This window comes from Archocentrus centrarchus, chromosome 11 (genome assembly GCF_007364275.1).
Source record: "Archocentrus centrarchus isolate MPI-CPG fArcCen1 chromosome 11, fArcCen1, whole genome shotgun sequence".
Taxonomy (NCBI): domain Eukaryota; kingdom Metazoa; phylum Chordata; class Actinopteri; order Cichliformes; family Cichlidae; genus Archocentrus; species Archocentrus centrarchus.
In genome coordinates this window covers 20,747,778-21,033,235 of record NC_044356.1, presented here as the reverse complement: position 1 = coordinate 21,033,235, position 285,458 = coordinate 20,747,778, and the positions used below count along the sequence as shown (strand labels likewise).

Below are 285,458 nucleotides of genomic sequence, written 5' to 3'. Positions count from 1 at the left end.
TAGCTGGGGATTTTCTGCCTGACAGTACACTGGACCAATTACTGTGACCATGCCCACAATGTGCTCGCAGGCTGACAGCCAGAGAGCCAGAGAGAGAGAGAGAGAGAGAGAGAGAGGCAGAGAGGCAGAGAGAGAGAGAGAGAGTGTGAGAGACTGAGAGAGGATATGTGCAAGGGTGCTTCTGTGTACTCAGACGTACAGGTCTCACCATGCCACAGGGCAGAAAGTCTAAAGCATCCTCTTAACTAAACAGGCAGCTCTGTGGGCTACTGCCAAAACTGTCAGAAGAGGAAACAGGAGAATGTATGAAAAGAGGGATAAGAGTCATGGAGGAAATAAATGTAGCAAAGGCGTAAAAAAAAATAACAGCAGAGTTGAAGGACCGATGGAGACAAACAGGTGAGCAAAAGTACAGAAGCTTGGCAGGAAGAAAGGTAGGAGAGCAAAATCTGCACCGGACTGTGGGGACTGAAGAGGCAGAGGGGAAACGTGCTGCTTTCTCTGCCACATGCTTCTATAAATAGAATTTGTTGACAGGCCATCTCTCCCATCTGAAACTCTGAGTATCTGAGTAACCTCAAAAGAACAGCCGCTATGGAAATGAGCCTGCTGTGGAAGAAAACATAGGCAATGACATCATGAGAAAGACACAAAATTACTGACCTTCACTCAACAGTAACTGAGTGAAGGTCAGAATCAAGCATTTGTTTTGGGTTTTTTTTTTGTTTGCTACATTTCTTCTTTGTAGTTTAAAATATTTCACCAAAAAACAAAAGTAAAAGGTGTTCAGGACTGTTCACTTTCCTCTAGAGCTCCATATAAACTCAGCATCACACTGGTACAGGTCTCAAATTGCAAATTACAGCCGGGTGTGAAAAGCTGCCATGACTTAATGCGGCAAATGCAGAAACTCAAAATGCTTTTATAGAAATGAAAACTCTCTTTTCAAGTGGATCATTATTTTAAAATGTGTTTGGACAGTGTAAGCCAGCAAGGTAGACTTTAAGCATATTTTATGGTTTCCATTTTCCAGAAAAACTAATAAATTGGACCTTGAGGTGGGGTCAACTGAGCTTTCTAACATCCAACAAACTTGTAACCTCCAGTCTTTAAATCTAGTGTACATATGATATCATACTGGTAAAGTGAGAGCACATTTTAAGAAAGCAACCACCAGAAAATCCATATTGAACAAGTTTCTCCAACGTTCAAATCAACACAGGTAACAGCACATCAAAGCTGGAAGCAGATGGGCTACAGTGGCAGAAAACCACACCAGGTGCCACTCCTGTCAGCTAAGAACAGGAAACTGAGACTACAATTCACACAGGCTCACCAAAATTGGACAATAGAAGACTGGGAAAAAAATGCTGCCTTGTCTGATGAGTCTCAATTTTTGCTGTAACATTCAGATGGTAGGGTCAGAATTTGGTATAAACAGCATGAAAGCATGGATCCATCCTGGCTTTCATATAGTTGGTGGTGTAATGATGTATGGGGATGTTTTCTTGGCACACTTTGGGTCCCTCAGTACCAATCATACTAAGCATTGTTTTAATGATTAGTACAGTTTACCAGTACTAAAACAAGACTGAACTGAATTTCTTTTCCTCATTTATTTTTTTTATGTAGAATTATACACCATCTCAGTTTGTCTGACATTCCTCAACCCAACAGCAGTGATCATCATGCTTGAGTTCACTCACCTCACTGCTGTTACCTAGCTACTTTTCATCTTTAGTGCGGAGGGGTGGGGTGGGGGGCTTTTTGAAAAAGGGGGAAAAAAACAAACAAAAAAAAAACAAAAACAAAACAATCTACAGTACCCTACTGCTTCACAATGTGCTTTCCTGGCACAGAAACAGCGCTCTCTTTCTCCCTGCTATATTCGCTGGGTGAGTGAGCAGCTAGGCTTCAGAGAATGACAGAGAGCAGTGGTGCACAGTGTGAGAGATAAAAGTAAGAGGCCTTCTGTTGCCTCCAACTTTCTCTGATTACTACTGAAAGCCCTGACAACCCCCCCCCCCCCCCCCCCCAAAAAAAAGAAATTGTTGTACAGCCAACTTACAAATGGCTCCAGAAAGGACCTTTAATAGTTTTTGTTTTCTTTTTAAAATCATGCACTGCAGCAAAAGTACAAAAAACAGTTGGGGGGGGGGGGGGGGGGGGGGGGGGGGGTTCCCACATTATGGATGCAGCATTCCAACACTTAAAAAAAAAAAAAAAAAAAAAAAAAAGTTAAAAAGAAGACAACCTGAAAATTTACAGGTCAAGAACAATTTTTAGATGATTAATGTTCACATATCTGTGGCAGAAATGATCATAAAACACACAGTCATGGTCTGACACCACATTGTGTTTGTGTGCCTGCTGGTTTGAGTTTGTATGAAAGAGAGAGATACTTACTGCAGCCTGTTGCCTTTTAAGTTTGTCCCTGTATTCCTCCAGCTCCTGCAGGTTCAACTCGGGCGGGAGTTTCTATAATCACACAAAGAGGAATTCAAACATGCAACCTTAGTGTTTGCTCACAAAGCCTTCTCTTTAGACTGCTGATGGCATCCAAGCCTTCTGCACATGTAAACCACTGCATGCTGCTTCCCGCCACATTTGGCTTTTAACCCACTAAGAGCCCTTGCTTGGTGTGTGCCAGACAGATAAAACAATATTCAAAGCAGAACTATGACACTATCAAATTTTAGGTGCTAAGGGCCAAAGAAGGAATTTCATTTATTTGCAAGAGCTAATCCTCACTCCTGAGCATCTTAATTCTTCAAAGATATCTCACAAGGCTTTTTAAAGAGCTTAAGCTCAAAGTAGCGGCAGATCTTGCTTCATTCAAAGAAAAGAAAAACAAAATATTTTACTCAATATACTTTGCCAAATCATAAGTCTGATTAGTCAAGAAGGTGGGACGTTATTTAGTAAACAAGAAAATAAACTCTGCTACTGAAAGAAGATATTATAAATCCATGGCCCAAAGGATGATAGGTAATTACGTTCCCCTTGACTGAGAGTCTCATTTCAGATGGTGTAGCAATACAAAATATAAATCTAATGAGATTTCACACCCTTCTTCTGTTGAGCAGATGCAATCCATCAATCCAGACGTCAATTGCACGCACGCGGCTCAGCAGAAATATAAGAGACAGCAGCTCAGGTGAAAAAGAGCTTTATTTCTGCCACTCAGATGGGGTTCAGAGCACAACAAACAATACTTATTCACGTTAGAAATGCAGCACGTTTATCAAACTTACTGAAACGTGGTGGATTTAATGAAATTATATTATGAAGAGGGCGTGGGAACTCGCTTGTTATCGCTTAACAAGTGAGCGGTGCCCATTCCGTCAATAGCGCAAGCACTGGAAATCGTTTACAGTATCTGACCTCCAGTTCATGCTGCACCATGTCGAAGGAGTCATTTGAGAAGTAGACCTCCTCGATGCTGTCAATGATTTCCTGCTCCGCCTGGGGGTCGATGGGCTGCTCCCTCAGCTCCCGCAGCTCCTCCTGCAAGAGGGCGAGGCAGGTGGAGAGAGACAGTGACAAACAATGAGACAGAGTTAGAAGATGTCCTTGATGCAAATACTAGAAAGATCAAGACACAGCGAGACGAGTGCAGAAAAGGTACACGCTATTAAATTATTTTACTGTAATGAAAACAATAAACAAAATGTAATCAGAGGAAAGAAAAGGAAAGAAGAGAACAAAGAGGATATATCAGGAAGCTGCCAGGTTAAAGATCAGTAAAAGGAGGAGAGATGGGATTAGAGAAACAAGAGTTCCAGAGGAGTTTAAGGACAGAAGCCAAAGAGTGATGGATTTGCCCCTAAACTTAAATGAGGCAGAGTACAAGGGACAAGGAGAGGCAAAGAAAGGGCAAGGATAGGAAGGGGAAAAAAAAAAAATGAAAGAGAAAAATGTTAATCATAGACTTTCGGAAAAGATTGCAACTTGTTTCATTCATTGGCTGTCATGGGAGGGAGGCAGCGATGAGAGGAAAGACAAAAAGACACAAATGACTAAAAGAAGAGAACACAGATTCCCTTCTGAGAATTACTGAGAAACATCAGAGCCTTATTGATTAACATGCTGTGCATCCGTTGAGGCTTATTGCTGCGTCGAGTCTTTTAGATGAAGGGTTTTAAGCCCACATCCACTCCCGACTGCTTTAATGAGCCGAGAGGCAGTCAGATGTCAGTACCAAAGTGATGGGATGAAAAGTTACACAAAAAAAGTTTACCGTTCCATTTGAGCATTCATTAATATCTGTATGAAATTTTAAGGCAATCCTTCCAATAGTTACATCAGAATATTGAATAATAAAATGTCAAATTCAATGCTTAAAATAATTCAGTAGAAAACAGACTCCACCAAAGTATGTAAAAATAATACCAATTTTGCTGGAGTATGACACTTTATGTTTTAAGCAAAAAAGAACAAAATAATAATAATAATAATAATAATAATAATAATAAGCCAAAAAGAGAATGTTTTCTGTAATTGTGTAAAGAATAAAAACATCTGAAATGACTATAAGAATTTTCGTTTAAATTTAATCAAAAAACGGTACAAGCAGTATTTCATCAAACTAAACAGGGGCAAAAATGAACAGAAAACATTTAACTTTTGATTTTTATTAGCTCATTCTGGTTCTTGCTTGACGTTTCACAGCACAGAGTAGAAGTGTTAACACATCAAATGATTCAACAAAAATTTTTGACAGCTAGCATCTCAAAACAAATTTGAATATCCTTAGAGAGTTCCTGTTTTTTCCTGTAATTTTATTCAAAATGGTAAACTTTCATCTATTCTGCATTCACTACAACTAAAGTTAAACACTTCAAACTGTTTTTTTTTGTTTTCTTTTTGATGATTATCCATTATAGCTCATGAAAATCAGAGATCCAGTATCTCAAATTATTAGAATATTTCATTTCAAATTTGTGGAAATTGGAGTGACACAAATCTCAAGAGGTTGCTTCAGGAAGGTCATCCAGTGTAAAAATCTGTCTAAAACATGCATGCGGAGCTACCCGCTGTGGCGACCCCTTGTGACAAGAGAACAACCAAAGTAGCTTTTTTTGTTCCTGTTCAAACAGTATAAATGCCTTTTAATACTGCTGACTTGACAGTTGTCCAAATGGCAATCATGGCTGAAGGTCACAGCTGAAATGGCTGGCTGTTTGCAAGCACATTAATGGAAAGTTGACTTGAAAAGAAGTGTGGCGTAGAGAAAGATGCACAAGAACTAGCAATGACCACAGAACTTATGAGAGCTTAAAAAGAAAAAGTAGACTGAACCACCACACAGATGTCTTCTTAAGATAGCTGTCACTGTAATAATATCAAACTACACCTGAAGAATGACAGTGTGCTGAGAAGAGAAACTGAACTGTTGCTCATGGGTCCAAAGTTCTCTTTTCAGATGGATTTCATTTGGAAATCAAGACCTGAAAGTCTGGAGGAAACAAAGTGTAACAGAATCCAATGTGTTTGAAAGTTTCTGCAGTCTGTGGTGATTTGGGGTGCCATTTCATCTGCTGGTGCTGGTGGTGGTGGTTGGTCCACTGTGTTTTATCCAAAGACCATGCAGCTCTGTACCAGAAGACTTATGCTTTAATCTGTTGATGAGCTTTATGGAGATGCTGATTTCCTTTTCCAGCAGCACCTGCCCACAGAGTCAAAACTGCTACCAAACGGCTTGCTGTTTACTGTGCTTGACTGGCCAGCCATCTCACTCGAGCTGAACCCCACAGAGAATTTATTGAGTAATGTCAAGAGGAAGATGAGAAACAGCCAGATGACACAGTAATTCATGGTAAAGGAGCCACAACCAAGTATTGAGTGGATAAATGAAAACACCATATAAAAGTTGGACATTTCTATATTGTAAATCCTTTTTTTGGTTGACATTAAGAAAAATTCTACTGGATATTTCACTTTACATCTAAAAAAAAAAACTAAAAACTAACAAACAAACAAACAAAAAAAACACTGAATATATGAAAGGTTGGTTTTTTTAACTAAATAAAACAAAACTGGATACACCTGTGATTTCCAATTAGTGCACATGTATAAACATAGTTCTAAAATGACCTGATCAATGTGTAAACCAAATATCAGTGGAAACGCAGCTGCAGCAGTAATTAGGACTGATACAGGAAACAATAATATCACTAATTAGAAGCACAGAGTCCTCCTAAAATGATGCCACAGACAGTGAGCTAAGAACAGACAGACAAGTGCTTCAGTCTTCTTACAAGTGTTATCAACAGGAAAGGAAGTTTCTGCAGCTCAGACAGTTTGAAGGACATTACATAATATTAACATATCACCTTCTACAGACCTTGCTTGCTCTTCCACACAAAATTGCATGTGTGGCATGAAAAGAAGCCTGATAAATACTGAGACCACATTATTTTGTCAGAAGAATCCAAGATAAATTTGTTTGGCTCAAATGGGATCCAAGATGTGAGAACTACTGCAGTGAAGCACGACTTTGATGATATGAATGAATTAATGAATGATCATTGTCATTACACATGAGGACAATAAAATTTGGGTTGGATTTCTCTTGTGATAAAACCAATAAATAAAATAAAGATAGATAAGCAAGTAAAGACAATTTAGCCAGTTTAAAGTCAGTAGCCAATGAAAATATCCTCAGTGCCATATTGTATGTGTTTGTATTAAAGTAGCTGAATATTTCTGTGGCATGTTTACATTCAAGTGTGTAGTTTGGTGGAAACTGTGGTGGTGAAAGCCACTGCTGTAGGGTAAAAACTGTTCCTGAGTCTGTTAGCTCATTTATATTGTTGTGAACCGTTTGCCAGATGGCAGTGGTTCAAACAGAATGTCTGGGGTGCGTACTGTCCTTGCTGATACGATCTACTTTTTTTCCCCCTCATCCTGGTGATATAGATGGAGTCCAGATGTGGCAGCTCCATCCCATGTGGGAGAATACCACACTGCTGCACCATCTGTCAGGATGGATTCCTCTGTTCTCCTGTAGAAGTTCAGCAACAGTTTCTGTGACAATTTGGCCTGTTTTAACTTAGAGGCATTAATGGACTATGTCAGCTGCGCAAAGGGGGTGACTCCCAGGTACGTAAGGTTTGCCACAGTCTCTGCTATTTCACCATGAATGTGGAGTGGGAGATGATGTTTCCTGACCTTAGACCTCCTGAATTTAATAACCATCTCTTTTGTTTTTGAGGTGTTAAGAAACAGATCATTGTCCCTACAAAGATCTGGTCTGATGGTCCACTTCCAGCCTGTAGGCATTTTCATCCTCCTTAGAAATGAGCCCAACGATAGTGGCATCATCAGCAAACTTAATTATTGAGTCTGAGGTGCACATGAGGATACAGTCATAGGTAAAGTGTGCAGAGCACTGGAGTTGACACACAGTTTAGGATGAGAGTGGAGGAGGTGCGCTTGCCAGCTCTGATGTGCTGTGGACAACCCGTCTATGGGGCTGCCTGCATGCAAAATGGTGTTGGTAAGTTGACATTTGCTGATCTCACCTTGAAAACAGTATCTGAAGATGAAAAAAGACAAGTACTTTATGTCGTCCCCCCTCCCCTATGCCCATTATGTTTCTTAAATTAATTTATGGAGAGGCTACGATGCAGCATATGCAGGTGGCCAATGTTGTTGCCAGCATTTATACTTGCGTGAACTCTCTAAACAGTGATGTGTAGTTAGATTTCTAAGGAGGTGCACACCAGGTTATGGTGTAGGGTTTCACAAGGGTTTGTGATTATACTGCACCTATGGTGTAGATTAAATACAGATGTATAAACCCACTCTTAAATCTAACTGATCTTTGGGAAACTTTAGCCAGAACTGCAAAGCAAAAAAAAAAAAAAAAAGTCAATAAAATAAAACAAAAAAAATTGTCTTGGATGAATGGCAGAACATCTCTCCAGAAACCATCTGACTTATCCTCCACGCTGAGGAAGCCTGAGTCTGTTCATTCAAATAAAGGCGAACACACTAAGCAGTGTTTCCCATAGAACAGGCTGCAGGTTTGTATGGTCATGGCTCTCAAACTTCTTCTGAAATGCTCTATTTGAGAACCAGGTGCTTCCACACTTTCTTAAATAAATTGAGATATGATGCTATTTATACTTTGTGAGCAATAATCAGCTTCCTTTCCAGTAAAGTGGACTGGACCGACTCCAATTCTATCATCTTAAACTGCAAGTAGCAAAACAGCCCTGGAAGGAGAGACTCTGGACAGGTACGCTAAGGACCGCCACGAGAGCAACCCGGTCAGCCTGCTGACATGGAAACATCTAACTGCAAGGACCGTGGCTAGCAAGTTAGCAGTGACCTAACTTCCAAAATAAGAATGAGCAGATTGGGGATGGGGTTCTCTCAGGTGGATAAATAAAAGTAAAAGTAGAATCCATTTGTGGGAAACACTACAACGTACTCTCACAGATAACAGCTCAACTTACTTTTGTTGCCCTGAGTTCCTCCTTTAATGCAGTAAATCTAAACTGTTTATTTTAATTTTACAAAAGAGGAAATGCCCTGCTGCTCAGGACAATGCAATTACTGTAAGGTGATACAATTTTGGTTCATCTGATATTTAAGTGATATTGCACAGTACTCATATCTGCTGTAATGTGAGTATACTCTGAGAGGAAGCCCTTCATTCGTGTTGACACCGAGTCGAACTTCTTGTTTATGTGGGATCGATACATTAAAGCATAATGGCACTAAAAATAGACCAGGAGCTGGGGGGTAACTAGGATGAATATGGAATTATGGGACAAATGCAATATAAAATGCAATATACACCCTTATATGCATACTCCATTAAATATATGCCTTCATGAGATAGCAGACACTGATCAAGAAAACCTTGTTACACACCTGCCTAACCCCAAATATTTTCCCAGTTCTTATCAGCAAGAAGCATGAAGGTAGGCAATGAAGTGTGCCACCCAAATAACTAAATATGTTTCTCTGGGTGACAGTGTGTCTTGCAGAGTGACATTTATATGAGGCGATGCTGCTGTGAGTAATTTTCATCATTTGACAGCAAAATATAGCTTCATCTAATTCAATTACACACAGAGAATCCCTTTATACTTCACATGAGGCAACTGTGCGGATTTAAACCAAGCACTGAAATGTGTTTAATGCTCGCGCGTTTAGTGTTCGTGCAAGTGTGCGAATCTGAAATGCGCAGATCTCCAGGCGAATGTGCCACGTTTGAATCAGGTAAAGGAGCAAACAGGAGCCCCGAGGGAAATGTGTGGGTGAGTGCGTGAGACTGGAAAGGAGGGATAGAGTTAGGAGATCACACACCGCCATCAAAAAGGTGGGTGGGAAATCAGCTCAAATGAGAGGGAAAGTGAAAAGGGGAGGAGGGATGAGGAGGATGACTCACTGCTAGCCGAAGTTACAAAGAAAAAGGCAGAGGAGTGGGCTAAACAGAAGACAATGAAGTGGTTCCCGTGAAGCCACTCTAAGGCAATTCACCTTGTGTCAGTGTCTTTCCCCTTCCCCTCTCTTTGCCTCAGTCTCCCACCTGCAGTGACGTGCAGAACTTGAAACATCTTTAAGTGAATGACTCACTGAAGGTCTGCCGTGAGTTAAATAATTCCCTGCCTTCACTGCCGCTGTGCAGGCACAAAGCAAAACAAACGCCCCCGCGGCCCACGCGAGAAACCCGAACCGTGAGCCGCTGTGAGGCTTTGATCAAATTTCACTTTGATGGATGAGAGACAAACAAACAGCCCTTCACCCCCCCACCCCCCCGGCCCCCGAGCCACTTCCACAAATTAATGAAATCTTCATCTCGTTGCGGAAATTAGAAATCTATTTGCATCCTAAGTGCGGGTCGTTTTACAAGCTTTATCAGAGAATCAAAGTGGATACATTTGTGTGGAGCACTGGTTGAATATGGAAAAAAAAAAAATCATGCTTGTGACAAAATAAATAAATAAATAAATGCTCAACAACACAGCAGCGCTGCTTAAACAAAAGACTGAATAAACAATAGGAGGTTTGTGGAAAATCCTGTGAGACACAGAATGAAGACAGTAGAGACTGAGAGGAGGGCCAATTATTTCTACCACAGAATCATTCATTAGATGAACAAATCAAAAACTCCTCATTGTAATTAATGCTGTATATGCATGCAAAGGTAACTGCCTGTGTGTGTGTGTGTGTGTGTGTGTGTGTGTGTGTGTGTGTGTGTGTGTGTGTGTGTGTGTGTGTGTGTGTGTGTGTGTCATCGTCTGCTATTAAAAAGAGTCTAACACTGTTGTCTTTCGGGATACTGGGACACAATCACAGCCAACAGCTAACTATCCAGGCAACGCTGACAGCTGAATTTCTGCACGCATGTATGTAATTATTCTACCTTTCATTCAGCACCGTCTTTCAGCCAGAAGCATGAGTAGTGTTCTGTTTTTATATTTTGCGGTTGCTTTACTGTACGAGCGCATAATCTGGTTTTTGAATATATAGTTACACAATAGCTTATCTGCAAAACCTGACTGGGTCCTGAAGCCATAAAATGTGAACTATTAAAATGAGCTGTGTTCTCCCTCAAGACATCCTGTGTGAACTAATGAGATATTATCAAACACATCCTCTTCACAGATTTATCCCAAAGCCTTGTCTTCAGGAAATAAATACTACCAAACAGAAGCAGTTATCCAATCAATAATCCGATAATTTTAAGAGATAATGTGTGCTCTTTTGTGTGCCCAGAGAGTTTCAAATCTGGCAAACATGCGCAGTGGATAAATTGAGGATTGAGGGTGACCCCTGCTGGTTGGAAATGGTTACTGTATGTATGCCGTTTACCTAAAAGAAACCGAAGCTTCTGGGGAAACAAACCACTGGTCTCTCAAAAGCAAACCTAAATAAAAAAATCACTTTTCTTTATTGTTTCACAACATCACTGAAATTATCTACTTACACGTTTCAGAGCTTGACCAAACCTATAACACACTATGGGTAATTAGTAGGATTATGTATGTATAAGGTACTTTGAGATTAATAACCTAATCATTTAGCGTATAAAATCTCACAAATCAGTGAGCAAATGGTGAATTTGTTTCTTGGTCAAAGATCCAAATGCTGGAGATATTAATTTCAACATGATGCAAAATAAAGAACTAAATCTGCACATCCTGCACATCAAGGAAATGTTTGATTTTGTTTTTTGTTTTTTTAAATCACAAAAACAAAAGCATTCAAAGTTAGTGTGATTAAGACTAAAAGACTTTAAACCTTTTTTAAATGATGAACATTTATTTGTTTCTCTGGAACAAACGGGAAAATAATAAACTGCAACCAAATAAACAAAAATTTTTATTCTAGGCTTTGTTATCAATTTCATAATCGCTTAATAGAGACAAAAACATGACAACAACTTCAAAGAAAGCCCTTAAAAGTGACTCACAGAAAAACAACAGCTTTGAACCCAGAGGATTGGACAGGGGTGGAAGGTTGGTTTGTTTTCACTGTGACGCCACAAAGCAGTTTAAGAACACTGAGATTTAAAAAAAAAAAAACAGAATAAAAAAACATCAAAGATATTAAAAAATAGCTTGAGGGCTGTGTGTGTGTGTGTGTAAAGGAGCAGATAAAAGTGGCTTATTCAGTATGCATTTACACAGCAGCCTTCCTACGGCAGTTTTTCCCCCCATTCTATTCTAAGGCCCTCCCATCAGACAAGCCCTTCACACAGGAGTCCAACCACATTTTCCTACGTGAATGTCTCTGCTTAATCCACTACATCTAGTATAAAACATGGACATAGCTTCCGGATCAGAAAAATGAAGCTAGTAGCTTAAACCTGCATTTTATCTCAAAGCCACCAGGTGGCGATATCTGTGGTTGCAAATAGATTTCTGGCCCAACAGAAGTCTGGGAAAACTTTTTGACTTGAGCTCTGTAAACACTTCCTTGATGAGTTTATGGACTCAGTCACTCATTTTGAGTCATACTGAATTAAAATTTAAATTCAATTCAATTTTTTTAATATAAGACCTGTTCAGGGTGTACCCTGCCTCTCGCCCTATGACAGCTGGGATAGGCTCCAGCCCCCCCGCGACCCTTAACAGGATGTGCGGAAGCGAATGGATGGATGGATGGATAACACCAATTCACAACAGTCACCTCAAAGTGCTTCATATTTTTTTTATATTTTATATTTGTAAGGTAAAGACCCTACAATACCAGAGAGAAAACCTCAACAATCAGACTCCCCCTATGAGCAAGCACTTGATGACAGTGGGAAGAAACCTCCAGCAGAACCAGGCTCAGGCTGCTGTGACTGGTTGGGGATAAGGGGAGGGAGACAGGACAAAAGACAATGGAGAGTAAATCTTGCTCATATTATATTTCAAAAAGGAGGATTATCCAGAGTATGATCATGGATGAGCAAACGGTTTCACAGTTCTCTTTGTCACATCCAGTTCTTTTAAACCACATGGCGACGGTTAAAATGCTAATCTCGAGCCTTCAAAACCGGACTTCAGAAACTAACGGGTGACATCACAGTAGCTACGTCCATCTTTTATACTGTCTGTTTTTTACAGTAATCAACTGATGTGGTTTGGAAAGACCTGTAACTGGCCAAAGTCTCGCTTTAAATTTAAATCTAATAAAGCCTGAAAGCACATTACCTTGTGAGGCAGCTGGACTCTCGTGAGAGCAGCATGCTCAAAAACAACAAAACAATCCAATTTAGGCGACACCGTCTACTGTAGATCATACATCCAGTGTCACCTGCACACGACTTTTGAAATTAACTGCCAATTGTCCAAAGACAGCAAGACTCTTCCAGCTGCACTCGTTTTCAAACAGCTTTCAAGGTTGACTTCCTTCATCCGATCTTGTGCATCAGTGGAGAAAACAGGACCCGTGAGGCGCAGATTCCCCCCGCCAGCCTGCTCAAAGTAAAATATGCTAATAGATTATAATTATTATTTGTCCAATGAGCATATTACTTATCTCTGCTACAAAGATTTTTTTGAAAATCTTCTCAGCTTGGCAGATGAAATAATACAGAAGTCTTTATCATTACTCAAGGCTTGAATGCTGTGACTCTACTACTGAGTCATAGCTATTATTGGTTACTCATCACACTCAGGTGACATCACACTGGCATCTCGAAACAACTTTATCTTGTTGACTTTAGGCTCCTGTCTCCCTGTGACCCAGATTTGCATGTCAGTAGAAGGTGTCAGGTACACAGCAGCAGCAGAGCAAAGGGAGAAGATGTTCTTTGAGAATGGCTTTCCCTGAGGGCAAGCTGAAGCTATTGCCAAGAGTCTGACCTCCGTATGTGCACATAATCAGCCTGACACCTGCTACCCTGCCAAAAAAATAAATGCCTCTGATGAAGCTGATTTTTTTTTTTGTCCCTTTTATGGATTATCAATCACAGGAGCGGCATACTAAATCTTAAAAATGGTTTTACAATTTTTTTTTCCATTTTAAAGGAACTAAAGCCGTATAACAAAACATTCAAATAGCCTAAAACACCATTTCCACTGCCCTTATAAAACAGTACTGATCTTCAGGTATTACACATGAGGACCAGCGAAGTTTATTAATTTAATTGCTATAAAAATTAAAAAAAAAAAAATAAACTACATAGTCCATTTCATAAGGTTTGACCCAGTTCTGGACTATATTAACCCACCACTGCCAAACCAAAACAAACAGGTACTTTCATTAATAATGAACAAACAGGTACATTCATTATTAATGAATGTGTTGAATGATTAACATCATTCCATTTAAATGCTATGAAAGAGAGATAAGCTGTAGCCACAGACCAACTACTTGACCTTGCTTTCAAACCCTCAAACTGTGTCCAAACAGTAACTGAATAGCAGCATTTTCTTAATCATCACACACATCAGCCCCCCCCCCCCCCCCCCCCCCCCCCTGCAGTTAGCCAGATGTTGCTGTCAGCACCTGGATGACAAATGATGTGACTCACAGGTAAAAAGACTGAAAACACAGTAATCATTCTAATCAGTGAATATCAGTAATGCAGGCAGATGAATTTGAGCTTCCCACTTTGGTTTTCAAAATATATGAAAGAATTATTATTAATATACAATGATGACCTCATTTTGCCTTGTGGTATAAATCAAACAAACCAATTTCCTTTTTGGCGGCAATTTTCACCCCTCACCTAAAGCTCAAACCCACCGCCTGCCAGGCTTTGGCAAATTCACTTCAGTGCCTGGTCTGTGTGGGGCTTATCTTATTTCCTGTAACCCCTTCAGGCACGATACAGGAATTTTGGTGGGAAAAAATTCGTCTTCCGCCCACATAATCATTTTAGGTAGGAGATGTTATAAAATGAATATCACAGGACAATATATAAGTATTGGAAGTGATATACACAATTATGCACGCAGTGACCGATGGGGGTAAGCTGAGAAGTTCAGCAGCAAAGTAAATGAAGACAAAACATAAAGCCAACAAACGACGATGCCCTGGGTTTCGGCTGAACACACAATAAGCAGGTGTTTGCTGTGCACACACAAGAGTGACCTAATAGCTCATGTAGAGCGGCACACTGACTGCTTACACTTCACACATCCATAAGAACTCTTAGCCATTATTTCTGTCTTATTATCCTTTGCTACTACATAACACAGAAGTGAAACAAAGCAGGTGTGCTAGGTTTTGCACGCAGTCTTGAGTCCAGCACCGACAAATGTGAATATAACAGGCAAAGACAACAACAAAAAAAAAAGACAAAACAAAAAAAAAAACCCCAAGAACAAAACAGGTGTTTGATTACTGCATATCCAGTTTGACAATGTCACCTGACACCAAGGCCAGGAGACACAGGGATCATTTTTAAAAAAAAACAAAAAAACAAAATCTTCATTCAAGTCAGTGTCTGCTTTCATTTAGGCCCCAATTACGCCAAGAAATGAAATGGCTGCTTATCTTTTCTACGGTGGATAAGCTCGTCTGCTAGAGTCGATCTACGGAGAATCACGCAAATATGATAAAATAACCTCACATTACTGGACTGTTAAATAACACTGCTATCCATTAAAAGTTCTATAAAAACATAAAACTCCAAGTATGAGCTTATCATTTGCAGGTCTTTTTATTATTTTCATTAGGACTTTTGAATTAAACAACATGATGAAAGAAGATTTTAAAATTCTGTTGGCTTGATCTTTCTTAGTGCATTTTATTTTGTCATTTCTCCCAGTGGCAGTTTTCTTTTTAGTCTTTTCCATTGCAGCACTGCATCAGCCTGAGCAGAAAATAATCACATGCTACATAAGCAAAGCATACCATACGAAGGAAATGTAAAAGCTAAGTGTGCATAAAGGAGAGAGGCTAAACGTCTTTGTTCAATCGACTTGGCTCATGTCGCCCAGCACCGTGAACGAATAGAGTTACAAAACTGTACTCTGAGTCATTTATTGAAGGTCGTCATCACTACAGTGAAAAGTCACAGCAAAGCCAGGAACTAGCAGTGCATTGAAACGTCGGTAAGTAAGTAACTAAACCTGAAATAGGGCCGCTCTGCGGTTTTGCTCTGTCTACACTTTGACAAATTGAATTTGTGCAAGGGGATAATGACAAACGCTTCCTGTGACAAAGCATGACTAATTACAATTTGAAACCCTGCCATGCCGAAATGTTCAAATACGTGGACCGAAAAGGACATTACATCTGTTTAACTGATGTAAACAGGAGCTTTCGATCCTTTTGCACAAATATAACAACTGGCATTTAGAAGAAAACAGATCAACATGAAATCCAAGGTACGGTCAATTAACCATCGACACGATCATGAAGATATTAAATCTCAAGTAATTCTGACAGCCTTGTTGCGCCATTACGACTGATAGTAGTGCTTGATTTTGCAGCTGCGTGCAACAACAACCGTAACATGCCTAAAGTGAGGCTTCTTTTGCTGGCATTCATTGTGGAGTGAAAAGAATAAAATATTACAGTTGTTCTGTTTGTTTTGTTGTTGTTTGTTTTAACTGTCAGCAAAACTGTTAAAGCAAGCACTCACTTATGCTGACTTTACAGCATAATAAAACCAGATAAACATGCTCACTAACTGCAGTAGAGTGACAGACTTTGATTTTATATGATTTATAATCAGCCCAGTCCATCAGCTGTAGTTTAAGTCTCGTCTTGAAGTTTACCTTGCTCGGGATCCTCAGGTTCTCCACAGGACTGAGGTCTGCCATGCTCTCTTGGGGGCTTTTCAGGCCCTGTCAAAAAATAAGATACACGTTAAAACCACAAACATCAGGTAACGTTAACATCACTGCCTGTGTGATGTGTTTTTTTACTAGCTGTAACCTGGTCTCGTTATCACAAAGCCTGCTTACTCATCAGCACACTACTATATACAGGGGGAAAAAAAGTGGAACTAAGGGGCAGATTTCTTAAAGTGATATGCTCTGTTGTGTTCATTGTTGACCAACTGTGTAACACTGCTGCATGTGCAAACTGAGAACTTCCCTCTATCCGCCCAGTTTCCGTTACTGTGTTGTTGTTGTTGTTGTTGTTGTTGCTGCTGCTGCTGCTGCTGTTGTTGTTGTGCTAACCTCTTGCCACCACCGCGTGAGTTAGATTCCCATATGTGTCTTACTTGCCTGAGGTAAACAGCTGTGATGCAGTCGCTAAAACGGCTCTTATTTTGGTTGAACGTTTCATTTCGTGAACCACACGATGAGCTGTCAAATTAGCCAGGTAGCTTAGCTAGCTGTCACGCTAATTGTCAGAGACTGTCAGAAACAAAAAGCCAGCAGCGTAGTTTCTGTACACCTGCTTTGCTCACCTGACGGGCCATAAGAGACTTGATCTTCTGCATCGTAAGTCCAACTCGCGTCAGCAGTTAATGAATGAATAAAGCCTCAGATGTGTCTTCTTGTCAACAGTCCACCTCCATCACTACGAGAAGGAAGCCATAGTTGAACCTCACGTGACTGGTACGGCAGGAACCGGAAAGTTGTAAAGCCTTCTGGGGAATGTATTTTTAATAAGGCGTGCTCGTGATTTTACCTTGTCGGCCTTTCACACCTGTAAAAGTGAAAATATTTGGATGAAATTGAAATTGTTGTGAAGAGAAAAAATAAAATGAAATCAAATTTAAACAAGGCGTTGAAGATTAACATTTCAGTAATGTGATGTACTGCTGCCATGCGCCACTGGATGGTAGTAAATTAACAGAGATATTACACGGCAGTTATCTTGCATCGTGTGCCAAAATAAAGAAGCACAGGTGCAAATATTAATAGTAATTTAAAAAAAACAAACATGGTGGCTAAACTTATTTTTGCTTATTTGATTTCAAGGTCCTAATACTAAAATGACGCTGCCACGAGACACTTGAAAAGAACAAAGTCGTTAATGTTAATGGAAACACATATGTTTATTTTTCTATACAATAGCTGTAGGCTGAATCTCCCTTTATGGATTTACTAAGGTACTTACAGTACTTTGCAAAAGTCTTGAGCCACCCCCAAAAATGGGAAATAAGTACAGCGATTTATTGAGACGTGCAAACATACATGGAAATACAGTATGTAAGGCAAAAACAGAGTTTGTACAATTCTAACGAGCTTGATATTTGAAATCAATTTTTGATTTGACTGCCTTTTAGTCTTCAGCACAGCCTGAATTCTCTTAGGCAAGCTTTCTTCTAATTTCTTTACTTAGTCTTCAGGGATAGTTCTCCAGGCTTCTCCACGGACATTCAAACCTCTTCTTTCAGTAGGAATGACTGATAGTGATCCGTTGTGTGTTTTTTATCCAGTTATGCTTTTGCTACAGTGGCAGTGTGTTTGGGATCAGTGTCATGTTGAAAAATGGAGAAAGAAATGAGGGGTGGATCAAGACTTTTGCACATTGCTGTACATGTCATTCTTAATAGTGAATTAAACATATATGATAATGACTCAATAAAAACAATCCAGTAATGAAACACACAGTGTGCAATCATATTACAGTTATTATTAGTGCAACACATACCTCCATACTTTGTTTTAATCATAACTGGGACAGTTTTCTTCTAATTCTACTGCCACTGTCTGTATATCTGTATTATATACATTGTGGTGTGATCTCAAACAGGTTAACACAATAAACTATACCTTGGCTTTCTGATTTTTGGGGATGTTTAGCATGGCACATTTACTTTCATCAGTAAGACGTCACACTTTGTCACCCCAGATTCAGTGCCACGCAGGTCCATCTCTGCCAAGCATGCAGTTACACCTGGCTCTGCATTGGAAACTGTTCCAAATAATTAGAAAAACAGCACACACACACAGAGACCTATTCAGCCTGCTTTGTAATTGCCCCTTTAGGTGTTATGTTGGACTGTGCTTGGTTAAAAGCAGGCTGCGTGCAGCACACAGCAGGCACCGTGAGCTCTAGTTCCTGGTTAATGATGCCTCAGGCTATTTCCCAGTCAAATGAAGGTGAGGTCGCTCTCCTTAGGTGAATTTACTCCACTGTTGTTTGTCAGGCACTCATCCTCAGTGTGGAGCCTCCCTTTAAGTATACACTGAGACGGAACAGATGGCAACCCCTACCCGGAGATGCCACCACAAAGACACAGCACACTCAGTTGGTCAGTTCAAGAGCTATAATTAGACCAAGATTTAATAAACAACTTGTTGTTATGCAGGAGAGCATCGTGATAAGCCACACCTTATAATTCAGCATGAGTATTAGATTTAGATTTATATATATATATATATATATATATATTTTTTTTTTTTTTTTTTTTCTGTGAATGCTAACAATGTCTATGGTGTAAAAAAGCTACAATTTGATAATAATGTACTGCATTAACTAGGATGTTGTGCTATAGCATTTCACACACTGAATGGAGGCACTCAGCATGGTACCACATAATGAGCGAACAACAGTGTGGTGATAATAAGCTGCATAATAGTAGAAACAAATGTTCCTTTAAGTGATTCACTGTCCAAGGTTTGGCAAAGTTGAAGCATTTCTAATGAGTTTTGAAAACTTTGTATGAAATTTGGCCTCCACTTTCTAAATGAATCATTCTATTTCTGAATTTCTCTCCACGCTTGTCGCTCGCCTTTATTTCTGTTCTCTCCACACACACATATATATATGTATGCGCACACAAACAAGAGCAAAACGCACACCCGTTTTTATCTACTCGTGACAAGGTGTCAGCAGGAGCAGGTGGAGGGCACTCTGCCACATGCTGAACCATCCGTCTGTCGCTGCCTATCTCTATCAGGTACACAGCACACCAATGCAACTAGGCTGAAAGAAACAAGCAGCAGTGTTGGGACTGAAAATACAACTCTTGCGAGGAGACAGATTACAGCCAAGGCATCAGACAAAGACGGACTGTGAGGCAACAGAACAACTGACAGCTTTGCTGGCTTTGGCTACTTTTTTTTCTGTTTTTTGTTTTTTTTTTTTCCAGGAAGTGTGAAAGAACAAATGTTCATTTCAAGCCGGTACTGCTTTTGCCTTTCTCCAAAAAATAAATATATAAATAAATAAAGAAGCATATCTAAAGCAAAATGCAGATATAATTGCAGAAACTGCAGTACATAGTCCTTGTCTGATGTCAGCAAACACTGCATACTAAAAATGACCACAGTATTAAACAGTTATATTTTTAATAAAGTACAAAACAAACATGTGAATGCAAACTGTACAATGATGAATTATGAATTCCTTATAATTTTCCTTTTTTGAGCATTTCATTGCATCCATTATGAGAAGAAAGAAAATGCTACATTTTGGGGAAGCAGGGTTAAAAGCATTGATAGGAATAAATAGATTCAAGTAAAATGTAGAAATAAAACAATATGTATAAAGAATCTGCAGAATAATCCATGTACAATATTCACAGTTAACCTGAATATATATTTCGTACAATGAACTGCTTTAATTATAACACTTCTCACAAAATATACTTTCTCAGCAGGGAATGTTAAATTAAAATGATATTATCCATGTTTTTTTTGTTTTTTTTTTAAATCTATATTTTAAATAACAATGAAGATGTGGGAATTTCGGCACCTTGGAATCATTACAGGATCTTTAAAATAAGGTAAAACTGAATACTTCTAACTCGCTTGGTTTTATATATTCTTCACCTTAAAACAGAAAAAAATGGTTTTAACTTTAGTTTTGCTTTCACAGAAAAAAAAAAAAATTAAGCTGTACATACATTTTCATTTCACACTAATGTCAGCAACATCCATCCAAAATTCTCATCAACAGCAGTGCACTATCAGGTTGTGTAATCTCACAAGTCTCCTTCATCCCTTGTGCAAAAAACTGGGCCACCAAAACCAGTGCTTCAGGCTTTGATAACAGAGCCTTAATAGAATAAAGCTACAAGGAAGTCTTCAAGTTAAACCATTCTAAGTTTCATCTCCACTCTCCAGCCAGAAGTTACTTCAGCAAACTGTGACTTGGGGTTTCGGGAACGTGTCTGATCACATCGTAGATGGTGGTATGCATATCTTGAATCGATTCGAGGCGAGCCAAAGATCTGCATGATGCCTGCGGAATTAGTCGTACGGGAAAATTAAAAGCATTAAAAAAAAAAAAACTCCAATAGAATTTAGACAAAATGAGGGGTAAAAATACCTGTGCAGATTCCATTTTCCCAGGTATGGAGACAAACTCGTAGATACCAAAGTCCTCTTTTGCATCCTCGTGACCTGTTGATTCAAATGTTGACAAATCAGAAAAAAATCTACCTGTGTTACAGCAAGTCTGTTAATGTCTAACTACTGTCAGACATTATAATGGCACTGTAAACTGTATGATGGTCTCAGACTTGCTTTTTTGGACTTGATTTGGCCATTAAAGCAACTCTAAAGCTCTGTTATATATCTCATATTTCCGGTCCCAGTTCCTTTTGAAATATGATATAATACATGTGTACATATAAATATGAGCGTGATTATGTGGGAGTCCTGAATGATTGAGGTATTTGATGGTATAAGTGGGCAAAAATGAATCATTTGTGAACAAAAAGTAGTTTACCTGAACGATGTGGTCGTTTCTGCTCTGAAAACGGTCTGCCCAAAAACAGTTCAATGAAGAAGTTAAAAAAAAGCTCATATGAGGAAAAGATATGATAATAGATTTTTAAATTAATTTCATATTAAAGGCTCTTACTTGTTGTAAATGCTCATAAGCACTGGAGATAAGAGAGAGAAGGAAAGAAAGAGAGAAAAATATAAATTCACACGTGCACAAATGACAACATTATAAATGTGACCTTCATTTCCTCAAACAAAGAAGTTACTTTGCTCTTTTTTCCTTTAGTCTAACACAAGTCATTTACATTTTCCCTAATAGCTTTTTTTTGTTTTGTTTTCTTACATTAATATGATTAGTAACACCTGTGATCACCTGTGGAAAAGGTCCATTAACTTCCACATGCAAGGGGTTGGAAGCCAGGGGAAAATTAGGACAAGTAGCAGGGATCAACAACAACAGTTCTCAAAAGAAAAGGGGTGTGGGGGGGGGCCTTGCCAAAGCAACAGAAGAAAACAGTATCTAACCTCTCTTTGGATGACAGGTTCTCCTGAGGAAGAACAGCACCATAAAGCCAATAGCAAATAAAGAGCAGACAGTAATTGCCAGCGGAGATACAGAGCTTCCCTCTTGGGTGTGCTTCTCTTTCCCTGTTAACAAACAAAAGTCATATGAATGATGTATGAACACATACATCAAGGCAAGTGAACTCTGTAGTAGTGAGAGAGTTGATCAACAGGTCCAACACAGGGGTGTCAAACATGAGGCCCACGACACAGAATCAACCCAACAAAGACAATAATTTGGACAACTTTGGAAAATGTGAACTGCATTTTAGTTTGATAGTTTTTCTGAATGATAAAGACCTCCACTATGGCCCTTCATACTACACCAAAGTAAGTGTCTAAGAGATAAACAATAATGACACCTACTATAGAAAATTCAGAAAAGGGTACATTTTCTGTTTATTAACAAAAATATTCTGTCTTATATTTATAGGAGATTCTGGCCAAAGAGCTATAAAAACGTTTTCTATAATTTTTCATATTTACTTCTTACAATTTAAGTCTAAAGAGCCGTGTTGGCTGATTTCTTTCATTTACTACAGCAGCATTTCTTTAAACTGAGATGGCTTCCTTGAGTAGCAGGTGAGTTCAGACACAGGCTGTCTGTTAGGCTGTCTTGTAGGCAGCACGTTAGCTAATTGAAACTGCTGAACTTGACGTCTGAACCATTGACAGTTATCTGACAACTAATATTGATTACTGTGTGGTTAATTATATGCTATCTTTTTAAGCTGTGCTCAGGTGTTCTTCAATGTGAGAAATTCAAGGAGTTTTATTTATATATTAGCACTCATTAGCAGATATCTGCAGATGCACCTTGCTATCCAAGCTACCTGGCATTAGCTGGAAATGATAAGTTCTTGTCCAAATATGCTCACTTCAAGCATAACAATAATAATAATATTCACAGTAGCCACATTCATTTATAAACACGCTACAGTATAGTCTCCCATAGTGGCTAGAATATCTGTAAAATGTTCGGATGTTAAAACTGTACTAATCCAAAAATACTTTAGGGTTCATTAAAGATTTTCATGTCAATAAAAAAGGACATCTGCTGACTTGTTAAACAACATTTTAAATCAGTCAGTATCTGCAGTAATCATAAATGTGCCTTTCTCAGTATCACCCAGGCAACATATTAATGTTGCATTCAGCACACAGGGACTCCATATGCTATAAAACTTTGTCAACAAACATAACAGCTGTTATCCAGTGTTTACTTTCCCAGCCACTGATTTTTAATAGAGGCTTCAGGTACTGGAACCTAGCAACGCAGCTTTAACCTTAGTTTCATAATAATGTACTCGATATTTCATTATAGCCATAATCTGGTTTGACTTGTCAGCTTTTACGCAACGTAATGTTCCAGTTATAGTATTTTTTTCTACTTAACTGTTCACAAAGGTGGTTAGTGTTTATAATTTTTTTCCTTGGCAAGGATTATCTCAAAATGCTCACCCAGCTCTTCTGCGTTTGGCATGACACACTGTTTGCAGAGTGTTTATCTCAGAGGATTCACCAAAACCTACCCACGCTCTCCTCCTTCTTGCCATGTTCCACCCTCAACCCACCTGTTCCCAAGCTGGCCACAACCAATGTAAACTGGGCCTCGTCCTGTTTCTGTGTCACATTGTTGAAGGCGCGGCACAGGTACTCTTCAGCCTGGGCCAGTTTGTAGGAGCGCACTTCCAGCAGTGGGCCCTCAGCAATTATGTCGGTTCCATTGCTGCTCTTGGAGATCCACACATAGCTGTTTGGTGGGTTGGAGTCAGCCTGGCATTCAAAGAAGACCGGCTCCCCAGGGTTGATGGTGAACACCTCCCCTGTGCGCAGGCCCTGGCCAGAGTTCACCTCAAGGTTGTAAGGGCCATCTGTATGGGCCAATGGAGAGAGTGAGGGAAACCTGTTGAGATGTTGCTTTGTGGGTAATTTTCATGAACTGTCCAGTTCTGAAGTATGATAGGATAGCAGTGGAAAATAGGGTAAGAAAGGCAAGTTTCTAAACACAAGGTCACAGGGTTGTACATGGACTTGCAGGATAAATATGGGTGGGTGTGTTGACAGCACCAGTGGAGATCAGTGAGACCTGGGTTAGGCAGAGGGATGGACTGGAACAGCACTTAACATGGGCTGGCGAACTGCAGTACTCTAACTGAAAATAAGCAACTTGTTTCTCCAACACAGTCATTTTATTCACTCAGAGCTTACCTAACTGTTAAATAACATTATTATTTGTTACGCTTTAGTCTAACATTAGTAGCAAACCAACCAATTTACCATCAGCGGGTTTTAATGTATTTCACAGTGACAACAAACACTAAGAAGGAGACTGGCTGTACTAGAAACTCAATATGGTAAAACTGAAAGAAACCGAGAGCGCTTACTGCAGGCAGAAACACAAACACGATCTGCCTATGCAAACAAAAATGATGTCACCGTCAAGATGAGAACACCAACACACTGACTAAAGGAAGCTGCAGATAAATGCACGACACCTTTCTCGCCCTGTCAGTACACAGTCATCTGTTTTGTAAAGATTTAAACGCATTAACATGAATCCGCAGGAACATTACGCATGCAGCGTGTTCTCAGTTTAGCCTCGTATTTCCACAGCCAGTAAGGTCTATCGGTGCATCTACGCCGTTTATAATAGAACAGAGGAGCTCTGTGAGATAAGTCTGCTCCCATGCAAATACCATCCCATAACAGCTGCATGGGTTTTTTTGTGTTTGTTTTCGCCCGATAGTAAGTAGGCTGCTCTCGCTGAAATTTACACATGACTCAGCACTCCCAGCTATTCTGAAGAAGAGAAAACATCAACAGTAGATCTATCCTGTGGTCTGCGATGAGTCCAGGAACTTTGTGACATATTTAGGTTTTAAAAAGAGAGTATATTTTGATTAACTTTATGAAAGCAGCTGCTGGCTTAGAGATGACAGCTTCTCTTAAAGCACACGTTTGAACACTTCTGTTTTTACCTCAATGTGTTCTAGGAAAGGGACAAAGACTTTACAGGTTTCAGAAAAGGAAGAAGAAAAGATGGATGGACAGATATAGCTACTCACAGTAGACGATGAGTTCCACGGCCCTGCTGTGTTGGCCCGCGGTGACTGGGTTGCTGGCCACACAGTGATAACTTCCCTTGTCCTCTTTTCTCACAGGGCTGATTAACAGTGTAGCGCTATCTTGAGAGAAGTGGTATCTGTCACTAGCACCCAGTGCAACATTATCCCTGAACCACTTGAATTTAACTCTTGTTCCTTTCTCAACAGAACAAGTCCAGGTTACGTTTGCCTTGTCCTCAATGACTGCATAGGAAGGGCTCTTCTCAATGACTGGATTGGACACGGGGACTATGGGGTTTGAAAGGCAAGAAAAATGGATGATATTTTGCACAATGACCTATTAGATTAATCAAATGTTGGGAAACATAAGGTCTCAGAAACACGTAACTTACCATCTACCGTTACAAGAACTGTTTTCTCCTCCTTGATAATGGATCCTGTTTGGTTATGAAGCTTTATGTTGAGGCTTAAGTGATAATCTCCTTCATCGTCTCTTTTTAAGTTCTTGATTTCCAAAGAAAGATTTGATTCTCTAAAGACGAGGTGGTCACCGTATGTCATATCAGTAATTACATTTTCTTTGGTAAATGTCACCAACATCCTGCTCTTGGTGCCGCTTATCATGGTGTATGACCAGGTTCCCTGAATGTCTGCTTTGTCCAGTGGGAAGTGGGTCTCCACGGACAGGAGTAAGGACTCCCCTTCAATGACATGACTGACCAATGGATCAATGTGAATCAATTGACAGCTAACCTCTGAGTTGATGGAAATGATGGGAGAAGGAAATGAGAAGAAGGAAAACTGAGTTACTGTACAGTTGGTATAAGGTAACATGTTAGATTTTCAATGTGAGACATCAGGTTTCATACAATACACATTACTTTTGATTAAAAGCTTGTTCAGAAAGTATGTAGTCCTTTAATGATTAAGATGCTTTTAGTCAGGGATCTAGAAATCAGCACTAGTATGTATGAGATGATCATTTACAATGAACTTTCTGTCACATTTCTTGCAAAAGCTTCATTTTTGCAAAAAAAAAAGGAAGAAAAAAAAAGAAATGTAACCATTTCTTAAAGTTTCAGTTGTTATGGAAATTACGTAATAAAGAGGGCAAAAGGAAAAAAAACATCTTGTTCCAGTTTGCTCTGTTGTAGTTCTTTACACACATCTAGATGCTATTGGCTTGCTAATATCTAATATATTACTTTTGGGGTACTTAGAGGTTGAACAACAAGTTGCTTGTACAACAGTGATGCAAAATTCACCATACAGGTGCTGGTCATAAAATTAGAATATCATGAAAAAGTTCATTTATTTCAGTAATTCCATTCAAAAAGTGAAACTTGTATAATATATCTATTCATTACACACAGACTGATATATTTCAAATGTTTATTTATTTTAATTTTGATGATTATAACTGACAACTAATGAAAACCCCAAATTCAGTATCTCAGAAAATTAGAATATTGTGAACAGGTTCAATACACCTGGTGCCACACTCTACTCAGCTAATTAACTCAAAAACACCTGCAAAGGCCTTTAAATGGTCTCTCAGTCTAGTAGGCTACACAATCATGGGGAAGACTGCTGACTTGACAGTTGTCCAAAAGGCAACCTTTGACACTTTGCACAAGGAGGGCAAGACACAAAGGGTCACTGCTAAAGAGGCTGGCTGTTCACAGAGCACATAAATAGAGAGGCGAAAGAAAGGAAAAGATGTGGTAGAATAAAAGTGTACAAGCAATGGGGATAACCGCACTCACTTCTTGAATGGAATTACTGAAATAAATCAACATTTTCATGATATTCTGATTTTATGACCAGCACCTGTATATGGGCCAACATTTTACTTTTTTTTTTGCCATTCTCAGTCATCTGTTTTCCATCTTTGACAGCTTATGTGGAAAAAGTCCGGATTTTTATCTGCTAAATGCTCCACTATGCTAATTAGCTAAAAAAATAGAAGTTTATATATATATATATATATATATATATATATATATATATATATATATATATATATATGCCAAGACTCAGTATACAATAAATAAGGATTATTTTGAACTAAATAAAGCTGCAGAACTGATACACTGAACCAAATTGACTGCAAAATCAGGTCACAATCCTCTGTTTTCTTTCACTTTAAGTATATTTTTGCCTGTGGTTAGCAATTAATAACATACTGACATACAATAGATGTGCTGTTTGCTGATATAATAGTGTTTTCTGTGTACCCCACTTTAAAGTTAACTGGGTGAGACCCTTTGTACATGCCATGTGATACAACAGTAGCATGGATAAAAATACTTTCATTCAAGACTGAAAAGTAAAACATGCATCAATCCTGCATCATTTTATTGTTTATTGGCACTTGGGAACATTCAGAAATTACCATTTGCCATTGCTTTGTTGCAGCGTTATGGTTTTGTAGCATTTTTGGGGAGATTTAAATGTAAAAACTGGAAAAATTTGAAATTAAAAGTTGCCAGCACACTAAAGTTATTGGCACATTAAAGTGTGCAAATATTAGACTATGTATTTTTTAGAAGTCACTCCTGTTTTGGTTGCCTAATCTGCAATGATCTGCATCCTAGTCTCCAAAGTGTCCAGGTCCTGAAACTGTGGTGAGTTAATATTGACCCAACTCCCTACAGAGTGATATTGTTGCCAGACAAGGATCAGGCCTGTTTCTTTTATAAGTGACTTGTTGCCATACAAACACTTGCGCTCTGTGAAGTAACTACAGCGACTGATCTAGTGTCTCTTGTGGTCTGTTAAAGCTGTGGCTGGTTGCCAGGGCAGTTTGATCGCTGGTTACAGAAAACCTTGGAAAAAAAAAACACAAACAGCAGAAAGCGACATCAGTGTTTTTCAGCAGATACCGCCACCTCACCTGGAAGGTCGAGCACTTTTACTGATGAATGAATTATGTCATTATTTACATATTTAAATGACCACATCTTTCTAAAATACACTGAACTGCATCTGTACTGTGACCTGTGTTCGTTTGACATTTTAAAGTTCATAAGTGAGATGAAATGGTGGAGTCCATTTGGATGCCAGGCTGAGTTAGGCAGCAGCATGTGAGTAGGCAGTGCTACTGTGAAACGAACTCACCAATACTTCACAATTTTTGTTCAGTTATCTCTTTCAACTTCCCCTTTCTCTGTTTGAGCGCCTTTGTCTCGCTTCTGTTTGTGCAACTTCTCTTTTTCGGCACTGAAGAAATGTCAGGAAGATGGTCACGAATAACAGTTTCTGTTCTCTGCGTTTCGAATAATTTCAGCATTGAATGTTTTACAAAGTAATCAAGACTTATTTAAGTTTGTGTTACGCATCGTTCGACTTAATGTTGATATGAAAATTGTGTGTGTGTGTGGGGGAGGGGGGGGGGGGGGGGGTCAGGGAACTGAGTTTGTGGTTTGGTTTGTTTTTTTTTCCTTGTAAAGCCATATTTTCCCTCATGTCCCTTCCTTTCCCTCTGTGAGCGCTCATGTTTTGCTCATGTTGACTATCACAATAGATCTACTGTCTGGTGTTATGTCCTAAATAATGCATGCAGCACAAACACCACGTTGACACTTTTCATTCTTGTAACACAGCAGGCCAGTTTCAGTGTGCATGTGCGCGTGTGTGTGTCTGTGTGTGTATGACTGCGAGTGTGTGTCAGAAGCAGGAGTGTGCCTGTGTTTACACCAGCCAAGATCCGGTGAAAAGGCAAAAAGAGGAGTGTGCCGAGCCCGCTCCTTCACTGTTGTCCCCAAACACCATGGATGATGATGTAGTTGATTACAGTCACAATGGGCTCTGAGGTGAGACAGAAGCTTCGTTTGGCGGCCTTGCCCCCACATAAACTTTCATGTGGAGACCCAAAAGCCCTGCCTCTTATCACCCTCACACACATCCAAAGTTGTTTGGATACTAAATAGAGTCACCGCGCATATCCGAACGCCACCATCTCCTGTTCTTTTTCAGATAAGACAAATAGGGCTTCTCAAGGATGGTTGATGATACAAGCATTAAAGCAGAAGGGAAGCAAAGTTTGAGGGATTTTTCTGTGTGCTTTATCAAGTCATGAGGTGCGCTATTACATGTCTGTTATCTCTTAGCCACACTGCTGTGGCCTGGGTCACTTCTTCTTTTGAAATGACCCTGTTTTCATGTATTTACTTGGAGTCAACAATAGAACAGAAAAGCTAATTCTGTAGAGTCATGCAGCAATGACTATGGAAAGGACATGCAAAAGAAACCAGGAAAGGCTCTAAATAGAAAACTTTAAGGCTCTAAGATTTTAAATAGACTGCCTAGAGCACAAAGAACTCATCAACCAGTTGTCCAGTTTTTCTAATATAAGCAAAAATAAGTTTTGCTTTAAAAATTAAAAAGATACTCTGGGTGTCATTAAATTGAGCTCTCGTGCCAATAAAGATCCATTTTCAGGTTTATAAATGTTGAAAACAAGTTTCATTACTGCGTTTCTGACCGAAACTACATAAAAGATCTGCATGAACATTTTGTTACTGCGCACCATAAAAACTTCCAACACTCCCTTCAGTTTTACCATACCAACCAAGCAAACACAGCAACCACAGCAGCAGCTATCACTACACCAAAACAACACTGACAGCTCACGCACAGTGTCCCACAGTGACAAGCTTAACCACGCCGCACTCACCTGTTAAGATGAGCAGAACAGAGCAGACATACAGCACAGTTCTTCCTGTGGCCTCCATGGCATCTTATCCTCTAGGGATATGTGGGAATTCTGACAGGCAGTGTAAGGAGTGAGGGATGGAGGAAAGAGGAGAAGTGTGGAAGAGAAGAGCTGCTGGTGGTGATGGAGGGGGAGGAGGAGGAGGAGGAGAGAAATGTGACTGGTTGTGGTGACATTTGCCAGGGAAATAAGAGGAGCTGGCTTTCCTGCATGCAGATATAGGCCCCTCCCTTGTGAACCTAAGAGTACAGAGAGGTCCACATGGCAGAGAGACAACACAGTGTGTTCCTCACACACACACACTGAGCTGCCCTTAGGCTGAGGATTTGCACTATATCAAAGGGAAGATAAGACGTAAAACTGTAAAAGAGCAGAATGGAAATGGTTTCTTTACTTTAGGCCAGCTGTCTGCTGATTCAGTCCCTGGGCTGTCAAACAAAGCCAATACCTGCTGACATCTTATACCTTTGTTGCCTTAATGTGCTTTCAGTTGACACAACAATCAGCAAAAGCCAGTCTGTGTGGACTGATTTTGTAAGTCTAGAAATAAGAGGGAAAAAAAGAAGACAAAGAGAGCGATACTGGAGTAAGACTGAGGAATGTATATGCCTTCAGGACATCTAAAGGATCTCATCAAAATCAGAGAAATATACCGTTTCATACTGTCTGTGAATCCCAAGAACACTACAGAGGAAAAATGATTCCATGATAGAGAAAACTGAAGAAAACCTGTAGGTAACTCATGTATCACAAGCAGTTTTTCTTGCATTAGCCAGCAAAGGGAGCTTTTTTTTTTCTTCTTCTTCTTGTTCCTACTATGAGGAGACAGTGTGTGCTTTCATTTGGGTCTTCTGTAGACAGCACAGCGCAGTCAGTGAAATGATCATGAAGCTCTGATCTCTTTTTAAAAGCGCTTGTTTTTGTCACTCAGAAAAGAAAAGATTAAAAATAGTCACGTGTTAAACACTGGAACACTTTCCCTACAGTGATGCAAAAGAATTTAATTTTCTACATGACCATCTTCATAAAGTGTATTCTTGGGACTGCACAGTGAATGAATTAGGCTATTGTACACTGCATAAATGAGTGCCTAGTTTGGTGATGGCACCATTGAAGAAAGCCATTATTTTTTTTTTTCTGCTGTCAAGCACTCTATCATGGGATGCCCATTTACTGGGAAAACGAAAGACACTAATTAATGTTTCAAAGTGACTTTAAAAAAAAAAAAAATCAATGAAGTTTTTGTTTATCTGAACACATTCTTTGGCACACATTCATATCTCAGTGCTCTGGCAAACAGTTTTGGTGCACGTTTTCTTAACTGAAAATGAATGCAGTTTAAATGATCTCAGCTAAATAATCTTTATAAGGTAATGCACTTAAAATAGGTGTGGTTGTTGATGCTGCCAGTGCCCTTTAAAAGACTAAATAAATTGCTGCTTTCTCCTCTTCCTTTACTGCACTTTAGAGCCTGCAAGTTTCTATCTCACCTGTAGATGGGGTCAGTGCATCATCTACTGGACAAAGTCTGCCAGGGGCCGCAGCAATGACCTGCATGGCCCTTCAAAATATAACCTCTACTTGCACTGTTTTATGAGTATGAGGCAAGCAGATCAAATTTTGAAATGCTAGGGGCCTAAGGAGGTAAAATATCCAGTCTTTTAGAATAAGAGCAAATATCAGAGATGTCAAAAAGTACAAACTGTAATTTTCTTTTGTCAGATTCTTTTTTGTTGTTGTTGTTGTTGTTGTTGTTGATGGTGATGGTGATGGTGGTGTCAAGTTTGGCATCAGCTTTGAGCATTTCAGTGCCTTTTCTATTTGTCTTGTATCTTATAGCAACTGATTGAGGCTTACATTTAATAATTTGTGGCATTTTTACAGTACAATCCACATATTTTTAAGGAATTCAAGTTTTCTTTTTAAATTTTGAAGTTCTTTCCCAACTTACATGTAAAATGCATGAATTCAATTCAAGATTAATTATATAGTGCCAAATTCGCATCAACAGTTCCCTCAAGACGCTTTACACTGTAACATAAAGACCCTATGAGCAAGCATTTTGCGACGGTGGGAAGGAAAAACTCCCTTCTAACAGGAAGAAAGCTCCAGCAGAACCAGGCTCAATGAGAGGCTGAGCCTGGTTCTAACGCAGCCTCATTGTGGGGTGAGAGGAAAAGAAAAAAGAAGAAATAGGAGAGAAAAGAAAAAGCAAGCACAGGGAGCAAAAAAGCTCACAACTGTTGCTGAGAGCTGTTTATTTTATAAAAACAGTGACATCTTGGAGCAGCATAGCTTGTGCAAGAAGTGACAGCATAATACTGTATGTCATATATTTTGACAGCTCCTGTTATTACTGTAGGTGTCTCCGGTTACGGACAGTGACTTATAGCAAGAGCTCTACGTGTGAAATGGGGGGTGCATTTAAAACAGAGACAAGGCAAAGGGATATTGAGAAACAAAACAGAGATTGCCTCATTGCTAGGTCAGTATGGGTTTTTGGTTTACACCCTGACCTTTTGACTTGACAGACTGTTGCCTGGTGAGTGATGGCATAAAAAAGCAGATTTGTCCTTGACCTGAGAGCTACAGTACAGAGTTAGAAGGGATCAAGATCATGTCAAATGAACCAATATTTAATACACAAATGTCACTTATGACAGAATAAGAAAATGCTTCAGATGCCTGCTCAGTGGGCGATTCCCTCCTTTTCTGCCTGCAATATTTGGTCAAGGAGTGATCTGCTCTGATCTAATGAGGTTTTGATCCAGTGTGTAATTCACATTATAGTACATTAAGGCCTGATATGGCCTTTTTTGGGCCACCTTACAAAAACCAGGAGTCAGCAGCTGAGTGACACACCCACACAGCCTCAAATGGGGGGCTTCTGGTTGTGCTAAGACATGTCACATTTTCCATTTTCAGCCTCCCAACCCATGTCTGCCACATTTCAACACAGCTCTACCCCCTCTGGGCTGCTTGCCTCCTGCGGCCTCCAACCATTCAACCAACCAAACTCTGATCACTTTATTTATACTTCTCTTTATTCTTCACTAGGCAGCAAATAATATTTTGATGATCACGCTTTCTTTGCTCTTTTTTCTCCAGGCAAATTTTGTATTTGTGATCTCCCTACCTCCAGTACCCCCCCCCCCCCCCTCTTTTTTTTACCATTCTCCTCTCTTCTTCTTCATTCCTCTTCTTTTCTAGCAGCCTTGGTCTCCAGTTGCAGACACTTAAGAGCAGACACAGCACAACAGCCCACATCAAGGCCACACTACTGGCAGACACACGTGTGCGTGTGTGCACGTGTGTGCACGTGTGTGCGTCTGCAGCGGTTGTTTCAGTGGGGCCACATTGGGTGTCACGGACCCATATGATATACTGTAGGCTTCCATCCATATTGATTTCTCATGTCCTTGTAGCAAAAAAAATTAAAAAAAATAGTTCTGACTTAATGTCAGAGGCTGCCTTGGTTTCATGAGAAAGGATGTGTAAGTGTATGATGAGAACAGACATGAGGTCACAAATACACCTTATTTTTCTCATATTAAAGATGAGGTCACAGGAGAAATCAGCACTCCCACTCAAGTTTGAGGGGCAGTTGCTTGCAGTTTGAGGCTACTGATGAGAGCGTCTCACAGCTTGGATGAAAACACTTTTTGGTTTCACATGTAGAAATGTTCATCTGTATGTCAAACAGAACAAGAAAGAAAGCTTGGGGTTAAGCGGAACCAAAAGAAAAAAGGGATGGGGATGGCCACACGGTCTGGGAGTGTTTTGATTGGATGACAAAGTTTCATTCACTCATAGATTTATAACAGTGGGAAACACAGAATGTTGGACACACATGTGCATAGTGCGAGCGCGTGCATGTGTGTGGGTGTATTCAGATGCACATATCCCTTTATGTTCATGTGAAGCAAGTGCTGTTGTGATTTGGCTCTAGATATATAAAATTGAATTGAAATGAATGCACTTGAATTGGCATGTGAAGGGCAGTTTTTCACCGGCTGCTGTGTTGAACGCTTCAGTCACTCTGGATCTCGTGTGTCACCTTGTCTTTATCAGCAGATTGTCAGAATGCACTGATGACGTAAACGTGACTCTGGAAGAATACATCATCATCCTCCACCCGAAACCAGTCAAAACAGCGGGAGAAGCTTTTGACATTCTGTGTGTGTGTGTGTGTGTGTGTGTGTGTGTGTGTGTGTGTGTGTGTGTGTGTGTGTGTGTGTGTGTGTGTGTGTGTGTGTGTGTGTGTGTGTGTGTGTGTGGTTGTGTTTATGTTTCTCTTGCTTTTAACACATCTGACCTCTGTCTGCATGACAATCAGATATCCATCAACAAGCTGCTCAATTGCATGTCTCCCTTTAGTGCAGCTTATAAACCAAGTATTCCTCTGTGTGTGTGTGTGTGCGTGTGTGTGTGTGTGTGTGTGTGTGTGTGTGTGTGTGTGTGTGTGTGTGTGTGTGTGTGTGTGTGTGTGTGTGTGTGTGTGTGTGTCACTGTGGCAAGAGCCTCACCCCTTTAACGCATTCCAGTATCTTGCGCCCACGCACTCACCATGTGACCCACACTCAATGACAGGAAATAAGCTGATGTCAAATCCTGCTGCCTGCAACCCAGATCCTCTTCAGCTTCCAGTTAAATACTCAGCTTTGTACACCCAAAACACACCCACAGCACAGAGTTCAATGCAAATCTATAGGGAAAGGGTGGCATTTTTATGCAGTGCTTTCTCCTGCTGCTGTTGTTTTCCTTTGCTTAAGTAATTCAAAAGACGTGCTTTGAATATGATTGAGTGCATACCTCTTTTTAATGCCTTTCTTAAAAGCTCATTCACTACAACGCATGCGGCAAAGTGTCAAAGGCAGGTGTAGCACTGATAAAAACTTTCCTCAACAGTTATGTTTACATAGTTGACACCTGTATACACACAGACATATTATCTTGTTTCCTGTTCTCTGGTTTAGAGCTCCTTAGTGAGATTAAAAATCAAAGATTCCTAGTCAGAATAGGATTTTCTTTTTTTCCTGAGACATATGTCATACTTGGAGGAAAAGGTTTCAGCAGTGTTCCCTCCAGACATGACTAAGTGAAACGTCTGTGGAGTGTAAAGTGTATATTTTCTAAAGTAGAGAAATTAAAGTGTGCAGTTATTCCACTGCAGTCATGACCGCTTAATTAATTCTTCAGCAGCATTTTGGTTCAACACATGCACCTCTGTGAAAAAAACTTGTGTTTAGATCGCACGTGCCACAAACCAAACCAGTGTGTGTGTGTGTGTGTGTGTGTGTGTGTGTGGGTGGGTGGGTGCACGTGCATGCATACAGAGTTGAATGAACACAGCCACTTCTATGTTCTCTGCAGCAGTAAACTGTTGGCTGTTAAGACAGAGCATGATCCCAAACTGAAAGTCAGTACTCCCTTTGCTCAGGTCTGTGCTTGTCCTCTTTGCTTAGCACAGGATAAGGGAAAACAACACAATGCTTACAACAATCCAAGGAATAAGGGCGCATACAAAGCCTATATGGCCAGTGTCAGTGGCTCGGTGTATAATATCTTGCAGTATGTGTTTCATTTCCTGAAAGCACAGTTTTATACTTTGGATTTACTTTGGAAAGTAGTCCCCAAAAATATAAACTAGCAAGTCACAGCGAATGTATAGCCACCACACACGCTTTCAGCATGGTGGAGCAGTTAGCACTGTTGCCTCACGGCAAGAAGGTCCTGGGTTTGAATCCGTGGGAAAGGCAGGGGCCTTTCTGTGTGGAGTTTACATGTTCTCCCTGTGTTTGCGTGGGTGTTCTCTGAGTACTGCAACTTCCTCCCACAATCCAAAGACATGCAGTTTGTGGGGTTAGGCTAACTGGTGATTCTAAATTGGCTGTAATTGTGAATGGCTGTCTGTCTCTTTGTGTTAGCCCAGCAAAGGACTGGTGATCTCTCCAGGGTGTACCCCACCCCTAACCCTATGGCAGTTGGGATAGGTTCCAGCCCTCCAACAATGCTAAATTGGATAAGCAGAAGAAGATGGATGGACACTTCCACTTTTATACCAAGCAGCCAGTGTTTTTTCCCTTGAGGTATCAGACTGAAAATACTCCACCATTCTGGTTGTTGCTCAGCTGGTAGCGCAGTCCTCCACCTGTCAGAAGGTTTGTGGTTCGATCCCCTACTCTTGAGTTCTGCGTGCCAAAGTATCCTTGAGCAAGATACTGAACATTGAGTTACTGTGGACACATCTGTCAGAATGTGAGTGTAAGGAGTGTGTGTTTATTGGTATAGTAACAAAAAGCACTTGTATAAATATGTGTGTGTGTGACCAGTTGAACTTGGTTTATAGTAGAAAGCGCTTTGAGAGCTCAATTAGAGTATAAAAGTACTATATAACTACCAGTCTCTTTGCATGTGTGGAAATAATGGTTTGATGATGTTTTTGGATGATATTTGACAATCATACTATGGTGGTGTGAGTTTGAATGACAACAACAAGTCATTTTGAATCCATAAAGAGAAAGTTTTACAGCCACTTTCTAATTTGACAAATGAGGCCAGCACACATTGTTTCTCTTCTAAGCAGAGGGCCGTACCTGTTTAAGCACGTATAGGACTGTTTCAAACATACTTTTTTGTCCAGAATAAATAACCTTAGCTTTTCCGGTAAATGTATAGGCAAGCACGTATGGCTAATCAAAACCAAAGAAATCAAATCAAATCCAAACTTTTTTGGGCTCTTTCCAGCTGAAATAGGTCAATAGATAAAAATATGGAACATAATCCAAGTGACAATCAGGGTTTAATGTGTTAATTTGTAAACTTCAAGAGGGATTTTTTTTTTCACCTTTGAACAGAATTCCCCATATTCCCAGTCTGCAAAGTAAATTCCAGAACTATGAAGATCCTTTTTTATTTTTATTTTTTTTTCCTTCTTTAGGGGACTGCCAGATGTGTGCTACCACTATTGTAAATCACACTAAAAATGCAGGCTCAAAAAGAGCCGCACATATGCAGTACACGCCTGCTCTAACATTAACCAATGAGTTTTTGACAACGCAGCTGGGTGGCTGATGTTGCATGTGGTGTATGGGCTTTAAAATACCTAGAATGTGTGCAATTCTGCTGGAGGAAAACTCAAAATTTTGTTGCACTGCAAAACTGCAAGAGCAAAGAGGAACTATACTCAACTATCACCCACATACTGTATGAGGGGAACTGCTTTGTTCACTACAGTCTGAAAAGTAACCACAGGCTTAACCAAAACTAATTATTATAAAGCTTACTCTGTGGGTACAAACTCCAAGGTTTGTTAATTTGCTTTGTAAGGTGGTTCTGCTGTCATATCCGTCCTTGCATAGAAACTAGAAAACACAAGCCGGAATGTAAAATATGTGTTTACATGTGCAGGACAAAAAAGAGAGAGAAAGAGGTCTGCGAGACCCTTTAATTGAAAGTGATCTGGATAGCATCCACTGTGCTACCTGTAATTAGATCCCACCTGTGTCCAAGAAGCAGGACAGTAAGACCATATGTCCCTCAGTAACCTGTGCTCACACAGCAGGCACATACAGTCTCTGTGTCCACTCAGCTGATTACAGATAAGACGAGATAACTGTTTCCATGTGACAGAATAACAGTTCCCCACAATACACTGAAAGAGCTGCAAATGCTAATGAAACACCAGCGGTGCTTTTGAAAGACCTTGTTAAAGTGCTCTCAGCGGTGAGATGAAGCTTAAAGATTTCTTTAATGACCGATGCTGTAAAACAATACAGCTTGGAATTACTGATAGTGTTCACTGTACTTTTGCTTTTGCAGAGAATGGATCCAAAATAAGGATCCAGAAAAGGTTTGAAACATGCAGCAGGTTGCATGGTGCACATGCATGAAGATAATTTGCACGTTTTTGGTCTATATCCTATCCTGCTTCTCTTATCAAGTTCAGTGCAGTCATCTCTTATTTTACCAAAGGCGTAAAGACAAGATTCATTAAATAGCAGTTATAAACTCTTCTTTTTTGGCTCCTGCGTTTCCTTCTAGAAGAGCCAGTCAGCAAACCCTTCCCAGGTAAAACATGCCAACCCACATTTCTTGATTACAGTTCAACACAATAAAGTAACACGTTGTGATAACAAAGGCGTTGATATGGGCAACAAAATCACACACAATCACTCACACACACACACAGCAAAGTTTGCTCATCGTCTCACCCCGGATTTTAAATTAGTTTGTATTTATCGATCAGATTATGACACTAAGTTTAACTCTGATCCTGTATTTGTTTTTACTGATTTTCCCTTTAATCGGTCACATATTCACACATTGTTTGGTGCCTGTCATCTCAACAGTAAAGTTGCTGAGTTCATTTACTTCACATCCCCTAAATGACTAAGGGCCAACACAGCTAAATTTATCTGTCCTTCTATCTTCCGCTCATTTAACTGTAACGGCACAGGCTTGAAATAATCCCTCTGATCCACCCTTTAATCACCGATCCATCCCTTTAAAAGACAAAAGAAACCTGTCAATTTTTATTTATTTGCTCCCAGCTTGTTTTCCGGTATCTTAATTTTATGTGGAATGTGAGGAGCAGCTGTCACTTTAGCACATGAATGGAGCCAGTTTAGTGGCTCAGAGGCATCGGAGTGGATCAACGGCAGAGGAGGGACAGCTGGGCCTGAGGGAACAATAGCACTCTCAGTTAATCATTAATACTCTTAAATAACAGCAGCCAGGCACCAGAGGTTCACTCAGCAGTCTCTCCAGAATATTCCGCCTGCAACAGGAGGACACAGGAAGCCTCAGCTCGGAGGGTGACCCCAAACTGACACTTGTTAATTGGGGCCTTTGATGGGTTTGCTGGAGCTTTAAATTGCTGTCTGTTTGATGAAGTTTCACCCCTTGGCCATGAGCAGAATGACAACAGAATGACTTGATGTATTATAATGTTGGAAATTGGGATTTAGGCTCATATTGTCTTCTTCTCAAACTGCACTCTGGTTGTCAAGAAACTGACACTTGTGATTTGCCCTGAAGGTTAATAACGTCATGTTAAAAAAAGTACTTTTTGCCACAGTTGTAAGACCTTGGAAAAAAGGTTGTTTATACACAGTTAAAGGAGAGGAGCCTGATAACTGAAGGTTCTGCCTCCCGTTCCACTTGTAGAAACTCTAGGAACCACAAATAAACTGGCAGTCTATCATGGTCCTGGGCCGTTTGCATTTGTTCTATGAGGTTCTGCTTTTTGGTATATCTCTGGTTATGTTTATTAGTTTTTCTTACAGTTTAGCTTCTCAGTTTGTTGTAGTTTTGTATTCTGTTTTTGGTTTTAGTTATTGTATTTCATTCTGGTTTCACTTCGTTTTTGTCTTCCCATGTTCTCCTGTTCTGTCGGTGTTCCTGTGTCTGTTTTGTTTCTCATGTCTTAGTCCCTTGTCTCGTGTCTTGAGTTTGGATTCGCTTCCTGGTGTTTCCCTGTGTTGTGTTTAGGTTTCCATTTAGTCACGTTTAAATTCCTTCTTTGTGCCAGCCTCCCTTATGTCAAGTCTGTATTTGTATCATGTTTCGTTACTTCCTGTTTTATTTTGACAGTCCCGTGTTCCATGTGCTTTGTGTTTGATTTTTTTCCTTTGTGTTATTAGTTTCATTTGGTTCACCTGTTGTTCCCTGCTGTCTCCACTCTCCCTAATTTCCTCCTGTGTATTTAAGCCCTCATTTTTTTTTCCTTTGTTCTTTGTTGCATTATTGTCTGTGGTCCCTGCCTGGTGTGTGTGTGTGTGTGTGTGTGTGTGTGTGTGTGTGTGTGTGTGTGTGTGTGTGTGTGTGTGTGTGTGCGTGCGCGCGCGCGCGCGCACACGCACCCCCCCCCCCCCCCCCCCCCCTTCCTTTTAGTTTCCAAGTGTGTCACATTTTTGATTTATATATGAACCTGGATTTTGTATCTTTGGACACTGAGAAGAGATTCAGCATTAAAGCTGCCTCAAACTTTAGTCTTGTCTCTTGTGTCCTGCATTTGTGTCCATCCCTGCCAGGCACACAGCGTAACAGTGACAGTCTGAGAGCAAAGTGCTTTATCGGGATAATATGACACCAAAAGGTCTTTAAGATATCATAGAGCCTGATCATTTCTGTGTTGTATGTCAAAAGAAGGATCTCAAATTAAATTCTGGGCAATTCTGGACTTCTGGAAATGCTAATATGGGAGAAATATGTCTCTTTCTAGCCTATTAGTATTCTCATTGCTGCATTTTTGGATCAGTTGAAAACATTTTAGGAAGCTTTTAGAACAATCTGAAAATGGAAAAAAATTACATAGCTCTCACTTTTTAAATTTTTTATTTGAACCATATATTTCACTAAAGCATTTGACCAAGAAATTGTTGCACTCAGCTAACAGTTGAAACATCGACTTTATTTTCCCAGATGAAGCTAGTTGCAAATAACAAAAAATAAATAAAAATGCACCACAGGCAAATGATACTGACATTAGATAGATAGATGACTGTGATAGGATGCCACCTGTGCAACAACACTATACTACAGGCCTCCAATCTTCATGTGGCCTTCAGATTAGGTCAGGAACAGTGCATTGAGAGCATCATGGAATGCATTTCCATGGCTGAGCAGCTGCAGCCAAGCCTTACATCACCAAGAAAGTGTCGGATGGAGTGGTGTAAAGCACGTCACCACTGGATTCTAGAGCAGTGGAGATGTGTTCTCTGGAGTGACAATTCACACGTCTCCATCTGGCAATCTGACGGACTAGTCTAGGTTTGGTGGTTGCCAGGAGAATGGTACTTGTCTGACTGCATTGTGCCAAGTGTAAAGTTTGGTGGAGGGGGGATTATGGTGTGGGGTTGTTCTTCAGGAATTGGGCTCGGCCCGTTAGTTCCAGTGAAAGGAACTCTTAATGCTGCAGCATACCAAGACATTTTGGACAATTTCATGCTCCCAACTTTGTTGGAACAGTTTGAGGATGACCCCTTCCTGTTCCAAAATGACTGCAAACCAGTGCACAAAGCAAAGACCATAAAGACATGGATGAGCGAGTCTGGTGTGGAAGAACTTGACTGGCCTGCACAGAGTCCGACCTCAACACCACAGAACACCTTTGAGATGAATTAGAGTGAAGACTGTGAGCCAGGCCTTCTCATCCAACATCAGTGTCTGACCTCACAAATGTGCTTCTGGAAGAATGGACAAAAATTCCCATAAACACACTCCTAAACCTTGTGGAAATCCCTTCCTAGAAGAGCTGAAGCTGTTATAGTTGCAACGGGTGGGCTGACATCATATTAAACCCTATAGTGTATGTATATGTATAACAGAGTTTTGTTTCATTTTGCTTGGCAGTCCAGGAAGAAAGTCTGCACTCCTTTCATTTTTGAACCACATTCACTGGCCATTTTATTAGTTACAACTTGCTAGTACTGGGTTGGACCCCCCCCCTTCACAGCTGCCTTAATTCTTCGTGGCACATTCATTCAGCTGTACATCCATGACATAAATCTCCCATTCCACCACATCCCAAAAGTGCTCTGTTTTATTGAGATCTGGTGACTGTGGAGGTCATTTGAGTACAGTGAACTCATTATCATATTCAAGAAGCCAGTTTGAGCTCATTTGAGCTTTGTGACATGGCGCACTATCCTGCTGGAAGCAGCCATCAGAAGATGGGTATGCTGAGGTCAGCAACAATATTCAGATAGGTTGTGGCTTTTAAAATATTTCCAGTAAATACTGAGGGTTCCAAGCTGTGCCAAAAAAAACAAAACAAAACCCTATTACACCATTTGGGAGTTATTCAACACTGAAATGTCTGGTGGAGTAGGCGAGGTGAGCTGCTACACTGAATGAGGTTAAAAGTTCAGTACTTTTGTCACTATTGTATGGATAAGCTAGACAGTCAGCAGAGCAGGTGCATGCCAGTCCCTTAGAACTATTTTATTGATTGTTAGAGAAACTACTGTCGTACAAAAAATACAATCTTACAAAGACTGAGACATTTAAAAAATTTGTAGACTAAAACTAACAATTGATGTTTTTCTTCCATTCAACTCTTTTTTTTTTCCCTTTTACCACATCATATAAAAGCCCCCAAACAACCTGAAATGCTATTGGAAGATAGATTAGGCTCCAAAGGGGAGCAGATGTTAGCTCGAAGCCTCATTTGAATGTCACACTGACCCTCTGTTTATGTTTGTGTGGATATGTGTGCGCGTTTGTGACCGCATGAATTTGTACGTGATTGTGTCTGCACGTGGCTGTGCGTCCAGGCCCAGGCCCTCCCCAACGGCGGAGGTAGCAGGTGTTCCTGTGTCCCCTAAAAGAGCAGGTTTTTATGTCGTCTCCTCAAGTTAGTGGCTTGGTTGCCATGGGGATGCCCCAACAGAAAGAGGCTTGTGTCTGGGGGCCTGTGCCGGGGAGAAGAGGAGGACAGGGGGAAGAAGAGAGAAGGAGCTTCAGTTGTACCAAACACTCCGGACTTGACGCTGGCTGGACGAAAGAAAGGAAATCAAGTCAGAGATGCAGAACAGAGTCAGATTTGTCTGCCCGCGTCATGTTGGCCTCTGTCTTCACGCTCGAAATGTCACTTAAATATTAAGCTCCTGTTCGCTGGTTCAAAACTGTAGACTAAGTGATGCTTGTAAATCCCAACAATGGGACTGGGAGCTTCGAAAGCCACCCAATATCTCACACATCAGATCAGCTTTCTTCCCAGGTGTGACAGCTGTTTGCCTAAAGGCTTAATATTACTGTACCCTCTGCCTTGTGTATGGACATCCCCCTCTGTTACAGTGGGACATGGTAGACCGGCCCACAATCAATCTCTCCCTCCGTGTGTGTGTGTGTGTGTGTGTGTGTGTGTGTGTGTGTGTGTGTGTAAGGAGATCTGGGAGAGACTGGGAGTCACCTGTCCCTTGTTGGCCTCTCTCTCTTCCCCCACGGGAGGGCTGCAATTCTCTCTTGGCCGGGCTGATCAGCAGCTGCCATGTGCACCCACGCACACAGGGACGTAATGATGAACACTCTCAGACTCACAAACATAATGCATTCTCTTTTGCATTTTAGAGTCTGAGGGAAAGAAACGGGCTCGCTGGGGTGCTCAACAGCAGCAGTATGATATGACTACTTCAAATGGACTTGAAATTACAGTGTGAAATGGTTTCAATTAGGACCGTGTTCTGGGTTTCTTTTAAACTGTGATGATTAATGAATTATTTGTCTTGTCTCTACTGTTTTTCTAGTCAAAATGTAACTAATAGACATTTTAAGTATGTTAAAACAAATTCAGTATTTTCTAAAGGTAATGTAAAGGGACCCACTAGTATGAATCCACAGGAGACCTGGAGTGTTTTGTTGACTTAAGTCTTTGAGCTTTTTTTTTAAATCCTGTATGTTTTCTTTTTTATTTGTACTTATTTCAGTGGAATCCTTTTTCAGTTTTAGAACAACAAAAACAAAGGCTCATAGCTATTTTCCCAGGTAGAAAGCATAACAGAGCCTCCCTGCTATTTGATTCATTATCTGGTTTCACCTTTTCCTGATCGAGCAGTTCTGCCCCAAACACCTCACGCTGTGTTATCACAGACAAACGACACTGCAAGCTGTTCATACCAGCTTTACCTGAGAAAATGTCCCGATAGACTTTCTTGTAACATCATCCTACCAAGTCAGTAAATAGGGCCATACAATGGTACCATAATAATAAATTTTGCTTGCTAAATCTGAAATCACCTATTTTTTTTTTTTCTGGAGCATGAAAGGAGTGGCTCTGTCAAGCAACATTCCTCCACGCTATGAATGCCAAACGCAAATTCTCAGGAAAACTGAGCTGAAATGCAAGTTGGGGTGTTTGGCTTTGCTTCAGCATAAGCTCGGGTTCTTAACGGTTATTCATTCTTAAAGATGAAGCTGGTGGTTCTGGGCTTTTGGGCTTCAAAAAAAAAAGAAGAAAAAAAGTCCTTCACAGCAAATTTATGCAGCCTTTTTCTGGTTTTCTGAGTGTTAGCAACATCCCCCAAAACGTCCTAGTTAACTTCCCTAAATATCAGAGACTGAAAAAGTTAAAATTATATAATATTTCACAAAAAAGGGAAGTTAAAAAAGTATGCAACACCATGATGGGAAACAAGTAGTATCTCCATAGACAACTACAACAGCAAAACATTGTTGAATACCTGACAATGTCATATGTGATGTGGGCCTTATAAGTAGATTTTTTTTCCTATTGTTTCTGAAAATGATTTTACTACATAACTGCAAATGTTTGAGTGCATTTTACTGTCACTACTACTGAACTTATAATTAAAGTAGAATTTTGAAAGGAGAACTTTTGCTTGTAATGAACAATAATCCTACGTTGTTTTTTTTTTTTCGATTTTACAAGCAAATGATGTGATTGTTTTTCTTTAGCATAGTATGAATGCCTTTATTAAAAACCAACATTAAAAAGGAGGAATGTGAAAATTAAAAATGCTCACATGATTAAAAATAAGAATCATACACATTTTTCTAGAAATGAAGACTGACACTCATCCATTTGAATCCTGTACACTGTCACAGGATTTTGCAAACAAAAAAAGTGTAATTTTTTTATATTAAATTAGTAATAATAAATTCAAAATATTAAATTGTTTGCTGGTGTCAGTACACAGAAGTGTGGTGAAAATTAACATAAAAGAAACCCTTAGCCAAATCTCTTTTTTTGTCTTTTCCTACAAAAAAAGTACAAAAAAGTAAGTAAGTACATGGTGTTATTGCACATGAATAATAATAATTAAAAAAAGCACAAGAATTAACATTAATTTATGTTTTAAACATACTATTCCCAGAGCATGATGTTTCTAATTGGACAATCCTGTCACTGCAATGCACTGATATCCCTGCACGAGCCCCATAAAGGTAAACACATGATGAACACAAGGTTTAAAAAAAAAAAAAAAACCTTGGGAAAAACTGTATGACTCGGATATTGACTGATCTATAGAGGTCGTGGAGTTACAAAATTACAGTTTCATAAAGTGTTCATGTGAGTGTTTGAGGTTTGTGTCACTCTCATCTCTGTACTGCACACAACATATCTGATTGGTTTGTTTTCTAGTCAGATCAGAAGTATATTTGCAAATGTATTCAATCTGGGGGATGGCTCTCAGAGCTAATTTCATGTGGACAATGATGACAAAAAATGTAAACGTCCCCATTTACAATCATTTGTCTGGAACACACTGTCTGCACTGTGTGCTTTGTGATGCAAATGGTTTAAATTTGGGGTTGCCTACAAAGTTGGGTGGAGGGAGACTGACATAGATACTTCCATGTCATTATCCCCCATAGTTTTACCTTTTCAGTGGGAATCATTGAATTTTGCAAACAGCATGGAAGACAAGTTTGCATGAAAATCATAGCACCGGGGGAATGACCTTCTTCTGATCCTCGATGACTCTCTGAAAACATGAACTCTCTGAAGGCATGATAACGGGGGGGCTTGCCTACACGCCTGTAATTGGCTATTCATTAGGACAATCTGACATCAAGTCCTGTCACAGCTAAACTGTGTCCAGAAGGGGAGGAAGAAAAAAATAAATAAAACAAAAACTTTTTGTAAGAATCTTTCAGGTAAAAATTTTTTAAACAATTTTAAATATTCAAACATGCAAGTCAAATAAAAGAAAAATAAAGTTTAGTATGTATAAAACTGTAAAGCTATGGTAAAGCTTCAACCTACACTTTTTTCCTCAAAATTGTTTTTAGTATTTTCTTTTTGTTCTTGTTATTGATTTATATGTATTTATTTAAAAAGATAGTAAGTGCAAAAATAAACTTAGTTTCATTAATATTTAATTGTAAAAGCGAAATATATACATATATGGTTTTGTAATTTTCAAATGTTAGTTACAAATTTCATAAGACTAGGCACAAACATCAGTCTAACTGATAACTCCCACAATTTTCTGATTTACTGACAAATCTTTCTGAATATACTAATACAATTTTAAGATTAGGCCTATAACAAACTCATGAGTAAATATAATTATAATAATAGTACTTTTGTTTTATTAAAAACTGATTTGTAGAATTTATTAATGTCTCATCTTCGGTGAAATAAATCACAGGTGTATCCTGATGTGCTGATGAAACTGATGCTCTGGTGAAATGTTCATTTTCTGAAAATAAAATAAGCAGATAGGCTCATTAGTTATGCCTTGCAAACGACCACCGGAGCAGGGGGTTCCCCTGCCACAGATCAAGCCACCGGGCCTTGAACCTGACCCCTGAGGACCATCTAGGGCGAGCTTGTCACATTGCATTCCCGCTGGTGCATTGTTGCCGCAGGAGTTCCTCAATGGTTTTGAGGGAGATAGATAGTGTGGCCGTCCATCTAACAAACCTCGTCTCTCCCCTCCCCGATCTCTGCGTGCTCCCGGTTTTGACACAGAAGACAAAACCCGCGGAGAGGACTATGAATGGTAAAGCACCGAGGAGGCCGGAGAGAGCAAAAGGAGGCGGTGTGCCTTTGTAGTCGGGGAGGAATGCGGAAATGTCCCCGCTCCGTGTCAAACCTCTCTGAAGGGGGTCAGGCCACATTCAGCCGGCGTGGGAAAGCCAGGCAGAGACGGCGCTCACACAAGGCGAGCGGGGCTGCAGTTGCATAGGCCTATCCGCGGATATATGGAAGAAAAAAAAGAAGAAGAAAGAGAGAAAGAAAGAAAGGAGAAAATCCAAAGAAGAGCGTGGTTCTGGAGGGCTATATCACGCGTTTGCCTTTGTCCTGTGACCCCCCCCCCCCACCACCCCTCCAATCCTTCGCCCCCTCCCTTCCACACACAAAGTTGCAGTGAGAGTGTGTGCGCAAGTTTTCATACACCCCTCCACTGCCGCCGCCTCCTCCTCCTTCTCCTCTTCCCCCTCCTCGTTTGGTGTCTCTGCCTGGGCTGGTGCAGTCTGAGGGGATGGGGGGTTAGAGCCTGCACCGTCAACTACCTGTGTGGCCCCCGCATGGAGGAAAGTGAACAGGGATGCATTTGATGGAGCAGTTTTTATCCGAGACACGAATGCGTCCTCAGCGCTTTACCGGGCATGCCGACGTTGCGACGTTTTATTGACAACATAAAACAAGGTAAACGCTGAAAGTGGGCATATTTGTGCAGAATTTAATACAGAAAAAGTGTCTTTATGAGCCTCGCAATGTTTGCTTTGCAACCCAATAATATTTGAAATGGTGACAAGACAAATTCACTGATTTGTTAGAATTTAGGCCATTATTTGGCATATTTTGAGTCCACGCACAAATAAATTGGAAAAAATTCGGAGAAGCAACCCAGGCTAATGAAAACACATTTAAAACTCGGATATGGAGCTGTTCTACACATTTAGAACTATTTCGGGGGCGGAAAGTGAATTTTGCAGTGTTTTAAATGAATTGTTGCTGTAGGAAGTTAAACAATGCAGCCACGTGCTCGCAAGTTTAGGTCTGCTCAAAGAGAAACTTTGACAAACCAGGACAGGGGAGGTAACTAGTTCGTTCGCTAGCTGGCACAAAACAGATCAATGTGTGAGATTTGTGCTCTTTTTGTGCGTGTTGTGTTAATATTTTTCTTTTTAAATATCATTTAAGACAGCTCGAGCGAAGATTACTTCAGCGGCACCGCACGTGGAGTGAATTATTGATTGCACGAGAGAAAATATTTAATGCAAAGCAAGCTTTGAAAGGGCTAAATGGGATTAATTTGAATTATTTTATTTATTTATTTTTTTTTACATTACTTTGTGTTAGAGGTAGGAGGACATGCGTGCGTAATAGGAGGAGGAGTGGAACTTGGGACGCAGCGGTGCTCTTTTTTTTTTTTTTTTTTTTTTTTTTTGATAGTCGGAATTAAACATGATGACAGTCCTGTTATTGCCTACCTGGAGCACTATTTGACCAAATCTGACAAAGATGGTGTCTTCCCCCATCTGTGTCTCCCTGTCATCTAGGCATTGCATGTGCCAACTTTTTTCTGTGAATATGTCTTTGTGAGAAACTCTGGCTCGTCATCCTCGGCCGGGATTCCCCACAATATTTTCAACAAGAGAAGAAGAAAAAAAATCTGCAAAAATGGACAAAGAAAGTATTGGTACTCAATATGAGCCTGTGGCCGAGATTGGAGAAGGTGCCTATGGGAAAGTGTACAAGGCGAGAGATTTGAAGAACGGGGGACGCTTTGTAGCCCTAAAACGAGTTCGTGTCCAGACAGAGGAAGAAGGCATGCCGCTTTCCACTATCCGAGAGGTGGCGGTGCTGAGGCAGCTTGAAGCCTTTGAGCACCCCAATGTTGTCAGGTAAGTGAAAAGGGGGGGTAGCCCAGACTACTGTGTGTATATAAGTATTTGAGTGTGTGTGTGTGTGTGTGTGTTTAAGACACAGGAGAGGGCGGGGTAAAGGGTGAAAGAAATGTGCATATGACACTAAGTATACATTACTTCCTTTTTGATGGTCTCTTGTGGCAACTTATGCCTCATGTGACCTTTGGTGGCAGGCCTGCTGGCAGACTTGTCTGAGGCTTTTTAGTTTCTTGCTGACAGCAGGGGTTCCACACTCAGCAGGTGTTAGGGCGCACACCTGCCCATTCTTAGCTTCCTGTTTAGTTCAAAAGCCCGCCCCAGTTTATCTCGATTGGTTGACTCCTCTCACATCTGTCACCTCCTCCATATTTCATGTGTGCAAATCTTACATCTTCATCTATAGATAAGGCGCAGCAGCATCATTCGGAAGCGGCGGCTTTCGACTACCCTATCCTCTCATTATTGCTGACTTGCAGAATGAAGTGCAACCTACATGTTTGTGTGTTAGGGTACTTGGTCAAGAGCCCTTTAACATTTGAAATGGTGAAGACACAGAAGGTTACATCAGACCTGTGATGACATTCGGACTTCACCTTTCTGCGATATGGGTGTTTATCTTCCAAAAGATGTGAAATTACCTGCTTAGAAATCCAGACTCTTAAGAGCACAAAGCATTTTTCATAGATACAAGATGTTGCATTCAGTGAACGTTCACATTCAACACCCAGTGTAAGTTTCAAGTTTTCAAGTGACATTTGTGCAAGTTGCCTATTGGATGAGGATTGGTGTAACATTTCCCAGGCATGTTTATTGTTTTGCTTAACCAGCAGTTACACAGAACCATTTTTTTCCTTTGCAGTTTCCTTTTAGTCTGTGTTATAGCAAATTTTCACATTTAAAATGTGTCTGTCACTTCTGTGAAACCGTGCCAGTCTGAAGCCACGTGTTTGAAATTGATGAAACTGCACAGCCATACAGTTCACTGCTTGTTTCACTCATGATGAAATGAGTAGTCACCAGCACCATAAGCACATGTTAACACATGTGCACATGTTACTTTTCACTGGACAGAGACTTCAAACAGTTTGTGCTACATCGCTACATCCAACCAACTGCTATTGGTTGGATAAATGTGAAAAAGAAAGAAATGTGACAAATCCAGTGAAAACACTGAATAAGTAAAAGGAGTAACAATAAATGCATTGAAATTTAGGATAATTAAAGGAATATTCAGTCATGCTCTGGCATGTATCGAGATGCTAATTAGGATTTTTTGCGTCAAGATGGCAGGATAAAAAGATCTAAGCGACTTTGAAAGAGAGTTCATTGTTGGGGCATGGATTGAGCTTCATCTGGAAAGACTCCTCAGCTGGCAAACCTAAATCTGTGAGAACAACATAGCAAATGACTGTTAGGCTCATGCATTAGTGTGATATGGAAGGAAAAAATGGAAGAGCCACTCTTCCTCAGGTGAGTGGCACAAGAACAAACAGTGTTATTACCTGTTGCTTAAATCGGGATTTTAAAGTAAAGTTGCAGTGTTTAAATCCTTCATTAAATCCATATATCCATAGGGACTGGTCTAAAGAGATGCAGGAAAAGCTGTCCTTCAAGCCTTTGTCTCAGGATGGTTTCTATCCTGATGGCAGTGGTCTCCTCCAGGATGGCAATGCCCTCATCCACGGCATTTGAGGTGTCACTGAGGGGTTGGAAAAGTATAAAAATGATGTGAATCAAATCCTATGGCTCTTGTAATCTCCAGATCTAAGCCTGACTGAATGCCCACTGGAGATTTTGGCCAGCTCTCTGTTGTCGTCACAACGCCAAATTGGGAAATATCTTTCAGAAGAATGGCGTTCATCCCTTCAGTAGAAATATAAAACTTGCCAGATCAAAGTGAATATACATTAAAGCTGTTTCCATCGGGATTACTAAGATCCTGTGTTGGGTTTTCCATAACTGTGTCACCTCTCTTTATGTGCTCATGAGTACTGTTCTATGCAGTCAAAATGGCCTTGAGTGTGATACTTGCTATTGTCAATGCCAGATGGAGTTGCTATATTGCAACGTACTGTATGATACAATTTAAAAAAAAAAAAAACTGTTGTCTTTTTTCTTTTTTTAAGTTTTCACCCTGTCTGTTCTGCACAAAAATGTAATTTTCTTTTGGTTTTGTAATGAGTTTTCAGTGAGAGGGCAGTCTTCAGTTCCTGTGTCACATGTTGGCACAAGCCAAGGTCTGACCTTGTGCTTGTTTTATTATGAATATCGAGTGCTTTGAGATTGAAGGGGAAGTTCTAAATGGATGTTTCAGAGGCATGGCTTGTGCCCTTGTGACTCTAACAATAATTCCCCAATGTATCAATGAATAATGGAGGATAATGGTTGTGGTTTTCTTTTAATGGGTCCACAGTGGGGTTTGTCCTTACTGTGGAAAAAAAGACGTGTAAGGAAGCATTAAGATGGTCTTTGGTCCGATATATTCATGGTTGAATACACTTTGCATTACTGTGAAAACGAGGCAACCCCCCCCCCCCCCCCCCAATAATATGCTACAGCATTTGTTGTTAAACCATGTAAACCAGCAGCAGAGAAACTCCTCCTTTAGTTTAGGCAGCTAGCATAGCCAAGCAGCACAGGCCAGGAAAAGTGCATTGTGGGCCTTCTGTGTGACTCCAGGCAACCCCTGGATGTTTGTAATGAGGCCCATTATTCATTCCATATGTTCAGTGTCTGCTAAAAGCCTCCATTGTAGTCCAACAATCGAGCTGTGAGGGGCGTTTAACCCCAGTGCTTCAGAAGGAGGGCGCCTTCTATTCTCTGACATCATGCACAGTACTAATACCTTGAATGAATTGCCTCTCACTCACTCCTCTGATTCCAGCATATCCAAGCCCATTGATTACCAGGGGCTTGGCAGGGACAGATGATGCCTCACTGGATAGGAGTAAACAAGTTTCCGGGGAGATTTAGTTAGTTTTTTTCCATGCTTTGATTTTAAATCGCTTATGTGGATTACCTTCAGTTATAAGGGCGCGTGCATTAAATGTCAAGGATGATGTCACACTGAAATAAAACGATACCTCATGAATATGAGTACAGCCGTGATCATTAATGAAGCCAGTGAGGTTTCATTTAGACTTTGTGCATTAGGACAACTCAAAATTAAGGCAAGCTTTGAATATTAGGAGGCAAAAGTCTTCTGAGCTTTAAAAAAAACAACTTTCAAAATTTTACTTCAACTGAATAATTTTTTTTTTTTTTTTTTTAGCCAATAAATATTGTAGACTGAACAATAACCCAAGAAAATATTGGTATACTTTGCTTACTTGTGTAAAGTAACGCAATGTGCGCGATGGAAATCCATCAAGGGGCTTTGCATCTTCTGTGTTGTCATGATGAAAGATGCTGCCTTTGCAGTAGCTACAGGCAGGCTCCACTAGACGTCCCATAGTGTGTCACGAGTTGTCATAGTGCTCGTTGAGGAATGCTGCTTGGAGTCCCGCGCTCTTTGAAGAGGACACACTGGCTAGATTTTTTTTTTTTTCTCAGCTTTTCATCAAAGCCTTCCTTGGCAGGTCTACTGACATAATCTGGATGCTTGGCCTTAGTTGGTTGTCTAGGAAAACACAACCATACCCACTCATGTTTAAGGCTTGATAGTCTTAAAGTTTTTAAAGCTTTGCATAAGAGTAGTATATTTTTGTGACTGTAGCTTGAGATAGTGTCATCAACCCATAGGATAAAAAAAAATACCCACCAGAAAGTCCAGATTGAGGTTGTTGGCTTAAGATGCTTTGCTGAATAATCACAAAGCAGCCATGGTTAAGTCTCAGGTGTTAAGACAATTCTGTGTCTTCTTAAAACACTTGGACACTTTGTGTGTGTGTGTGTGTGTGTGTGTGTGTGTGTGTGTGTGTGTGTGTGTGTGTGTGTGTGTGTGTGTGTGTGTGTGTGTGTGATTATTTAAGCCCTAGATTTAATTGAAGGTAGTACAAATGCTGTCAAGTTTTTTTATATATATATATATATATATATATATATATATATATATATATATATATATATATATATATATATATATATATATATATATATATATATATTTATATTTTTATTTATTTTATTTATTTTTTTTAAATAAGTATATGGTTATTTTGAGTTTATTGCAAGCAACCTGCTTCAAAAAGTTGGAACAATGGCAACAAAAGACTGTAAAGTTCTTTTTAGGTTTTAAAGAACATCCCAAAAATGCTGAGTGTGTCAAAGTAAAGATGGGCAGCGGCTGACCGCTCTGTTGAAAATCAAATGGGCAAATAATTTAACATCTTAGTAAATTTAAACAACATGAGGAATTTACATCCACAAATGAAAGTTGACCTCTACAAGGCAAATTGAAAAATAAAAAAATATACACATAAACAAGATCCAAAAATGCAGTGTCTTTATTGAGCCCAAGCTCATTTAAGATGGACAAAGAAGTGGAAAATTGTCCTGTGGGCTGAAGAATCAAAATCTGGATTGTGTTTTGGAAATATTCCAGCATGTTTTTAGTGCACAGTTCAAAAGCCTGCAGCTGTGATTGTCTTGGGGGGGTATTACACATCTGTGAAGGCACCATTACGGCTGAACAACATATACAGGAATTGGAGTGAACAATGTTTTTATCAGGGCAAGTCTTGTCTTATTTCTAGGGGTTTATATCAGTTCAGAAACTGAGACTGGAATCACAATACTAATGTCCACAGTATCATATTGCAATGCCAGGATGCCCACGTGGAGCTGTCCATTCATAGATAAAACAGGCAAGTCTGGGATAAGCTGTTTAAAAATACATCAAAGTACATCTGGATAATGGAGTTATTTTTTTTCTTCAGTGATGATCAGGCCTCTAGTAAAAAGAATCTTTTATTTCAGTTGTTCACTCCTTGAAAGGAAAAAAACAAGGTATGAACCAACCTGTGGTTTTGGAGTACTGTTACACCCCTACTGATTTCAGCAAGAAGATGATAAACCACGTTCTACAAGTATTACAACATCATGGCTCAGCAGAGAAAGAGACCAGGTGCTAAACTGGCTTCCATGCAGCACAGACATGTCACCCAGTGGAACATTTGGCACATTATTCAATGAAAAGTATGACAAAGGAGCCCTTGAACTGTTGATCAGCTGAACTTCTGCATTCAGAATCGGGGGGGGCAAAAACTTTTTACTTTCAAAAACGCGTGCCCTCCCTTTTTTGAAACCAGTTGCTGGTAGTGGATTCAGATTCATTTCTTAGTTTTACCATTTGTACCATTTTTAATTAAAATTGGGTTTAAATTATTTACAAAGCATTACATTTCTGACTTCTCAGCTAGAAATCCAATACCTGACTTCACTGATGGGGCATGAGAATCTGAAATCCTAATTTTCAGTTCATTATAGAGCAGACAATTGAATGAAGCTGAAAGGTGGTTGCTAATTCTAATCTATCTTGTAATAAGAGCCTGTGAACAGTGCTCAGGTGTTGTGTAGATGTACTCTTACCATCTGTAGCAGCATTATGCTGAACATAGCAGACCCCATTCAATCAATGTATTGATCTCATCCATCTGTTCTCTTATCCTAGGTTGTTTGATGTGTGCACAGTCTCTCGGACTGACCGAGAAACCAAACTCACTCTGGTCTTTGAGCATGTAGATCAGGACCTGACTACCTACCTGGAAAAGGCCCCTGATCCCGGAGTGCCACCTGAGACCATTAAGGTAATCACTGCTATTGTTATTTAGATTTGCACATGAAGGTAAACGCAGTTTTAGTATTTTTATTTTTTAAATGGTCACTCTAACCGTAATACGCAAGCACACACATCACCTGTAGTATTCCAAGATGTACATCAAAACACAAGATATTACTTTGAGTTTGTATTTGAAGTATATAGGAAGCGCTTGGTTAATCTTCTGCGGCTGTAGCATTGGTTGAACACAGCCATGTCTCTGTGGTTCTGAGTGGGTTTTCTTGGCCAGAGACACAGAAGCCGGAGCAGTTCCCTCCAACATCAGAGTTACTGAGGCACTCTGAGGGGCAGCACATATGGCAGATGGGCTCCAAATTAAAGGATCCCTGCCTTCTCTATTTTCACCCTTCCCTCCAACTTTACACAATATCACAGATGTAGATGCAGTTTTTTTTTTTTTTAATCTTCCCTGTGTGTTTAAAAACAGACTTCTCAGTTTGATACTGAAAGTTGTACATTGGGAAATTTGTTAAATAAATCCACTGAGCATCCAGTTACATTTTGCCAAAAGGTCGGAAAAAGATGTATCACCTCCTTTCCTCTGTGACCGTCTTCTTTTTATTTAAATCTTTCCCACACACATCCCTTTTAAAAAATATCGTTATCGTGTTTCACCCCAAGGTCAGTCGGTGTGCCATGAATAATATCGGAAAGGTATATCTCTTATTTTTGGACAGAGGGCCCTCAGAGTGTGAAGTGTCAAATTTGAAACAGAGAAGTCCTGGTGCTACAGCAACTGCTGATTGTCACCCCAGGGCTGGGTTCAATTGTGAAAGTTTTGTGTTGAGCTGTGCTGTCGGTGGGATGCAGTGCAAGCGTAGATGAGTCGGTAGATCACACCTGAGGCTTTCCCATGGCTTTTGCTGAAGTTCATACAGACTGTGGTTTCTATAATGTGTGTGCACTGATCATGTCTGGCTGCAAATATTATAATACTGCAGCATTTTTGTGGGAACTTGATGCTTTAAGATTTTCATGATCATTCTATAGCTACTTTCAGTTTTTGAACCTGTGTCTCGGCAGAAAATGAATCTGTAGTGTGTTACATTCAGCATAATTAAGTTTTATTTTTTTTAATGGGAAAACTTGCAGCTTTTCTTTTACAAGCTGAAAATAAGGGCATAACCTTAAGGGGATGTAAAGGGATTAAAAAAAAACTTTTTCTTTGTTTTATTGACAGAAATTAGATGTGAACATAACTGAAGTGGAGCATTAAAAGTTTTTCATTTCATTGTATGAACTGAAAAAAACATTCATTGATAACTGTAGTGCCTACACAAGTACATTGATCAATTTGTTGATAAAGTGGAAATTTACAGTTTTATCAAATGACTGTTGGGTATTTTGTTTGATAAATGGCTGAACCATTGGTTGCAGGTCTCTGAGCAGTTGCATCCTTGGGCTGATAATAAGTGATGGATTAATCAAAGAAAGTACTGATTTATAAACCCTAACTGACTTGGATGCTTTTGGTGGTGGTGTAGAGCAGGGGTCATCAACTACATTTGTCCAAGGGCTGGAATTTTTCTCAGCAGACACCGTGAGGGCCAGAAGCTCTTGTAAAGTAAAGTGAAATTACGATTGTGTCCTAAATAATATATATTCGTTTGATATATCAAATTTCCTTTCAAATTTATACTATTTTTAATTAGTCTTGCGCTTACATGTTCTGCTCTGTTATGTTGATGGTTTTTATGGAGACACCACAATTGTGTGCAGGTGTTCTCCATTATAGATATAATGAACACGGGAACAATATTACATGAAGAGCTTTTTTGAAAATTTTTTTTAAAAATGTGGATCTTATGGTAAATTTTAGTAATTTCATTTTACAGACAATGGTGAGGTGCCGTTTTTCAAAAATGTTCAGACTGTGATTAAAAAGATTTCTACATAGATTTGCACAGCACACCCGCGAAGGCACAAAATGGCAGCACATTTATTTTAACAATAACAGAATAGTAGATACTAGGCCGCGGGGTCTGTGACAAGCCACCTACCCATCCGGTCCCCCCGTGAGCAGATGGTGTGAAAAACCCTCACAGCAAAGGAGAAAATCCTTCTGCAGGTTCACTGACAGAAGTCTCATTATGACTTTTACTTACTTTAGTTAGACAAGTTTGATCACCAAACATTTTTTCTACATAAAACAAGGTTAGACTAACTTTCAGCTGTGTTTATAATCTGATCAGCAACAGTAACATGCGGTGAGGTTTGTGACGGGTGAGGCACTGACTCGTTGGAGTCGGATGTTCACATATATGTACCCAAAATAGAAGCACTGCCCCCTATCGGTGTGGTACGGTACTTTGTGCCTCACCCTGTGTATGTTCACTGTGCATTTATGACCGATCACAAAGAATAAACATGTCATACACATTCATTCAATATATTAGGCAGACTGTTGAACATCAGCATGTGTAGCACGTGTAATCAAACATGTATATTGGCAATAGAGACAGAGAGACAGCAATGGGCACCAACCGCCTGCTTCATTTATTGTATGTGACACAGCGCCACCAGAGGTGAGGCACAGCACTGCACTGCCTCACCCCAAATTTCTTCCATGTGTTTGAACAGGCAATGCGTAAATTCTGCGATTTTGACTATTAAAGTGTTGAAATAATTAAGAAAACAGTTTTATAAAACACTTTCATAGAACAGGCAAGTGGTCAAATGTATTTTCTCTTATTATTGTTAGTATTTTACTTGTCATGATGACAGGTGAGGCAGTGTGTCTCCTTCCTCCCCTGACTGCACATCACTGATCAGCACCAACAAAAGCCCTGCTCAGTGCAGTGCATGCAAAAGTACTTGCAGTCACATGGTCCAATCTTGCGTTCTGATTGGTTCTAGGGACATGGATGCATTTATAGTGCATACAAAGCGCCTTGAGGCGACAGTTTGTTGTGATTTGGCGCTATATAAATAAAATTGAATTGAATTGAATTGAATTGAATTGAAATTGCATTTTGAGGCTTTTGATAATTTAGACTAATCAGAGATGGCTATTTACTGGGTTATGGCGATTGACTGGCGTATAGTACCTGTGGCAGTACTATTCGGGGGGCCGGATGGAAATCTCTGGCCGGCCGGTTATGGCCCGCAGGCCGCCAGTTGACGTTCCCTGCCCTATAGAGCATTTTACCTGCTAAAGAGGAGACTGAAGGCAGAACCCCCCAAAACGAACAACAAATCAAAGAGTCTGCGGTGAAAGCCTGGGAAAGCATCACAAAAGAAGAATACAAAAGTTCAGTGATGTCAGTGGGTTACAGGCTCAAAGTAGTTACTGCAAAGGATTTGCAACTAAATATTAAAATAGATTAAAGTGAATAAGACTTCTGTTCCAATACTATTACTCACAGGAAAAATGGGTGGATTCAGACAAAAGATGCTATCTTCTGAACTGTGTATCAGATCCAGATGTAAATACCTGGAAATAAAAGCTGACATGTTGATCTTTTGTCTCATATTCACCTTTTAATGTCAAACCCTTTAAATGTTTTCAGTCTACAGCAAAAGTAAAGGGATTGGCCTCACTGTTCCAATACTTTTGGAGGAGAGTGTGTGCCCACAAAGGAGCCCGTGTTTTTGTGTTCAGTTTGTACTATTCAAGAAAAGATGGGGAAGTGGTTTGTACTGGAAAGGAAAGAAGACAGAGAAGTTACATTTCTGCCAACTTTCTTAACTCTACAAACCTGGCCTGAAGTAGGCTTACTCATAGAACTGTCAGTTTTGAAAAGTCAGCCCATCCATTGATACACCCCGTCCACACCTGCACATATCTGACTTTGGAAAAATTTGATGGAGGAATTTTGGGGCTCTGAACAATGTGGGCATCCCCTCCACCCCCTACTGCCCCGCAGCCTCTGCTTTCTCCTAACGTTCCTACAGCTGAAGCCTCAAGGAACAAAAGGACAGTGAGGAGTGACAACACTACAGAGGCAGTTAGGCACCATCCCCTGTTATTTCTAGGACAGTGGACACTGAACAGTCACCCTAAAGAGATCCCCCTCCCCCAGAACAACTCCAGATTTTGGATTCCAGTCCAGAAGTGTGCCACCTGTGCCCATCTGATTAAATGCCTGTCCAACTGTCACCCTTGAATGGGTGAATGTGTCCAACTTCAACCATTAAAAAAAAAAAAAAGAAAATTTTAACCCTCAACCAGTGCCCTTATACTTCGAGGAAAAACTATGCCTTTCTTTCTAAGTCAGTCTACCCCCAGCACCAAGCACCCCACCCTAGCCTAGCCTGTCCACTTCAGCCCTCCACCCACCACCACCCACTCAGGCTCAAGACCCACCACATGGTCATTGATGAAAGAGGCCCTCCTCCAAGAATCAAATGAGCTGGAAGGACATCAAGCAGCCAGGTTGCCCCAACCTCAGTGCTCCTCAGCCGGGCCACCGCTTGGGTCTCACCCACCCTCCTCCGCCACCATCATCCAAGCTTCCACATCTCTATTCTGTGGGCCCATGAAGGGGGGAGGTTAATGAAGCATGGGGAGGGAATTACACTAACGCTAACCGGCAGATGTCCCATATTGTGCCTGGCTACAATAAACAATATGGCTGCCTCTGCTACATTTGCATTAGAAAAGGAGGCGCACTCAGAAAGCCATGTTTTGACTGCTTTTTGCAGGGGCTGACTACTTTTTTCCTGGTCCTCCTCTTTTTCTCTCTTTCTAAAAATTTTTTTCAGGGTCAGCTCTGTTGCCTTTTTGTGTGAGTTTTATTTCCTCGTGGCCAAGTTGTTTGTGGAGCTTTTGGTTGAAGTGTTGCCAGTTGAAGACAGTTGTGTGAGTCACTTTTTTCTCCCTTTGCAGCTGGAATCAGCTTTGAGGGAGGTGGATCACTTTGTGCCACAAGGTTTTTTTATACTTTTGTAGGAATTCAAAATTATATTTCGGTATGTTTGCCTGCTGTCAGTGATTAGTTATTATGTAGAATGTAGCTGAAATATTTTACATTACTCAGGTGTGACTGTACCTGATACTGTGGAGAAGATAGCACTCAGGCCAAGGAGGCCAAGACTGTTTATGTGTTTATTCAAAGGTCACACTTCTGAGATAATTAGTATTTACTAGGAAACTGTTGAAAGGAAGCATGGTGAAATGGCTATTTAAAGCACAGAGGAACTGATGGGTGGGGGGCATGCTATTGTATCAGCCCCCTCCGCACAAACACAAAATAACCAACTGCCTGCCTCTGTCCTATGGCCCTGTCTGTCTGCTGCCCTCCTCGGGAGGTCATGGCTCAATGGAGATGTAGAAAGGAAGGTCTGTTTATACATCCTGCCTGTCCTTGGTCAGAGGGCACCCACACACTGATGCACCCTCACACAGACTGAGGTGCATACACACACACACATTTGGAAATGTAGATGCACTCATACTTACACCAACCCAGGGGCACATTCAGTTAGTTTGTGTACACAAACACACACTCACGTCACTCCCCATCTGCACAGTATTGTGTGTAGGGTGCCCTGTCTCCTCCTCTGTGGCCCGCACAGCAGCCAGCCCCACACCGCTTGCTAATGTTTTCTGCTTCAGTGTGCAGACCCCTTTGACTCACTCGCCAGCTGGTCGGCCACTGAATAGAGCTGCGGGCTCAGGTCCATGTCACTTGTGAGGTCTTGGCGGAGGGCTTTTGGGTTGTTTTGGGGGTGTGTGTCTGCAAGTAGGAGGGGTGTGGGATTGTTGTAGAAATGGGGTGCTCAAACTTGCACCTCAGTCCCGGACTTTTCTACACATTTACCTGATTGGAGATGCAGGCGCACACACGTCGGAATCATTCTGGTTGTTCGCTGAATGCACTTGAACTTGCAGTTCCCTATACAAAATCTGCTTAATGTCCAGCTGAGCACAGAGCAGGTAATTGGCCGGAACAAATGGGTCTACTCAGGTGTTGCCCCCTCGCTGAAACCAAATGAAGTGTTTTCAGTCCGGAGAAGGTGGCTGAAGCTCTCCTGCTGTGTCCCACATGTAAGAAAGGGTAACTTTGGTGAATGATTTAACATCAGTGTCCCCAAATTCTCCAGGGTTCACTGATCACCCCCCCACCCCAATTCCCTCATTTTATTTATATATATATATATATATATATATATATATATATAATTTTTTTTTTTTTTTTTAAGATGGTATTAGGGTTTAACCTGAAATGAGTCTCCCTCAACGGTCTGCACTATCTTTGCCAAAACTACCTGACCACAATCCCTTGGAATGACTTGTTTTTTTGTTTACAGGTGTGGGACCTGTTTTTTTTTTTTTGTAAGTTTTTCGTTTTGTAAAGAACAAGTCTAAGCTGGCTTAGTTCATTCCTGCTCATGCCATTGTGTCATGGATGATGTGACGCCTATGGCCATTTTCTGAGGTCAGGTTTTGTGTATTAAAAAAAAAAAGCAAGTGTCAATTAAATCTAACAGGACAGCTGCTGAGTAACAGAGATCTGTGCTTGTACAAAGCAGGGGCCTCTCTCTGCCTCTATCGAGTGTGTGTGTGTGTGTGGGGGGGGGTCAGTTATCAAACATCTGCCACAGTCGACAAGAAAAGACACAGACCTCCTCTACTTAACTCTCTCCATACCACAGTGCCTCAGCTTTTATACTGAACTTCTCACTGTAGCCTGTTGTCTTTCTAGCCTTTTGTTGCTTAGTTTGAAGGATAAATGGATTCACATGGTCACATATGTAAGGTTGTGCAGCCTAATGACACTGAACAATTAGAATGAACGGTTTAGGACAGGTAGGGTCAGATGTAATCATTCGAATCTGCATATTTCAAATTTAATCAATATCTGCAACCATCTGGTCTGTCCTTTTCCCTCATTAGTGCTGTTCCTGTACTGACTACAGCAGCCTCATAATTAAACCATTTCTAAACTTCGTATTAACATTATTTGCTTGCTGTCCCTCTGCTCTCCCCTTTTTCTGTACTGCAGGATATGATGTACCAGCTGCTCCAGGGTTTAGACTTCCTGCACTCTCACCGCGTGGTTCACCGTGACCTAAAACCTCAAAACATCCTGGTCACCAGCGGAGGACAGATCAAACTGGCCGACTTTGGCCTAGCCCGCATCTACAGCTTCCAGATGGCGCTCACGTCAGTGGTGAGTTATGGTCTTCATATTTTTAAATGCGTTAGGTCTCTTCCAACAGAGTCCTTCAAAACAAATGCTCCCAAATGCTGTGAGTGCATGGTTTCCCAACTGACTCGAGACTTTAGTGTAATATTTTATCACCACGAAAAATAACTTGGATCCATTGATAATAATCATAGACCAGTTTCTAATCTGTCTTTTCTCAGCAACATATTTGAAAATGTTTATCAGTAACTGAAGTACCAATCAGATTTAAGAACCAATGACGACACAGAAATGGCTTTTACTAAAGTCATCAGTGACCTGAAGATCAGCAGTGATTCACAGAGCGTCTCAGTCTTTGCCGCACTTGATTTCACTGCTGCCTTCAGCACTGTTGATCCTAATGTTTTAACTCAAAGGCATGATGAGTCGGTTGCTTTAACAGGTCAAGTTCTTGAATGAGTTTCATCATATCTAAAGAGTAGAAGGCTTCTTCTGCAGATGATACATAGTTGTACTTATAATTTTCCCCTGATGATCTGATCTCTGTTCACAAATTAATAAACTGCACTGATGACATTAACTGCTGGATGTCTAAAAACAAGACACATATTTGTTGTCGGTCCAAAAAGTCAGAAGTAGAAAATTATATTTACCATCCCTGTCTCTGAAACGGGAACCTTGGTTTTATTTTGCATAGTGATCTCAGTTTTGATAGTCATATTAATAAAGGTAACCAGAGCTGCTTTCTACCACTTAAAAATGTATATAAAAGCTAGAAAATTCTTATTTCAAACTGACTTAGAAATTGGTGCATGTAATCATATCAAAATGTGAAATTATTACTCTAGGACTTAAGTCACATCACTGGCTTCCAGTTTGATACAGAATGTACTTTAAAATCCTTCTATTAGTTGATAAAGCTCTCAGTGGTTTGGTCCTCTCATTACATCTCTGGCTTGCTCAGTGTCTACAACCCAGTTAGACCTCTCAGGTCATCAGGTGCAGATCTTTTTACTGTTCCCAGAATTATTAGATCTAAATGTGCTGCGGGTGCTTTCAGTTACTGTGGTCCTGTTCTTTGGAACAAGCCGCCTGCTGACCTGAGGTCGGACAGAGCTGTTTACATTCAGAAACAGACTCAAAACCTTTTTATTCTCACAGGCTTACACACTCTGTGTGTGTGCTTGTGTATGTGTATGTTAACTTGAATGTTATTTCCTTGGATATTTGCTGTGGACCTACATAGGTTTTTATGCTGAGCACACTGAGTTTCCGTGTAATGAAATGTGCTGTATAAATAAAACTGCTGTTGCTGTTACCATGAAGTTATGTGACGCTTTGGCCCTGATGCCAACCATCCTCTGCTGCACCTGTCGTTGCTAAAGAGTAGATGTTTTGTTTGCATCCTTGTCAGCCATTTAAAGTGTCATATTCCAAATCCCCATTCAATCCAAAACTAGGAAGCTTCCAACTGCAATCTGCTGCAGAAGCTTCTTTTTTTGGTTACAACTATCAGCAGATGATGCACAATTGCCTCTTGCTTTTAAACACTTAAACTGTTTAACTGGCCTAGAACGTGCACTTTGTAGTGGGATCTTTGTAAAATCTACGTATGGATTCTCCAAACTCGTGCCAACGTTGTCATCAAGTCTTTTTGATATACCCCACTCCCAACCCCAAAGCTCCACACAGACACTCTGCCTTGAACTTCCCTCCCATCTCCAGAGAGTTAGATGAAAAGCATCTAATGTGTTGTAGCGGGCACTTACAGGGCATCAGCGGGTAGCTCGGCAGAACCGCGCCAAATGATAGGATTTCTCAGTGTAAAGTGAGAGCTAAGGGGCCCCACGGCCTGCTTCAGGAATCCCTCAGTGGCTGTCGCAGACAGGGATGGAACAGGCAAGGAGAAACGGACACCCCTCCCATCCCGGTGTCGGTACTTTGATGCCCAACTACTGAGCTCTGGGCTCTGATGACCAGATAATATATAGAGAGACGAACTGAAAAGAGTCTTTGGAAGAGCTTAAAATGAGGAGAGATGAATTTCCAGATCAAGGTAGACAGGAACAATAGTTGAGTCCTTTTTTTTTTTTTTTTTTTTTTTCCCCCTTTTTAAATAAATCTTTATTTGATCTGATCTGCTTCCCTGTCTTTCAGATTATGCACTCATTGCTTTATAATTAACCTGTCTGGGCTTTTTAAGTCCATCAGGAAACTGTCATCTCTGGATCCTAAGGCTCGTTAATTTAATGTATTTTAGTCAACTTTGTATTTTTCATAAAGGAGTATGTATTATCACAAGTATCTAGAATTATCACCTAGATTAAGTTCAAAATTTGTATATTTTTCCTCTGGTGAGGTTATTCTGCAGATATGTCTGTCTTCTTTTACGTATAATAGAAAATGAAATGGTACTTGCCTTCTGATGCTCAGATTGCCAACAAAAATGTCTTTCCAGGCACGATGACCTGGTTACTCAAAAACTATTTTCTTTTTACCAGAACGTAGCAGAAGGTAACATTCATACGCCTCCTCGTGGCAGCAACAGGATAAACTGGTGTTATAGCTCCTGCGTTAAATCCACTAGAGTCTGTTCGGGTCTAAGTGATATAAATGTCGTCATTGGGTGGTGAGCAAGAGGGCTGAGCTGAAAGAGAGCTTTAATTTTGCTTGCAGTCTTTGGCATTATCACTGGACAGCAAGACATTAGTTCCGAGTTCATTAGCATGAATTAGGAGCTCCTCTTGGCATGATAACTAAAGTTGACATGCATGGATGCTGCACAATACCAACTTCAGTTGCTCTGTAACCATTTTTTAGATGGTGAATACCATTTCTTTCTGTTCTAAGGGGGGTTTAATACATAAAGTCTCAAAAAAAAAAAACATTACACGTCAAACAAGCTGAAATTGTATTCAGCTCCTGTTAGTAAACATGTTTAAAATGACAATAAAATATGAACCAGCGTGCATATCCCAGTGACCTTTGTGTACATTGCTTTCTTAAAATCCAGAGATGCTGTATTTTCATACATCAGTTTCAGATTCTATCAGCAATAATATATCAGTAATGACACTTTGTTGCATATGAGTAGGTATGTACATGTGCTTTCTCAAGAGTTAACAGCACAGTCTAAAATGTGTTGTGCTGCAGCAGTAACTGGTCAGCTAAGGGTTTACTGGTGAATTTTAAAGAATAGTAATTAAGGTTTTGTGTGTCAGTAAACCAACTGTAGATGGTATTATTTCAGCTCAGCCCTCTATGAAAAATTTTAAATATTAAACAAAAAAAAAAGCTCAAATTTGTCACCTAATATACTTGGAGAGCCAATGCTAAGTAAAGTCTTTGTGATGGAAAATCTGACACCGATGTTAACTTGCACTTTCTTTATTAAGGCAGCAGTTATTGGAAAGTACTGATAAGTCACCGTTCCAAAGGTTACACCTGATAGTTTGCTTTTAACTCTGTTGGTGTTTAAAAGAAAATAAATTCTCTTTGACTAATGATTCTAGGCCAGGCTATAAGCTTTAATTTCTCAGTATTAATATCAAGGGTAATTTTCTTTAGATTAAGATAAGTATTTCCTCAGTTATTGATCATCTTGACTGATGATTATTCATAGCTTACTAGTAGATGAAGATGTGCGCAACCATATAATTTGCATAGTGTTACACAACATTTAGAGTGTGTGCAGTTTTTGCAGAGGATTTAACTCCTGAGTAGGTGTGATAGTGTTTTGGGGTTTTTTGTATGACTAGACGTAGACAATGTATGACTAGATGGGGACATTTTACCACATTTTATCCTCTGTTAGCAGGAGATTTACCTTCAGATAGAGGCAACAGATATAAAGTACTGAAACTACTCACGCGCGCACACAGTGGCGCTTAACATGTTAATCTGTTTGCAGTTACACTCGTGCACTCATTTCCTTCCTCGGTCATTTGGATTGGGCCACAAAATGAGATGAAGTTGGGGTGTGTGCGTGTGTGTGTGTGCGTGTGTGTGTGTGCGTGTGTGTGTGTGTGTGTGTGTGTGTGTGTGTCTTGGCACATGCACACGCTGGAGCGGAGCTGTGAGCACAGGGTCTTCGGTTCCAGATGACTGTTCCTGTGTCTGGAATCCCCCTATCAGTCCAACGCATACACAAACAGACGCACAATCTCCATTCATCCATTCATTGTTTCCTCTTGCTAATAAAAGCACACAATCTGCACTGTATGCGCTGCACACGGACACAAATACACACAGTGTTTAAGAGGATCTTCCCCTTTGCCCAACAGACCAACAGTTACATATTTAGTCACCTAATGCCACCGTTACTGGTAGACAGATGGGCTTTAGAGAACTGCTGTTGCTTAAGCGAATGAGACAATTCTCTCTCACTTTCACAGTGATTCATTTAGCACTTCAAGAATGACAAGATGGCTGAAATGAGCATTTGTGTGAAGTTGTCAAAGAGTCCCTCACTCACTTTTTTCCAGTGTCAGTAACTGAAAGTAGAACTGTTGTACTTTCTGCTGATGATTTACCAGCATTGCTTGAACTTCTCTTTTTGTGATGAATTTGCTGTCTCACCTAGCAACTTGTTAGCTTGCTAATATTGGTCTGTGTGTATCAAAAAATGTCCAATGGTGTGTAGATGCATGCGTGACTGCATGTGAGTGATATCCCCACCCTCCCACCCTACATTCATTACCCACTCATAGGGTCGTGCATAGAAACGAGATGGAAAGTGAAGAGAGAGAGGGGAGGGAGACCACCCAAAGGGTGGGTAAGGGGGTCCAGATTAGGCTGCCCCTAGCAGTCCCTGGGGGACCGTTGATTTTTTTTTTTTTTTTTTTTTTTTAATGACCCCAGTTTAGCTACAGCTTCATTGTACTGCCTTGAGTGACAGGCAGATGGGAAACGCTGATGGGTTAATCTGACATAACAGGAAGGAGTGCAGAGGGATCTTTAAGATCCTTTTTCTGCCAGATCACTTTCAGCAAAACCATTAATTCTGATGTTACTGGAAATTGGAATGTCACATCATTTGAATGCAAAATAAACCAGCTCACTGAGTAACAGAATACTGTGTGCAGCTAGGATATAAGAAAAGGTAACTGTACTATTAAAGTAACAGAAAACATGGAATCAGATAAGCAATAGATTTTGTAATGATTGGGTTTGTTTGCAGGATGTTGACTTTAAATTCTATTTTAAAACAATGACACTTTGCCATATTTTTTTTAATCAGGCTTTTTATGTTGTAGGGTAGAGAATGTCAGCTGGCGGCCCGCAGTCCATATCCGGCCCCCCGAATAGTACTGCCACAGGCACTATAGCCGTTCAATTGTCATAACCCGTTAAATACCCTTCGCTGACTAGTCTGAATTATCAAAAGCCTTCAATCGCGATTTCCCATTGCCCATAAATGCCTCTATGTCCCTAGAACCAATCAGAATGTAAGATCGGACCATGTGATTTTCTGGCTGCACCAAGCAGCTGGCTTTTGCTGGTGGTGATTGATTGGAAACACAGCTGAAGGTGAGTCTAGCCTTGTTTTGTGTAGAAAAAAAAATCGGAGATCAGACTTGTCTAACTGAAGGAAGTAAAAGTCGTAACGAGATTTCCGTCGGTGAACCTGCGAAAGGATCGTTACTGGCTGCTAGTACCTACTATTCTGTTATTGTTAAAATAAAAGTGTTGCCATTTTGTACGTTGTACTGTGTGAATCTATGTCAAAATCTTTTTATCATAGTCTGATATTTGCACCTTTTGCCTTCATTCACATTGGGCAGAGGATGGGCTCAAGATTTTGCTGGTTTTGCATCAAAATATTATTTATTTAAAAAAAATAGTTAAATTACTATATTTGCATTTTTGAAAAAAGGCACCTCACCATTGCCTGTGAAATTAAATTACTAAAATTTACCATAGGATCCAGATTATATATATAAAAAAAAAAGCTTTTTTTTTTTTTTTTTTTTTTTTAAAAAGAAAAGTGTCCAGGCAGATTTAGAGGGTTTTGTATATGAACTCTTCATGTTTCTATATTAATAAAAAAAAAAAAAAACATGTAAGTGCAAGACTTGCACATCACATCATTAAAAATAATATAAATTTGAAAGGAAATTTGATATATCAAATATATTACTTACAAGAGCATCTGGCCCTCACAGTGTCTACCGAGAAAATTTCTGGCTCTTGGACAAATATACCTGATGACCCCTGTTGTAGGGTCTTTATCTCAAAATGTAAAGTGCTTTGGGATAACTATTGTTGAATTTTTAAAAAATGAGATAAACACATGTTGCAAACTAGACTCCTGCACATAGTCCAACTGTGCTAGCCCCTCTTCAGGCAAATGGGTTTTGAGAAGAATAACTTTCTTAAGCAGGGAGTGTCAAACTGTCACATTCCCAAAATGCATGGATGCCACACATTTTACTATATAAACGGACTCTCTCAAAACGCTGTGCAGAATCATAAATCTACCTTAAGTTGTTTTCATTCAACAGGTGAAATCAGTACTCAAGTTCCCTAAAGTCTAACTGCCTTCCTGTCGCTTAGTGTCCTAAATCCTGCAGGTGGCACATGTTAATGAACCTTCCAGGATACATTTGCATCACCAGGAGGATGAAACAAAAATAAAGAAAACAATAAAGAACCATTCATAAGACACAAGTTCTTAATAAATTCAAGTTTCTCTGCACACAAGAGTCTGAACATAAGACATTTTCCACATGTCAGCACCAACACTCCATAAACATCAGAAAGAGTTATGCAAGCCTTTAGCTGACAGTTACAGTTTATAATGTGCAAATTATTTGTTAGAAAGCTCAATCACTTCTGGGTATTTATTTCATTGTTAGTGAGGCTCTGATCTGTTTTTACTAAAGGCAGAAATATTTTTTTTTCTGTCATGTCAAGTGTTTTATTATGGAGATTTTTCCATTTTGATCTCACAGGATGTGAACACCAACCATTAAAATAACTACCAAAAATGGCAACAGGTAGCCTAGTAACAATGAAAACACACTTTATGGTGCCTTGTAATAGCTGTGGGTGGACAAATGATCTTTGCACATGAATTTTAAATGTTTAGGAAATAACTAATAAGACGTTTGCTACACAGTAGCAGACAACACAGCGGATTTGGGCTGGTGATTGTTAATTATGTATTTGAGTGAACTTTTTCCCTTCAAACACACCACAGCATCTGTTCTGCCCACTTATACCAACATCCTGTTGGTCCTAACTTTAAGACTGCTAGACACTTAGGTAAAGCTCATGCTAAAGTTCTGAGAAATAGAAGTATTTTAGCAGATGAAAGTCCTTTAGCCTGGCCTCCATCAGCTGACTATAGTAAACAATGGTCCATGCATCCATACTTATCCTGGTCTGAATCGCAGGACCAGCAGAACATTTATAATATTTAAAAGCATATTCTGATGTCAGGTTCTTTTAATAAACTGTCAACTCACCAAGAAATCAGCAGTTCTGCATTACTGGAGTCATTACTGGAATGCTGGAGTGCTTGAAACTTGAGGAGAAATCCAGCTCAATTTAAGAAGATTCCTGATGCTACGATAAGGTAATGCCCTCATCTTAAAAGTGACGGTGCATTATGTAGGTCAGCTTAGGCGACACTTACAATAAATAACCTCCAGTAACTTGACCATGGGGGGTTGCCATCCACACATTAATAATCATTGTAATACAAGGCTGATGGAGTGATCCCATGATGCCCATTGCTTTCCGCTCTTATGGGTGTCACGCGCATGTCGTTCCCTGTCAAATTAAATTTGCAGAAGCGAAGGGGAATGCCACCAGACGTCTAGGCGAGCACTGTCTGTTGGGCTCTTGTTGTTTTTCTAATTTTACATGAAAAGAAACCTACAGGGCTGCAATCACTTACTGGGAATGACAAGATAAACTTATTAGTGGTGTAAATATTTTTTGTCTTACCTCTGATGTCATCTTTGAGTGACAGAGCAGCTAAAGGGAATTTTGATAGCCAGATCCTTTCAAGTCCTGACTAAAATGAGGTTTTGTTTCTTTATATAATATATATATAAAATATAATATACACACACGTGTGTGTGTGTGTGTGTGTGTGTGTGTGTGTGTGTGTGTATATGTATGTATGTATGTATGTATGTATCTATGTGTGTGTGTGTATATATATATATATATATATATATATATATATATATATATATATATAAAATGTGTGTGTGTGTGTGTGTGTTTTGTTTTGAATATATTCTTCTAAAACACTTTGCACACTGACAGTCACCACTTCCTGTAAAGTGGTGTTGGTGGCATGCCGGGGAATGTAACTGTTACCTGATCAAAGGTATTTTCCCACTTCTTCCCCCTAGTTCCCTCTCACAGCCCTCCCACTACCCGTACCAGAATAAGACACCCATATCTCAGACGACATTAAACAAATTGAAACCAGATTTTCTGCCCATGCTCAAACAGCAGACAGGCTTTTACAATACAAGACTTTCGAGACCAGTTTGACTGTATTCAGTCTGGATTTGCATTTTCATTATGAAAATGTTTCCCACCTTTGCACCCTCATTTGACTATGAATATCAGTTTAAATCTGTTGGTGGGAGTTAGAGGAAAGTGTTCTCACTTGTCTTGCGTGATCATAGTGATGATCATGCAAATAAGGTGTCCTTTTTTGGCAAACCAAAAACTGGTTTATGTTTTTAACATTTGCAATAATTTTAAGAAAATCTCTTTCCAAAACACGCTAAGGGCCGACGCAGTCTTTAAACTATGCCAGACATCAGCTGTTCACTGTCGCTGATAATGCAGCAAAGTTCAGGAACATACAGATGAAAATGAAATAACTCAGTGATGACAAAGTATGAACCGGATTGTCATGTCTGTGAATTTGTCCCCTTGCCAGACAATGTGTTTTCTGCTCTGGGAAGGCAAAAAGAGAGAGGCAAAGCAGGCAGCGAGGGAGTAGCTGGGAGAGGGAGGGAAGGGGAAAAAAAAAAAAAAACCCTTGCACTGCACGCAGGAGAGCACGTGCAGCGCGCTCTGGGAATGTTTAGATATCTCCTCGAACGGCTCCACATGGGAAAAAAGGAAAAGTCATCCTCTATGCTTTGACTGCAGCCGGCTGGAGCAAAGGGGCTGGCCCCAGTTTGACATAAGCAAACACAGAGTTCACACACATATATGATCAGAGATAAACTACACACACACACACACACACACACACACACACACACACACACACACACACACACACACACACACACACAAACAAACAGTTCTGCAAATTGCTCCACTGTATTAATTGTTGGCAACATCTTGGCAATACTCCAGGTAGGGAAAAGGGGGTACTGACTGGTGTGTGTGAATTGCATGTGTTTGCACAGTCACCTGGATATTAAAGCCTATTCTGTACCAGCAGCAGCAAGAGGAATTGGGGGGTGGGGAGAAAAAATTACAGCATATATCAGGAATTTTCCAGTTAATGATGTGCGGATGTGGTAGCACTGGGGAGAGAGAGAGGCACTGACTGTGCTGTCTTTGTTTCGTCCGCTGAGGGCCCCGTGCTGCATTCCTGTACGCTGTGCATACTTTGGCAATAGTCTTAGTGCCTCTTTTTTTTTTTTTTTTCCTTTTTACTGTATACAGTTTGTGTGCTGCTCTTGCACTTTTCTTTTTGGCTCTGTAGTTCTGTCGCTCCTTCTCATAGCCCCTCTGTCTCAATGTACCCCTCCCCATTTTTCTCTGAAATCTTCTCCTTCATATTCTTTCCTGGCCTGGGCAGAGCTATTGTCAGGACTCTGAATTGTTCTTTTTTTTTTTTTTGGAGAAAAAAAAGGAGGAAAAATGAAGGAGGAATGAAATAATGGTGTTTACAATATGGCTGACTGCTGAAGCTTTGAATAGAGCCTCTCTGGAGACACAATGCAGTTTAAACCTGCTTCTCCCAATGTGGCCAGCCTATATACACCGGAATCTTTACACATTTTCCTCTGAGATTCTCTTAGGAAGACTTCAATTTTCAGGAATGTAATCAAATTCAAGCCTAACTTCACTGCACTTTATTCCACCTGATTCAGCAATTGAAAGTTTTGTCTTTCAACAATCACACTCTATTCAGTTACAACTGTGTGTGTGCGCATGTGTGGAGGGTCTGTATCCGTGTGCAGTAGTGCTCTTTCATCCTGGGCTTCCTCAGTGAGAGGGAATGTAAACACGGGCCCCCAGCCAGGCTCCATCAACCCCATTGCCTCCAGCGCTGCAGCCCCTAAGCCGTCCTTATGGCATCAGGTCACTCTGAAAGCTTCCCCAGGAAGATTACGCTGACTGACAGGAAAACGTCAGGGAATTTCAAGAAGAATGGGATGAGAAATGAAGTATGTGGTTTCTAACGGTTCAGAAATGTTCAAATAACCTTAAAAGAGAATGCATGTGGTTATTACGTCTTGTTTTTCTAGGCCAGCTAAAATCAGTTATTTTGTTACTTTGTGCAACTGCAGCAAAAAATCTGGGATTTTATTGACACTGGAAAAGGGGCCAGTGTAGGTTTCACACGTTTAAAAAAGTGCAGGCCCTGCACAATTTTCAGGAAGAGTTTAGGACCGTACTTCTTTAAGAAATCCTTCAGCTCAGCCATGCTGTGATGATGTGTGGTCTGAAGTGCTCCCGTAAGGCCATTTCACAGCATCTCTTTTGGATTAAGGTATGGACTCCAAACATCCCCAAAAGTTGCATTTGTCTCCATTTGAAGCCATTCTGCAGTAGATTTACTTCAAATTAGTTATTGTCTTTATTTACGGAAAGCTGCCATTTAGAAATGCGGCTTCAGTCCACTGGTAGATACACGGGCTAATCACTGATGACAAAGATGCACTAATCTGGGGCAAATGAAGCCCAGGCTTTAATAAACTCACTTATCCTCTAAACATCAAACACTTGCTGCAGATGACTTGCATGCATTTGCAGTTACACACAGCAGCGCAAGAAAACACTTGGCACTGAAGCACACTGATCAGGCAAAAGCAGGTGCTCTGAGTCACATGCAAATACACCACGCCCCCCCACAGAAAAAGACCTTGCTCATAGGCATGCTCCTTAATGCCATATAAGTCGACTGTACATGCAGCTTGTACCGGTAGCACAGGTCCGGATGTTGCGAGGCGAACGGGCTTGGAGGTCTGACCTAGGAGGTCTAGAGGTCCTCTGGGGCAGGAGAAACCATTTCCTCCCCGATGGGGAGTGAGGAGGAAAGAGCAGCAGGGAGGGCTGAGGAGGATGGTGGTGGTGGTAAGGGGGAGGATGGTCTCAGCAAAAAGGAATTCCCAGAATGTTGTCCTTTAATCTGGAGTCAGCCTCACACACTCTCTGCATTTCTCTCTCTCTCTGTGTTGCTCTAACTCGCTCAGTCTTTTTCTCATTTGGCTTTATCTGACCTCCTGGGTTTTCTGTTACCTTGCCAGAGGGAAGAACGGTGTTGGATAGGCACAGACGAATTGAAAATGCGGAGCAGCTGACCTGCTTCTGACTGTCCAGAATATTGTGTGAACAAGTGTGTATCTGTATGTTTTCATGAGCCTGTGTAGAAGCGGCAGAGCAGGAGTGTATAATGAGGGCATTTGTGAAGCAGAACAGAGAATAAGAAGGGTGAGAAAGCGAGACTAAGGAAGAAGGAATGCAAACGTGGTCGGAAGAAGATGGGGGGAAAGGACGTGCACGAAAAAGGAACATTACAAATGGGGAATGGCCTTTTTCATTTTGCAACAGACATGTTGTTATAATCATCTCTGTGAAAACAGTTATTAGGTTGTGTGTTTAGGCCACGACTCAAAGCATTGTAGGGATGAGAGTTTTTGAGATATTGGATACAACAGACTTGAGACTTCAGCATTCCATGCATAGTGTGAAACTGTGTGTGTGTGTGTGTGTGTGTGTGTGTGTGTGTGTGTGTGTGTGTGTGTGTGTGTGTGTGATCTAAACCCATTCATGGATACAATAGGTTCTCTCTGTTAAGTGTTGGCTTTACAGCATATCAGACACATGTGTTTTATAGATTTAGGGGCTTACAGAAACAGAAATGCTACCTAGTGCAACATATCCAGATGAAAATGGTCCATAAATATGTTCCTAACACATTTTATGTAAAGCTGTGTTGATCGGGAGCAAATGGACTTTGTGTGTGAAAGATGGAGTAGGGGAAGTTACAAAAGTACTGAGAAATGATCTATTGTTGGTTTTGGTTTCCTTTATGATAGTCATTGAAACCCCCCCCCCCCCCCCCCCCCCCCCCCCAAAAAAAAAAAATCTAGTATAACTACTGGCTTATCCTTCAATGTAGGCATGCAAGGCCTCCTTGCCATAAATACATAGCTGCAAAAATGGTTTACTATGGTGCCAGTGGCTGGGGTGTAATTTCATATTTGAAATAAACCTTAATACATCTATCTTCCGGTGTGTCTGCAAGTGCATGCATGTGTTATGTATATGCCTTAATCTGCAGTTGTGGCTGGGTTTTCGAATAACTGCATTGCACCGAGGCGAATATACCCAGCTCTAGGTCTGTGGTTCTTCCTAGAAGGCTTTGTGAGTGTGCGTGTGTGTGCACACGCACGCACCAGTCCTGAGCTTTGACTCTGCAGGCTGACAAATCCATGCAATACACTGAAGTCGCATGCATTTGATGCTGCAACTGCAAGAGTAAGAGGAAGATGTGGAGTAGGCCATTTGTTGGTTAAGCATCTATCCACATTTAAAAATGGTAACCTGCATTTAAACATTTCATGGCAATGCCAGGAGAGAGATGTGCATATTCTCTAACTAGAGATTTAGCTCAACACTTGCAGCAAACTTAACTAAAATAAAAAAGTTTTAAAAAAATTCCTTCAGAAATTAAACAAAGCTGTCCTGAATTCTCCTCAATAAAAATGAAAGTATGTAGCCTGACTATATGGGAAGCTTTTCAGCTTTCATTCATGATTTTCTTTGAGGTTTCACTGTTCTAAAATTCTTCAATGACCCCAACACTCGGTATGTTCCTTTGGCAGATGCGTGTCTCATATTTCTGGTCACATGGCTTGCCCAACACATCTCAGCCAACTAGCCTCAACTTCCGCCCCATTTCCACTGAAGCAGGAAGCAGAGATGAGAAAGTATCACACATCTGCAAAATGCGGCCCCCAGCTCTATTAATAGTCTCATTCAGTTTAGAAAAAAAAGCGGGCCAGCTTTTTATTCCTCTTATCAATCTCATTTGTCAGCTTGGAGAATTGTTCAGTTTACCTCACATATCCAGGACTACTACTTGTGCCATAATAATGTATAAAGTTGTTTCCATGGACTTCCTGTTCCATGGGCAGGTAAGCTGGTAATAAATGATTGCCCTGCAACTTGGCAATATCAGAATGGTAGTTGAGCAATTGCAATATCACAAGAAAACATGTATACATATATTTTTGTTAGACTGCCAGTAATTTTACAGTGTCTTAATATTAATGTTTTTTATATTTAAAGATGGGGAAACACCTACACCCTTCTGCAGAGCTTTGCAGACCCACATCTTTATGTTGGTAGCTGTGTGTACCTGCGCCTGATGGCAGTGTCAAACATGTGGCACAACCTGTAATATGGGCTACTTGTGTTTGTGTTGCTGGTCCTTTAGCTTAGCTCCTGCTGTGGAGAAGACAGAACCTGTAACAGACAAACAGCTTGTTAATAGTGAAGTGAAACCGAGTGCTTAAAAACAAAAACCGTCCACTGCAGCCGCTGTTGATCTTTCTCAGACACGCATCTTTTAGTCTTGAATGTGCACCAGAGTGTGTCTCCATAGACTCTGCTTTGATTGAATTCCGACAATTCCTCTTTTCTGTGCCGCTAAAGAGCTATGCAAATGGGCACCAGCGCAGGAACCATAAATCCATTAGGCACTGCAGTACTTTGAACTAACTAGTGAGTCATGGTGGCAATGCAAACATCCTATTGTCTTAATGTTGATATGCCCTACTTGTAGCACTTTAGTTGAGCGTTTTTGGACATAATTTAGGCTAGTTGGCAGACAACTAAAAGCCCACCTGGGGCTGATGAGAATTTAATTACTTTAGCAGTTATTTGGTCATAAATATTCATCTAAATCAAAGGCTGTGGATGTATCATCTGGTTGCTATGAATGTGTGGATAAAGTTTTAGAGCAGTTTAGCAACATAGTTACTGAAACATGCATGGTCTTTCAGGGATTCATACACTGATCGTGCATGCAGCGCTGAACTTGAACCACATTCTAAAAGCAAGAAACTTACTCAACCGCTAACCCAACGTAACTTGTGCTGATCGCAAAAACAATGACCCGGCTCATTCACTAATAGTTTATATTTAACGGCATACTTCCTTAGAAGATCATTCCTGTCAAATGACCTATTCAAGAATATTTAAGAGCGGACAGCATCCAGTTAAAAAAGTCCAGTTATTGTTCCTTCATACTTGTGCAGAGTCAAAGCCAGCCAAGTCTATAAATATATCTGGTTGACACTGCATTCTTTTTGCTTACATACATTCGCCCTTGACTCGAGGATCCAGATAAGCACTCTGCAGTGCCTGGAGGAGGAACTGCAGCCAAAAGCTGTTGGAAAAATCTGGAGTTTAGGAAAGCACCTGGAACCAGTCCACTCTCTTACTAGGGGTCACTGAGTTTTGTCTGGAGGCTTTCCCTACTGTAGCTGTTAACAATGCTGCTGCTTTCCTGCAGGCTGTGGCTCCACGCACTCAAACTCTGAGGTCCCAAAAGAGTTACAGGGACAAATTTGGAAACCATGCTTAGTTTAAAGTAGCACAAAATGGCTGCTGTTAATACATCAGGTGGATGTAGGGTTGTATGATAAAAGACAGGAAATGTTCTTCTTTTTATTTTTTCTGTTTTGGCAGGAAGAAGGGGTAGAGTGGGGCGGTTGATATCAGTTAATCACCCCCTTTTCACTTCCCATGCACGTGTCATCTGCCAGGTTTAATCCACTGAGATGTATTGTGTATTATTGTAATAGGCACTCCTTTCTACGAACACACATACTGCATGTGTACATAAATGTACAGTATTGAGTTTCCCTGGTGGATTGATGTGGAAAGATTGTGTGAAGTGAGTACACTAAAACGGGAGCAGGGAGGCTTGTCCTGCCAGATATGATTTCATGTCTTACGTAAGTCCAAGATGGGGCAGAGAAGCATTAACCCTGTGCGTTAGTGTGCGCAAGTGTGTGCATGCCCCCCCCAAGCCCCCAGATGATGACATTTACCTAGTGCTGCTGGCAAGTGTGTTTCTTTGCGTGTACTTTTTTGCAGTAAAATCTCACAGGTTTTCTGCTGCGTTATAGGTGGTGACACTGTGGTACAGAGCCCCAGAAGTGCTGCTTCAGTCAAGTTACGCTACACCGGTGGACCTGTGGAGTGTTGGCTGCATCTTTGCTGAGATGTTCAGGAGAAGGTGAGATCTGCAGAGACTCAAGTACTGGCATTATATCTCCAACTCAAAAGTCCTCTGGGTGCACTGTTTTTAAACTTTTTTTTTTTTTTTTTTTTTTAAATCAATGTCATCTTCAGTCGTTCATTGATTTTAAGTTTGAATACACTGAAAATATTCTTCTATAAATCAAAAATTCCACAATTCTTTTGTGCCTGCTTAGGTTTACTGTTACCTGCTGATTAGCAGCAGTCTAACATAGAACTAGTCTGTCAAAGTTTTCACAAATCTCCCTGAGTCACACAATCAATTTCAGTAAGAGGCTACTCACTGGCTACTATACTGGTATACCTGTTTTAACTTCTTAAGACAAGTCAGCCAATTACATGGCAGCAACATAGTGCATTTAGGTATGTACACATAGTCAAGATGACCTGCTGAAGTTTAAACCGAACGTCAGAAGGGGGAAGAATTCTACTGGGGAACCGTGCCTTGAAGCAGATGGACTACACCACACCGGGTGCCACTCCTCTTAGCTAAGAATTGGAAACTTAAAGCTACAACTCACTCGAGCTCATCAAAATTGCCACAGCCTACTCGAGTATTCATGGCTGCTTCCAGCAGCAGATGAAGTCCTATACTACTAAGCTCTGATCATTTTGAACATGACCGTAAGTTCACTGTACTCAAATGGCCTCCACAGTCACCAGATCTCAATCCAATAGATCACATTTGGGACGCGGTGAAACAGGAGATTCTCATTATGGCTGTGCAGCTGACAAATCTGCAGCAACTGTGTGAAGTTATGTCACTGTGGACCAAAATCTCCAGATCCATCCAAAATGTTTCCAGAACTTTGTTGAATCTGTGCCATGAAGAATTACAGCACCTCTGAAGGGAACAGGGGGTCCAATCCAATGCCAGCAAGGTGTAACTAATGAAGTGGCCAGTGAGTGTATATACACACATCTTTGGTAGGTATTTTCCCTTCAACATGTAGGCAGAACCCAAAGTCCCTTTTTCTCAATGTTGGTAAGTCATGATTGTGATATTACTCAGTGAGCACACAGCACGTTACCTAACTGAATCACTTGGGAGGCTGGAGATAGAAGAAGTGACATGGGGGTCTGGACCTAACTCATCATGTCTGAACTGACTCAGCATGATTCTTACATAAAACATGCGTCTCAGTCCCTTCCTCCTCCTCCCAAAATGATCTTACTCTTGATTTTTCTCTTATAATTTCAAATGTAATTTTCAGGGCAGCACGTGGGACCAAAATGTCATCTTTAGTCATGGGTCGACTGCATTAATTGCTATAATAACCAGTTATCATCTGTGACCTGAGTTTGATTTTTACCACTTGCATTAAAAACCTATAGAAATGCTCACATGTGGAAAGATGAGCAAGATTCAAGCCTTTTCCACTTCCAAAGAGCTGCTCGGCAAAGAGGACAGTGTTCTCCTTATATTGGTCTAATGTTACTTAAAAACGTGAACTGAAATTATTTAGCACTATCGGTTATTTGGGAGTTTCTTACTGTAGTCATCTTTGCCTCAAATGACACCTGTCAGATGCGTTATGAGCGGCGAGAAATCGCATTTCGGTTGGCTTATCAAGCCATTACAGTAACACTGCTGTCTGCTGTGGTTGCAGCATGCAAGTCAAGATTCTGCTTCTACTTCTACTTGGTATAGGTAGTTGTCAGTTTGTGGTCTAACGAACTTCACACGATGGAGAGCCAAACTAATAACGGACTATTTTCAAAACCAAAAAAAAGTTACAACTGCCTGTGTGTGGAAGAAAGAAAAGACATGGGCGTGAATACACATTTTATCCTCGTCGAATTAAGATTGATCTAATGTTGTTAAGGTGCTGTAGTATGTATAAAACGTAAGCTTTAATTGACAGTAAGCTGAGGTCGCTTCAGCCTTTAGTGGTGTGCTCTACAGTAGATAATAACAGTTTTTCTGAGGTAGGGCTGAGTGCCAACAGAAGCAGCTCTGCTTCCTTCCCCAAACGTACTCCTTACCCCAGCATGCACAGCCACACACAGCAACCCACACTCTGCACTTGGAACCTAGAGGGGGAATGTATAGGTTTTTGTATCCAAAGGTTACCCAAGGCTAAGATGTAGTCATGGAGCATACAAATATGCAACGGCAGTTACTTCTATACAGTCAAGCACCTGTAGGGGACTGTGAGGAAATATTCTGGCAGTGTGCTAAAAACGCTTAGCAAGCAAAACACAGCATGCAGTGTCACACAGTGTTTTCCATAATCATTCCTTCTGCAGCAGCGGATGAAACTCACGAAAAACATGTTCATTGGAAAGCATCCCATCTTGCTGAATATCGATCTGACGGTGTCAGCGGAGGTCACGTGCTCCGGCTCAGTTTGTTCTGCCGCTGTATAAATCTTGGCATGTGACTGTTTTCACATGCAGGACAAAAAAAGGTGGGTCACCTGGGATTGTGATGAACAGGATTTGCTTTGATATTCTTAGCGTCTTACTTTTCGAATGAGATCATTTCATAGTGTGATAGCTTTACTTCAAGCTTACATTTGCTCGTCATTGGCATCTTTCACACTTTTCTGACATTTTTATCCAAGAAAGAACAAGAAAACGTGCAAGTTTCCTTGTTTTCTGTGTGTGTGTGTGTGTGTGTGTGTGGCCATGTGAAACATGGCCAGAGTTTCACATAATGAGGTCAGCGTATGCACAGGTTCATCCCATATGATTTCAGTGAGAGCAGACATCCCTAGTATGGTCATCTCAATGACACAGCAGCAGTGTGACCACAGAAGTCCCCCCCCCACTGCCGTTCCCATTTTCTCATAGTTGTTTCAGACAGAAGATGAACTAAAGGCGCTGCACCAATGTGCAGTACAGAATAAATAAGGATTATTTTAAAGTGCGAATCGTGCAAAGCAGGGTATGGGTTTGTGCCGCCAAGTATAAAAAGAGATACTTATTCAGAAATTGCACTGGTGCACCACAAAGTGCTGGTTTGCATTTAAATATTTTCAGCGGAGTACAGGTAAAGTTTGAATAAGGGATTCAGTGCTTGTTTTAGAGGTAATATATTCACAATCATGCTCTTACTATTTTAGCCAATGTCAGTGTTGTATGGTGCTTTCCTTACTCGTGGCAAGGTCAAGATGGAAAATTTTAATGGTGTTCAGGACCTTAAATGAAAAGCACAAAGCAAAATGTTTTTTTTTGTTTGTTTTTTTCATCAGTGCATCTTTTTCACTGGGGGGAAAAAAATGTAATCTGTAAACAAACATCTTGAAGTCAAACACTCGGGAATCAGAAATAGTGGGTATGTAATATGTGTACCAAGGGTCTGTCCTTGTGTTTATATAGTGCTCATTTAAAAGCTGGTGCAGTCATCTAGGTGAGAGTACATCTTCTCTCACACTGACACAATAAACTTTGAGAGGTGGTGGTTTGTGTAGTGTATTTTCACAATCTGGCATCTGCCCAACTTTGCCTTAAGGTGGAAGGTAAGGCAGAGCTCTTTGATGACCATGAACGCACACAAACACACACGCTCTCTCTTTCTCTCCTCGCTCAGTCTCGGTGGGTGATTAAGATGGCTTTTAAAAAGGCCACCTGTCAGAGATTAAAGGGCACCTGGGAGAAGAGAAAGAAAGCAAAAGACTGAGAGAGAGCACAGAAAGAGAGTGAGGCAGCGATGTTGGTTAGTTTGCAGTTATATTGAGTTTGAGATTAGAACTGCTGACAGCTCAGGGACAACGAAGCAGGCCTCCCTGCTCATAGTTTAACTGCCTTTCGGAGTAGTTTTAAAGGGGATCTATTACACTCATTTTCAGCTTCACCTTTTTATTCCTTACTCTGCTAGAATATATTCACATGATTAAAAGTTAAAAAAAAAATATATATATATATATATATATATTCGACCTAATTTCAACCACTTTTTTAAGTCTGCTTTCTTCTGATTGGCTGCCCCTTGGAAACAGATAGTTGGGTGGGTGAGTGTACTGTGCTCTGAGCTAGAGCTGTGGGCCATATAAGGAATGTCCTCATTGACATCATACAGAGCCAAGAGTAGAACAAAGTGAAATGAAGCACTTTGGAGCAGTTAAGCCTGATCTTTTCTGTTTATGTGGATGAAACTACACCTGTCGGTTCATCCGCAACTGTAACAGTGAACTGTATATATATGATAAAAGTAAGGAAAAACAATAATAGGTCTCCTTTGTGGAGCTCTTGTTTGCTGTCAGTTATTTTTGGTTTTGGTTTGCTGGCTAGACAGAAAGAGTCATTGGACTTTGATTATTTCACACATTGTAAACTACATGTAATTTTGAAAGTAAGCGTGCACACACACACACACACACACACACACACACACACACCCGAGCAGCCATGACCCCCTGTTTTTGCCCCACCACCTCATGTTTCAGGCCAGAAACGTGTACATATTTTCCTTGTGAGTCATGAAACTTCAAAGTTTTCATGGCTCATAACCACATTCTTCTTCACTTTCACTGCCAAACATGCCACACAGCACATGGTCATTAAAAAAGTTTTTTTTAATGACTATGTGCTGGGATGAGAATAGTTGTTGTCAAAGGAATTTGAGCAAATATAATACAAGTCTGCATCTGCATGGCTGGGTTGGTGTCGGTGAGTCATGGTTGAAATGAATTGTGGAGAGAGCTTCTGCTTGTTGACATTCCTCTAACCAAAAAGGTTGAACGCAGTTCGTTAATGGTCCGGGAGGGGCCCCACATCCGTGTTGACTTTCTCACAGTTTGGAACTTGATTGATAAATTCTCAACAGCGCACCCTTGCACACACACACACACAAACACACGCGCGCAGTTTATCTAAACTTTGCACAGACTGGGATGCCCATGCAGTCCACACACGAAGAATCTGCAAACACACACACTCCATTCCTCCCCGGTTCCCACTCAGATGGATTGAGACTCTCACGTGCAAACATGCGAATACACACGCACATTCCAGAGGTTCTCTCCGAGGAATGTGGGCCACAGCCGCACTGGCACTAAAGGAAGCGTGACTCAGCTGCCTGTCCCGACTCAGACTTGGTCCTTTCACTGCAACCACTTATGTGTGGGCACACGGATTTGCACATGCAGATCTCAGAGTGGGAAACGATGCCAGTGCGTGTGCACTTGCAAAAGTTGCGCGCAAACGTGCACTCACACTCAACTGTTGATTGAGTGTGCATGCCAGTGGCCAGCCCTGTGCAAATCCAGTTATCCCCCTTCAACAAACCAACAAAGCACTCCAGGTTTAAAAATGGACCTCTTGGAATTATCAGCCCTACTTGTTTTGGCATGATGGCTTTGCTGTAGGTGATTTTTCTTTTGCAACAGTCAGAAACTGGTTTGGTGTGATCTTAAATGGCTTTCAAAGCTCTCAGTGCAATGCCTTGCCCACAAAGACCTGCATATGTACTCATTTTTCAGTCATCCATTACTTAAGGACACCGTTTGGGAATACTAGAAACTAATATCTTAATTCCGCTTCCAAACTTAAGCCTGTGACTGAGAGTGTGCTGTCACTGTAAAAATGTGCTGAACACCTCTTGTGTGACTAATATCCCCAGTGTCTCCGTCTGTAGGAAAGTGTGGGTGTTCAGCTATGCAAAGCTTCCTGCAAGTGGGAAAACACAAGGAGCACATGGTGGCTCACCAGTCTGTTGACTTCAGTTAAGCAGGGTGCACATGAACTGTACTAAGGCCTGGATATAAAATGCATACACACATGCGTAAAAGCACACCTACGTGATAATACCCTGGCACCACATTGACATCTGCTGGTGAGTAATCACCTTAAAGAAGTGGGAACATAACAAAAATATAGAGAGCTGTTTCTCCTTCTGAGCCTTGTGCATTCATACTTTAATTTTGTGAATAACAGAAATATTAATCTCATTTAACCCAAAAGTGGTGGCGTGTGCAGTGTAAAAGGAGCTCTCTCTTTAGACAACAGCACCTCCTTATTTCCCCTCAGAGGAACTTGGACAGGAAGCTCTAGTTCCTATACCTCTTTCTCTGTTAGGATAATCCAACTTTTCTTTCAAGCGCCTTTTCCTCCCAATTTCCTCCATGCATTCACGCTCAGTGAGTGCAGAAACACACACACAGAGGATAAAAAGACTTTTTCTGTCCCGTGTGGCGACTGGCTGGCTTGTGCTGATGATGACTACTTGAATCTGTGCTGGTGCCAGGCCAGGCACGGCCGCCCACGGGCACCCGAAGACGGCCCAAAGCCGCAGGAACCACCAGCAGCCCTGCTGCTGCTGCTGCCCCTCCCTCCTTTCATCCCTGTTTCCTCCCTACCTCCTCCCCATCCTCAGCAGCACTACCAACACTGCTCCACAATCCCGAATACTCAGGATGGAGCTGGTAGTGTGTGGCTACTTCAAAACGTTCACATCAGAGTCCCACATTCCTCGAGCCAAAAGCTTATATGTTTGGGCTGTTCATCTACTGTCTGCCATGGGAAAGCGAGCATTCAAGCTCCCATCTGAAGCAGATCACAAATGATTAAGTGATTTTAAATCAAAAAGTATTTAAACCTTTTTTCTACATGTCCATGTTTTTTGCAACCTAATGCATAAAAACTAAAGTAACCCCTTTTTTTTTTTTCCTTCTTTTAATTTCTCTTTTCCAGGCCGCTGTTTAGAGGAAACTCAGATGTTGATCAGCTAGGAAAGATTTTTGAGTAAGTAATGACTTTGTTTTCCACTTCTCCTGAGGCTCTATTATATTTCCTTTCAAGTCAGTGGAATTTTGGAAGATTCAGTCAAACCCCTGCCTAAACATTTTGGACAGAACATGCACTCACCTACCTTTTTTTTGTTTCGTTTTTTTCTTTCTTGTAATTAATGCAAAACCACCAGATTACCCTAAATTGTTTTTCTGGGCCGTGCACATGAGCGTCCCTCTAGTGCTACCAACACTCAGCAAGCCATGAATAATGCTTGAAATGATCTGAACTGGAATTAAGTAGTGAATGCTGCCCATTGCCCGTGATGAAGACACTGATGGCCTTTGTCATTCCATAGTGTTGTTGGGGTACCCTCAGCAGAAGACTGGCCCCAGGAAGTGGCCCTACCACAGAGTGCCTTCACACCCCGGCCCCCGAAACCAATAGAAGACCTAGTTCCAGACATGGATGAGCAGGGACGGGCCTTGTTAATGGTTCGTAGTGTAGTGTTCATTAAAACGTCTTATATCTTGTATGTGCGTTTAAGACTGGTTGTTTGACGTCACTTGCTCATCACTGTGGTCTTTGTCATCTTGCACATTTAGTGCAGGTTTTAGATGTGTCTCTGCTTCAACACACCTGAGTCTAATATAGAAGTCATTAGCAGGACTTTGGAGAACTTGACTGCATACTGAGGAGGCAATTCAGCCACTTGATTCAGGTGTGTTGGATCAGGGACACATCTAAAACCTGCAGGACACCAGCCCTCGAGGCCTGTAGTTGAATACCCTAAACCTAACCTCCCTACCCTAACCTCTGTTCTCTCATCATCTTTTTCTCTCCCTCCCTGCAGCAATTCCTTGCCTTCAACCCCTCCAGGAGAATATCAGCCTTCGCTGCATTGACTCACCCCTACTTTCAAAACGTGGACAGCGACAGCAAAAATGTATACGCAGCCCAGCCTATCCCCAGCAACAAGCCCACGATGGAGGAGAGGACTGCCTGAAAGTCCATCTTCGCTTTTAATCACCCCACAGCCCAGTGTCTATAAGAAGTGTTCACCGTAGCCCTCCTAAAAGTTTGTCATGTTTTATTCCAACGTTAAATCAAAGTTCATTAATAAAGGTTTTTTTGGCACTGATCAGAGTTTCCCTTTCAACAAATCTACACAAATCAAGTAAAAATAGCAATGCAAAGTAACTGATTATAGGAATATTCACCATGTCAAGAAAATATCTAGAAGAGTCTAGAGGGTAAATCTGTCAGCTTTGCCCCATCATGGTGACTCCATTCTTGCATGACATGCTGTGCCTCAGATTGGTTGGATTGTGATTTTTACCATAGAATTCTTGTGCAGTATGGCTTCTTCCACTTTCTTTTCCTCTATACTTTTCTTTGATTGCCCCCTCTCAAGTGGCCTACTGCAAAGATGTGTCACCACTACAGCATGATGCCACTTAACACTTAGTTTGTTGGTCAGAAAGCTTTAATTCGGGGGCATGCAGAGCCATGTTTTAATATTTGTGTACTACATGCCAAATACAAGTTGACAAGTAGTGAGGTTTTTCTACAGTGGCTTTTTTTTTTTTCGTTCTAACTGGCCATAAGTCTAGTGATCTGCACGGGCAGCAGCTGCCTAACTAAAGAAAAACACATCTTGGTCACCAGCACTTTGTTGCATTAGTAATGATGTCATTTAGAGGAGCAATACTTGCACTCTTAATAGGCAAGTTTGTTAAAATGTTTTGTTGTTATTGTAACTGTTTTTTTTCTGATAATCAGTGTCAAAAAAAGCTTAATTAATCTTGGTTTCACGTTGCATCTAAAATAAGAAACAAAACCTAAAACAGACTACAGTGGGCCAATACTTTTTATAGTCTGTATACAGTGCTCAAGGGGTGGCAGGTGGGGTGAAAATGCTGTTGAAAGGGATGGCATCAAATGCGCTCACCCTCTGAACCCTGGATACACAAGCTGTCATCCTTCCATGAACTATTGGATTGTAATTGCTGCTTTTAGGATGTGAAATGTTGTGTAACAATGCAAAGAGACCTGATCCTCAGGTTGACTTGTAGTAGTGGGACGGACTGAGTGTAGAGTCCGAGGCGTGGAAGCCTCTTTACGACCAGTGTTTATCCTTATAAAAGAGACTCTGGACTGTGGGGGGGGGACCAGGCCGGAGCGTGGGTGGACAGAGTGGATCGTATCTTATTTTTTCTTTTTTTTAATGAAAGCTTGCTTACTGCTGGTGTGTGCAGTGAGAAGACAAAAATGTCACACAGCGTTTATTGTGCCCACTGCCATTGAAATAAGCACACTCATGTACTCAGACATTGTTGGGCATCACAAGCCAGCCACTCACTGCCATGTCCCTTATCATTCCAGTTTTTCCTGTACTATTGGTGCCACCTTGTGGATGTCCAGAGTAACTGCAGGCCAGTAGCAGGATTCTAATGGTTTCTGCACTCTTTGAGGAACTTGTAACGGGCTGATATCGGTGCTGAGACAATGATGAAAGAACTTAGATGTTCCCACCACTTACATGGACTTTAAGACTTTTTTTAAATGACTTTTAGTGTACCATCATGAGCTTTTATCATTACGAAATCCAATTATTATTTCTGTCCAAATGAGTCACCAGCACTATTGAACATGGTTTGGAACACTTTTCTGTCACCAGTATCCTGTATTTAATTTTAATTTTATTGACAAGCCTTATATCCTCGTAATAAGATTGTTTTTTTTTTTGTTTTTTTTTAAGATGCTGGGGCATACAGTGTTCACCAACTCTTAAGAGACAATGGAGTTTGTGTAAAAATAGTATGACATTGTAAGGAATGTATAAAGGAAAGGCCTTGGTACTGTACAGTATATTGTGCTAGTTCTAAAGTACAATCTGTAATGATAGAAACCTTTTGATACGTGTTTTGTCAGCACATAGATGAGTCAAAATGGATAGACGTAGAGTAGCGAGGGTCGGTGGAATGTTGCATCGCGAGAGTTTTGTCGTCTGGATGGGTTGTTTGGGTGGATTTCCTTTATCAGGAGTTGAGACAACTACGGATTTTACAGTAGTTTTCATAATCATGTAATGCACAATATTTTGAGTACAGTTTCTGCTTTGTTTTACCTTGACCTGCCGTTCTATTCAAGTTTTGTTTTGTATTTTTTCTTTTTCCCAGCAAGGAAAAAGCAACTTTTCCAGAGTTTAATTCTTGTACCTAGTAGTTCTTGCAGAACAGCAACATTGTAACACTGGTTTTTGGTTTTCCTAACAGGTAGTGCTTTTTAGCACACACAGACACACACAGACTCACTCTGACTTTCTCAGGTTCTTTCCTCGGACGTCCGAAACCTCTTGGGCACAGTTTGCACATCTCTGGGTTACTGAATGACCACGATACAACTCCTTCAGGTTCTCTTTCAAGCTAATGATCATGCCGTTGATCATAGTCTACTGTCTTTACTATTTATCAAATATGTTACTGTAGTCATTACTGTCTGAAGATAACTGCCTGTATAAACTGTTTTTGCCACAGACTAATACCTAGATGGCAAACACGACAGAAATACATGTGTAATTGTCTGCTTAACACTGTGTGATTTTTTTTTTCCATATTTGAGAAAGACTCGTTTCTTGTGTAAGTGGCATCTACAATGCAATGAAAGCTACAAATACATTAGCAGAGGTTTACGTTTGAAATGACTGCTTTAATCTCATTACAGTAATACAATGATTATGCTTTCTAGTGATTTTAATCAGTCTATAATGCATTTCAATATCACAACTGAAATCCACTGAACTTTGAGCAGTGTCTATTTTTGAACATCACTTCATCACTCAAATTGGCATTATACCTATGTATGAATGGTGTCTTTATTATGTTGCACCAGCTGAATAAAAAGTGGCTTGCTTTTTATTAATGCTTTTTTCCACTTCTTTATCAGAATTGTAACTACAGAGGGAGAAAGGTGATGAGTCATACCATGAAGCTTTGGGAACGAGCTGCTGAAGCTACTCAGCAGCTCTATCCTATAGTGACGATCTGTGAGCAGCAGTCTGGTTTCATGCTGAGAAAGGGTACTACAGATGGGATGTAAGCAATATGATAGGGTGCCAAGAGAGGAACTGTGGAACTGCAGGAGTGAAAGAGAAGTATGTGAGGGTGATACAGGACATGTATGAGGACAGCGAGACAGTGGTGAGGTGTGTGGTAGGAATGAGAGCTGGGTTCAAGGTGGGGGAGATTCCTGATGCAATCTGAGCCCCTTCTTGTTTGCAGTGGTGATAGACAGGTTGACAAATGAGGTCACGCAGGGAGCGGGTGGAAGAGAGCCTGGAGAGCTGGAGGTAAGCTCTGAAGAGAAGAGGAATAAAAGTCAGTAGAAGCAAAACAGAATACATGTTTGTGTGAAAGGTGGAAAGGTGAGGATTGCAAGGAGCAGAGGTAGTGTAAATACCTGGGGTCAACCATCCAAAGACAGAGTAAGAGATCAAGGCTGAGATGGTTTGGACATGTACAGAGGAGGGATAGTGGATATATTGCATGGAGGATTTTAAAGATGGAGCTGCCAGACAGGAGGGGAAGAGGAAGCCCACAGAGAAGATTCATGGATGCAGTGAAGGAGGACATGCAGAGAACTGGTGTGACAGAGGACTGGGGAGAGGGTGAGATGGAGGCTGATAATCTGCTGTGGTGACCCCTAAAGGGAGCGGCCAGAAGAAGAAGAAACATGGAGCTAGGCACAACAAACCCCACCTCCAGAGGATGTTTTAGCTGATTTGAACGTTTTCTGTATCACAAACATGCCACTCTCCAGACACTGAATCACCAAGATAACACACAGGTCCTATTGTCCATGCCCATAATTTAAAAAGTTGAACCAAAAAATAACTTTCATTTTATGGTCATTTTCTTTTGTTGTAAAAGGTTTATTTCTTATAATGAGAAAATACACGATTTGTCAGGTGGGCGATAATAGAGGAATTGAGTGATCGGATTGATAGAGTCAAAAGTTGTCATTCATGTATCTGGATGATATCCTGATTAAATGCTATATGTCCTTGGACAATAGTGATGTGCTTCTTACTGCAACACATGAGGATGATGTGTCTTTTTTTCAGCAGAGATATGACCAAAAATATCCATTAAATGGAGTTTTGGAGTTTGTTAAATTCAAGTAGCCTTGAATTTAAGAAATCCAGAATCTGGATCAGATCCACATGATGTTCGCTTTCGCACTAGTTCTTGGCCCTCCACAACTCTGTACTGAATATCGGCCGAATCCGAAAGGTTTAGAGGTATGATTTTTTTGTTTTGTTATTTTCCCTATGTGGAGTCTAAGGTATAATTGACTGTTTTTGATTACTTTTGATATTACCATGCCTTGTTTGGTATTATTTTTTTTGGCACAACCTCGCAAGTGACTGTATAGTTTTTTTTCCCCTATTTTGACATACTGTATTAACACACTGGACCTAAAATCTCACAAAACCATAAAATATGAATCGAAAAAATATTTATTTTACTGTGAAAACTACAAACACCTTTAACAAACAATTTTTATAACTTAAAAATAAATATAAGCTGTAATTTTAAAAAAAACCTTATGTACAAATTTAGCAAACAGTTATATACAGCCATTAAAATTAATGTTTTTTATTTATTTATTTATTTTGCTGGCAAGCACTTCGAAGACCTCTCTTTACTGTTTCTTCCTGCACCAAAAGTATAATGTAAATTATTGATTATCAGTCCGCACTTTTGACAGACTCTACTGGCTGCTACCTCATCTTAAATCGATCTTTTTCACTTTGACCAAATTATGGCAAAAAAAATAAAATAATCAAGTGATCTTGGGGGTCACTGGCCCACAGACAGTGGGACCTCTTTACTCCCTCCAGGGGCAGGGTAAAAAAAGTTGTAGTAGCGATACACAGATAGATAGATACTTTATTGATCCCGCAAGGTAAATTATTATGTTACAGCAGCAAGAAGCAAGAAAATAGTACAACAGTAATAGTGATAGTTTGTGCTTATTTATGAATGTGATTTTCAAATGAAGTAGGGGGCAGTAGTGTATTAGCTCGGATGGCGGTTATTCAGCCGAAGAAGAAGAAACAACTCCTCTAGCTTTTAGCAACTCGAAGCAGCTAGGTCAATGTTAGCAAGGTAACACCAATGGGTGTTCTCTCTTTTGGATATTGTTTCCAATTGCAGATTTGACATGGGCAAGAGAGACAATCGAGTGGTGAGTGGTACTGCATAATATGAATAAAATTAGCGAAATTCATCGTCCGTGACATTTATTAAGCAAGATAAACATAAACGGGCTAGAGCGGGAGTTAGCATTGGTTAGCTTACGTACGTGTCCACTCGGTGTTGTGATGCTAGGCCTGCTGTATACCACGGTTCGTTTAGCCGCGCATATCCACGCTTAGCTTGGAAATAAAGTAGTACGGTTTAGCTGCTTTAAGGCTTTCCAGACTTTAATTGTTTGGCGCATAGCTATTGTCAGCGGGGTGTGTCTGAGGGACAAGCTAACTTTAACACTCAGTGTTTTGGACTAGTTGAGTTTTGCTGAGGTTGCGCAGTGTTTTTTTCTCGCTCTTTGCTGCACAGATGTGCTGCCGTGGACATCATTAATCAGCAGCATTAAAAAACAAAAAAAAAAAACAAAACAACTTTGCTGCTGGCTACTGCTGCATTGGCACCAGTATACAGTATCATTTGTGTAGTTTAGTCACTGCGTAAAGGTTAGCGCAGTGACTAAAAGTAAGGTTAGTTTTTTGAGCGCTTTGTAAGTGTCTTTTATTGGCTATATATGTTTGCTAATGACACTGCTCTCTAGTAGACTTGGGAGGCTTCAGGTACACCCAGATCTGTCGCAGTCCTGCTATAAACCCCATTCCCAGGCTTTGTTTACACTGTTTTAGAGCCATATTGAGTCAGCTATTTTAGGGATCCAGCATGGACTGGTGAATTGCAATGCATTGTGCCATGCTTAGGTAGCCCCCGATTAGAAGTATGTAGAATAATGCTTTTGTCTGTATTTCAGGCTTACATTAACCCCATTGCTGCTGCACGAGCCAGGGGGCCGGTACAGAACTCCGGACCAACCATTCAGGATTATTTAAGCAGACCTCGACCAACATGGTAAGTTAAGGGCAGATCTGTAGCTTAGTGGTGTTCTCTGATATAAACTGGTGTTTTACTTTCCCAAAAGTACATTTTTAAAGTATTAAAGTATTACAATATTAAAGAGCAGAGGGATGCAAGGCATACACGTCTGGCAGCGGAGTATTAGTTAAGGCGTTGTAATAAATTATTAACTGTTGGTTTAAAGCAGTGCTTCTCAAATAGTGGGGCGCACCCGTGCGCTACCAGGGGGGACACGTCTGACCCCGGGGAACATGCTTTTTGCCGTACTAGAATTAAGTGTAATTGCACATCCACTACAGTAAGTGGCAGTGGCGCTCTCATTGTCAGAGTGTGTGCAGTAAGTAATAGCTCTATGGTGTACGTTTTTTTTGCCTACACACAGTGGGGTGGCACAAAAGGTTTTCTTCTTCCTAGGGGGGGGCATAACAAAAAAATAACTGAGAAGCACTGGTTTAAAGCATATAAAAAATCTTGATGCAGTAAATTAAGGTATTACTGATTTAAAAATAATACTATTGCTACTCTGTTTTTAACGAGAAGAATCTAATCTTCTCCAGTCTTGCAAATGTGACAACTTTAGATTATAACCTGTTTTAAAAGTAATTTATTGTCTCTGTCAGGGAAGAGCTAAAGGAGCAGCTGGAGAAGAAGAAAAAGGGCTCTCGAGCCCTGGCTGACTTTGAGGACAAAATGAATGAGGTATGTTTGCATTATGCACTGATTATTTGAACAGTCAAAAAGTAAATATCAGGTTTGGGCTGTTAAGCAATACAATTTTCCTCTTGTGATATAAGCAATAAATTATTCCACACACGCAGTCAGCCTGCTTTTAAATCTTTGGCCGCCTTAACTTGTCTAACTCTTGAAAAGCAAGTAAAAGCATAAGCAGCGAAAAAAAAAAAAAATTCACAGCCCGGTGGTATTGGAGGATCAGATCGGGGGGGTCATCAGCTGGCTAGAGCTAGGGCTGGGCGATATGGCCCAAAAGTAATATCTCTATTTTTTAGCTGAATGGCAATATACGATATATATCTCAATATTTTTTTTAGCTGAATGGCGATATATGATATATATCTCGATATTTTTTCTTCCCAAAAAGTATAAACAAAAAGGCACTTCTGAGTCAAAGCTACATGTCCCAAATGTCACACACGCACTTTAATTAACATTCAGTTGTAGCTGTAAATGAGAAATTGCTCAAAAATCAACTATTGGCATATTTAAATAATAATGCTCCTCAAATAAATTAATGCTTTTTTCCTCTATAAAAAAAGACTCACCGCTTTGCTATTAAAATGTAAATAGAAAAGATACAGAGCAAAAATATCAAAAGGCTGACTTATTCTTTAAAAAACCCAGTCTGGTGAAGTCTACTTCACTGGAAAGTGCTTCCTCCTGTGTGTACTCCTGTACATCCAGTACTGTGACAGACTGAATGAACAAAACTTCATCCTTCAGTCAGCATGATTCTAGTTAAGTTCAATTCAATTTAATTTTATTTATATAGCGCCAAATCACAACAAACAGTCGCCTCAAGGCGCTTTGTATTGCGGGTAAAGACCCTACAATACAGAGAAAACCCAACAGTCAAAAACGACCCCCTATGAGCAGCACTTGGCGACAGTGGGAAGGAAAAACTCTCTTTTAACAGGAAGAAACCTCCAGCAGAACCAGGCTCAGGGAGGGGCAGTCATCTGCTGCGACCGGTTGGGCTGAGGGGAGAGAAAAGACATGCTGTGGAAGAGAGTCAGGGATTAATAACAATTAATGATTAAATGCAGAGTGGAGTATAAACAAAGTAAATAAGGTGAATGAGAAGAAACAGTCTATTGTGGGAACCCCCCCAGCAGCCTAGGCCTATAGCAGCATAACTAAGGGATGGTTCTGGATCACCTGATCCAGCCCGAACTATAAGCTTGATCAAAAAGGAACGTTTTAAGCCTAATCTTAAAAATAGAGAGGGTGTCTGTCTCCCGAATCCAAGCTGGAAGCTGGTTCCACAGAAGAGGCGCCTGAAAGCTGAAGGCTCTGCCTCCCGTTCTACTCTTAAGTATCCTAGGAACCACAAGTAAACCAGCAGTCTGAGAGCGAAGTGCTCTGTTGGGGTGATGTGGGACTATGAGGTCTTTGAGATAAGATGGGGCCTGATTATTCAAGACCTTGTATGTGAGGAGAAGGATTTTAAATTCTATTCTAGATTTAACAGGGAGCCAATGAAGAGAAGCCAATATGGGAGAAATCTGCTCTCTCTTTCTAGTCCCTGTCAGTACAGCATTTTGGATCAGCTGAAGGCTTTTCAGGGAGCTTTTGGGACAGTCTGATAATAATGAATTACAATAGTCCACCCTGGAAGTAATAAATGCATGAATTAGCTTTTCAGCATCACTCTGAGAAAGGATGTTTCTAATTTTAGAAATATTGCGCAAATGCAAAAAAGCAGTCCTACATATGTGTTTAATATGTGCATTGAAGCTCATATCCTGGTCAAAAATGACTCCAAGATTTCTCACAGTGTTACTGGAGGCCAAAGTAATGCCATCCAGAGTAAGTATCTGGTTAGACACCATGTTTCTAAGATTTGTGGGGCCGAGTACAAGAATTTCAGTTTTATCTGAATTTAAAAGCAGGAAATTAGAGGTCATCCAGGCCTTAATGTCTTTAAGACATTCCTGCAGTTTAATTAATTGATGTGCGTCATCTGGCTTCATTGATAGGTAAAGCTGAGTATCATCTGCATAACAATGAAAATTGATGCAATGCTTTCTAATAATACTGCCTAAGGGAAGCATGTATAATATAAATAAAATTGGTCCTAGCACAGAACCCTGTGGAACTCCATAATTAACCTTCTAGTCAGCTCAGTATCCATAGGCATATGCGCTGACGTATCACAGCAGCAGGCCCACCCGCTCAATGCGGCATCTGCAAGCACACGAAAGAGACCCACTTCCGCTATTAAGGTCACATGACTTACGGTACAAACCAACTTCTGCTATGGAGTTGCAGTATGGCGCAGCGCTCTTACCTGCAGCCAGGGACTCTTGGGGGTCCGGGCGATGCCAAAGCATACGAACGGACACAGGCTGTATGTACACAAAACACAGCAACTGCGGAGGATTTCAGGTTTCCAAAACTCTCCAAAAGTCGTCGAGCTCACCAGAAAAAGTCGCTTAATTTGTTGCTAGTTGCTTTTGGAAAAAAAAGTCACCAGCGGGGTCTGAAAAGCCGCGTAAATCTAGCGACAAAGTCACTAAATTGGCAACACTGCCATGGTGTCACTTCCTGCATGATTTATGGGTGAAACGGAGAGAGGCGGGGCAGTGTGAAGTTGTGCAGAGACAAACTGGAAGAAGAGGGAGGTGAACTGGTAGATCTACAAATATGATTGTAACACGACATAGACTATAGCAATATAAACGATAATGTCTCATCTTGTATTGCCCAGCTCTAGCTAGATCCCTGCATTTTTTCAAACACCCTGGAGTTTGCATCTTCTCGCTTTCCTTCCAGCACTCCAGCTTCATCCCACAGTCCAAAGATAGGCTTGTTAGGTTAATTGGTGACTCTTAATTGGAAATTAAGTATGTGAGAATGTTTGGTACGATGAACTTGCAGCCTGTGTGCAAGTGTACCCCACCTTTTACACTCGTACTACGTTTCCACCGTCAAGATGGCAGTGCTTGTGCCAGTGCTGGTGTTGGTTTCAATGAACCAGTGAAACGCTTAAGAACGGGCCTGTGTTTCCACCTTGCTTTGCGAACTGATCCTTTACGTATGAGTGTGGGCGGGTCCTTGTTTGGACACGGAAGCCAAAGGGCACAAATGTGGGAGAACACGCTCCCCTTTCTTGTGCTGCAAACATATTTTACGGTCCTAACAAAACTACTGCAGCATCTGTGTGCAGCACAAGGTAAACACAGACAGCGATTATGAGCAAGACGACAAGTACGCACTTTGTGTTCTTTTATCTGTGATGTGAACTAATACAAAGCAGCAAGTTCAGCCTTAGGGCCCAACCTAATTGATAGCCGTGAAAATTGCATTGCATTTCTCATGTAATACACATGTAATATGGTAGAAAACTTGCTGTTGAGATGGCAGTCATGACCTTCTGCCACTTTCATCTTACATTCTTGGTTCCAGAGCAGCTAGCTTGCAGTGCCGAAATTGAACCCGTTTTTCAGCCGAGCACCAATTGCGTTCGCGGTGGAAAAAATGCTGAACGGTTCGAATACTGGCACCGGCACCCGATCGGTGGAAAAAGGGCCTGTGAGGGGTTCCTGCTCCCCTGGAACCCTTAACTTGGAAAAGTAGTTGAAATGGAAAACAGAGAGATGGTTATTTAATTTTTGATTTCGTAAAGCAAAAGGTAGTTTTATTTGTTTCAGCAACACGACACCCAACAAACCTTAGATTTAAACTTTTGTAGGGATTTTTTCCAAAGTGGGTGGCATAGTTGTAACTTCCAGGGAGAAACGACTTTTAAAACTTAACATTGGATTTTATGCTGGTTTTGTGTTTTCATGTTCCCGTCAATCACTGAAATTAAAGCACGTATGGATCGTGCTTAAAAAACAACCCAATGTAAATGAGGAAGTTAGATTCATTTGATACATCCCTGAACCAAATTAATACCATAGTGAGCTTAATATTAAATTATCAATAATTTTTACTTTGTTTCTATTGTACAGTGCAACTTATAAAATGGGGAACCAATGACTAGATAAATACCTCTCGATTTATAACACTCTTTTCTGGGTTTTTTAGAGATGGAAGAAAGAACTTGCAAAAAACAGAGAAAAAATGCTGGGTGGAAGTGAAAAGGACAAAGAGAAAGAGGAGAAGAAAGACAAAAAAGAGGTATGATATGAGTCCTGCATCAGGTTTTTGTACAATTACCTTTTAATTTTTCATCTTTACTCACTTTTGCTTCTTTTGCTTGGCTTTTTTGTTTAGAAAAAGAAGAAGGAGAAGAAAAAATCCAGCAGGGTGAGGAGAGACCTCCAGTATTTTAATTGCCAGCTGTGCCATGTTACTACCCCCCACATACACACACACACACACACACACACAATGCCTTTTTACTAAACACTGCTTTTATTGAATCCTATGAATGCAATTTTTCAGTTGCAAACGAGTGAATAACCTCATATCTAATGAACCCTGCTTCCATTGTGTTTTGGTCAAGCATTCTTCATCTTCCTCCTCCTCATCGAGTTCTGATTCCTCCAGCAGCTCCTCCTCAGAGTCAGATGACGAGGTAAGGTACCTTATGAGTGCAATAAAGGAGTATGTGCTGGATTTCTTGTAAAATCATTTTACATCCCGCGTGCTTCATTTTTACCTAATTAGTTTAACATAATCCAGGTTCACAAGCAATAAAAAGATTAGGGCACTTCTGGTGCCAGCTGGATGACAGTTTAGCTGATCAAAAATAAACTAGGGACACAAGTATAACACCAGGTTGAGCAGGTAACCCACATGCTACAAGGCTGTTGCAGAGGCCCAGCCGGGTTCAGTTGTCCCCTGGGCCATTTGCTGCATAACTTTCCCCTGCTCTCTGTCCACTTTCAAACTGTCCTGTCATAATAAAGGCTAAGAATAAATTATTCAAACTGACCAAATTTATAAAGACTTTAATGCATCTTAGGAGGATTCCTGCACAACACTGATTGCAGTTTTTGTTTGTGTGTGCAGGATGAAAAGAAGAGTATGAAGAAAAAGCGGAAGAGAAAAAAGTCCTCGTCCAGGAGAGCATCAGACAGCTCAGATGAAGACTCAGATGCTGAGAGCAAGGTTTTTCTTTTTTAATAATACTGCAAGTAATGTTGGTTCATTGCACTTTTAATAGAAATGGGCTGTGGTGGTAATTGGTTTCTCTCTGTCCCCACCCCCACCCCAATAAGAAAAGGAAGAGATTAAAGGAAGAAGGTGACAGAGATAAGGTAATTTACTTTTATTCAGTTATTGCCTTATCTGTCATTTTGATGGCGATAGATTGACACTTTCACCAATGTTTATCCTGATTGATTTAAAGTGCACCCCCACCCCCCCAAACTACTTTGGCTATAAATCTTGTGTCCATCAGGATGAAAAGAGCCGTAGAAGAAAAAGAAAGGCTGAGAGAAGTCATAAAGACTCATCTTCAGAGTCATCTGCTGACTCAGAGGATGATGAGGCAGTGAGTATTGTTCCTGTCTCTGCCACAATTTCCTTTTCACTGCAAACATGTCAGCTGCCTTGCTTCATAAACAGACTTGAGGTAGTTAAGCATTACTTTTTTTTTATTTATTGTTCCTCATTTTGTTCCTCTAATTTCAAGTTTAATGGGAACTTATCACTGAAAGTGTTCCTGTGATATTTGCTGCTGTTGAGAAAATTTACTGCTGCTGTTTTATTGCAGCTTTGGTCAGAACTAGGCTTTGTCAGACTACAGCTGAATCAGTGTTATTCTCAAATCAGATATTTAGGGCAGCCTGACTTCATTATAATTTGCAAGTGAACAGATTGTGTGTCCAGACATCACAAACCTGTCTCTGTGGCTTTCTGTTTTAATCACGGACGTGTCAGTAAGTAGCGATGCAGATGATATGAGGCTTGTCTTATTCCTGTTTTGTGTATAAAGAAGCCTCCATCCAAAATAACACCAGAGAATGTATTCAAGTGTCTGTCCACTGGCTGCTGTAGCAGCATTTATTCAGATGCTGTTGTCTCATTGAAGCATCCATATAGAAGTCTGATGAGAATAGGAACCACTTACACTTGTCGCTTGAATTTGATTGACTTTTATATAAAATCAGTCTGGTTATGATCTGCATTTGATATCTATTTAAACTGAATATCTAAACCACAGGTGCACTACTTCAAATTCTCAGTTTCATTTTCACCAAAATGTTACTTAAACAAATGTTCGAGCTCCCCTGTCTCTCATACTGTAGGGGGAGTCCATCATTTCTTTCATTAATTAAAAATCGTATTTACCCGAGCATGCCAGCATTTAATCAGAATAAGACCCACTCAGAGTGAGCGCTCCAATTTTGTCTTTTCTAACTTTGCGCACTGCACTACACTAAATAAACCAGCACCACTGTGATGCAACGATACTTTAAAAAAGGCTAAGTTTGAGGAGTTCCTTATGTGTCCTCTTCATGCTGTGAGTGAAAGTGTTTAATACTACAGCCCTTTTTTTTGTTTTGTTTTTTTTTCCAGCTAAGGCCCATTTTTGCCATCATGCCCCAGCACCTGTTGTGTAGGCCCAGCACAGCATCATGTGCTACAGGCACAATAAAAGTGTAACATCCAGCAACATGACATGGAGTAAATAATTGTAAAAAATTTTTTGGCCAGGTAGTTGGTTGTCAGCATCTCTGTGTGGAGTGCAGGGCTCTCGCATCAGCTCAGCTTTTAGCCTCTTTTCCCTCAATAATATGGGGTTGATCCATTCTAATTTCTATCAGTGTTTCACACACTGCTGATGTTTTTAACTAAGCAGTAATTTGCACTGCATGTATTAGATGTGATAATGCAGAAGAAAAAGAGTTAATAATGAAGATTTATACTTAACAGCTTTGGTGTAGAGTTGACCAAACTGCTGTTGCTGCTGATTGTAGAAATTCCGTTATTGTGAAATTTTATTGGTAATGGTAACATTTCAACTTTTCACTCCTGCAGGCTGAAGCCAAGAAAAAAAAGAGAAGCAGTGAGGAAAGGGAGAAGTTCACAGTGAGATTGACTTAATTTCCTATTTCAAGTTTTACAGTCCACAAACAAGATTTCACGGATAGAGAATTATATCTTTGTATATTGTATAAGAAAAAAAAAAATCAATTGCTAAAATGCAGAATGTTTTATTCTCACAGGACAAATCTAAGAAGAAGAGGAAAAGGAAGCACAAAAAGCACGGCAGAAAAAAGAAAAAGAAGACAGCGTCTCAGTCGGACTCGGACCTCGACTGAAAATCGTGTCTCCCGTTTTCCTGACAGCTCACTAGTAGAGTCATTTTTGCCTTTGACTACCAAAAACTTCCCATCCAGTTTTTTGAACTTCCACCTAAACAGGGAAACCAACAGGCTTGAATGCTTGCCCTCTACATGTGAAGTGAAAATGAGGGGGGTGCCAGTCCCTCCAAATGGCAGCAAGTGGTGCATATCTTTTGTTGTTTTACCACCATGCTTTTTGTACATTATTGGTTTGAGTTACACTCAAAGACAGGACTGAACTCCACACACTCCCCACCCCTTTTTATTTTATTTTTTTCTGTGGAGATTTCAGTGTGCCTGGCACTCCCCGCCATGATTGCCCTCTAGGAGTTAGTCCCTGTGCTTTACACATGACATCTTCCATTGCTACACAAGGCTGTTAATGCTAGTGCCTGCGTGATGCATGTAGACATGATGACCGGATGTCTCGCCAGCCTCATATTGAAGTTGGCCGTTATTGTACGAAATATGAGCTGCACAGTCATACAGTAATACAAGGGATAATTGTTAGTGTTAGATGAGTTGTTACACTGCAGTGTAAATGTATAAACAATGAGAATTCATTAATAAAGTATTGTTTTAACCTTTGTTGCTGTTTTGTAGTTATCACCTTGGTGCGTGCATTTGCAGAGTTGTCGTTATCATTCCATTCATGACGAATCATCATTGCTGCTCAAGTTACTTCAAGCATTGAAGTAACTTTCTCATAAGCAAGTAGGCAAAGTTAAATTGAAGCATTTATCTATAAAATGGTTTATTATAATCAATGTATGAATTTGGGCAAAATGTGGGGTTTAAGTTTTGGTACAGTAAGCTACAGTTCCTTACAGGGGGCAGCAGTGGCTGATGGGTTGAGACAAAAACAGTGGAAAGATGCTGTAAATTTTAAATGTTTCAGGTTTGACTTGCAGAGATGGAGTCAGGTGATGAACTGGGACAAATGTGGTATTTGGTCATAGTTGAAGAACCAAGTAACTGGTGTGTGTGTGTGTATATATATATATATATATATATACATACATACATACATATAGCACATTAAAAGATTTCTATTGATTAACAGCAAAAATACCACTATAATGTCACAGATATTGACTGCTGTAAGCTGATCTCTGATACAGCACCGTAATGCATTTTTAAATCATTGTAGGCACAATGAAATGACATTGTTTTGATTGTTCACTAAGCCACCTATCACTGACCAATGAATCATTCAAGCATCAGAAAGGCACCTAACCAAAGGGATGAACCAGTGTTGTTTACAAACAACAAAGAACCAATTTTAAAATCTATCTTTAGGCACTTTGTTACTATGGCAGGAAAAGAAAAAAGTGCAGCTTGTCACAAAAACGCAAATTTGTTAAAAAAAACAAAACAAATATAGCAATTAAGTAAGCATAAAAGGTGTTTATTCACCAACAAGATGATTCTCAGAGCTATTAGCTGAAAACTTGGTGTATCTCAGCGTGGTGTGCAGTGTGTCCAAAAAATTGAGAAGTAGATAAAAAAAGAAGTGGGAGACCGAAAAAGCTGTCTAGAGTAGATGAACAGCATCCGAAAGTCATGACCTTAAAAAACAGGAAAAAAATATACAGGAAAGACCTGACAGGACCTGAGAGATGCATCTGGGCCTTCAGTTGATCCATCTACTGTTCATTGAAGCCTTATCAGAAATGGTCTCAGTGGAAGGGTGGCTGTCGAGAAGCCATTCTTAAGGAAGGGAAAAGGGGAAAAGTCTGCGGTATACCACGTTACACGAGAACTGAAAATCGGTGGTAACAGGTATCATGGAGTTTTGGATCCAGATTTTTGGTTTGAATTGTCATCAATAAGTATAGAGGAGGTCAAGAGAGGTACAACAGTGAGTGTCCGCAGCCATCTGTAAAACAACAGTTGAGGCTCTATTGTGGTTTGGAGCTGCATTTCAGCCAGTGGTGTTGAGGATCTGGTTGAAATTGATGGAATTATGAGCACAGAAAAATACCAACAGACTTTGAGCCACAATGCAGTAACATCTATAAAGTATCTGACTGGCGATGGCTTCATTTTTCAGTATGACAGTGATCCCAAACACACTGCCAATACAGTGCAACGGATAGAAAAACACACTATCGAACACTATTGGTCATGAATTGGTCTCCCCAGAGCCCGGACACACAACATAATGAAGCAGTGTGGGATCATCTTGACAGAGAAGGGAACAAAAGGCAGCCAAGGTCCAAAGAAGAGCTTTGAATGTCCTTCAAGAAGCCTGACGAACTATTCCTGAAGACTAAAAAAATAAGGAGCACCTCAGGACTAATCTAGCGATCTACCTATTGATCTATATGGAGATACTTTTTCTTTTTTACTTAATTTAAAATGTATCTTTTTTGTTTGTAGCTAACTCATGTCTTCATAGTAATACATTAGTATGTATTATAGTAATACAATGTATGTGCTATAGTCATGCAAATGAAAATACTTAACTATATGCATGCTTAACCTATCAAAGTATAATTGTTCATTATACAGAATGGCCTTGTTTTATTATCTATTACTTCATAATTAAATAAGGCTCATAAAGCCTTGTTTAATCTTTAAGCTGTGTGTTTGGAGCCTAGTAAACACACGCACTTCCTTGTGTAGTCTGTGGGTGTAGCATATTGTAGTTCCAGAAACCTTGAAAACCCCCATATGACAGTCACAGAGCAGAAGTGTGTTAAGATTTCAGTGGGAGGGTCTAAGCTGCACTATAAACAGCCACGTGAGATTCAGTACGAGGGGAAGTGTGAAATAGAAAACAGGAAGCTGCTGAATCTCTCCTCTGTCTGAAGGTACGTGATTCAAAAAAGTATATTTATTAAGTTTTTTATGGATAATGTAGTGCTGTAATATCCTGCTCGGTAAGTTTGCTTTGAGTGACAGGAAAGTTGTAGAATAAGTGAAACTGAAACTGAAAGTACAGAGTGTCACATTTAATCAAAATCTGTCTTGTGAGCTGCAAAAAAAAAAGTAAATAAATCTCACCTTTTTAATCTCACCTTGAAGTCATGGTGATGCTTTTTCTTCCAGATGTCAAAGATCACTCTGTGGTTTTCAGTTGGAGCGTTTGTGTTGGGATTTGCTTGTTGCTCTATCACATGTCCCGATGGGACTGTTTGCTCAGATGTCAACACCTGCTGCAAGACTCAGGATGGATATGGCTGCTGTCACTATCCAAATGTAAGTGAGAGAGATATATTCACACAAAAAGTAACTTTTGTTGTTGGTCTTAGAAGTCTGATGGAAATAAGTCTTACTTACTCTGCAGGCAGTGTGTTGCTCTGACATGGCCCACTGCTGCCCGTCAGGTTATCTCTGTAACCTGGCTACCCAGAGATGTGAGAAAGAAAACCAGCCATGGCTGAGCATACCCATGGAGAACAAGGAGGCTGCAGAGGAACCAAGCACCCCCAATCTGTCTGGAACTCCACTTCAGGAGCTCACAGAGAGCCACGTCCCAGATCCAATAAAGAGTTCAGTGGTCTACTGTGACAGCTACACCTACTGTCCTGATGGCACTACTTGCTGCAGACACCCAAAAGGCGGCTGGTTCTGTTGTCTCTACTCTCCTGTGAGTCAGCCTAAATGCTTTCATCTGAAAGTTTGCAGTTCATTTCTTTTAACTAAAGAGAGACATATGATTTCTATTTTGTATTGTCTGAGAAATTAAAAGTGTTTCTTGTAGGGTAAATGTTGTCTGGATGGCTACCACTGCTGTCCGTATGGATATGACTGTGACCACACCTACACGCAGTGTGTGAGGGAAAGACTCGCATATCCTTTCCTCTATAAGCCAGCGCTGCCTTCAGCACCTGCCTCTCTCATCCCCACTTCAGAGGACAAAGGCAGCTTGAAGGAGGTAGGAAACACCACACTTAAACCGTTCAAGGCTACATTTCTCTGTTACTCCTTGCTTTGTTTAATTGTGTGAAGTGGACAAGGCGACAGTGGAAAAGATGTGATTTTACACCAGGCACATGATGGCAGCAGTGGGTTTGATCACTTATATTGTCAGGCTACTCTCACGTGATCATCCTGATCATATGACAACAAAAGAAGTGCATATGTGACTGTTTCTTGATGTAATGAAGCCACATACAATTACTGATTATTACTCACTTCACTTCCTTCAGCTCTGCGTAGTTTTTTGGCCTAGTTTTGCAGCCTTCAGAAATGCTTTTGCCCCTTAGGATAGTTGGATAGAGTAAAATTATTGGTTTAACTTAATCGTTCTAAGAATATTTTTATAGAGATTTAAAAAAAAAAAATCCCACACATATCAAAAGTAAATCAATATTAATACAGTGCATTTATGATCTTCCTTAAGATCATTAGTTGTCTCGCAGGGCTAGATAAACTGGCAACCTGTGCAGGGTGTATTCTACACAGGATAAGAGCCACAGACTAATACTTAGCTTGTCCTTCCCATTTTGCAGATACCAATGATGGCTCTGACCCAAGCCAGCGCCAGCTTCCCTGAGGCTCAAGTCATTCACTGCGATTCCCAACATTACTGCCAGCAAGGGATGTCTTGCTGCAAGGCACCCACTGGCCAATGGAACTGCTGTCCCTACCCACTGGTAAGGATTCTGATTGTTTTAGATGTGGAGATAGAAGCATTATTAGCTCTATGAGCTCTTAAAAATAGCAAGAAACAGTGGCACAGTGATCTGAGGGTAAATTTTATGATTTACAGGTTTAAAGCACAAAAACAGTAAATGATTAATATCAAATTTACCCTTACCATAATTCTTTTGTTTATCATCTCATGGTGTAGTAAAGTTAGTCAATTTTTTTTTCTAACACAAACACTTGCGCTGATTTCAGGGCCAGTGTTGCGCAGATGGTCTGCACTGCTGTGAGTATGGATATACCTGCGATGCCTCCTTCTTGAAATGCAGACGTTCTTACTTTTGAAATTTCTCAGAACCACGCAAACAATATTGAAACATGATTTTGAATGTTGAAATTGCACTATTTTAATATTATTATTATTATTATTATTACTATTTTGGTCTAAAGATTTCCTGAAGATATTGATTTATAATATTGCACACACTGCCACATCCGATATAGAATCAGATCAGCCTCACAAGAAGACAGTGAATAAATGATATTCTTACATCCGCTTAAGATTGGCTGTTGGCTGTTTGCTTTACAATTAATGCTGCTGCACATTTGGACAGTCACCTTACCTCCACAAATCAGCTTAGCAAGATTTCCTGCAAATGTTGATTTCCACTGGGTGGAAATCAACGTTGAAATCAACGTTGAAAACGCCTGGATTTCTTTCAGAAACTAAGAAACCATAAAGGATTTTATGCTATTCTCAAGTCATGTCACAGTATTTTGTACTGAAAATGGAAAACATATGGACATTTCAAAATAAAAAAAATAATAATAAAATAAAAAAATATAAAACATGTGAGTTTTCATCTATTCTGTTGTCCCATGCTGTCTGTGTGGCTGGTTGCCTAATCAGACCACTTTGGGCATAAAGAAGTGGAAAACTGTAAGGTGAAAGCTGTTTTTAAAAAAAATGTTGTTTTATTCTTTTACTCCTAAAAGAGTTTGATCAAGTCAGCACAGCTGGCTTTCTTTGGGTGCCAAACACATTTAGAAATGCAGAGAAATGAAGCTGCTGATGTACGAACACACTTAGATCTGGAAGGACTCTAATATAATAATACTGTAGGAGGAATGGCAAAATTATGGTAAAAAAAAGGGAAGTGAAACCAAGATATGTTCCTAGTTACACAGGAAAAAACATGTCAAATGCAAGAAAGGAAAGGACTGTCAGTATGGAAATAACTAAACTGGGCCTCTGTGCACTCAGTCATGGGTTGGCAGTAGTTGGCGAGCACCTGGACAGAAACTGTGGATCAGGTTTTATGAAATGCAACAACTTTTCAAGCAGAGAGAAGCAAACCGAAATAAACTGAATTAACACCAAAGCAGCTAAAACTGATTTTTCAGCCTTCTTTGCTACTTAACTAACCAGATCAATATCCCAGAAGTTTAACTGACTTGATGCTATACTCTTATTAAAAAGTGTTCCTTTAATTGTTTTGACCATTAAACATCCAAACCTTTTGGGAGTGTTGTTACGCCCCTGGTTTGCACTTATTCTCGCACACACAGCAGACTGAGATAGGTGATATTTATTTACCTAATGTTACCTTATCATTATGTTACCTTATGTATAATAAGAGCTTCCCAGCAAGTGTTAAAACTAACATAATCAGACAATGATTATGTTAGCTGACAAACCTTTCAGCTGCTGACAGTGCAGTCAAACATAGTTTGTGGTTAAATCACGAAGTTCAAACAAACAAAGAAACGTGTTGGTCTTGCCAGCTTAAAATATCTCCAGAATGCCCCTCCCTCATTGTTTGCTTCCCTCATACTAATACTCCATTTAGCAACCAGCTAAAGTAAATTCAGTTCAGTTCAATTCATTTACATAGCGCCAAATCACAAAAAACAGTTGCCTCATGGCGCTTTATATTGTAAGGTAAAGACCCTACCATAATTACAGAGAAACCCCCAACAGTCAAAACGACCGCCTATGAGCAAGCACTTGGCGACAGTGGGAAGGAAAAACTCACTTTTAACAGGAAGAAACCTCCGGCAGAACCAGGCTCAGGAAACCTCCGGCAGAACCAGGCTCAGGGAGGGGCAGTCATCTACCACGACCGGTTGGGGCTGACACAGAACAACATCAGTGTGGGACTGATATGGAAAACAAATATTAGATGGGTGCATTCTCAGAGCATCAAACTTGCCCCCCACACTTCCTTATTTATTACACTGAACCTGGGCAATCCTTGGGGCTGTGTGGTGCCCCCCCCCCCTTTTTTTTTAACATTACCACCATAGTGAAAAGGGCAGAGACTCCACTTTCTGCTGCAGTTGAGTCTGTTCTAACATACTGCTTACTAGTGTGGGATGCAGACTGCTCTGCAGCAGGCAAAAAGGCTTTGCAAGGACTGGTGAAAACAACAACAAGAGTTCACCATCTGTTTGAACTGTTACCCTCTGGGAGATGATACACATCAGGGACATTTGCCATTTCACAGACCTGACAGCTGTGCATTGTGACGGATTGTGAGCTGGATGGCTTTTTTAAGCATGTGGCCAAAGGAGCCAATGAGAACTGTCCCTACTGCCTAAAAAGAACACAGCCAATAATACACATTTGAAGAAAAGGCATTATTCCCATGCTGTTCGCTTGTTTCTGTACTTCAAAGCAGAACAACTTAAATAACTGTAACAGTTTTCTGCAAGTTATTCCATTACCATAAATCACACTTGCAGACTATTTGCAAAACTCACTGCACTGTTCTACACTGATGAATTCATGTTCTTTAGAGGCCATCGCTTCTTGCTAATGTCACAAAGGTGGCAACAGTCCCGCTAAAAAGCAGCTACCAGTGCATATCTTTCATTATTTCAACAATGTGCTTTTTTTTTTGTTTGGCAACCAAGTTGCAATCAAACACAGGACTGAAGTCCACACTTCTTTTTTTTTTTTTTGTGCCTGGCACTCACCACCACCTTCAGTATGTTGACCCTCAACAAGTTAGTGTCTGTACACTGTAAACCCAGATTTTGATTCCACTTAAAAATATTGAGTTCATATTACTTAAAATTGCCTAGAATGTGAACATTACTTGTTAATGCTGAGTAGACTGTACTTTTTGATGGTCTATCTTATTGTAATCATGTGTTTGAGTTTAAACAACTTAATATCATCAAGTTTTGCACCTGCTAAAAATCTACTTTATACCAGTTTTAACAGACTGGACTGCATGGTGGCATGATTGTTAGCAGCGCTACCTCAGAGGTAGAATACCATCTACAAGGTTTGGGTTCAATTCCACCTTGACCCAGGCCTCTTGCTGTTTGGAATAGTAGACATTTGGTGTTTTTGTTCACAACGCTCTCTCGTATAGTTTTTTTATTGTTCCATGGACAAATGTTATTTGTAAATGTTAATGTATCAGCATTCAGCAGGGCTGAGTTTTATCATGTTTATTCACCAAATTTAAACAGACACAGTTCAACACTGTAAAAAATATTTGTGTTACTGGGCAGCATGGTGGTGTGGTGGTTAGCCCTGCTGCCTCACAGGTAGAATAGCTATCTGATAGTCTGGGTTCAATTCCACTTTATCCCTATGTGGAGTTTGTATGTTCTCCCTGTGTCTGTGTGGGTTTCCTCCCACAGTCTGAAGACATGCAGTTACTGGGGTTAGGTTAATTGGTCTCTCTAAATTGCCCACAGGTGTGAATGGTTGTCTGTGTCAGCCCTGCAACAGGCTGGTGACCTGTACGGGGTGTACCCTGCATCTTACTGCCTTGTCAGCTCCACCCCCCACACAACCATGAAAAGGATAGGGGGAATTGATTGATCAAAAGACATTTCTTTTTTTCATGAACTATAAAAGATAAGTTTGGTCAATTAGAACATACAATTTAGTTCAATTGGAAATGGAGTAGTGCTTACTTAATAGGCTGAGTTAAATGAACTGTTTCATTACTTAAAAAATTTAAGGCAACGAGTTACCTTGGTTTTTTTAAGTAGATTCAACTTATCCGGGTTTACAGTGTACTTCATGCCTGACATCTTCCATTGCCTTAGTTACTTTTATCATTTAAACAGTCAAACTGAACCATAGACCCTTTTCATGTTATTCAATGTCTCCCTGCTCACTCAAGTGAGTTCTGTAATTTGTTCTGCTGGCCCAGTCCAGCTCTGTCCTGAGTTCTAGCAAATACAAGCTGATATTAAGTTCCTTCCTGTCCTAAGTCCTGCTCTGGGGTCCTCAAACCTGCCAGCCACAGCGCAGGACATGACAGGCACTGCTGTAGTTCTTTAAACCACAGACTTGAATACAGTTGCAGTACAGAAGTCAAATTCTCAGTTTCATTTTCCCCAAAATGTTACTCAACCAGATGTTCAAGCTCTCCCGCCTCTCATACTGTAGGGGGAGTCCGTCATTTCTTTATCTAATTAATAGTCATACTTACCAGAGCATGCCAGCATTTAATGTTCCACACAAATCAGAATAAGACCCTCTCAGAGTGAGTACTCCAACTTTGTCTCCTGTCTTTTGAAACTTTGCACACAACAAAATTAACCAGCACTACTGTTTTGTAATAGTACTTTAAAAAGGATAAGTTAAGATGAGTTCCTTACTCCTCTTCATGCCATGAGTGAAAAAGTTTCAAACTGCAGCCTTTTTCTTTCCAGCTAAGGCCCATTTTTACCATCCTGCACCACACACTGAAACTGTTCACTGTTGTGTAGCCCAAGCACAGGATCACTGCTACAGGCAAAATAAAAATGCAGTGTCCTGCAATGTGACATGGGCTAAATGATTACAAGATAATTTTCTTGGCCAAGTGTCAGCATCTCTGTGTGAAGTGCAGGGTACTCACTTCAGCTCAGCTTTTTAGAATCATTTCTCTCAATTATATGGAGAAAATCTACACTAATTGCTATCAGTGTTTCACACACTGTTGATGGTGTTCTTAACTAACCAATGCAACCTGTTTCATGGAATGGGTTTTTATGGCCGAGATTGATCTAAGCCTTACATCACCAAGTGCAATGCAAAGTGTCAGATGGAGTGGTGTAAAGCACACCGCCACTGGACTCGAGAGCAATAAACAGTCCTAAACCTCGTGGAAAGCCTTCCCAGAAGAGTTGAAGTTGTTATAGCTGCATAGAGTGGGCTGAGTGACAACATATTAAACCCTAAGGATTAAGAATGAGAAGTCACTCAAGTGCATATGCATGTGAAGGCAGACAAGTGAATGCTTTTGGTAATATAGTGTGTGTATAAATAAATCAATCAACACATTTAAAAAAATTACACTAATAGCAAAAATAAAACAGCACAAAAACTGTAATGACCATGATCAATGAGTTCAGTTGCACAGGTGCTGCTTTAGTGACTTCTTAAATCACCCTGTTTTTTTGTTTTTTTAATCTGTTTGATGTTGTTCATTACAAAGAGGCAAACCTCTGTACAGAACAGCTCCCTCATAATTAGCTTGAGGACAGGGTAAATCTAGCTGACCAGAGGTCACTTGCCATGTCATATGATCATGGTTAAAACCTCTCAAAAATAAAGAAGTTTACTGCAAAAAAAAAAAAAAAAGACAGGTTTTGCAATAGCTGTGTGCATGAATAACTAAACACATACCTTTAATTTGTTAACAGTAACCCAAGATAATTGTTTATGCATCTGCATAAACAGCTCTGGAGTGGTTCAGGTTATATTTGACCAACCTTAAGTTGGAGGGTCAGATTAATGATGTGGTAAAATCTAGTTTCTTTCAAGATAAAAAATATCTTGTCGAAAGATCACTTTAATACAGTGATCCATGCCTTTGTTACAACCAGGCTGGATTACTGTAATTCTTTGTATTTTGGCGTTAATCAGTCCTCACTGTCTCGTCTTCAGCTTGTACAAAATGCTGCTGCACGGCTATTGACTGGAACACATAAGAGGGAACTCATCACTCCGGTTTTATCTTCTCTGCAGTGGCTTCCTGTTTATTTTAGAGTTCATTTTAAAATTCTTTTATTTGTTTATAAGTCCTTAAATGGCCTTGCACCACCCTACCTCACAGAGTTGCTGCATCTACACTCCCCTTCCCGCCCGCTCAGATCTGCTGACCAACTGCTTTTGGTCATACCGGGGACTAAGCGGAGGCTCAGGGGAGACAAAGCATTTGTCGTGGCAGCTCCCAGGTTGTAGAACGCTCTGCCTATGCACATCAAACAGGCCTCTTCACTAGCCATTTTTAAATCTTCTCTTAAGACCCACCTTTTCCACCAGGCGTTCAAACAAGCTTGAGATGTTTGTATTGCAGTGTATTTATTTCTTATGTATTTATTTATTTTTTATTCTAATTTTATCATGACTTGATTGTGTATTTTATTTTATATTTTATTGTTGCTCTTTTATTTTTATATGTTACTGATTCTCTTATTTTTGGGTGTTGACTTTTACGTTTGCCTATTGTTTTATTCTTCCATGTTCAGCACTTTGGTCAGTGCTTGCTGTTTTAAAGTGCTCTATAAATAAATTTGCTTGGCTTAGTGCAGTAGGAGCAATGTAGAACTGCCCTTTTCTGCATGAGTTGTAATTTTTTATTTTTTTTTTTAAACAGCAGTACATGGCCCAATTATTGGGCAATACTACACGTGACAGAACAAGTGAGCAGACAATGATTCAGAACAGACATGGGAACATATGCCAAGAATTTCTTTGAGAGCGCAATGCCCTTTGCCATCTTGGAAACAAACCCGATATGATCAGACCAAGAGAAAATATTTAATACCCAGTAATTTTATTTTACAAAGCTCCCTTCAATAGAGTTCAGTGCTGCAGCATTTGCCAGAACATCCCTGCTGAAAATACAATGCATTAATTTGGGCAATGTTCAACACTAGTCTGTTCATTTTGACCCATTGACCTAACCTAGCTGATCCCGTTGCAGTGCGTTACAACCCCCTTACCTGAGAAGTCTGGAGTGCACATGGAGTCAAACACAAAGTGCTAGTAGACCAAACCATAAACTGAGCCCCAAACAAGATAGCTTTATAATCAAAGGAATTTATTTACAATTAAATGTCTACAGTTTACTTATACCATTAAAGTAAATAATATGAAAGGAAGCAAATTGGTATTTGGGTCTTCAAGGCCAAAACAATAAACAACAGTCTCCATTCTTCCTAGAAAGGAAAAACTAAACTATAACTTGAAACAAAATACGATGTGTAAGCTCCCTGACTGGCCACAAAACAGGTGAAAACTTGCTTATATAAAATGGCAGAGGACACCTACCAAGCTTTCACTAATACACAAATAACTTTACCAAATACAACAGAACAGAGATAGACAGGTCCCACAAGCTTGCCACTTTCACTTCCCAAGATCACATTAAGCAAAGTGAGCACCAGTCCTGAAACCACACATCTCAGGGCCCAGTGGGCAAATGACAAAGAGCATTTGCTGCTGGAGGTAAATATGCAGTTCCACCAAAATCCTCCGAATGCTGTTCAGCTGTGGTGATCAGGTGTGGGAGACCTGGAACAGAGAGGGAGGGAGAGAGCAGCTCTTTCCAGGAAGAAGTCAAGAGGTCAATGGACGTAACACAGCTGATTGTAGAAATTCAGTTATTCCATTATTGTGAAACAGTATCAGGTGCTTTTTTTCTTCTTCTTCTTTTTGTAGTCATGTTTTACTTTTCCCTGAAGGCAAGAAGAAAAGGAGAAGCAGTGAGGAAAAGGAGAAATTAACAGTGAGACTTTTAATTTCAAATTACAGTCTGCAAATAGGATTTTTCAGATGAAGCAGTACATCTTTATATATTGTTTAAAAGACAAGTCAAAATGCATAATGTTGTAATTTCCCGGGACAAATCCAAGAAAAAAGAAAAAGAAGACAGCAGTCATTTTGGGGGATTGCCACCGAGGGATCCAGCAGCTTGAGTGCTGGACTTCTGTGTGTGAAGGGAAAATAAGCAAGGTGCTAATCCCTCTAATTGGCAACAACTGGTGCATATATTGTTGTTTTACCACCATGTCTTTTGTAAATTATTGGCCGCCAGGTTGGAATCAAGTGCAGGACTGAAGTCCATTATTTCAGTGGTCCCGACACTCCCCACCACGTTCAGTATACTGACACCCTAGGAGTTAGTCCCTGTGCTTCATATTTGACTTCTTCCATTGCTACATGAGACTGTTATGCTGTTAAAAAAAAAACCAAAAAAAAAACCAGTATATGTGACCCATGGGACTTCAAACCTTAAATTTTGATGCTGTGATGTGGTTCCAACTGTTTTGTGGCCAAGACCAGTGCTGCAGGTTTTGCTAGCAAGGACGAGAAGTATCTGTCTAGTCCCTTAGATAGTATTGTATCTGAAGTCCTTGATATACAATACTATGCTATTATATTTAGAGCTACATTTATTTTCCAGACTTGGAGTCTGTTATGACTTTCTTTTTGGAGTATGGAGCCCAAGGAAGCAATAAGAACTGTTGTTAATGTCTCAGGAAAACACACAAAAATGAGACATTATTCCCGATGCTGCTCATTTTACTGAGGGTGGCTCTGGTGAGCTATTTTTAGATCAAAATCTTTGCCGCAACACAGTCAGAGATTGAAATTCCACACCACAGCTTGTTTGAACTTACCAACAAAATCTTTAAATAAAATGTGAACATGAGTTTAGCCTTTTAATGTGGCCTCTTGGGTACTTCAGCTCGTTTCTCAAAGCACAACTTAAATCACCATATCAGTGTCACTGCATGTGGTAGTCTGCCCGCTGCACCTCACTTCAATGTGCCTGGCACTCACCAACACCATCAGTATGTTGGTCCTTCATACCTGACTTCTTCCATTGCTAAACAAGGCCATTATTCTGGGCCTACATAATGACTCAATGACTTTTGACTGCTGTCAAAATCTTTTTCTGATTTTTTTTTTTTTTTTTTGGCAAATGACTCATGGAACTTTAAATTTTCTTTATCATATTATTTCTGTTATTTTATTGTTAAACTTTGATTGTTGTAGATGTGTGATGTAATTTGCAGTGTTTGTGTGACCAAGACCCGTGATGCAAGTTTAGCTAGCAACAAAAAGAAGAAGACAAGAAGAACTCAGGTCCAGCCGATGGTTATCTTAATATTAGTCAGAATGTTGAAGATAGCAGCGTTCACATGACCATGTTGTGCAAGAAGGTACAAGAATTGTGTCAAAAGTGGTATGCCTTCTTGTTGTTTGTCCTGCCATCTCTTGTTGGACATTACAAGAGATCTTTATGACTGAAGTTCCTTTTATGCTGAACTGAATAAAATGTGTCAGGATCAGGAGTTCAGAGGTGGAAGTAATGAAGAACAAACTCTTTTTTTCAGATGTCTGTACATTACTTGAGAAGCCTATTTATATTTCTGACAACTTGTGACTTTTACTTCCATTTTTACAGGAATATTTCGATTTTCTGCTCCTTACATTTCCAAAACAGACTCGTTACTTTGGGTTTAAGACATATGAGTTGAGTTATTATTTCCCGCCACTGCACACCTTCTAGACGTCAAACCGGTTTGAACCTAAATGGAGGGAAAAATAACCGCTGGTGCTTTTTGGTCACAGTGATCCTGAACAGCATTTTTGGTGCAGATGTCCACAAGCTGCAGCTAGCTGGTGCTACAGAAGTGAAGTGAGCATAATAGGAGTGACCTTTTTTTTAAGTAGGAGTTCAACAAATATCAGCAAGACCAGCTGGCTAAAGGCACATTTTCCCAGGGAGAGAAAAGAAAGTGAGATAAGTTCAGTCACAGATGGAGAAAGTTGTGAGTATGACAAGATAGGAGAGGAAGAAGAAAGTTTATTTTTAAATGTGGGGAGTGCTCAGCAACATCTAATAAATGGGAAATTTAAACCTAACTGTGGTAAATATGGTAAGGTTTACAGTAATGCACCATATTTAGCTGGTGCAGAGCAGCTGTGGTGTTCATGATCAGTGTAAAAGGGTAACAGATGTTGATGATGGTGATTAGATTTATTCAGTGAATTCTACATTTATAATAGCTTTATGCTGTATGGGGGTGGGAAATCAACCACGACAGGTCATGTAACGATATCTTATATTTTGCTGAATTCAGTTAGATAATCCATAAAGAGCTGCAGTGCACATTAGCCAATCATAGCCAGAACACAAAATCTACTGTGACTTATTTCTAAATGATTCATTTGCCCACATTGCACCACTACAACCAATCTTTTGGTTCCCACACCTGAAACATCTCACTTTAACCCCTGACTATATTCATTTTTCCGTATAAGTGTGGAGACAAAGTCACCCATCTACAGTGTAGGCAACAGCAAATAGTTTGTTTTTAAATTTTCCAACAGATGTTCAAACTGAGTAAATTCATTAGAATTACAATTTAAGTTGAAATAGTTTGTATTTCCTTGTACTGATATTATTTTATTGTTATATCAATAAGTGGTGATGCAGTTAGCTTTGCACAAAAATAGCTTGAATAAGAGCTGCTTTTTAATGTTATACTTTAAGTACATTTCAGAAACTATACATCTTCCCTTTTACTTGAGTAGATAAGTTGAGTCAGTACTTCACCTTTTACCAGAGTGTTTTAATAACACAAGTTTCTGTACTTCTACATAAGCGAAGAATGTCTTTACCTTTGCCAACTCTGCTGTACTTTGATCAGTAGGTGAGGCTTACAGAACCATTTCGTCATTAATGGACATAAATGTTTATATCATAGGAGGACACGTGGAGACTGTTTTTTATATTAAGCTAGACAAATCGGTAGTTAAGTAGTGCATTTAAGCTACTGTAGTTCAAGAAATCTTGAAAACCTGTATGTCTCAATATGAGAGTCATGGGACAGAGGGGTGTTTCATGAAGTTAAACTTTCACTTTTTGTTCAATGGGAGTGTCTGACCTGCAATATAAAGAGCTGTGCGTGATAGAGTAGGGAGGGAATTTTGATAGGCATCACAGGAAGCTGCTGAATCTCTTCATTGGTGAAAGGTAAGTGATTCAACTATTAAAATTGGAAGTTACAGCCACAGAAAAACTGATCCCTATACTCCAAAAAGAGAAAACCTGCCATTTTTTCTTATCTTTAAAGTCAGTGAGAAAAAAAGGTCATGGTGAACTTCTTTCTTCCAGATGTCAAGGATCACTCTGTGGCTTTCAGTTGGAGTGGCTGTGTTGGGTTTTGCTTCTTGCTCTATCACATGTCCTGATGGGGGAACTTGCTCAGATACTTCCACCTGCTGCAAGTCTAATAGTGGATATGCCTGCTGTCCCAGTGCAAATGTAAGTCAGTGACTTTCCACCTTTGTAGTAACTTGATTCATGATTGTTAAAAGTCATTTGGTCTTACTCTCCAGGCAGTGTGCTGCGCTGACATGGCCCACTGCTGCCCGTCAGGACATCGCTGTAACCTGGTTGCCCAGACGTGTGAGAAAGTAAACCAGCCATGGCTGAGCATACCCATGGAGAACAAGGAGGCTGCAGAGAAACCAAGCACCCCCAATCTGTCTGGAACTCCACTTCAGGAGCTCACAGAGAGCCACGTCCCAGATCCAATCAAGAGTTCAGTGGTCTACTGTGACAGCTACACCTACTGTCCTGATCGCACTACTTGCTGCAGACACCCAAAAGGTGGCTGGACCTGTTGTCCCTACTTTCCTGTGAGTCAGCCTATATATACTTGTGCAATAAAACACGAGACTGTAATTAAATTTCTTTTATCAACAACTGACACAAACATTTTGCAACAATTCTAAATTTCTGCATTGATTGAGAGAAAGTGTTTCTTGTAGGGTAAATGTTGTCTGGATGGCTACCACTGCTGTCCATATGGATTGGACTGTGACCACACCTACACGCACTGTGTGAGGGAAAGACTCACATATCCTTTCCTCCGCAAGCCAGCCCTGCCTTCAGCACCTGCCTCTCTCATTCCTACTTCAGAGGACAAAGAAAACTAGAAGGAGGTAGGACACACCACACTCTTATTACCTTCACATAGAATATCCTGATAATTATTCTGAATTAATCACTGCTCAGATAAAAATGTAAAGGCTACATCTCTGTTTTAGACCTTGCTTTGTGTACTGGTGTTACATCAAGTGAAATGCACATCTGTGCACCAACCATCATCTAGCAACACCTAAATGTGCTGATAGTACTGGGTTTGATCACTTATGTTGCCAGACTACTGTCACATGATGAATCTGCTCTATTTCTGTTGTTTCTCATGGGGAAGAGGCCACAGAGAATTATGTGGCTCCTTCACCTCTGAAAAAAAACCAAACATAAAATAATTACTAGTGTATTTTGACCATAATATTTTTTCTTAACACAAAGACTTGTACTCATTTCAGGGCCACTGAAAGCAGACTTTACTGCAGATGTTCAATTGCTGTGACTATGGCTATACCTGCAACATGCCGAAAGATGTCGAGAAGTCTTAAAAGAACACTGTGACAAGTTTGTTTTTTTGCCATCTTGGTTCAAAATTGTGCTAAAATGCTTTTTGCTATGCTGATGAATAGCAGACATTGGCGCATCTGATATAGAATCAGCTCAATCTCACAAGAAGATAGTTAATGGATAAATGATGCACTTACAACAGCAACAGATGTTTGATGTTGCTGCTACATATTTTATTCTTGCAATGGACCAATCATCTTTGCAAACCAGCTTAGAAAGATCTCCTGTAGCAGCTTATTGCCACCAAGGTCGTGTAGTATGTTGAAAATGCTTAATGTGGAATAATTTTAGAAATAGGCAAATCATTGCTAGCAAAAATAGATGATGCAGAATTTAAGATGGTAAGTAAGGTGAAAGATTTTTGATTTGTTTTATTATTGCTTCCTTCCTTTGTATTCTCTTGTCTTGCTTGACCAATAAAAATACAATGGTAACATCTGCTTCCCATTCTGGCCATAGAGTCATTTATTTACCTTATTTTTACGTCACTGCTCTAACCTAAGAGTGCCAAAGATCCCCACAGACTGCTCTACACAGTCCACTCTACACAGTCCAACATAATGCATCAATTTGTTTTTCAATTGGTTTCACTACATGAAATAACCAGGTAATTTCAGAAACATATCTTGTATAGATCCACTGACTGATTAAAAAATATATCAGTCTGCTGCTGCTGCTGACACCTGGTGTGGTAAACACAGAACAACATCAGATCAAATGGAATAAATCTGCCCCATCTCCTCCATTCCCCATATAGATAAATGAGTGAGTATATATGGAACTGACATGTGAACCAAATATCAGATCAGTGCAATCCAAAGTTGAAAATAGTCATTCAGCATATTTAAAGAGGGCAAAAATGATCTTACCTGTGAAGATCAAGTTATAGTGTTTAACGTTTTTAGAGGGCCCAGCTGCAGGCAGTTCATGTTATGACAGTTATGTAATTATTATGGAATAAAAGTAATTACTGCCATTTCTAGCATTTCTAGTAGTGATAATGATGCTTATTTTCACATTGTGCTCTTAATGTTTTCAAAAGTTTAGATTAATGCGATGTCAGATGCATTGTGGCAATACAAAACTCTAAATATACACAAACATATGTCACTTCTGGCTGCTGCAGGGATGAATTCTGATAATGGCCTAAATACTCTTGTGCAATACACATATTATTGCAATGGAAATCCTGAAATAAACTAAAATCAAATCACCCGAAACTTTGCAGCTCATTTCCTTTAAATAAAAAATGTGCTATTTTTACTGCTCTTTTGTACTGATTGACAGGCTTAAAGTGTGAGTGTTGGAGGATTGCTGCTTTGTTCACTTAATGACATCTAGTCACATGTTTCTCATGGTGATGAGGCCACAGAGAATGCTGTTTGTTACCGACTTTTCGTCCTTCAGCTCTGTGTTGTATTTCTGCCATTTTCAAAACTTTCAGTAAATTGAAATTATTCTGGCTTGCAAAACAGAACAGCAAGCAAACAAAGTCACCTAAAAGCTGGCAACCAAAGTGAGCATGTAGCAGCTTAAGAACCAGAAATCGCCCATAGATGGATGACTTTTTGGCTTAGATTCCTCAGAAACTCCAAATCAATCCTCTTGTATAAATAAGCACCTGTTTGCAAACAAGTTAACCACATGAACTCAGTAGCTGATATGTCATAGTCATCTCTACAGCTTGTTTCTGCTGCTCCTTACTATCCATATGAAGGCTGGACGGATGAATGGATAGAAAAGACCCGCCCCTTTCTCATTTCACAAATTGCACATCCTGGATTCCTCTCCTTGACTCTCCTCCTCAAATCTTAGTCCCTGCCACCAATAGAGTGAGCAGAAGAGGAATCCGCACTTTGTAGCCTCATTTTAAAGTGACGTCAAGTAGATATGATGTTTGACACAAGTACATTATAAATTGTTTTGCACTTTATGATATCAGGCGTAACTGTTTATGCCATGTTTTACATTTAGGGCCACTTTTAGCTGTGAGACAATGTGAGATATGCAGTGGAGTGGTTAAAACAGAAAAACGGGCTGCAAGCTGCCATCCCTGGAGGACATCGTCAACTCTCACCACCTCAAAAGAGCACAAAACATAGTCAGGGACTCCTCTCACCCTGGTCACCATCTTTTTGAACTGTTACCTTCTGGCAGATTATACAGATCAACCAAAAAAAGATAAACAAACAGCAACAACAAATAAAAAAAACCCTGTAGATTCAGAGGCTCCTTTCCAAAGGCCATCTGTGTCTTTAACACTTATGCATTGACAAATGTCTGTACTTATGACTAACTTGTGCTTCTATGCTGCTACTTCCTCCATTTTAAATATTTATAGCTTATTTATGATATCTATTAATTTGCATTTGTCAATTCACAGGCCTGACATCTGTGCATTGTGACGGATTGTGAGCTGGACGGCTTTTTTAAGTATGTGGCCAAAGGGACCAGTGAGAACTGTCCCTGCTGCCTCAAAAGAACACAGCCAATAATACACATTTGAAGAAAGGGCATTATTCCCATGCTGTTCACTTGTTTCTGTACTTCAAAGCAGAACAACTTAAATAACTAACAGTTTTCTGCAAGTTATTCCATTACCATAAATCATACTTGCAGACTATTTGCAAAACTCACTGCACATTCTACACTGATGAATTCATGTTCTTTAGAGGCCATCACTTCTTGCTAATGTCACAAAGGTTAGTCCTCTGTGGCAACAGTCCCTCTAAGTAGCAACTACCAGTGCATATCTTTCATTATTTCAGCATTGTGCTTTTTTATAGGTTATTAGCAACCAAGTTGCAATAAACACAAGACTAAAGTCCACATTTTTTTTTTTTCCACTGTGCCTGGCACTCACCGCCACCTTCAGTATGTTGGCCCTCAACAAGGTAGTCCCTGTGCTTCATACCTGACATCTTCCATTGCCTTAGTTACTTTTATCAATTAAACAGTCAAACTGAACCATAGACCCTTTTCATGTTATTCAATGGAGCACTTTGTTTTTAAGACCTGTTAGATAGATGGCATTCACAGGAGACAGCTGCAGTTCTTTAAACCACAGACTTGGATGCAGCTGCAGTACAGAAGTCAAATTCTCAGTTTCATTTTCCCCAAAATGTTACTCAACCAGAAGCTCTCCTGCCTCTCATACTGCAGGGGAAGTCCTTCATTTCTTTATCTGGTTAAAAGTCATATTTACCAAAGCGTGCCAGCGTTTAATGTTCAGCCCAAATCTGAATAAGACCCACTTTGTCTCCTGTCTTTTGAAACTGCTCTAATTTCTATGAGTGTTTCATGCACTGCTGATGGTGTTCTAACTAACCAGTGATCTGCACTGCATGTCTTATATTTAATAATTCAGAAGAAAACAAATTATTTTGTGAATTTATTGTCACAGTTAGGCTGCGTGGCAAGCAAGGCCGGACCCCAATGCAGGATGCAAAGCAGAACTAAACTCGAACAGCTTTTATTGCTGGAGGCTCACAAGATACAAAACCTCAAAATACAATAACAAAATCTGAACCAAGGGTTAACTAAAGACAGAATAACAAGCCTGGGAGGGAAAAAGGGAAAACCACTAAACACAAGAACACACAGCTAAGGGGAACACAGATGACGATGCAATAAAGAACTAAGCACTACTGAGACCTTAAACACAAACACTAGGCAATTAGGGAGAATTTGTTCAAAATGACACAAAGGGGTCGGGTGCAATGTGTGTCGGGCGGTGGCCGAGGGCGGAGGCCCTGGCGGACCGATCCCCGGCTATCGAAACTGGCTGTTGGGACATGGAATGTCACCTCTCTGGTGGGGAAGGAGCCTGAGCTAGTGCGTGAGGTTGAGAGATACCAGCTAGACATAGTTGGGCTCACCTCAACGCATGGCCTGGGCTCTGGAACCAGTCTCCTGGAGAAGGGCTGGACTCTGTTCCAGTCTGGAGTTGCCCTCGGTGAGAGGCGGCGAGCTGGGGTGGGTATTCTTGTATCCCCCCGGCTTGCTGCCTGTACGTCGGAGTTTTCACCGGTGGACGAGAGGGTAGTTTCCCTGCGCCTTCGGGCTGGGGAACGGGTCCGGACTGTTGTTTGCGCGTATGCGCCGAATGACAGTTCAGGGTACCCACCCTTTTTGGAGCTGCTGGGTGGGGTGCTGGAGAGTGCTCCATCTGGTGACTCCATAGTCTTGCTGGGAGACTTCAACGCTCACGTGGGCAATGACAGTGAGACCTGGAGGGGCGTGATTGGGAGGAACGGCCTGCCCGATCTGAACCCGAATGGTGTTTTGTTATTGGACTTCTGTGCAAACCACAGTTTGTCCATAACAAACACCGTGTTCGAACACAAGGATGTCCATAAGTGCACATGGCACCAGGACACCCTAGGTCGCAGGTCGATGATCGATTTTGTAATCGTATCATCAGAGCTGCGGCCGTATGTTTTGGACACTCGGGTGAAGAGAGGAGCTGAGCTGTCAACTGATCACCACCTGGTGGTGAGTTGGATCAGGTGGCGGGGGAAGATGCTGGACAGACCTGGCACACCTAAACGTATTGTGAGGGTGTGCTGGGAACGCCTGGCAGAAGCCCCAGTCCGGGAGATCTTCAACTCCCACCTCCGGCAGAACTTCGACAGCATTCCGAGGGAGGCTGAGGACATTGAGTCCGAATGGACCATGTTCCGCACCTCCATTGTTGAGGCTGCTGCTCAGAGCTGTGGCTGCAAGGTGGTTGGTGCCTGTCGTGGTGGTAACCCCCGAACCAGATGGTGGTCACCGGAGGTGAAGGGAGCCATCAAGCTGAAGAAAGAGTCCTATCGGGCTTGGTTAGCCTGTGGGACTCCGGAGGCAGCTGACAGGTATCGACAGGCCAAGCGGAATGCAGCTCGGGCAGTGGCCGAAGCAAAAACTCGGGTGTGGGAGGAGTTTGGTGAGGCTATGGAAAAAGACTTTCGGACGGCATCGAAGCGATTCTGGCAAACCGTCAGGCGACTCAGGAGGGGAAAGCAGTGCTTCACTCACACTGTTTATAGTGCGGGGGGGGTGCTGCTGACTTCAACTGAGGCTATAGTCGGACGGTGGAAGGAATACTTCGAGGACCTTCTGAATCCCACTGACACGCCTTCTGTAGTGGAAGCAGAGTCTGGGGATGAGGGGGATGACTTGACCATCACTGGGGGTGAGGTCACTGAGGTAGATAAACAACTCCTTGGTGGCAGAGCCCCTGGGGTGGACGAGATTCGCCCTGAGTTCCTGAAGGCTCTGGATGTTGTAGGGCTGTCTTGGTTGACACGCCTCTGCAACATCGCGTGGAGATCTGGGGCAGTGCCATTGGATTGGCAGACCGGGGTGGTGGTCCCCATCTTTAAGAAGGGAGACCGGAGGGTGTGCTCCAACTTTCGGGGGATCACACTCCTCAGCCTCCCCGGTAAGGTCTATGCCAGGGTGCTGGAAAGGAGGGTGCGTCCGTTAGTCGAACCTCGGATTCAGGAGGAACAATGCGGTTTTCGTCCTGGTCGTGGAACGCTGGACCAGCTCTTTATCCTCTCAAGGATATTCGAGTGTGCGTGGGAGTTTGCCCAACCAGTCTACATGTGCTTTGTGGACTTGGAGAAGGCATTCGACCGTGTTCCTCGGGGTGTTCTTTGGGAGGTTCTGCGGGAGTATGGGGTGTCTGGCCCATTGTTGCGGGCCATTCAGTCCTTGTACAACCACAGTGAGAGCTTGGTCCGTATAGCCGGTAATTAGTCGGATTTGTTTCCTGTGGGTGTTGGACTCCGTCAGGGCTGCCCTTTGTCACCGATTCTGTTCATAATTTTTATGGACAGAATTTCTAGGCGTAGCCAGGTGGCGGAAGGCTTCTTCCTTGGTGGCCTCAGAGTCTCATCTCTGCTTTTTGCAGATGATGCGGTTCTGTTGGCTTCATCAGGGGGGGGCCTCCAGCTCGCAGTGGAACGGTTCGCAGCCGAGTGTGAAGCGGCTGGCATGGGAATCAGCACCTCTAAGTCTGAGGCCATGGTCCTCAGCCGGAAAAGGGTGGAGTGCCATCTCCGGCTCAGGAACGAGTTCTTGCCTCAAGTGGAGGAGTTTAAGTATCTCGGGGTCTTGTTCACGAGTGATGGGCGAAGGGAACGGGAGACAGGCGGATCGGGGCTGCTTCTGCAGTGATGCGGACGCTGCACCGGTCCGTCGTGGTGAAGAGGGAGCTTAGCGTAAAAGCGGAGCTCTCGATTTACCGGTCGATCTACGTTCCTACCCTCACCTATGGTCACGAGCTTTGGGTAGTGACCGAAAGAATAAGATCGCGAATACAAGCGGCAGAAATGAGTTTCCTTCGAAGGGTGGCTGGCCTCTCCCTTAGAGATAAGGTGAGGAGTGCGGCCATCCGGGAGGGGCTCAGAGTAGAGCCGCTGCTCCTCCACATCGAAAGGAGCCAGTTGAGGTGGCTCGGGCATCTGATTAGGATGCCTCCTGGCCGCCTCCTGGGTGAGGTGTTCCGGGCATGTCCCACCGGGAAGAGGCCCCGTGGTAGACCCAGGACACGCTGGAGAGATTATGTATCTCGGCTGGCCTGGGAACGCCTTGGGGTCCCTCCGGATGAGCTGGAGGAGGTGGCTGGGGAGAGGGAAGCTTGGGCTTCTCTGCTTAGGCTTCTGCCCCCGCGACCCGGCCCCGGATAAGCGGAAGAAAATGGATGGATGGATGGATGACACAAAGGAAGCAAAACTAAACACAAAGCACGAGGGACAAGGAACTGCCAAAATAAAACAGGAAGTGAACACGATAAAATGGAAACCTAACCAAAACACTCAGGAAAACAACAGGAGGTGAAGCTAAACACAAAACATGGGACAAGGGGCCAAGACACACTGAGGAAAACAGACACAGGAACACAGACATGGGAAGACAAGAACAAAGGGAAAACAGAATGAAATACAATAACCAAAACCAAAAACAGATATAAAAACTACAACAAACCGAGAATCTAAACTGTAAGAAAAACCAAGGAATACAACAAAAGAACTAAAAGAACTCAAAACACTGGGTCAACAGCTGAGGACCATGACATTTATTTGTTTATTAAGATCCCTATTATTAACTGTAACCCAGCTAGACCTCATGAGGTTCATATATATACCCTATATTGCCAAAAGTATTCACTCACCCATCCAAGTCACTGAATTCAGGTGTTCCAATCACTTCCATGCCCACAGATGTATCAAACCAAACACCTAGGCATGCAGACTGCTTCTACAAACATTTGTGAAAGAATGGGTACCTCACACTCAGTGAATTCCAGTGTGGTACCGCAATAGGATTCCACCTGTGCAATAAGTCCAGTTATGAAATTTGATCACTGCTAAATGTTTCACAGTCAACTGTTGGTGGGATTATAACAAAGTGGAAGTGCAATGCAGCCACAAAGTGTTAGGCCACGTAAAATCACAGAGCTCGTCACGGTTGCTGCGGCTAACAAGGCAGGGATGACCTCAGAGCTAGTGATGTTACCTCCAACACCGAGGCTTCGAAGCACGCTTCAAACTCGCCAGGGTAGTTATGGTGAAGCAGTGGGCCGGAGCTTGCTTCAGTTGACGTCACTGATGAGAACCACTTCACTGCTTCATTCAGACTGAATCAGCTGACTGGTTTGATTTCACATGCGGAGCTTTGAAACTTTGGCGCGATACTCAGAGTATTTAAGACGACTGAAACGCCGTTTCACGCCTTGTACCAAACCCGCTGTGCGTCAGTGACGGCTGGTTTGTGTGAATTTCAAACTTTCAATAAGAGAGCCATCTCATTTTCCCTAAGTATGGCAATATTTTGATTTGGTGCCACCGAATAAGGTAAAATAATTTCAGCATGTCCATCCATCCATTTCTTTCCAATTATATAGGAAACTTGTGCAGGTAGGACGAGCATGGAAAAAGAAAAATGTTGATGCTTAAACCACATCAATAGCCCAAAAAATATAATGAGGTTACAGCCAATTAACCTCTCCGATCTCAGTCGCCAGGCAATCCGGCGTTGACATCGGAGCATTCCGGGTATTAATAAACTACTTTATGATCAACAAAACATGATGACACTAAGTGAGATTTAATTTAAAACATAAAATCATGCATCCACCTTTAAATTGGTGCCCAAATGTGCGATTAGCAGCCAGCGACGTTCAACGTGTCGAAAAGCAAAGAGGTGAGCTCGAACAACGTCACTGGCCGAAGATGCAGCGATCACAACATACCTATTCAGTGTTTATTCAAATATAATACTCATAGTGCCACATCATTCAAGAGGTGCTTTTCTTTCTCCCTTTCTTACTTCCTGGTCACACCAGCTTCTTCTGTTCCGTGTGAAAGGCTGGTCTCAAAGGCTGGGAAGCTGTCCCTAAAAAGAGAAACCAGTGAAGTCCATCTACTGTGGAAACATTATTCCTGAATAATAATAAAAAACCGAGATGCAAAAGCACACATTTCCTGCACACCAAGCACAATAACAAAGGAAATAACTGTACACCAAAAAAAAAAAGAGAAAAAAAAAAAGGGGGAAACGGATCAATCTCACCTACTGACTCATTATTATTGAACATCTTCCCTGTCCAGTATGAAATTTAGAATCAACGACAAACCAAACCATTTTCCACATATATTTATTTATTTATTATCATTTCATAGATGGAATTACTCAGGCTGATTATTTTTACATATGGGATACAAAGAACAAATACATAAAACAGGTCATTTGAAGAATTGTCCCAACACACGTTAAGAAGTGTTATTATACACATGAAAGCTGCGTCACATCTGCAGGGCTTCATTTGGCTGTGCAACAACCATTGTGGCCAGCAGATGTCACCCAGGAGTACTGAATGAACCTTCGAGTAACGAACCAATTTTTGACACAATGGTTCAAAATGTTCAGAGCTTCAGAAAGCCTCGTTTTGCCATCACTAGTATTCCACATGACAGAACAGGTGACCAGACAACGTGATTCGGAACAGAGGTGGGAACATACGTCAAGAATTTTCTTGAGTGCAATGCCCTTTGTCATCTTGGAAATAAACTTTATATGATCAGACCAAGATCAGTTTAATTTAACACCCAGTAATTTTATTTTACAAGCTCAACTGAGATCCCTTTCATAGGTTCAGTGCCACAGCATTGGCCAGAGAACATTCCTGCTGCCCAGTACAATACGAGTAGACTAAACCATAAACTGAGCCTCCAAACAAGATGGCTTTATAAATCAAAGGAATTTATTTTCAATTAAATGTCTACAGTTTACTTATATCATTAAACTAAAGGGAATAATACAAAAAAGAAGCAAATTGATATTCAGGTCTCCAAGGCCAAAACAATAAACAACGGTCCCCACTCTTGGTAGAAAGGAAAAACTAAACTATGACTTGAAACAAAAATATGATGTGTAAGCTCCCTGACTGGCCACAAAACAGATGAAAACTTACTTAAATAAAATAGCACAGGACACCTACCAAGCTTCCACTAATACACAAATAACTTTACCAAATACAACAGAACAGAGCCAGACAGGTCCCTCAAGCTTGCCACTTTCACATCCCAAGATCATATTAAGCAAAAGACAGCACCAGGCCAGAAACCACACATCTCAGGGCCCAGCAGGCTAATGACAAATAACATTTGCTGCTGGAGGTAAATATGCAGTTCCACCAAAATCATCCGAATGCTGTTCAGCTGTGGCGATCAGGAGTGGGAGACCTGGAACAGAGAGGGAGGGAGAGAGCAGGAAGAAGTCAAGAGGTCAATGGACGTAACACAGCTGATTGTAGAAATTCAGTTATTCCATTATTGTGAAACTGAAACTGACAGAAACAGTATCACGTTACGTGAAATTTGTTTTTTTTTCTTCTTCTTTTGTGGTCAAATGTAAACTTTTCCCTGAAGCCAAGACAAAAAAGAGAAGCAGTGAGGAAAAGGAAAAATTAACAGTAAGACTTTTAATTGCCTATTTCAAGTTATTGTCTGCAAATAGGATTTTTCAGTTGAAGCAAGGGGAACCAACAGGCTTAAATTCTAGCCTTCTATGTGTGAAGTGAAGAAGAGATTCCAGTCTGTCTAAGTGGCAACAACTGGTGCATATCTTGCTGTTTTACCACCTTGCTTTTTGTACTGTTACAAAATCTGAAATAAATCGATCTGCACAAATGGGCTGTCTTTGTGAGGTTCTAATTGACTCTTGCAAAGGGGTCAAACAACAATACAGAGTGCAGCAGCAGTCTGCGTGGTATTTGACAACGAATCATAACAAGCATAGAATCAGTTATAGGAATATGTACCCACCATCTTATCAGATTATTATCAGAACATTCTGTGCAAAGGATAACTTGTACAGACGAGTACATCTTGTAATAGGGGATTATATAAAGACATAACATGATACTATGGAGCCTTCCATTCATTCAAGTCAGCTTAACACAGAAAGAATAGAATAGAATAGAATAGAATAGAATGCCTTTATTGTCATTATACAGGATGTACAATGAGATTGGAGGGCCACTCCTGTTCAGTGCCATGTAACAGAAAATCAAACTCTCTAAAATAAAAATATTATGAAAATATTATAATCTAGTATGATCAATATAATCAAGAGATATACAGAAATAAACAATGTGTAAAATATACAAAAAATAGAATGTATAAAAATATATACATACAGGAGCAGAATCTTAAAACTTCCATCACAGTACATTATTGGCCACCAAGTTGCAATCAAGTGCAGGACTGAAGTCAATGTTTTTAGTGTGCCTGGCACTCTCCACCACCTTCAGTATACTGGCACCCTAGGAGTTTGTCCCTGTGCTTCAAACTTCACATCTATGGCTACATGAGCCTGTAATACTGTGCAAAACAGTATATTTGATCCATGGGACTTTAAATCTTGAATTTCGATGGTATGATATGGTTTCAAAATTTGTGTGGCCAAGACCAGTGCTGCAGGTTTTGCTAGAAGGGGCAAGTATCTATCTAGTCCTTTATTAATATTCCAATACTATGTTATTATAATTAGAACTACATTTATTTGCCAGATTTGCAGTGTCTGATCACCTCATGTTAGGACTTTTTTTGGAGTATGGAGCTAAAGGAAACAATAGGAACTGTTCTTAATGTTTCAAGAAAACACACAAATGAGCCATTATTCCCAATCTGCTCATTTTACTGAGAGTGGGTGGATATTTTTAGATCAAAATCTTTGCCTTAACATAGTCAGAACTCAGGTCCAGCCAATAATTATCTTTAGATTAGTAAGAATGTTGAAGATAGCTGCATTCATATGACTATGTTGGGCAAGAAGGTACAAGAATTGTGTCAAAAGTGGTATGACTTCTTCTTGTTTGTCCTACCATTACCATTGGGCATTACAAGAGATCTTTATGACTGTGTGTTTGGAGTTCCGTTTATGCTGCAGAGTGAACTGAATTAAATGTGTCACTCAGTATGGGATCTAAAAGTGTAAAATTTCACAGTGCTGCAGTTCAGCACCGTTACATGTGAGCTGAGTTATTATTTCCCACCACTGCACACCTTCTAGACATCAAACTGATTTGAACCCAAACAGAGGGAAAAATAACAACCACTGATGCTTATTGGTCACAATGATCCTGAACAGCATTTTTGTGTGTCTGTTAGCTAAAGGCACAAGTGCTGTTTTTCCCAGGGAAAGAAAAGTATTTGAGAAAAGTTCACTCAGAGATGGAGAAAGATGTGAGTATGACAGGATAAGAGAGGAAGAAGAAATATAAGGACTGCTCAGCAACATCTGATAAATGGGAAATTTAAACCTAACTTTGGTAAATATGGTAAAGTTTATAGTAATGCACTATGTTGACCGGGTGCAGTGCAGCTATGGTGTTCATGGTCAGTTTAAAAGGGTAACAGACATCAATTTACATTCAAGTTGATGATAGTGGGGGTGGGAAATCAGCCACAACAGCTCATGTAACATCAGTTCATGTCTTGCTGAATTCAGATGGATAATCCATAAAGAGCAGCAACATACATCAGCTGATCATAGCCAGAACACAAAATCTATTGGAGCTCACAATAGAAATTTCCCCACATTGTCATGTAATGCTGTGGCAGGCTAGGAACAGGACCCCAATGCAGGACACCCGAGGCAAGCTTAATTTAAATTAAAACTTTATTTGCAGGCATGGAGCAACAGAGTAGATGGTTGGGAGCCAGCAACAAAAATTTTGCACTACAAAGCAAAACGTGACTAAACTTGACAAATCTAAACATGAACAAAAGCATAAACTGGAATTCAGGACAGGAAGCACACAGCAGGAACAGAAGACAACTCTGACGATAAATAATGATGTGAACAATGACGAGGGCGCAACCAGGATCTAGGGGAAACCAATGACAATAAAAACACAGGGAGACAATCAGGAAACAAGAAACAGGTGGGGATCACAGCTGAATGTGATTACTGAAATGAGACAAGGGGAAGCAAAACAGAGCACAACACACTGGGAACAGACCAAAGACAAAATAAAACAGGAAGGGAAAACAAGACAAAAGCACAGACTTGACATACAACACTGGGAAAAGCCAAAAACAACACATGAGACCAGTGACATGACAAAAGGACAAGCCAAACACTGGAGTACCACACAGGGAACAGGGTTTCAATATAAATAACTAATAAAATACAGAACATAAAGAATCAAAATAAGCAAATTAAGGAACACAATGAAACAGAACCATACCAAAAGAACACAAAAACACTGGGCGAACAGCCCAGGACCATGACACACGTTGCATCACTACAACCAATCGTAGGGTCCCCACACTTGAAATATCTCACTATAACCCAACTATATTCATTTTTCTTTTTAGGTGTGGAGGCAAAGTCACCCATCTACAATGGCGGCAACAGAAAATAGTTCCCAGGGGATGCTAAGCTCAATGAAAAGGGCCCTCTTCTCTACCGCAGACCACATGATGATATATGGTTGGAGTACAGTTGTTAAGATCTCCATTGGGAAGACCATCTGCTTTCTGAGGTCTGTCAACAATCTGCCACTTTTTTCCCCAAGTAAGGATGCAGTTTCTTTCCCCCGTGGGAAGAGCATGCTTCCAGACCTAACAAAATCTATCAGTGCAGGTTACGTTGATACTGATGTATGGTTTGCTGCAACCCTCCACCTCTTCAGGACCTCAGCTAGCTTGGCAAGAACTTGATCACGGTGCCACCTGAAACAACCTTGGGTCAGCGCCACTGACCCACATAGAATGTGCTGGAAACCTGACTTGATGTTACTGCACAGGGGACAGCTGACCTCATCTTCAAACCACTGGGTGAGATTCTGGGGGCATGGGAGGGTGTCATAGGTCACCTCTAACAGGAAGCTGGATTGCGGTGTCCTCCAGTTGTCTGCCCAGGTGATACACCTGTTCATGGTCACGCCCCATCGTGTCTAGGCTCCCTGCTTGGGCTGGGCTATTGCCTTGACATAGAAGCGCTTCTGCTCCAGTCTTGTGACTTCATCCACCAGCATGGTCTTCTGCTGTCACTTGGTGGCTTTGGACCAGAACTGCTGCGGTGTTCCACAGTCTAGACCCACACGGCCAGACTGAGCCAACCCCATCACTTCACAATGTTGCAGATTAGAGATGGCATGCTGTACTTCGGCTTGCGCCCTCTACTACCAACCTGTATAAATGGAGACTTGTGCATTTATTATAAGGGGGTCTGCCGAGTCCTTCATTTCCAATACCAGCTGTGTCTTCTCTTGTTTGTACTGTAGGCTGATGGACCTGAGGGAAGCTGCAGCATGTTTTGGCCAAACAGGCTTGCATCTGAAAAGCAGGGGGGCAGACCCAGCTACTTACAGATGAAGCTGTCGGCTAAGCTGTCCATCTTTCTATTTGTTGATATGAGGATTTCACAGACCTTTAGAGGCCACATCACACAATGGTTGAGTGTGCTGGTAACCAGAGCTGGCTCTAGCCATTTTGGTGCCCTAGGTGAGTTGAAGACTTTAGAAAGTCCTGTCTGTCCCAAAGTTTTTATAGACTCCATGTGACAAATACAATATTCCTTCAGTTACACATGCTCATCCTGACCTGTTCAGCTGGAATGTTTTTGAGAGTATTTGTAAATATTTGACAGAATTATAACTAAAAAAATGTGTCTGGATTTGGCCTGATTTGTACTGTATTCAAACATACAGTACACGCTGACAATTATACCCTTGCATTAAGTCTGTTGTGTCATTCTACTTCATATAGTAGGCAAGAAAACATCATTCTATTTGACTATGACTTACATTTAATGTAATTAGTAACAAAGTTAAACTGTAATATTATGTAATAACAATAGAAAAGTAATAAAATAATAATGACAACATAAATAGCAGTGATAGAGAACCCGAATAATTGGCTAAACTTACATTCTTCAGCGAGTGCTAAAGGTGTGAGTGAAGGTCCTTCTGCTATCAGCTTCTATAAGCCTCTGCAAACATTTTTTTGTGTGATCTAAAACTGCAAATTATTGTAGTTTGATTGATATGTGAAGCTTACAGACACATTTCTTCTTTAATGAACATAAACATTCTGTGTATAATGTTAAGAACTGTTTCTGTTTGTGAAAATACTTCTGGTCAGGAGCCAGCTACACGAAAAACCCAAAAACTTGAAACTCAAACTCAAAATTTGAAATACAAAACTTAAAGCACACAGTGACATCCACCTGGACGTATAAAATCACAAGGACCTGAACAAAGAACAGAGGAAAACTAAGGGCTTAAATACACACAAGGAAATCAGGGGGAGTGGAAACAACAGGGAACAGGTGAAACAAATGAACCTAATGACACAGGGGAAGCAGAATGAACACAACACACAAGGAGCACAAGACTACCAAAATAAAACAGGAAGGGATCAACATAACACACGCAGACCTAACACAGAAGACGTGACAAAGGGGATCAGGCATTACACAAAGAAACAAACTGGGAAAACTAAACATAAGAAACAAAACAAAATTACAACAAAACAGAACTAAACAAAAGAAACTCAACACTAGGCTATCGGCCCAGGACCATGACAGAGCGGGGGTCAGGTGCATAGTGCACATAGGTCGTCAACTTTCTGTGGCTGTGCAGCTGCACCAAGTCTTACATCACCAAGTGTAATATAAAGTGTCGGATGTAGTAGTGTGAAGCACACAACCACTGGACTCTAGAGCAGTGGAGACGTGTTCTCTGGAGTGATGAATCATGCTTCTCCGTTTGGCAATCCCACAGACAAGTCTGGGTTTGGCAGTTGCCAGGAGAATGGTATGTGTCTGACTGCACTGTGCCAAGTGTAATGTTTGGTGGAGGTGTGATTATGGTGTGGGGCTGGTTTTCAGGAGTTGGGCTCGGCCCCGTAGTTCCAGTGAAAGGAACTCTTAATGCTTCAGCATCCCAAGACATTTTGGACAGTGTTATGCTCCCAACTTTGTGGGAACAGTTTGGGGATGGTCCCTTCCTGTTCCAACATTACAGTGCACCAGTGCACAAAGCAGCTCCATAAAGACATGGATGAGAAAATTTATTGTGGAAGAACTTGACTGGCCTGCACAAAGTCCTGACCTCAACCCAATAGAACACCTGTGGGATGAATTGGTCAAAGACTGCGAGCCAGGCCTTCTCGTCCAATATCAGTGTCTGACCTCACAAATACGCTTCTGGAAGAATGTTCACAAATTCACAAACACTCCTAAACCTTGTGGAAAGCCTTCCCAGAAGAGATGAAGCTGTTATAGCTGCAAAGGGTGGACCGACATATTAAACCCTATGGATTAAGAATGGGATGTCACTCAAGTGCATATGCGTGTGAAGGCAGATGAGCAAATACTTCTGACAGTATACAACAAACAACTTTATATTGTCACATACACATGCTTGTAGTGAAATTTAGTCTCTGCATGGAACTCACACACAGCGCAGCATGCGGAGCTGGGGGCAACTAGAAAGTGCCTGGGGAGCAACTGGGGGGGGGGTTAAGGGCCTTGCTCAAGGGCCCACAGTGGTGTACTCAGCATGGAGACAGGCAGCACTTCAACATTGCAACATCACTCTAACATCAATAAAAAGGAAACAGTACAAACTGTGCTGACGATGATCATTGAGTTCAGCTGCACAGGTGCTGCTTTAGTGACTTCTTAAATCACCCTGTTTTTTTTTTGTTTCTTTTAAATCATCTGTTTGATGTTGTTCATTCCAAAAACCTAAACCTCTGTATAGAACCGCTCCCTTCTTATAATTAGCTTGAGGCCAAGGTAAATCTAGCTGACCAGTCATATGATCATGATTAAAACCTCTCCTTAAAAGTTTATTGCAAAACAAAATATGACAGATTTCAGAATAGCTGTGTGCATGAGTAACTAGACACATGCCTTTATGCATTACACACATTAGTAGGAGCAATGCAGAACTGCCCTCTTCTGCATGTGTTGTAATTTTAAAAAAAATTTTTTTAAATGAGGTTTTACAGGATCAGATGACCAAATTATTGGGCAGTATTCCACATGACAGAACAGGTGACCAGACAACGTGATTCGGAACAGAGGTGGGAACATACGTCAAGAATTTTCTTGAGTGCAATGCCCTTTGTCATCTTGGAAATAAACTTTATATGATCAGACCAAGATCAATTTAATTTAACACCCAGTAATTTTATTTTACAAGCTCAACTGAGATCCCTTTCATAGGTTCAGTGCCACAGCATTGGCCAGAGAACATTCCTGCTGCCCAGTACAATACGAGTAGACTAAACCATAAACTGAGCCTCCAAACAAGATGGCTTTATAAATCAAAGGAATTTATTTTCAATTAAATGTCTACAGTTTACTTATATCATTAAACTAAAGGGAATAATACAAAAAAGAAGCAAATTGATATTCAGGTCTCCAAGGCCAAAACAATAAACAACGGTCCCCACTCTTGGTAGAAAGGAAACACTAAACTATGACTTGAAACAAATATATGATGTGTAAGCTCCCTGACTGGCCACAAAACAGATGAAAACTTACTTAAATAAAATAGCACAGGACACCTACCAAGCTTCCACTAATACACAAATAACTTTACCAAATACAACAGAACAGAGCCAGACAGGTCCCTCAAGCTTGCCACTTTCACATCCCAAGATCATATTAAGCAAAAGACAGCACCAGGCCAGAAACCACACATCTCAGGGCCCAGCAGGCTAATGACAAATAACATTTGCTGCTGGAGGTAAATATGCAGTTCCACCAAAATCATCCGAATGCTGTTCAGCTGTGGCGATCAGGAGTGGGAGACCTGGAACAGAGAGGGAGGGAGAGAGCAGGAAGAAGTCAAGAGGTCAATGGACGTAACACAGCTGATTGTAGAAATTCAGTTATTCCATTATTGTGAAACTGAAACTGACAGAAACAGTATCACGTTACGTGAAATTTGTTTTTTTTTCTTCTTCTTTTGTGGTCAAATGTAAACTTTTCCCTGAAGCCAAGACAAAAAAGAGAAGCAGTGAGGAAAAGGAAAAATTAACAGTAAGACTTTTAATTGCCTATTTCAAGTTATTGTCTGCAAATAGGATTTTTCAGTTGAAGCAAGGGGAACCAACAGGCTTAAATTCTAGCCTTCTATGTGTGAAGTGAAGAAGAGATTCCAGTCTGTCTAAGTGGCAACAACTGGTGCATATCTTTTGCTGTTTTACCACCTTGCTTTTTGTACTGTTACAAAATCTGAAATAAATCGATCTGCACAAATGGGCTGTCTTTGTGAGGTTCTAATTGACTCTTGCAAAGGGGTCAAACAACAATACAGAGTGCAGCAGCAGTCTGCGTGGTATTTGACAACAAATCATAACAAGCATAGAATCAGTTATAGGAATATGTACCCACCATCTTATCAGATTATTATCAGAACATTCTGTGCAAAGGATAACTTGTACAGACGAGTACATCTTGTAATAGGGGATTATATAAAGACATAACATGATACTATGGAGCCTTCCATTCATTCAAGTCAGCTTAACACAGAGAGGAGCAGAATCTTAAAACTTCCATCACAGTACATTATTGGCCACCAAGTTGCAATCAAGTGCAGGACTGAAGTCAATGTTTTTAGTGTGCCTGGCACTCTCCACCACCTTCAGTATACTGGCACCCTAGGAGTTTGTCCCTGTGCTTCAAACTTCACTTCTATGGCTACATGAGCCTGTAATACTGTGCAAAACAGTATATTTGATCCATGGGACTTTAAATCTTGAATTTCGATGGTATGATATGGTTTCAAAATTTGTGTGGCCAAGACCAGTGCTGCAAGTTTTGCTAGAAGGGGCAAGTATCTATCTAGTCCTTTATTAATATTCCAATACTATGTTATTATATTTAGAGCTACATTTATTTGCCAGATTTGCAGTGTCTGATCACCTCATGTTAGGACTTTTTTTGGAGTATGGAGCTAAAGGAAACAATAGGAACTGTTCTTAATGTTTCAAGAAAACACACAAATGAGACATTATTCCCAATCTGCTCATTTTACTGAGAGTGGGTGGATATTTTTAGATCAAAATCTTTGCCTTAACATAGTCAGAACTCAGGTCCAGCCAATAATTATCTTTAGATTAGTAAGAATGTTGAAGATAGCTGCATTCATATGACTATGTTGGGCAAGAAGGTACAAGAATTGTGTCAAAAGTGGTATGACTTCTTCTTGTTTGTCCTACCATTACCATTGGGCATTACAAGAGATCTTTATGACTGTGTGTTTGGAGTTCCGTTTATGCTGCAGAGTGAACTGAATTAAATGTGTCACTCAGTATGGGATCTAAAAGTGTAAAATTTCACAGTGCTGCAGTTCAGCACCGTTACATGTGAGCTGAGTTATTATTTCCCACCACTGCACACCTTCTAGACAGGAACAGGAAGCACACAGCAGGAACAGAAGACAACTCTGACGTCAGTGCCACTGATTAAAAAATATATCAGTCATGGATTGGCCTCCCCAGAGCCCATATCTCGACATTATTAAAGCTGTGAGGGATCATCTTGGCAGAGAACGGAACAAAAAGTAAAAGCTTTTTTTTTTTTTTCCCAAGTTTTTTTTTTTTTTTTATACTCATCCCCTCTAAAAAAAACCAAACTGTTTTTGGAGTTTTGTTATACCCCTAGTTTTCACTGTCTCCCACACAAACAGACACACATTTTGTTGCCATGCTGTTTACAGCTGTTTCTCAGTAAATGTTAAAACTAATCTAATCAGAGTGAAAGATAAGCTGACGGGAAAATATTCTGCTGCTGAAAACTTCATCGGGTCAATAAACTGCAGATCTCTTGCTGTTAGCGTCCTCCATTCACTCCTCTGGCAACCTGCTCTCTACGGCTGACACCTGGTGTGGTAAACACAGAACAACAGATTAAATGGAATAAATCTGCCCCATCTCGTCCATTCCCCATATAGATATACGAGTGAGTATGGAACTGATATGTGAACCAAATATCAGATTGGTGCAATCCAAAGTTGAAAATAGTCATTCAGCATATTTCAAGTTTTTTTTTTTTTAATTCTTTTAAAGAGGACAAAAAATGATGATCTTACCTGTGAAGATGAAGTTATAGTGTTGTAAAGTTTTTAGAGGGCCCAGCTGCAGGCAGTTCATGTTATGACAGTTATGTAATTATTATGGAATAAAAGTAATTACTGCCATTTCTAGCATTTCTAGCAGTGATAGTCATGCTTATTTTCACATTGTGCTCTTAATGCTTTCAAAAGTTTAGATTAATACGATGTCAGATGCATTGTGGCAATACAAAACTCTAAATATACATAAACATATGTCACTTCTGCCTGCTGTAGGGATGAATTCTGATAATTGGCCTAAATACTCTTGTGCAATACACATATTATTGCAATGGAAATCCTGAAATAAACTAAAATCAAATCACCCGAAACTTTGCAGCTCATTTCCTTTCATTTAAAAGTGCACTATTTTTACTGTTCTTTTGTACTGATTGATAGCCTTAAAGTGTGAGTGTTGGAGGATTGCTGCTTTGTTCACTTAATGACATCTAGTCACGTTTCTTATGGTGATGAGGCCACAGAGAATGCTGTTTGTTACCGACTTTTTGTCCTTCAGCTCTTTGTAGTATTTCTGCCATTTTCAAAACTTCTGGTAAATTGAAATTATTCTGGATTGCAAAACCAAACAGCAAACAAACACAGTCACCTAAAAGCTGGCAACCAAAGTGAAATAAAAAACGTTCCAACAAGTGTTTAAACAAACATAATCAGAGAGAGAGCGAGAAGCTGACGGGGATACAGTTGCCGCCCAGCTGGTACGTGTCAGGTTGCTCAAAACAAAGAAACCTGTTAGTGTTGCAACTTTACCCCCAACGTGCTTCTCCCTTGCTGTTAGCTTCCTGTATGTTTGGCAGTTATGGAATTTTCAGTATACCTCAGTCACAAGACGCCTAAAGTAGGGATAGTGATGCTCGTTTTCAATTTGTTCTCAATACATGGACAAAAGTACTGAGCAGGCTACACCTACAGGAGCTGCTCAGCCATCGAAACCCATAATGTATGATGCAGTGTTTGTCTTTCACTTTAGTTATTTATTTTTGTGGGTGACTGACACATCAGAATTAAAATCATGGGAGTTTGTGTCATTATTTTGATGATTATTTCAGTTCATGTATGTACAGACTTTGTTGTTTGTTACTTACTATGTGGCCAAGACCAGTGTTTCAGGTTTAGCTAGAAGCTAAAAGAATCCAGCAGTAGGTTCTGCAGTACACTACAGTAAGCACAGTAAAATCATGCTGTCAGTGTTTTACTGTAATTTAATGGAAATTAGTGGTAATTCCTCACAGTGCGGTGATGACTTTGACCCTGTCCCATGTGATCAGTGCTTTCTACTGTTTCAAAACAGCAACAAACAGTACTTAAAGCTCGCTAACACTTTTCAGTGTTCCCCAGTGACCAATTTAAAATGCCACTAATCACACAGGTCCAAATATTTTTTTAATATTGTGGTAAAGGTAGGCAGTGAGGATGCTTGTAAATATAGCATTGTAAAAAAGAATGTAAAGGTTTTGCATAAAAATTAGTTTTGCATAAAAGAAAAACTAAAAAGTCAACTTTTAAAGCAGCATCAGTTTCTCCTTGGTATACAGTTTAGAGAAACTGATGATAGCGTCAGGTACACTTGTGAAATAAGACATTAGTGATAGTCCTACAATAGATCTTTATAGCTGTCTGTATGTCTGGAGATGCAGTTACAGTATGCTGCAGATTGAATCAAGTGAAGTGTGTCACTGATATTACTGCAGGATTTAAAAGTGTAAAACTGCACATTATTGTGGATTGATTAGTAGGTGAGGCTTACAGACGCTTTTCTTCTTTAATGAAAATAAACATATGTCATAGGAGGACATCTGGAGACTGTTATGCATTTCATATATATTAATTTTTTATTTATATATAATGTTTATGAATTGATTCTGTTGTCTTGTCATCATGTCACAGATCTAATCACAGGTTGAAAAGTACTCACATCTTCATTCAGTGGGCTTAAAGTGCATTTTTCCTTCTTAAATAGAGTATAATTAAAATTAGTGCATAGGAAACTGTAATGAAAAATATACATACATTTGTTTTTAGCTATACTACGTGTCTAAATGTGGTTAACAGTTTGTATATTAAGCTAAGCAAATCAGTAGCTGATTAGTGATTTGAGCTATTGTAGTTCCAGAAATCCTGAAAACCTGTTTGTCTTAATGTGAGAGTCATGGGACAGAGAGGTGTTTTGGTTTAGATCAGTGGGAGTGACTAACCTGCACTATAATATGTTTAACCTGCGTGGGTGATTCAGTACTGGGGAGAGTTTTGAACACGGAACAAGAAGCTGCTGAATCTCCTCACTTGCTCAAGGTAAGTGATTGAAATAAATACACTTCTTCTGAAGTGTTTAATGTACAAATAGTGCTTTAACTGAAACTGGACATGCTCTCAATACTCCAAAGGAAAAAAAAAAAGTACTTTTTTTAACATAACCTTGAAAAAAGTCATGGTGATCCTCTTCCTTCCAGATGTCAAAGGTCACTCTATGGGTTTCAGTTGGAGTGTTTGTGTTGGGATTTGCTTCTTGCACTATCACATGTCCTGATGGGAGAATTTGCTCAGACAACAACACCTGCTGCAGGACTCGGAGTGGATATGGCTGCTGTCTCTATCCAAATGTAAGTCAGATGTATTCATGCACTGAGGAACTTTCTACTGGTGTAGCAACTTGATTTTTGGTTGTTGGAAGTCTGATGAAAATAAGTCTTACTTACTCTCCAGGCAGTGTGCTGCGCTGACATGGCCCACTGCTGCCCGTCAGGATATCGTTGTAACCTGGTTGTTCTGACATGTGAGAAAGTAAACCAGCCGTGGCTGAGCATACCCATGGAGAACAAGGAGGCTGCAGAGAAACCAAGCACCCCCAATCTGTCTGGAACTCCACTTCAGGAGCTCACAGAGAGCCACGTCCCAGATCCAATAAAGAGTTCAGTGGTCTACTGTGACAGCTACACCGCCTGTCCTGATCGCACTACTTGCTGCAGACACCCAAAAGGCGGCTGGTTCTGTTGTCCCTACTTTCCTGTGAGTCAGCCTAAATATTCTTGTGCAATAAAACACGTGATTGTAATTAAATTTCTTTTATCAACAACTGACTCAAAAATTTTGCAACAATCATAAATGTTTTTCTGCATTGACTGAAAGACTAAAAGTGTTTCTTGTAGGGCCAATGTTGTCTGGATGGCTACCACTGCTGTCCATATGGATTGGACTGTGACCACACCTACACGCACTGTGTGAGGGACAGACTCACATATCCTTTCCTCCGCAAGCCAGCCCTGCCTTCAGTACCTGCCTCTCCCATTCCTTCTTCAGAGGACAAAGAAAACTAGGAAGAGGTAGGACACACCACACTCTTATTATCTTCACATAGAATATGACGGGATAATTTCTCAGAATGAATCACTGCTCGGATAATATTTTAAAAGCTAAATCACTTAACGAACCAGAAAGCCCCCACAGGTGAAACTCCAATAAGCAACAAGTTAGCCACATCAACTCAGTATCAGTGTCAGCAGTGCAGCTCATTTCTGTTGTCCTTTAGTGGCCAAACGAAGGGTGATTAGATGGATAGATAGGCTAGAGCCAGTTGGCTTCTTTTCTCCATTTTTCATTTTCCTTGTGATTCCAAGTTTTACTGCCCACAAAGGTCACCGTACTGCATGGTATCTGGAATGGCCGTGCATTTGTTAACTGCTTATTTGCACAGTGGTCTGAAGGTAAACTTACAGAGATAAAGTACAAAACAATAAATGATCAATATCACCATGTGTGACTATGAATCTAGAAATGTGTTTATGCCTTCTTAGTGTGACAGGGGTAATCAATGCTTTGCTCTAACACAAAGACTTTACACTGATTTCAGGGCCAGTGCGGCATTGATGGAGCTACTCTTGGGACCTTTCAGGACCACAGAAAAATGCCAAAATATGCTCAGGATATTCTGTAAAACTGCACTTTTCTTTTATTATTATTTTTAAAATTATGGCCAGAAATCTGATAAAAAGCATTTTCACCAAAGAATACTGCACAGACTGGAACATCTGATATAGATTCAGATCAGTCTCAGAAGAACACAGTTAATAAACAATGAGCACAACTGCATAAGATTAGTTTTAATTAGGGGTGGGACTTTAACGCGTTAATTTCGATTAATTAATTACGGGGAAATTAACGCGTTAAAAACTTTAACGCATTTTAATCGCACTTTGCACCGTGGAACGTTTCTCAGTGCGCGAGTTCCCGGCATACAGATTATATCGACGCACAATGTCCAAATTAGGGGCCGCATCCTGCGAAGGACCCGGCCCACGTCTTTCGCAGCCCATGAACACCACAAAGGCCGGAAGTGAGCGGCTAGCCTTCATATCAGCGCCTGCCGTCACCTCTGTGTAGCTCATGTCGCCTAGCAACCGTGAGTGCGAAGCACAGCTGTGTAAAAGCAGCTGGTTAAACGGAGAACGAACTTTTTCTCCTTTTTGTGGTTTAATTTTAAGTCTTTAATTCAAAATAAGCTGTTAAAACAAGCATAACACATTTCAACATCAAGGAATACAGCTGAGTGAATGATTAACTTCCAACTAGATTAAGTGAGACATTAATGTTGAATAAAACTATCCAGTTATGATGCTTAACTTTAATTTCAGGAGTTTGCTTATCACAGGAGCACTTCCACCCTTCGTTGGTCTGTGTAGCAGACTGGTGGGAAAATAAACAAAATTTTGAAGTTTAAGCTTATGTATATTGATTAATTCATCAACTAAACTTAAATTAATATTTATCATGTTAAATATTGAAATGCGATTAAAATGCGATTAATTTCGATTAATTAATTACAAAGCTTGTAATTAATTCGATTAATTTTTTTAATCGAGTCCCACCCCTAGTTTTAATACAGGTTGCCTCTTACAAAGGACAGTCATCAATCATCTTCACAAACCAGCTCAGCAAGATTTCCTGCTGCTTGTGTGACTGGATGCCATTGACTATAGATTAGAATATAGAACATAAGTGTGTAAGGTCTTTCTTTGTATGCTTTTATCTTGTGTCGCCAATAAACATACAGCAATAACATCAATTACTGGTGTCTGACAAGTTCTCCCAAGGGAGACTGTGAGTGCAGGAGACTCACTAGCCGTGAACCTCTTGAGTACTTTCAGACGCGACACGAAACAGAAATAAAAGTCTTGAATCCAAAACTTGAGTTTGATGTCTTTCTTTATAGTAACTGAAAATCATACAAAACAAAAGATGAATTCAAAACTCCTATCTAAATACAGATGCAGCCACCGAAAATGGCCGGCCGATCCGTGACGCGACCTTGGCCGGTCCTTGGCCGATTCGTGGCCGAACCTTGGCCTAAACGCGATCCCCCGCTAATGACGTAGGAATTCCGGCCACTGGTGGGAACGCCCCTAAGCAGCATTTGGGGAAAATGGTGGTAATGTCTTGTTTATCCACCAGGAAGAGCAGTAATAGTGTAAGCGCATTCATTTACAGTCCGCTGTATACTGTACCAAGGATCCTCACATCATTGAACTGTAATTGTAAGCGGAACTGTCCATTAAAAACAATAGAAAGATGAGAGTAAAGCGGTCATTATAGTGGAGCGGTGAGTATTGTCTGGAGGGACGGGCTGGGCTTGAAGTTCAGCCCGGGACCTCGGACAGGCTGTGAGCGCTGCACCGCCAGCGAAACTGGGTAAAAAAATAAATAAAATAATTCTGATCACCAGCTGGTTTGGCCTGGGAATGACCTGGGAAGCCTTATCCTCTCATCAGTGTCACATTGTTCTTCCAAGTCTTCACAATGTTAAGCTTTTTGTTTGTTTATATTTTCGCTTTTATTTTATAATCAAAACTGCGACCAAAATGACTCTGCTTCTCAAACTAATAATACTGGCAGTCGTTATTGTATGCTGAGCTAGGGTTAGGGTTAGTAATTCAGACTAAATGTCATCCATATTACCTTTGCTGAATCTAACAAAGCATTCTTAGACTCTCCTCCACCTGCTTCATCAAACCTCAGCAGTAAACATATATGAAGGCAGCAGCTGACACAGTAACAGTGAGCGCAGCGCACTGTGCAGTCTAAACTCTGCTCTGATTAATTATATGAATGTACAGCGAGTCAATCAGGATTGTGAAACGTCAGCTGCAGAGCCCCAGTCTCCATCATCAGATCAATGCCCGGTTCATTTTGTTGTGTAAGCGCTTTGAGTGCTCATATCTGAGTAGAAAAGCGCTATATAAGAACTAGTCCATTTACCATTTACCATTCATTTTCCATTTTATAAACAATACTTTAGAGGTTTTCGTGAAGTCACACTGTGACAGTGACGTGCATTAGTGTGTGTGTGTGTCATCAGTGGCTATAAAAGGCCTTTTCTTAAAGGATAAAGTGGTGTTTGAGCCACAGTTACGGCGGAGCGGCGGCTCCTTGAAATGGGACGCAGCCTTCCTGCGGCAGACAGCTAGCAGCAGGAACCGGACGCGCCAGGTTAGCCTAATAAGCTACTGAGGCGTCCATGACAACCACCATAGCAACAGCCTTTTAAGACCGTTTTAAAAACATCCTCAGAGTTCAAACGAACAAAAATATATGATTTGAAACAGTTACAGCTGCAGAGCTGTGGCGGCTTCTTTAAACGTTGTTTACATAGATGATCATGAATGATATGATGTAGCTAGCAGTGTAGCTAGCAGTGAATGAGGTGACGTCATTGTGTGCGCATTTCACAGCTGTCTGTCTCAGTCTGTTGTTGATATTACTCCAATTAACATGTGTTTACTTTCTCTGGACCATCTCAGGTCCACCGTTACAATTTCAGCCTACAAAATGATTTAAATATGAACACACACTCTAACATCAGTGCGCTTTATGAAGTACAATCCTTAAAATAAATATTATGTTTGTAAACATTCATGTCTCTGAAATAAGTACAGATGTTCATGTTTGTCATTACCATTTTATTTGTTTAGAGAATTGTGAACTTCACATTGTGTATCTAATCAGAGTCTCAGCAACCTTCAGTCAGAGACTGAGACTGGATCACAGCTTTAACCTCTGCAGAGTCACAGACAGACACAAACCTTCCAAATCACACACAAGCAGCCCAGTCTCATCATCATCAATATTTTTAAGGATCTCTGTCAGAGACCAGACAGAGCCATGACTCTCAAGAACCAGAGACTGAAATATGGAAAGAAAAAAAAATCCCTATGAGAAAAAGGAGAAAGAACATCTGAGGTGAAACCAGTCAGGACAAATGATTAAATTATATATAGTAGTTCAATACAGCCTCTCAGGTAGCTTTGTGCTGATTTCAGCTCACTGCTCCTGTCTGTGGACCCGTGGTTTTTATGTTTGTAACCACTTAACTTCCATTCATCTATTTAACTCAGGGAGGAGAAATGTCAGGTTGGTGCAGGCTGGTGAGTTTAGGAGGGAGGTGCGTTTGGTTCTCTGTTGTCATTATCTGAAAGATTTGGTTCACCCTGTGGCTGGGCTGTATCTGGGGTTACGTTGGACCTGTCACACTTAGCAAGTTTCCCAGGTTGGTGTTTATGGTTTAGAACTTCTAGCTCTGGAGCAGCATCTGTGGCTGTGTAGGGTCCCGTTGGTTTTTGCTGTTTCTCCAGATCTGCGTTGGAAATTAGGTTATTGATCTCAGTGCATTCTTAAACAGGCTGAACAAGGTTATATATCGTCACCCTCCTAAAAAAATGGTCAAAGACATTTTTAAAATTTTATTTTTGTCTAAATTAAATTTTCAACATTCGGTTCAGTTTTTTGTGTTTTCTGAAAAGCCTGAAAAAAATCAAGGGAGGGTGACGACATGTTTCATGGCTAAATAACATAACTGCTGCAGTCTGATGGTGTCAGCAAGATCTGAAGCAGTGGGTGACGAGGAAGAGGAGGAATACAACAATTTGAAGAGATCCCTCAGTCTACAGTCAGCACAACGGCTACATTAGTGGCTGTTTGAGTTTCCTTCCATCTGCTGTGAACCTGAAGCACGGAGAACACAAAACATCTCTTCCAAATTTGAGATCACAATTACAAATATGTTCTTATTAAAGGTGAAATATGTGTTGTGACCTGGCTTTTTATACACCTGGCAACCCTGGGTCATCAGTGGTAACCCATCCCCACCCCCACACCCATCCCACACACATTCCGATCTACTGGCCCCGTGTACATAACAAAAGGTGGCCTAATGAGATGTAAACTGCCATTTGGAGGCGCTTGGTAGAAAAAGGAGTAGTGTGAAAATGCTGGTAGTTCTAGGTGCCGTTTACACGAGACCGTTTTCATTTTGAAATGGTGTCGTTTTGATGCGTTTCGGCCTTGCGTTTACACGACAACGGTGTCGTTTTGATGCGTTTCGCCCTTCTGTTTACACGACAACAGAGTGAAAACGATGTGTTTCAGAAACGGGGTCCAGAGTGGAGCGTTTCAGAAACGCACCGGCTTGCGTTTTCGTGTAAACACTTGAAACCGGGGTGATTTTAAAACGCTCGACTCGCACATGCGCACTATGGTTGCGACGGCCAGTTTTTCGCGCACGCGCAAACTGATAAACAGTACTCGCGGATTCACGAGTGCTTCTTATGCTTTTCCTGTGTTTTTACCGTTTTGTAATTCAGTGTTGTGTGCAGCAGCGATCCAACCTCATCATCGGTCCACACAAAACCTCTCACATTGGCCGTTTTGTAAGTAATGAACAATTTGCCGCACTACCTACTGTGTCACTCCACGCATGCGCGTCTTGCGTAAACAAACTTTGCAAAGAGAAAACCAACGCCAACTTGTGGCCTGGCATGGGAACTACATCGTTTTCATCGTTTCACATGTCCTCGTGTAAACGCGGATCGTTTCTGAAACGCCATCGTGTAAACGAAAGGCTGAAACGCATCAAAACGACACCGTTTCCAGTGAAAACGGCTTCGTGTAAACGGCACCCTAGTGGTCCAAGTTGTTCACCCACTCCTCCAACCTCCTACAACAGTCTCCTAAATCCTTAGGGCTTGGTTTGTGGCCTGAACTTGAGTTCAAGCTTCTCCAAACTCCACTGGTGTTGCTCTGCAGTAGCTGGTCCTCCATCTTCTTTCTGTAGGTGTGTTTTCCATCCCTGATTTTCCTTCTGAGATCCTTCTGCACAGCTCTCAGCTCCTCCTTATTTCCTGATCTAAAGGTTCTCTTCTTCTCCTTCAGGAGAGCCTTTGTTTCAGAGCCACAGTTATGTATAACAAGTAATACTCAAGTGAATGTTAAACATGTATTAAAAGAAAAATGATTCAGCTCAGCTCACAAGAAACTGCTGGATACTATTCTGGAAATGCCTAATGAATACAAGGCCACTGTGAGCAATGACAAACCTTTAAACATGATAATCAAAAAGTACACATTAAGTATCATTGGTCACCTTTATTTATGAGAATGTCACTTCTCAAAATGATTGCATGCTGTCAGCTCTCATGGGTGAAGTTTGGCTTTGAGGGTTGGAGAAGAAGCTTTCCAGCACCTTTGGATTTCCAATTCAGTTCTGAAAGAGCAAAGACACAAACTACAATGATGTATGAACTGGACATGTTTGATTGTTGCTGCAGCACAAAACAGGTTTATAAACTGGTAGCTGATATAGCCTGAAGTATTAAAGATGAACCTCCTCTTCCACAAAAAAAAAAAAAAAAAAAAGATTTAGTGGTTCTTATTGCTGTTCTCAAATCTGCTCCCTCCACTGATAAACAACAACAATGTAAAACATATTAATGAATCAGTAACAAAATTATGGTGTTGAAAGTAAGTAGCCTGATGCTTCTAGATTAGTGACTCCAAAGCAGGCTGAGTCAAAACCTGAGATGGAGACTGGGTTTGTTTAAAGCTGAGGACAGTGAATCAGTCCCTGCTCACTGACAGGATTCCCAGAGTCTGGAAGCTAATACACTGTAAGTAATACACTGTAATACACTGTAAGTTTCAGCTCATTCTCAGGTGCTGGCAGGTTTCATGGATCCTCAGGTTTGTCACAGAGGATTAAAGGCAGCCAGACTTTCAGTTTTATGTGTATAGCGCCAAATCACAACAGTCACCTCAAGGCTCTTTCCACAGAAGAGCTGAAGGCTCTGCATCCCATTCTACTCTTAAGTATCATAGGAACCACAAGTAAGCCAGCAGTCTGAAGTATAAACAGACTGCTCTTTGTTTAAATAGTGAATATAAGAAACTTGCTAATATAAGGTTTGTTTACAGTGAATATAAAGAAATCACGGGAACCTCCCCAGCAGTCTATTCCTATAGCAGCATAACTAAGAGAGGCTTCAGGGTCACCAGATCCAGCAACTGTGTTCAGACCAGTATCATTTTATTTTACATTGTGATAAGCCTGGGTCAGTTCAGTGCAGATTAAATGAAGCACTGTACTCGCAGATATTGAATATGGATGCACTAAAGCTCATCAGGATATTTATTTGGAATCTTTGGCTGAAAATAATCATTTTACTTAACTAGTAAGTCCAGAAGCTCATATTTCTGTCATAACATTGTTTAAATAGTGAACGCTTTCCTACGATATCCGCTAACATTTGCACAGAAAATTTAAGCTAGCGTCTCAAAGACGGCAAAACCCGCAATAATCTCTACAAATGCATCTCAGAGTTGGGATATCAGCGCTCTCTTACACCACATTAATCTAATTTCAAGTGCTTATTGAACTCACTGCCGTAATAATATCACTATATAAACGCTGTCCATTGAAATCCTCTTACCTGAACACTGCAGCATCCGCCAGAAGTCAGCGAGCATGGCTTCTGTAGTCCTTCTTCTGTAGTCCTTCATCCCTCTGTCAGTGATCCTCCGTTAGAACGATAACTACCTTCTCGACTGACTACGAGGTGCAGACGGCCCTTGCTGGCCCATATCTACGGGCCTGAAAACCGCTAATAAAGTCAGTAATTACCTGATAACATCCGAAGCGGGTGAACTAATGCAATTAGCTGGACAGCAACGGGAATACGCGTGACCATGGTTACGGCCGATGGGGTGATGGGTACTGTAGTTCATTTATTTATTCATCGTTGGTTCATGGATTTAACACAGAGGGAAAACGGCTTCAGACCACGGAACTCAAAGAAAAAATTGGACACCGAATATAGCACTAACCATAAACACGTAAATATAAATTTAGACCTAAAAAGCCCCACAATTGTCATCATTACAACCATAAGCAGCACCCCACATTAAATGAAACAAGGAGAAATTCATGTCAAAAGGAAAAGTGGCGGTTAAGGATCGCAATTAAAGGCATAATTCAGCTTCTGAGCTTCCAGTTCAAAAGAAAAGGGGGGAAAAAAGGGGGACAGGGGCAAAAAAAAAAAAAAAACTATACTGCAGCTTAGAAGCCGTGCTCAGAGGCACGAACTTTATCCCACTGCCTTTCAGGCAGAATAGAAGTCGTGCCGAGTAACACGAAAAAAGAGGGAATTCGTGTTCATGAGCACGAATCAATAGATTAAATTTCGTGACTACTGCACAAACTGCCGTGAGACCGGGTTGGCTCAGCGCAGCACCGCTTCTTTTTTAACCTACTGTATTTATTTACTTATTTAGTTAAAAGATGAAGTGAAACAAAGGAATCTTTTGGTGATTCGCAATGGAAATGTGTGAAAGGTCATACTGACAAAAATTTTAGGCATCTATTTTGGGTTTTCAAAACTTGATACTTCACCAAAACTTTTTTGAATCACAGAACTCAACGTTTTTGTTAAGAAGGCGCCACCTTTTGGTGACAGTCTACAATTGAGGGAAAGGGGTGTGTTCATGCTGGAAAGTAGATACGCCCAGGAGAAGGAGGGGGACTTCCAGCCCGACGACAGCCGGACGTCGGCCAGCTGGGAGCTGGACTTCAGCTGGCCGACGTCTGGCTGGATGCGGCAACATTAGGTGGCTGCATCTGTATCTATCTGAAATGTGACGGTCAAAAGACTGTGGTGCTCCTAGGGTTCGCGGCTTCTCCACTGACGTTCTTCATGCGTCCTGATGGTTCTATATTAAACCAATAGCCAATCAAAATGCACCACAGTATTTAGCATCTAGGTAAAACTTCAAAAATACAAAATTAATTCGTATAATACTAAACATGCACACGACAATTCCCAAGTGTCCAAATAAGCCCAAAATTCTGCAAAATATTATTCCCAAATATAAATCTATGTACATAAATAAACATTTTATTTCAAACAAAAAAAATGGCTCTAACATATCCCGGCCCCTAATTGACTAGGCCTTAGCATGGCAATTATCAACTTAAACTTAAACTCAGAGCCATTACCATTCTTCTACAACATATCTTACACCATTAACTTATCATTAACTTTCTTCTCTCTTTTCAGGTTTCATGTAAGTCTAATCTTCTTTATCTACAGGTAAGTATATGTCTATTCAGGTAAGTCTTTCCCTTCTTTCTTTATTCTTCTCCCTGCAATAAACAAATTTTGGTTATTGGTCTTTGGATGGTGCTGGTCTTCGTCCGGACTTCAGCACTTCGGACCACCCCTCTGGAGTCAGGCATAACTTTGGTGATTCTGCCCAGCATCCAGCAATTCCTAGCCAGGGATGGATGCGCAACAAGGACGACGTCTCCAACCTTGAAGCTCCTCTTCAATCCAAGCCATTTTTGCCGCTCTTGCAGAAGTGGCAGATACTCCTGGGTCCACCTCCTCCAGAATAAATCCGTCATGTACTGGATTTGTCTCCAGCGCCGCCGCGCATAGACGTCATCTTTACTGAACACACCAGGTGGCATGCTGGGTTGCGCCTTCAACAGGAGTAGATGATTTGGGGTTAACGGCTCAAGGTCGTTGGGGTCATCTGTGTTGGTGGTAATTGGTCTCCCATTGATGATGCTCTCAACTTCGCACAGAAAGGTCTGTAGTCCTTCATCGTCTAATGATTGTTGCCTCACAACAGAGCGTAAGACCTTCCTCACGGTACGAATTTGACGTTCCCAAATGCCGCCATGATGAGATGCAGCAGGCGGGTTGAACAGCCCTTGCACTCCCTTCTGCATCATAGCTTCATTGATGCGGGTCTGGTCCAGTTCTTTCAAGGCTTGTCTTAACTCCCTCTCTGCGCTGACCAGGTTAGTGCCGTTGTCGGAACGAATGATTGATACTTGGCCTCGTCTGGCTTGGAACCGACGCAGAGCGTTGATACACGAGTCCGTGTCGAGGGAGTATGCAACTTCTACATGCACTGCTCTGACTGTCAGACATGTGAAGAGCACTCCATATGGTTTGACCTTGGCTCGTCCTCTTTTTATCTCGAAAGGACCAAAGTAGTCCATGCCTGTGTTGGTAAAAGGCGGTTTGTCAGGTAGCAGTCGATCTTGCAGCAAGTCTGCCATTTTCTGCTCCCCAGCCTTTGCATGCAGTCTTTTGCAGAGGTTGCACTCTGTGATCACTGTTCTGGCTGCTGCATTAGCTCTAGGTATCCAGTATCGTTGTCGTAATCTTGCCAGGACAAGATTTCTGCCGCCGCATCCGGTTTCTAGGTGTGTATGGTGGAGAATGAGGTAGGCTACTCTGTGCTGTTTCGACAGAAGGGCAGGATGCTTGGCCTCCTCAGGCATCGCTGATCTGTTCAGACGGCCCCCTACTCTCAAAACACCATCTTGCAGGCATGGATCCAATTTAAAAATTGGGCTGGTTCTTTTCACACTTTTGTTTCCTTGCTGTAGAGCTTTTATTTCTTCAGCGTAAGTCTGTCTTTGGCTGTACTTGATCAGCTCCATTTCTGCTCTGGATAACTCTTTAACTGTGAGCATTCGCTTTTCCAGGTTCTTTTTACAGATGTTCATTTGTTCTTCAACCATTGGTTTGTGTTTCCCTGTGTCATGTTCAGATTCTTTCACAGCGCTCTCTAATTCTTTTCTTTTCTCACGCAGGTGTTGCAGTATCTCTTTTAGGCGCAGAATCCAAGCAGTTGCCTTTTTTAGTCTGTACCAGCTAGAGTGATACTCCACAAGTTGGTTCACTGGATCTGTGTTGTCGACCACTGGATTCGTGCATGATACAGCAGCGGATGTCTTCACCTCTTCATCACTTTCTGACAGGTAAGTAGACTGCTCAGGTTGCTCTGGCCAGTCATCTGGCTCGCTCAGGAAGCTAGGCCCTTGAAACCAGTTGTCGCTTGACATAAAACTTTCGATCTTTAAGCCTCTTGAAGCTTGATCAGCTGGGTTCTGGGAGGTGTTGACATACTTCCACTGAGCTCTTGTGGTGGCTTCTCTAATGAAAGAGACACGGTTAGCCACAAACGTTTTGAAACGAACAGCGCCATTTTCAATGTACCTTAGTACGGTCGTACTATCTGTCCAGAAGATGGAATGTGTCAAGGGAACTTGGAGTTCTTCTTTCAGCACCGGGTCAACCTTGACTGAGACCATGGCAGCTGTCAACTCCATTCTTGGGATCTTAACTTGTTTGAGCGGAGCAACTCGGGACTTTCCCAACAAGAAGCAAATGTGTTTCTGTTCCTGCTCATTCGTCAGCAGGAGGTATGACACAACCCCATATCCATCTTGACTTGCGTCTGAAAAATGGTGGATTTGCGCAACCTTGGTTAGTCCGAATGAGCTGGACTTGAAACATCTGCTCACGCTGAGCTCCGACAGCTTGTCAAGGTCTGCTAGCCACTTCTTCCATGTTTGTTGTGGCTTCTGCGGGATTTCCTCATCCCACCCTGTTTTGTCTTTGTAAAGGTTTCTCAGAATGAGCTTGCCTGCTGCATTAGCTCTAGGTATCCAGTATCGTTGTCGTAATCTTGCCAGGACAAGATTTCTTCCGCCGCATCCGGTTTCTAGGTGTGTATGGTGGAGAATGAGGTAGGCTACTCTGTGCTGTTTCGACAGAAGGGCAGGATGCTTGGCCTCCTCAGGCATCGCTGATCTGTTCAGACGGCCCCCTACTCTCAAAACACCATCTTGCAGGCATGGATCCAATTTAAAAATTGGGCTGGTTCTTTTCACACTTTTGTTTCCTTGCTGTAGAGCTTTTATTTCTTCAGCGTAAGTCTGTCTTTGGCTGTACTTGATCAGCTCCATTTCTGCTCTGGATAACTCTTTAACTGTGAGCATTCGCTTTTCCAGGTTCTTTTTACAGATGTTCATTTGTTCTTCAACCATTGGTTTGTGTTTCCCTGTGTCATGTTCAGATTCTTTCACAGCGCTCTCTAATTCTTTTCTTTTCTCACGCAGGTGTTGCAGTATCTCTTTTAGGCGCAGAATCCAAGCAGTTGCCTTTTTTAGTCTGTACCAGCTAGAGTGATACTCCACAAGTTGGTTCACTGGATCTGTGTTGTCGACCACTGGATTCGTGCATGATACAGCAGCGGATGTCTTCACCTCTTCATCACTTTCTGACAGGTAAGTAGACTGCTCAGGTTGCTCTGGCCAGTCATCTGGCTCGCTCAGGAAGCTAGGCCCTTGAAACCAGTTGTCGCTTGACATAAAACTTTCGATCTTTAAGCCTCTTGAAGCTTGATCAGCTGGGTTCTGGGAGGTGTTGACATACTTCCACTGAGCTCTTGTGGTGGCTTCTCTAATGAAAGAGACACGGTTAGCCACAAACGTTTTGAAACGAACAGCGCCATTTTCAATGTACCTTAGTACGGTCGTACTATCTGTCCAGAAGATGGAATGTGTCAAGGGAACTTGGAGTTCTTCTTTCAGCACCGGGTCAACCTTGACTGAGACCATGGCAGCTGTCAACTCCATTCTTGGGATCGTAACTTGTTTGAGCGGAGCAACTCGGGACTTTCCCAACAAGAAGCAAATGTGTTTCTGTTCCTGCTCATTCGTCAGCAGGAGGTATGACACAACCCCATATCCATCTTGACTTGCGTCTGAAAAATGGTGGATTTGCGCAACCTTGGTTAGTCCGAATGAGCTGGACTTGAAACATCTGCTCACGCTGAGCTCCGACAGCTTGTCAAGGTCTGCTAGCCACTTCTTCCATGTTTGTTGTGGCTTCTGCGGGATTTCCTCATCCCACCCTGTTTTGTCTTTGTAAAGGTTTCTCAGAATGAGCTTGCCGGGCAGGAGTAGCGGCGCCAAGAAACCCATCGGGTCATACACCGAACTAACAACCGAAAGGATGCCTCGTCTTGTGCATGGCTTGTCAGGCAGCTGAATCTTGAACTTGAAGCTATCGGAATTTGTGCACCATTGCACTCCTAACGCTCGTTCTACTTGTAGTTCGTCCTGCTGCAAGTCCAGATCTTTAACTTCAGCTGCTCTTTCGTTGCCAGGAATGGAACACAGCAAGGCCCTACTGTTGCTTACCCACTTGGTTAAGTGGAACCCGCCACTGGCACACAACTTCGTCAGCTCCTTCACAAGATGCACAGCTTCCTCTTCAGTGGCAACTGACTTCAAACAGTCGTCCACATAGAAGTTCTTGAGGATTGTCTCTGCCGCTTCTGGTGAAGTAGTTGTGGCTGCGTCTTGTGCTGTTCTCCTGAGCGCATATGAAGCGCAACTGGGGGACGACGTGGCCCCAAATAGGTGCACGCACATCCTGTACTCTTCCACTGGTTCGTTCAGATTGCCGCCTGGCCACCAAAGGAAGCGCAACAGGTCTGCGTCTTCATCTGGAACCCGCACCTGGTAGAACATGGATTCGATGTCCGCCATCAGTGCGACAGGCTCCTGCCTGAACCTCAGCAGCACTCCGATTAGCGTGTTTGTAAGGTCCGGGCCTTGTAGCAGTCTGTCGTTCAACGACACTCCTTGGTATGTTGCCGCGCAATCGAACACGACCCTCAACTTTTTCTTTTTCGGGTGGTACACCCCATGGTGTGGGATGAACCACACTCTCCCATCACTGCGACTCAGCTGCTCATCTGGGACTCTGGTGGCGTAGCCTTTCTCCAGGATGTTGTTCATGAAGCTGTTATACTCTTGAAAGAAGTCTGCATTTCTGATGAACTTTCGCTTCAAGGAGTTGAGCCGTTGCTCAGCTATACCACGGTTGCATGGCATCCTCACAGAGTCTTCCTTCAGAGGCAGCTTGATGGTGTAATGTCCACCGGTCAGATGTGCTGATGTCGTCACAGTGTGCATAAACTGTTTGTCATGTTGTGATGGCTCTTGTTTGTCCTCACACCGGCGTTCGGGAAGTCAGCCTCATAGTGCCTCATCAACATGTCTTCTATGCTCAGAACAGAGATGCGATTCACTGAGAAACTCTGTACCTCAGCACTACCGGATTCTTTCTCTGGACATCTGCTGACAGGTCCGTTCAACACCCATCCTAGCGCAGTCTTCACGGCCCAAGGACCGTCATTTCGGCTGTTAACGATCTCCCATGGCTCCATAGCCTTGTGAGCATTGGAACCGATGAGTAGGCCGATCTCTGATTCCAGTTTTGGAAGATGGACTCGGTTCAGGTAAGACCACTTTTCCAAATCTTTCTTCTGTGGTATATTGGTTCTCTTTGCAGGTATGTCAGGGTGTGTGTATACGTTGGGCAGCTTGATGTAGTCTTGTCCATCTAAGCCACTCACCTCCAGATCTGTTAGGACATAGCTGCTGACTTTCTGTTCCTGTGACATGGTGTGAAGAATGTACGCTGTCTTCCTTCCTCGGACGTTCAATTTCTTCGCCAAGTCCTCAGTACAGAAAGTTGCAGTGCTTCCTTGATCCAGGAACGCATACGTCTTGATTACACTTGAGCCCTTCTTGTGTCTTATCTGCACAGGTACGATGGGAAGAATACATGCGTTGTTCCCAGCCCCAATGTGGTCACATCTTCCATATCCTGCTGACACGAGAGCGTTCGTTTCTTCAGCTGCACTCGATGCGCTGTCATCTGCACTATTCCTTTTTTGTGTGGACTCTTCCTTCACAACGTGCAGGATAGCAGGATGCTTAAAGGAACACTCAGGGCATGAGCTCTTTTTCTTACAATCCTTGGATAGGTGTCCTGCTGTCAGACAGCTAAAACAAAGCCCTTGTGTCTTCAAAAAGTCAATTCTTTCATTCTGATGTTTTTCTTTGATCTTATTGCACGCACTGAGTGCATGGTTCTTCTTGCAGAACAAACAGGGACTTTGGAAAGCGCTGCCTGACTTACCTGCTTTCTTCTCAGCTTGGCCTTTGGGGGCGCTCTTCTCCGTAGCAGTCACATTTACAGCAAAGCTGCTTCGCTTTGACTCACCTTTTCCTGAGCTGGACTTCTTCCGTGTGTCTACCTGTTTACCTGCGGTGGTGTCCAAGATATCACCAAACAGTGGGTCATTGACGACTTTGGCTTGATGATACACAAAGTCCACCAGGTCGGGGAATCTGGCTCTTCTTCTCTGTTTTTCATAAATATCGTAGGCATGGCCCCTCCATTTCTCTTTCAGCTTAAATGGAAGCTTGGACAAGATGCTCTTCATAGTGGTAGGATTGTTCATCTCGTCCATGTAGTCCACGTCACTTACTGTGTTACTACATCCAATCAGGAACAAGGCATAATTTTTCAATCCTTTCCTGTCGTCTGGCTTTATCTGTGGCCAATCCATTGCTTTCTTGATATAAGCATTTGCAATTGTCAGTTCGTCACCATAATGACGGTTGAGTAACGCTCTGGCTTCTTTGTAAGCCTTGTCTGGTCTCATGTGCTCGCAACTGCGAATGAGTTCAAGTGGCTCCCCACTCGTAAACTGTTCCAGGTAATACAAGCGATCTTGCTGACTGTCCGTCTTGCTAACGATAGCGTGCTCAAAAGCTCTAATGAAAGACCTGTATGTCAGGGGATCTCCTGTAAATACTGGTATGTCTCTGTGAGGCAGTTGAGTCAGACTCTGTTGCTTGATGAGCATTTCAGTCACTTGATTTTGACGCTGTAGCACCCGATACAGGTCATCAGCAGAATTGGCATTCTGAGTGTTGCCAGTCATTTGCCTTCCTGATGATTGCCCTCTCCGTGAAGAGATAACTGGCGCAGCTGATTTAGGCTTGACATCATATCGTGGTTTTGCACCTCCAATGTGTCCATAATCATGACTAGTAAACTCCTCTTTACTTTCTGTCAAATACCTAGATTCAGCTTTAGGCTTTGTTACTGAGCCCAGTAAATCATAAACAGATTCCTGCACTTCTTCGTATTCTTCCTAAATTTTTAATTTAGCTTGTGAAGCAGCAATGTCAGTTTCAAGCTTTAACTGATCCTTTTTTGCCTTCAAACGTGCTTGTTCTGCTTTCAAACGCATTTCTTCTTCCTCAAGCTCTTTTTTCTTTTCCATTGCTTCTGCTTGCTTCAGCAGTGCTTCGTGCTCTGCTTTGAGTCTCAAGTGCACTGAACTGGTGTTAGATCGCTGAGATGCACGACTCCTAACTGTGAAAGTCTCCGAAACACTATCCTGTGCTGTAACATTATCCTCCTCTTCATGAGAATAAGTGTGCACATTTTCAATCCACTCATTTAGTTCGTTTATGTATGCATTTAATTCCTCACATCTGCTTAGGAATGTCTCTTGATCAGTATTTCGTTCCTCTTCACTCATAAGCTCACATAATTCTTCGTTAAGACGTTTATACTCTCCACAACATTTTTCTAGCTTAGGTAGAATTTCCCATTGTAAGCTTTCAACATTGCCTTCATCTTGTTTCAACGTTTCAATCTCATTTCGTTGCTTTGTCAACTGCGCCAACTTTCCCCTTCTCTAATCTCTCAATCTCCTGATTTTCTCCTCCACTGCCCTTTCCGTGGGCTTTGGTGCCCTCTTCTGGTCACTAAGCGCAAGCGCATCCGCGTTTGACTCAGCATTGAATTCAGCCATATTATTTCACCGATAAAGCTTCACACATTAACTGTGACTATTCTCGAAATTCCTCACAGCTTCTAAACTCTTCCAGCACATTCACAGACACTTGTGAAAAGAGGTACTACTTGTGGAAGATCGTTTGGCTTGAACATGAATGACTTTCTGAGCTGGAAATCCTTTGGGCATTTACTGGAGATTTTGCACAGTCACCTTAGCAGGATAGCTAGCGCGCTAACTAGCGTAGCAGGCTAACGAAAATGAGAAGAGAATATCATACCTGACCCAGGGAAAGCTTATTTTAGCCAGCACTGCAGTCGAAGTATTTCTTTTACTGTTCCAGTCCCTCTCAAACCTGGAAGGCGATTTCAGTTGGCTTTGTCTTCTTACTGAGCTGACAGTATCCAACTTCTCATGTCCTCCACTCGCCTCGGTAACGCAGCCTCGTGGATGGGCAGTCTTTTGACTTGAATGTGAGTGCAGGAGACTCACTAGCCGTGAACCTCTTGAGTACTTTCGGACGCGACACGAAACAGAAATAAAAGTCTTGAATCCAAAACTTGAGTTTGATGTCTTTCTTTATAGTAACTGAAAATCATACAAAACAAAAGATGAATTCAAAACTCCTATCTAAATATCTATCTGAAATGTGACGGTCAAAAGACTGTGGTGCTCCTAGGGTTCGCGGCTTCTCCACTGACGTTCTTCATGCGTCCTGACGGTTTTATATTAAACCAATAGCCAATCAAAATGCACCACAGTATTTAGCATCTAGGTAAAACTTCAAAAATACAAAATTAATTCGTATAATACTAAACATGCACACGACAATTCCCAAGTGTCCAAATAAGCCCAAAATTCTGCAAAATATTATTCCCAAATATAAATCTATGTACATAAATAAACATTTTATTTCAAACAAAAAAAATGGCTCTAACAGAGACAAATAAAGAATTTTGATCTTTGATCTTTAGAAATTAAGAAGCCGATGAAAAAACACAAAGTGCCTTCAACAGAAAAGAATTACAGCGCTTAACACAGCTGTCGTTAAAAAACAAGAAAACACAAATATTTTAGAAATCTGTAAAAAAAAACTTGTTTAAATCTGAAAATGATTAGATTTACATTTTTGCACCCAGACTTGAGCCAACACACTGGATTTCTCTGTGAAGCCAGAAATTAATCAAGCACAATATTCAACCACTAAAGCAGTTCCCTGTGTAACTATAACTGTAAATAACATTAATTTAGCATCTTAATGAATAAAATAAAATAATAGGCTTTACTATTTTTTCTGCTTTTTCTGAAAGAGTACATTTGAAATTTCATGGATGACAATAATTATATTTCAGCATTAAAAATATAATTTACAGCTTCTGCATACAGGTGGATTAACCAATACAGAAACATAAAACAACAACAAAAAACTGTTCATTTAGGGCAGTGGTGGCAAAAACCTTACATTGATTAGTGGTCTAATAAATTTGTTAAGGACTGTATGGAAAGGCAGAGTATAAGAGCTTGATCTAAAAAATGGGAGAAGAGAGAGTGAAAACCTTTATTATTATTATTATTATTATTATTATTATTATTATTATTATTATTATTATTAGAGGGGAAAGGAGTGTCAGTGTGGTAATATATAAATAACTCCTCTTTATAATAACTTATCTGCACTGAAACTGACATGTTCTTGGATGGTAAATGAAACTTAAATTTCAGGCTTTAATGAACAATAACAACTCATCACACAGAGAGAAGCCTGGGGGAACAATTTACTGTAATGCACGCAGAACATAGTGACACAATAGAAACTGCTGTATATTTTTACTATCAGGCTGAACAGGGGCCTTATACAGGCTGTGGAGGGCAGCACTGCGCGTTCGCTGCGTTGATTGTGCCGCGGTTTCCACCGGAGGAAGCGGAAGTGTCAACAACATCCTGTAATGGTGTGAAGATGAATCAAATGGAAGAGCTCAAGGTGTTTGTCTCCAAACGGCTCCAGGCTGCTGCCTCTGAAATACTCGGTGCTATAGAAAAAACCATAACGGGTTACGAGGAGCAGGCGAGCCGCCTGAAGGAGGAAAACGATCGTAACTGCTCACTGTTGGACATTATCATCAAATCCAACTTAGCCCACACTCCAGGTTGGTGCCCTGAACTACACAGATGATACACAGGTCAGGAAAAAAGCTGTTATTACACTTAACAGAGATGTTAAGCCGTATAGCTTATAATTTGACTCTTATTAAGCATTGGTCACCAAAACTTCTCAATGTAGATTTGAGGGAACAAATTTAGGACCTAATGCTAAGGTAGCATCGCTGCGTCAGCTGTTTGTTACCTTCATAGTCAAAACTGAGCCAGAAGTGCACCAACAGTCAGACCATGCTACCTGTTTGCAATCGCTATTTACAGATTTACATTTACAGTGTGATAAACTACAAAATATGCTGGACAAACAATAAGCTTGGCCCTGTTCGCCGCTGCATGGATGCGCCAGTCCAGCTTTCAGTCCTGATCAGTGTGACAAACTGCTGTATTTGTCCTCACTGCTAATTAAAGCAATACAAAATTATCTTAATATCTCAAAATTAGCTCACTTTGCGACCCAATTCTGGGTGATGGTAATTGTTTTATTTCCTTATTTTTAGCTCAATGTTGAGTGTGTGTCATATCTTTGCCCTTATGTAAAAGGAGAGTCCCTATGTACAAACGCTGTGTGTCACACAATATTAGTAACACCTTTAAGTGTAATGCAGTCCAGTAGATCACTACTATGACATCATTAAACATGAAGCTGAATCGTCAGTCTACTGAAATCACTTTCAACATAGATTCGTGCTCTCAGTCCTCAGTTCTAACCTGCTTTGTCTGCTTTTTTTTTTTTTTTCTCTGCAGCAACATCATTAAGAGACCAACATCTCCCTCCCCCTCCTGCTCCTGCCGCCCCTGCTGCTGTCCCCCCACATCCACTAGACTCAAGATTTAAAGTGAAAGACACAGAAGGTCTCTTCACAGCGCCTAGTGGTAGGGCTCAAGTGTAACATAAAATAAAGTAAAACAAAGTCCTGTTAAAGTTCCTGGTAAAACTCAACACATGCAGTAGAGGTCTGGCAAGGAATTATTATGAACTCCTCACACCAGAACGTACAACACCTGCTGCATTATTGTTTATCTTGTTGCCCCCTGCATGAACATTTGGCCGTTGCTAGAGTGTTTCCTAACTCTAGCAAGACTCGAGCAAGTAATTAAGTGCTAAAATTAGATTTGCATTTATGTTCCAGACTTGCAGTGTGTCTTCACCTCACGCGACGACTTCTTTAAGAACGCAGCCAAAGGGAACAATGGGAACTGTCCCTACTGCCTCAAGAGAACGCAGGCCAATGAGACGCATTTGAAGAAAAGGCATTATTCCCACGCTGTTCATTTTATCGAGGGCGGCATCAGTAGGTGTTTATTTTTTCCTCTATCAAAATAAAAACAATATTTCTGCCTTCAAGAACATAATCGGGAATTAAAATTTCATACCACGTGTGTGATCTCACTGTTAGACATTTTAAATATGATTGTCAGTCTCTGTAAGTGTTATAAAATCTGCTTTAAAATCATCTTAGTAATTGTCCATTTAATTGTTTCTCTTTTCAGAAAAGTTTGTTGTTCCCTGTATGTGCAAAGAGATAGTCCAAGGCAGAAGTCACTGGCACTGCCCCTACTGCCATAAGATCCTTTATCGGAAATGTAATTTTGAGGCGCACTTGTTAAAACTTCATGGTATGTTTTACCTTTCCTGTGTTCTGCATTACATCACTTCTGTATCATAGTGAAGTCACTATGAAAAATAATTTCACTGACTTAAATAACTGAGTACTGTGTCTTACTTTGCAGGATATTCAATACAGCAGCACAGCCAAGATGCAGGTTGGTTCACAAATATATGTGATGTCCTTTAGTTATTTACAGATAATTAATCAGTGGTAATGATGCAGTGAACTGTGATCGACTAGAAGACAGTTCATGATTGAAATGTCATGATCGGCCGGAGCCTTTTTAGGGGAGTTTGCATGCTCTCCTTGTGCTCTCATGGGGCTCAGGGCTCCTTCCACAGTCGAAGGACATGCTTCTTATTAAATTAAACTGGTGATTCCAAAATGGCTGTAGGTGTGGCTGTGAGAGAATGTGGTTGTCTGTTTTTTTGTGTTAACCCTCTGAAGGACTTAGGATCTGTCCCTGTGACTCTAAAGTAGATAAGTGGTTAAGAAGATGAATGGATGGTTATTGTTTGCTGCACAAGCACCAATTAACATGTACCCCAAACACCTCAACTGGCTCATTTCGATGTGGACCAGTGATGGCTCTACTCTTAAGTCCCTCCTTAATGACCCTATCTCTAAGGGAGAGGCGCCAATGTCTGTCAACCTCACGCACCACTTTCCCCTCACTCATGAACAAGGAAGTTAAGTATCTAAAGGACTTGTTGTGTAATTTTAATGTTTTAAACTGGATTTTAAGTAGTTTTGAAAAGGTGACAGTTTAAGTGTTGAGTGACAGATGCCCATCATCATCATCATTTTGCTTTACTGTAATGAAATGCATTGCTCTCTTCTTCCCCCCCTAGAAACCAGTCAGCCCCCTGTCTCTGCCTCTGAGGAAGAAGTGCCCCCTAGCCTGGAACAGCCCTCGATGCTGCTTCAAGTTAAAGAAGAAGCTGAGCAAGGTCTGCCAGATGTGCAATGTCACTTAAAAGCAAACTGTTCTAATGTGTGTACCAGCTTGTGATGGTTTCCTTTTCCTTTCCTCAGTGAGCTGTACAGAGGCACAGTGCTCAGAACATCTGCAGATCAAAGACGAGGTGATGCAGAAAGGTAGCGATCACATGGGAGAACAAAGTCAAGAGCCAAGAGCCCAGGACTCTATGTTCGTCATTACCTATGTGGACAGTTGTATTGGAGACATCAGTGAAAGCAGCAAGAGATACTCTCTTTTTACGCATTCAACTCAGGCCATGGAAGCTCAGCGCGACTGTGGAGTTAGTGGAACATTAGCACCGGCTTGGGAAACTCTTCATGGTACTGGAAGCAGTGCGGTTACCGAGGACGAAAGCTGCAGCAAGTCTGAGGAGTCAAAGGAGACCCAAACACTTTACTCAAGTTCAAATACACTGAATGCAAAGAGGAAACAGTGTGTGAAAAGCTCTTCACCCCATATGACTTTAAACAAAAAGAGGGCAAGACAGATAACCAATCAGAACTCCACACTTTCTTACTCCTGTAAGGCCTGTGGAAAGATTTTCCATTACATGTACACACTGAGAACACATGCGCAAACACACACAAAGGACAAAAGCCGTGTTTGTGGAATCTGTGGGAAACATTTACAGTCTACAGAGAGTTTAGTTCAACACCTGCAAAGCCACACCAAGAGTAACAAGTGTGGTACTTGTGGCAAACAGTTTTCCAGTAATTCCCGTCTAAAACGACACAGGATGTTTCACAGACCAAAGGGTGTGAATGTCATGTCATCAGCTTGAATACTGTAGCTAAATGTAATTCTGTTAATGCATGAAAACCTGCTGTGTCTTCTTATATGAACCAGTACAATGAAATCTAGTGACTGGGAAACATCCAGTGTGATAGGAACAATGGCAAGGAGCCGTTTTTTTTTTTTTTACACGGGGCAGTACATGGGGCCCTGCGACAGGCTGGCGACCTGTCCGAGGTGTACCCTGCCTCTTGCCCCATGGCAGCTATAATAGGCTGCCAGTAAATCTTTACTGTATCTTTAGTGACTTAAAAAAAAATAATAATTTGGTGCTTGAATTTATTTTGAATTTTCTCTAATCCACACAGGGTCAAAAGTACACATACGCTCAAATCTTTTAAGTAGTACTGAAGGTTCTGCAATGTCTTTTAACCTGACAAAGCCAAGGAGTATTCACTTCTCCTTAGTGGTGATTGACTACAACTGGTAGTTTCTCTTTGACAGTACTCATTTGATTGACCAATACTCAGAACAATAGGGAAAACCCAAGGAACTCAGTACAGATTTACACAAGTTGGGAAGGTCTCTTGGAGTCATTTTGAAACAACTGCAGATTCCAGGGTCATCATTTCAAACAACTGTATGTAAGTACAAGTTATTTGCCAAGGTCTGGGAGAAGACCCAAACTTTCACCCTCAGATGAGAAAAAGTTGGTTAGGATATTCAGGAACCACCAAGGCTCAAGCCTGCAATGAACTGGAAACTGCTGGAACACAAGTGTTGCTGTCCGCAGTGAAGTGAGTTCAGCATTGCCATGGACCGAAAGGGTGCTAACCAAGACGCAAGCACCTGCTCCAAAATTGACACCTTCAAGCTTGACTGAAATTTGTAGAAACCAACTCATTTAAATGAATTCTCCTAAGAAGAGTGGTCAAGTATCCAGCCATAATTATGCCAGAAGCTTGTTGATGGCTACCAAAAACATTTGGTCAAGGTGCAACTTGCTAAGAGATATTTAACCAAATATTAGTGGGGATGTACACTTTTGACCCCAAATAAATTCAAACTTGTGCACTCAGTTCTCGTTAAAGCTGTATGCTGTAGAATCATTCCACCCTGGAAAACGAACAGTTCAAAGAAATCATTAAAAAATATTATATTAAAATTAAAAATTGTGCTACTTTCCAAATACATGTGGACCGAATTCTAGGTTTTTAGATAAAATTTTTTTTTTTTTACCTCATATCTCTTTATGTATAGTTGCTTCATACCTTAACACTATGAAGCTGAGCTGAGGTGTCACACACTGATTATTATGACATTGTACAAACAGAAAAATCTGCTTTTGATTGTATTTTCATGTAAATAATACAAAACTACTTTGTTTTCAATCAATATAGTATGCATATTAATATACTGTGACCTCATTGTGTTTTGGGAAACAAAGTGATGATTTGCCTCTGAAGCGGGACACATAACGGTGAAAATATGGGGAAGTTGGAGCTGTCTCTCTTGCCGTGTTTATTCCCAGTGATTCCGTCCGTGACAGGAAGAGGGAGAAGCCGCTAAGGAGCGTCTTTTTCCCTTTCAGTCTGCCCGGGGTAATTTACAGTAACTCCCAGGCGAGTTGCTGCCTTCTTTGGTTTAACTCGAGGAATATGGCTGTGCTGAAGATACAGGACCAGGTAAATGCTGCCCTTCGTTTGAATTTAGTTAGCTGACGTGTAGTCAGCTCGACTGTTTGAGTTAACAGTGATTAACGCCAGTTTGCGCGAGTTTTTACAGTACGAAGATAAAGAGCGCCGTGTTACATTGACTGCTCGTTTTGCTTGACTTCAGTAACATAAAACTATCCAGTTTCTCGATAGTGGCTTAAGCCTGCCATGTAAACGTTCATTTTTAAATGATCTAAATCCTAGGCTAATGTTGCATCATTCTTATCATTAAGTCGACTAACATCGAATATGTTAGCTAAGTAGCTAACCGTAAACAGAAAAAGACGCCAAGAAGCATGCTAACGTATTTCCATCTGTTACTGTACATTAACTTAGTTCAGTTAAAGTTGTTTAATGCTAAACTTTGGGTGCTTTAACGGTTTCTCTGTGTTGCTGTTGCTGGTGGTGATGGACCAATGAACACAGCTGGATAGCTACGAGGTTATCTGCGAGGCTAGCTAACTCCTGTGCCCCTACTAATGCGAATAAACAGCTGCAAATCTCACGCCTGACACACCTTGTCAGGTTAATAATGTAACTTGGTGGATGTCGTGGACTGGACAGCGTCCTACAAATTAACCGACTGCAGGCGGATTTTGTGCCTGGGGAGTTTGTCAGCTCTCGCGGCAGCTTCGGGGGGCAGTCACCTGTTGCTGGCGATATGAAAGGCTGTCACGCTGAAATAGCCACTGGTGATGGCCCTCAATCCTTCACAGCTGCGCTCAGCAGTCACACGTTACACACAGGCTCAGATCAGCTGGTGTAAACACTGCTTTCTTCAGGGTAGTAATACCAAGTGGGCATTAGCGAGGGCTGGATTGTCTCTTGTGTTTTTGTTATACACTTTTTATTAATTTATTTATGCATTCATACAATTTGACCCACTGACACCAGTTTGTATGTTATATGACATTTTCAAAGGAAAATAATGCAACATTTGTGCATTTGCTTGGCAGGAGAAGAGATGTAATTAATTAGGAAAAAAAATAAATTATCAATATAGTTGACCAAAAAACACATTTTACTTAACAGGAATTGTAAAAAAATTATATTTAGAGAGAAAAAAAGAAAAGAAAACTAACTTAAACGGCATTGTGTACTTACCAATCTACTTAAAAGACAGAATTTTCGTTAGGGGCTTTGTTAATTTGGTAAAATTTGTCGACATATGTGAAGAATGAATATGTGCATAGGTTAACTATAACTGGGAGTTTTACACTTTGTGTCATTATTCTTCATAGTGTGTTTTATTTCTGTTCTACTGCAAGTGCCAAACTTCTTAAATCCTACATTTAGTAATAAAGATAAATCTATAATAGGAAAAGATTTTGAATCTTTGCTTTCCTCTGTGATTATAATTAATGCTGAAACTGATAAGAACTTAATATTCTCCTAAGCAGTAACAAAAGTGAAATGATCTGTAATTATTTACAGCTTAAATACATAATATTGTATACAACTATTCAGTCTTTATATTATGTGGTCACTTTTTCATATCATTCAGTCATTCAAGTTGTCATATAACTATTAATTTGCCATTCAAGGCTATACTTTCAGCTTTGGATTACAGATTCGTTTTTTAAACTTTTCTTTTTCATTTTACACTTGCAATGATTTATCAGTGGTTCAGTATAGTGACATTGACTGCTTAGAAATTGCATTATATGTTGAGTCACAGTTTGCTTACATTGTTCTAATAGGTCTGATGAGTTTGGCTAAAAAAAAAAGTGGGTCAGTTATTGTGGGGCTCAGTGTCCTGTCCTGGCCTGAGCAGTCTCGCATCAAGCACGCAACGAACGGAAGAGTGTGTGTGTGTGGTCAGATCTCCCTCTATTCTCTATTGTTCACTGTGCTGTTTGCTGACAAGTGTACAAAGGGACAAAAATAGTCACACTTAAAGGGCTCAGAGGGCCGAACTGGAGACAAGAATGTCATTTTTTTTTGGGGGGGGGGGGGGGGGGGGGGGGGTAACAGAATATATTTGTCCTCCAGAGGGCGTCCTGCTGCCCAGGAACATGGCCAGAGTCCTAACCAGGCTGTGTGGTCTGGCTTTAAAGTGATCGAGTAATTTTTAATTTATTTTTTTTTATTATTATTATTATACTGTCAGTATTATTTCAAGTACTTCATGTTCTGTGTGTTTACTTGCCTGGGACTTCTCAAAGGAAACCTCTCTATACAGCAGAAACATGCCGTGCACTGGCCAGTCACCACAGAGCTTCTGAGTATCATGCAAATGTTGTTTTTTTTGTGGACAAGTGTTGTGTTTGCAGTATTTATACAACGTAATTGTTGTATTGCTTTTATTTTCAGGCCTATAGTCCTAGTGTGGGCCGGTGGTTCCCAAAGTCAAGAGTGCTGTGGCCTATTTAGTCATATTATGTAAACTCAATTATAGTTTCCGCATCCACTAGTCTGCTCGGGTCCGCTCAAGGCTGCTTGGGTCCGAGTGACGTGCCAGCTGCACGTGCGCCCAAGGCGGTGGAATTTAAGCGGAGTTCAAAGAAGTGTAACAGGAATAACTCCTCGGCTGTTGGGTCTCCAGCTGTCCGTGCCTGTGTCTGAGTATAATCGAAGCATAAAGCAGCACAGTGGCCCAGTGGTTAGCACCGACTCTTCTGTACAGAATATGCCTGTTCTCCAGTGCTCACAGGAGTCAAATTCTTCTTTAACTCTGTTTCTGGCAAATTAATTAAAGTATAGAGATGGTGAGAGTGTCTGTGACCATAAGTTATTTATGATATTATCATACATATATTACTGACACAAGATTTGAAAAAGAGAGATTATACTGTGTCTGCTTAAAAAGTTGTATTAAATCACTGATGTGATGCTGGCAGACCATTCATTTAAAATGTTTAAATTATATTTTGTTGTCAGGACACAGACTGAAGTATTAGGATGGCTGCTTATGTTACAAGGTATAAAGTTAGTTATATTATCTTAGTTGAGGAAATTTAATAACATCATCCTTTACAAACATTTCAGCCTGTGAAACAGATGATTTCATAACAGCAATATTAGCTGTCTCACACAAAATGGTAATGTATTTTAGGATGACACCGCAAAATACTTTCATACCCGAATGAGTCATTGCAGAGCTATCGCAGCAGCTGCACTGGTCACCTTCTTCCTTGTGTAGTTTTTTAAAGGTATCGTAAGTAAGACGGTATTAGTGGACGTGTCCTTAAGACCTGCGCTGACCAGCTGGCACCTGTGTTTACACTGATATTCAACCTCTCACTGAAACTGTGTGTGATTCCCACCTGCTTTAAAAAGTCCATCATAGTCCCTGTCCCAAAGAAACCACACCCCAGCAGCCCCAATGACTTCAGGCCCATAGCGCTCACCTCTGTGGTGATGAAGTGTTTTGAGAGACTCATCAAGACATTCATCACCTCCTCACTGCCCACCACCCTCGACCCACTACAGTTTGCATACCGGCCAGACAGATCCACAGATGACGCCATATCCTTCCTCCTCCACAAGACCCTTTCACACATAGACACTGGTAAGGGGAACTATGTGAGAGTGCTGTTTGTAGATTACAGCTCAGCATTCAACACCATAGTTCCCTCCAGGCTGGTCTCTAAGCTGCTGGACCTGGGCCTGGGCCCATCCCTGTGCAGGTGGGTTCACAGCTTCCTGACCAGCAGACCACAGGTGGTACGAGTGGGTCACCTCACCTCATCCTCCCTCACCCTCAACACTGGATCCCCCCAAGGCTGTGTGCTCAGCCCTCTGCTGTACTCACTGTACACCCATGACTGCGAGGCCACGTCAGAGTCCAACGTCATCATCAAGTTTGCTGACGACACTGCTGTTGTGGGACTAATCTCTCACAATGAGGAGACAGCCTACAGGAGAGAGGTCTCCCGCCTGGAGAACTGGTGCCAGGAGAACCACCTCCTGCTCAACGTCAGCAAAACAAAGGAACTGATCGTGGACTTCAGCAGGAAGCAGCAGAGGGACTACCATCCACTTGTCATCAGTGGTGCTGAGGTGGAAAGAGTGGACACTTTCAAATACCTGGGAGTGACCATCTCACAGGACCTGTCCTGGACTCATCACATAAACATCACTGTGAAGAAGGCCAGACAGCGTCTCTACCTCCTCAGGCGGCTGAGAGACTTCAAGCTCCCACTCAAGGTGCTCAGGAACTTTTACACCTGCACCATCGAGAGCATCATGCGTGGGAGCATCACCACCTGGATGGGAAACTGCACCAAGCAGGACTTCATGGCCCTAAAAAGGGTGGTTCGTTCAGCTGAACGGACCATCAGAACCACCCTCCCCAACCTGCAGGACATTTACACCAAGCAGTGCAGGCTGAGGGCCATGAAGATCCTAAAACAGCCCAGCCACCCTGGACACTCTCTCTTCTCCCTGCTCCCATCAGGCCGGCGTTACCGCTGCCTGAGGGCTAAGACTGAAAGGTTGAAGAAGAGTTTTTACCCACAAGCCATCTGTCTGCTCAACTCTGAGCCCTAACTGGACCATTATTGCACAATGTAAATATTATAATTTAAAAAGTGTGTATAGTGTATAGTATTTAGAGTATAGTGTATAGTGTGAATTACTTTTTTAATTTTTATTCTTCTTATTTATATGTGTGTGTTTATTAGGTTGCAGGTACAAAATACATTTCACTGTGCATTGTACTGTGTATAACTGTGCATGTGACAAATAAACACTATCTTATCTTATCTTATCTAAGTATCTGGTGACATCCCTCCACCATACACATAACAACAGCATAGCTTTATCGCAGATCATAATCTACTGATCTTTGAAACCTTTTAAGATATCGCAAGGTATCAGCTGATATCAGCAGGTTGATTGCTGCTGTCTGTGTGTGTGTGTGTGCCAGCACACATGCACGCGTGTAGCAGCACGTGCCTGCCTTTGTGTTTGTGCACTGGGATTACGTTACACACCGTGCATCCTATTGCTGGGTCAGAGCAGAGGTCGGTACAGGCCTGCATACTTTCTCTCACACATGCACACTGTCACGTCAGGTCTCTCAGGAAATAGCTAACAGGTTGTAGTGAAACTGGATTTGTGGTACTGCACAAATCCAGTATTTTTTTTCAGCTTTTCTTCTTGTGCTGGAACTTGTTTGCTGTTGATCATTCATTTTACTGTATGTGGAGTTTTCCAGACGTTTGTTTTTACTGCTTCCAGAAATGCTCACTTCTGTTTGGCAGGTTACAACAAATTTGCTTTGTAAATATCTTTGGGCTGCTCTGCTCGGAGTTTCCCCAGTGCTTGCAAGCGGGATAGACAAACGCTGGTTGTTTACATACTTTGCTTCCTGAAAATCATTCTTTGTTTGTGCTTTTGATGTAAATCTGTAAAGCCAGTGTGATTGCTGTAGGAGAAGAGAAATTGTATGTTGTGTTTCATGTTAAGTTTCTGAATGGTAAAACCATTAGACTTAAAATTTAGGCCTGCAAAAAGTCTCCATCTAAATGAATTTCTCTCTCATTTGCCTTGCGCCGTTCCTCCCTCTGAGTTAATGGGATGTGTGGCTTGGCAAGATTGCTCTTTTTAGGATCTGCGTTGAATATGAAGGAGACAGACACACACACACACACAAATGAACACACACACAGAAATGCACGCACAGACTGGTCTTGTTAGCTACCCTCACATTCTCTGGCAAAGCCAGTTGGTTCCAGTTTTATAATGAGGAGATGGGAACTTCTGAAGCTACGCCACTGGTACACCAAAGAGGACAGAGGCACACACACGCACACACATGATAAAATAACAACAATGTGGCATTCATTTTCTTTGATTCTGTAGTATATAGAATGAAAGGAAACTTTATGAAATGCTTACTTTGTCTATTTAGCTAAAAACAGCACATTTTTGCTTTTAACAAGCTACGTTGATTATAGCTTTTTAGATGCCTCAAACATGGCCATTTAACAAAATATGAGTAACCTTTCACACTATTATTTTAATATGCAATAAGAGACATAGGACCTTTATAAGACTGGCACTAAATCATAAGACAAAGGTTAGATAAGGTACAGTTGTAAACAAGCATGTATGCCAACAAACAGGATGCTTTCTATTCCTTGAGATTGCAGCATTTACTGTAACAGCATCATTAGACTTTCACTTTTGTTCTTATAGTTAAAGCAGGGGAAGTATCCATTATTAGGTGGACAGTGTGGATAAGCACTCTCCAGCAAGTGACCTGGTTACAGTGATACATCAAAATAGCTGTCCTTTGTCCCAGTAAATCTGATCATTCTGTTTATAACTTGGATCCCTTTGATTTGCTTTTTTTTTCTCTGTCAACTTACACAACTGTTCTGTAGTGCTCCGAGTACCTGCCTACAATTATCCCCTCCCATTCCTGCCCCTTTTCTTTTTATTTCTCCCTGTCTCTCTTGCCTTTTATCCTACTTCCCTTTCCTCCCTTCTCTCTCTCTCTCTCTCTCTCTCTCTGTCTGTTTCTCTTTTTTGCACTCCCCTCCCCCTCCTTTCCCTCTCCTATCCCTCTCTTCTTTTGAAAGAGCTGGCTTCAGCAGTCTGCCTGAAATGAGCGATGCATACCCACACATACATTAGGTGCTGCTGCCCCCCCCTGTCTGTGCTCATCTCTGTATGTGTGTGTGGGTGTGTGTGTGTGTTTGCATCAGTTGCGTATGTGCGCTCCTGGCTGCAGCATAGCAGTGAGGATATGTAGCTTCCTGTGTGCCGCTCATTCTGCCGCATGCCTCTTACCGCCACCATTACGCAAAGGAATTCCCTGCCGTCTCTGCTACTGCTGCTCACAGAGTGTGAGTGTGGAGAAGGAGAGAGGAGGAGGAGGAGGAGGAGGAGGAGGAGGATGATAAAGAGACATGCCGCAAAGCAACACTGACAGATAGAGGACAGAGCCGGATTTCAGTGTGGATTTTATTTGGTGAAGATGTCCAGCGTTTGTTTATGAGGAAAGCACTATGTGCACAGGATTTACTGCTGACCTTTGTGCTGCTGAATTGTGCACATATGTGAGAAGGAACACTGTGTATTCATGTGTGTGAGTGACAGAGAGAGCATGTGTGGGTGATTGTGTGGTGTGCGAATGTTTGTTCCTGATGCGGTCTGAGCGGGCTAGCCGTGTGTGTATCGTGGTGCTGGAGGAGGTAGAGGAGGATGAGCCCTGTTCTTCATCCCCACCTCCTCGGCCCAAATCATCCCCAGACCGCAGATCCCATGATGCCTCTCGAAAGGTAGCCGCTCAGGACGACAAGGTGAGATGGGACCGTTTGCTGAGCTGTTGTAATAATTCAGTGTTTGCTGAATCTTTAAATTTGCATGTTTTGCTGCTTTTAAATAGCATGCCATCTACAGTTCTGTGTGTAAGCATTAACTAGAATTTAAAGTAGACTTTTTAGTCCTGGTCTGATGTTTCAACCTGTGCTGTTACATGTCCCATTCTATAATAAAACAATGGACTTTGTGTGTCCACTAAATATAGCACAAGTATTGTCCTGCCACATGAGAAGGGTTCTGGTTTGTATAGATTAAAAGCAAAGCCTGGTCTTTGTAGTCTCCACTGCCTGTTGTATAAAGGGCAAGCCTTCCATTGAAACATGTTAATAAGCCTGTTCATCTTATGATAACTGCTCTTTGAAGCGTGCACTGAAGAGAGGGAAGCCAGAGAAGATAGGCCGGCTGTGATGACAGGGTTTGTGCACGGGGACCTCCTTCAATCACTTAGATTATTTCAGTGGTCATCAGTGTAATAGGCAAGAGACGGATGCTGGCGTTTTAGACAGCCCCACTTATTTTTAGTTGGGATGAAATGAGAGCAGGCTGGGGAAAACAGAAGGAGGCTGAGAATAAGGTGAAGTGCTTGTTATAGTGCTTACTAATATTATATAATGCTAAGTATAGATACTCAATAGCAGTGCTTTACCATGGCTAGCCTCTATAATGAAAAAGGTTTGTCTGTGAGATTAGACACGGAGCCTCAATAGACACACTTAATAGGGGTGGCTGTAGCTCAGTAGGTAGAGCAGGTCACCTACTGATCGGAAGGTCAGCGGTTCGAATCCTGGCTACTCCGGGCTACATGCCAATGTATCCTTGGGCAAGATACTTAACCCCAAGTTGCTCTCCGACCGTTCTGTCGGAGTATGAATGTGAGTGAATGTTAGGTAATTAAAAGCACTTAGCTTCATAAAAATGGAAGTGCTTGTATGAATGGGAGTGCATGGGTGAATGCAAAACAGGTTGTATAAGCGCTTTGAGTGCTCATACTGAGTAGAAAAGCGCTATATAAGAACTAGTCCATTTACCATTTACCATTAATAGGTTGCAAAAGGGCGAACAGCAGCATTTGAAGCGTAGAGCCTCACCAAAATAAGCACCATGTTGTTAGCATCCTGTCAGTGCACTTTCAGTAATGTTGCAGCACATGGAAAACACTGCTTACAGTAAATTTAGTATAATCAATATTGAGAAAAGCTTTAAGAAAAAAAAAGCCTTTAGATTTTGAAAGAAGGTGGCTGAAAGAATTATCCAGTTGTCAGAGAACAGTAGCACTCGTAACATTTCTACATTGCTCAAATCTTAGTAACAAAGATAAGACATGGTAGTGCAATTTTTTATCAGTCGATATAATACCAACTGTCAGCTGTGCAGCAGACTATCAGTTCCAAATGAGAGAATATGAAGTATAGATAGAAGTTTTTCCTTTTGCACATAAATTGGTTTCATGTTAACATGTTTCTTTTTTTTTTTTTTTTTTAATTATCAAAGACACAGACATGTAAGTCACAAGACAACACATTACCCGTAATTGTGAAGTCATCACTTTTGAAAGCACATTCACACCTTGTATAACTCGTTTAAATTACCCAAATGTTGTAAGGCAAAGAAAATTCTTTATTCCTAGATGATCTTGATTTGTTCTGTTTTTTTATTATTATTATTTGTTTTGGTTTTTTTTAACATTTACATTTTATTTATATTGTCCCTGCACAACGTGGCAAGAGCGCTCAGGGTTAACCCCTCCCAAACAGAGTTGAACAGTTGTGTGCCAAAACTGCTACTTTCATAAACAAATAGGTGATATACAGCCATATGTGACCTATGGCTCTGTCTCAGCCTGGGATTATACTCTCTCTGTGCAAGGCTCTTCCATCTGTGACACTCGTAACTCTCACTGATAGCACACTTGTCAGCCTAGAAAATTACTGCCTTGCAAATAGTGCTGTACACTGGCATTTTTTCATCATTTTTTCTTCTTTTTTGTCTCTGTAGCCATCTCTGTTAAGAGCCATCTTCAATGTTGACCCAGATGAAGTTCGCTCCCTCATATTCAAGAAAGAGGATGTCAACATTCAGGTAGGTCACACTTTTGTTGCTTCAGGTTGATTTGCTTTACCTCTGTAGCAAGAATTCACATGTAAACATTAGCATTGCCTTTTGCTGCCACAGGGCACGTAAACAACAGTGAGGAAATCAGCAGTCAGCCGGCAGCCTACAGCTGATCTGGGTTCCTATTGATCGATTGACTGGCGGAGTGTTCTTTTGGCAGCTTTCTGTATTCTGCATCTTATATATCTGCCAGCCTGGCAGGACATATGACCTGTTTGTAACACTCTAACCTTTCAGATGAGAAAGGGACATAACCTTCTGTGGATCGTTCCATTTTCATTTATTTCATTCAGTCTGTGTCCCTGTCTTCTTGAGTGTATTTTCCCAGTATGATTTCTGTGGGTCTATAATGCTGTGGTCTTTACACCGACTCTCCCTGCAGTCAGCAACACTAGCCCAAGCCTATTGCAGTCACATGAGATTTGTTTATAGCCCCACTTCACTGATTGCTCTCAGTTGCACTGAAAAGGAGAGAGGTGGGGTAAAGCAACGGGGTGGGGTGAAATGATGAAGTGAAGTGAAGAATAAAAGTGAACAGATGATAGATATTTTCCACCGATGGCACTTCCTGTGGTCTGCAACAGTGTAAGGGCTATCAATTTTGTTTTGGCATGCAACACATGTTGTCACAGTTCAGGATGTGTGCCTGTGTGACCCGAATGAAAAGTGAAACCTGCGCTTTATTGATTGTTTTTGTTTTGTAATGTCCTCCCAGGATAACGAGAAGCGGACCCCGCTGCATGCTGCAGCTTACCTGGGAGACGCTGAGATCATTGAACTTCTCATCCTCTCAGGTAAACATTATATCCCTGCTCTGGAAGCTATAAATTAAGCCCATTATGCCATGCATTTGATTTAAATTCTACCTAATATTTATGCACCTGTAGTTATAATTTTACTTGAGCTTGCTCATCCATTAATCCATTCTGTATCCCTATTATTTCTGTATCCCTGTTACCTTTCCTTATGTTTATTTCCTTTGACTCACACTGCACTATGCAGACACGAGTCTTAAAAGCATTATTTACATGATGACATTAATGATGCGAGTAAATACTGAAAGGATAAATAATTAGCTGTTCTCTCCCCTTATTGTGGCCTATAAAATAACTTTTTTTGTATTTCATCAATGGCATGTTACCCTTTGTTTCCTGTAGTTCCCTATTTCCATTCAGCTCAGTGCATTTTAAACTGGGATAAAAACCTGTTTGTCATCTCTTTCATCATAACATGCTTTTTCTCAGTAATTTCCATGCCATGCTCACTGCTCTGTAACTGTCTCGTGGTGACTTGTATCAGCCATCTGATAAGAGTCTTTTTTGGCTTCACTTTCTGTGAAGTGAGCTGAGCACATCAGGAGGACCCTACACATACACGCCTGAGTGTAAGCATACACGTAACATGAGAGTAGGGTGTGTGTGTGTGTGTGTGTGTGTGTGTGTGTGTGTGTGTGTGTGTGTGTGTGTGTGTGTGTTCAGTGTTTCTCAATGAAGAGCAAGTAACAGGTGCAGCTTCAGGGCTATTTTAACTCTCAGGCTGTGCCAAAAGGAGATCATGGGAGAATTATATCTTCCAGGCAATGTTGCCTCATCCCCCTTCCTATAAAAGCCTTTTTTAAAACATGGCATGCCTTAAGGTTATTTAGCTTTTCTAGGTCCCCCCTGTTTTCCCCGTGCTTTGTATGCTACTGTTTGACTTTTCTGACATCTCTTTTTCTCACCCTCTCTCACTCTCTTCCCCTCACTCAAGGAGCTCGAGTTAATGCCAAAGATAACAAGTGGTTAACTCCTCTTCACCGAGCTGTGGCTTCTTGTAGTGAGGTAACACATTACACAAACGCGCATGCAAATGTGTATTTTGGGGACACCACTACAACTCTGACTCTGTCACAAGTAATGTTGAACAAGTCTTTTTTTTGATGGAGCAGATAAAGAACACTTGCTGCATAGAATATATTTTATAGGCTTTACTTACAGGATTTGGAGAACTTTGTTGCTGTAGTGATAAATTTGTCAGATTTGTGGAATCCGGCCTTAAAGGGGGCAAATGGAAATAACCACTCTGCTATGGTTATGTGTTTGATAAACCTCAGCTCCTGCCTTTTCTTTTTAGTCCTGGGCAACACGCCCAAACTAACAGTCCCTTGTGTAGTTTCTACTTTCCAGTGTTTTTTTTTTCTTTTCCCCAGGATGAAAGACTCCTATGAATAGAAAATGAACTTTCTCAACACCCACACAGCCACCTGCAAACTCTGGCACATTAATAGTCCAATAGACCTTATGTTTGCTCACTCTCTGTTCAGGATGCGGTGGCAATGTTGCTAAAGCACAGTGCGGATGTTAATGCTCGTGACAAGAACTGGCAGACTCCGCTCCATGTAGCAGCTAGCAATAAGGCGGTACGCTGTGCTGAGGCTTTGGTCCCGTTGCTAAGCAATGTCAACGTATCTGATCGGGCGGGACGCACTGCCGTGCACCACGCTGCCTTCAGTGGACATGTAGAGGTCGGTTTTATTTTTTTGCCCACTCACTCACTCAATCTCACACACACACACAAACACAGAGGCAACTATTAATCATCTACTTTTTAATCTGATTTTGTGTGTCAGATGGTGAAGTTGCTGCTGTCAAGAGGAGCCAACATTAATGCATTTGACAAAAAGGACAGGAGAGCCATCCACTGGGCAGCTTACATGGGTAAGATTAGGGTCATAGTGTTAATTTATTTAAATGGGAAATGCTAACATTTAATTTTTGACAGAAGGGAATTTGGCTCATCTCCTTCGTACCTCTCTCTATCAGGTCACCTGGAGGTAGTAAAGTTTTTGGTTGCCAGTGGAGCTGAGGTCGACTGTAAGGACAAGAAGGCTTATACCCCACTGCATGCAGCTGCCTCCAGTGGCATGAGCAGCACAGTGCACTACCTGCTGGGCCTCGGCACCAATGTCAGTACAATGCCATCTACGATTACCGAAATTTCTTACTTTGGTTATTAAGGTTTTAAATGGAAACGTTGTTCCTCTGTGCATAGGTAAATGAGGTGAATGCCTATGGCAACACACCACTTGATTTGGCTTGTTATAATGGACAGGATGTGGTTGTTGGTGAGCTCATCAAGGCAGGAGCCAATGTTAACCAGGTGTGTGCACATCATTCTTTGCTACATAGTAAGTGCATGGTTACTGTGTGTTGAATCCTGTTATTTGGTCCCTTGGCTTCAGGTGAACGAGAGGGGGTTTTCTGCTCTCCACTTTGCTTCCTCCTCACGCCAGGGGGCACTGTGCCAGGAGCTGCTGTTGGCCCACGGAGCTCACATCAACTTGCAGGTAATGTCTACATTCAGTTAAAAACACTGAAGTGATAGTATTTAGTTTACAAAGAAACAAGCAGGTGCAAAAAGATCATATGTATATATTATAGAAAGAATGCATTTTATCATATATGTCCTCAGCTCTTTCCAGTATGCATCATGCTTAGAATCTAGTAGAAAGCTAAAACGGCTGTGTTGTTAACACTTTGGTAGCAGTGATGGAAACTGATATTGGGTCCCTACAGCAACAAGATGCAAGGCCATATGGATGATGGAGGGGGAGGGAGACTCCCTAAGGCAGCAAGCTGCTCAAGCATTTTGTGTGTGGGTGTGTATGTGGTCCACAGGGGCGTCTGTGATAGCTTCTGTTCATTTTATGTTTCTAACTATGAGTTAGACTCATAGTTGAATAGCTGATGCTTTAATGTATTTCACCCCTAATATATACATTTTACAATCATAAATGTGTTAATCTGCCATCCCTCTCTTGTATTTCCCTCCATGTGTGCAGAGTAAGGATGGTAAGACTCCCCTCCACATGGCAGCTACACATGGAAGGTTCTCCTGCTCCCAGGCTCTCATTCAAAATGGTGAGAGCCCTCACAGAGTGCTGTTTCATGCATGGATTCAAATTAGTTTGGATATCAGAGTGTACCATGTGCTGCATATGTTGCATAATATGCTTTTTTTTCTTGAAGAGTGTTCATTTTTTTATGGAAAATATGCGTATATCCCCTTTTATGTATGTGTAGGAGCTGAAATTGACTGTGAGGACAAGAGCAGAAACACTGCCCTTCACATTGCTGCTCGCTGTGGCCATGAGCTCATCATTACAGCACTCGTCAAACATGGAGCCAACACCGCCAAGTTAGTAACAGCTGACGTTCACCATCTGTCGATCTTCCTGCTTAGCCTGGAAATGGTTAAAATCAGGATGAACCCAATCATGCAATCGCTTTTTCCTTCTGTCAGAAAAAATGCTTGCATGCAATGACTTGTCTTTTTTGTCTTTAAATTACACAGGAGAGGCATTCACGGGATGTTCCCCCTGCACCTGGCAGCTCTCAGCGGCTTCTCAGATTGCTGCAGGAAGCTGCTGTCCTCAGGTACATTCATGCTGACTCCATTCTTGCCTGTGGAATCACCTAGTTGACATCAAAATTAATGCAGCTTGCATATTTGTGCAGCCTTTGACATAGACACTCCTGATGACTTTGGAAGGACCTGTCTACACGCTGCTGCAGCTGGAGGGTGATTGTTTTTGCTTACTGCTTTGATTTCTGCTCCTCTTTTTCTTTGTTTCTTAAATAGCATTTGATCCATTCTTTTTTTTTTTAACAATTTGATACACGTTTAGGTTTAATTTAAAATATTTTGCATGTACTTTGTAAATGTAATGTGGTTGTACTTACAGTAATTGTCATACCACTGATGGGTACATCAAGACAACAGTCCCTCTTAAAGTTGTCTTTCCACACAGGAACCTGGAGTGTCTGAACCTGCTGTTAAACATGGGAGCAGACTTTAACAGGAAAGACAACTTTGGGAGGTAAAAATCTGACTAATGGTATTGTGCGGGTGTCACAATTGTGGTTGCTAAAAGGAGAATAAAATAAGGGGTAGAGACAATGGTAACGTTTTGATGACATTAAATCTTCATTATATATAAATAATGGCTCATTTGAATTCACTAACCATCTCAGAGCTCCACTACACTATGCATCAGCCAACTGTAACTACCAGTGTGTGTTTGCCTTGGTGGGTTCCGGGGCAAGCGTTAATGAGCTGGACAAGAGAGGCTGTAGCCCCTTGCACTACGCTGCTGCTGCTGACACTGATGGGAAGTAAGTTCTGCTCTGTGTTTCATCTGTAAATATTAAAATTCAAAGAATCCCTAATGTCAACTTTAAGGTGTTTGTTTAAAAAAGAAATCTCCTCACTTTGGTCTCTGTCAGATGTGTGGAGTACCTCTTAAGGAATGATGCAGATCCAGGAGTGAGAGACAAACAGGGCTACAGTGCAGTGCACTACGCCTCAGCCTATGGACGCACACTCTGCCTGGAGCTGGTGCGTACAGCTGCAGCACAGAGAGAAAAAAAATGTGCCTAAAACCTGAAACTAAAATCTATATCTGTGACAATATATGAAAAAGTCTTTCTGTGTTTCTTTCAGATGGCAAGTGAGACGCCTCTTGATGTGGTAAGAGATATTTCAGCCTCTCACTGTAGTACTCGCTGTAGCTTTGTAAGTAGCTCCCCCTGTTGTAGTGCAGTGGCTACAACAACTGCTTAACAGGTAATGTTACTGTGAACCCTTTTCTGTCTTATTAATCTATAATATTAGAAAGTCTACAGTTACATGCATTTAAAAAAAAGAGAAACAAAACAAAAAAACATTTTAAAATCTAAAACCTCTTGTGGCACATGTCTGTGTTTTTCTCCTGATCAACTACCTTTCATAATCTTTCAGTAAATGTAGTGAACATAGAACAGGGTTTGTGCAAATCTGGATTCAAAACGAATAATATTTCTGTTTCAGTTAATGGAGACATCAGGAACAGACATCCTGAATGACTCAGAGAGCCACGCTCCTATCAGTCCGCTCCATCTGGCAGTGAGTTTTAATAAATTAATTTTTTTAGCATGTTTTCTCTTTCAATCCATCTTTGACTCTACATTACCATTAAATAGGGACTGGTAACTATTATAGCACTTTGCTGTTAGAGCACTTCACCCACTCACACACACACACACACACACACACACACACACACACACATATTCATATAAATGCCTTTTCCTTATTCCTAAGCACTTTGAGCCTCACACACTCACACTCTCACTCCAATGGATGCATCAGGGACAGCTCGGAGTTTGGTGTCTTAGCCAAGAATACTTTTACATGTAGACAAGAGGAGCCGGGCATCGAACTACCAGCCTTCCAATTAATGAGCCAGAGCCACTCCATTTAATATAGTTTTGTGTGTTTGTGTGTCCAGGCTTACCACGGACACTGTGGAGCATTAGAAGTGCTCTTGTCATCCCTGCTTGATGTGGATGTTCGCAGCCCAGAGGGACGCACCCCCCTGAGTTTGGCCTGCTTAAGGGGTCATCAGGAGTGTGTGTCTCTGCTGCTGCACCACGGCGCCTCACCCATGACCCATGACTACATTCACAAACAGACAGCCATACATGCTGCAGGTATATGTACAGGCACCCACCTTCACGTTGCATGAAAGAGGTTCAATTTCTGACTCTTAAAATAAAATTTGTATTTTGCTATAGCTATGAATGGCCACCCAGAGTGCCTGCGCCTGCTTTTGAGCAACAATGACCAACACATTGATGTGGACGCACAAGACACCAACGGACAGTGAGTGTGTATGTGTGTTCATAGGAAAAAAAAAAAAAAGCTTAGGCTAAAGGCTGTCCCGAGAGTTTATTATGCTATTGTGTTGTTCAGCTGAGCACTTACACATTCTTACTGAGTTGTGCATCAACACTGTTTACAGGACTCCTCTGATGTTGGCAGTGTTAAGTGGACATACAGAGTGTGTGTACTCTCTGCTCAGTCAAGGAGCTAGTGTGGAGAATCAGGACCGCTGGGGCAGGACAGCGCTACACCGAGGGGTGAGATAGCCACACATACCTACTAAGATCACATTTTACATTGTAATATATGTTTTATATTATATTTTTGTATTTGTAGACTCTAATATTTTCTGTATATTTCACATAGGCTGTAACAGGCCAGGAGGAGTGTGTGGAAGCCCTTCTCCAGCGGGGGGCCAGTGTGGGTGTAAAGGACATCCAAGGCCGCTCCCCTCTGCACTTGGCATCTGCCTCTGGCCGTGTGGCTGTCCTGGGTGCCCTGCTGCAGGCCACCAGCACTTTACACAGTCACACACATCTCACCGACAGCCAAGGCTACACACCACTGCACTGGGCCTGCTATAATGGTACTGGAACACAACATGACATGCTTGAGAAATGTGATATTTTATGTATTAAGACACAGAACTCTAGATTCTTCTTTTTTTTTTACTTCTATCCTTCTTCTGTTTTCCAGGGTATGATGCATGTGTGGAGGTGTTGTTAGATCAGGAGATGTTCAGGAAGATTAAAGGCAACTCATTCAGCCCACTGCACTGTGCTGTGTAAGGCTCTGTCTGTTTGGATCCATGAATGTTTACGAGGATGGATTTGCTCTAAGAGTGTGTGACAGGCTGTGTTGTGTGTTTCAGTATTAATGATAATGAGGGAGTGGCCGAGATGTTAATTGACTCTCTGGGTGCAAATATTGTGAACGCGGCAGACTCTAAGGGCAGGTGAGATATGCAAACAGACTTTACACCATGTATGTGGGGGGGGGGTCGTTCTGTGTGAGCAGAAACTTATTTACAATAACTGTGTTGATGTTTATGTAGGACTCCTCTTCATGCTGCTGCTTTTTCTGACCATGTGGAGTGTCTTTCCCTTCTTCTGAGCCATGGAGCTCAGGCAAATGTTGTTGACAACCATAGACACAGAACACCGCTGATGATGGCAGCTCTGAATGGACAGACCAATGCTGTGGGTCGGTATATTTACTGATATATGAATGAACTACTGGTGCTAATGGCTCTCAATTTCTTAACCTTTTCCCAGTATTTATCTCCACTGCTTTGTTACAGAGGTGCTGGTGAGCAGTGCCAAAGCAGACTTGGCGTTGCAGGATGCAGACAGGAACACTGCATTACATTTGGCTTGCAGCAAGGTAAAAGCTATTCAGAGACGGTAAATGTTCTTTAGTCATTCAGTATTAAAACATTTTTGGCTTTTGAAAGGATTACTCACCCAAATAAAAGCTATTTTCTTATGTTACTGTATCTTTCACAAAGGCTATGCCTACAAGATGGAACAAAAGCAGGTCATTTGGGTCCATGCCTTTTATGTCCCAGATTTTAAGTTGAAAGTACTGGTCCATAAGCATCACACAAAGATCCTTTTAAAGCCTTGAGGAAGATTACCGTATATCTGAAGCACAGAACACCATCCCTATAGCAGACTGACAAAGGCAGCATTGTTGCACGTCTCGTGTGGTCGGTTTCACTGTGGATCACTTTGTTACTCTCTGTTCCTCTCAGGGTCACGAGACCAGTGCCTTGTTAATTCTGGAGAAAATGAGTGACAGGAACCTCATCAACTGCACCAACGCTGCTCTGCAGACGTATGTAGAACCTTCATGGTGCACCTAAACAGCAGGAAAAACCTGCAAAGCTCAGTGTGGACTTATTGTAATACTTCTACTTGCAGGCCCCTGCATGTAGCAGCTAAGAAGGGATTGACAGTGGTGGTCCAGGAGCTGCTGGGGAAAGGAGCCAGTGTGTTAGCAGTGGATGAGAATGGTCAGCTTTCATCTCACTGTATTCACACTTACTATTTAGGTCTAATTCTACTGTGTAAGATAAACTCCTTACTCCTTTTATTCCAGGTTACACTCCAGCTTTGGCCTGTGCTCCCAATCGGGATGTAGCTGACTGCTTGGCACTTATCCTCAACTCAATGATGCCCACTTCACCCATGGTCACCATAGCAGCTTTGCCCACACTCTCTCTTACTCCAGCAGTCATCAACCATCACCCCATCTCCAACCACATCTCCAAAGGTGTGGCCTTTGATAATCCGCCCCCTCTGAGGCCTGACCACACCTCCTACTGCAGGCCGGAGCGCCCGCTGTCCTCTGTCTCTGCAGATGATGAACTGAATGACTCAGATTCAGAAACGTACTGAGGACTACTGGACCGTCAATACTGGCAGGGTAGCCAGCCACTCAGGAGCCTTAATAGATCACTGACAAAAGACTGACAAGGCAGAAAATAGAGCAGAGTATTTTTAGGTAAGCCTCTTCAAATCTAAAAATAATCCTTGTCTAAACCAGATGCTCATTTCCTTCAGGTGCATACCCCGAGGAAGATGCACTGATATAATAATGTAGTAAAATATAGAATAAGTTGAAAACACATTTTCCGACAGCATCACTGTACGGTCAGTAACATGGCCAGCGTCTTTTTAAAGCAATGCTTTCATTTTAAAATTAAGCTCCTTTTGTTTCAGGATACTTTCTGGAGTGGTTTTAAATCTTTTCAGAGATTTTCATTCCCATTTGCTGGAAGAGCATCTGGTGAAGAAAAGCTAAGAGGACTGTTTTTTTTTTGTTTTGTTTTTTTTAAGACATGAAAAAAACTGGGGGACAATCTTTTGGGACCAGCTAAAGAAGCGTTTTCCCTACTGTACTTGAGATTTTTATCCAGAGTTCTTTGAGCTTTCATGGCAGCCACTGACTGTCACTCTAGGACACTTGTTATGCTGCGTTTGTGACTAGGAACCATTTTTTGATTCCAAGGAGAGAAAGTCAATATTGAAACCTACGTATTTATTCCAGGTGGTGATTGAATCTTTGAGAGCTGATTGTGACAGCTGGTGGATGTTAGACCCATGTACTGTACAACTGATGAACTGAATGAGGGGCCCAAGGAATGGTTAACTTGCAATGCTGTAACTTCTCAATGTCTGTTTTGTGTACAGGAGACAGGGGAAGGTGTCTGACACTGTGTGGATGTGTGTGTGTGTGTGTCCGTGCGTGTGTGTGTGTGAGAGAGAGAAATGATTAAATATTGCCTTTTGAGGAATATGCAACATTCACACAGAGGATGACTGCTACTTGGTGCAATGTTTGTACTGTAAAGATTAAGTAACAGATGAATAAAGACATTTGTTTTGATTTATTTTATAAGACAGAACACAGAGCTGCTCTTAACCATAACACTGAATTTTATTTTCCTGATTCATTCATTGTCCAGGTGGTACATTCGTCCATACAGGCAGGCGGTGACCAGGCCAGCTTTCATGTTTGAATGTTTCATGGTCACTCTCCCATCTGCAGCTTTCTCCAGATTCTCTGGCTGCTCCAGGATCATTCGGCTTGTCAGAATGGATGGATACACGTATTTGGTGTCAAAGTTCCCCTCCAACAAGAAGTCCATTTTAGACTCTGCTTCTTCCACTATCTGCCCACATGAGCTCTGATACAACTCTGCACAACGGACTACTGCACACACCTGTAGATATTTGAGATGTGGCAAATCAAAGTGAGCAGAGTCATGGTCAATTTTAAGCATTTGATAAATATTCAAAATTCTTTCATTCCTACCTGCACCGCATAACGTCCATTGACAGTGTGTGTTCCTGCAAATGCACCGAGTGCATAGAGCTCTTTATGGTCTTGCAGTAACCACCTGTACTGCAGGTGACAGCAGAAAGTGCCGTTGCACACTTTAATGTCGCCCTCAGTCTCGTTCAAGAGGACAAAAGTAAATGGGTCATACATCATGGATGAGAGGAAGGTGGGGTAAGAGGAAGGGCCTGAATCAGGAGGATTGTCACAGTTGTCTTGGTAGCAGTACCCAGAATCTGTAGCCACTGATGATGTGGACTGACCACCACCTGCCCCCTCCTCTTTGGCTGTATTATGTTTCACTCCCAGTGGCTCCAAAACTGGCACCCTGGCCACCAGCAGCCTGCCCTCCTCTGAGTCTCCATTCCCAGCGTGATGGTAGGTGGCAGAAAACGGGGTATAGATGCCGCTTCCTGTCATGATTAGTCGGTCGTTACGAATGTTGGCAGCTAGTAGGGTGACGTTAGCACCCAGACTGAATGCTTGTTGAAACTGGATTGAATCCAACAGGGGAAGCTGATTCATCCAGGCTGTTGGAAAGATCAAGTGACGCACACCCTAAAAGAGGCGCAAAAAAGAAGCAATGGATATCAAAGTCAATATCAGCACAGTTTGACATGTATTCTGAGTGTGTATGTGATTATATTTTATACCCTCTCCACCAGGACCACTGCAGGATCATGAAACAGGATGTCAAAGCAGGTGAAGAGGCCAAACTTTCCAGCAAAAGGTGTATCAAACGTTATGACTTCAAGTTCTGGAGGTGTGTCAAAGGACTCCTCAAAGTAGAGGTTTTGTTTGTGGTAGCGTGCCACCAGAAGGCCATCTGACCTGTATGAAAGAAGACACTTTAAACGGATCACTCTTTTCAAATGATGCAGTCACTGCTGCCAGTCCACATTTCACTCAGTTGTAGTATTCAGAATAGTTGGTATTTCTTGCAGTAGCTCCTCCCATAGCAACTGACATGAAAAGTTTCAACTTTGACACCAGCAAACTAGTGCCAATCTTTTTTTGGTGGAAATATGGATGACTAGTCTTTATTAAGGCACATGCACTGCATCTGGGGAGAAGAGGTCACAGACAAGGAAACTGTTTATAAGGAAATTTGTTTTGAGTTAAACTGCACCTGAAAGCCACATTTGTGTTGAACTGCCAGCGTCCATCAGGAGGACAGGACGAGGAGGGGCTCGTCTTCAGGGGACAGGGTTGCAGGTCAGGCATGTTGGCCACCAGGTAGATGTTGTTACGACGAGCTATACAGCTCAACCTCTGGAGAACCTATGAGTCACAAACCTACTCAAGTATGATGAGAGTAAGACACAGTGGCATGTTGTCAGAGTAGGAGGTGTTTGCTAAAGGCGTAACATCCACCGGGGGAAATGGAGCAACCCACTGAGGCCCTGAAGGTAGGAGGGATCCAGCCAAAGTGATTATCAAAGGTGCCCCTTCTCTACCATTTACTGGATTCACATATTCACAGTGTTACAGTAATGTGGGAACAGTATGAGTTCCACTCTATGTTTAAGTCATGGTTCTATCTTGTGAATCAAAGCCTAACTTTATTTATGCAGTATACATTTTCTTTATGAGCTGAATTTTAGCTGTAAATATTTACTCAGGTATTTAACACTCTACTGACTAAAATAAGCACCTTTTCTGAAAAGTTTTGATGGCAGAGGGGCATCCTGAGAAATATATTACTTGTACTTCTCGACCTTGCTCCCTGTCATTTGTGCAAAATGCCCGTGAACATATTGACGTCAACTATGCAACAATTTTTTTGTTTTGGTGAGTGTCTTACAAAGTAGGTTATCAGCACAACTGCATTATAAATTATGTTTAGCAAGCCAAAGCAAAAAAGTCATGCACGAAGGAGGAGAGCGAGAGAAGAGTGTAGGATGAGTCCACTACCAGGGCTGTGGATTTGAGAAATGACACCGTTATCACTTACATGTTGAAAATATGCACTCATGCTGCAATATGTGTGATATTGCTACGATTGTCGAATGAGGAATTCTTTAAATGTGTCTGCTTCTCATACGCTGACCCATCCAGTCAGTCTGTGAGGGCCTGCGGTTAATGGGCTTCTCTCTTTTGTTCCATGCTTATAGACATTACAGTTGTCTTTATGTTTCTTTAGCAAGTTTAAATCAGTTTTGGGTTTGTAGTAGCCTCGCTGAAGATGGTGTGAGTTTATAGCATAGCAAGCACCTTAGATAAATGTGTCCATTCCCCAACCTCTGAATGAGGTTGAAGTTGGAATGATGTTACTGATATTACTGATTATTGTTATATGCTATTATTTTGCACTTACTCTGTGTGTGTGTGTGAGTGTGAGAGAGAGAAAGAGAGAGAGAGTTGATGTGAGATCCTGTTTGTTGCAATACAAAAAAAACCAAAACTGCAACATAACTACTATCATGGAGTGGTTATGTCTGTGGTCTGTGGTGTATGCCATCACCAAATGTAAATATCTGACTGTGAACCTCGGTGTTGTTGTATCTGCCAGGCTCTGTGCACGGGTTCCAGCTCTCCTGCTTGGGGTCGGGAATGGTTTCCAGGTAACCAGAGATGGTTGACCTAGTGAAGTTAAATCCATGAATACCATCTTCTGGAAACACCAGGACCTGAGCACCCTGAGAGAGAAAAGGAGACAGGAGAGGGAGATGAAGACTTATTAATCTGCTGCGGTGGCAGTTAACACTCCTTTATACAGGGTGAGGCATTAATGGCTGTGTACTGAGGGACATAATGATTATTCTTATGAGCGACCAGCAGATATTAGAGTAAAGGATTCAGTCTTGTTTTTGCTGTTAATGAATCAGAAAGTGGTAACTAAAGGTGGACGGCTGTCATACGAGACTATACTACAACAGCAATGACCAGGTCATAAAAAGTCAGAGTTAAAAATTGACTGTGACAGAACCGTCTGGCAGTTTAATGAAAAACAGAAATAAATGTGACAAGGCCAAAGTGTTTGGTTTCGGAAGACTTGTGAATACTGTTTGTCTTAATTTTCTTCTGCAGTAGCTTTAATTTAACTAATTATAGTTCATTATAAGTACAATAATTAGAAGGACATACCAGACAGAATCATGAAGAAGTACAAAGTAACAAGTAATGCTGTTTCGCAAATAGAGATTTAAATGTGTGCATACCTGCTGGGCCGCCCGGGCTGCCTGCTCCTCGTAGATATCCAAGTTCTTCTGCATGTGTTGCAGAGCATCGTGGCGGGACACGGGCACGCGTGGGTCCGGGTTTAGGATTACTTTGTGCTCGTACACAGCAGCAACGTACGACGAGTCCGCAGCGGGGTCCGTTTCACCGACGACCGACGCCAAATAAACACTGACAACTACTCTAAAGAACAACATCGTTTGTTCGCCGCTCGACACGACAGCTGTGCTCCAACCCTGTACCGTAAATCAGAGGTCAGAAGTCCTCCACAAGGCATGCTGACACAGACGATAATTTTCTAGGTAAAAAGTGTTGAACAGGGTTATTTCCCACAAACTGCCCCTGCTCTGTAGATTCATGTTGTGATTTCCAGCTTCCGGTAACCTTTTTTTTTTTTTCTCAAATAACTTTATTGTCATGATTAAACAGAACAGAACCGCCACAAGCATCAGTCAAAAGTACATGTAAAATGTTAATCATATTTTAAAAAAATAAATAAATAACAGTGCTGAAGAACAAAAGTTTGACTATAAAAACTAAATATAGCCTAAGTCATTTTTTTTTAAACGAAATTTTTATTTTTGCCTAAATCATCATACTTTCAATATTTGGTTCCGTTTTTTGTTTTTTCTGAAAAAAAGACATAGGCCATTGTTTTAGGAAGGTAACTATATGTAAATATAAACTTCAACAATTAAGGTATACTAACTGCTACATGAATTAATCGTTCAGTTTTAAAATATGGAAATAAGCTTAGTTGGTGTGTTTAAATGTACAAGTTGTAACTTCTTTTTAGGAATTTCCTTGAATAAATGTAAAATGTGGATTTTAAAAAAGCATTTTTATTTCTAGATAAATTGGATTGTTGAATATTTATCACAATGTTGACATTGTGTGAGTACATGTTTTTTCTTCTTCTTTTTTAAATATGATTTGAGTGGAAACCAGGCAAACTAGACATAAATATTCAGCTTTTATTTTGAAAATACCAGATTGGAAACATTGACGGCATGACCGAAAACCTTACCTCAGCAGGTGAAAAGAGCACGTGTTCAAGTTCCTCCGTAACTTTGTTCTTCATTAGGGTGACTTATCCGACCTAAAGCCAGAGACAGATTCAGAGAGAGCTAGAGGTCAAACTTCACCGGACACCGAGCCGAAGACACCGCTCTGGGCAGCCAGCAGAAATCTGTGTGAGAGTGGATTGTAGCACAAAAGGTGAAACCAGAGACAAATGATCAAACGAGCCAACATGCACACTATATACTTACCTGAGCCCTGCTACTGGAAAAAGTAAATGGAAGTAAGTGTGCTTACCTGTGCCTTTTGAATGTCAAAATCTCAGTGAAAAGGGGCTATGACCTGGATGACTGAGAACCTACACAGACGTATTGCCTTGCACTTTGGAAGGAACACCCTCCAATTGGTGTGGGAGTATGAAAGGAAATCAAGGAAGTTAGCGGACTACGGGAACCAGATACAGACAGTCCAGACTGGTTCCCAAGAGTCTTCACCTTGGGTCCACTGTAAAAGGACATAGAGCTGAACAAATCCTGTGGAGAGCACAGAACCACCTTTTGAGTGAAAGGATAAGACTGGTCCATTTCATCATAGATGCACTCCAAAACAAAATCCACCAGACTCGGCAGAAACTCTCATCACTCTTACCTCCCATCACCGTAGAAGAGGCTTCTACGTTTGTGGACAAAGCCCAGCTGGCTTTGCCTATCAAAGGCAAGGAAAGACAACTCCATAAATTTCAGACACTGCAAACCAAGACCTACCATTCAGTCAGTACACAGACCATCTGGAAACAAACACGAAGACACCATAAGCAATGACAGCCAAGAGAAGTGGGTGAAGAACCTATCAGACAGAGTCCTCACTAAACCAGAAGAGAATGTGCTGGCCAAAGGACTCAATTTTGCCATATCCCCACAACAGCTTCCCATAGTGGACCTCATCACGGCCACAGAAACAGCAATAAGAAATAACAAACTATCACAGCTGGAAGTAGAACAAATCAGGATGATAGTTTCAGCTACTCTCCCCAGTGCAAGAATTCCTCCATCCAACCTTACCATTCAAGAAAAGGCCATCACAGCCCTGAATAAGGATCAAAACATCACAATACTACAGCTGACGAGGGGAGGTGCACCGTTGTTCTTACCACACCAAAATTTCTACACTACTCAGTAACAACAATACTTATGAGGTCTTGAGACGAGACCCTGCAAGCAACTACAAGAAAAAAGTCATCTGTTGCCTCCAAAAAGGAAAAAGCCATTGACCGCCCCACTTACTACCATCTGTACCCTGGAGAAACTACTCCATGCATTTAGGGACTCCTGAAGATCCACAAAGAAGGAGTCCCACTCAGACCCATTGTCAGCAGTCACCTACAACATTTCCAACCACCTCGCCACCATCTTATCTCCGCTTGTTAGCAACACACCCACCACATTGAAATCTCCACAGATTTTACTAACAAGGTCCATATAATCTTGTACTGAATCCAGATGAAACCATGGTGTCCTTTGATGTGTTTCACTTTTCACTTGCATACTCACAACTGAGGCAGTGAAGACCGTCAGAAAACAACTACAGGAAGACGACACCTTACAAAACAGAACCAGCTTTACCCCGGATCGGATTTGTGCACTTTTAGACCTCCGACTTACTACAACATATTTCAAATACAATGATGGATTCTACAGACAAAAACATGGATGTGCCATGGGCTTCCCAGTGTCACTCAAAGGAGTGGACAAATAAACAGTTTCCTTGTCTAGTGACTAAAAGCTCCCCCTGCCAAGGACTGTGATTTTCCATAAAGAGCCCCTGTTAAATTATGGAGCACTAAGATTACAAAAATGAAAAGAAAAAAAAAAGAAATAATTCATTGAGATGGGAAATAAAAAATATCTATAAATTATGAAATAATGTATTAAATACTTGATGCATACTTTAATAAGAGGGATGAACGAAGGAACAAAAGGATGGATAAGTGTAGAGGAAGTGGACTACATCTTATGCAGAATGTGCAATCTGAAAGAAATAGAAGACTTCAAGGTTGTGTCAAGGGAGACTGTAGGTAGTAAACATCAGATGGTAGTCTGTAGGATGACTTTGAAAATCAAGAAGAAGAAGCGAGTGAATCCAGAGGCAAAGACTGAATGGTGGATCTTAAAGAAAGAAGAATGTTGCACAGAGTTCCCAGTAGCAGATGATTGGGGAAGTACAGTTGTATTGCTGAAGGAAGCTGCAAAAAAAGGTGTTTGGTGTATCCTCTGGACAGAGGAAAGAGGACAAGGAGAGTTGGTGGTGGAATTGGGAAGTACAGGAAAGTATTTAAAGGATTAGCAAATTAAAAGTGGGAGATGAAGAAAGTAGACAGGAATACTGGGAGGCTAGGCGTATAGCAAAGAGAGAGCCTTATGTGAGGCTGGACATTACGAAAAGAGAGGATGACTTGATTGGCTAGGCAAAGTTTGAGCTGAAAAGGATGTGCAGCTGGTTAGGGTGATAAAGGATGGAGATGGAAATGTACTAGTGGAGAGAGTGTGTTGAGAAGATGGAAGGAGCACTTTGAAGAGCTGATCAATGTAGAAAATGAGAGAAAGAGGATGACAGATGGAGGAAAGTTACTGAATCAGTATGTGCAGAGTATTAGTAAGGAGAAGGTGAGAGCAGCTATGAAGAGGATGAAGAGTGGAAAGGCGATTGATCCAGATAACACCTGTGGAGAGAAGGCAGTGAACCTTTTATCCAGACTGTTTAACACAATCTTGGAGAGTGAGAAGATGCCTGAGGAATGGAGAAGAAGTGTACTGATGCTGATTTTCAAGAACAAGATTAATGTGCAGAGCTGTAGTAACTACAGAGAGCTAAAGCTGACAAGTCATACCATGAAAATATGGGAAAGAATTGTTGAAGCTAGGTTAAGGAGAGAGGGGACAATTAGTGAACAGCAAATATGGCTTCAAGAAAGAACACTACAGATCTGATGTTTGCTGTGAAAGGGTTGATGGAGAAGTATGGAGAAGATCAGAAGAAGCTGCACTGTCTTTGTGGCTGGAGAGAAAGCATATCATAGGGTGCTAAGAGAGGATCTGTGGTACTGCATAAAAAAGTCAGGAGTGGCAGAGAAGTATGTGAGGGTGGTACAGAGCATGTATGAGGACAGGAGACAGTGCTGAAGAGTGTGGTAGGAGTGACGGGGTTCAAGGTTTGGGTGGGATTACATCAGGGATCTGCCCTGAGCCCCTTCTTGCTTGCAATGGTGATGGACAGGTTGACAAGTGAGGTCAGGCATAAGTCTCCATGTACTATGATGTCTGCAGAGAAGATGACAAAAAAGACAGGAAGCTGAGCTGAAGATATCAAAATTTGATATAAATGATTATATAATATAATGATTATATCAGAGAGGAAGCTCAGGTTGAAGAGTTTGAAGACAAAGTTAGAGAGGCAAAGTTGAGCTGGTTTGGGCATGTGCAGAGGAAGGATTGTGGATATGCTGGATAAAGGATGTTGAAGATGGAACTGTCAGGCAGGAGAAAAAGAGGAAGACCCAGAGGAGATTTATGGATGTAGTGAAGAGGGTTGGTGTGACAGAGGGGGATGCTATGGATAGCGTGAGATGGAGGCAGATGATCTGTTGCAGCAACCCCTAAAGGAAGCAGGCAAAAGAAGAAGAAGAAGAAGGTTAAATACATAATTAATTAATTAATTAATTAAATGTGTCATTAATTAATGGTGGTTAGCACTGCTGCATCACAGCACAAAGGTCCTGGGTTGGAATCCACCATCTAGCCTGGGACCTTTCTGTGTGGAGTTTGCATGTTCTCCTCGTGTCTGTGTGGGTTCTAGTTTCCTCCCACAGTCCAAGACATGCAGTTAGTGGGGTTAGGTTAATTGGTGATTCTAAATTGCGCATAGGTGTGAATGTGAATGATTGTCTCTCTCTCTGTGTTAGCCTTGCGACAGATTGGGTGACCTGCCCAGGGTGTACACTGCCTCTTGCCCTATGGCAGCTTGGATAGCCTCCAGCCTCCCCATGATCCTGAATTGGATAAATGGAAGAAGATGGATGGAATTTATTTTTATTTAATAACATATTTAATTATTTAACAGTTTTATTAATCAATTTATGTTTAATTAATCAATTCATGGATCCTGTGCAGCAGTGCAGTATGAAATAATTTAAACTTCCACTGTTACTCATCAACAGACCACAACATCTGATTGGTTACCCTGCACAGCAAGTGAAGACAGATCTATCCCAGGGAATGGATTGATGCAGTGTCACAGTCAATTGAACAGGGGGTGGTGTGGACTCGGGGCAGCGAGGTATCCCATGATTAATTTTCAAACAAAAATCACCAGCGACAATGGTGGAGAAAAGTGCCCCAAACTTTAATAGGTTTTGAGAGACTTCTGTTTCTGTGTCAGCAGATATGCTTTTAAGATTTTTTTAGGCAAGAATGTAGTGACGTAATCTCAAATATCAGATCAATTTGTCAGGAGAGAGCCCACGCAAAAAGGTTATTTATCTTCCAAGGAGAGAAAGTCAATATTGAAATTTACACATTTATTCCAGGTGGTGATTGAATCATTGAGAGCTGATTGTGACAGCTGGTGGATGTTAGACCCATGTACTGTACAACTGATGAACTGAATGAGGGGCCCAAGGAATGGTTAACTTGCAATGCTGTAACTTCTTAATGTCTGTTTTGTGCACAGGAGATAGGGGAAGATGTCTGACACTGTGTGGATGTGTGTGTGTGTGGATGTGTGTGTGTGTGTGTGTGTGTGAGAGAGAGAGAGAGAGAGAGAGAGAGAGAGAAAGAGAGAGAGAGAGAGAGAGAGAGAGAGAGAGAGAGAAATGATTAAATATTGCCTTTTGAGGAATATACAACATTCACACTAGGGTTTAATCCCGGGATCCGGGATTCCCGGGAAATGCGATCAGAACCATTTCCCGTTTCCCGGGAAACGTTAGACGGGAAACCGGGAAAAAAGTCGCGCGCGTCGATTTGACTTTCAGAAAGAAAAGAAAGCTTCAGAATGTTAAATTTAAGGAAATATTGAGAGAAGGGTTCGTTTAATGCGAAAAGCATTACTCTTCATTTCAGGCACGTTCAGCCTCCGTTTAAGGCTGGCTTCAGCCTTCATAGAGGTATTACACAGTTGTGCTTTTTTCCTCTTTAATTTGTTGAAATCGTAGGCAATGTGTTTACCCTAAGGTATTTTGTATTATATAATTTTATATTATTATATATTGTTATATTGCATTATATAGCCTATAAAATATGCCTGCCCTGAACAATAAAGAAATATCTGTTTAACTTCGAGTGTTTCTTTTCCTCGTTTGCAGCCACTTACTAACAATCATGAATTAGGATACGGGCCTAATGTGTGAAGAAATTATCATGAAATAGATTGCTTTAACATATTTCGCTTTTAAAATGGAGTTGAGTAAAATGTATATTTTTTAGGCTATAAGGATTGGCCAGTTTTTCAAAAGACGATTCACAGCGAACCTACTTTAACCCTCAGACACGGTGTTATAAATTTGTTGTTGCCAGAATGGCAATGACCAAGTCGTGGTGCATTACTCAAGGCCCTGTGTTATGCCATATTATAGTGTAGTACGGTAGTTAACTTTTCAATGACTATTACAGCGTTCCACTGGTGGAGATATAGCGCAACAGATGTCGCCACGACAGCGTGGCTGAGCCTTTATCAATGCTGTGGAGATGAACCGTATTGTTTTGCACCAGCAGTTGTAAAATATCTTGGTATAATTCCATGTACAATGGAGGAATATTCGAATTATATTTGTTAAGGGAGTGTTGAGGAACGATACAACACCGCATAGCTCGAGCACTCGAATGTCGAGATGTAGGTTTTATTGCATTAATCAAGCCGACGTTGCCCCCTACTGGGCATAACAGGACATAGCTGGAAAGCTACCTCTACAATATCACAATAGGTTAAGGCCGACACAGGCTACAGAAGGCCTAATTAAAATAAAAAAATAAAAAAACTGTTTCCCGGGATTCCCGGGAAATGGCTCGTCATTTCCCGGGATTTGATTCATGTCATTTTCGGGAAAAATATTAAACCCTAATTCACACAGAGGATGACTGCTACTTTGTGCAATGTTTGTACTGTGAAGATTAAGTAACAGATGAATAAAGACATTTGTTTTGATTTATTTTATAAGACAGAACACAGAGCCGCTCTTAACCATAACACTGAATTTTATTTTTCTGATTCATTCATTGTCCAGGTGGTACATTCGTCCATACAGGCAGGCGGTGACCAGGCCAGCTTTCATGTTTGAATGTTTCATGGTCACTCTCCCATCTGCAGCTTTCTCCAGATTCTCTGGCTGCTCCAGGATCATTCGGCTTGTCAGAATGGATGGGTACACGTATTTGGTGTCAAAGTTCCCCTCCAACAGGAAGTCCATTTTAGACTCTGCTTCTTCCACCACCTGCCCACATGAGCTCTGATCCAACTCTGCACAACGGACTATTGCACACACCTGTAGATATTTGAGATGTGGCAAATCAAAGTGAGCAGAGTCACGGTCAATTTTATGCATTTGATAAATATTCAAAATTATTTCATTCCTACCTGCAGCGCACAACGTCCATCAACAACGTGCAGTCCTGCAAATGCACCGAGTGCATAGAGCTCTTTATGGTCTTGCAGTAACCACCTGTACTGCAGGTGACAACAGAAAGTGCCGTTGCACACTTTAACGTCACCCTCAGTCTCGTTCAAGAGGACAAAAGTAAATGGGTCAGACATCATGGATGAGACGAAGGTGGGGTAAGAGGAAGGGCCTGAATCAAGAGAAGAATCATCACAGCTCTTTTGGTGGCAGTGTTCAGAGTCTGTAGCCACGGATGATGTGGACTGACCACCACCTGCCCCCTCCTCTTTGGCTGTATTCTGTTTCACTCCCAGTGGCTCTAAAACTGGCACCCTGGCCACCAGCAACCTGCCCTCCTCTGGGTCTCCTTTCCAGGCATGATGGTAGGTGGCAGAAAACGGGGTGTAGATGCCGCTTCCTGTCATGCGTTTGCCATTACGAAGGTTGGCAGCTAGTAGGGTGACGTTGGCACCCAGACTGAACGCCCTGTGAAACTGGACTGAATCCAGCAGGGGGAGCGTGTTCATCCAAGCCGTTGGAAAGATCAATTGATGCACACCCTGAAAGAGGTGCAAAGAAGAAGTGATGGATATCAAAGTCAATTTCAGCAGTTTGACATGTATTCTGAGTGTGTATGTGATTATATTTTATACCCTCTCCACCAGGACCACTGCAGGATCATGAAACAGGATGTCAAAGCAGGTGAAGAGGCCAAACTTTCCAGCAAAAGGTGTATCAAACGTTATGACTTCAAGTTCTGGAGGTGTGTCAAAGGACTCCTCAAAGTAGAGGTTTTGTTTGTGGTAGCGTGCCACCAGAAGGCCATCTGACCTGTATGAAAGAAGACACTTTAAACAGATCACTAACAGCTCTTTTCAACTGATGCAGTCAATTCTGCCAGTCCACATTTCACTCAGTTTAGCTGTAGTATTCAGTGTAGTTACTTTTTCTTGCAGTAGCTGCTCCCATAGCTACTGGTACCAGAAGTTTCAAATTTGACTTTAGTAAATCTATGGTGGAAGTCTAGTCTTTATTTAAGCACATGCATTGCATCTGTGGAGAAGAGGTCATAGACAAGGAAATTGTTTATTTGTCCACTCCTTTGATTTCCATTTTAAGAGTTAAACTGTACCTGAAGGCAACATTTGTGTTGAACTGCCAGCGTCCATCAGGAGGACAGGACGAGGAGGAGCTCGTCTTCAAGGGACAGGGTTGCAGGTCAGGCATGTTGGCCACCAGATAGATGTTGTTACGACGAGCCATACAGCTCAATCTCTGGAGAACCTATGAGTCACAAACATAATCAAGTATATGAGATTCAGACACAGTGGCATGTTGTGAGTAGGGGGTGCTTGCCATTACAAAACTAAAAGGACCTCAGTGTTGTTGTATCTGCCCGGCTCCATGCACGGGTTCCAGCTCTCCTGCTGGGGGTCGGGAATGGTTTCCAGGTAGCCAGCAATGGATGACCGAGTGAAGTTATATCCGTGAATACCATCTTCTGGAAACACCAGGATCTGAGCACCCTGATAATGAAAAGGAGACAGAGAGATGAGGACTTATTAATCTGCTGCAGTGGCAGTAAACACTCCTTTATACAGGAGGACACATTAATGGCTGTGAACTGAGGAACATAATTATTCTTATGAGTGACCAGCTGATACAAACTAGCATGTTCAGTCTTGTTTTTGCCATTAATGAATCAGAAAATACCCCAGCAAAGGGGTAGTTTTAACATTGATTTCCTGCATTAAAATTAATATTGTAGTCTTGTCCTCAACTGTATTGTTAGTTTGTACACATTTATGTGTTCTTTTTACCAATAAATGACTTGTGTAGTTTAAGTAGTCTGTGAGTTATGAAGGAAACTGAAAAAAGTTCCAACTGCCCCTGGTCTCTCCTATTCATTATAAACACATTAAAAGAATTATGAATAACTAATGACACATTTAATTAATGTGTCATTAGTTATTCAGGTGTCTTCCTTCACAAATAAAAAACACGCCCTGACTCTAAACATGTGCGTACCTGCTGGGCTGCTCGGGCTGCCTGCTCCTCATAGATATCCAGATTTTTCTGCATGTGTTGCAGAGCTTTAAGACGGGGCACGGGCACACGGGGGTCTGGGTTCAGGATTATTTTGTGCTCGTACACAGCAGCAATGTATGACAAGTCCGCAGTATGGTCACCAGTGACCGACACCACAAAAACACTGACAAAAACGGTCACGAACAACAGCATCTTTCCTCCTGTTTCCTTCCTGTGAGCCACGAAAGCTGTGTGCTAACACAGACCACCTAAGAGGTCGGAGACTTGCTGACTCGATTTTGTAGTTAAAAAGTGACTAAAAGCTCCCCCTGCCAAGGACTGTGATTTTCCACAAACAGCCCCAGTTAATTGGATGAAGTGATAGGGTGTGTCTGGGGGGTGGTTCATGTTGATGAAGGTAACAGGGGTAATGAGGAGGTGTTGGGTAGGTATGGTTTTAAGGACAGAAATGCAGACGGACAGATGGTAGTGGATTTTGCCCAAAAGGATGGAAATGGCTGCGATGAACCCAAACTTCAAGAAGAGGGTGGAACATAGGATGACACATGAGAGTCATGAGCTATACCATGAAGATATGGGAAAGAGCTGCTAAAGCTAGAATAAGAAGAGCAGCAGTATGGTTTCATGCTGAGAAAGAGCACGACAAAGGTCAGAAGGAGCTGCACTGTGTCTTTGTAGAAAAAGCATATGATAGGGTGCCAAGAGAGGAATTGTGGAACACAGATTACACACAGATTACACAGTACCCACAGCACACACACCCACACATCTGACTAACCTATACTCATTTCAGCAACACATGATGGAACAAAGTACAAGTACACACTGATTCTGCAATTCAGAAGGTGAAGGTTCATCAAGGTATTTTACATTACACTTTGTGCTTATTTTAACCATCCAAAAAGTATCGTACCATTGTAACTTTATTTCTAATCCTGCTGCAGTACTTTTACATTTCCACACGTATGTCTGTTTTTGTTTCAGCTGAAACAGAAAATTTTCAACAGTTTGAACAGAGTCTGTACTCAGCAGCTCATCGCTACATGCTGAGAAATTGTTGTACACCCTCAAATTTATAAAGCCCATTTAAAAACAGCTGACACTGACCAAAGTGCTGTACATGATAATGTTGATATCTCTCAGAGACAGAAGAAGCTTGATTTTTGATATGGAGCTGAGATGAAAAACACAGTGTTTAACTACTGAGTTGACTTTCTTGTCAAAGCCAAAGTCAAATATCAGACCAAGATTTTGAGGTAACCCTCAACAAAGTGTAGCTGTTGTGGAAGAATTGTTTCCAGTGCATAGGATAGGAGTATAGGATGAGGATAGCACAGTCCCCAGAGTCAACTGACAGGAGCACATCGTTACACACTTTCAGCAGGGTGGACTCTGTGCTGTGGTTGGACCTGAAACCAAACTGAAACTTCTCAAAATTGTTGTTTTGTTGCAAGTAAGGAAGAAGTTGATGAAAATGACTTTCTCCAAAACCTTTGAAAGGAATGAAAGTTTAGAAAATTACTGGGTAAAGTGGGGTCTAAGCTGTTATTTTTCAGGAGGCAGAACAGCCGGCTGCTTGAAGAGAGATGAAACAGTATCAGTAGATGAAGAACTGCTGATGATGGAGACGATGCTCGAGCCAACAGTGCCAAATACATTTTTCATAAGACAGGAGGGCAGTTAAAATATGAAAGGGGGTAGGAATGCTACCCCTTATAGTCTCAACTTTACTTATAATGAATTTTAGAAATTCTTCACCTGCAGAGGAAGCATCCCAAAAGGCATGAGAGGAATTCTGGGAATTTGTTTATTTATTTGTTTTTTTTTTTTTGTGCAACAATGTCAGAGAAATATTTTACTTTAGCAGCATTTTTCTGGTCTAAAAACAGTTTTCTTATAGCGAGCAGATTCCTAATATTTAACAAGGTTGTTTTTCAAAATTCCAAAGGAAACTTGAAGCTTATCCTGCTTCCACTTTCTTTCTGATTTTCTACATTCCCTTTTAGCAGCTCTAGTGGTATCACTGAGCCAGGGCAGCTGTTTCAGCCTGGGCTTCCTCAGTGTATACAGAGCAACGGTGTCCATAGCTGAGAAGCAAGTGATGTTCAATAAATCTGCAAAATCTTCCGTGTTGAGATAGAGCAGGGAGCAAGGAGGCCTCTGTGTGGTACGCTGGAGCCACCACTAGGGACAAACAGAGACTACAGCGCGTTGTGCACTCTGCTGAGAAGGTGATTGGCTGTAACCTCCCATCTCTCCAGGACCTGTACACCTCCAGGACACTGGGGCGTGCAGGTCGGATCACAGCCGACCACTCTCACCCTGGGCACAGACTTTTTGACCCTCTCCCCTCAGGCAGGAGGCTACGGTCCATACGGACCAGAACCTCCCGCCATAAGAACAGTTTCTTCCCCTCTGCTGTTGGACTCATGAACAATTACCCTAAGACTGTTACCACCACCCTCCACAAACGCTGATGACCCTATGTCTATGCACCTGTCTGATTGCACTGATGTACATATTAGTGGAATATAGTCTACATTCTTTTATCTTTTAATTAGTCTCTGCACTGTATATTTTGTAATTTTGTAATATTGTGCTATAGTTATAGCTCTAATATCTCTGTATATTTGCAATTTGTATACTTGTATATTGTCTTATAGTTTTTATACTTATTTGTTTTTTTTCTGTAAGCACGAAGTACCGCAGCAATTTCCTAATGCTGTGAACCTGTTCACCCATATGGCAATAAAACCTTCTGATTCTGATTCTGATTCTGATTCTCAAGTCCAAGCATCTGAGGCAGCTTTGGAAGCCCCACCAAAATTGTTAGCAATAATTATAACATGATCGTCAGGAAGGGAGATGCAGTTTGGTAGGGGAAAGAGGAAGCAGTGCATCAAATAAGTCAGGGAAGTGGTCTAATAAACAAGCATCAGCTATATCCAAATTACAAAATGGAATACTGGTCTAATGTATGGCCCATGTTTGTGAGTGGTCACGTAGTGTGCAGAATAAGGTGCATAAAAACCATTTACCACAGGTTTGTCAGGACAGCAAACATAGATATTAAAATCACCGAGAACTAAATCTTGATCAAATTTTTGTGTCTTGCCTGGTGTCCCAAAAGTAATCGATAAAGTGCTTCTAGGATTTTGGAGGATGGTGAATGAGAGCTGTCAATGAGCTTACCGGCTGCAGTTACAAAAACACAACCAGCACCGTTTTTGTGGCACAATCCCTGAAATGGATGCAGAGCCTGTGGTGATTCTTTGCTGTTGCATTAGATTTGATAGAATTGCACTTAACTTTTTGTTTGTTTGTTTTAGAGCAGCTTCAATAACAACAGAACCTCCAGGATTTACTCTTTAAATCAGGAGACTTACTGCTGTTCATGTTTTTCAGGTATAAATAAATGAATAAATTAAAAAATAAAACAGGTCAGGACTTAACCAGACTTGAATAAGTTGATTTTATTAACTGTTTAACTTTTATGAAACACTTTAGTTGTTCATGTATTTTTTTCTGTTTAACTGAAGATGGAGGCAGCAGGCTAAGCTACGTATTCTGGATGTTGCTTTCATCAGCGATGTTCTGCAGTTCCTCCTGGAGGATGCTAAGCTGTTCCTGGACCAGGTGATATATTTGTGGGTGTACCTGGGCGTACCTGGGATCTCCTCCCAGTTGGGTGTAAAGATCTCAAAGTTGCGGTGCTCAGGAGGTAGGATGAAGAGCAGGGAGTGTGAGGGTGGAAGAGATGAAATAAAAGGTAGCGGTGTAATTGAAGGAAGGTGGAGCAACTTCTGCTTGCAGCTCTGTGATTTCAGTTGCATTTTTTTCTCTCTCCCAGTGCTCTCTGGACTTCTATCATTTCCATTATTGCCATTTTACTTGCCTTCTTTGCAGTTTCAGCTTCCATCTTTGCCTTCTGTATTCCTTTTTCTCCTTTTCCAGAGCTCTTTGGAATTCCCTCCTTTCAATCTTTGCCTTTTAAGTTTCCTTCTTCTTCCTGCATTTTCTTTTTCTCCTCTTCAAGTGCTTTCTGGAGCTTTGTCAGTTCTTTTATTGTATTTTCAGTGTCTTTTTTCGCCTGTTCAATATTCTTAATTTCCAAAATCATAGTTTGTGGAGCACTGCTCCCTAATCCTCTTGTGGATCTGGGGTCGTTCATTTCAAAAAGCTGTAGACAAGAACAATAATAATACAGTTATGATAATAACTGGGGAGGAGGCCCCGTGGTAGACCCAGGACACGCTGGAGAGATTGTGTATCTCGGCTGGCCTGGGAACGCCTTGGGGTCCCTCCGGATGGGCTGGAGGAGGTGGCTGGGGAGAGGGAAGCTTGGGCTTCTCTGCTTAGGCTTCTGCCCCCGCGACCCGGCCCCGGATAAGCGGAAGAAAATGGATGGATGGATGGATGGATGATAATACAATAATAACTTTTATTTGTGTAACAGTTTTTGAAACATGCACACTTATGTTCACAGGTAGAAGAGAACAGGCTCCAGTTAGAAGTGATGGATGGAGGAAATTTTACTTCGGTTAACAAAGAGGAGGAAAAGAATTACACTGGATCATCTGTTCAGCAGGAAAAAAAATTGGAATATATATATATATATATATATATATATATATATATATATATATATATATATATATATATATATATTTTTTTTTTTTTTTTTTTTTTTTTTTTTTTTTTTTAATTTTATGAGCTTTATGGTTTCTTTTAAACTACAACCTTTGCAACAAAGTGATATTTTTCATTGCTGGTTCTATTTTTAGGAAAAGGAGGAAGGAAAGAAATTAGGAAAAGGAAAAGCCTTCCAATCCAAATGACAATATCAGTCGTTTCATTCTACCATCAAATGGATCAAAAACCACTGGAGGTCACTTAATTAATTAAAAAAAAAACAAAAAAAAAACAGGAACCGACACAATAACGGCTGTTTATGGGAAATCACACTGCTTCGCAGGAGGAGCTTCTTAACTAGAAAATTGAGCTGACTCAGCATGATTCGTGGAGGACTTCTGACCTCTTATTTATGATCCGTGTTGGCGCACAGCTGTTAAGTCTCTGGGGAAGGAAACAGGAGGAAACGATGTTGTTCGTTGCACTTTTAGCCAGTGTTTATTTGGCGTCAGTCGTCGGTGAAACGGACCCCGCGGTGGACTCAACGTACGTTGCTGCTGTGTACGAGCACAAAATAATCCTGAACCCGAACCCACGCGTGCCCGTGTCCCGCCACGATGCTCTGCAACACATGCAGAAAAACCTGGATATTTACGAGGAGCAGGCAGCCCGGGCAGCCCAGCAGGTATGCACACATTTAAATCTCTTCTAGTTATAAAACAGCATTACTCGTTGCTTTGTGCTTCCTCGTGATTCTTTCTGATATGTCCCTCAAATTATTGTACCTATAACGAACTATAATTACTTAAATTAAGGCTACTGCATGTGAATTCCTCTTAGGCTAGTGACAATGCCCCCAAATTTTTGACATACCCCTACCGGAGGTAGAACTAAACCAAACCGCATTTTTCCTCATCTCTAAGGTCTCCCCTATATGAAATGGATTCTTGGCCAAAAATATTTTACTGCCAAGATGGTTAAATTGATAGATATTGTTATATACTCCAAAACTAAAAAAGAGCCCAAATACAGCCTGTCCGCATGGGGGTTAACCCACAAAAACTGATGTAGATTAATAACACAAGGCCTGAGAGCTTTCAAAATAGGCATGTATGTAGTCAGGATTTTGCTTTACCCACTAGAAAAAACTGGATGTGAATATCTTAAAGTATGGGGTAGATAGAGACATTGGAACACATACCTAAAATAGGCGAACATGGAAAAAAAAAAAGTTTTGCAAAATGTTTTCATTTACTTTGTAATTGCTTTGCCAAGGATTGTCATAGAAACACATATGATGGCTTTTTGGAAAGGTGAGGTTGTGCTGAATCCATCATTACCAAATATGTAAATGTGACCTGCATAATCAGGGTGTTAAGTCACTTAATGTATGAAGTGCCCCAACTGAAAAGTATTGAGAAAATTGAGTCTCCAGTCCCACGCTTTATTATGCTGCATGTATTGTCATGGGCTTGTTGAATTAATGTGCTTGTTTTCTAAATCCAGCAATACCACATATGCATAGTCATTTAAAAATGTGTGATATGTCCCAATTGAAAGAATATACTGCATTTCATTGCAATATACTACACTGTACTGGTAAAATCACCCAAGATGAGTGAGTAGGACAGGAAACCACAAGAGAGTATAACAGTTTGGCCTTGATGGGCCTTAATAATAAAGCTATAATTTAACCACACACACAGTATAAAGCAAATTCCTGACTCAAATCAAACAAAAGGCCATCCAACAAACCAAACAAGCTTGGAGGTGGAATTCCTCCTTTTCTCGAGCTGCAGTGTCCAGTTTTAAGCCTGAGGCTTTTAGCAGAACACACTGCTTCTGGTGGCCATTCTGGGGGGTAGGCCATCTCCAATAAATAATTTGGTGAAGTCGGCTCCCCATGATGTCACAACTGAAACACATCACTGCCACTCGTTCAAATAATCATCAGTAACAAAATTGGTCATATTTGTACAGTTTGAGAAAGAGCAGGAGCAGAACTGCATGCACGTCAAGCCCACTGACAGACGCTGGCATTTGCTGATCTCACTGCAGCTGCTGTCTTTACAGTACAGGTGTGTAGGGTCATGGACCTCTTTAGGTGCTGGTACTTTCTGATACATAACAGGTTCAATGAACCTGTCTTCCCTGAGCCTCCATCCTCTACCCACTGGGTCCCAGAGAAGAGGCTTGGGCAGGTGGCTGTGACATTTTACAATGAGGCATGACTGTGAAGGTGCAAGGTGTATTGCATGTAACACCAGCCTTGTGTCAGCCTCTTCCTGGTCACCGTAAAGTTCAATACCTGACTTGCTATTCCTCCTGACCTCCTCACCAGTTTCAAAGCCACCTGCCAAGATCACTGTGTTCCCTAACGAGATTCTCTTTGGACCAATACTGATGATGTAGCTGCTGATAAAGCTACATACAGCAGCTTTGTTCCCACTGATCCTCAGATAGTTCTTGTAGTTTGGAACTCTTTCCTGGCCTGTAATAACGTGTTGCCTGCTGGTTTCAATGGTGCCTTTCACGATCTTTGACTGTTGATGGTCATAGCTATCAAATACTAGAACAAGACAGCTAATGCCTTCTTCTCCCATTGACGTTGTGATCTTTTTCCAAACACATTCTCCGAGATCATTGAATGTCTGAACGAATCATGGAGACTCTGCAGAAGAGCCATGCCATTCATGATACAGTGATACAGAAAGTATTCAGACCCTTTAAAATTTTCACTCTTTGTTTCATTGCAGCCATTTGCTAAAATCAAAAAAGTTCATTTTATTTCTCATTAATGTACACTCAGCACCCCAGCTCATCAGAAAAGAACAGAAATGTAGAAATTTTTGCAAATTTATTAAAAAAGAAAAACTGAAATATCACATGGTCATAAGTATTCAGACCCTTTGCTGTGACACTCAAATTTAACTCACATGCTGTCCATTTCTTCTGATCCTCCTTGAGATGGTTCTACTCGTTCACTGGAGTCCAGCTGTGTTTAATTAAACTGATTGGACCTAATTAGGAAAGGCACACACCTGTCTATATAAGACCTCACAGCTCACGGTGCATGTCAGAGCAAATGAGAATCATGAGGTTGAAGGAACTGCCCAAGGAGCTCAGAGACAGAATTGTGGCAAGGCACAGATCTGGCCAAGGTTCCAAAAGGATTTCTGCAGCACTCAAGGTTCCTCAGAGCACAGTGGCCTCCATAATCCTTAAATGGAAGAAGTTTGGGACGGCCAGAACTCTTCCTGGGCCTGGCCGTCCAGCCAAACTGAGCAATGGTGGGAGAAGAGCCTTGGTGAGAGAGGTAAAGAAGAACCCAAAGATCACTGTGGCTGAGCTCCAGAGATGCAGTAGGGAGATGGGAGAAAGTTCCACAAAGTCAGCTATCACTGCAGCCCTCCACCAGTCCGGGCTTTATGGCAGAGTGGCCCGACGGAAGCCTCTCCTCAGTGCAAGACATATGAAAGCCCGCATAGAGTTAGTCAAAAAGCACATGATTTGAAAGAGTATATTAGCAACATCAATCATGAGGGCAAGAGTCAGGGTGGAGTAATTGGGTTCACATTAAGAAAAGGAGCACTCACAAGAAGGTTGATGACAAGACACGTGACTACAGAATATGCGGATGCCATGAAAGAGCTTTGTGACACTGGTGCAAAGAGCCCCTCCAAAAAACACCAGGAGCATGGAGCATCCAGATGAGCTGTCTTGTTCTAGTATTTGATAGCTATGACCATCAACACTCAGTCAAAGGTCTTGAAAGGCAAAGAAGAGGCACCATTCAAACCAGCAGGCAACACATGTTATTACAGGACAGGCAAGAGTTTCAAACTACAAGAACTATCTGAGGATCAGTGGGAACAAAACTGCTGTATGTAGCTTTATCAGCAGCTACATCATCAGTATTGGTCCAAAGAGAATCTTGTTGGGGAACACAGTGATCTTGGCAGGGGGCTTTGAAAATGGTGAGGTCAGGAGGAATAGCAAGTCAGGTATTGATTGTTTGACAGAACTTAACATTGACCAGGAAGAGGCTGACACAAGGCTGGTGTTACATGCAATACACCTTGCACCTTCACAGTCATGCCTCATTGTAAAATGTGATGATACAGATGTGCTGGTTTTGCTTGTGTACTATTCAAGCAAAGGGATGTTTGGATTTGTATGGCCAAAAGAACAGGGAGGATGGATGTCTCTGCACTAACCTGGATGACCTGAGGTACATACTAGCATCTACCACAAATTCATCAGCAGCTAATTTACCCCCGACTGAGGATGCCTTCTCACAACATGTGCAGAGAGCTTTATACCAAGCAGCAGTGTGGTGTCACAACCACCTGCCCAAGCCTCTTCTCTGGGACCCAGTGGGTAGAGGACGAAGGCTCAGAGAAGACAGGTTCACTGAGCCTGTTATGAATCAGAAGGCACCAGTAAGGACTGGCAGGATGGCAACTGCAGTGAGATCAGCAAATGCAGTGGGCTTGACATGCATGTAGTTCTGCTCCTGATTTATACTGTGTGTAGTTAAGTTATAGTTTTATTAATTATGGAGTTCCACAAAGTTCTGTGGTAGGGCCAATTCTATTTACATTATACATGCTTCCCTTAGGCAGTATTATTAGAAAGCATTGCATCAATTTTCATTGTTATGCAGATGATACTCAGCTTTACCTATCAATGAAGCCAGATGATGCACATCAATTAATTAAACTGCAGGAATGTCTTAAAGACATTAAGGCCTGGATGACCTCTAATTTCCTGCTTCTAAATTCAGATAAAACTGAAATTCTTGTACTCTGCCCCACAAATCTTAGAAACATGGTGTCAAACCGGATACTTACTCTGGATGGCATTACTTTGGCCTCCAGTAATACTGTGAGAAATCTTGGAGTCATTTTTGACCAGGATATGTCTATCAATGCACATATTAAAGAAATACGTAGGACTGCTTTTTTTGCATTTGTGCAATATTTCTAAAATTAGAAACATCCTTTCTCAGAGTGATGCTGAAAAGCTAATTCATGCAGTTATTACTTCTAGGCTGGACTATTGTAATTCATTATTATCAGACTGTCCTAAAAGCTCCCTGAAAAGCCTTCAGCTGATCCAAAATGCTGTACTGACAGGGACTAGAAAGCGAGAGCATATTTCTCCCATATTGGCTTCTCTTCATTGGCTCCCTGCTGAAGCCAGAATAGAATTTAAAATCCTTCTCCTCACCTACAAGGTCTTGAATAATCAGGCCCCATCTTATCTCAAAAAACTCATAGTACCGTATCACCCCAACAGAGCACTTTACTCTCAGACTGCTGGCTTACTTGTGGTTCCTAGGATACTTAAGAGTAGAATAGGAGGCAGAGCCTTCAGCTTTCAGGCCCCTCTTCTGTGGAACCAGCTTCCAGCTTGGATTCGGGAGACAGACACCCTCTCTATTTTTAAGATTAGGCTTAAAACTTTCCTTTATGATAAAGCTTATAGTTAGGGCTGGATCAGGTGACCCTGAACCATCCCTTAGTTATGCTGCTATAGGCCTAGGCTGCTGGGGGGGTTCCCATAATGCACTGTTTCTTTTCAATCACCTTATTTACTTTGTTTATACTCCACTCTGCATTTAATCATTAATTGTTATTAATCTCTGGCTCTCTCCCCTCAGCCCCCCTCAGCAGCTGACTGCCCCTCCCTGAGCCTGGTTCTGCTGGAGGTTTCTTCCTGTTAAAAGGGAGTTTTTCCTTCCCACTGTCACCAAGTGCTTGCTCATAGGGGGTTGTTTTGACTGTTGGGTTTTCTCTGTATTATTGTAGGGTCTTTACCCGCAATACAAAGCGCCTTGAGGCTACTGTTTGTTGTGAGTTGGCGCTATATAAATAAAATTGAATTGCATAAAATTGAATTAATAAGGCCCATCAAGGCCAAACTGTTATACTCTCTTGTGGTTTCCTGTCCTACTCACTCATCTCGGGTGATTTTACCAGTACAGTGTAGTATATTGCAATGAAATGCAGTATATTCTTTCAATTGGGACATATCACACATTTTTAAATGACTATGCATATGTGGTATTGCTGGATTTAGAAAACAAGCACATTAATTCAACAAGCCTACTGTGTTATATGACAATACATGCAGCATAATAAAGCTTGGGACTGGAGATTCAATTTTCTCAATACTTCATACTTCATACATTAAGTGACTTAGCACCCTGATTATGCAGGTCACATTTACATATTTGGTATTGATGGATTCAGCACAACCTCACCTTTCCAACAAGCCATCATATGTGTTTCTATGACAATCCTTGGCAAAGCAATTACAAAGTAAATGAAAACATTTTGCAAAACTTTTTTTTTTCCATGTTCGCCTATTTTAGGTATGTGTTCCAATGTCTCTATCTACCCCATACTTTAAGATATTCACATCCAGTTTTTTCTAGTGGGTAAAGCAAAATCCTGACTACATACTTGCCTATTTTGAAAGCTCTCAGGCCTTGTGTTATTAATCTACATCAGTTTTTGTGGGTTAACCCCCATGCGGACAGGCTGTATTTGGGCTCTTTTTTAGTTTTGGAGTATATAACAATATCTATCAATTTAACCATCTTGGCAGTAAAATATTTTTGGCCGAGAATCCATTTCATATAGGGGAGACCTTAGAGATGAGGAAAAATGCGGTTGGGTTTAGTTCTACCTCCGGTAGGGGTATCTTGAAAACTAAAGCACTTTTTGGTCGTTTGTCACCAGGCTATCTGTTAGAAATTGCTGGGGGGCCTATGAGGTCCTGGGGAATTATCCAGAGAAGAGCCGCATAATTACAAACTATTCCAACATAATATGTTGGAATAGAAGAAGAAGAAGAAGAAACAGCCTTTATTGTCCCACAGAGGGGAAATTTGGGTGTAACAGCAGCCGCAGTTATTATAAATATAAATAAAGATATAATAATTCACACTATTAAGAAAAGAATATATATAAAATCAACAAACAATATTAACCTTAATACTACTAATAATAACACTATATACAATGAATAGGTTTATATGTTGAACATATAAACCTGAAATCAGAGGGTAACAGCTGACCTGTGGCATGTGTAGAGAAACACAACTGTCAGATCATGAGCCCTCTATAGCCTCTTTCCCACCAACAGGGTTCCGGAGCCGGTCCCTTTATTTGAACCATTAGGCGGGGTAAAGGAGCAGTTCACAGAAACGCGGTGGAAACGCAGGCCCATTCTTAAGTGTTTCGCCGGTTCATTGAAACCAGCACTGGCACTGGCATGAGCACCGGCTCCTCGGCGGTGGGAAAGTAGCATATGTGTTAGTGAAAAACTATAACTGTGCCATGTGCCAAATGCCTGCATGGCAGTGTTTATTTTTCAGCAGGCTGTGTGAGGCTGCAGTGACTTAGATTAATTTCCTAATCTTACAGTCCATAATGCTGACTTTTATAAACACCTAGCATTGGTATAAAGAAAAAAATATGTGCACTTACGCTCATGACACAATTATTGTCTGTCTTCAGTACACAGGCATATCAGAATCTGACAGTAAATAATGTTTTTTGCTGTTCTGCACACCTTACAGGTCAGCTGTTACACAGACTGCATATTTACATGGTAGAACAGTTTGTATTAAAGCAGCCCTCCTTTGGATGACTCCCGCCTCCAGCTGTCAAATAAATCTGTAATTCTGACTTTAACACTGAAAAGTACTAGAATTCAAAATTCACCAGAGAATACATGAGGGAGAGAGATGGCATCAAAGTTACAGAGAGAGAGGTAACTATCCCACAGGAAAGAATGAAAAAGAAAAGAGAAGACACATCCGGGAGGAGAGAGCTGTAAGCAGCATGTAAGAGCTGGTGAACATGGTTAGACAGATGATTTTATGTTCTTAAAGTCAGTCTTAAAGAAATAGCAACTGAAAAGTAAACATTCACAAAAAGCACTATGCCTCTGGTCACTGCAGCAGATTAATAAGTCCTCATCTCTCCATCTCTTTTTCATTCTCAGGGTGCTCAGATCCTGGTGTTTCCAGAAGATGGTATTCATGGATTTAACTTCACTCGTTCATCCATCGCTGGCTACCTGGAAACAATTCCCGACCCCCAGCAGGAGAGCTGGAACCCGTGCACGGAGCCGGGCAGATATAACAACACTGAGGTTCACAGTCATACATTTGGATTTGGTGATGACAAGCACCCCCTACTCTCACAACATGCCACTGTGCCTGAATCTCATCATACTTGATTATGTTTGTGACTCATAGGTTGTCCAGAGATTGAGCTGTATGGCTCGTCATAATAACCTCTACCTGGTGGCCAACATGCCTGACCTGCAACCCTGTCCCCTGGACACCAGCACCTCCTCGTCCTGTCCTCCTGATGGACGCTGGCAGTTCAACACAAACGTGGCTTTCAGGTGCAGCTTAACTCCATCCATCTTCTTCCACTTATCAGGGGTCAGCGGGCTAAGTGGAGAAGCCCAGACCTTCCTCTCCCCAGCCACCTCCTCCAGCTCGTACGGGGGGGGACTCTAATGCATTCCCAGGCCAGCCGAAAGATATAATCTCTCCAGCATGTCCTGGGTCTGCCCCGGGGCCTCCTCCCGGTAGGACATGACTGGAACACCTCACCCAAGAGGCGCCCAGGAGGCATCCTAGTGAGATGCCTGAACCACCTCAACTGGCTCCTTTCGATGTGAAGGAGCAGAGGCCCTTCCTGAATGACTGCACTCCTCACTCTATCTCTAAGGGAGAAGCCAGCCACTCTTCAGAGAAAGGTCATTTCTGCCACTTGTATTCACGATCTCATTCTTTCAGTCATTACCCAAAGCTTGTGACCAGAGATGAGGGTAAGGACGTAGACTGGCCAACAAATCGACAGCTTTGCTTTCATGCTCAGCTCCCTCTTTACCGCGACAGACTGGTGCAGCATTCGCATCACTGCAGATGCAGCCCCAATCCGTCTGTCAATCTCCCGCTCCCTTCTCCCGTCACTCGTGAACAAGACCCTGAGATACCTAAACTCCTCCACCTGGGGCAGCGACTCGTCCCTGAGTCGGAGTGGGCACTCCACCCTTTCTCAGCTGAGGACCATGGCATCAAACTTAGAGGTGCTGATTCTCATGCCAGCCGCTTCACACTCGGCTGTGATCTATTCCACTGTGAGCTGGAGACCACCATCTGATAAAGCCAACAGCACCACATCATCTGCAAAAAGCAGAGATGACATTCTGAGGCCACCAAGGTGGAAGCCTTCCACCACTTGGCTACACCTGGAAATTCTGTCCATAAAAGTTATGAACAGAATTGGTGACAAAGGGCAGTCCTGGCAAAGGCCAACACCCACAGGAAATGAGTCAGACTTATTGCTTATTGCAATGTGGACCAAGCTCTCACTGTGGTTGTACAAGGACTGAATGGCCTGCAACAACGGGCCAGAGACCCCATACTCCAGCAGCACCCCCCCAAAGGCTACCCCGAGGGATGCGGTCGAATGCCTTCTCCAAGTCCACAAAACACATGTAGACTGGATGGGCAAAGTCCCATGCACACTCCAGTACCCCTGAGAGGATAAAGAGCTGGTCCAGCGTTCCACAACCAGGACGAAAACCGCATTGATCCTCTTAAAACTGAGGTTTAACTAACAGATGGACCCTCCTTTCTAGCACCTTGGCATACCGGGGAGGGTGAGGAGTGTGATCCCATGATAGTTGGAGCACAACCCTCTGGCCTCCCTTGTTAAAGATGGAGACCACCACCCCAGTCTGCCAATCCAATGGCACCACCTCAGATCTCCATGCAACGTTGCAGAGGCATGTCAACCAAGACAGCCCTACAACTTGCAGCCCCTTCAGGAACTCAGGGTGAATCTCATTCACCCCAGTGGCCCTGCCACCAAGGAGTTGTTTAACCACCTCATTGAGCTCACCCCTATTGATGGGTGAGTTGTCCCCCTCGCCCCCAGACTCTGTTACAGAACGCGTGTCAGTGGGATTAAGGAGGTCCTCAAATTATCCCTTTCATCGCCTGACTATAGTTTAACTCTTAAAATGTAAATTAAAGGAGTGGACAAATAAGCAATTTCCTTGTCTCTGAACCTATTCTCCACAGATGCAGTGCATGTGCCTAAATAAAGACCAGATGTCCACCATAAAAGATTGGCACTAGTGCCAAAAACACCATAGATTTGCTAGAGTCAAAGTTATACCTTCTGGTACCAGTTGCTATGGGAGAATTTACTGCAAAAAAAAGTAACTACACTGAATACTGCAACTATACTGAGTGAAATGTGGACTGGCAGCACTGACTGCATCATTTGAGTGATGCCTTTAAAGTGTCTTCTTTCATACAGGTCAGATGGCCTTCTGGTGGCACGCTACCACAAACAAAAGCTTTTCTTTGAGGAGTCCTTTGACACACCTCCAGAACTTGAAGTCATAACGTTTGATACACCTTTTGCTGGAAAGTTTGGCCTCTTCATCTGCTTTGACATCCTGTTTCATGATCCTGCAGTGGTCCTGGTGGAGAGGGTATAAAATATAATCACATACACACTCAGAATACATATCAAACTGCTGAAATTGACTTTGATATCCATCACTTCTTCTTTGCACCTCTTTCAGGGTGTGCGTCAATTGATCTTTCCAACGGCTTGGATGAACGCGCTCCCCCTGCTGGATTCAGTTCAGTTTCACAGGGCGTTCAGTCTGGGTGCCAACGTCACCCTACTAGCTGCCAACATTCGTAATGACGAACGCATCATGAAAGGAAGCGGCATCTACACCCCGTTTTCTGCCACCTACCATCACGCCTGGAAAGGAGACCCAGAGGAGGGCAGGTTGCTGGTGGCCAGGGTGCCAGTTTTAGAGCCACTGGGAGTGAAACATAATACAGCCAAAGAGGAGGGGGCAGGTGGTGGTAAGTTCACATCATCAGTGGCTACAGATTCTGGGTACTGCTACCAAGAAAGCTGTGATGATTCTTCTCTTGATTCAGGCCCTTCCTCTTACCCCACCTTCGTCTCATCCATGATGTCTGACCCATTTACTTTTGTCCACTTGAACGAGACTGAGGGCGACGTTAAAGTGTGCAACGGTACTTTCTGCTGCCACCTGCAGTACAGGTGGTTACTGCAAGACCATAAAGAGCTCTATGCACTCGGTGCATTTGCAGGACTGCACGTTGTTGATGGACGCTATGCGCTGCAGGTAGGAATGAAATAATTTTGAATATTTATCAAATGCATAAAATTGACCGTGACTCTGCTCACTTTGATTTGCCACATCTCAAATATCTACAGGTGTGTGCAATAGTCCGTTGTGCAGAGTTGGATCAGAGCTCATGTGGGCAGGTGGTGGAAGAAGCAGAGTCTAAAATGGACTTCCTGTTGGAGGGGAACTTTGACACCAAGTACGTGTACCCATCCATTCTGACAAGCCGAATGATCCTGGAGCAGCCAGAGAATCTGGAGAAAGCTGCAGATGGGAGAGTGACCATGAAACATTCAAACATGAAAGCTGGCCTGGTCACCGCCTGCCTGTATGGACGAATGTACCACCTGGACAATGAATGAATCAGGAAAATAAAATTCAGTGTTATGGTTAAGAGCAGCTCTGTGTTCTGTCTTATAAAATAAATCAAAACAAATGTCTTTATTCATCTGTTACTTAATCTTTAGAGTACAAACATTGCACCAAGTAGCAGTCATCCTCTGTGTGAATGTTGCATATTTGGCAATATATATATGTGTATATATATATATATGAGGCAATATTTAATCATCTCTCTCTCTCTCTTTCTCTCTCTCACACACACACACACACACACACAGTGTCAGCCACCCTTCCCTGTCTTCTGTACGCAACACAGACATTAAGAAGTTGCAGAATTGCAAGTTAACCATTCCTTGGGCCGCTGTCACAATTGGCTCTCAGTCATTCAGTCTTCACCTGGAATAAATAAATATTGACTTTACTTGGAATCAAAATGTGTGGCTGCTATGAAAGCTCAAACTCTGAATAAAAGTCTCAAGTACAGTAGGGTAAATGCTTTATTAGCTGGTCCCAATAGATTGTCCCTCAGTTTTGTTTTTTTTTTTTTCTTTAAAAAAAAAAAGCAGTCTTTCTTCACCAGATGCACTTCTAGCAGATGGGAATGAAAATCTCTGAAAAGGTTTAAAACCACTCCAGAAAGTATTCCAAAACTGGGCTCAATTTCAAAATAAAAATATATTTTACTTGAATGCACATTCTAAGATACCCGACATCTAAAAAAAAAAAAAAAAAAAAAACACTGTAACACTGATTTCTTGCAGTAAAAATGACTATTGTAGTCTTGTCCTTATTTGTGAAAATTTATCAACTGTATTATTAATTACAACATAGACAGGTGTTTTTTTTTTAATTAAAAGATGACTGGTGCATGCATCTGTGAATTACAAAGGCAAATGTTACAGCTGACCCTGATCTTCTCTTGTCCTCTAAATCTGGATGTGTGTCATTCACGTTATCATCTGCAGAGACAGAGGGCAGCAGGTGATCTGGCCTGCAGTAGGCGGTGTGGTCAAGCCCACGAGGGGGCGGAGTATCAAAGACTACGTCTTTGGGGATGTGATTGGACGGGAGTTGGTGGTTGATTTATTCAAACATGGAAATAAAGTATATAAGGCAAAAACAATTCCGTTTGTACAATTCTAATGAGTCTGAAAGTCAATATTTGGTATGACCATCTCTATTCTTTAACAGAGCCTGAACTCTCTTTGGCAACTTTCTTGTCATTTCTTTAACCTAGCTTCAACAATTCTTCCCCATATTTTCATGATATGACTCATCAGCTTTTTGCAGTTACTACAGCTCTGCACATTAGTTTTGCTCTTGAAAGTCAGCATCAGTACACTTCTTCTCCATTCCTCTGGCATCTTCTCACTCTCCAAGATTGTGTTAAACAGTCTGGTTAAAAAGTTCACTGCCTTCTCTCCCAGACATTGTCGTAACTCCATCTGGACTGTCATCTGGACCAATTGCCTTTCCACTCTTCATCCTCTTCATAGCTGCTCTTACCTTACTAATTCTCTGCACATACTGATTCAGTAACTGTCCTCCATCCGTCATCCTCTCTCATTTTCTACATTGATCAGCTCCTCAAAGTGCTCCTTCCATCTTCTCAACACACTCTCTCCACTAGTACATTTCCATCTCCATCCTTTATCACCCTAACCAGTTGCACATCCTTTTCAGCTCAAACTCTGCCTAGCCAATCAATACAAGTCATTCTCTCTTTTCTTAATGTCCAGCCTCACATAAGGCTCTCTCTTTGCCCTACGCCTAGCCTCCCAGTATTCCTGTCTACTTTCTTCATCTCCCTGATTACCCCACTTTTTATTTGCTAATCTCTTCCTTTAAATACTTTCCTGTACTTCCTCATTCCGCCACCAACTCTCCTTGTCCTCTTTCCTCTGTCCAGAGAATACACCAACTGTACTTCCCCAATCATCTGCTACTGGGAACTCTGTGCAACATTCTTCCTTCTTTAGCTTCCACTATTCAATCTTTGCCTCTACCTTCGCTCGCTTCTTCTTGATTTCCAAAGTCATCCTACAGATTACCATCTAATGTTTACTACCTACAGTCTCCCTTGACACAACCTTGCAGTCAAGCGCGTAATTTGCGGGGGGGTCATAACCCCCCAATAATCTGATCCAATCACTATCCCCCCCCCCAATAGAGTCACATCATTTCGATTTACAGTGGTAAATTAACACGGACACAAAAAAGAAAGAAAGGAAAGGGCTTTTATTTTGAAAATACCGGATAAGAAATATAGCGGAACGACCCGGAACCACTTTGCTAAATCCGACTTTACTTCAGCAGGTGAAAAGAGCACATATGTTAAAGTTCGTCCGTGTCTTTGTCCTTCATTTGGGCGACTTATACGATCTAAAGTCAGAGACAGACTCTGGTTTATTTTCATGTTTGTTTCGTATTTCTAGGAGTTTATAACCAAGCGTATTATTACCAGCACCCTGTGGTACAATGTCAGTAGGCCCGGAGCCGCCAACAGAAGGAGCCGGTGTGCCCGTGTCCAAAGCCAGCCAGACGTTTAAGAGCTGCTGGAGCTGCAGGCTGATCTCCGGAGGCGGTCTGATCCTGTCCGGAGCTTATGTGTTTAACGCAGCGCGGAAGGTGATGCGACAGGGGGGGCCCACCTCTATGGGGACAGTGGCTCAGATTACTTTCGCTGCAAGTAAGTCGATCAGTTTTCTGACTGTTTGTTGTGTCAGGCGTCTACTAATGAAGACATGCGCACTTGTGTTTAAGGTTTGGCTGCCTGGGGAGCAGTTATCATCACGGATCCAGTAGGAAAAGCGCAGAGGAAAACTTGAAGACTGTTTAGAAAGTGTGCATGTAAATGAGCTCCGGTGTGGACTGCAGGGGGTCATTCACCGGACACCGAGCCGAAGACGCTGCTCCGGGCAGCCAGCAGAAATCTGTGTGACATTGGATGTATACTGACACCGTGTGGCTGGACCAGGTACCCTAATGCTGTAAGCTGCTGACTTCTTAAATTAAAATAAAGATTTGACTACATATGTGAATTTAAATCTCTGTTTTCATCAGACATGTGTGGTAAATGATGAACTGTCTTCTGGAGCTAATATGTAACTTCTTAAATGTGTAGATATTAAAACAGGCTCATAGGTATAACTTTAAGTAATTGTGCTCCAATTTTTTATATATATCAACCATCCCTGTGAGCCGGCTCATCTTGGTGGAATAGGACATTAATAAATTAAAGCTTTATTTTAAAAAGCTACAATGTTTGAGAACCATTTATCATTTTAAAACATGCCCTGGCCTTGTAAATACACATTGAAACAGCTGCTGTAAAAACAGGGCAAATAAGCAGTCTAAACATCATGTTATGCAGGGCTCAAGTACTACTCAGTACGAAGAGTGGTGTAATGGAGTCAGAATGGCTCTGCACAAATTGAGTGATTACTACTTTAGTTTTTAAAAGGGTAGTCATAGGTCACTTTTGTTTTCTGCACTTGGAAGCGGTCTGTTACTGATAAAAAAGCAAAACTAGAGACAGTGTCCTATTATCCAAGAACTTCAGATGCTATAGCAGCTCTTCACTTTCCAATTTCCTGTGTACCAAAGACTCGTGTGGCTGATCTTCCCTAAGCTGTTAGAGCAACCTCAGCAGCATATAATTAGGCTTAATGGGTGTGGTATGTTACTGAGTCATTATGAAGGAAAAATAAATAAATGCTGCAAATACTTCAGACACCATGCACACTGTAAGTCAGTTAGTCTGAGTTACCTTTTATTAGTGTTATACTGTTCTGAGCACAACTGCTCACAAGGAAAAGTTTGATAAGCATGATGCCAAAACAAACAAAAAAAAACACCCTAAAGTCATTTTCAGTCGCATAAAATGATCATGACATTCTGATTTTCTTTTTTTTAGGTTAAAGAAAAATATGAAAATAGAGTTGACAGTACATTTAGGCACACTATTAACACATACTGTACACAGATATGCACAATTTAATTTTCATTATCATATTCATATATACTGGGGTTAAAAAAAGACAAGCCTTCCTGTTGTATGGAGAGGTGTGCAGAAAGTTAAAGGTGATATCTCCTTCGCCATCATAAGGGACACATTATTCACCTCCCAATAAGAGAGGCTCCAGTCCAGTCCACGTCGTCCGACTCAGCCAATCAAGAGTCCACCGGCGCTGCTCAGTGCAAGCAAATCACAGCAGACGAAGTTTCCGTCCAATGACTGCAGCAGAATGGGGCGCTGTTCAGTCAATGGGAGCGGGACTCCCACACTTGCTACAGTAAGTGCTTATTAGCAGTGATTCTAGTGGTCACAGGACACAGCTCTTCTGTGAACCTGTTTGACCCATTTTTATGGGCGGGGGCAGAGTGGGTGGGTGGGGTCTTTTCAGCAGTCAGTTCATAACAACAAACATCTCTTCACACTTAACAGGCTTAAATGCATAACAGAAAAGAAGCAGTTGTTCAAGGCCGCCTCTGAACTAAGTGTCACTGGGCTGTGATGGGAAAATCCCCCTACTACCATCTAATAATCATCTCTGATTATTTCTGCAAGGGTGGGCTGGAGATAAGTGAGAAAATAAGCCCCTGCACACCAAAAAAAACAAACAAAAAAAGTCAGACTTATAAAACAAGTCTGTAAAATAAACATTGTACTTTTACAACAACGGAATGTTAAATTGTTGGGGTAAGAAGACATTTCCAGGAAAGCTTTCGTGTTTTCTGCTATTAAAACAATTTTCAGTATACAATGATTCAAAAATGCACATGCATTAAAGAAAACAAAAATATTGCACCAAATCCAAGACGTTATCCTCTGAACAAAGGTGATTAGGGATGCATCTCCATACCTCTCTCGATTTCCTTATTATGTTCAGTCGCATGAAGGCGAGCTACCTCTAGCGTGCATCTCTTGGTCAGTGTATACTGTATATAGATTTAAGGCTGGTTCCCTAACACACACTGACAGGTTCTGACAGAAGAGGGTTGCATCTTCGTGCTAAAACACACACACACACACATTCACACACAGTTCTGCATGAGCCAAATACAGAACAGACCAGAGAGTACATTCTTGAGTAGTCAGGCCCCTCCCACGATAACACACCTCAGCGTGTTGTCACAGCCTCACCTTATAGGTCATTAAAGGTCAACGTTGCATTCTCTTTCTTCACGTGATATGAAACACAGTAAAGTTTAGAGTATCCCAATATCACAACAGTACACGTGTGAACAGCATGAGCTTTGGTCAGCACAGGTTATGACAGTAGCATTAAAAGTGATGGAAGCTGTTCTTTACTTTGATGTTTAAGGGTGCTAAATTGATGTAACACTTTTTTGGGGGGGGGGGGGTCAAGCACTGAGGCTAGAGAAAACAAAATAAAACCCTTTTCAACCCATATTTGCTCAGTCACATATTAAAAAACAGCGCCTCTTAAACCCAGTGCTATCGACATTTTTGGTTGCTGTGAAAACAGTGCAAGCGATTTTGCAGCTCAAATGTCTACAGCATGAGGGAGAGTTTGATGACAGCTGTGTGGAACGTTCACTGATGTGGAAGAGAACTGTGCTGGCTGAAAGACAGAAGCAGGAAGGTAAGGCAAGGTGTGGGTCTATGTTATCTAGGTCCTGCAGTTTAAAAACAATACAGTATTTGTGGTCTGCTCTCTGGACCATGAAAAAGCAGCGTTGGCTGGCCCAGAGTAAAGCTCAACACAACTAAAAAGTCCCAAATGGAGAAGGGAAATATATAGGAACTAAAAGAAAATACAGCCAAGTTCAGTCTTGGTGCAAATTATGAGATTTGTGTTTGCGCATGTGTGTATGAGTGTAACTTGTCCTTATTTCTGTCAAGACAGAAACAAATCATCCAGATAATTGGAGTGTTTTCACCTTCAGGAGTGTGTGAGGGAAGAGGAAGGGCAGGATTCTCACACACAAATGCACACACCTCACTGTTCACAACAAGCCCCCCCCCCCAAAAAAAACCCCACCACCACTCACACCCTCAGCTCTCAAATCTCTGTGTGTCTAGTTGGCCCTTGTCCTGTTGCCTCTCTCCTCTCGTGTCACCTCTTGAGGGAGGTGGATTTCAGTTTCTGGTTGTATCTGTGGATGCGTGGCGAGCGGGAGTGTAGCTTGACAAAGAGCTCTGGGAATTTGTACTGAGGGAACATGGTCTCCAAGAAGCCCTCCAGGAAAACGTAGACTAACCGACGGTTCATGGGTTGGTACTGAAACATGTCAAAGACACGGAGGATGCCCTTTCTTGTGGTATCGGCTCCGATGATGTGCTTCAGCTCGTCTGAGGAAGAGAGGGAGGGAAAGGGTAGATATCAGCAGTGTGCACAACATTAAGGAGGTGGGAAAAAAATAGGGTTTAGGTTCATCTCCCTCTGCTCTCTTCTTTCCTTGAGGTGACAGTGGTTGTGCTTTAGTGCTATATAAATAGAATAAAACTGACTTGAATTTGTTCTGAGTTTACAGCAGTGCAAATCATTCAGCTTGCTCTTCAGTTTGCAATAATAATCCTTGAAATTTTTAGTTTGATAGCAAAAACAAAGCAAAGGCACGGGATAAAAGTCAGATGCACAGATAGACGGGCGGTATGACTACAATATCCTCCCACTTTATTTTACGCGAGAGGATAATAACATATTTTTCTGTGTTATTATCACAGTGCATGGGAGACAGATGATTCCAGTAAAAAGCAAGTGTGCTTTATCAGAGTTGGCAAACATCAATCAGAAGTGTGTAAGGAGCAAATCTTCTAGTTTCTCTTGAACCTTTCAGTTTTCTAATGTGCTTTCTCTGCCTCTTTCTAGTGCATCAAGTCATAATTGTCTCACTGCACCCTAGACCTGGACAGCAGATGGTTAAACAGTATTTACAGTGGGCATTTATATCTCCACTGAACACAAGAGGGGGTAATGAGCATATGCCAATCATTTCTTCAAAGCAGACTGGACAAAGCACAGAGGTGAATCTGGATGCTTCTCACTGACTTATTCCAGATTCTCACACTCCTCATCTAGAATACCACTGGGGTGTACTTCAATCTTTTCCTCACATATAAAATATATATTTTTAAATCTCAAATTGCCCAACATAGTTTGGAGGAGTGAGGAGGTTTTCTGGCAGCATACAGAAGAGCAGTGGATTCCTAATATGACTGAGAAACCCATTTATTCGACAGCTCTTGACGGACGTTGCCAGTTTGACTGCAGACATCCAGAAAGACGTCACTGACTCCTCTCTCCTTACAACTTTTCCATTCATATTCAGTGGGACGAGCTAAAATACAAGCATGATATATAAATGAATGGGAAAAAAAGGAGGCATTTAAAACAAATGAGAAGTGCCGTTTATCTTAAGTATGAGGGCTTCAAAGATAATGAGTAAGCAGATGGCGCCAGCAATATAAAATGTGTAGGTGTGTGTGTATTTTCACCTGGCATGATTCCCAGCAGGCTGGTTTTGGCAGCTACTCGTGTCCTCATGCGGATGCTCTTGTCCCGGCGGGGCGGGGTCTCAGCTAGAATACCATTGGGCCAGTAAGAATCCCTGTTCAAAGGCGGAGACACTAAAAGTTATACAATACTCCTCTGACTAATCAGAGATCCTTGAAATAAAAAGGCAATGTCTTACCTGAATTTTTTAACATAATCTGCCACCTGCTCTGGCGACGTCAGGTAGTCCACATGATCCACTATTTTCCTACAGAAAGACGCAAACATTAAATGTTTCTAACTAGTCTTTGTGCCAACATTCACCCAGTCTGAACTGTCTTTTCTAAGGATTTGATGTGGCTCTGACCTGTTGATTGTGTCTCCATATGTGGCCCTGATGAGCTGCTGCAGAAGGTTCTTAATGTTCCGGCGCAGCCACTGGTTTTTCTCTTTAAGATCAAACACCTCATCCATCAGCAGCAGCATTACCCGGAGTGGAATATTATCATCCACCTGGAAACCATTTTATTTAAAACACCTTGAAATGAAATGGAACACCTTGCAAACTAGCAGCAAACCCTCACAAGTTCTGTCACATAGCGAAGTTTGTTCACCATCGAAGGACGATTCCAGATCTAATGATCCAGAATGCTGAAAATGATTGGGTCAAAAGATAATTAACTCCTGTAGAGTAAGAAATAAAGTCAGTGACATGCAACTAACACTAAAACGACAAATATAACTAAACCTGATGTAATATGACAACTTCGGGTGGTATCTATTGCAGCGTAGCATTGGCACATAGAAAAATTTGGGGTGGGCGAGTTATGTGCCCTGCTCAGTGCCCTTCTAGTTCCTAAAAGCAAAGATGGTGGCAAAGTATAACACCCAAAAGAAAAGCTTTATAAGACCTTTTTTTAGTGGAAATTTAGCAATTTAAAAAAAATTTTTTTTTGTTTCAAATATTTTTATTAGAAGCACAGCACAAAAGTATAACGGCCCCATAAGACTTATGCTTCGTTTTGTTTTGTTTTACAATGCCCCTAGGGCACCTGCACATCTGTGTGCAGAAATTTAGCAATTTTTTAAGCTGTTTCTAATCAGACCTCATTGATATCTGGAAGTTTGTGCTCAGAGGCATTTCAAGAGAACTTTAGAAGGACTTTGCTCACATTGTCATCGAGCTGTGCAGAGACTCGACAGTGTTCAGGGTCGATGTCAGACTTGGGGAGGAGTGGAGGCACCTGGGAATAAAGAGAAAAATCAGAGGTTAGATTAACAAATACAGGGGATCAAGCAAAGCTTGTGCTTCATGACACTTATTCAAAATACTTGCAGTACTGGACGGTTCTACCTTCAGTATGGACTGTTTGATGTCTTGACCCAGTTTTTCTGACATGCGACCCATGTTGTCAGAGACTTTGGTCACTCCCTCTGCCAAACTGTCTGGGAGGGCTTTAACTGCATTGGATACATTTCTCATGGAGCTCCGTAGAGGATTCACAAATGTGTCTATCTGATGGGGGAATAAAACAAGAGCAGAAAATGAACTTTATAGACAAAATCTCAGCTAAGTTATAACAATACTGCTAATCATACTTTTAATTACTATAAGTAATCATTTTTACAGCATAGTAAAAATCCCAATTATCTACTTTATGTAGTAATTTAAAAAGAAAAACACTGCACAACACTGACAGGTATTCATATTTCAGAAAAAGAAATACCTTCCGTGCAAACTCTCCTTTGCCCTTGCTGTAGGCCTTGTTCTCTAGGAAGTCATACACATAGGGGATCAGAGTTGGGCAGGCCTTCACCATCTCTGGGTTCAGCAGCAACTGTAACAAACACAAAAATGTATTTATAGAAGGGAGATAACAATGTATGACAATAAAAAAAAGAATAGCATATGCAAACTATCACATAATAGCATTACCTGTAGGTAAGCATTGAGGTCTTTTTTTCTCTTCTCCAAGAAGTCTCTGTCCATGTTATTGAAAGTTTTCTTCCCCGGCAGTTTGAGGATTGATGCCAGGTTCTCAAACTAAAGCGGAACATATAAAAGATTCAGAAGAAGAAAATTGCAGCTGATGCTGCATCTTTAAATACTGTTTTTGACTTATTATCAGCTAAATGATTTAAAGACGAACTACTATGCTTTTCCTTATTTTCTATCCTGTATACATTTACTGTAACAATGCTGAATGCTAAGCCAAAGTTGTAAATAATGTACAGGTAATTCCTATAAGCCAAAACCTCAGGCTTCAGACTGCTCGAAACACTTTGTTTCCAACACTTATTTTCCCCAATTCTCTCGAGCCTTCAATTTGGCTATGCGGTCACCTTGGGCCTCAGCTCTGACTGTGGAAGAGGCAATGCTTCTGTTTGCAGAAGCCAGGCGAGGAGCAGCCAATCACATGAAAGCAGGCTTAAAGTGAAATGAGGAGTTGCTCAAAGAGTCAGTAGATGATGAAAAATATGTAATTTGTAACTGTAAATCATGTAAAACTACTGTAATAAAATGAGATCCCTCACCCCATCCCACCCCCACCCCACTGAAAGACACACACACACACACACACACACACACACACACACACACACACACACACACACACACACACACACACACACACACCTGTTCAGTGATTCTCATATGGAAGTCATGGAAGTCTGAGTAGCGGCGGTAGGTCTTCCAGGATTCCTCACTGCCATCTTGGTTGCGTCTAACCACAGTGATGGCGTACAGTGCGTAGGTCTTACCGTGGTCATTGCACACCCCTGCAGCACCCCAAAAGCCGGGGAGACAAGCATCAGCTACTTGATCCGGTAATACATCCAAAAGGAAATTGGAAAATGGGGGATGGGTTGATAAAAGCAGTAGAAAGAACAAGAGGACAAAAGGAAAGTGTTGCATGTGTAATTATGGGGGGCGTGAAAGAACAAGCAGAGGGGGAAAAAAAGGGAGCAAAGTGTATATGAATGAGATAAAAGGGAGGAAAATGTGTATAAATGGGATAAATAAAAGGGAGGAAAGTGTAACAGAATGGCAGGAAAGATAAGGGAGGGACAAGGAAGGAAAAAGGAAAAACAGAAAAATAGTGAAGGTAATGGAGTGACAGAAATAAAGAATACTGGAACAGTGTGATGTGACAGCAGACACATGCAGATGAATAGAGCTTAGCGGTAAAATGCTTTAAGAAAACATGCAGGGGAGGACCAAAAGGGAGAACAGATACCCAATATCCAAAAGAAAGTCTCTCACTCTCTCACACACACACACCCACACACACAATTCAACATTCAAAATGTTACAAGAATACCAAATCAAATCAAAAGAAAACACATAACCTTGTGCATTTATTACCCTTTGTGTCAGCAATTCCCCAAAACAAAAACCAACCTACTGAAAACTCGGTGAGCATACCTGTGTCAGAGATGAAGGCAAGAAGGTGCATAGATTCATCATGGCAGGAATTGGGCAAGTCATCCAAAGACTGAAATCACAAACAAGTCATCATAAACTAGTAATAATAACAACAGCATAGACAATAACCCATAAACACAAGTCCAATATTAAGTGGAAAAAAAAAAACTCACTAGGTTTATGCTTCCTGTTGGAGAACCATTGAAGGACTCTCCATCGCCATCATCAGACCCTCGGTAGCTTGGCTCTTTCAACATGTCCAGCTCTGCTAACATGCGGACATAAAGAGGGCTCTGCTTGAAGGATGGGTAATAGCACTCATCACGTAGCATCATGTCATACACCTGTTGTAAAGGACAAGCAATAATATTTGTTAGCAGAGTGGGGAAATAAAAACAAAATAATACAGCAGAAGAAAAAAAAAAAAAAAAAAAAAAAAAGAGGTGGGGGGGTGGGGGTACCTTTCTCTGGATTTCATCAAATATTTCTGGTGTGGGATCGTCTTTCCGTAGCTTCTCCCCAAGTCTTGCTAGTGATGCCTCGTCCACGTGCACCCTGGGGGATGCCTGTTGGAGCAGACAGAGACAAGTATTTAACTATACTAGACCACACAGATGCAAGAGAGCTGTACTTTAAATTTCCCTATAAAGAAATTACCATTTCCAAAGAAAAGTTGGGAAACTGTGCAAAATATAGCTGAAATGAGTGTGGCTTAAAATATTTGATGAGGCTGTGCATGTATCACTTTTTCAGCTACCTTTTCAGAGAGGTACTGCTCATAGACACCCAGTGCAGCTGCTTTCAGAAGCCCCTTGGTGGCACTAGGCTGCTTCTTGCCATCTTTCTGCCAGCCCTGCATGGCCTCCAGCTGCTGCTGTGCTGTCACCCTGTATCCCTCCACTGTAAGCCAGAAGAACAGCTCGGCCTGGGCCCCCGCTGCCTGCATGAAGTCTGGGTCAACAGACAGACAGCACTTGGTTACCTAAATCATATGATGCTATGGCATACTTACAGGGCCAGTGAATTTTGGACTCGGTATTTTTGGCAGGCTGTGGTCTCCAGCAGTCTCATTTCTAAAGATCCATTTACTGTTAGACTGTCATGATATTGGCCTTCTACTTGTTTACAGTTTTGGAGTTTTGTTGATCTACGCACAAATGTCATACAGCATGCAAAAGATCAAAAATTCTAGATTAACATGCGAAAACATTTCTTTATTTTCTATGAATTTTTAACTTGAAGACATCAAAATGTGTCCATTCTTTGAATTATTTTGGTTTATTAACAATGTAGAGAGAAAAATATTCACTTGTAGCACATTCATAAATTATTACATTTCTGATAAAAAAAAAAAAAAATTCCACTAGGTTTACAAGAGACCGTCAATTGATCACAATCCACACAGTGTTATCACCACATGCTAAAGACTGAAAACTCTAAGGGGGAAAATTTTACTGGCTGACTGGCTAAGCAGTGTAGCTGCACTGAATGGGGTTTTCCTCTCATAGCCGGGTTGAGGATTGTGGCAAAATGGTGCGTTGTTTATTTGCAGTTTATGCATCAGAAAGTGGTGAATTTTTGAGAGAGAGATTTTTGAGAGATATTTGCAGACAGTGAAGTTAAGATAACAAACATTGGAAATGTTGGAAAGTCCAGCTATTCTTGATTACATCACCGCTTGGCTGTTTTTGTGCACAGTCGGGATTCTGGGTCTTTGGCTAATTTTCCAGTGATGCGTCACAAACAAAAAAATAAAACATTTTAGGCAGCATAAATACTAGCATGCCTGGTTTAGTTATGTTTAGGCTGCTGAATGTTTTCCACAGCTGAGCTGACACAACTCGGCTTTGACTCCTAACTTGCACACACATGTACAAACTCTTATAATCTAATCTATAAAACAAACAACCTTTAGAAGTCTGTCATGCAAATGAGTATGTCTAAAGAGACAGGTTGGAGTCATACATTCAAGAGAAGTAGAATAACAGGGATTAAAAAGATAATTAACAGAAAAGTTTGAGATTATAACTACAGTGAGGTTTGGCATCTGTGTGAGGTGTTGATGTATTTACCCATAAAAAACTGCAGGGCTATGTTGTGGACAAGAATGTGATCCAGCGGAATGACACAAAGCTTTCCAAAGTTGGCTGCCAACTTCAAGGCATCAACCTCCTACACAACACAGAAACCGAATAAACAAAGAATGGTACAGAGAGCAAAGCATTAACATAACTAATGCTGACTTTGAGCAAAACCAGCTGATAGCTGTGCAGACAAAGCTGCACGATGCATGTTTAAACTGGGTCCTCCAATATAAGCACTTTAAAGCTTCCCTGCAGTTTCTCACCTTGCCAGACTGCAGTCTCTGGATCCTGGTCTCACACACCTTCTTCACAAACAGAAGACTGTTGATCTGGTTCTTGATCACATTAATGTCTAAAGGACAGGGAAACAAAAAGCGATCAGGACAGGAGAGGTAAGCAGTGTGCTGATTTCCATAAACTTTATCTAGGTACAGAATGACAAATCAGTTTTCAGTGCGTGTCTAATGTAAATGGAAAAAAAGTGAGTGCCCACCATCTCCAGCAGTGTCCAGGGAGCGTAGATACTGCAGCTCCTCCAGCACCTTGTCTTTAACGGCTTCCAGCTCAGCTGGCTTGTCTGTTAACTTGAGGATGTTCATGAAAGCTTCATAGTTACAGCTGCTATCCCGAATCTAGACAAAAAAAAAAAAAAAAAAAGGACATTCAGCTACACATACCAGCACCAAATTATATTTTTATCCCAACCCTTAAATTAAATGGGTTCTTGGATTGTTTCTTAGACAGTTTGGAGTTGTGTTAAATCTCACCATCCATATCACAAACTGGTTGATGTAGTCTGGGTCACTCAGCTGGTTGATCAGTGGAAGCAGGACACCACGCGCCAGCACCTCCTAAGAAACATAACAGTGTATTTCCAGGCATACTCACTCTAATTTACACTACAAACATGTCACTACACAGCCAGAATGTGCATGCAGGGGGATATAATGGGCGGCTGGCAGCCAGAGTGGCAGCATTTGACCTGTGGCTTCTTCATGATGACTACACAATACAGGTTTTATGGCATACTGTAAGAGCATATATGGATTTTTCTTTTTTGTATTTGCATCTCAGACCAATTTGTTCCTGCACTCACCCTTAGGAAGTATCTCATATTCTTGTTGTGGAAATCTCCAGGAGGTAGTAACAAGTACAGAAGCAACTCACACAAGTCCCGAAGAAACCCTGACAGACACGCAGAGTACAAGTTCAGGGTTACTAGTTACAACAAGAAGTTCTTCATAACTGTGAAATGTAAGGCCAAAAATGGAAGTGTCTTTACCTTCTTCATCTTTGCGTGAAGTGCACACAACATCTCGACAAATCTTCCTTTCCATTTCCATCTCAGCCTCAAAGAAAGACTCCACCAGCTCTTCTGTTATGTCCCCTGTTCAGAAATCACTATTCAGTCACAATCTGCATTATCCTTAGAAATTATCGCCCTGGCTTCATCAAAAACATTACAGGAAAAAAATTATCTGCAGTGCAATCACAATCAAATCTTTTCAAAACATCACAAAGCTTTGATTAAGCACCAAATGATTGTATTGTTATAGATGATCACAATCAGTATTAAAGAGAAGCTGAATCAGATCTGGAAACACAGCAAACATATTAATAACCACAGGGAGTGAGAAATAAAGTGAATGTGATGTGCGTACTTTGCTTGTCTTCTCTGTCACCATGGCGATCCTGGGCTTTTCTGAAAACACGTAAATGGGTAGCAAAGTCGTCCACCAGGCGAGTGGTAAAGTAAGGCTGCCAGTCCACCTCTTTGGACCTTTTCACACACACATGCACACAGTATAAATTGTTTGATATGTTTAAAATATATAAGCCAGAAAATGTGTTTGAATGTGTGTCTTGTACCGTGTGGAGAACTGGACAAGGGCATTCTGCAGCGTCTGCCTGATCTCTGATAAGAAGGACTCATCTTCGCTTAAAGTGTAGTACCAGTATTGGATGTAGTCTCTCAGTGCAAACTGGATTACCTAAAAAGACAAAGACATATGGAAGAAAAGAGGAGAGAAGTAAGGCAAAATTCTGCAAAGACAGCCCAGACTGAGTGAATTGAGAGCTAGAGAGGAGTCTGACTGAGAAAAGGATCAAACAATTAAATCTGTTTACTGTCACGTCACATACAAACATCTGGTGTGAGGTACAGATATGGAAGTAGATAATTGTATGCTTTAAAGACCATGATATCAAGATGAGCATTTTATCACATTTTCTGAAATAATCTCCACTGACACTAAAATGCTCGTTGACACAAATCATGTGACAGCTCAAAGACACAGGGCCTGGGTAAGCAAAAGTCATATATAAAAGTGAAATCTGGTAATCAAATGCAACTGATTAACTGATGTTCAGCAAGTGTGAGCACCTCTATAAATGCAGTTTGCAGGTCTGGAACATTCAGGTGTGCGTTAACACAATGCCACATTTTTCCCGTCAGCCCATGTTCAGACTATGTAATGCTTAGAGAAGTTGCAAAAAATCCAAGAACTACTTCTCAGACTCTAGCGGTCTCAGCTAGCATGTTGTATGTTAAAGTTCATGACAGAAGAATTAGAAGAAGACTGAACAGGTTTGGTTTGTTTGGAAGGGTTGCCAGGAGAAAGCTTCCTCTCTCTAAAAAGAACATGACAGCATGGCAAAATCATGTCTGAACAAACCACAAGACTTCTGTAACAACGTCCTTTGGACAGACAAGACTAAAGTGGAGATGTTTAGCTGTTATGCACAGCACAGCACAAACACCTCATACCAACTGTCAGCACAACAGTGGAGGGGTGATGATTTAGGGTTGTTCTGCAGCCACAGGACCTGGGCACTTTGCAGTTATTGAGTTGACCATGAACTCCTCTGTATACCAAAGTATTCTATTGTCAAATGTGAGGCCATCTGTCCAACAGCTAAAGCATGGCTGAAATTGTCATGCAACAGGACAATGATCCTAAGCTCAGCAGCAAATATACAACAGAATGGCTGAAAAATAAAGTCAGTCCAAGTCCAGACCTCAACCTGATTGAAAATGCTGTGGTGGGACCTTAAGAAAGCTGTGCAAAAACAAATGCCTGCAAACTTCAATGAACTGAAGTGACGCTGTAAAGAAAATTCCTCAATTTAAGAGACTGATAAATTCATACAGAAAAAGATTACTTCAAGTTATTGCTGATAAAGGTGATTCTACAAACTACTGAATGCTGAGGTGTACTTAGTTTTTCACATGACTGTAATTTATCACCAGAGGAGGCCGTGGCAAAGGGAACGAAGCACCCACAGAAAGTTGTAAATGACAAAATGTCTTATAGCATTGTAGAAATAATGCTGGTGACTGATAAGATCCAACCATGAAATTAACATGATCGTCTGCATAATCATTCATTTAACCAAAAAAAAAAAAAAAACCCACCTCCAATTCTGCCCTAAAAGAGTAGTGTGTATACTGAGTGTAAACACAATAAAAAGTTACAGGTTTTAAAGCGAAAAGGCGTGGATCTCCCTTTGATCACGCTAACACGTGAATCAGTGCGATACAGACTGAGAAGGAGCAAAAAGTGACAAAATGAAAAAAGTCCTTACATGAGCACATGTGTGTAGGGGAAAAAAAAAAGAAATCACATTTATTTCAGAAAGCATGATGCTGGCTCACATATCTCTGTACAAGATCTCAAGGGTCACATGCAGCTGAAAAGATAAATGAGTATTCCCAGGGGGAGGGGAGAGGAGAGATGCCAAAGAAGAGACGTTAGCGTCATCTGACCACCGCTAACTGCTGTGTCTGCACTTAACTCTGGTGGCCACACTGCTTTGCTGAGGATGTGCTGAAAGTAAGTTTTTGTGCAGTAAGTGTTGTAACCACAGGATAGTGTGGAAAGAAAAACTGTGACTAATAAACAGAAACCACTAAGTCCATCTTCCTTATCTGCAATGCTGGCATGATGAGTAGAATAAAATAGAAAAAATAAATAATAAAAAAAAGGAGTATAAACACTGTTGCATCAGCAGACTCAAATGTCTCAATCTTTTTCATTTACTAAGGACACATGACGCAAAGAGCTTTGGTGTAACGGTACAGAAAGTTTGTTATATTGTGTATCCGGGCGGAGTTTTCAATCAAGTCAGACAAAGTGCCTAATAAATCTATATTTTCAATAGAAAAATAAATTCGTTGACAGAAATCACTGTGTGGTGAACATTATGTAAGGATATTTCTATAAAAAACTGAAAGGAAAACAAACAAAAAAAAAAACAGACAAAACATTGCGTGATGTTGTTATGCCAGAAAACAAACATTTAACAAACAGAGGAGGAGATCTGAGGTTTATTCTGTTTAAAGTCAAGAATGCTTCTGCAAGCGTGCACCAGCAACATGGCTTCTATTACAAAGCGTGATGCTTGTACATGATAATCATTTAATTAAGCCATTATATCATTCAATAATTTGTCGCATTTTCCTGCTTTTGGCTTATTATATTTTTATAAGTTGAAAAAAAAATATTTAGCATATATCAAAAGACAACAGACGCAGAGCTCCAGACTCATCTGACATGCAGACTTCAATGAGTCATGAAGTGCTTGATAGCCAGTACTTCTCTGTGGCTCAAGGCAATTAAGTCACTGACCAGGGAGAGCTGAGCTGATAGGTCAGACAGAGATCTAAAACCACCACAGTCCAAAAAGTCTGGAGTATTAGCATTTGTCACCCAGGCATAATCTTGTTACCTGCTCTTAGCTTCTCTCCTTAGCTGCTGTCCTGTTATCATAAGTACAGCACCTACTCAGAGCTGGGTAAAGTGGACAGTGGTTTTCTCAAAGCAAAAAGCTTTTCTTTTAAACCCATATTAGGTAAAACTTCTCATTGTAAACAGATAATTACAAAATTAAAAATAAGCCCTTCGTCAGTTCTCTTGGTTTCCTTTAACTGCCTACGGGACTAGTTTCTATGTGAAGGAATTATTATAACTTTTCTGTGAAATCCAAAGGATGTAATGCTCTGGACCCATTCTCTCTCTCTCTCTCTCTCTCCCTCCCCCACTCTCAGCATGAACAGTGAGCAACAGTAGCTAATGGTACAGGAAAGAAGTAACAAGAGTACTATTAGTGACCCTCAAACCAGCAGTGCTCATGGAAGGAAAATTATAGTAGAAAAAGATTATGACCAAAAATAGGGTTTAAAAAATACATCTTCTGGCAAAGTAGGTTTGAACAGGTAATAATAGGCCCTTATTTCAGTGGGCTAGAAATATAAAAAAATATATATACCAGTTTGTACCATTATAAGGTGTAGAGACACAAGCAGAGTAAATATACCTTCAATCATTACAGGTGTGCAACACTAACAACATTATTTTTCTGACCTCTAGAGACATTGGTGTTTACTAACTTTTTTGCATCTTGAGTGCATGGACCTGGACTTTTTGGAGCTTTTATTTATTTTGTTAGTTAGAATCTTTTTTCTTTTTTACTGGCTAACAGTAGCTAGAAATGAAGTCCTAAATCATTAATGCCAACAAAGGGCCACCTCCCAGCACAACACAGACTACATACAAGGCAAAAATAAATAATTATAACTGATATGGCTTCAAATTGTTTTTAGCTGGAAAAAATGTTAGTGAGCAAGCAAGTTAAGGTAAGCCTGCTACAGTAGCTGCTGTGTTGGGTACACAGCAATCTAGCCAGAAACAATTCACAGCCCAGCAGTGTCAGACGACTGGGGTGGGGAAGGGAACATCTAATGGAAAATGCTAATTGGCTAATTCTCAAATTACTAATTAATTCACTGGTTATCCTGTGTTATATTATGTTATAATAGTAGTCAACACAAATCCAGTTACACAGCTATCTCTAACTTAGCTGTGCAACATATATTAGTATTGGTAGCTACGTCTCACCCAAGTGTACTTTCTTGTATTTGTAATAATACTCAGCGTATACACTAGTCTCCAGTTGTTGCACATCGTACACAACATGCATACAGAGTAGTGCAACACAACAGTGCAGGATGGTACGGACTGAAGCTCAGGTACAGCAGTGTGTGAGAATGAGCTATGAGCAAACACAAGGAACACTGCCATTCACCGAATAGCCATGAGTGTAATCAGCATGTAATCAGCATTCAACCAGTTGTTTATTAGTTTTCATTTTTATCAAATGTAAATATGTCCTTGTTGGGGTAGTGACACCAGGAAAGGGGCAAGACGTGCTTATGAAGAAATGAATTTGTATTCAAACAGAGTTTTGACCATGTGTCCATGTATACTATATAATAAAATTGGTAATCTATGCTTCCCCATTATGAAACAAGTATCAAATGCACAAGAAGTCACAAAACTTTTCACAAAGAGCAGCACATAAACACACACCTGTTGTAGTGGTTCATCTATGAAACTAGACCCAGTCAGTCTCCGGTCAATCTTTATAGGCTTTATCTCCAGTTTCATCTCATCCAACGTCTGAAAGACACAAAACAAACCACAATGAGCGGTGCAGCGAAACAGGAGTAAAGCAATAAGAGAAAACATTAATGAGCTCCATGACATCTGGCAGGCCAGGTCACTTGTTTGTGCAGGCGAGGTCGAAGTGTGTGTATTTTACCTTCAGTATACCAATTTGTGTGGGTGGCAAGTACGAGTGCTCGCACTTTTCCAGGTGTTTCTCGGAGTTGATCTTTCCATAAAGCAAAGTGACCGCAAAGCCCCTGTGAATCAGAAGTGTAATTTAGAAATCAGCTAAAAACTGGTCAGCCAACGTGCTGTGTCTGTGAAAGAAATGTAGGCTTAAGTGAAGACTGGCTATGAAGGTCTTGCTGCTCACCCTCCAATGAAGCAGAAGATATAAAAGGCCAGGTAGAATATGGCAAAGGGTCCAAAAGTGACAAGGAACAGCACAACTCCAAGACCCCCCCATCCCCAGATGGACAGACTGGCCTGAAACACACATAAGAAAAAAAAAAACACATGCTAAATACACAATTCAACTGAGCCCATACTTAAGCTATACTGAGGATAATATTCTATATAATGACCATAAATGGTCCTCAACAGAGCAGACAAAAAAAGAGATGTCTGTACAGGAAGGCATTACATAAAAGAGTATCAGACAAAAACTGTGATTGTGCGTGTGTGTGTGTGTGTGTGTGTACTTGTGTGCTACATCCTATGGTTTTCCTGTTGTTGTCAGTGCAGGAAACCAAGCTCTAGTTTCGAACCTGTTCTAGCTCCAACTTTACCACATAAGTTACTCGAGTACCTCTTTTTTTTTAATCCTTATCATATCAAAAATACAGATGTGGTTATTAATAAAACAAAAACAAACAAGAAACACCAGAAAACATAAGTGCTACTTTATCTTGTCCACAGAGTGTATGCTGGAGATTGTGATAGGAAGGATGCACCTAACATTGTGCTTCACAAACCTCAGAAGGAGTCTGCTGCAGACATTAAACCAAGCCCTGCACACCTTCAAAAATTACTGTAATACTGTCAATTTGTTTTTATGTGTTAAAGTTATTTATACAAGGGTTCTGAAATGTAAAAGAGAAAAGCCCTCAAATACTCTCACTGTGAAGCCATCAGACAGAATCACTGACAGGCATGATGGTCAGCAGTGATGATCTTTGGCTGCCCTACATTCACGCTCGAGTTCCTTAGATAAGCAGCTCCTCTGGTGGGGCTGGATAGGAACACACAGAGCTTCCTTTGGACACTGAGACATTGTTCTTACTGCCACAGTTGACTGTGGCTAGTCGGATGACACGCATTAGACTAGCTGCAAACAGTGTCACATCCAGAAACATGGGGTCAGTCAGTTTACTGTGTATATACGCAGAGCTAATCAGTGCCAAATTAAGGTACGGGGAACTTGACGAAATAATGACTGCGAAGCGCAATCCACCCATCCATTTTTTCCCGCTTATCCAATTCAGGGTTGTTCAGGTTGCTGGAGCTGCTATAGGGTGAGAGGTGGGTCCACCCTGGACAGGTCGCCAGTCTGTCGCAGGGCCTAACAGAGAGAAAGACACATTCACACATATGGGCAATTTAGAATCACCAGTTAGCCTAACACCACTAACTGCATGTCTTTGGACTGTGGAGGGAAGCCGGAGTACCCAGAGACAACCCACACAGACACGGGGAAAATGCAAACTCCACACAGAAAGGCCCCAGCGAGGTGGATTCAAACCCAGGACCATCTGCGATCCTTGACCTTCTAGCAACAGTGCTAACCACCGTGGCTGCCCCACAAAGGGCAATCTGTGGCTCTACAAACATGCAAATGCACTGTTTTCTTGCTTAATCCTAAAAGATAACAAATAAATTACAACAAGAGAGCAGTGAATGTGTGGATTCATGAAGCCTGATTTATAGTGCTACCTTAAAACTACATTCTACACTATGTAAGGCTTCCCAGAAAAGTAACCACACAACTGTCATAGGTCTTCTTCTCATTAATATCCAGTCATATATCTTTTCTACAGAATTTTTTCAGCTTCAATTGTGATAGCAGAACAATACACAGACACCAGCATGCAAGTATAAATGCTACATCACCCACTACAATATAGGCTCTATGAAGGATTCAATGCCGGACTATAAATCAAGCTTAAAGCTACTGTAGAGGAGCTGCTACCACAGTGTAGCATTGAAGAGAGTTGTGCTGACAGATGACGACGACATCAAGGATCACCTATGGTCAAAGCTACAGGCAATAGCTTGCATTTTTCCCACTGATGCATTAAACTGTATATAAGTTTATAATAACTTTATATATATATATATATATATATATATATATATATATATATATATATATATATATATATATATATATATATATATATATATATATAGTTCGTAATAAACTGAATCTGCCTCAATATAATTTCATGTCGCACCTCCACATACAACCCACACGCAACACAGCCTGGCCAGGTGGGCACAGGTGCGCACACTCATGTTCATGCATGGTGTGCTGACTGGCTACAGTGATCCATCATCATCACTGCCATCAAATGACAGTAAACAGAAAGACATTTCAAGCTGCTAGGTTAATTTTTAAATCAGAGCTTAACATGAACGCTTTTGCAGAGGCACTCGGTTTTTTTTCCACTGGACATTTTTGTTGGTGAAAAACTCTGAGGTGTGTGGGAATGGAAGCTGAAGAGTACAGGAGAAACGGGTGAGAAATTTTACACAGGGGGAAAAGCACTTGCCAATATAGAAAAACTATACATCTAAGCGAATTCCATAACCTAATACTTGTTCAGCTGTTGGTGTGCACACCTCACTTTCACTCATGCATTATTTTTTTTTTTGCATTTGGGCCATACATTGGGCATTATGGCGGGTGGACAGCGCTACCACAATGGGTGCACATTAATCTCCTCTGCCACCCAGCAGTGATGCTATCAGTCATCAGTGATGCCACTGGGGACATTAGAACAAACGGACAATTGAGCAAATTGCCCAACCCTACAGCATACTACAAATTATGGTAGAACATGGACAAGTATCTGTCAGTTACTGTGACAAAACAATAGCAGCAAGAGTGAAAGGGAAGGTTTACATGATGGTAGTGAGACCTGCTATGATATATGGTTTTGGAGGTGGTGAGACTGACAAAAGGACAGGAGGACAAACTGGAGGTGGCAGAATCGAAGTCATTGAGATTTTCATTGGGAGTGACCAGAATGGACAAGACTAGAAATTCGTATATCAGAGGGGCAAGCTCGGGTTGAGTGCTTTGAAAACAAAGTCAGAGAGGCAAGGCTGAGATGGTTTGGACATGTGCAGAGGAGGGATAGTGGATATATTGGACAAAGGATGTTGAATATGGAGCTGTCAGGCAGGATGAAAAGAGAAAGACCACAAAAAAGATTCATGGATGTAGTGAAGGTCATGCAGAGGGTTGGTGTGATAGAAGAGGATGCTAGGGATTGGCTGAGATTCAATTCAATTTTATTTATATAGTACCAAATCACAAACAGTCGCCTCAAGACCCTACAATAATACAGAGAAAACTCAACAATCAAACGATCCCTACAGGGAGCAACTGAAGAAACAGAAGAACACAAGGTTGGGTAGGTTGGAGCCTATCCCAGCTGTCATAGGGCGAGAGGCAGGGTACACCCTGAACAGGTCGCCAGCCTGTCGCAGGGCCAACACAGAGAGACAACCAACCTTTCACACTCACATTCACGCTTTCATCCACACCTATGGGCAATTTAGAGTAGCCAATTAACCTAACCCCAGTAAGTGCATGTTTTTGGGATGTGGGAGGAAATCCACGCAAGCACGGGGAGAACATGCAAACTCTACACAGAGAGAGGGAGAGGCCTGGGCCAAGGTGGAATTGAACCCAGACCTTTCAGATGTTGTTCTAACTGTGAGGCAGCAGTGCTAACCACTGTGACACCGTGCTGCACTTAAGGATGCATTATCTATGTATTTCATATAATACACTGAATTTGGTGGTCATTGTTCAGATGTGCTTGTTCCATGACAGACCCTGTCAGTATGGTTGTCCTGGTCCAAAACTGAAACAGAATGGGTTACAGTAAACAGTGTCGCAGCTGGACCAGGTTTTATAAAGCTGATAGCAGGCACTTTAAAAAAAAAAAAAAAAAAAAAACTTCACTAGTACTGGTTCAGATCTTAAAGCAAAACTTTTTTTAAAATCCACCCTGTTTTGATCTTGCTCTGTGAAGCACTTTGGTCTGTGTGTGCTCATGAATAGTGTTACATAAGTAAACCTGACTTGAGTTGAGGTTAATTTCACAGTAAACAGGATAAATTAAAACTGAGGCTGATAGCTGTCACTGAGGACCTGCTCACCTGACTTTGCTTGCTCATCAGAGCCAACTAGACAGGCCCTGATACAGTGCAGGCTGAGACATACGGGACACATCACACTAACAGAACAAGCAGCATCTCTGAGCATGCCTTTCAATAAATGGCGCATACCTGACTGTCACTTTGTTTATAAATGTGGCTATGGGAGAGGCAGGAAGTATTCCAGCATATTTATATGCAATGTAACAACTTGATCACTCAAAAACCTCATGTAGAGTACACGAGGTTGTCTACACTACACATCACCTTGTTTTGTACCAAAGCTGACATGATTTCAGAGTCTCAGTTACATAAGACATTGCGCTTTCTCTTATTGTTGAAACATCTGAACTGATGACACAAACACAGCGAGCACAATTTTCACGTCGTCAACCCGGTTTTTCCTCAATACCTTGCCAATACTATAAAAACCACATTTCTGATGTACATGGATTTAAAAGAAATCAGGCTACTCCAAAGACCTGCCTATAAAAAAAATGTCTCAAACTTAAATGACTAAGCTCAAGCCCATGCTGCAGTATGTGTCCAAACTGGCTAGACTAACCCTCTTTCTTAAGTTATAGAGAACAAGAACAAAGTCACTAATTGCAGGGTTGGGAGGAGAAATAGGGCTGGCCAGTGAAGAGGACCATTATTACAGTTCAACTAGGAGTGTAGCAACACAAAGGAATGCTTTTCAGAAAGCTTGCCACAAAATGTGACAATCTGAAATGGACCATTTCAGTGTCCTGAAATCTAACACTACCAAAGCAACTATAATATATCAGCCAGAATGCTGTGACCATTTAAGTGAAAACCAAATCAACACTTCGACCTGTTGTACCACATCTACAATGTTTAACTTCATCCCACACTCTCCATCACAGGGAAGGCAGCCGGTCCATTTTCAGGTCTATTCAAAAACCGTTTAGCTAACCAATGCAGTCATATTTACTAACAGCAGGCCTTAGTAAAGACTGTTATAATATTTCATTATCAAACACACTAACAGTGTGATAGAGAAACCTGAAGCAGCAACTTGCAGATTTAGTTACAAATTTTCTCTAAATAAGATCCAGGTCCAAAGTTAACAAACCTTTGTATGCAAGTTTAATTCCTGTGACAAACATCTTAATAGCAACTAAATTTAGCCCACAGTGGAGGGAAAACCAACTTTCCACTGACTTTGTATTTCGTGCAAGTGCTTCCCTATCAAGTGGCTTTACTTAACTACAACAGCTTGCTAACCCAGAGTTAACATCAGACATAGCAACACAGTGAAATCTAATATTTTAGCTGGCTAAAGCCAACTAAAGGCATTTTGTCAGCACTTCAGCCCTCAGATACAGATTATATTATTGTGTTTTCCCTCCAGTGGATGCATTTTTCAGAGTAAGATGTGTTGTGCTTTGTCTATACTATTTTAGGACAAAAAAAACAACAACATATAGGCAAGTTTGTCCTTGTCAGAACAAACCGCAAGCTATGCTGTGCTAATTATAGCATCCAGCATAGGTAGGCAAAGTAGTTTGTTAATCAGCTTAAACATATCAGTTTATATCTTAAAACCAGAAAAAAAAATAAAAGATAGATAAGGTAAGTAATGAGTATATTTGTGAGAATATGTGTTTTTCAAATGTAAATAATGTAAAGAAGGATATAGTTGTGTCCATTAAGCCATTCACAATCTTGAGACTCCTGAGAAATGTAGCTCAGTAATGCAAGTATGTGTTTGACGTCAGTGGCGTCAATAAGCAGTAGTAAACGTGGACGCTATCAGTAGGATTTTGTGATGAGGCTGTGGAGGCTTGGCTCTGTAGAAGAGATGATAACTGACACTCTTGAGTCATTACAGCTTACGCAGGGTTTAAAACATGAACCATCTGTTCCAGTGATTAACACCCAAGCCCAATGGGGATCCACACATCTCAATATCTAGGCAATTCCTTATGTAATACACACTAAATAGGCACACATTAACACAAAAGTGACAGTATTTAAGGCACTGAACAAGATCACAGATGCAGATGAGCACTGAAGCACAGCTCTCAGGCATATTAAATTGTTAACCAGTGGCTGGAAATTGCAACATGGCTTAAGAGAATTGCATGAAGACGTGTTTAAAAACATCTGTTAAAATGTACTTAGTTTATCATCATCCAGATTATCCTGATGTTAGGTGTTAAACAATTTGCGTAAATATGCTGGCCAAGGATCAAATACAGAAATATCGCTGTGGATTTTACTACACTTCAAACTAAAACAAAGACATTTTGATTTTGCTTTTTCTCGACTTTAAAATAACTAATTATACACTGTGAAATTAATCCATATATTTGTGTCTTAGTATTTCTGCCATGTCCTTGATGTTTAATTCACTCATGCACTTATGAAGAATAGTAGCAACATGTCCTTGATTCCAGGCACATTCTGATATGCACAACCAGCCTCTTATCAGTGTGTCTCCAAGATAACTTCTTCCTAAACTTTCCTGGCAGAAACTAAAAAGAAAACCACGTACATGCACACACACACGTGCATGAAGTACGACTTAACATTGGATATTTCTATTTCTGTGATCGATGTAAGTCCTCAGGCGCTTAGCTGCAAACCCTGGGCAGTGTGGTCATTAGGTGAGAGGTTAACTAAGCCCATTAAAGCTCTCCTGTGGGAGATCATGCTTGAGAGAAAGAGAAAGTCAGTGGGCCTTACTGATCATGCTGGCCTAATCCACCAGGACCACCAAAATACAAAGAGCTGCTCTATTAACCTTATGATAGAAAAGGTATAAGAAATAATAATGTTAATTTCCAGAGAGGCCAAGAAATGTTGTAGTTCACTTAAAAATGAGAGTGGAGAAAGAAATGTTAATTTCTGACTTGGTCTGTTTCTTAAAAAGACCAATCAAATTATTCAAATTAAAGTTATACCAGGTTCTGAACTTTTTTTTTTTTTTTTGGCAAATTGAGAGTAACATACTAATGATCCTGAAAACTGAGGGAGTGAGTGAGTGAGTGGTGCAGCTTGTTATGTTTAGTTCCCCTGAGCTGAGGTTTGATCCTGCTATTTGGGTGAAGTGAGCCACACCCCTCTTCTGATATAAACAGTGTCCCCAGCTGCTACTTTTCACCTTCCAATGATTAAGTGCTCCGGGAAGGCATAACTGGGGATTTAAACTCATTATATAGTCAGCTAGTACAAATCATCAGGCCAGCAGTACCCCAACTAGAGCTGAAACTGGAACACACAACCAATGAGGACACACTGGGAATTGAACTTAAGCCCATTCAAGGTTCTGCAGTAATCATGATGGTGACAACTACAAATTTCAGACATCATGTGAGCTGCATCCTGTCTCAGCGTGACCTAGACACACCGTACATATAGCTGGGCTAAAAAAAAAAAAAAAAAAAAATTTTAATTAAAAACATACAGGTCTGGACATGGCTTAACTCTTGATAGCTGTGAGCCTCTTTGGCACACAGAAGGAAGGAGAGGTACACTAGCAGGCCTGATGTGACAACATGCTGGACTTAATGTCTACCAAGCTTTGATTAAGGCAGCTTAATGAGGTTTAGCAAGTGGTGAAAAGCACTGAGTTAACGTTGTGTGCCTGTGGACGAGCACACAATGCACTCCCATCAAACTCTGCATGCAAAGGTGAATTGATCAAGCTGTGCAGACAGGCCACTCACTTACAGAAGCAAATCAGGCAGATAGAAAAACACCATGTGTCAGTGTCTGCAACTAAACTTCGTGATGCAGTTAACATCAAAGGACCTTATACAAAGTCATACCTTTCACTCATTTCTCACTAAGGTTAGCGGAATCATTCCCAAAGAGCAACCAAGCCAAAATGAAACACTTGACTGCCCATCTCACCTGCAGCTCAAAATGAGGTCTGCTCTGTTGGCTTGCAAGCAGATTTCATGACCAGCAACATTAGTCTGTCCTTTTAAACCAGGATACTAGCGAGCATCACGTGAGTGTTATAGAAAATCCCTGCAACCACTGACCAACAATGGGCTCAATTAATATTTCAAGACAAGCCTGTGCTAGGCCATTTAGCTGTGACTGAATGGAAGGAAAAAGCTTGTCGGACTTAGTCTACATCACACCAATGTCACACCATTCATGCTGACTGCATCTAACTGCCACAGTGCAACACGTTTATTACCGACATAAATGTTTGCATACGATACAGTTGGTTAAGCAGTCCATGTGACTAAAAATGTAACTTTCCCCTCGCGTTAGCCTCTCTTGCCGCCCACCCAGCTCACCTGTATTTGTCGTAATGTGGAAATTTGCTCTTGAGGGTTTTCACTCATAATCTAAACGCAGACTGCCGACATTGCCTGTGTCGAGCTAATTCCAGCGCAGTGTTGACAGTGCGGATATCCTAAGCCCATCGTATTAACTTAGCGTTAACGGTGTAATCCCGCGCTGACTGCCACTTATAGCTGACAGGCTTTGCGATAACACAGCGGCAGCGAACCGTCCTCTCCCCATCAGGCTCCCGTGTTTACCTGCGGGGCTAGGCGCTAGCTGTTCCGGGCTAACTAGCCATGTCAACCACAAACTAGTGCCGCGACACGCGCGTCTTTTTCCACGGGCGCTAACTTACCTCTGCAAACATCGTCTAAAAGGCTGTGAGTTGCGGCGGCTCTGGCTAACCCCACCACATTGTAACATGCGAAGAGGAGGTTATCTTCTCAGTTAAAATCGCTCGTATTTCCAACCTCCGTACTCTCTTCGGAGCGTCGCCATGTTTGCAAGGTTTACGTCGTGGGTGCCCAGTTTCTGGACGTCGACATACCATTGGCTGAAAGGCGATGACGCAGAATGCAGCGATAATCTCTATTGGCTGACCTAAATAAAATAGTTCGCCAATTTCTGACATTCACAGACTGTACCCAAACTGGATATTATTCTAAGTCATTTTCACCAATATTATTTCGCACTCACAAAATGTTGAAAAAAATAAAAGCCATCGCATTCGCAACATTATTAACAGTTTAAGCTATGAGTTAATATAGTAACATGAGGAAAGGCAGCTACTGTATAGTTCAGGGATATTTGTACTTGTTTTGACTTGTCATTTAATAGAGTGCTGTGGGGAAAAAAAGCATTTGCCTCCTTCCTAATTTATTCTTTTTCTTTGTTCTTTTTTTTTTTTTTTTTGCATAATTGTCACACTTACATGTTTAAAACAGACCTCCAACAAATTTTAATATTAGAAAAGATAACCTGAGTAAATACACAATGCAGTTTTTAAATTAGTTCATTTATTAACAGAAAAAGCTATCCTCAAGGCTATCCATCATTTGCTGTGATTTGGTGCTATATAAATAAAATTGACTTTAAATTTAATTGAATATACACTAACAGTCCCCCCTCTTTTTTTTTTTTTTCTTTAGCCATTCAGGGGTGGACTGATGTGTTTTGGTTCACTGTCCTGCTGCATGACCCAAGTGAGCTTGGGCTTCAGAGCACAAACTGATGGCCGGACATTCTCTTTCAGGATTTTCTAGTACAGAGCAGAATTCATGGTTACAGTAAGTCATCCAGGTCCTGAAGCAGCAAATCAGCCCCAGACCATCACACTACCATCACCATGTTTGTCTTCTTATGATATTCTTTTTATGGAATGCTGTTTTAATGTTATGCCAGATGTGACAGCACTCAAACCTTCTAAAAAGTTCTCAAAGTGCAAGTGAGGACTGCAGTTCTTTAGCTGCTGTCCTGGATTCTTTTGTGACCTCCTGGTTGAGTCATCGATGAGCACTTGAAGTAATTTTGATAGGTTGGCCCCTCCTGGAAAGGCTCGCCACTGTTCCAGGTTTTCTAGATTTGTGGATAATGGCCCTCACCGTGGTTCACTGGAGTTCCAAAGTCTTAGAAATAGCTTTGTAACCCTTTACCAGACTGATAGATGTCAGTGACTTTGTTTCTGATCTGTTCTTGAGTTTCTTTGAGTCATGGCACAATATGTTACTTTTTGAGATATTGTAGCTTACTCCACTTTGTGGTTCTATTTTAGTGATTTCTTGATTCAGAAGGTCTGGCATTAATTACGCCTGGGACTGGCTAATGAAATTAATCATAATAATCATAATAAATTACCTTTTCACATTTAAAAACTGCACTTTGTATTCACTCAGGTTATCTTTGTGTAATATAATATGTTTGATGATCTAAAATATGTAAGTGTGACAAATGTGCAAAAAAATAAAATAATAATCAGAAAGTAGACAAATAATTCTTCACCGCAATGATTAGTTAATTTACTGGAAATAATTCTGTGCAGAGGTCATAGTTTGCACCACCCAGTAAAACAAAAAGCAGTTAACACTAGCTCCACCTACACGAACAGACCTCTTTTACTGCATGAAAATGGTTGGTAAACAGAGGTGCTACTAATCATATTAATTAAGGCTTTGCAATTGAAGCAATTAAACCTTCATGAATGTCATTCACAACATCTGTTTTACATATTTCATGTGAAAAGGCCTGCTGTGACATTAATATGCTGTTTATACATAGGTAAAGAAATATCAATAACTAGACACTCAGATGACAGATTTTTTTCCCCACTAAGTGCTGTTTCGTAGTTTTACTTTGATTCTTCAATGCTGTAATAAGAAGAAACATTTTATTTGGAATGGGGAATTTTCATATTGTAGTAATGTTTTAATTTTACTAAAGTATGTAAAGCCTAATAGATTTATGCTTCAATAATATGCACCTCCCTGACAGTCACTCTCATCAAATAAATGATAACCAAGAAAAACCAGCATGCAGTTTGCTAACATGTTTGGCGGTGGCTACGTGCAAACCTGGTGGCAATGCATAATTCATTGCCCCAATGGGATCTTCATTAACCTACCTTACATTGCCTGGCAAATAGAGAGCAGTGTGGAGGTGGTGCGAAGAGGCAGAAACAAAGGGTCCCAGAGTGAATAAAAAAGATTGCTGGATGCAACAGAGATCTTTGTGTTGTTTTAGGTCACAATACCTGTCTCCAAAGTGAACAGAGCCACATTTGAGTCACACAGCTGGTAAGGAAGAAGCAAAATAAAGCTGGTGGCTGCACATCCACGAAAGCAGAGAACACACATCAGGCTGCCCATTCTTTTAATACTCAGCCGCACACAAGAGAGAGCTCCCTTGGCCTTTCATTTTTCTTGCGTCTCTTGTTCTCTTTTCTGTTTCTTTTATTTCTGTCAGTTTACCGCCCCGTCTCACACAGTGAAAGTTAATAACAGTAGACTTTATACCCTCGCTTTATGATTTACAAGCTTGTTGTGAGTAAAACATGCGACGAGCTAAAGGGCGTCTTTGCAGCCTAACATCAAGGTGTGGATACACCAAGGTTAATTGTAAGCCATTTTCTGTATGCAGTAACCAAAATAACAATCACTTGTTGATTAACCTGTTTGGGAGGTGTCATGTTTGCATCATAGGGCTTGGCTTTTAAAAAACAAATTAGGCAAATACAAAAAGTTATTTTTGTAATGATTTTGCTTCAAAAGTGTGAAAATCACTGGCTCAAAAGATATAAAATCGGAAGTGTCTCCAGAAACTGCAACAGGTGTGGCAGTTTAAATTAGAAATTGACATTGTTGCATCTTTACCACTAGATGTCGCTGTCAATCCAAGTTAAACTCCAGCGGAGGAGCTTTTTACACTGACAAGATAAATTGGACCACCAAAACTTACCAATCTGATAGCCTCTTGCTGCAATCTTCCTGGATGTCTTCACCTGTCTGCACTCCTTCCTGGCTAAAGAATTGCAAAATATCATTATTTATATAGTTATCATCTAAATATTTGCTATTATCTGACAATGATGGGTGGTGGAGGAATTTGCAAAGTAGCAATAAAAGTAGCAATAACACCATATGAAAACACCTCACTACACATAAAACTGTATTATTGGCAAATTGCACATAAAGTATTAAAAGTAAAAAATAATTATTCTGCAGAAAAATGTTCCCATCAGTGTTGTTTGGATGAGTTTTATTGCTGCTGCAGATGTTTAAAGTTGAGCTCACTTTAAACACTTTACATTATGTTTATTCTAAAGTAGCACATCACATTCTATAAAATCATGTTTGTAATTAGCTGTCCTGTGAGGACCATGTATTTCTAAAAAATAGCTTTTAATCAAGTCAGGAACACAGGCATACAACTTGATTTTAAAAAGAATATTAAATATATTCATATAACAAAACCACAGTGGGAATAAAAGGCTTGAGCACAGTGTAAATGGTTAACTGTCAATATCTACAGGGGGATTAAAATATTAATGGAAAAATGAAGGTGGTCTTTTTTTTTTTTTTTTTTAGCAAAACAGCTGGTTAAACTTTGTACATTTGGAAAACAAAGTGATTTCTCAGAGATGCTGGTTACTAAGAGAAAACACATCTGTTTACTTATTTACTTGCTCATTTACTTGTTAATGCTAGCTCCGTTTCCACACAAAACGCAGATGGCAACTGATCTCAGAGCAGTGAAAGAAGAGCCAGTAGCAGCATGTCTGACACTCTAATCTGCAATCAGTCTCCCGTCAAAGACCAGAGGTTTATTCAAAATGTGCATGTGCAAACAACCAGAAAAAGGTGCTGGTCTGTCAGCTTGACAAGCTCCAGCCTGACACATCCACAAAACCACTTACTCCTTACAGATTTCTCATAATCAAGAGGAGTTAATCCTGCTTCCAGAGACAATAGCCAACTGTGGCCACAAGATGGCAGTGATGGATGTAAAGTCTGTAAGGGATAGATATAATGAGCATGAGAAAGACTTGACTTTATTACTTTGGTATGTTTTAATTAATGTCTATTTTTACATCTTACTAGACAGGCACTGCTTGCCTTGCTTGCCCTGATGGAATGCCTCTGCTGAGCACAGCAGTTACACAAACCTCAAATTATGTTTTTAAAAAATAACTCAAAATGCTGTTTGAGAAAAAAAAAAGACTCTTATGTAAACATCCAATAAAAAATCCTGCAGCTGAAATTCAACTAGTGTTCATGTGAAGAAGAGAGTATTAACATATTTAATAAAATGGCAATCAATCCCAAGAATAGATACCATGGAAAACATAATATTGTCAAGCCACTTCTTCCTATTCACTCACTTTCTTTTCAAATCTCCTCTGCGTTTCAGCAAAGCACTTGACTCGTTGTATTCAGCCTCATTTTGGCAAACAGTGAGTTTTGGTAACATGATCACACTGACTAACAGCAGTCTTTTTTACTGTGTGTATTATATGCACAATCAACCGAGGAACCTCGTAGTTGGCTGGAACCATTCCATGTGGACTTTGAATCTTCTTGCTATGCCAGCTTGAGCTTCCTCTGGGTACTCTTTATTCCCACAAAGACTTTCAATTTATGGATGGCCCAAAATAGTCACTTTGCTGGCCTTACAAATTGGCGCAAGAATTCAACATCAGTTGAATGTATTATTTTTACTTATTTAATGTACAATGAAAGTTACTGAATCAAACATGATAAGACACCATTGGCCACTACGCATGGAGCCCTGACAGATGGCTGCATCACTTTCTTTCTATCTCTCACTCTCTCTGTGAATGGAAGTTGTAAATGAGCAAGGGGAGAAGTAAACAGATGACAGCTTTGCTTGTCACTGTTCTGCAGTACTTTGATGTAGAAAAAAAGAGTGGCTGTGCGTTGTGAGAATAAACTAGAATATAACAACCAAAGCCAGGTGTAACCATATTTCTGCATCTGGATGTGAATGCTAAGGTTAGCGAAGCTCTGCAAACTAATCTGCCAACAGCAAGGAACGTGACTAATAGAGATGCACCTGTCCACCAGCCTTTACGTGGCTGGTGGACAAGCTGCTCACGCATGTAAAGGAGCAGCTCCTTTACATGCGTGAGCAACATGTGTGCTGTGGTGCAGGTAAATAATCCCTCACACAATCATGTTAGCCAGTTTTTCACTGTGAGTGAGGAAGACAAAAAGTTCTCCAAAGTAAACCATAGAAGAATGAAAACGTTGATAACAACAAAGCTTAATGAGACACTTCACCATCACTCAGCTGAACAGGCTCAGGTTGAAGATGCCAACGAAAGTAAAGTAGCTAAAGCTAGACCAGAGCTACAAGCCAGCCACAAGACAACAGCTTTGGCATGATCCTCAGTATGAGCAGTGAGAAGACCTAAGCAGCCCAAAATTATGGATTTGAGTGAAAGAAGAGGAAAGGGTAAATGTCCTGCTATCTGGTGAAGTTATTAACATACTGGAAAACTATAAAAATGACTGACTTTCCTTTTTTCTTATGTTTGATGAATCTGCTGTACCTGCTTTTGTTTAAAAGGGTAAAATATTGTCACACTGTTAATGGTCATTTTTTAATGCAAAATTTTATTTTTGCCTGAATCATTATATTTTCATTATATTTAATATGATTAATGTCAGAAACATCAATGGCAAAATGAATGTTTTTGAGGGCCAGTGGGAAAAAAAACTAGTCTTGTGTTTGATCATCTGTGGAGCAGCTGTCGTACAGCTAGGACTGGAGGGGGAAAAAAAACTTTAAAACTTGTCAAAACGGGTGAGACTGATGTCCAGTTTGGGGGTGCAGCATTTAGCTGTACCCCCACTTCACGCTTGACCTGTGGCTTTGGAGTTTCTCTTTTGGAATTGGCAGTCTTGTGTGGGGACAGGTGAGAAACAGTTTTTGATAGTGACTGTAGGTAATAGACAAGAATGGTGGCAGTGGATAAAGCTGTCACCTCACAGCAAGAAGGTTCCTGGTTTAAACCTTGTGGTCGCCATGTTCTGCATGTATGTGTCTTTTTTAGATTGTGTAAAAAGCCCCCGCTTAACGTGTTTAATTTAACAAACTTAACGTGCAACCTCGACACAGAATCCAGCTAAAACATATGTAAGGATGATCATTACAGGCAGCTGGGTTACTTTTTATTGTGACCTGATGGGTCTGCAGTGTTTCAGGGTTTTAATCCTATTTCTAGTCAAGTCAAATTTATTACTATAGCACATTTAAAAACAACAGCTGTTTACCAAAGTACTGTGCATCTAAAATAATCAAATAGCATAAAACATTCTACTCAAAGTTGGGACCATTACCAAATCATACAGCATCACATGGCATGCAGAATCCCCCCCAAAAAACCCAGTAACTTCATTAATGTGGGTACAATCAGCACCTGATGGTAAATGATGATGCATTCTCCTACATCCAGCTGTTACATGATATTCTACAGCAGGGCTCTTCAACTCCAGGCCTTGAGAGCCAGTGTCCTGCAGGTTTCAGATGTGTCTCTGCTTCAACACACCTGAGTCAAATATAGAAGTCATTAGCAGGACTCTGGAGAACTTGACTGCACACTGAGGAGGTAATTCAGCCATTTGATTCAGGTGTGTTGGATCAGCGACACATCTAAAACCTGCAGGACAGGGGCTCTCGAGGCCTGGAGTTGAAGAGCCCTGTTCTACAGCAATATGGTTTTTACAATGATGTGTCTATTTATTGTCATTATTAACTCAGGCATATGCAGTTTTTTTTTGTTTGTTTTCTCACTTCTTGTCTGAAAATGTTTGATGTGTTTCTTTATTTTTATTTTTTAATTCATTAAATTTGTTTTATCAGAAATGTTTATTTTTCACTTTGCAGTTTGACCAGCCCATTTTTGCTGATCAGCTGGCTCCCTTTACCTGAATACTGCTCATGTAAAAAAAAAAAAAAAAATGCCCTCTAGGTTTGGTGAGGTGTGTCATGTCAGAGGCCAGAGCTGAGGTGCTGAGATGGAGCCTGCAGTTGAGTACAGTAGACTAATGAATGTTAACTACTGTGGTCTAGTCATTCACCCCCTGCCCCCCTGATTTGCTGCATCTACTGATGTTACTGTTTTTGACCCCAATAAACTCAGAGCAAATATGTGCAGATAGAATGTGGTAGCCCTAACCTAAAGAAGAGCCACAAATATTAATGGCAAGCACATAGACAACAAAGTCTATCTGATCATCAGCAGGATGCAGTGGTGTAACTTTGTTGTGTGCCAAGATACCTATATTTGAAAAATGAACAATAAAAAGATGAGCAGACAAAAAGTGTTTCTTCAGGCTGGTGTGAATGACAAAAATGATTGATTTTATTTGTAACTAGTGAAGTACCCAGTGCGTGTTTGTAATGGGAAACTTATGCTTACCAGTTAGTGAGTCACTGTGGCTGGGACATTTGATGGCGCATAGACTCCATAAAAAAAATAGGCCTGACAATACTAAGGCACTAAACATCACTGAAGAAACCAACCAACAGATAATTATGTTCAGATTCCTCCATTTGTGTCAATTAATATTTATTTTTGTAGGTTTCAAACACCTCTGGCTGGCTCAGATTAGTACTGACAGCGTGCAGAGTCCCTATGACGTCAACAAAATCCTAAACAAATCTATATTTAGATTGGGGAATTCATGGGCCAAAAATGCCTTCGAAAACATCTTCCCTTTGCATTTTCAATTGTTCTTCCACACCATAAACACATACATATACATCAACTCCCCATTCACACAGATTTCAATACTGTAGACATGGCCAATCTCCAGAAGAAGTGAGACCAAAAAAAATGACCATTTTATCTTAAGATATAAAGATACAGACATTTCTTTTTAACACTGCGGTATTGTGTTAAATCAATAAAACAGCTGTTTCTAGCAATGGTATTAATTGATTAAAAAACATGTTAAAACACTGAAATACATATTTATTGTACACACAACTCAGTTCTTAGATATTGATCTGAACACAAGTACACGCCTGAGGGAAGCAATTACATAAAGAGCTAAACAAAGTGGAAACAACGGAGCAGTATTGTTTGGAATAAAACAATATTTTATTTAAATCTTTTATACTCTCTACGAGTGCAAATAGTGGATTTAAGTTGTTTAAGATATACAATGACGAGGTACTCATTTCTATACGCTTTCCATGACTTTTGGTTTGATTTTGCCTGTAAAAAAAATCAATATTAGCTTGTGTGCATTTCTTAGATAACCTTATTTTAAATCTAACTTAAAAATTGTTACTTTTTAAAAGGATTCATTGACTTGTTACTAAACATAACACACTCTCCTGCTCTGTTTCGTAAGCCATCAGGTGACCTGAGGCACGGTGCTCATGAGGGTTTGGCCTGGAGGAAGAAAACCGGTGTGTCATAGTTCAGAGGTCAGGAGGTGGAATGTGATAGCTGATGGTAATATAATGACTTAAAAAAATATGATATAGATATGTGGCATATGTCTTTGTTGTTGAATTAAAACTTAAATAATTTGCATAAAAATAAAAAGGACCTAAAGCACTCTATTCATGTTGCTAAATTGTTAACAAAAAAATAAATAAATTCCAACAATTTGGTATTTGAAACCTACAGAAGTGAAGAATGGAGCAGGAGGATGAAATCAAGCTGACCTGAGCTGCTGTGTCTGTCAAAAATGTATTTAACATGTATTTTTCTTGCATGTCTTGCATTTGGTTGTAGTGGTGGCAGAAGACGTGTTTATTTGTTAGTTACTTTGTGGCACAGTGTTGATGCATGTTCGTGCGTGTTGTTATCTTGTGTGGGTTGTAGTGGCTGGGTGACATCAGGCAGATTAGGGGTGACTCTGGCTAAATGTTTGCAGATGAGGGCTCCCAATATTTAATCACCATGGTAACAAGGGTCACCAGGATGGGCCAATGATCCAAGTCGCCCAAGGGTATTTTGGGGCAAGATGTTTATTTCAGAATCCGATTGTGGGTATGAATGTGTGCATGAGGTTGAAGGTGTGTGTGTGTGTGTCTGTGTGTGCCCTCAATTGTCCCTTGACCACATGCCTGGGGGAAAAGTGTGCTTGGTCAGTGCTCTTCTAAACTTCACTTAACACAACCTCCTCCCCCCCTGACCTCAGCATAATAATCCACACAGTCGCAGTCTTGGCAGGATGGGGTGAGTTGACACTTCCTAATGGCCAACAACTCAGTCATTCTAGTGATGTGTGCACATTCCCGTGGTCCAGTAGTAGCCATGACAGACGTGCACAGCATAAGCTGGCTAGTTCACTGTCCTCATGGGAACTATATTTCTCACTGAATAACATTTGCTATGATATTGCACAAAGACAGAATAACAAGCCACATGCCACCTCAGCACAGAGAGCAGGCTCCAAAATTACATCATAGCACTGCACAGAGGTTTTGACAATGCTGCATATTCACCAAAAGGCATCATAGGTTAGAGAAGTTCGAAGTTAGATTTAAAAACACTACTGCTAACATAGAGTGATTTTAAAGAAGTCAGCAATTTGAAGATAGGTTAAAGGGCACCTATTCTGCTTATCTATTCCTTATTAGTCCCACTCAGCTGCTATTTAAACCTCCTGTTTGCAAGGGGCAGCCGCTCAAAGAACGTCACCTTTTTTCAGACAGCGGATGACGTGAGTGGTTGCACTGAGGGACAATATAAGATAAATAAGGATTATATATTATTGCATGATTCTTATAAATATGAATCATGCAAAGAGACTGTAGCAGAGTCCAAGGACAAAAATTAGGGATGTGGTAATAAGAATAATAGGTTTCCACTTTTTGCCACAGGGTTTAATTTACACTTTTTAGTAAATATGAATCTGTCCTGTTTGCCCACCTGAACCACACCCAAACTTCTTTTTGGGTTTTGTAAATGTTAACAGAAACAATCCTCTAAACCAAAAAGCAGTGTTGGAATTTAACAGGACAATTAAAAAAAAAAAAAAGGGACAACTTTTGCTAGGCTCAATTTTTGTCATTTTCATCCCACATCAATTTATAGTGAAAAGCAACTTCCTGTACCTAATGTATTTTTTATCCTGTTGTGACTGGACCTGCTAAGAAAAGCGGTGAGGTCACTACAAGGATTTTGTTTTGTTTTGTTTTTTACAATGTCATTCGCCCACATTTCATGCTCAGCTGGGTGGTTTTATTGTGTTTTTTACTCTATTTTCATCCTACCAGTACAAAATGGTTCTTTTTAGTCTCTCCCCCTGTCTTTTTGCCGTTGGATTTATACAGTAAAATAATACAGCCATGTGGAGATAAGGTAGATCTGTTAATGTTTCACTGTTCAGAAGAGTTCAAATAAACCTGCTTTATATCCATTTAGGAAATTCCACAAAAGCGTTGTGGGTAGGAATACCACAAGTCTTTGGGGAACACCACCACAGCAGAATATTTCCTGGAATTTTGGGGCAGCAGCAGCAGCAGCTTGTTCTGAGTCTGAATGCAGCTCATTTTGAGATAACACAGGTAGCAGAGCTTTTTTGTCTCCCTGACTGTTGCTCTCTGGAGGAATCGAAATGAAAACCGGTAAATGGAGAGGAGACAAGGCAGGCGTATCAAGGGGGAGTAGGGAAAATACAGGAGATGAGAAAAAAGTGCATTTTTCAAACGGTGAATAATTTGTATGCCCTGACATGATGCTGTGCAGGACCACTTCCCGTGGCTCAGGTTTCAGTGTGTAAATGTGCTATGGGGGGAGGGCCCACTTCCTGAACCAACTCCTGATTTTGGGGGCTTTGGATTTGTGGAAAAAGTTGGAAACAATATGCAGCAAGTTGAAAATTTTCTTCAAGATCGAAAAACTTTATTATTGCTTGTGAGGATTTGTGAAGGGGTGTAGTGAGGATAAACTGCCACAGAGTAGTTACACGTGAAAAGCTCCCTCTCCAAACAGCTGTCTTTATAAAAATAATTGTGTAACAAAGTGTAAATTGATAATTTCCATTTTATACACTTCATTTACACAATATACATAAGAAAGATTAAAAGATTTTAATAGTGTGAATCAATATTATATCAGTATTTAAGGTTCTTTACATGCGTTTTATATGGATGGGATAGAATGAGGATTTATACCTTGGTGCATGCAGGTGCAGATTAAACTGTAAAGCTGTGACCTCAGGAAGTGTTTGCAACTTCTAAGCTAAACAACCTTGTACAGACATTGTGTTTTCCCTCCCTTTAAGTTCACACCAGGCCCTCCCTTTAATAGGAGAGTTGATATCCCTTATGTTTACCTTAAAGCTATGGAGCCAAGGTGTGCCGTGGTCAAGTTCTGTTATTGCATAAGACGCTTCCTTTCAGATATTCCACCTTTTTGTTTTGATCAATGCTTTGTTGAATTAATTTTTTCACAGTTTTTTTTTTTTTTTGCCTCTATTGATTAAATTTCCTTCATTTTCTCTTGTTTTCTCTTCATTCTTTGCTTTGTGCATGTGTGTGTCCAGCTTGGGGCTTGGCACCATCTGCTCTGAGGTTTCTGTGGCTGCAGGTAGCGGACCTGTTCACTTAAACACTGTACCTCTAATGCACTCCAGATGATCCAACTATTTATAACTAACACACACACACACACACACACTCTTACTCCTCTGGCCCGTTGTAATCCCGGCGCCTAGCTTTTTACTGTGCAATCATTTCTTGAGACGAGTTTGCTTGAAACACACACATACAGACACACAAACACACAGTTTCTCTAATATGTCTGCCTTTGCATTTTACTCTGCTTTTGGTCCCAGGACCTTTTGCCACCCCTTTTAAAGAGGCGGTGTTATTTTACACTTTTCCTGTTGGTATGCCATGACTAGATGTGTGTGTGTGTGTGTGTGTGTGTGTAGAGAGAGAGAGTGGGTGGGTGGGGGGAACTGGAAGTTGGCACTTACCTTTACCAGGCAGCCGGGGGAACAGAATTATGGGGCATTTAGGCCAGTTTTACTGGACTTAAAAAAAACATGCAAATGGGTCATATGACACCAACCTCCAGACTTATAAAATCACAGAAAAGAAAAAGAGACAGAGACAGAAAAACAGCAGTGAGAATAGAAAAATTAAAAAACTGAACTAATACTAACACACACACACACACACACACACACACACACACACACACACACACACACACACACACACATTCAGAGCACAATTGGCTAAAACAATGCTGGCCCACAACAATTATTGCATCAGCAAGACTTTGTTTTCTTGCAGTCCCTGCATCATTCTCCTTATCTTGGTGTGGTTTTATTCCTTTCACCTACACTCTCCAACTTTGAGCACACACACACACACACACACACACACACACACACACACACACACACACACACACACACACACACACACACAGCGAGTAACTACAGAGGCATGAACGAGTGTTTTTGTGTTTGCGCATGCCAGTAAACAGAATGAGGAGAAAAGGAAGGCATTTGAAAAACATGAGGAAATTAGAGAGGAGAGCGAGAGATTTGATGATAAAAAGGAGTAAGCAAAGGAGCAAATATGATGAAGAGGATGGGGGAGTGAGGTGGGGGGATTTTGGCTGGGAAAGAGGGAGTTGGAGAGTCAGAAACAGACCACCTCAAATTACGAGAGAGCAACAGAGGAGATAGAAATATAGAAAAGTGGAGAAAGAAACCAGGAGCGACCACCCCACAGTGAACACTGGAGGGAAAGCTGTGCAGATTTTAAAGTCTATTTCTCTCCCAGCACAGCTCCCCTTAGACAACGCTGAAGCCCGGAGTCGCTCTTACTGCCAAGCCATCCCTCACTCTGCCCTTGTGTATGTGTGTGTGCGCATACTCACTTTTGACAGGGGCCCCCAGAACGCCAGTAAACCACGGCTATGCTCTGCTTATTGCCTTAAACAAAGACAAGCATGAAAATTTTTATATAATAGAGGATGATGCAACACTCTGTTGTGTATCAGAAAATTCTCAGTTACTATGAACAGAGTTGAAAGAGTCATCTCTGCTATTAATGCAACAAGGAAATGTGCATTTCCCCACAGAAAGCCACAATCCCATCTGTGTGAATGGACCTGTGTTGCGTCAAACAATGCCCTCTCTCTGTGGAAATAACACACGGTGTGTTGTGCGTAACCTGGGCCTTTTCCATACTGATAGTCCACAGATCTGTGCATGATAAGAAACCACTGTGGTTTCATAAGGTAAACACTTGAAGCCCCTTTAACCTTCATCAGCAGACCCCCCCTAAAGTTCCCCATTAAACATTTAGAAAGCTTAAATTCAATAAGGGATCTTTGTATAGGGTGCAGTAAATTAAGTTAGGACAAAGAGCCTATATGTTTGAATGAGCCGTGCTGCTCTTTGATACAGCGCCTATGTTTATACTGGTAAAGCGGGACCACTGTGATATTGTCTGGTATGTGGAGTTATAACAGGCTTATGTTTAACTCAGTCTGAAAGATAAACAGCCTTGGGCAAGAGAGCTGAGAGGATGTGCATAAGGGTTTTTTTTTTATTCCTCTTGAGTTTTCTTCTTCTTTTTCTCACTGCTTTATCAGTGTATGCATTTTTCACTCCTCACCATAATCCAGACCCAAGCTCTGCTGTCCTCTCATACTCCGTGCTGCATTTGACAAGTATTAGAGAACTGAGTGGGGAATTTTGTGGAGGTGAATGTGGTGGTCCATGGTGAAGCTGGGGGTCGCTGCAATCTGGGGACAGGGTCAGTTTGAGAGGTCACAGGTCAGTACTGATGGGTGCAGTTGGCACCGACCTCAGGGAATGAGTGATCATTCTATTAATGGTTCCTACCCTGACTTCCTCCCTCACTCCCTGTTCCTGTACTGTGAAAACAACAAAGCTCTCATTATTAATTCATGCATTTTTTTTGGTAATATTTAGAATTGAAGGGGGTGCAATATTTAGATTTTTAATACATTTTATGCGCTGGATCCTACTAATTTCACACTATAACTCAGTAGCAGCGAATCATTTTGTCAGATAATATTTGGCTATTTTTCCTCACTTCTAATTCCAGAGACATTATCAAGAAAACTTAAATTCCTGCACAAAATAAATAAACAAATAAACAGAATGCCATTTTAAATTGATACATCATGATTTGATTTCAAAGAATGCTCCTCATTCATAACAAATACACAGGAAGTATAAAATATTAAGAACGCTTTATTAGTCTTTGTTAAATTTCAGACTCAGCTTCTTGACAAGATGTGCAGTACTGTACAAAAGCCACCTATTATTTCATTAGATTTTGTCACATTTTTCAATGTACTGCATGTGCAAACATAGTTTGTGCTATTTTAACAAGCTTAAAAGTCTATATTTGGTATGAACACTCTTTGGCTGCTTTCTTTCAGTAGTTTTCAGGAATAGTTCTCCAGCCTTCTTGAAGGACATTCAAAGCTCTTCTTTGGATGTTGGCTGCCTTTTGTTCTACTCTCTGTCAAGATGATCCCACTGCTTCAATAATGTTGCTCTGGGGAGGCCAATCTATTGTATATTCCATGTGTATTTTTCTACCCAGCTATGCTTTTACTGCATTTGGGGTCATTGTCGTGCTTAAAAATTAATCAGATTCTTTCCAGATTGTATTGCATGGTGGATCAAAATCTCTCTGTACTCCTCTGTGTTCATAATTCTACCAATTCTGACAAGATCTCCAACCCCACAGACTGAAATTCAGCCCTAAACCGTGACAGAACCTCCACCGTGTTTTGCAGATGGCTGTAGACAAATATACTGAGGATGATTTGAGCCAAAAATTTCAAACTTGGATACATCACTCCATCAGACCTGGTGCCACTGATTTTCATTCCAGTTCATGTGTAATTTGGCATGCCTCAGCCTTTTCTCCCTGTTTCCTTTCCTTAAGAATGGCTTCCTGACAGCCATCTTTCCACTGAGACCATTTCTGATGATGCTTCTTTGCTAAGTTGTCTGTTATATGTATGCACAATACTGGTTCATCCCTTGAGCTAGGTGCCTTTTTTATGCTTGAATGATTCGTTTAAAATAAATATAAAGATATGAGAGGTGACACCAGACTTTTATAAAATGCTTTATATGTTTTTATTGTTTCACTGTTTGTTTCTATACAGCATCACACTGGAGTACACTGTACTTCAGCTCAGAGATTTCACTCTGAAATGGAGGAGGAGTACTATAAGACAACAATAAATCTGAACATGCTCACAATTTCTTGTTATATATATATGGAGTGATATGAAAGCACTATTTGTTTGACTCTTAATTTAAGCTGTATGACTGAAACACAACACAGCACAAGTAAAAAGAAACTCCAGCATGCACACACATACATATATACACCTATGCCTACGCACACGCATACACACAAACACACTAACTGCCTCGGGTTGAGATGAAACACAGATAATTAGCTCTAATGGAAACCAGACTTACAAATCAAGTCTCAAGCTCTCTCTCTGCCCCCATCTGTCTCACCCAGCTTCCTCCTCCTCCACCTTGTCTTTTTGTGGTGTTGAGGGTTAATGTAAACCAGGGCTTGTTACCCCATAACGTTGAGCTTCACAGAGAGATGGGAAGTGAAGGAGACACAATGCTAAAAGAAGCTAAGCGAGACCAGTAAACTTCTGTTAAACAGCCTGGGCTTGCTTTCCATGTATAGCAGTCAGAAATCCATGTTTGGAAAGATTTACAGCTCCTGGTGTTACTAAAATACACACGGGTCTGCACCTTTGGCTTTCAGATCAGTTTAAGGACTCCAGGCTCAAAGCAAGGAGATATAAACTGTGATTAATGAGTGAGAGAGAGAGAGAGAGAGAGAGAGAGAGAGAGAGAGAGAGAGAGAGAGAGAGAGAGAGAGAGAGAGTGTGTGCATGCGTGCGTGTGTGTCAGTATTCAAAGAGTCTATAAATCATAGCACGCTTAAAACTAAAGAGCCAGATGCCTTCACACTGATAACAAGCGGTCATCCCATTACTTTCAAACATCAAAGTGGAGCAGGAGCTGAGTTTAAGGAGCCTTTCCCCCCCTTCTCTCTCTCTCGCTCTCTCTCTTTGTGGAATGTATTTCCCTGTTTAGTAGGCGTGAGAAATCTCCCTCTATGTGTGTATAACCTATATGTGTTTGTGTGCATGTGTGTGTTTTGAAGCCTCAGAGGTGACATTCCTCTGTGTCAGAGCAACAGCCTCAAGTTTAAGATAACACGTCCACGGTGATCTAAGGGTGGGAATCGATTCCCCCCGGTTGCTGGCGAGGGCTTCGGGTCAGAGCAGATGGCTTTACCTTCAGCACGCAACCCGTGATACAAAAACACGGTAATGCTCCCATCATCATCTCTTAACAACCCTATGGAGAGATGTGGAACTCCCTTTAGAGAGCTATGACTGACATCAGTCATAGCTCTCTAATGTAGTCTTCTTGTCTTAATATAATCTAGTCCTTCCCTCCTTGACTTTAATGACATATAACAGCCCAGATGCTGTATTTGGACATATCCTATTCAGCACTTTAGTGGAGAGATTCTTTTTTATCATAACCTGTGGAAAACCATTCATCATTTGGAATATTACAAAAGAAGAGAAAGGGTTTATTATTATTATTATTATTATTGTTTACCAGCTACATGGAATTTTATTTGTCAATCCAATCTACAGTTGGGGAGGTTTAATCAGCTGTTTGGTTGCTAAATAGAAATACTCTGATAAATCAATGTGTTTTATGTGAAAAATAACTTCTATTTCACCACAGTTGTTGGTATTTGTAATTTTCATGCAGCCTATTCTGTTTGCATTTTCACCTTTTCCTCCCCATTAATCTGTCAGACCTCTTTGGGTATAGCTGCTGCAGCACCTGCAGGAGACTCCCATGCTGACCTGTGGCTCAGAGGACATCTGGGAATATCATGCATGCCTCCCACAGCTCCAAATTCACCTTGTTCAAACAGACCACTGGCTAATTATGGCTTTCCCAGATCCCCAAGCTCAAGAAATCACTACAGAATAAGCCACTGGTATGAGATGTTTTCTTTTGCCCCCTCCACTGTAGTTTAGTTACATGGGGATTCAACATCAACCAAGAAAATAAGCTCTCTCCAAAGGCTCAAAGTACAAAGACCATGAAAAATGAGTTTGTTTCAAGAAAAAGAATTGCAGCATTTATTCTTGTATGTAAAAATAACTGCCTCCAAATTCAGCTAATGGGCATGAAATGTATTTAATGCACCCTCTAGTTAGAGCTTTAAGGAATATCCAGACCAGAGGAATGTAAGATACTTTCATAATTTTATTCAAGATATTAGCAAATATTTACAACACTCAAAATGCAAAGACTCTAGATCCATTTGGAATTCTGTGATACTGTAAAAATAAATAACCTTTATTTGAAAGGGGGAAAGGAATTTCAGACCTGTGTAGAAAAATAAATACAAAATACTTCATTTTCTGTGAAACGCTGTCACAGGGAATGTGGAATGAATTGTCATCTTTCTCTCGTGTTTCAAAACAGAGCCGTTTGTTATAGCCCGGAGTTTTGTTTTTACAACATTCATAGTCGCAGTGGTCTTTCTTTCTTCATATCCGTCCTGTCTGTCCTAAGTGCTCCCTTGCAAACATTTCAGTCTGTGCTAAGGGAAATATGAAAAGGCTGCTTTCCTCTGAGGCCTGAAGCACAGCAGCTGAGACTGGGGCCCAGGTGTGTTTGGCCTGTTTTATTCTATCCGAAGAGTTTGCCTGATCCACTGGTTCTTCAGTCTGGGTAATCTGTGGAAGAAATACTTGGGTTAAAAAACATCAAAAGGAAAAAATAAACTGACGCTAATACATGTCGCCTATGTGTGCAATGACATGAATTAGTTATGGGCTTGGGTGAGCAATATGAACAAGAAGCTTGGATTTGGTGATAACTTGGGCCTGTATGCGTATACTTAGTGTTTCTGTAGCTTCCGTGGGCACCTATGCACCTTTTTCATAATGAAAATAAACAAGCCTAATAAATATTAGAGGGGGTTTAAGTGGGTGCTATAGAAATACTACAGTGAACTACTGGAAGATTCTAACTGTATTAGTTGTTTATCTTGGACCTGTGCGTAAAATGCGCATAGGAATATTTTGGCACAGCTTGAGTACTTGCAGGATGAAAAGTGAAAGGAGCTCAGCCTACCGTGCTGTGTCACCAGCAGCAGCACTGCTAGTGGGACGTAGTAGACAAGGACCACGCGCCCCCCATCCTCCAGACTGAGAACGCATAGCTCAGGCGCTCATGCGCCACGTAGCTGCAGCTGGTCCCTCGCGCGTCCAGCTCGTCACTCTGTAGAACTTGGCAAAGGAAGTCAATGTACCGGGCTGCCAACTTCAGGGTCTGGATCTTGCTGAGTTTGTCAGAGGGTAGGGTGGGAATGATCTTACGTAACGAGGTGAATGCCTCGTTGAGGGACTGCGTTCGTTGCCGCTCGCGGATGTTGGCCATCACGCGCTGCGTCTGTAGATCGTCGAATGAGCGCGCGGGGCTACTGCTGGCCTCGCTGCCGCCGCTCCCGGTGCTACCTCCCTCTCCGTCGCCGCTCTTTCTGCATTTCTTTTTCCCGGGACAGGGGCTCTCCACGTCTCCCTCCTCCTCTTCGTCCGTGCTCCTCCGTACCGTCCGCCTTTTCCTCGCGCCTCTCCGCGGCAGCTGGCGGTCGGTCTCCTCCTCGCTGTTGCCAGCGCTATCCATTGGGGAGGAATCGTCTTCCCGCATCGTCTTTTTAGAAATGCTTTCTGTGTCCCGTTGAACCGTTACAACCCTTGACCCAAATCCACTGTAGTGGTTACAACGTCAACAAACACGACAGGTAACAGGAGTGTGGCCCGCGGCGGGGTGTGAGTTGGTATTACGGTAAATCTCGCGCGCCACAGAAAGGGAGAGGTGTCTGCCAGACTGGGACGACCCGAGCTCTTATAGCGGGGAGCAGGCAGGAGGATTTTGGGGCTCGCTGTGATTGGGTGAGGAGGGCTGTAACACAATACCACAGAAAAGGAGAGTTCTAGCTATAATATTAGCAATTGAGACATGGAGTCTTCTTTATTCAAGACTGGAAGGATGAAGTGTGGGCGGTGTTTGCTATTGGATCATGTAGTTTTGTGCAAACACTTTAAGACCTGTCTTAGGGATAAATTCTTTCTCTCTACCCCACCCCAACCCAATTCCCAATTTATTTCTTCCCCAAAAGCACAATGCTGTATTTTTTCCCTTTTGGATTTACTGCAAATTAAACAGAGCGAGAAGAATTCTTTTTACAAGAAATCAGAGCAAGCCTCAATTCGTGTCCAGGCTTTTCCCCCCTCAGTTTTGAGGGAAGACCTGCTATTGTGCAATTTCATATTTAGTTGCATTTTAAAAAGTGTGAATAACTTTGTTCCCCCTTTGGTTCCCGAAATCCGCAGCGCAGCCTTTATCCACTGTTTGAAATAAAACTTACAAATGAAATTCGCCCAACAGTTTTTTGGCCATTTTTCAAGTACTACTGCCTCGTCGTGTGTGGAAATTTCATTTTTCCCCTTACTGAAAATAATTCAGAGCCACGGGCACACGGATCTTCCTCTAGTTTTAGGCCCTAGGTGTTTCTGTGCAGGCGTTTCAGAAGGGAGCAGGAATGGCGGTGAAAAACATCAGACCCACTGAAACACAGGAGGCTGTCACAGCAGGAGGTCGCTGCTCCAGCAGACCTAGGTGTTTATTTTCCCGTCAACGGCCTCGCGGTTGAGGTATGCACTTAAATGGGTCTGACTCCCGCAGGGATCACGGCACAGCGGCTCAGGTTTAAAAGACTGCCCGAGCTCAGGGCGGATCCACAGCGGGGACGCTGAAGGCGGTGTTCGGCTAGAGCACAACGCAAATACCAGAAGTGATAAAGATAGACGGAAGAGAAAGAAAAAAGACCCTCGCTGGCTCACACAAAACCTAAACACGCACACATGACCACCCAGCTCTGTGGCCTGCGCTGCTATGACCTAATATCCCGATGCAGAAAAAAATACCTCTTCATGTGGCTGAAACTAAACCTGGCAACTTTTGGAGGTGGTCTGTGGTGTGAATTACCCACCGAGAAGCCTCACTTCTGATGAAGGAGAATCACACAAGAGGACCACAGCGGGCCCAGACCTGTATCATGTGAAGACAGCATTGACCGCCCCCTATCCTCCCCCTCCACTAAACAGCTAGGGAATCTGTCTTCTGTCAATCTGGAGACTGGAAGAGGTTATCTGAGGTGGGTGGGGTTTTGTCACTCAGTTTACCTCCATCTCACCTCCATGAATAACTCAATTTACACCTCAGTGACAAAGATAATCTGCAGCTTCATGCCGTGGGTCTTGGATTTGTGATTCAGATCCGTTTTTAAAGTCGTTAGAGGATAAGGCGTTCAAGGGCAAATAACCCTTCTTTATTTGTTCTCGCTTTCTGTGTGAGGAAAACCTCAAGCTGCTTTTGTTGCCACACCCTTTCAGTGGCCAGGTGAGTCGCGCGGCTCTGTAGCTCTCCACGGTGCTGAAAACCACACACAGCTTCAGTGCTGCATAAGAGCATCCTTAAACATGTCGGGATTCAGCGTATATCTTTTCTGAAGGGATGCATTAAAGGCCACAATGTCAGATATTTATTCCTTTAAAATAGATCTGATGCACTCTAACACTCCCAAATTAACACTGCACGTAAACTGTCAATTTAATCCGGCATTTTGTGGTCCTATTAACTAGTCATATTAGTCAGAATTAAATTTCATGTTGGTTTCTTTGTCATGGCATTCTAAAGCAAAGAACACAAACATGACTTTAGAGTTTACTTTTATTTTTAAGCATAAATGAAATATTTGTTCTCACTGATGTAGCCAGTTTTCCCAACATCTTTTTTAACTGTTGCAAAAAAAAAAAGTCTGACATTTCTTAAAAGAATCCGTCTTGTTATTCCGTACACGGCCTATGACAGTCTGAAAGGTAAATCTGAAAGTCAGCAGTTCATTTATTCTATGTCTGTGTCTTTGGTGAGTTAAGTGGCGCACCCAGTCTAGTCCAGTCTCCGTAAAATAAAGTTCACTTCGAACTGTTCTCAGGTGTTCTCCAGCAGGTCCATCATGAAGGAGATGTAGACGATGGCCAGACGCAGCGTCTCGATACGGGACAGCCTCTTCTCGTATGCGAATGTAGGAACTTTTCTCCTTAGCTCGTCAAATGCCTCATTCAGACTGAACATTCGCTTTCTTTCCCGCACATTAGCCGCCTGCCGCTGGACCACGGTGATGATCCTCCTCCGCTTGGACTTTGCATTCCCGCGGGCACCGCGGCTGTAGTATCTCGGCGAGCCCATCATCAACGGAGCAGTGCGCACATCGTCCTCCACTTCCTGGCTCCAGGAAGAGTCGTTTAACCGCGTCTGGCTGGTTGGACCTGATGGAGTATCATCCACCTGCTGCTTTGGTGCTAAAGCATATTTTTGTGGACACTCCATAAGGTTCATGTCACTGACAAAATTCATTAACGTGGAGTCAATAAAGCGGTCCTGCATCTCCATCTTCAGTGAGCTGCAGTTTGAGTGAAAGTGTTTCTTTTATTTGTCTGTTGTTCAGTCAAGAAACTGACTCCAATCAGCGTTCTTAGAACAGCTAAAACCGTTCACCAGACACAGAGTCCAAAGCACCCAATCAAATAAATCCAACTTTTCTCCAAATCCGGTCAGTGCACTACAGGGTTAGATCCTATTGGGCTCAAGTCCAAGGGCTTTTCCTGCTGTTTTAATAAGTCGCCTATACCACCTCACAGCGCGACATCTTTCATGTCCCCTCTTACTCTAAATTGAGTCTATTTCTGCCGTCAGACGGCCGGTGACTGGGATGAGAGAGGCTTAAAAAGGCCAAGAAGAAGCTGGACGGCCCTGCCAGTTGATGTGGTGTCCTCCTGGAGGCTTTTAATGATCATCTGAAGGACGGGGGCTCTTGACAGAGGGTCACACAGTCCTGTTTGCACTCTCTCCTTTGCCTCAGAGGCTAAATAATGACACTTTTATCACTTAAACCAGCCAGGAGAAGACCAAACAGAACATTCTCTAACAGTCACTACACACCACAAGCTTTTCTGTTGCAAATTAAAGCAAATAACTGTCCGTTCCCATGGCAGGACAGTGTCCATACCGCAGGGACTGATGAGAGACCCAGTGATATAACTGTGGGCTTTAATCCTCCAAAGAGAACGTCTAGTTGTACTTACAAACATTTTATGTGGTTTCCCCATCATGCTCATGTTTTGCAGGAGGCAGTTGTTTGGACAGCTTTTCTGCACATTTTTGAGAAATGTTGAGCCATGTACATCTCATCATTGCATCTTGTGCCCAAAACATTTCATTCTCAAAACCTTGAGGTAGTTACAATGAGGTAACTCCAATTATCTCATACACAAAGTACTGCACTGCACAACTGTGGTTTGTAAGTTTTTTGTTTGTTTGTTTTTGCCTCAGTTGATAATATTATGACCTTAATGTAATCATAGCATACTGGATATTTTGAAAAAGCTCGGTACTCATCAGTTTTATGCTCACCTTTACACATTGCCTTAACATGCATACTGTATCTTATGGTTATAGGAGGAAACCCTGGAAAAAGCTCAGCTGCTAGGGAGAAGAAAGGCTGGAAGATTCAAAGCCAGAAGCTCCTTGCTGTGATTATGATTCAAAACAGAATGAATTTTCTGAGATTGCACTCAATTAACTTAAATAAATAAACAGCAATACCCTAAATTCCAAGAATAAAATTAATATTTAATCTAATTTCTTGTTGCAAACTTAGACTGTCCTCCAAGACTGCAGCTTAAAATCTAGAGGAAATGGTGTAAATATTGTACCTTTATTGCCTGACAGCATATATGGATTTCAAATCAGTAAAGTAACCTTGCGTTTAATCGTTATACCTAGGGGCTACATTTATATTGATAAGTACTTACATGAACAGAATGAACTTTTACTTTACCCCTATTTGTGTGAGGGTGGGAACCATTTTCAGTGTTTGTGTGTATGTGAATGGCCACTTAAATGGCACATCCAAGTAAAGTTTTTCAGTTTAATACGCCATTACCTTAACCAGTCACAAAGACCGAGAGGACACTTTCCGATCTGCACTTTGAGTGTTCAAATTCAATAGAAAAGTGCTATATAAGTACAGTCCATTTACCATTTTACTATTGTACCTCATGAATGAATTGCCAGCAGGATGAGTCACCTGCATATGCAACAAGATTTAGTGTGGTGTAAGCAGGTGAATGTGCTATTCTGAAAGTTGCTGAATTCAGTGGTTTTGCAGCCCACTCACATGCTGACAAGCTGTTTCAGAGACATTTCATTTATCAGCCTTTCAAAACACATTGTATGAATTATGTAAAAACGAATTCATCTTCAACAAGTTCTCTTTCTTTGTCCATCTTGGAAAGTTGGGTTTTACTGTGGATCCCAGAAGTGTAGCTTATCTTGGTAGTTTGGGATTTAAGCAGTAGTCTGTGCAGTGATTATGTTTGAAAGACCTAAGAACTACAGTACTGTGCAAAAGTCTTGACCCACCCCTCATTTCTTTATATTTTGCTTCCAGGGAGCCAGACTTTCTTGTAATTTTTAAAGTGGTCTTGAGCAATAGTTCTCCAGGGTTTCTGAAGTTCTTCTTTGGACATTGGCTGCCTTCTCACTCTCTTTCAGTCGAATCCTGGACTGTTTGTTAAGCCACTGACCTAAATGTCACCCAAGCATAAAAAGGCACCTAACTCAAGGGATGAGCCAGTCTTGTGTCTATACGTGATGCACAACATGGTGAAGAACCAATTTTAAACTGTATTTTTAGGTCCTTTCTTTACTAGCAGCCAGCCACAAAAATGCATCATTTGTTCTCATTCCTTTAGCTGAATCTGTAAAAAATGCCAAAGATAACATAGTTTGACCAGCATAAAATTGCAGTTTTACAGCAACAAGGTGGTTCCCAAAGAGCTATTAGATAAAAAACTTGGCATGTGTGCTGCAAGAGAAGGACAAAAAAAGAAGTGGCAGGTCTAAAAAAAAAAAAAAAAAATACCAACAGCAGATGAACAGTGCCTAAAGTTCATGCCCTTAAGAAACTACTGTTTGTTGAAGCCTCATCAGAAATGCTCGCAGTGGAAGGGTGGCTGTCAGGAAGCCATTCTTGAGGAAGGGAAATGGGGAGAAAAGGCTGAGGTATGCCAAATTACACAAGAACTGGACTGAATACCACAAAATTGTGAACCACAGCTTTAAGCTGATTCAGTGGCAACATGTCTGATGTAGTGATGAATCTAAAGTTGAAATTTGTGGTTCAAATCTTCATCAGTGTATAGGAGGGAATTCAGGAGAGAGGGACAACAGTGAGTGTCTACAGCCATCTGTAAAACACAGTGGAGGCTCTGTCATGGTTTTGAGGCTGCATTTCAGCCTGTGGTGTTGGAGATCTTGTCAAAATTGTTGGAAACGTGAATGCATAAAAGTACATCAGATTTTTAATCCACCATGCAACACTATCTGAAAAGCATCTGATTAGCAGTGGCTTCATTTTTCAGAATGACAGAGATCCCAAACACAAGGCATACCCGAATAGAAAAATGCAAAATGGAGCACTAACTGTCATGTATTGGCCTCCCCAGACCCCGGACCTCAGCATTATTGATTATCATCTTGACCGAGAACAGAACAAAAGGCAGCCAACCTCCAAAGAAGAACTCCGAATATCCTTCAAGAAGCCTGGAGAACTATTCCTGAAGACTACTGAAAGAAAGCTGCCTAAGAGAGTTCAGGCTGTGCTGAAGAATAGAGGTGGTCAAACCAAACATTGACTTTCAAATTTGTTATAATTGTACAAACTCTGTTTTTTGCTTTATATACTGCATTTTCATGTATGTTTCAGTATGTTTATAAATAAATTGCTGCACCTATTTCCCATTTTCCTAGCAAAATACAAACAAATGAGGGGTGGCTCAAGACTTTTACACACTGCTGCACTTGTTTGAATTGATTCATTTTATGCTCAATATTAGTTCAGGTCTCCCTAATTCACAGCAGGCATTTTGATTTGTATCATGAAAATAAACACCAATAGTGTAATGGCAACACTGGTAAACTTCCAGTAGCATATTGACTGTGCTCCTGGTTGAGTCAACATGCTTCCTTATCACTTACATCAAGCGCATGCTCACTGTTTTTTTTTTTTTCTTCTATTTGAAGTTCTTTATGCATTCCCATACAATTATTCATTGATTATTCCCAAGAGTGTGAATGTACAAGTATCTGTCTTGTATACACACTCCCACCTAAGCGTACTTCACCATCTCCCTCTGCTGCCTCTTCTTCCTCTCATTCTGTGTTTTCCTGGCAGGCAGATAAACATGATGAGACATTCCTCTGGTTGTGGTGGAAACGCTGAGAAAGCACAGCTGGGCGGGAGAATATGAGGTAATCTCACCCTGGGGCTACTTTGTAAATATTGGTCTTAAATAAGGAGTAAAACCCCAAAAGAGGCACACAAACACACAGGGACACACACAAACACACACACACACACACCTATAGGGGTTTATCCCAACTTAGTGTGAGTCAGGGCAGACCTTCACACAGACACTCATCATGGTTCATTTCCTGCTCTGCTCTGTTATTACTGGTTACACAGGACGAAATTAATGATAGTTTGTGGTGTGACTAAATGTTTATGGAAGTAAACAGTCAAAGTTTAACAGATACAAACTGAGTTTTAAACCAGATCCTTTCCACAAAGTCTGGATGCTCAGTTAAGGAAGGTGGCTTTTTAATGAAGGTATAACCGTGTCATGAATTTTGGAGCATTTATGAAATCAACATGGAGTTTGTACTGAGTGAATTAACAGTTACTTGGCCCCAAATATCCAAATGCAGCCTCGCACTGCAATTTATAAGCTGCATTTGCAGCAGAAAGAGCATCTCGACACTTAATCCTAATGGATTATGGTCCCACAAATCAACATAATACTACAGTAAATGTAAGGAGGAACGCTAAAAAGAACATTATTTCATATCAGTGAATAAGTCACAAATTTCATCAAGTCACGTGACTGAGGCTGACATTGCTGTGTCGTATTTTTACACCGAGATGGCTTTCATTTATTAGTTTTTAAATACAGAGATCACCAGAGAGCAGCATGTGTTCGATTTGCTGCTCCCGAGGAGCCATAGCTGTTCTCACCATGTAAATCTGTCTTCCTACTCCTCCTCCTCTGGCTCTGTCCTCTGTGTGCTGTAAGAGCACGGCCAAATTTCGCCCACCACCACTGTAAATCTGAAACTAGACACCTCTCTCTCGCGCTGTTTCTTTCGTTCTCTCTCCATGTCTCTTCTTTGGGTTTTCTTCTACTGAACCGTTTCATTGCTTGTTTTCTCAACAGTGATTTAATACACAGCCATGCTGAGAAACTCTGTTTTTTACCTGCTGCCCGGCAGAGGCAGAAAGTTATTATTGAATTTGTGGTTTGATTGCTCATACAAGGAGTACATGGACGTCATGTGCGTGGAATAACTTTGCCTACATTGTAAACCTAGAGTCCTATAAACATCATGCTTCTGCAGTGCTTTTCATGGAATGCCAATAAAGCTAATTTGAATTTGAAAATCTGAGAGGGAGGGGAGTCAAAGGGAGACAGAGGGAGTAAGGAAGATGTGTTTAACTCCTGACCTATGTGCCTAGTCTTCATTGTGTCACTCTGAATCTCTCCACACCCTGAAGCTGACTCATTGGTTCACTTGTCCTACCTTCTGCTACAGCTTCCCCTCCCATTGGCTGGACCCTTTAGCCAGCAACCAGTCATAGGCTGTTTACACAGCTGGGTGGCCATGTGAAAGATAGGGCTCATGCCTTGGACAAACCCTGATACCACATCATATATCTTCTTAACCCCACCCCCTCATTCCTCCCCCTCCTCTTCCAGACCTACATCTCCCATTCGCCAAACCGCTGCATGCCTTCAGTTATTCTGTTCAAAAGAACCCTCCTTCTTTTAATCCAACCTCACTCACCACGTGGCTCCTCTATCCACCCTCACCCATGTCAGCACCTTTCCTCTGCCCCCAGCCCTCCCTCCCCTCCCTGCACCCTTTCTGTCTGAGTAATGTCTGTGTTTACTTTCTAAAAGAAGGACACCCACTCTTTACTGTGTATTTTTAGGGTGCCATGTTTCATTTGTTTTAAGAGTCATATTCTACACTCTGCCATATGCTCAGATGTCTGAGTTGCCTAGGAAACAGATGTTATTCTTTGTGATGAAGATGACTATGTAGATAGGAGTGGAGCACGTATGTGCTTCAGCACTGTGGCTTTGCCCTTGTGTCATATTACTGAATGTGAGTTTGTAGGTTTAGGTTTGTTTGCTTGTAGTTTGATACATTGTTTTCTCCTCTTTACACCAAGAGCATTTACGTAGAAGAGGTTGGTAGAATAACGTCTGAGTGTTACACAGATTAGGGTTTTTTTTTTCTAGAACAAACAAGCTTGAAAACATGCACAGCACCAAAGAGAAATGCCACTAACTCTCACACAAACAAAGGAGGAACTGCTGATAATAGGCAGAGCTGCATCAGCAACACCTCGAGTAGCACCTCTGGATTTCCAGCCAGTTTCATTATATGCAATCATGTAAAAAAAAAAAGGTTTTCCAGGACTCTATGCAGCCATGTGAAAAACTGAGTACTTTCTGTGATTCAACAGCTTGTAAAACCACATTTAGCAGCAATAACTTGAACTAAATGTTTTCTGTATGACTTTATCAGTCCCTCACATTCTTGTGGAGGAATTTTTGGCCCACTCGTCTTTACAACATTGGATCCGTTCATTGAGATGTGCAGGCATTTGTTTATGCACAGTTCTCTTAAGATCCCACCACAGCATCAGGTTGAGATCTGGACTTTGACTGGGACATTGCAGCACCTCCATTCTTTTCTTTTTCAGTAATTCTGTTGTAGAGTTCCTGCTATGTTTCTGATCATTGTCCTGTTGGACAGATGGCCTCATGTTTGACTCTAGAATACTTTGATTGATAGAGGAGTTCATGGTCCACACAGTGACTGCAAGGTGCCCAGGACCTGTGGCTGCAAAATAAACAGAAATCATCACCCCCTCCACCACCATGCTTGACAGCTGCTATAAAGTGTTTTATGCTGATACATTTTTGGGTTTTCACCAAACGTGGCTCTGTGCATTATGGCCAAATTCCACCCTGGTCTCAACTGTACAAAGGACACAGTTGCAGATGTCTTGTGGTTTGTTCAGATGCAACTTGGCAAACCTAAGCTGTGCTGCCATGTTCTTTTTAAAGAGTTCCTGGCAACCCTTCCAAACAAGCCACACCTGTTCAGTCTTTTTGTAGTTGTAGTGTCATGAACTTTAACATTTAACATGCTAACTAAGGCCTATAGAGTTTGAGATGCAGCTCTTGGGTTTTTTTGCAGTTTCTCTGAGCATTGCATGGTCTGACTTTGGGGTGAATTTGCTGGTATGTACACTCCTGGGAAGATTGTGGAATTGTATTACCACACATTTGAATGCCCCAATGAATGCAAATTGCTAAAACGTCTGCTTTTATAGAGGTGAATACATTTAGTGCATTTGATTTTTCAGCACCTAGCTGGTACTTTTACAGGACTGCTACTTTTTTTTTACCATGACTCTACCTTAAATTCAACAAGCTATTTAGTAATTGTCCTGCACATTTAGTAAGAAGCACAGTATTAACCTTTTTCAGTTTTTGAACCCCACCCCACTTGAAGACTGTTCAGATTAAACTTTTTTTTTTTTTATGCAAAAGGGCTAAAAGAAAAAGGTCAGATTGCACTTCTCTGTCCCCTTTGGAGGTGGCTATTGATCCACTATTGATCTCCAGTCATGACATCCCAGTGTATTTCAAACCTATTCACATCCTAAGACAAAACCTGGCTCATCCCAAGGACAAAACTTCCAAACATAAGCTAAGCAATAGAGTGTATGCTGTACAGGAGTGCTTGGACCCCTACATTGGAGAAACCAAACAGCCACTCCAAAAAAGCATAGAAGAGCCACCTTGACAAGACAGGACAGGACTCAGCTGTGCATCTGCACCTAAAGGATAAAGGACACTCTTTCCAGGATGCCAATGTTCACATTTTGGACCGGGAGGACAGAGCCATCTTTCAGTTAGCTCTACCTCACAGCTGCCTCTATGGTCAACGCAGTAGCACCTGCAGATTCATTACCTCTACTAAAGAAGTTATGTTTTTGGAAGCGATTGTGTGCGTGTCATTCTGCCTGTGAACACGAGAGTTCAAAAGGTTTTGAATGAATTCTGATAAAACTGTGTAGGGGTGTAGAGTGGGATCATATTAACAATCCATTAAAATTTGACTTACATCCATCAAGGTCTTCAAGGTCAACTTAATGATTTATTGGTCAAAAATGAACATAAAGCCTTATAACCATGATTCTTACAAATGTGGTATGTATTATCAACATATATAAAGTACCATGTAAAAATTTAAAATATATCACATTTGAACTCTGACCTCACCTTCAAAATCAATAGATTGATCTGAAGGTCAAAGTGATAATAATGATACATAGAGCTATTTAAAACTGTTTCTTACTGCCATTCTTTGTATTGACAACACATTCCCATATAGCAGTGATTCTCAAATCCAGGCCTCGTGGCCCAGTGTTCTTTTAGATGTGTCCCTGATCCAACACACCTGAATCAAATGGCTGAATTACCTCCTCAGTATGCAGTCAAGTTCTCCAGAGGCCTGCTAATGACTTCTATATTTGATTCAGGCGTGTTGGATCAGGGACACATCTAAAACCTGCAGAACACTGGGCCACGAGGCCTGGATTTGACAATCACTGCCATATAGGGAATGTACAATGAATTTTCAATGTTACTGAATAAGTTTTTTTAAACAAGGTAAAGTTGTGATCAAAAAAATTTTTTACTTATTATTTAGTACTGAACATTTAAACTTATTTTACTAAACAATGAAATGAATCCTACACATCTACTATTTCCACACATATTAAAATAATAAAAAATAACTAGAAAAAAGCCTTTCCTAGCAAAAATGCAATGTGAATGTTGAAAGCTGAAAGATTTGAGCTGCAGTGCCTAGAAATGCTTACCTACCCATAAACAACAGGTTACCACACAAAAAACCTTTTACACTATGAGCACAATGAGATGTTACTGAAGCAGGACGTTGCAGTAACTTGCAGTACCAGCAGGGTACAGCGATATTTAATTTTCAGGAAACAACTTTCTACCACCTTTCTGTTGATTTTCAGCTATTTAAATGATACTACATCACGAATATTGTTTAACAACAACAAAAAGATGACACCATAGGTGTATGTTTTATATACATATCAGTCATTTAGCTTGTTGGGTTTAATTAAAGTATCAGACCCTGGTGGTGGTGAAAGTTACTGCAACTTCAGCTACTTAAAGACTAATTCAGGCTTAACAGTGAGTATGTAACCAAGCCAGCATCTCTGAGTAGCACAGTGTGTATGCACAGAGTTCAGTTTTTTTCTTGTGTCTAATGTTTTGCTGTGTTCTGATGTTATACACCACACCACAGGTAATGTTGATCTGCTGCACTGAAGCTGAACCTGTAGCGAATGCTGAGCAGTCCAATTTATTCCTGATTTATTTTTGAGGTAAATATTTTTATTAATATTTTTCAATTTTTTTTAGATACATATTTTTGAGATGAGTTTATTGGGAGTCTACGTTTATTGCATTTTTCTTTATGTAGATCCCTGTTGATGTCTCATGATGTTCGTGTGTCTTTAATAATACACATATTTAGCACATATTGCTACTGAGTAATACCTGAATAGCTCAATGTCTTGGGACCCATTTAAAGTTTGAATTTTTTTCTCTAGCTCAAAGTACGCTGAAGTAGTTACATCTCAAAGTAGGGTGGGTTTGAAGACGATTTGAAACTTTCTCCATTCATTTCAAATGGCAAAAAATTAAAGTCATTAAAAGTTAAATATTTTAAAAAGTCTAAAAGTTACAAAAATGAAAAGTAATAGCACACTTCTCCAGAAAAAAACTGAGCATTTTGAAACCAGAACAGTTTCTGTAGCAAAAACGGTGGAGAAGGAATTAACAATAATTTGAATGCTTAACAGCACTCGAGTCTTACAGTCTCGAGTGACTGCTCTATCTACCAGTAGCTGGTGTTTTGCTCCCCTGGTATCTCTTTTAATTCCTTTCTGAGCTCTGCTCACATATTGAGCCACATGCCTGCTCATCTTAGCTGCTATGATGCCTGACAGGAGTTTCCATGTTGTGCTGAGGCAGGTTATTGGCCAGTAGTTGGATGGGACTGGTCCTTTCTGGGGATCCTTGGGGAACAGGACTGTCTGGCCTTCAGTCAGCCATTCTGGGTGTGTCTTAGCCTGTAGCAGCTGGTTCATTTTTGCTGCCAGGCAATCATGGAGTGCAATTAGCTTCTTTGGCCAGTAGATGTGTCATATCAAGGCCTGGTGCTGTCCAGCTCTTCATATGCGAGACTCTTTCTCGGATGTCTGCCACTGTGATGGTTACTGGAGCCTTTTCAGGGAGGTTGCTGTGGTCTGCTCTTCGATCCACAAGCCACTGAGCATTGGTGTTGTGTACCCTCTCCAGCCTTGGTGAGGTACTGTTCTCATATTGTTCCCCTGCCACTGAGTTCTCCTGGCTTCTATCTCTCTGGTATACCTCTAGGAGGTTACCTGTCTCTAAGGCCTCAGGTATGGACAGCTTAGGCACCCCTTTCTTCATCAAACTGTAATAGCTGGCTAACTTCTCTCCGTGCTACCTTGGTCTTAGCCTCTAGTCGTCTTTTCCATGGAGAGTACTGCTCTTTTTGGCTGTTCATCTTATAGCATCTCAAGGATCACTGCTGCGGTGGTATAGATCAACTGGTTTCAGTGGTGGTTGAAGTAGGGATTGTCGGTAGTGCTGCATTCACATATTCTAGCAGACTTTCAGAGGGTACTTCACTTAGTCTTGATAGTTGGCTTTGAGGGGTCCAGGTTTCCATCTTAGCCATGATCTTATCTTTCAGGTTGACATCCATCCATCCATCCACCAATTTTTTTTTAACTGCTCATTCATTTATTCTTTTTTCAGTCTTCAATAATCAAAATTATTCTGCATGCCAGACTCAGAAGATGATTCACCGATCAGGGGAGTTACTTTCATCTTCGTGTCAGTGATTTTTTAAGTGCTTTTCCAGCTCTACTGTATGCATCATCAGCAGTATTGGCCACCCACATTTCACTTTCTTTTCATCTTTCTCCCTTTCCTTCTCCGTGTTGCCCAGTGGTACCTTCAGTTTGACAAGGTCGTCATTAAAAAATAATAGAACATTTAGTTGTGTCCTGGGTATTGTCCTGCTAAGCTACGGGACTAAACATGAGATCATTTGTTCCAGTCCTAAAAGTTTTTCCCCCCTCTTGGCTTATTTATTTTTCTGTGGTTTTGGGAGGTTGGGCTGAAGTTCTGATGATATGCTGTGTGTGTTCCTGTCCTTCCCCTTCCCCTCATAACTCCTCTCAACTTTAGCTTTGCTCTCAATTTATATGCAAAAGGTACAGGGAGTGATAAGAATACATTTTTTTAAAGCAGCTTGTTGTTACACAATAAATAATTGTGATTAGTTTAACTCATATGTTCACGTGATATAGCCTCATTTTTTAAATTAGCTTTGTATCTGTGGATAATGTTATTATCATAATAGCAGCATGCCGTTAAGATTAAAGGTAAGTAACCCTTAGTTTGTACCCGTTGTCCTTTCCCTGCTATTTTTCTGCAGTGTTTTGTGTGTAGGAGTTACAGTCTGGTCTGTCTAGACGCCTATGAGCCTCCCATTACCTCCTGATTAAACTGGGCCCTGGGCAGACTCTGACACACACAAATTCAATCTTTTGTTGCTCTTTTCTAAACCTTTTTTGGAAGGTGTTGCATCCAGTTCAAAATGAGTATATATGTATATGTATATATATATATATATATATATATATATATATATATATATATATATATATATATATGTATATATATATATATATATATATATATATATATATATATATATATATATATATATATATATATATATATATATACATATATAAAAACATTAAGATGTCAAAGCTGCAACATTTGATTTGTCTTCTAAAATTGAATATCCTACCTTTAAAACTGGAGAAATATTGAACAAGCATTAAACTAGCTACTCAGCAGTCCTGGGTCTTCTTTGTCATATTGTTTGCTTCATAATGGGCCAAATGTTTTCAACTGGTGAAAGGTCTGGACTATAGACAGGCCAGTTCAGCATCCAGATTGTCCTACTATGAAACCATGCTATTGTAATAGCTGCAGTATGCAGTTTAGCATGATCTTTCTCAAATATGCAAGGTCTAGCATGAAAAAGACGTTATTTGGATGGGAGCATATGTTGCTTTAAAACTTACATACACCTTTCAGCATTCCAGATGTCCAAGCTGCCAGTTTCATAGACACTAATGCACCCTCATACCTCAAGCGCTGGTCGCTCTTCGTTTTATTTCAGAGCACGCGAAATTCATATTTTCCAAAAAGAAATTTGAATTTGTCTGACCACAGAACAGTTTCCCACTTTGCCTCAGTCCATTTTAAATGAGCTTTGACTCAGAGAAGAAGGCAGTGTATCTGGATCTTGTTCACACGGCTTCTTCTTTGCATCATACTGCTTTATCTTGCATTTGTGGATAGCACGGTGAACTGTGTTCACAGATAGTGACTTATGGAAGTGTTCCTGAGTCCATGCAATGATAGGGTTTTTAATGCAGTGCTGCCTGAGTTCCCAAAGCACATTGGATCTTGATTTTTGGCTTTGTCCCTTGCACACAGAGATTTCTCTGGATTCTCTGAACCTTTTGATGATATTATGTACTGTAGATGATAAGATATACAAAGTCCTCACAATTCTTCCCCAGGGAACATTTTTCTGAAATTGTTCCACAGTTTGTAGACTTAGTTTTTTGGACATTGGTGAACCTCTGCCCATCTTTACTCTTACCTCTCTAAGATGCTCTTTTTTATACCCAATTATGTTGCCAATTAACCTAAATAGCTCCACAAATGTTCCTCCAGTGGCTTCTTTTTAGCACCACTTACTTTTCCAGCTTTTTTTTTGCCCTCTTGCAACTTTTTTGAGACATGTTGCTGCCATCAAATTCAAAATGACCTTAAATTAGTACATTTTCTCAGTTTTCTCAATACTTGATATGTTTTCTAAGTTGTACTGTGAATTAAAAAAAACTCTTCTTTGCATACTGTTTGTTTTTATTTACATTTTAGAAAGCTTTACAATTTTTTGGAATTGGGGTTGTAATGTATTTACTGTAACAGAGAAATAACTATTCGGCTGAGCACCCATCTGTTGCTGCGAGGGTTACTAATGGCAGGACTGTGGGTTTGGGTGCCAAGGAAACAAACTAAGCATGGCAATCCATCTACTCACCAAACGAATGTAACGTTTACTTCCAGTGTTAATAGTGCCTGCATGTATGCCCGAGTACATTTGTGTGCAGAGACTGATCCCTCGGGAAAGACCTGAGTGCTTGATCCTGTCCAACTGTGTGCGAGCGCGGGCTATTTGCCTACCTGAGTGAGCAAAAAAGCAAAGCAAAAGTGCCCCCCCCCCAAAAAATCTGTCAGAAATGTCTTTGAAAATGCCATAAAGAGATTTCATGGATGTCAGTAGGCCTGTGAGAGATGGGCTTTGGTACAAGTCAGCCTTGCCTGAGCCATGTTGGGAGGATATATGACCACAGTTGCACGGCTCTGACTGGTGGAACACTTAAGGTTTTATGACCTGCTGCCATTTGGGGCTCTGGGATAGAGCAGAGTGCCGACCACATAACTAATTAGACTTGGCCAACAGAGGTGTGTAAGGATGGGGATTTGTGGATTGCGGGTTGTGGATGTGGTGTGTCTGCATGAGTGAATGAGTGAGTAAGCCAGTAAATGTGTGGCACAGGTTTTGTGTGTATGCATGTGTGTATGTGTGTGTGCGTCCTGAACCTGGAGAATTGCGTCACGGCGCCGTTTGTTCTCCATAAAGACTCTACTGGGCCTTTCATGTAGGTGAGGAGCCGCCAGGCCTGGAAACTTTGACACAGGAGATAGAGACCCACAGCCCGCCTGTACACTCATTAACACCCCCCCCCCACACACAAACACATACACCAGATAGTACTCCTATCAAGGCTGACAGAAGTCTATGAAGTATATGAAAAGACAGTCTGGCCTCCTCAACAAAAACAGCACTCCTCCTATTGTCTCATCTCTCCAACCCTCCCTCTTCTTCTCCCCATCCGAGGATCACAAAGATAAACGAGCGTGCACAGATATGAGAGTCCAGTTGCAGGAGGGGGAGGTGGTGGTGGGCTGAGGGGTGTCAGAAGTGGAATGTGTGTGAACTGCACACTGCCTCATATAAATCAGGGAGACAAGTAGGACGAGGAGGAGGAGGCGAAGAAGGAGAAGTGAAGCAGGAAAGGGGGAAGAGGGGCAGTCAGCTCTAGGGAGTGATAGGAGGAATGACAAGATGAATGAGTAAAGATGGAGGGAGGGGACACAGGTGCAGGAGAGCTGCACCGAGGTTGGAGTTGGTACTGGGCGAATGAAAGGGCAGACACACGAAGGAGGTCATGGGAGGACAAATTATTGCGAATAATCACTTGAACTCAAATAACTGTTTCTAAATGTCTTTAAGATTACAAGTGTTTTGTGTATTTTCACAGTTGTGCAATTTGAGGTCATCCACAGCATTCTGGGAATGCTGTGGATGACTGTGTGATTACAAGAAAGCTAGATGGTCAAATTTTAAATGATGGGCTTTTTTTTTTTTTTTTTTTTGGTCTGGTGAAGAGTGAAATATGTGTAACGTGAGCATTTATGTGTATGTGTTCTGTTTGCCAATGTGTACTTGAGTCAAAAACATTTCAATTTATTAAACTCTCAGGGCCATTTTGGGTCACCACTATCTACTTAGTCACACTTTATAACTTGTAAATAATGTGTTAATCCTCAATTTTTTTTTTTTAGATATAAAAATCTTTTGGTAATATGGATAGAAATTCTGATAATCTATTAAAGGAATAGCTTGGCATTTTGTGAAATATGCTCAGATGTGAGGGTTAATTCCACAGTTAAGTCTTTAAAAATGTGAACTATTTCTGATCCTGGATTAGATGTTGGGGAACCAGCAGAGTCTCCAGGAAGTAACTGCTCCCAGCCAAGAAATAGTCATAAGTCATAATTTTTTTCTACACTTTGGTTCTTGTACAGGTCAAACAAAGATGATATAACATCTTTATCTTTAACTTTTAGACATGCTATTTTAACCTTCATACCAGGGTTTCGCACAGTTTTGATGACTGAGTGCCAGCGTAGGAAGCCAACATATACACCTCAAACGCTTTGAGTTAATGTTTTTATTGTGTCTGTTGGAGATGATGGTTTATGCTGTTAACTGACATTTTTATGCTGACTTATGTTTTTTAGTCTCTGTGCAGTCCCGTGAAAAACTAAGTACAACCTTGCTGCTTCCATAAGGATTAAGAGTGCAAATATCAGCCAGGTGCTGCTAATCAAATGCACTTGATTAAATGATCATCAGCAAGTGCCAACTGCCAAGGAGGAAAGGCATCAGCAGTGATCTTAGAGAAGAAATTGTTGCTGCCCGTCAATCTGGAAAGGGTTGAAAGGCCAAACAATCTGAAGTCCATCATTGTACAGAGAGGAACATTATTCAAAAGTAGAAAACAATCAAGACAATTGCCAATCTTTCCAGGAGTGGATGTCCCAGTAAATTCACCCCAAGCTCAGACTGTGCGATGCTCAGAGAAATGGCAAAAAGGAGCTACATCTCAGACTCTGCAGGCCTCCATTAGGATGTTAAATGTTAAAGAACACTGAACAAGTATAGTTTGTTTGGAAGGGTTGCCTGGAGAAAGCCTCTTCTCTCTAAAATGAACAAGGCAGCACAGCTTAAGTTTGCAAAACAGACAAATCACAAGATTTCTGGAACAATGTGCTTTCGACAGAAGAGACCAAAGTAAAGATCTTTGGCCATAATGCACAGCGCCAGCATATCAGTACAAACATAAACACCTCATGTCAGCTGTTAAGCACAGTGGTGGAGGGGTGATAATTTGGGCACCTTGCAGTCATTGAGTCGCCCATTAACCCCTCTGTATACCAAAGTATTCTAGAGCCAAAGGTGAGACCATCTGTCTGACAGCTAAAGCTTGGCTGAAACTGGGTCATACAACAGGACAATGATCCAAAGCACAGCAGCAATATCTATAACAGAATGGCTGAAAAAAAGAAAAGACTGAAGTTGCTGCAATGGCCTGGTCAAAGTCCAAACCTGAACCTCCTGGTAATCCTGTAGTGGGACCTTAAGAGAGCTGTGCATAAACAAATACCTGCAAATCTCAATGAAATCAAACAACACTGTAAAGACACGTGGGCCTAAATTCCTCCACAATGATGTGAGAAATGGATAAAGTCATACAAATAACAGTTCACAGGTTGTAGTTAGTTTTTCACAGCACTGAATAGCGTCCTGTGACTGTAGATGGCCCCAGCTATATTTGTCAATGTTAGGAAGGTTTAGTTTGCTATGACAGCTACAACAGTGGAGCGGAAATTAAAGAGTAGTTCTCCCTTGGTCTCATACTGGGATGTCATATGATAATCTAAGGCCAGGCCAGGTGTTTCCAGTCTTAAAGCTGTGATAAGCTAACTGACTGATGACCATAGCTTCAGACACCAAGGTGAATAAATGTTTTCCCCACAAAACCCTTGATAAATACGGATGTGTTCATATCTTTTTCCAGCAAGTCTAGAGTTGTGTTGAAAAGTTGTTTAGAACTGGATTCTTGGACCATGTTTAATCAAACCTTTAAAAAAATTTTTTTAAATAGTTTTCCTGTAAGTCCTACTGTAAATCCTTAGCATGTGATTCATAAACAGTTAAAAAAAAAAAAAGTTGCTTCATGATGAAGTGGTGCGTTTTTTTTTGTTTGTTTGTTTTTAAAGAGACATCACTGGCTGGTTTGGACACAAGCAGTTTTTTTTCTTTTTTTTAAACTTTACTTTGCTTTTTAAGATCTTGAAACCATCATGTGATGACTTGAACAGTATTAAATGCAGCTATCCTTTAGGGGCACCCAAAAAAAAAAAAAAAAAAAAAACCTCATGCAGATGACAGAAAAATAAGATCAGGTGTGACTGATGAAGATGAGCCAAGTTAATTGCATCCCCTTATCTGTCCTCTTAGGCAGCTTCCGATAAGCTCTCCAACTCTTAGCACCTCACAGCTAATTAGACTCCCCACTGAAAAGCAGGGGGATTTCTGTGTGTGTGTGTGTGGGTGGGAGTAAAGAAAACACTCAGATCTTTAGGCTTATCTCTCAGCACTTTATCACTTAACACCCTCTGGTCAGAGCAAAAGAGCCTGCTGCAGAATTTTCCATGAAAAACTGCAAAAAATACAGGAATTTATTTTTTTCTGAATCAAAGCGCTGTTCATGAAAGTGTTTACAAAACACGGGCTTTTCAAATGGTCACTGAAAAGTAGACATTATGACAACATATCAAAATAAAGAACTCTCTCAAAGAGATGAGATTCTTTTTCATTTATTTTCAGAGACTTTCTGCTCTCAGTCAAAAACAAATCCATGAAAGACAAAAGAGTGAATGACACAGCAGTAATAATTCATGATGTCACTGTCACTGTGCCTGATGCATTTCCAGGCTGCTTACTGAATACTGTGGGGTTAAGGAAGTAAAACCTTAGCAGTCATGATCAGAACAATTCATTTAAGAACTACATGGAGGCACAAGTCAAGAGATCTTGAGCTGAGCCTGGCAGTCTCAGCCATTTGTCTCTTAAAAGGTGAACAGGTACAAAAACAGCAGCATAGCAAAGGATCATCAAACTGTGTGCTGGTGGAGTTTTCACCTCTGGATTTTTGTCTGCCAGGCTGACTGTAAGAAGCAGTTTTGCCCCATCATGTGGCAGTGAGCTGGAACTACAATCCGGTGAGGTAAATCTGAAGCCTGCTCCTATCATCCTATGTCTCTGTTCTCCTGTATGTCCAATATTCTGTTCATGGAGCTGAGAAGGACCCAGCACAGGGGTAAAAATCCGGCTCTTTAATGTCTAAGGCATATTAATAATTCCTCCGAAGCCATCACTATCATTAACACATTCAGCATCTCCGCGATTATTCCAAACAATTTACTTAATTTCCAAATTTGCAAATTTTTAGGCAAACTTCTCTATTTCACCTTTTCTCTTTTTCTTTGATTTTACTGGATTGGGATCTTCACTAAAAGCTGATGTGACATCACTACCTGATTCACGTTTCCTTTTCTTGTTTGGCTTGTCACTCATGTAACCACTGGAGTCGCTCCCGTGGAGCTCCATGCGAGACAGCTCCATCTCCTCCTCTTCTTTTGCATGTTTTTCCTTCTTCTTTTTCTTCTTCTTTTTCTCACCGGCTTCGTTGCCGTTGGCCTCATCTGTTGTCCCATTTGGCTCTGGCATCACACCGCTGTCCTGCTGACAGGCAGGTATGCTTGGTATCTCTTCTGCCTCCTGTTCTTTGACCTTCTTCTTTTTCTTTTTCTTCTTGGGGGTGTCTTCAGAAGCATCCTGGGTGGCTTCTGGGTCTTCCGGTTCCTGCTCATCTGTTGGGACACTGGATCCTGTGCTCTCACACATAGCCAGCAGCTCCTGCACCCTGAGACACACAAAGACAGAATCAGGGTGTAAAAATGTATTTTCCAAAAATATATAAAAAAAATAGTTTTTACTATAAAGTTGGATTTTTTTCTTCTTCCTATGGCTGCTCCCTGTAGGGCAGTAATTCTCAAACTTTTTGGTCCTCATGTTTCATCTTCTGTTTCAGAACCTGAGCATCTTCAGCTCAGCCTTCTTCTCTAGACCATACATCACAGCAGGTCTCACTACCATCTTCCCTCACCTTCCCTTTCACTGCTGTCCTTCTACCACAAATCGCCTCTGGCATTCCTCTCTACCCTGCCTGCACTCTCTTCCTATAAAGATAGACTCACTTTTTTTTTTTTTTGCATTTTTGGCCACAGCAGCTTTTTGTGACAGTGAAGAGAGACAGGAAATGGGGGAAAGATACAGGGACACACGGGCAAATTGGCGATGGGTCGGGACGTGAACCCGCACAGCGGCATATGTATGTGGTCGCCGGCTTCACCACTAAGCCACCCAGGCGCCCCAGACAGACTCACTTTTTAAAAATGATCTTGTGTTGCATCTAGATGATTCAGAATTTGAACAGTTTTTACTGTATCTCCAGAGTCAAGATGAAATGTGATTCAGAGACAGTTTTCCACATATTTCCCCATAACTAGAACTTCATAGGCCTTTATTTTCCTTCTGCATGCTCTAAACTATGCAAAGTGAATGACCAAGAGAAGCTGTGCCTCATCAACAAAGTCGTGCATTTGTATTTTGTTGACTAAATGCATCATTCTGTATGCTTAAATAAAGAGGACCCTGATTAGTTTTGCCCCCAAGCTACTCAAATCACCATCGCTGCACACTTACCTGGTCCTGTCCAGCCGTCCTCTGATCAGCAGCACCCCGGCAGTGTTAGCATCGAGTGCAGTCACGTGAAACTCCACATCTGCTCCGATCCTGGGCCCCGCATCCCTCCACGTTTCCACAGAAACAAGATTCGGTCTGGGAATGCTGGCGTTGAAGCAGCCGTGCACCAAGCAGCCCACATGGCTTACTCCTAATTTATTCACCTTACCCTACAAACAGAAGAATAGTGGAAAAAAAAAAAAAAAATGTCTTTCTGTGGTTTACACTTGTTAGTATTGCATTTTACCAGTAGCAGTTGAGCCCTCCCACAACAATACAGTCATATTTAAGGAAAAACTGATTTGCAGTGACCCTTCCCTTTAAAGGACACAAACGGACCCAAATCATGCCAGCTGTACAGATACTGTATGAGTTTCATCCCAGATTAATCCATTTCTGATTTTAATGTAAAGTTCTGTAAGCTAGTCTGCTTCTACCAAATAATATGAATGTAAATCTCACCTGTAGCTTCTGTCCTTTTTGGGGCTGAAAAACAATAAAGTTGGCTTCTACGTCCACGTGGATGTAGCCATTGTCATCGTAAATGTCTCCAAGTTGGCCCACTATCCTGATGTTGTCATAGGCTAAGGGGACACCATTCATTCTGAAAGACACCATCATAACAGGTTGAACACACATGGTAGCCACAGCTGGTGTAACACAATTATCAGAATGCAGACAAAAGAAACCTTTTTTATACATAATTACAACACACACATATGAACTTGAGTGACATCCCAGATCCTATTCCTTATTCATCCCAAAGGTGTTCTATCGGGTTGAGGTCAGGACTCTGTGCAGGCCAGTCAAGTTCTTCCACACCAAACTCACTCATCCATGTCTTTATGTTCCCTGCTTTGTGCACTGGTGTGCAGTCATGTTGGAACAGGAAGGGTCCATCCCCAAACTGTTCCCACACAGTTGGGAGCATGAAATTGTCCAAAATGTCTTGGTATGCTGAAACATTAAGAGTTCCTTTCACTGGAACTAAGGGGCCGAGGACAACTCCTGAAAACTTTACACTTGGCACAGTGCAGACAAGTACCGTTCTCCTGGCAACTGCCAACCCAGACTTGTCCATCGGATTGCCAGATGGAGAAGCGTGATTTGTCACTCCAGAAAATACGTCTCCACTGATCCAGAGTCCAGTGGCAGAGAGCTTTATACCACTGCATCTGATGCTTTGCATTGTGCTTGGTGCTGTAAGGGTTGGATACAGCTGCTCAGCCATGGAAACCCATTCTATGAAGCTCTCTACACACTGTTCTTGAGCTAATTTGAGGGCCACATGAAGTTTGGAGGTCTGTAGCAATTAACTGCAGAAAGTTGGCGACCTCTGTGCACTATGCGCCTCATGCATCCGCTGACCCCGCTCTGTGATTCTGCATGGCCTAACACTTCATGGCTGAGTTGCTGTTGTTCCCAATCACTTCCACTTTGTTATAATACCACTAACAGCTGCCTGTGGAATATTTAGTAGTGAGGAAACTTCATGACTGGACTTTTTGCACATGTGTCATCCTATCATGGTACCAGGGTGGAATTCACTGAGCTCCTGAGAGCAACCCATCCTTTCACAAATGTTTGTAGAAGCAGTCTGCATGACTAAGTTCTTGGTTTGATATACCTGTGGCCATGGAAGTGATTGGAACACCTGAATTCAATGATTTGGACAAGTGAGCGAACACGTTTGGCAATATAACATATCAGAGAGACTACAAAAAACTTTAGAAGTTTCCCAATCAACACCCTGGTTTATTCTTAAAAAGAAGGCCAGCTCAGCAACACCAAAAGTCCTGAAACACCACAGAAGACCACTAAAGTGCTTGATGACAGAACTCATTCTTTGGTTCAGAAAAAACATCAAGCCACACACTCGAGGGAGTAGGCGCAGAGAAATTGAATGTAAATACAGATGGTTTACAACAAGGTGCAAACCACTGGTTACACTTCATGAATCTTACCAGAAAACATCTAAAAGAACCTGCAGAGTTCTGAAAAAAATATTTGAGCAGATGACACGGAAGAGAGAAGTACGGAGAGGGAGAGAAACAGCTCATGATTCACATCATCTCTCAAACAGGGTGGAGGCCATGTTATGACATGGGCATGTATGGCTGCCAGTGGAACTTCGTCACCAGTGTTTATTGATGATGTGACTCTGCTCAGATTCAGCAAGATGCTGCAAAACTGATCGGACAGTAGTGCAGTGTACAGTTGCACGGTGCCATCTATGACTGCAATTCCTGGACAATTAATGAAATACTTTTATCAACCCCCTTGAATTAAAGCTGAAAATCTGCACTTCAATACGTTCTCAACCCTTGAAAGCACCATTGTTTTGTTTAGTAAGACGGGGACAGGTCTCCAAGTGTCGGTCCGACAACACAGAAGACAGCAACACAAAAACACAGAAGCCAGGCGTGATACTAGAACTCGTGTGCATGTTTGTGTACGTGGTGACGTGTGAGACACGGCTGAAAATGTTTTATTGATTAGATAAAAGCGGCACCTTTGAGAAAACTTGAGCAGCTCGGCCTCCAGCTCCTCCTTTATCCCTGTCTTCTTCTTGTTCAGATACACGGGCGGCAGGGCGATGTGTCTCCGGTGGGTGTTCATGACCAGACACGAGTACGGCGCTGACAACAGCTCCGAGGCGGCGGCGAACGACGGGATAGATAGCGGGACGGCGACCGCAGCTATTCCCGGTACAGGGGGCACTTCGGCCGTTTGGTTCAGGGCGGACGCATCGGGAATTTCACCGGATATTCTCACATGTTTTGGGTTGTCCTCAGCATGCTCGAAGTTCGCCATGCTGCTTGGGAAGACCGGAAGAGCACCGAGAGGTGACTTCCGCTGTGGGGAGCGCTGAAGAGCTGTTAAACGCATTGAAAACATTTGTGATTGTTGCCCCCTGCTGGTGACAAAGAAGAGCGCACTCCACAAAGTTAATGCCGCAGTCCTATTATACATTTTTTACTTTAGATTCCACAACTTTAAGTGATAATTGTCAAAAAAATGGCTTTATTGTTGTGTTTTGATAAATAAATAATCCAAAATGCCTAAAAACATCAGACAGTATGCAGAATTTTATAACCTACTGCACCTTCTGTGTGCAGAGCACAGACTGAATCACCAAAATACTTTTACAGCCCTTAATGATGATAAATGAGTGACTACAGACTCCATGGCTGTTTAAGGCTAGTCTGTGTACAGTAATGCTTTAATGTTTCCTGGCATGTAGATGGATTTAAATATTGCATGTGGCCAAAGTGGCCGTTAGTTTAAATAATTAATGTCCAGTCTAACATGGTAAACATTCTGAGTACCTATTTCATTGGCATGGTGTTAATTTTTAAATAAAATTTAGTTCTGCAATGTAGCTGCAACAATAGATAAATATATCCTTCCATCCATCCATCCATCCATCCACTAGGAGACTAGTGTTATTCTTTGAAAAACAAATTGTACAATGATCACATAGAAAAGCCAGAGCCATGCAATATTCAAAGGCAGCAAAGTTGTTCTAAACGCACAGAGTGACAAGAAGGGTCCGGCAAATCATTTTTGTCCCAGGCACTTATCAGGTTGATCTATGGAAGCTTTTTTCAGCCATGGAAAAAGTTCTTTCTTTTTTTTTTTTTTGCCATCTGTAAGTCAAAATATTGGGTTATTATCTCAGAAATATGTCTTACTAGCTCAAACTGCTAAGAAAGTCATTTGAAAGTAAGAAAATAAGTTGAAAGTTTGTGTTATTAAGTTGAAATTTTAACACAATATCTTGAAATTTTGACTTAGATCTTCTGGCATCTCTCTCTCTCTTTTTTTTTTTTAGTGGCAGAAACAAGCTTCCATAATTTAACTCTTGCTTTTTGCAGTTTTAAAATCCAGATTTTACATTCACCAGCTTAACTTTTGATTTTGGAGAAAATTTTACCAAATAAAAATGAGCAGCATGTGGCTGTGCTATTGTAAGCAGCTGTCCTGTGATGGTCTTTGTCATGTAAACTACAAGTTATGCAGTGACAAGCCTGGCAGGGATGCTGAAAGGCAACTCTTGTGGTAGGAGATGGTCATTGATTCTGTATCCTGTTCATACCTGCAGAGCCACATTAAGATCATTAGGGTGACCTGAGGTGTCAATTAGTGCAACTAGTGCAGTGTTTCCAGCCATACACACAGGCGCATGCACTGAAAATTATCCTGACACATGCACAGATGAATCTAGTGTTACTATTTTCTGACAGAGCAGCACCACAGGAGGTCACATGATTCAGCGTTTCTACCTCTTTAACACACACACACACACACACACACACACACACACACACACACACATACACTCATAGGAATCACAGATCCGGTGCTCTGTAAGGAACCACAGCCTACTCCTGTCTGTTGTCACGGTGATAAATAGTGACGTAGTTTTTTAGCACCCAGCGCGGCTTCTGCTGCAGTGGGCCCAGTCAACACACACACACATAAATGCACACACATCTCTGCTTGGGGGCTATCTGTTGGTGGCAAACACTGTAATGAGGTGCTGAGCAGCAATGATGCTGTCAGAGCTTATCTCCACAAGAGGTCACAGCTGTGTGTGTGTGTGTGTGTCTGTGTGTGTGTGTGTGTGTGGGGGGGGGGGGGGGGGGGGGGTACAGGGTTTATTGCGTTTCTTCTTCTGCTTTGTGAAGCAGTCTGTACTCTCAGGTCTGACGTCTGCTATAAAACTGATTTACTTCATCCCTTAACTTTACGATGAGTGTGGGAACCCTGAACAGCATCATCATTGTGTTAAACTGTGGTCTCATAGGAATGCAGTGGCTTTCTAAATTGATTATGCTCACAGTGTGGTCGCTATGGAGGACTGAAACTGCCAAAATCTAAAATTAAAATAAATATATGATCATATAAATAAATTTATGTCATTACATGCATATTAAATATTTTGGATATTAAAATGTTTGAATTTATAGAAGTTGATGTATTTATGTTTGTTTTAACTCCCCTGTTATGTACTTTCCAATACATAATTTAGAAATGATTTAATAAATAAAATAGCACAAAATGGAAAGGAAATAAATAGAAACCAAATGCAAATATATGCATAAGCCATTTATGTCACAGTTGAAAAATTGGATGCATTAATTTGTTTTTATTATTAATTGATGAATTTAATTACACATTAACCTACAGGAACTCCATGGTTACATGGGTGTCACAAAGTATATAAATGTTCTGGAAAATTATCCTTCTCTTTAACTCATGAAGCCCTGTAAGTGGCATCTAGGAAACACCATGTGATCATGTGACACTGTGAGAATTCCCTATGACATAATTTCCAAAATAGTGGCAAGCCAAGTTAGCACTCCTGACAGAACTAGTTATTTATAAAGGGCTTTAAAAAACTGACAAGTTGCTGTGTAACGATATGTTGAATAAGTTGAATTTCATAATGTGACAAAGATGTTGCAACAGTCCTGATAACTGGC

At 41.2% G+C, this 285,458-nt stretch overlaps 18 protein-coding genes and 1 long non-coding RNA gene across 24 annotated transcripts in view; 11 read left to right on the top strand and 8 right to left on the bottom strand.

Moving 5' to 3' along the window:
• The window catches only part of vps50 (VPS50 subunit of EARP/GARPII complex), a 111,039-nt gene extending 94,075 nt beyond the window's left edge, over window positions 1-16,964 (bottom strand). The window contains exons 1-4 of the mRNA XM_030741611.1: window positions 16,826-16,964; window positions 16,185-16,253; window positions 3,385-3,507; window positions 2,407-2,478 (exon numbers count right to left, since the gene is read on the bottom strand). Of these exons, the coding sequence (XP_030597471.1) occupies window positions 2,407-2,478; window positions 3,385-3,507; window positions 16,185-16,253; window positions 16,826-16,858 (297 nt within the window). The 5' untranslated portion in view covers window positions 16,859-16,964. The remainder of the gene's footprint in view (window positions 1-2,406; window positions 2,479-3,384; window positions 3,508-16,184; window positions 16,254-16,825) is intronic.
• Window positions 16,965-19,725: 2,761 nt separating this feature from the next.
• On the bottom strand, window positions 19,726-29,529 carry hepacam2 (HEPACAM family member 2). Its single transcript, XM_030741507.1, has 9 exons — window positions 29,355-29,529; window positions 25,069-25,431; window positions 24,677-24,964; window positions 23,183-23,482; window positions 21,570-21,692; window positions 21,181-21,202; window positions 21,046-21,080; window positions 20,644-20,717; window positions 19,726-20,556 (listed from the first exon to the last, which is right to left on the bottom strand). Exons 1-9 carry the CDS (start codon window positions 29,410-29,412, stop codon window positions 20,446-20,448), a joined length of 1,374 nt encoding a protein of 457 aa, XP_030597367.1. The 5' UTR covers window positions 29,413-29,529; the 3' UTR covers window positions 19,726-20,445.
• Window positions 29,530-46,278: 16,749 nt separating this feature from the next.
• cdk6 (cyclin dependent kinase 6) lies at window positions 46,279-86,679 on the top strand. The gene is made up of 8 exons (XM_030741482.1): window positions 46,279-46,515; window positions 47,373-47,717; window positions 53,332-53,467; window positions 60,447-60,614; window positions 75,950-76,059; window positions 82,719-82,769; window positions 83,113-83,248; window positions 83,608-86,679. The coding sequence occupies exons 2-8, from the start codon at window positions 47,494-47,496 to the stop codon at window positions 83,758-83,760; spliced, it is 978 nt and encodes a 325-aa protein (XP_030597342.1). The 5' UTR covers window positions 46,279-46,515; window positions 47,373-47,493; the 3' UTR covers window positions 83,761-86,679.
• A 1,959-nt stretch (window positions 86,680-88,638) lies between these two features.
• On the top strand, window positions 88,639-94,783 carry LOC115788277 (protein FAM133-like). Its single transcript, XM_030741249.1, has 4 exons — window positions 88,639-89,006; window positions 89,814-89,911; window positions 90,538-90,616; window positions 94,685-94,783. Exons 1-4 carry the CDS (start codon window positions 88,983-88,985, stop codon window positions 94,781-94,783), a joined length of 300 nt encoding a protein of 99 aa, XP_030597109.1. The 5' UTR covers window positions 88,639-88,982.
• A 96-nt stretch (window positions 94,784-94,879) lies between these two features.
• LOC115788100 (protein FAM133-like) lies at window positions 94,880-98,484 on the top strand. Its single transcript, XM_030741002.1, has 7 exons — window positions 94,880-94,906; window positions 95,153-95,177; window positions 95,615-95,713; window positions 95,824-95,862; window positions 96,006-96,098; window positions 97,589-97,639; window positions 97,777-98,484. Exons 3-7 carry the CDS (start codon window positions 95,630-95,632, stop codon window positions 97,870-97,872), a joined length of 363 nt encoding a protein of 120 aa, XP_030596862.1. The 5' UTR covers window positions 94,880-94,906; window positions 95,153-95,177; window positions 95,615-95,629; the 3' UTR covers window positions 97,873-98,484.
• Window positions 98,485-100,608: 2,124 nt separating this feature from the next.
• On the top strand, window positions 100,609-103,300 carry LOC115788446 (progranulin-like). The gene is made up of 6 exons (XM_030741474.1): window positions 100,609-100,712; window positions 100,951-101,100; window positions 101,189-101,491; window positions 101,606-101,779; window positions 102,357-102,500; window positions 102,748-103,300. Exons 2-6 carry the CDS (start codon window positions 100,951-100,953, stop codon window positions 102,835-102,837), a joined length of 861 nt encoding a protein of 286 aa, XP_030597334.1. The 5' UTR covers window positions 100,609-100,712; the 3' UTR covers window positions 102,838-103,300.
• A 10,061-nt stretch (window positions 103,301-113,361) lies between these two features.
• On the top strand, window positions 113,362-115,421 carry LOC115788354 (progranulin-like). Its single transcript, XM_030741337.1, has 5 exons — window positions 113,362-113,501; window positions 113,643-113,792; window positions 113,867-114,169; window positions 114,302-114,475; window positions 114,866-115,421. The coding sequence occupies exons 2-4, from the start codon at window positions 113,643-113,645 to the stop codon at window positions 114,467-114,469; spliced, it is 621 nt and encodes a 206-aa protein (XP_030597197.1). The 5' UTR covers window positions 113,362-113,501; the 3' UTR covers window positions 114,470-114,475; window positions 114,866-115,421.
• A 21,433-nt stretch (window positions 115,422-136,854) lies between these two features.
• On the top strand, window positions 136,855-138,830 carry LOC115787612 (progranulin-like). Its single transcript, XM_030740355.1, has 5 exons — window positions 136,855-136,917; window positions 137,076-137,225; window positions 137,329-137,631; window positions 137,772-137,945; window positions 138,473-138,830. The coding sequence occupies exons 2-4, from the start codon at window positions 137,076-137,078 to the stop codon at window positions 137,937-137,939; spliced, it is 621 nt and encodes a 206-aa protein (XP_030596215.1). The 5' UTR covers window positions 136,855-136,917; the 3' UTR covers window positions 137,940-137,945; window positions 138,473-138,830.
• Window positions 138,831-156,374: 17,544 nt separating this feature from the next.
• On the top strand, window positions 156,375-161,193 carry LOC115788409 (zinc finger protein 850-like). Its single transcript, XM_030741417.1, has 7 exons — window positions 156,375-156,563; window positions 157,318-157,446; window positions 157,704-157,865; window positions 158,065-158,190; window positions 158,305-158,337; window positions 159,035-159,133; window positions 159,219-161,193. The coding sequence occupies exons 1-7, from the start codon at window positions 156,383-156,385 to the stop codon at window positions 159,944-159,946; spliced, it is 1,458 nt and encodes a 485-aa protein (XP_030597277.1). The 5' UTR covers window positions 156,375-156,382; the 3' UTR covers window positions 159,947-161,193.
• A 362-nt stretch (window positions 161,194-161,555) lies between these two features.
• LOC115787847 (serine/threonine-protein phosphatase 6 regulatory ankyrin repeat subunit A-like) lies at window positions 161,556-181,081 on the top strand. 2 transcript variants are annotated; one of them, XM_030740597.1, is made up of 29 exons: window positions 161,556-161,582; window positions 170,883-170,966; window positions 171,715-171,793; window positions 172,749-172,819; window positions 173,302-173,502; window positions 173,608-173,695; window positions 173,801-173,943; window positions 174,030-174,137; window positions 174,220-174,324; window positions 174,820-174,898; window positions 175,061-175,175; window positions 175,332-175,414; window positions 175,496-175,559; window positions 175,789-175,857; window positions 176,012-176,152; window positions 176,264-176,375; window positions 176,481-176,507; window positions 176,847-176,921; window positions 177,307-177,508; window positions 177,593-177,680; window positions 177,820-177,937; window positions 178,047-178,266; window positions 178,377-178,464; window positions 178,552-178,635; window positions 178,735-178,883; window positions 178,981-179,063; window positions 179,434-179,516; window positions 179,603-179,694; window positions 179,781-181,081. In XM_030740597.1, exons 1-29 carry the CDS (start codon window positions 161,556-161,558, stop codon window positions 180,077-180,079), a joined length of 3,177 nt encoding a protein of 1,058 aa, XP_030596457.1. In that variant the 3' UTR covers window positions 180,080-181,081. The 2 variants fall into 2 exon arrangements, with proteins under 2 accessions (XP_030596457.1, XP_030596456.1); XM_030740596.1 differs by lacking the exon at window positions 161,556-161,582 and adding an exon at window positions 168,710-168,865 and having other exon boundaries at window positions 179,781-180,079.
• Window positions 181,060-185,081, bottom strand: LOC115787848 (biotinidase-like). Of its 2 annotated transcripts, none has more exons than XM_030740598.1 (6): window positions 184,685-185,081; window positions 184,013-184,162; window positions 182,653-182,804; window positions 182,177-182,354; window positions 181,500-182,081; window positions 181,060-181,407 (listed from the first exon to the last, which is right to left on the bottom strand). In XM_030740598.1, exons 1-6 carry the CDS (start codon window positions 184,898-184,900, stop codon window positions 181,135-181,137), a joined length of 1,551 nt encoding a protein of 516 aa, XP_030596458.1. In that variant the 5' UTR covers window positions 184,901-185,081; the 3' UTR covers window positions 181,060-181,134. The 2 variants fall into 2 exon arrangements, with proteins under 2 accessions (XP_030596458.1, XP_030596459.1); XM_030740599.1 differs by having other exon boundaries at window positions 183,988-184,162; window positions 184,685-184,881.
• Window positions 185,082-191,953: 6,872 nt separating this feature from the next.
• On the bottom strand, window positions 191,954-194,705 carry LOC115788431 (biotinidase-like). Its single transcript, XM_030741451.1, has 6 exons — window positions 194,401-194,705; window positions 193,749-193,898; window positions 193,505-193,656; window positions 193,026-193,203; window positions 192,351-192,932; window positions 191,954-192,258 (listed from the first exon to the last, which is right to left on the bottom strand). The coding sequence occupies exons 1-6, from the start codon at window positions 194,611-194,613 to the stop codon at window positions 191,986-191,988; spliced, it is 1,548 nt and encodes a 515-aa protein (XP_030597311.1). The 5' UTR covers window positions 194,614-194,705; the 3' UTR covers window positions 191,954-191,985.
• A 162-nt stretch (window positions 194,706-194,867) lies between these two features.
• Window positions 194,868-199,012, top strand: LOC115788109 (uncharacterized). The gene is made up of 4 exons (XR_004020567.1): window positions 194,868-195,069; window positions 197,751-197,826; window positions 197,961-198,057; window positions 198,908-199,012. It is a non-coding gene; the product is annotated as an uncharacterized LOC115788109 (long non-coding RNA).
• Window positions 199,013-199,375: 363 nt separating this feature from the next.
• Window positions 199,376-210,752, top strand: LOC115788106 (biotinidase-like). 3 transcript variants are annotated; one of them, XM_030741015.1, is made up of 7 exons: window positions 199,377-199,738; window positions 207,073-207,222; window positions 207,329-207,480; window positions 209,415-209,592; window positions 209,686-209,980; window positions 210,059-210,270; window positions 210,363-210,734. In XM_030741015.1, exons 1-7 carry the CDS (start codon window positions 199,466-199,468, stop codon window positions 210,633-210,635), a joined length of 1,533 nt encoding a protein of 510 aa, XP_030596875.1. In that variant the 5' UTR covers window positions 199,377-199,465; the 3' UTR covers window positions 210,636-210,734. The 3 variants fall into 3 exon arrangements, with proteins under 3 accessions (XP_030596876.1, XP_030596875.1, XP_030596874.1); XM_030741016.1 differs by having other exon boundaries at window positions 199,376-199,738; window positions 207,073-207,247; window positions 209,686-210,270; window positions 210,363-210,752; XM_030741014.1 differs by having other exon boundaries at window positions 209,686-210,270; window positions 210,363-210,733.
• A 2,134-nt stretch (window positions 210,753-212,886) lies between these two features.
• LOC115788108 (distal membrane-arm assembly complex protein 1-like) lies at window positions 212,887-213,657 on the top strand. 2 transcript variants are annotated; one of them, XM_030741017.1, is made up of 3 exons: window positions 212,887-212,931; window positions 213,051-213,304; window positions 213,379-213,657. In XM_030741017.1, the coding sequence occupies exons 2-3, from the start codon at window positions 213,094-213,096 to the stop codon at window positions 213,441-213,443; spliced, it is 276 nt and encodes a 91-aa protein (XP_030596877.1). In that variant the 5' UTR covers window positions 212,887-212,931; window positions 213,051-213,093; the 3' UTR covers window positions 213,444-213,657. The 2 variants fall into 2 exon arrangements, with proteins under 2 accessions (XP_030596877.1, XP_030596878.1); XM_030741018.1 differs by having other exon boundaries at window positions 212,902-212,954.
• Window positions 213,658-214,374: 717 nt separating this feature from the next.
• Window positions 214,375-239,212, bottom strand: LOC115788050 (sorting nexin-13-like). The gene is made up of 25 exons (XM_030740925.1): window positions 239,049-239,212; window positions 230,409-230,521; window positions 230,190-230,292; window positions 229,958-230,047; window positions 225,459-225,580; window positions 225,251-225,369; window positions 224,872-224,976; window positions 224,686-224,774; window positions 224,357-224,440; window positions 224,083-224,221; window positions 223,853-223,941; window positions 223,578-223,677; window positions 222,263-222,456; window positions 221,967-222,071; window positions 221,679-221,849; window positions 221,506-221,575; window positions 220,717-220,859; window positions 220,015-220,122; window positions 219,806-219,916; window positions 219,433-219,594; window positions 219,251-219,322; window positions 218,446-218,591; window positions 218,278-218,346; window positions 218,081-218,193; window positions 214,375-216,934 (listed from the first exon to the last, which is right to left on the bottom strand). The coding sequence occupies exons 1-25, from the start codon at window positions 239,058-239,060 to the stop codon at window positions 216,699-216,701; spliced, it is 2,865 nt and encodes a 954-aa protein (XP_030596785.1). The 5' UTR covers window positions 239,061-239,212; the 3' UTR covers window positions 214,375-216,698.
• Window positions 239,213-256,500: 17,288 nt separating this feature from the next.
• On the bottom strand, window positions 256,501-258,133 carry LOC115788362 (twist-related protein-like). The gene is made up of 2 exons (XM_030741349.1): window positions 257,395-258,133; window positions 256,501-256,994 (listed from the first exon to the last, which is right to left on the bottom strand). The coding sequence occupies exon 1, from the start codon at window positions 257,968-257,970 to the stop codon at window positions 257,422-257,424; it is 549 nt and encodes a 182-aa protein (XP_030597209.1). The 5' UTR covers window positions 257,971-258,133; the 3' UTR covers window positions 256,501-256,994; window positions 257,395-257,421.
• A 2,177-nt stretch (window positions 258,134-260,310) lies between these two features.
• LOC115788721 (fer3-like protein) lies at window positions 260,311-260,778 on the bottom strand. The gene has a single exon (XM_030741863.1). The coding sequence runs from the start codon at window positions 260,776-260,778 to the stop codon at window positions 260,317-260,319; it is 462 nt and encodes a 153-aa protein (XP_030597723.1). The 3' UTR covers window positions 260,311-260,316.
• A 17,185-nt stretch (window positions 260,779-277,963) lies between these two features.
• Window positions 277,964-282,810, bottom strand: LOC115788195 (DNA-directed RNA polymerase I subunit RPA43-like). Its single transcript, XM_030741139.1, has 4 exons — window positions 282,482-282,810; window positions 280,432-280,573; window positions 279,931-280,139; window positions 277,964-279,088 (listed from the first exon to the last, which is right to left on the bottom strand). The coding sequence occupies exons 1-4, from the start codon at window positions 282,781-282,783 to the stop codon at window positions 278,611-278,613; spliced, it is 1,131 nt and encodes a 376-aa protein (XP_030596999.1). The 5' UTR covers window positions 282,784-282,810; the 3' UTR covers window positions 277,964-278,610.
• Between the last annotated feature and the right edge of the window lie 2,648 nt (window positions 282,811-285,458).

Coding starts and splice junctions, on each gene's coding strand:
- hepacam2 (XM_030741507.1), bottom strand. CDS start 29,412: ATGGAGGCCACAGGAAGAACTGTGCTGTATGTCTGCTCTGTTCTGCTC. Junction 21,081..21,180: donor CTTATGAGCATTTACAACAA/GTAAGAGCCTTT, acceptor GTTTTTGGGCAG/ACCGTTTTCAGAGCAGAAAC. Junction 20,718..21,045: donor GAAACGACCACATCGTTCAG/GTAAACTACTTT, acceptor TTGAATCAACAG/GTCACGAGGATGCAAAAGAG.
- cdk6 (XM_030741482.1), top strand. CDS start 47,494: ATGGACAAAGAAAGTATTGGTACTCAATATGAGCCTGTGGCCGAGATT. Junction 53,468..60,446: donor TGCCACCTGAGACCATTAAG/GTAATCACTGCT, acceptor TCTGTACTGCAG/GATATGATGTACCAGCTGCT. Junction 83,249..83,607: donor AGGGACGGGCCTTGTTAATG/GTTCGTAGTGTA, acceptor CCCTCCCTGCAG/CAATTCCTTGCCTTCAACCC.
- LOC115788277 (XM_030741249.1), top strand. CDS start 88,983: ATGGGCAAGAGAGACAATCGAGTG. Junction 89,007..89,813: donor GCAAGAGAGACAATCGAGTG/GTGAGTGGTACT, acceptor TCTGTATTTCAG/GCTTACATTAACCCCATTGC. Junction 89,912..90,537: donor AGCAGACCTCGACCAACATG/GTAAGTTAAGGG, acceptor TGTCTCTGTCAG/GGAAGAGCTAAAGGAGCAGC.
- LOC115788100 (XM_030741002.1), top strand. CDS start 95,630: ATGAAGAAAAAGCGGAAGAGAAAAAAGTCCTCGTCCAGGAGAGCATCA. Junction 95,714..95,823: donor ACTCAGATGCTGAGAGCAAG/GTTTTTCTTTTT, acceptor CACCCCAATAAG/AAAAGGAAGAGATTAAAGGA. Junction 95,863..96,005: donor AAGAAGGTGACAGAGATAAG/GTAATTTACTTT, acceptor TGTGTCCATCAG/GATGAAAAGAGCCGTAGAAG.
- LOC115788446 (XM_030741474.1), top strand. CDS start 100,951: ATGTCAAAGATCACTCTGTGGTTTTCAGTTGGAGCGTTTGTGTTGGGA. Junction 101,101..101,188: donor GCTGCTGTCACTATCCAAAT/GTAAGTGAGAGA, acceptor CTTACTCTGCAG/GCAGTGTGTTGCTCTGACAT. Junction 101,492..101,605: donor TCTGTTGTCTCTACTCTCCT/GTGAGTCAGCCT, acceptor TGTTTCTTGTAG/GGTAAATGTTGTCTGGATGG.
- LOC115788354 (XM_030741337.1), top strand. CDS start 113,643: ATGTCAAGGATCACTCTGTGGCTTTCAGTTGGAGTGGCTGTGTTGGGT. Junction 113,793..113,866: donor CCTGCTGTCCCAGTGCAAAT/GTAAGTCAGTGA, acceptor CTTACTCTCCAG/GCAGTGTGCTGCGCTGACAT. Junction 114,170..114,301: donor CCTGTTGTCCCTACTTTCCT/GTGAGTCAGCCT, acceptor TGTTTCTTGTAG/GGTAAATGTTGTCTGGATGG.
- LOC115787612 (XM_030740355.1), top strand. CDS start 137,076: ATGTCAAAGGTCACTCTATGGGTTTCAGTTGGAGTGTTTGTGTTGGGA. Junction 137,226..137,328: donor GCTGCTGTCTCTATCCAAAT/GTAAGTCAGATG, acceptor CTTACTCTCCAG/GCAGTGTGCTGCGCTGACAT. Junction 137,632..137,771: donor TCTGTTGTCCCTACTTTCCT/GTGAGTCAGCCT, acceptor TGTTTCTTGTAG/GGCCAATGTTGTCTGGATGG.
- LOC115788409 (XM_030741417.1), top strand. CDS start 156,383: ATGGAAGAGCTCAAGGTGTTTGTCTCCAAACGGCTCCAGGCTGCTGCC. Junction 156,564..157,317: donor CAACTTAGCCCACACTCCAG/GTTGGTGCCCTG, acceptor TTTTCTCTGCAG/CAACATCATTAAGAGACCAA. Junction 158,338..159,034: donor GCAGCACAGCCAAGATGCAG/GTTGGTTCACAA, acceptor TTCCCCCCCTAG/AAACCAGTCAGCCCCCTGTC.
- LOC115787847 (XM_030740596.1), top strand. CDS start 168,710: ATGCGGTCTGAGCGGGCTAGCCGTGTGTGTATCGTGGTGCTGGAGGAG. Junction 170,967..171,714: donor AAGAGGATGTCAACATTCAG/GTAGGTCACACT, acceptor ATGTCCTCCCAG/GATAACGAGAAGCGGACCCC. Junction 173,696..173,800: donor CCACTGGGCAGCTTACATGG/GTAAGATTAGGG, acceptor TCTCTCTATCAG/GTCACCTGGAGGTAGTAAAG.
- LOC115787848 (XM_030740598.1), bottom strand. CDS start 184,900: ATGTTGTTCTTTAGAGTAGTTGTCAGTGTTTATTTGGCGTCGGTCGTC. Junction 182,355..182,652: donor AACACAAATGTGGCTTTCAG/GTGCAGTTTAAC, acceptor TCTTTCATACAG/GTCAGATGGCCTTCTGGTGG. Junction 182,082..182,176: donor CAGTGGTCCTGGTGGAGAGG/GTATAAAATATA, acceptor CGCCTCTTTTAG/GGTGTGCGTCACTTGATCTT.
- LOC115788431 (XM_030741451.1), bottom strand. CDS start 194,613: ATGCTGTTGTTCGTGACCGTTTTTGTCAGTGTTTTTGTGGTGTCGGTC. Junction 193,204..193,504: donor AACACAAATGTTGCCTTCAG/GTACAGTTTAAC, acceptor TCTTTCATACAG/GTCAGATGGCCTTCTGGTGG. Junction 192,933..193,025: donor CAGTGGTCCTGGTGGAGAGG/GTATAAAATATA, acceptor CACCTCTTTCAG/GGTGTGCATCAATTGATCTT.
- LOC115788106 (XM_030741014.1), top strand. CDS start 199,466: ATGATCCGTGTTGGCGCACAGCTGTTAAGTCTCTGGGGAAGGAAACAG. Junction 207,223..207,328: donor GCAGATATAACAACACTGAG/GTTCACAGTCAT, acceptor TGTGACTCATAG/GTTGTCCAGAGATTGAGCTG. Junction 207,481..209,414: donor AACACAAACGTGGCTTTCAG/GTGCAGCTTAAC, acceptor TCTTTCATACAG/GTCAGATGGCCTTCTGGTGG.
- LOC115788108 (XM_030741017.1), top strand. CDS start 213,094: ATGTCAGTAGGCCCGGAGCCGCCAACAGAAGGAGCCGGTGTGCCCGTG. Junction 213,305..213,378: donor TCAGATTACTTTCGCTGCAA/GTAAGTCGATCA, acceptor CTTGTGTTTAAG/GTTTGGCTGCCTGGGGAGCA.
- LOC115788050 (XM_030740925.1), bottom strand. Junction 221,850..221,966: donor TTGATGAAATCCAGAGAAAG/GTACCCCCACCC, acceptor CCTTTACAACAG/GTGTATGACATGATGCTACG. Junction 218,592..219,250: donor CTGCACAGCTCGATGACAAT/GTGAGCAAAGTC, acceptor AATGGTTTCCAG/GTGGATGATAATATTCCACT.
- LOC115788362 (XM_030741349.1), bottom strand. CDS start 257,970: ATGCGGGAAGACGATTCCTCCCCAATGGATAGCGCTGGCAACAGCGAG.
- LOC115788721 (XM_030741863.1), bottom strand. CDS start 260,778: ATGGAGATGCAGGACCGCTTTATTGACTCCACGTTAATGAATTTTGTC.
- LOC115788195 (XM_030741139.1), bottom strand. CDS start 282,783: ATGGCGAACTTCGAGCATGCTGAGGACAACCCAAAACATGTGAGAATA. Junction 280,140..280,431: donor AAAAAGGACAGAAGCTACAG/GTGAGATTTACA, acceptor TTCTGTTTGTAG/GGTAAGGTGAATAAATTAGG. Junction 279,089..279,930: donor GGACGGCTGGACAGGACCAG/GTAAGTGTGCAG, acceptor TGTGTGTCTCAG/GGTGCAGGAGCTGCTGGCTA.